The sequence below is a fragment of the Manis pentadactyla genome, chromosome 13, assembly GCF_030020395.1.
Source record: "Manis pentadactyla isolate mManPen7 chromosome 13, mManPen7.hap1, whole genome shotgun sequence".
In the NCBI taxonomy this organism is placed as follows: domain Eukaryota; kingdom Metazoa; phylum Chordata; class Mammalia; order Pholidota; family Manidae; genus Manis; species Manis pentadactyla.
Window position 1 is genome coordinate 46,033,887 of NC_080031.1, and position 288,358 is coordinate 46,322,244.

The following is a 288,358-nucleotide window of genomic DNA, read 5'->3' on the forward strand; positions in this document are numbered from 1 at the left end:
TAAGTGTTCTGCCATGATCTGGGGGCAAACTGTGGGACCATGGATATATCCTCGTGCCAGGCAAGTGAAAGTAAATTGTCTACCTTACCAACTGAAGGCAAGTTGTTCCCAGGGTTCTTTAATTATAGGACTGGTGAATAAGGCATTTGCTAAATCTATAACAGCATACCAAATTCCAGGATGCACCTAAATCCTTTCTATTAAAGTTACAGTGTCAGGCATGGCAGCAGTGTGGGCTGGAGTTATTTTATTTAGAGATCTATAATCTATCCTCATTCTCCAAGATCCATCACCATTTTTACAGGTCATTCAGGATTCTTCCACTTAGTAGCATCTACAAGGTCAGCAATCATGTTAGAAATCTCAGTTTGCCCTCCAAGTATCCTATATTGTTTTAAACTTATCACAGAAGTAGTGGGAATGTCAACAGGGTTCATTAGCAATTTTCCTACCAAAATAGGATAAGCATATTTTGGCAATTTTGCTCCAAATTGATCATTTCATTTTCTAAAGTAAGAGTCATTCCTGTTAATATATAAATACCAATAATAAATTCTCTAGTAGGAAATATAATGACAGTACACCTTTTTATTAAGGCAATTGACCTATTTTCATCATTAGTTGGGTTTGAGTAGTTTGAATTTGCCTCCTAATCCAGTTATTATTACTTTTTCTCCTTTAAACAATTTAAGATTCCTGTAGATTAATGAGGCTTCCACCCCTGTACCTGTTAAAGCCCTCACTAGTAATTTAGATCCATTCTGCCAATATATAACAACTTTTACATGGACCTCATATTACATCAGGCCCAAGAGGTAACAGGGGTTTTTCCTATTTGCCACTCAGATAGAGAACTGTCAGAATCAAATCCTTTAGTGGGTGGCTGAGGGCCATGCCTCAGCAGGGTCAAGGCTAACAAGGTTCGATTCCAGTGGGACTGTGGGCGGAGTCATCAGCCCTTTGGGAAATAGAGAGCAATGAGCATTTTTGTTATTGCTTTATGAACACCTGGCCCTTTTTATGCATATCCCACAGCTCCTTAGCAGAGACCCCATCAGTTTGTTCTCTAGGAAATCCACTTCAAAGGAGTTGTAAAAGCATTTCATCTTGAGACACCTGAGTCATTGCTTCTGACTTTCTCCCGGGGGGGGGGGGTTTCCTGAGCAGACCTAAGCGATCTTCCTTTCACTGCAGCTGGGGATGTTATGGATTATGGATTATGTTAAGTGTTATGGATTCATTTAAAAAGCATTTTTGTTTCTATTATAGGCTTTAGTTTTGTGGTTATTCTAGGGATTATAGTTTCCTAAATATATGAATTTATGTTAAGTTGATGGTCAATCTAGTTCAAGCACAATGTGAAAGTACCTCGTTTTTATTCTTCCTCCTCCTCTTCACTTTAGGTATTAAATGTCATAATCTGCTTATTTGGTGTATCCATTGGCTTATTTCCTCTTTAGTCAATTTTACTACTTTTGTTTTTTCTTTTTATCTTCATACTTGCTTAGTAAGTAATTGGTCTACTATCTTTACTGTAGATTTATTTTCACTGATGAAAAATATTTAGGCTTAAGGACATTTCTATCTACAGGAGTCCCTTTAGCATATCCTGTAAGGCTGGTTTAGTGGTGGTGAATATTTTTTAACTTTTGTTAATCTAGGAAAAATTTAATCTCTCCTTCAATTCTGAATAGCTGGGTAGAGGATTCTTGGTTGTAGATTCTTTCTTCCCTTTCAATACATTAAATATTTTATGCCTCTCCCTTCTGGCCTTTAGATGTCTGAGAAATATGCTGATAGCCTGAGGAGTTGGAGTTTCCCTTATATGTAAATGTCTGCCTCTCTCTTGCTGCTTTTGAGATTCTCTATTTATCTTTAATTTTTCCATTTTAATAACTCTATGTCTTAGTGTTGTCTTCCTGGTGTTCATTTTGTTAGGGACTCTCTGCACTTCCAGAACCTGGGTGTCTATTTCCTTCCTCAGACTGAGGAAGTTTTCAATGATTATTTCTTCAAAGTGACTTTCTACTCCTTTGTCTCTCTCTTCTCCTTCCAGGACCTCTACTAGGTGAATATTGCTTCATTTGGAGTTGTCACACAGGCTCTCTTAGCACCTTCTCATATTTTTAAGTCCTTTTCCTCTCTGTTCTTCAATTTGGTTGTTTTCCTGTTCTCTAGTTTCCATCTCATTGATTGTCTCCTCTACTTGCAGCAACCTGTTATTCATTTCCTCCATTCTATGTTTCATTTCAGTTACTGTATTCTTCAGCTCTGAGTTGTTCCCTTTCAAATGTTCTATTTCTTTGTTGAAGTTCTCACTGACATAATGAATATATTTCTCAGGTCACTAAACATCTTTATGACTATTACTTTGAAATCTTTATCAAGAAGATTGATGATCTGTTTTGTTTAGCCTTCTTTCTCCTATCTAATTTTGTTCTTTTGCTTGGAACACATTCCCTTGCCTCCTCCTTTTTTCTGGGTTTCTGAGTTTCTTCCTTTGTATTAGATGCCTCTGGTCTGGGAAGTAATGGCTTCATGAAGAAGGCATCCTGAGGTGCCCAGAAGCTCAGGACTTTTCTCACTGATGCCTGCTTCTCCTGTGCTGGAGCCCCAGGTGCTGTCAGTGGCTTGTGGGCGGGGCCGCCTTTCTGCCTGTCTGCCAGCAAGGGGCTGATCTCTGTCAATAGGGACTGACATCTCACCTCAGCTGTCCTTTGTGTGCCAGGAGGTGCTTCTGCTTGGTTTGTTCTGACTCCCATGAGCACCTGACCAGGCGGGCTGAGGGAAACCTGGAGAAGCAATGTCCACCTGCACTTTCTCCTCCAGATTGAGCTCCCTCCAACCCCCTCCACTCTGGCACACTTTCCACTCGTGGTAAATCTTTCAAACTACTACCTCTGTGTTGGGTCTCAGCACAACCCAAGAGTGTGCCTGTCTTCCACAAGTGACAGGAGTCTCAGCCTCTCAGAGGCTTCAACTCTCCCTGGTGTCCAGCCCCATTAATGACCAAAGCCAAATGGAATGGAATGTGGACTCGTGTTCCCAGAGCAGATCTCCAGGACCAGGTGTGCATGATTCCTGGGTGCTTATCCCTTCCCAGCTCCATTCCTCTCCCTCCCAGCTGTGGGCTGAGATGGGAGAAGGGATTGGGTGCTGATTGATTGCAGCTCTGCCACTCTACACTTCTCAGTGTGGTCTTCTTTACCAGGTATAGATGGTATCCTCTGCAGTCTCCAGGTCATTTTCAGTGTTAGTTGAATTTGCTCTTATCGATTCCTTAGTGTGTTTGTGGGTGGAGTTTTCCAACTTGCCTTCCTACTCTGCCATCTCTTCTACTTCTCTCTCATATTCATGGCTTTTAAACAAATGTGTTTAATATCTAAACTTCTTGTATAAGGTAGTCTTTTGCATGTGCCACAGTGGTTGTGAATGAGGAAAAAGTATATAGTAGCTTAGAAAAAAATTTAGGGAAGACTCACTTTTCGATCCAAGACAAGGGAATCGTTACAAAAGATTTTAGATTACGTGTACAGATAAAGCTTAATAGTGTCATGAAAAGTAACCTAATTTTTTATCATCATTGAAGAATTGTGAAAGGGTCTGATGCCCAGAAAATATACAAGAAGTAACAAATTTACAGTGAGTTTAAAGAACAATGACCTGTGTCCACACAGTAATGTTTATCCCTTAAACGATGGTATAATAAAATAATTGCAAACAGCAAAGAAAGGACATGATGGTTTCTATCAACAAATAGGAAAATTTTTCACTCCTATTAATCAGGAGGGTAAAATCACACTTCTCTTAGTTTTCTCTTTATAGATGTTTTTTTTTTTTCACTTTCTGTGTACATGTTGTCTTGCCAATGGGTTTCAGCCCTGGGCAAGTTCACTATGGATTCAGTGAGACTGAGGAATGACAATGGGACACTTCTGGGTAAAAGGGCTTATTCCTTCCTTATTCTCCTGGCAGTAGGTTGAGCACTAGAATCCCATCTGCACCCAGCAGTCTGCAGGTCTTTAATCCACCTCTGTCTCTGCCTCCACCCAGAGCACTGGGCAGAGCTCTATATAGTGATTCAGTCAGTAATAGCTCATCGCCTAGAGTATGGGAGCATTAACCTAACAGTAGGCCGGGTACATCATCAAGTAGTTTAGGGTCAGGTGAGGATCCTGGACATATGAACTTCTATTTTCCCCACAATGATTTATATAGTTTTAATTCCAGATATGTCATGAACTGTAACTTGTTAGATTATACGTCATGAACTATAATTATTAATATCCAAATGCATAAATTCCTATAATTTAAGACAATATTATTTATATATTTATTTCACATTTCGTTGGATAAATTCACATAATAGAGCCTATAGTACATATGCATACTTGATTTCTTAGGATTCTTTTGAGGCATTATTAGTATTGTTAATATTTCTTGAATCCTAAACATATATCTAAAATAATCCTATCAATATCTATGGTTATATCCAATCATTAAAACCAACGGTTGAATATTTTGTATTACAAATGATAAATGGAAGGGGTAGTATAAAACAAAATAAATTTTATAAGTTAATTACACAGATACTAAATGAGTGGTTTTATAGTGAGCAGCCTAATATATAATACTCAGTAAGACAGTTGTTTTCTAGAAATTTGTACCTCATTCAGTGACTTGGGATGAACCTGAAATTGAACTCTTTTACTTTCCAGGAAAAAAAATAATATTGTTTTCCTGACAGCTTCTTTTACCTGTTTGTTTCTAAGACTGTAGATGATGGGATTCAAGAAAGGAGGAACTATGGTGTAAAATACAGAAAGAATCATGTCCTGGGTGGTTTCAGAAGTTGCTGAAGGCTTCAGGTACACAGAGGTGATAGAGCTGAGGAAGACAAAAACCACCAGGATGTGAGGGACACACGTGGAAAAGGCCTTGCCTCGCTCTCTGGGTGGAAACTTCAACACGGTGGAAAATATGTGAATGTACGATATAGTAATAAAAATAAAGCAACTACCACCAATCGCAACAATAGAAACCATAAGTAAGAGGAAATTGCTGAAGGTGTCAGAGCAGGAGAGGCTCAGCAGAGAGGGGACATCACAGAAGAACTGATGGACCATGTTGGACTGACAGAAGGACAGCCGGAATGTGTTACCTGTGTGCACAGCTGCATAGGCAAGACCACTGAGTAGTGAAAATAGTGTCGCTTGCACACAGAACTGGTGGTTCATGATGATGGAGTAGTGCAGGGGCTGGCAGATGGCCACATAGCGGTCATGGGCCATGATGGTGAGGAGCAGAAGCTCCACAAATGCAAAATAAATGACCAAGAAGATCTGAGTCACACACCCTGCCATTGAAATGGCCCAGTTATTAGTGACATAGTTGATACAGGCATTGGGGATGGTGACAGAAATATAGCACATGTCTAAGATGGACAGATTCCTGAGGAAAAAGTACATGGGCATGTGAAGGTTCTTGTCAAGAGTGGCGGCACTGACAACAAGAAAGTTCCCTGTGAGGGTGGCCAGGTACATCAGCAGGAATAGCATGAAGGGCAAGAACCTTAGCTCCCACCTGTCAGCAAAGCCCATGAGGAGAAACTCAGTCACTTTGGTGTAATTGGCCATTTCCTAGAAATGATGTTTGACCTGGAAAGCAAAAGGGATAAAAATGAAAGATATGACCCATAAAAATATAAAATACCTTAAATATTTTCTTTAAACATGTTTCCTTCCACTTTACAAAGTTGACCTTTGTATATATGGAATGTCTTTCATTATAAAATCTTGATCTCCTCAGTTTATTACCACTATTGAGTAGTTAATATCGCAAAATGCTAAGGGTAGGGTTTTCCGATCCCTTGTCTGATTATGCTATTCATTGTTCAAACTATATCAATAACATACAGCCCATAAGCTTTATTATTTTAATAAAGATTTAATTAAAATACAAATTTAAATACATATCATATAATACATAATTATATACTTATATATAATATTTATATATTTAAATATAAATAAATGATATTAAATATATAGTAAATGATAAGGATATGGTCAGGATGTATAAAATTAAATATTACTCAGCCATTAAAGAGAATGAAATCTTACCATTTGTAACCACACAGATGTTGCTAGATAACATTATGCTAAGTAAAATAAGTCAGAGAAATACAAATACTATATAATTTCACCTATATGTGGAATCTATAAAGTCTAGCAAAGTTATAAACAAATGAAACAGAACCAGATTCATACATACAGAGAACAAACTGCTGTTTCCTGGAAGGGTTGGGGATGGGTGATGGGCAAAATAATTGAAGATGATTAAGAGGTACAAACTTCCAGTTTTAAAATAATTAAATTACATGGATATTTATAGCATAAGGATTATAGCTAATAATATTTTAATAATTTTGTACTGTGACAAGTGTTAACTAGATCATGGTGATCATTTCATAATACTTAAAAATATATCACTATTTTGCACATCTGAAATTAATATATTGTATACAATTCAATAAAAATACAAATACATGAAAAATGCATCCACAACTTTTTGTAATTTATTACTAAGTACATTCATAATAATGATTGAAAACAGGGCAAGATAAATGGTTGTTTACTAACATCATTTTCCATGCTTATATTTTTATAGGACACTAGCTCTAAAAGGGATGACTACCACCTTAAATTCATGAATTTTGTATAGGGATAAAATAAAGCTCTTGCCTACCTGTGATAAGTACAAGCTAAAATCTTACTCTTTCAACCATTTGTTACTGATTACTCAAAATCATTCAAAAACTGTTCAAACAACAGAGGTTTTACTGGAACAGAAATACTGCCTTTTAGGTGCTTTATTCTAATGAGGGTAAAATATAATACATATAAACACAAACATGTACTTTAAAAATTCATAAATTAATGGGCCATAAAAAATCAGACAATATGTACTACTTCCTCCTTTTAAAAATTACTCTGTGAAATGTTAAATATTGAAAACATGGTGTCATAGAACTACAGAGACATTTTATTATACTAAACCACATTCCATTTGTATCTCCAAAAAATTAATAAATTGTCCCTTAGTTCATATTAACTGAAATTTAGTGATGCAGTATTTTGTTTATATGACAAATATACTATTTGAAAATCCCTTTCTTCATTTGACTCTATTTTTCATTCATGTATCTCATAAAAAACTGTAGAATGCATAGCTTTAATCAGAAGTAAGACATGATTCAAATGTGATAAAAAAATAAGTAACCAGATTATTCTTAGTTCAGATCTCAGACCTCTTCAACAGACTTTTTAAAAAGAAGAAACTTGACTTCTTTACAAAGCCCTTTAATTTTTAGCAAAATATATGGTTAACTTGTTTTTGAATAACATAACCATAAAAATATAGACTGAATTAAATCCATGTGGGATATAAGATATGTGAACTCTTAAAAGTAAATTTGCAGGTGAAAAAAAGGTAGAGTTGTAAATAAAACAAAGATTAAGTAAAAATGAAAGTCAGTCTTGTTTATTTTTTGTAAATAATGAAACGTACAGCACTTCTCTTCAAACATAAAAATATTATTTAAGTTGGGAGATTAAAAATGATTTTTGTTAACCAATCCCCATGTTAAAAAAACATTTGTATTATTTACAATCATTTTGAGGAATGTTGAAGTAAACAATTTAACTCAGAAATTTCAAATGTTTTTAACATTATGCATATTTGCCTATATTTCAAATTGTATACCAGGCACAACTATATAGCTATGTACATGTATATATGCAAACATATTTATATTCATAGTGTTCCATCGTATATACATGTAAAAGATTTTTTTAAACATCTGTGAATGTTGATGGTCAAGAGGAAAAGTTACTAAGGGAGCTATTTTCTTTCTCAGTGAATTTCCTCAGTTCCAATATTTTAAAAAAATGAGTTATTCATGACACAGATACACTGCATGCCTAAAATAAATAAAAATAAAAAAACAAAGCATTCTATTTTCTAAATGACAACAGGGGAGGGACTGCATCTCCTACTGTGATTAAATATACCTAAATTTTCTATAAAGCATGTACTGAACACTAAGGTAAATATTATTTTGTAGACCTCAACAGATATCTGATGGGTAATAATAATAAATGACTTAAAATAGTTTAATATTGAGAATTAGTACTAATACTTAATATTCCTAAATTATTTGATGGACTTACCTTAAAACACGCAGTAATTCTTTGCTAAGTGTTATTCAATGGATATCACTTTACTTAAAATGAATTTGATACCATTTTATGCCTAACCTGTGAAAAATGACCAAAATAATAGACATACCAATGAGACAGGGACCGTAGATGTAGTCAGAGTAAGGTGAGAGCCTCCGGAGGGGGCAGGGCTGGATATTTGCAGTCACAGCAATTGTTACGGGTCTCAGATCGGGCACACCGGAGCAGGAGTAAGGAAACAGGTCCTCACAGAAAAGTAGATTATAAAAAGGGAGCCTTTACTTCAGCAGGCCGGCATCTGCCAAGGAGCAAGCTCTCCAAGTGCAGCCAGAGCCCCTGTTACAACATCCTTTTAAGCATTTTTACCGCATCCTGCTTAGTTTTTTTGCAACTCTTCCGCCTTCGCCTAAATTCAGCAAGCTATATTCTTTGTTTAATGCTCAGGGGGCTTAAGCATCCTGCTTTGCCCACCTGCTGCAGGAAACGTGTGCTACTACTGGTCTCTAACAAAGCAATGTATAGAAGCAAAAATAGCGTGGAGTTAGTTGAACATCCTGTTTCTCATGGGATTTATACCTTTTCCTTTAGTTTCTCAGAAGTTCGTACCTGAGTAGGGTCTGGGGCTAACTTTACAGAGAGCTTTGTGTCCTATTTTTATGTCTGAAACTGCTTCAGCCCCTCACACAATGTAACTACATGCAAGGAAACCCCCCTACTAAAACTCTATGTTAAACATTAAGCTCTAGAATCATTCTTCAATGAGATCAGTTAATGCTCCCCAGATAAAGAAGAGTAGCACGTTTTATTATGCTAATCATTTGTAACCATGTGTAAGATTCACTTTAGCATGCTAAAAGGCACAGGCCTATGTGCTGTCTTTCCTCCTTCAGATCTGATGAGGTAATTTTGCAAACTGAGCAACTAACTTAGCATGCAGACCCAGCTGTAGACAGCATGGTAAAAGGCAGGAAGAATTCCATCTTAAAAATAAGATTGCATTTTAACACCCAGGAATTTCAAGAGGCAAGATTCTTTAGCAAATAGACAATACCTCAGCTCACCTTGGGGACTGGGCAGGCAGCCTTTTGATGTGCTCCCAGACCAAGGCACCAGTGTCCCAGAGAGAAATCAAGGCAGGAAATTCCTTATGTTAATTTTTAATATTCAGGGACCACTTAACAAGTCCACACCCCTAAACTCTTTTTCACATTCTCGAAAAATCCTCAACTGCCTATAAAATCCCCTAGACAATGCACCACTACGGACTCTCTTGTCCCCTCCTGGCGTGAGCCAGGAGCTCTCTGGTTCCCTTTATCTCTAAATAAAAGCCTGTACTTTGCTCTCCTACCTTGACTGTTTGTGAAGCTCATTCTTTGGCTTCGTGAACAAGAACCCCAGCATCACCAAGATCCGACATCTAATGTTTAATATTTAATTAAGATATTGAGTTCTTATACCCAAGAATTTAGGTATTTAACATTCATGTCTTCCCTTCCTCCATGACCTACTATAAACTAATGTTTCATTCTAACATAAACTGAAATAAGTGGCACAAGTCACTATGAATTCCCTTATTTTGATTCCATAATGAAAGTCCACTTTGGGATTTTTAAATTGAAGTTTCTGGTAATAGTAAAATAAAGTTGAACCAATTCAAGGAAGCAAATTTAAGGAGAACATAAAATCTGTATTTTTTTATAGCTGTTTGTTTAGCTTTTTCAGTTACTTCATATATTTAAATATCACATATCTTTTAATTGAAATGAGTCTTCTATCATTATGTTGATTTTTAAATGTATTTTATCTATAACAGGAATTCCAAAAAGGGAAGTAGACACAGAGAAAAATTCCGAGATTCAGTTACTGCAAATAAAAACTTGCATTGTTGTTGTAAAGTGAAAGTATAATAGAGGATTATTTCTGAAATATTACTGGAAAGTTTTTATAAAGTATTAATGTTTTCAAATAGTTTAGTATGTAAACATATCCCAACTGTTTTATATGATTTTTACCTGAACATTGATGTCCTTCTGAGTCTTCTCTAGAACTTACATTCTCACAGTCCTTTACATTTTCCAATTATATGGTAAATAAATGTCTTAGAAAATGATTTTCAATCAATAGTGACAGCATAAGTAAACAAATACCAGCTGTGTTTTTTTTAATGTTAAACACGAGTCCATCACACTCCAATATCACTGTTGTGGCAGTAAGAGTCATAGGAACAACCCTAAAACATTGGGTAAGAATTCTCGAAGCTTATTATTTTCTTGAAATAGTTATCTATTCAATTACTGGGTTGGCTTATTGCTTTAATTAAGTTATTGTTTCACAGGAACAAAGTATAAAACATGAGGCATAGCATTGATACTCTCCCTATATTTTCGATTTGAACACATGTTCCATTAAATTTAAAAAATTTTGAAACATAGCAAAAGGTTGCAAGGAAATCAGTATGTGAAGTGAAGGAAGAAAAGCGAGAAAATCTTAACAATAGCAAATAAGTGTACTTACTCCTGGGTATGGTATGTTCCTAATCAGGAGCAAAGATTTCTGTTAGCTTCTCAAGATCAATATTTTAGAAGTACTTTATGCAGATTTTCCTATTCAAACAGGATTTGAGAACGTCTTCAGCTGAAAAATGTGTGGAATAGGCCAATCATGGTCTCCTTTATGTAGTATTATAGAGAATTCTGTCATGAACTGCAAAGCCCCTGGGAACACAGCCCTTACAGCTCAGGGTTGGCCAGCTGCCCGGGGTCCTTTGAAGCAGGCAATGATCTCTGGAGCCCAGGTGAGTGCAGTGCGAGTAGGAATGGAGGCAGTGAGTGAATAGGTAGACATGGCGTCACACACAAACGTGCCCGCAAGATTTCTAAGTTAATAAAAGAATAACGTCAGGGAACATGTGTGTCTCCTCGTGTTCACTGGGGACATCTGCATGGATCTCCCAGATCATACTGTATATTCCATGGAGCCCTGATTTCCTGTGTTCGCCCTGATCTGCCCAGTGAGACGGTCTTGATCATTGTCTCTGTCAAATACAGTTGTTCATACCTGACGTGTCCCCCCCACCCCACCCCGAGGGATTGAATGGCCCGCGTCCGGTCCCCTGAGCTGCACAGGCAGGTGAGGCGCCAGGGGGCGGGAAGCTGAATAAAGCAAGAACCAAAGATGAAAGTGTCCGTCCAGCCTTTAGTCACTTACAGCGCAAAACAGAGGCTGACCCGGAGGAGCCTGACTTCCCCTGTGCCAAGTCCGTTCACGGGACGGACCACCAGTCAGAGGCCGGCGGGGTCGGCGTAGGTGCGGGGTCACCTCTACCGAGGGATCCGCAGAAGGAAGGCTCGTGCGACCGGGGTCAGAGGGACGAGGAGGAGGAGGGGCGGGTTTGGAGCGCAGGCGGACGTCGAGGGCAGGGGGGCGCTGTGAAGATATCTCCTCCCTGCCCCTATAAGGGAAGCTTCGGCTCAAGGTCAAAGTTAAGCAGACCCTGCAGTGGGAGCAGGTGGGCCTCACCCTGGTCAATCACAGCAGCAGGTCCCGCCTGAGATGCCCGAGTCATTGGCTGGAAAGTGTTTTCTACATGTTCAGTGTGATGATGGAGCATCAAGTCCGGTGTGGGGAGGGTGTTTCCCCTGGGAGGTCTGCCCGGTGACACCCTGACATCGCCTCTGACTGTCCTGAAGGACCTTTCACCCCCAATGTCCCACTGTCATCGCCCAGTTTCCCTGAACCCAGTGAACTTGCCCAGAGCTGAAGTCCTCGGTGCTGCAGTGACCTCTTGGAACTACACACATTCTCAGAATTATCAGCTTTTACGTTGTGTTTATCTGTGACGTTTTCTTACTGTAGTTTCAGTTTGCATTTTCCAGATGACTAGTGATGCTGAGAAAACTTTCTTACATTTATTGTCCTTCTGGATACTTACATTACTGAACTGCTTTTTGGAGTATGTTGACCATTTTGGCTATTTGTGCTTGTTTTGTATAAATGCTTTTGAAGTGGATATGTATTTAGTAAATGTAGGACCACTAAAATGTATTATTTCTTAGTGTGCTTTTTTGGTAATTTTAAACCTAAGTTGTGAATTTTTTTTCCATTCTTGTTTTGGGAAGGTGTTCTCTATGTGTTCTCAATATAAATCCTTTACCAGATACATGATTTGCTAAAGTGCTTCCATTCTGTCGGTCAACTTTTTACTCTGTTAATAGTGTCTGTTGAGGCACAATTTAATTTTTTCTTTATTTTTTATTTTGTTGTCTGAGTCTTTGGTGCTATGGGTAACAAATCCTTGCCAAAACCAATGTCTTGAAAAGTTTGTCCCCTATTTTCTTCTAAGAATTTTATAATTTTAGGTTTGCATTTAGTTCTGTAATCAATTTCTGGGTAGGGTTTTGATGAGCTAAGAGTATAACTTTATTCTTTTGCATGTGGCTATAGTTTCTAATGTCATTTAATGAAAATGTAACTGTGAACCTTCCGTTCGGCTGCCTACCAATTCAGTCAACACACCAAGGGACAGACTGTCAAGCAGAAAAAGAGCTGTTCTCAGAAGCCAGCAGGACCGAAGATGGGAGGACTATTGTCCGAAAGGCCCATCTTAACTCAGCATTGATTTCAAGCTCTTTTTTTTGCTAGAGAGAGGGAATGGGAGTGGGAGCAGGAGGTGACAGACAACTGGACATTCAGGCATCAGTGAGGGTCTGAAGAGGGTCATGAAGGGCCCCATCTTTGGTTGGGTGACTCCCATCAGCACAAGTCTGATCATGCTATTCCTGAAAAATCTTAATGAAAACATCTTCACAAAATTATTGTGTTATCTCTCAAGCTGTGAGAAAAATTATTAACAAGCTGATGTGTAGACCTGCAGTTATTTTTGCAAATCTAAAAGGGAATGTTGATCAAGGGCCTTGTGGTGACTTTCCCAGTTCCTCTCCTTGGTTTGTCTTTGGACTATTTCTATCTCTACACTCCAGGGACAGAACAGACAATGTCACCCTATCCATCCAGTTATCTTTCTCTTGCTCTTGGTGGACTGCAAAGAGCTAGAGACAACTTTTAACTCCATATCCGGTTACAAAAAGGCTATCCTTTCTCAGTTGAATTCTCTTGGCTCCCATGTCAAAACTAACTTTACCATATATTTGAGGGTTTATTTGAGTTCTTTATTCTATTCCATTGCCTATGTGCCTGTGTTATGTCAGTAATAACATAAATAATTTTGGAATTTTAATTAGGATTGCATTGAACCTATAGACCAAATTGGGAAAAACTGACAAATATATTTCTTTCTATCCATGAATATGTAATATTTCCCTATTTATTTATATAGTATTTTAGTATTTTATTTCTTTTATCTGAATTTTGTATTTTGTTCTTGTACACCTATCTCCTTTTTTAGTACTATTGTAAATAGTAGTATAATTTTAATTTCAAATACTATCTTGTTATTGCTGATACTTAGGAAAATAATTGTCTTTTGTATATTAGCTTTGTGTCCTGAAATCTTGCTGTGATATTTATTCATCTACATTCTAACCATCAAGTGTAATTTTTTTGTTGTTGTGTTTGTTTTGTCTTGTTTTGTTTTGTAGCTATTCTAATTTCTAACGGTGTAAAGTGGTATTTCATTATTTTGGTTGGCTTTTCCCTTATGAGTAATAACATTCAGCATCTTTTCAAATGCTAGTTAGTCCTTTGTACATACTTTCTGTGGAGATATGCTAATTCAAGACCTCTGCCCATTTTTAAATCAGGTTGTCTTTTCATTTCATTTTGTAGTTGTTTTGGGAAGGGTGTTCTGTGTAAGTTATGGATATAAATCCCTTACAAGATATATGATTTGCAAATGTTCTCCCATGCTATGGGTAACTCTTTTACTCTCTTGATAGTGTTTTGATATACAATTTTTTCAATTTCTCTACTTTTTATTTTGTTGCCTGAGTCTTTGGGGTCATACCTAACAAGTCATTCCCAAAACCAATGCCATAAAATGTTTGTCCCCTATTTCTTATAGGAACTATATAGTTTAAGGTCTTATGTTTAGTTCTATAATTAATTTGGGGTTAATATTTTGATTATGGTAATAGATAAGAGTACAACCCTATTCTTTTGCATGTCCTTACAGTTTTCCCAATATCAGTTGATGAAAAGACTTTCCTTTCCCAATGGAATTGTCTTGGCACCTTTAACAAAACTAATTTCACCATATATGTATGGTTTATTTCTGTGTTTTTTATTCTATTCCAGTCTCAGTGCCTGTCTTCATGTCAATATGACATAAGTCATCTTTAGGATTTTTAATTGGGATTGTATTGAATTATGCATACAATTGGGAAAAACTGACATCTTAAATATCTTTCCATGAATATATAATATTTCATTTATTTATATAGCATTTGATTTCTTTTATATGAATTTTGTATTTTGATCATATATACTGATCTCATTTTATTTGGTGCTCTTGTAAATAGTATTATGTTTGTGACCTGAAATATTAACTTGATATTCCTGGTACTTAGGAAAACAATTATCTTTTGTGTATTACCTTTGCATCTGAAATCTTAATATATTGTTTTCATGGACTACAGTTTATATATAATCTATTGATTTCAGATGTACAACATAGTGACTTAATAATTATGTACATTACTAAATGCTAGCCACAGTAGTATAGTTACCCTCTGTCATCATACCAAGATATTACAATATTATGGGTCATATCCTCTATGCTGGACTTCCATTCCTTTAATCTTGCCGAGGTTATTTATAAATTCAAGAGTTTTTTATTGTTCCATTCCAATTTTCTAAACAACAAGAATGTCATCTGTGAACAAAAGCAGTGTTATTTCTTCTTTATCTACCTTTATACATTTTTGTTTTATTTCATTAGCTAGGACTTCCAATGTGATCTTGAAAAATGTCATGAGAGGGGACATCTTTACATCATTCTTCATCTTACTGGGAAAGCATCTAGCTTCTCTCAACAACTATGATGTTAGCAATAACTTTTTGTAGTTGTTTTTAACATGTTGAGGAAGATAACATATTCCTAATTTGCCTTGTATTTTTGTCATTAATAGTTGCTGGATTTGTCAAATGTTTTATGCATCTATATTATCATGTGATTTTTTTCAACATTGACCTGTTGATGTAATGGATTCTTAACTCATTTTTGAATGATGCATCACTTGCCTACCTAGAATTAATCCAATTAGGCAATTGTGTATAGTTATTTTTTATACAATGTTTGATTTTATTTGTAAATATTTAGTTGAGGATTTTCTCTTATGCCTTTTAAAATTTTAATTTCTAAAACATTTTGAGAATTTTACATCGCTGATCACTAGAGGTATTTGTCATTTCCTGTCTTGAAATTTCTTGTTGGTATTAGTATAATTCTGGCCTCATAGAATGAGTACAAAGTATAATTTTGCTTCTATGTTCTGGGGAAGATTGTAGAAAACTGACATAATTTATTACTTATTGATTGGATTCACCAGTGAACCCATTATACCTGGTGCATCTGTTTTAGGAGATTATTAATTATTGATACAATTTCTTCAGTAGATATAGGCCTGCTCAGAATGTTTTTACTTTTTGTGTGAGTTTTGGTGACGTGTGTGTTTCAAGGAATTTATCCATTTCAACTAAGTTATCTAATTTGTGGTGAAACAATTTATAATAATCCTTTATTATACTTCTAATATCACTGTAATCTGGAGCAACATCATCTCTTTATCTGATTAGTAATCTCAATTAACTTTCAATTCATTAATTGTATTCATTATACTGGTAGTGATTTTAGGCTTTTTGTTCTCTTGCTTACCTTGGCTAGGGAATTATAAATTATATTGATCATCTCACAGCACCACCTGTTTACTGATTTTATCTATCAATTTTCTGTTTTCTTTTAATTCGGCTCTAATTTTTTTTGTATCATTAATCTACAATTACATGAAGAACACCACGTTCACTAGGCTCCCCCACACACAAAGTCCCCCCAACAAACCCCATTACAGTTACTGTCCATCAGCATAGTAAGATGCTGTAGAATCACTACTTGTCTTCTCTGTGTTGCACAGCCCTCCCCATGCCCCCCCACCCCATACATTATACATGCTAATCATAATACCCCCTTTCTTTTTCCCCGCCCTTATCCCTCCCTTCCCACCCACCCTCCCCAGTCCCTTTCCCTTTGGTAACTGTTAGTCCATTATTGGGTTCTGTGAGTCTGCTGCTGTTTTGTTCCTTCAGTTTTTCTTGTTCTTATATTCCACAGATGAGTAAAATCATTTGGTGCTTGTCTCTCTCCGACTGGCTTATTTCACTGAGCATAATACCCTCTAGCTCTATCCATGTTGCTGCAAATGGTAGGATTTGTTTTCTTCTTAAGGCTGAATAATATTCCATTCTGTATATTTACCATATCTTCTTTATCCATTCATCTACTGATGGACACAGATTGTTTCCATTTCTTGGCTATTGTAAATAGTGCTGTGATAAACATATGGGTGCATCTGTCTTTTTCAAACTGGAGTGCTGTATTCTTAGGGTGAATTCCTAGAAGTGGAATTCCTGGGTCAAATGGTATTTCTATTTTGAGCATTTTGAGTAACCTCCATATTGCTTTCCAGAATGGTTCAAGTAATTTACATTCCCACCAGCAGTGTAGGAGGGTTCCCCTTTCTCCACAACCACACCAATATTTGTTGTTGTTTGTCTTTTGGATGGTGGCAATTCTTACTGGTGTGAGATAATATCTCATTGTGGTTTTAATTTGAATTTCTCTGATGACTAGCGATGTGGAGCATCTTTTCATGTGTATTTTGGCCATCTGAATTTCATCTTTGGAGAACTGTCTGTTCAGCTCCTCTGCCCATTTTTTAATTGGATTATTTGCTTTTTGTTTGTTGAGGTGCATGAGCACTTTATATATTTTGGATGTCAACCCTTTATCGGATCTGTCATTTATGAATATATTCTCCCATACTGTAGGATGCCTTTTTGTTCTATTGATGGTGTCCTTTGCTGTACAGAAGCTTTTCAGCTTGATATAGTCCCACTTGTTCATTTTTGCCTTTGTTTCCCTTGCCCGGGGAGATATGTTCATGAAGAAGTCACTCATGTTTATTGTCCAAGAGATTTTTGCCTGTTTTTTTCTAAGAGTTTTATGGTTTCATGACTTACATTCAGGTCTTTGATCCATTTCGGATTTACTTTTGTGTATGGGGTTAGACAGTGATCCACTTTCATTCTCTTATATGTAGCTGTCCAGTTTTGCCAGCACCATCTGTTGAAGAGACTGTCATTTTCCCATTGTATGTCCATGGCTCCTTTATCATATATTAATTGACCATATATGTTTGGGTTAATGTCTGGAGTCTCTATTCTGTTCCACTGGTCTCTGCCTCAGTTCTTGTGCCAGTACCAAATTGTCTTGATTACTGTGGCTTTGTAGTAGAGCTTGAAGTTAGAGAGCGAGATCCCCCTGCTTTATTCTTCCTTCTCAGGATTGCTTTGGCTATTCGGGATCTTATTCCATAAGAATTTTTGAACTATTTGTTCCAGTTCGTTGAAGAATGCTGTTGGTAATTTGATAGTGATTGCATCAAATCTGTATATTGCTTTGGGCAGGATGGCCATTTTGATGATATTAATTCTTCCTAGCCAAAATCATGGGATGAGTTTCCATTTGTTAGTGTCCTCTTTAATTTCTCTTAAGAGCGTCTTATAGTTTTCAGGGTATAGGTCTTTCACTTCCTTGGTTAGGTTTATTCTTAGGTATTTTATTCTTTTTGATGCAATTGTGAACGGAATTGTTTTCCTGATTTCTCTTTCTATTAGTTCATTGTTAGTGTATAGGAAAGCCACAGATTTCTGTGTGTTAATTTTGTATCATGCAACTTTGCTAAATTCCAATATTAGTTCTAGCAGTTTTGGAGTGGAGTCTTTAGGGTTTTTTATGTACAATACCACTTCATCTGCAAATAGTGTCAGTTTAACTTCTTCTTTACCAATCTAGTTGCCTTATATTTCTTTGTTTTGTCTAATTGCCGTGGCTAGGACCTCCAGTACTATGTTGAATAACAGTGGGGAGAGTGGGCATCCCTGCCTTGTTCCCGATCTCAGAGGAAAAGCTTTCAGCTTCTCCCTGTTCAGTATGGTGTTGGCTGTGGGTTTATCATATATGGCCTTTATTATGTTGAGGTACTTGCCCTCTATTCCCATTTTGCTGAGAGTTTTTATCGTGAATGGATGTTGAATTTTGTCAAATGCTTTTTCAGCATCTATGGAGATGATCATGTGGTTTTTGTTCTTTTTGTTTATGTGGTAGATGATGTTGATGGATTTTTGAATGTTGTACCATCCTTGCAACCCTGGGATGAATCCCACTTGGCCATGGTGTATGATCTTTTGATGTATTTTTGAACTCGGTTTGCTCATATTTTGTTGAGTATTTTTGCATCTACATTCATCAGGGATATTGGTCTGCAATTTTCTTTTTTGGTGTGGTCTTTGCCTGGTTTTGGTATTAGGGTGATATGGCCTTTATTATGTTGAGGTACTTGCCCTCTGTACCTACTGTGTTGAGAGTTTTTATCATGAATGGATGTTGAATTTTGTCGAATGCTTCTTCAGCATCTATGGAGATGATCATGTGATTTTTGTCCACCTTTTCATGGTGATAGAGATAGCTGTAGGCCGGTAGCACATGTGTCAGCTGGGAGAACAAAGTCCTTTCCTGCTTGCTGGTTGCCTTGCCCTTCTCTGCTGCCTGTGTCAGTTGCCCGCACTCGTGGAGCAGCTTCCGGCTTAATCCCCTAAACTGATGTGGGTGGGGTCTCCGTCAGCATAGTGCAGAGCTGTGCAGGGAGTGGCAGGTGCACTGGGTGTGCTTTTCCGTGAAAGTGGAGCCTCTTTCGGGCAGCGGTGTGCCCACAGCTGCCTTTGGGTCTGGCCCAGGTGGCTGTGCGCTGGGCTGAGCAGCTGCTGGGGGCGCGGCTGCTCCTGAGCTGCTCCTCCGCCATTGCCGCCTGCTTCCATGGGCCTCTCCTGGGCCCCTCCAGCGCCACCGCCGCCAGCACGTTCAGGCCGCTCCTGGGCCGCTCGGTCACCACTGCTGCGGGCTCACATGGGCCGCTCCCAGGCCCCTGTGCATCGCCTCCCCTGGTGCACGCTGCTGCTCACCCACTACTGGGCCAGTGTGTTGGTGTCTGCACTGGTTGGGGAATGACTGGCAGGCTGCTTATCACCATGAGGGGCTTCAGAGCTGCACTGCCGCCCAGGGGTTTAGGTTGCCTAGAGTTCCCCGGATTCCCAGGTGCTGGGGTGCATGTGTCAGGATGACTTCGTCCAGCTGTGAGGTCCGTGTCCCTCTAAGACTTGCAAAAAGCACTCGCTTTTCTTTTGTCTCAGGGGTGCCGGTTGCCAGGACCTGCTCGCAGGTTTTGCTTTTCCGTTTCTCTAATATCCAGCACCCCGTGCACTGTGTGGCTGCGCTCTGGGTGTGGATTTCTAGAGCTGGTTGTTTAGCAGTCCTGGGCTTTCACTCCCTTCCCGCTCTGACTCCTTTCTTCCCGCCGGGGTCTGGGATAGGGGGGCGTTCAGGTCCCTCTGGGCCGTGGCTTATATCTTACCCCCTTCATGTGATGCTGAGTTCTCGCAGATGTAGATGTAGACTGGCTGTTGTACTGTATCTACTGGTGTCTCTTTTAGGAATAGTTGTATTTGTTGTATTTTCAAAAATATATATGTTTTTGGGAGGAGATTTCTGCTGGACTACTCACGCCGCCATCTTGGCTCCTCGCCCAGAGATGCCGCTTGTTTGTTTTTATAAGTGTATTTTTAGTATTGAAGTATATACAGTATTACATTGTTTTCAAGTATAGAATGCAGTGATTCAACAGTTATACATTACTAAATCCCCACCTGAAATAGTGAACTTACTATCTATCAACATAGAAAGATGTTAGAGTATCACTGACCATATTCTCCATGCTGCACATGTTATTTCCATGACCAACTTTTATTATGACTTAAATATTTGTGCCACATTATCACCCTCACTCACCCACATACACACAAAACCTCCCCCGTAGTAACCACCAGTCACTTCTCAGTGTCTATGAGTCTACTGCTGTCTTGTTCATTTTGTTTTGTTTTTAGATTCCACATATAAATGAAACCATGAGATTTGTCTTTCTCCTCCTGACTTATTTCATATACCATAGTACCCTCTAGGTCCATGCATGTTGTCACAAATGGCAGCATTTTTTTCTTCTTTGTGGATGAATAATATCCCATTGTGTATATGTACCACTTCTTTATGGATTCATCTCTTGATGGACACTTTGGTTGCTTCAATACTTTGGCTATTGTAGACAATGTGGCAATAAACATAGGGATACATATATAATTTCCATCCTTACCAACATGTTATTTCTTGTCTTTGGGATGGTGCCATTCTGACTTGCGTTGAGATGATATCTCATTGTTGAAAGGAAAGGAGCGACACACAGCAGCAATTTACTGGAGAATTCCGCTTTATTGGGGAAAGGTGCTGGGTTATATAGGAAGGGGCATGGGGTGATTGTGGTGTTACTTCTACAGGGCTGGTGGCTATTGGCTAGGTGCTGGGAGTGGGAGTGGGGAGAGAGGTGATTGGTCTTTAGGTGGCGCCGTCAGGAACTGAGGACCCGAAAGAGAAGCCGGAAGTTTGCCATCTTACTGGTGGGGGCCCTTCATTCCCCCCTTTCTCCTCTATGGGGTTGTGGACGTTGCTTTCTGACTGCTTCCTGCTGAACGGGGGTGGAGAAGGGAGTGAGGGCTTGAGGACTGGGGGGAAAGGGTTGATATGACTCCCCACAGTAAGGACGAGTAGATGTGGACTTCTTCAGGTTGGAAATCAATGAAGGTTCTTTGTAACTATAGGTCGAGGACTTGTTGATTCCAATGGTGCCAAGAGGATACGGGTACCAGAAGCCAGGGGTCTGCGGCCATTGTTTCCAGGAACAGTTTCCAGCGGAGAGTGGGGTCCATCTCAGCATGTGGTGAGGAGGTTACGTGAGGGTGAGGGATCTTCTGTGGCCAGAAGCTGATAGTTTCTGAGTAAAAGCTGGTTGAAAGTTTGATTAGAGATTTTTCTGACTTGGGATTTGATGAACTTCATTATACAGGGTAAGAAGAGACAGGCGAGAAGAATGATTATTATGGGGCCTGCAATGAGCCAGAGCCAGGTAAGGAGGGGGTTTGTTAGTATTGAAGAGAATGGGTTGGAATTGGAAGCAGAGTGGAGGCTGGAGGCAAGGTCGGTGAGTTTGGTAATGTCAGTTTCTACAATGCCGGATTCATTGATGTAATAGCAGCACTCCTCTCGAAGGAAGATGCAGGTGCCACCCTTTTCAGCTGTAAGCAGATCTAAGGCCCGCCGGTTTTGAAGGGTGACTTTAGCTAGCGAAGTGACCTGTCTTTGGAGAGAGGCTAGGGAATCAGCAGTGGATGTCAGGGCTCCCTCAAGTTTGGCGTTGAGATCTTTAATTGCTCATAAGAGAGTGACCAAAGGCTCCTCTCGAAAACTCTGCCCCAATGGCTGAGGTGGTCAAAGAGATACCGACCATGATGGGAAGGAAAGCAGCCCTTTTTGTGCGCGAGGGCAAAGGAGGTTGGAGCTCAAGGAATTCTGCCATGCTGTAAAGTGTAAGCTGTGGGATTAGGGTGACGAGAATGCAGGGTATATCGGAGTTGGGAGGCAGTGAGTTGAAAAGACTGCCATTACACTAAAAGAAGTGTCCCAGTTGAGTGAAAGTCTTAGAGCCGGAGGTAGGGGTGTAGATAGAGAGGCAGTGAAGTGCGCTGGAGGGGGGTGGAGCTGGGCTTACACAGTGGTGGATGGTGAGATTATCTGCATATTCTGGTTCTCATAGGGGTATGTCTGCCAGGGGGCGGAGGGGTTGTCTTTCTGCATGGAAGGAGTAGTTGGAAATATTAAGGGGCACGGCGGCCAGCAATGGGCGCTGTAGTGATGCGCACAAGAAACAATTGGCGGTGTTGAGGGTGTGGTTGAGAAAGATGGTGGTGTCTTGAATAAGCTGTAACTAAGAGTAGGAGGAATAAGAAGATGAAGAAGTGCCATCAAGAGTTTGGATAATGACTTTTTCGGAATGTCCGATATCTGATGCAACTTGAGAGATCTGGGAGTGAGAGGGAACATACTCTCGAGAGGTATGAAGGGTACCGTGGGGGGTCGAGGACTCCTCATAGTAAACTGAGGCTGTGACCCCGGCGGCCCATCGAGAGTCCCAGGGATCTGGGATTGATAAGGAGAATGAGCCGTTGGAGTATTTCATGAAACGGTTGGAGGAGTAATACTGTGGGTACTGGGAGTTACTCATGTAGTGAATGGCGCAAGACCAGTAGGGACATCCCCCATAGGTGTCTTGCCATCACCTGCAATAGGCTTGTCTTTGGTCATAGAGGAAGCAGAGGTAGGGAGAATAAAGGTAGCTGCTAGTGAGCACTTCGGTGGAGGGAGGAAAGTGGAGGTATAAAGGCTCAGAGCAGCCTTTCAGAGGGCAGTCTGATGTGGCAATGAGGGCAGTAACTTTTGTTTGATGCTGTGTGTAAGTCTGTCTTACTTTGAATCGCCATACAAAGGAGGCTGGGGTGGCAGGGAAGACAATAGGAATGAGGAGAAAAAGCAAGAGAGCAGTAAAGGAGGAAAAAGTCATGATTCGGGTATGGATGGCAAAGGGGGTGAACGGGATTTTGGAGGAAAGAGGACAGTAAGGTCAGGAGTCTGGAGGGAGGGAGAGTCTGTAAACTTTTGTAGGTTAAGAGATCGTTTAGGTGATGTGGGGACGGAATGGTAAGGGGTGCCCCGAATGTCAGTTTATGAGCTTCCTTCTGCAAGAGCTGTCCAGCGGCTAATGCCCATAGGCAGGGGGCCCATCCCCGAACTGCAGGGTCTAATTGCTTGGGAAGATAAGCTACTGGGGCAAAGGATGGGCTATAATATTGACCTAGGACTCTTAGAGCTTGACTGGACATCTCATGAATGTATAATGAGAAGGGCTTCGACAAATCAGGAAGATGGAGAGCTGGGGCTTCCACAAGGGCTTGACAGAGCTTAATGAAGGAGTGTTGGGGTGAGGAGGATAATGGTTCTTCAGGGGGGCCTTTGCTGAGGTCATATAGGGGTCTTGCCAACAGGGAGAAGTTAGGGATCCACGCTCTAAAATACCCAGCCAGGCCTAGAAAGGAAAGGATTTCTGTCTTGGTTTTGGGAATGGGCAGGTCAGAGAGGAGCCATTTTCTGTCTAAGGTAATGGACTTTTTTTGTTGAGATAGAAGAAATCGGAGGTAAGTGACAGAAGGGGAAGAGAGAAATTGAGCTTTGACAGGGGATACCCGGTAACCTCTGGAAGCTAGAAGGTTAAGTAGGGAGGCAGTGTCAAGTTGAGACTGTTCCCACGAGGGACTGCAGAGTAGAAGATCGTCCACGTATTGTAATAAGGTGGACTCGGAAGCTTTGTGGCAAAACTGTCCAAGTGAGTTGTTCAGAATGTCTTGTGTATGGGTCCGTCCAGGTGAAGGCGAAAAAATCTTGGGAGGAGGGGTCTCGGGAGGCTAAGGCAGGGCAGCGATAAAAGGGTGTATGGATTTGGGACTAAGGGATGGATAGGGACGATGGCCATATTGATGAGGCGAAGGTTTTGGACAAAGTGGAAAGATCTGTTGGTTTTTTTTTAACAGCTAATATGGGGGTATTAAACAGAGAGTGAGTGGGTCTGAGGTAATTTTTGTTTAAAAGATCTTGAATGATGGGTTGGAGGCCTATGAGGGCTGAAGTGGTTAGGGGGTATTGGGCCTGACAGATATACTGAGAGGGGTCACATAATTTGATAGAGGCAGGAGGACATAGAGCCATGGAGGGGCTTGTAATGTCCCAAACTCTGGGATTTACAGGGTGTATGAGGGTGGAACTGGAGCTTTCATTGGGTAGAGGGGGGTCGTCAGCTATGAGGGCCATTAGAAAGGGAGTACTGGGGGCTGTGGGAGTGGATATAGTTATGGGAACATGGAGGAGAGAAAGGATGTCCCGTCTTAGTAAGGGGATGGGACACTGGGGCATAACTAGGAAGGAGTGGGAGAAAGGTATGGGATTGTCTTGGATTGTGCATAAAAGGGGGGGTTTTAATGGGAAAATCTGTTTACTTTTTACCCCAACTATAGGAGTAATGGCAGGTGTGGTAGGGCCCTGGTATTCCTGCAAGACTGAGAAGGTGGCTCCTGTATCTAGGAGGAAGGAGATGGGGCGACCGTCTACTATTAAAGTAACCCTGGGCTCTTGTTTGGTGATGGAAATGGTCGGTCGAGAAGCCCCCGGGCAACATCAATCTTCTTCTGCCAGCTCCACTATGGTGGGCTTAGGATGGGGGTTGTTCGTCCAGCCTCCCCTTCGGGGGCTGGGCAATCAGACCTCCAGTGTCCCTTTTTGTGGCATCTGGGGCATGGGGTGGTAGCCCTTGACTAATGTCCTTCTTGTCTGCACTTGAAACAAGCTCTTGTGGGGGGCTTGTTTGTAGAGGAGTGCCCAGGTTGTGGTTTTATCAGCTGGGCCAACATTTGGAAATTGGCCTGATCAGCCTTTTGTTTTGGCGTTCTTTCTCCTCCTCCCGGTTATGGAAGACTTTAAAGGCCACTGTTAGGATTTCAGTCTGTGGGGTAGCGGGGCCCTGTTCTAACTTTTTGAGTTTAGCTTTAATGTCAGGGTAGCTTTGAGCTAGGAAGTATGTCATAAGGACATGTCTCCCGTCAGGCATTTCTGGGTCCAGGCTGGTATACTGTAATAGGGCTTGAGTGAGTCTGTCTAAGAACTCGGAGGGAGCTTTTGCAAATTGACTATTTACGAACTGCTTTTTTCAGACCTGCTATTAAGCAGCAGGCAAAGATATCTTGAGAGCGGAGACTCACGGTGGTGTTATAATCTCATGGATCTTGTTCGGGGACAGCGGTGGGGCCAGGGGGATAGGTGGGGTCAGTCCTGTGGGTTTTGGTGCCGTGCGTTTGGGTGAAGTCTCAAACTCGTCTATGCTCTTCAGGAAGGAGGGTATTGGCCAGGAGCATGAAAATGTCATGATGTGTGAGGCTGTATGACTGGAGGGTCCATTGAAACTCTCTGATATATGTCGTGGGATCGGTGGAAAAGGAACTTAGGCGTTTTTCAAGTTGGGCTAAATCTCTTAAGGAGAAAGGGACGTGAACGCGCACGATGCCTTCGGATCCTGCTACTTCCGCGGGGGGGGGGGGCGATAATTTTGGGAGGCCCTTGGGACCGAGTCTGAGGAGGACTGAAGGTTCTGGCTCAGTCTGTGGGGGAGAAACAGGTGATGGGGGCAAAGACAGAGGAGGCTCTTGGAACTTAATTAGAGGGGGGCTGAAAGGCTCAGGCTTGATCTGCAGGGGGGTGAGGTGGGGGAGGAGATGGTGGTGGAGGAACGGGGAGGGGCTGTTGTAGGAGAGGAGGGGGAAGGGAGTGAAAGGGAGGCTTTTGCGGGGAAGACGGCTTGCAAGCTAGGAGAACTTGGGGGGTGCGGGGGGAGGAGGCGGAAAGCTTCGGTATAGGTAATCTCCTTCCAGTTTTTCAGGCGCTGGCAGTAGTTAAAGAGATCGTGAGTGGAGAGGGGCAGAAGATGGCGGCGTGAGTAGAGCAGCGGAAATCTCCTCCCAAAACAACATATATCTATGAAAATATAACAAAGACAACCCTTCCTAGAATAAAGACCAGAGGACACAGGACAATATCCAGACCACATCCGCACCTGAGAGAACCCAGCGCCTCGCGAAGGGGGTAAGATACGGGCCCCGGCCTGGCGGAAGCCAAGCGCCCCTCCCCCCAGCTCCCGGCGGGAGAAGAGCAGGCAGAGCGGGAGGGAGACGGAGCCCAGGACTCCCGAACACCCAGCCCCAGCCATCCGGGCCAGAGTGCAGGGCACTCGATACTAGGAAAACAGGGCAGCAAGAACAGTGAGCAGGCACTGGAGGCTGGGCGACAGAGGGCATAAGAAAAGCGCACGATCATTTTTTTTTGCTTTTTTGCTGTTTTGTTTTGGCGAGCTCTTTTTGGAAGTCTTAAAGGGATAGGGACCCCAATACTAGGGAAACAGGGCAGAAAGACCGGTGAGCAGAGGCCTGAGGCTGGCACCGCAGAATAAAGAAAAACGAACGACCACCTTTTTTTTTTTTTTTTTTAATTAAAAACTTTTTTTTTTTTTTTTTAATTAAAAAAATTTTTTTTTCTTTTTTTTTTGGTGGGCGTTGTTTTGTTTTGGCGGGTGCTTTTTGGAAGTCTTAAAGGGGCAGGGCGGGTCACTTAATCCAGAGGTAAGGAATCCGGGACCTCTGGGCACCCTAACCCCTGGGCTGCAGGGAGCAGGGAGGCCCCTTACGGACATAAATAGCCTCCCAGCAGCTCCTGCTCCAACGCGACTCCACCATTTTGGAGTAGCTGCCCGAGCCAGGACACGCCCACAGCAACAGCGGAGATTAAATCCATAGCAGCCAGGCAGGAAGCAGAAACCCTGTCTGCGCGCAGCTGCGCAGCACAAGCCACTAGAGGTCGCTGTTCTCCCAGGAGAGGAGGGCCACAAACCAACAAGAAAGGAAGTCCTTCCAGCTGTCACTCGTCCCAGCTCTGCAGACTATTCCTATCACCATGAAAAGGCAAAGCTACAGGCAGACAAAGATCACAGAGACAACACCAGAGAAGGAGACAGACCTAACCAGTCTCCCTGAAAAAGAATTCAAAATAAGAATCATAAACATGCTGACAGAGATGCAGAGAAATACGCAAGAGAAATGGGATGAAGTCCGGAAGGAGATCACAGATGCCAGAAAGGAGATCGCAGAAATGAAACAAACTCTGGAAGAGTTTATAAGCAGAATGGATAGAATGCAAGAGGCCATTGATGGAATTGAAATCAGAGAACAGGAACGCATAGAAGCTGACAGAGAGAGAGACAAAAGGATCTCCAGGAATGAAACAATATTAAGAGAACTGTGTGACCAATCCAAAAGGAACAATATCCGTATTATAGGGGTCCCAGAAGAAGAAGAGAGAGGAAAAGAGATGGAAAGTATCTTAGAAGAAATAATTGCTGAAAACTTCCCCACACTGGGGGAGGAAGTAATCGAACAGACCACGGAAATACACAGAACCCCCAACAGAAAGGATCCAAAAGGGCAACACCAAGACACATAATAATTAAAATGGCAAAGATCAAGAACAAGGAAAGAGTGTTAAAGGCAGCTAGAGAGAAAAAGGTCACCTATAAAGGGAAACCCATCATGCTAACGTCAGATTTCTCAACAGAAACCCTACAGGCCAGAAGAGAATGGCATGATATATTTAATACAATGAAACAGAAGGGCCTTGAACCAAGGATACTGTATCCAGCACGACTATCATTCAAATATGACGGTGGGATTAAACAATTCCCAGACAAACAAAAGCTGAGGGAATTTGCTTTCCACAAACCACCTCTACAGAACATCTTACAGGGACTGCTCTAGATGGGAGCACTCCTACAAAGAGCACAGCACAAAACACCCAACATATGAAGAATCGAGGAGGAGGAACAAGAAGGGAGAGAAGAAAAGAATCTCCAGATAGTGTATATAACAGCTCAATAAGCGAGCTAAGTTAGGCAGTAAGATACTAAAGAGGCTAACCTTGAACCTTTGGTAACCACGAATTTAAAGCCTGCAATGGCAATAAGTACATATCTTTCAATAGTCACCCAAATGTTAATGGGTTGAATGCACCAATCAAAAGACACAGAGTAACAGAATGGATAAAAAAGCAAGACCCTTCTATATGCTGCTTACAAGAAACTCACCTCAAACCCAAAGACATGTACAGACTAAAAGTCAAGGGATGGAAAAACATATTTCAAGCAAACAACAGTGAGAAGAAAGCAGGGGTTGCAGTACTAATATCAGACAAAATAGACTTCAAAACAAAGAAAGTAACAAGAGATAAAGAAGGACACTACATAATGATAAAGGGCTCAGTCAAACAAGAGGATATAACCATTCTAAATATATATGCACCCAACACAGGAGCACCAGCATATGTGAAACAAATACTAACAGAACTAAAGGGGGATATAGACTGCAATGTATTCATTCTAGGAGACTTCAACACACCACTCACCCCAAAGGATAGATCCACTGGGCAGAAAATAAGTAAGGATACGGAAGCACTGAACAACACAGTAGAGCAGATGGACCTAATAGACATCTATAGAACTCTACATCCAAAAGCAGCGGGATATACATTCTTCTCAAGTGCACATGGAACATTCTCCAGAATAGACCACATACTAGGCCACAAAAAGAGCCTCAGAAAATTCCAAAAGATTGAAATCCTACCAACCAACTTTTCAGACCACAAAGGCATAAAACTAGAAATAAACTGTACAAAGAAAGCAAAGAGGCTCACAAACACATGGAGGCTTAACAACACGCTCCTAAATAATCAATGGATCAATGACCAAATCAAAATGGAGATCCAGCAATATATGGAAACAAATGACAACAACAACACTAAGCCCCAACTTCTGTGGGACACAGCAAAAGCAGTCTTAAGAGGAAAGTATATAGCAATCCAAGCATATTTAAAAAAGGAAGAGCAATCCGAAATGAATGGTCTAATGTCACAATTATCAAAATTGGAAAAAGAAGAACAGATGAGGCCTAAGGTCAGCAGAAGGAGGGACATAATAAAGATCAGAGAAGAAATAAATAAAATTGAGAAGAATAAAACAATAGCAAAAATCAATGAAACCAAGAGCTGGTTCTTCGAGAAAATAAACAAAATAGATAAGCCTCTAGCCAGACTTATTAAGAAGAAAAGAGAGTCAACACAAATCAACAGTATCAGAAACGAGAAAGGAAAAATCACGACGGACCCCACGGAAATGCAAAGAATTATTGGAGAATACTATGAAAACCTATATGCTAACAAGCTGGGAAACCTAGGAGAAATGGACAACTTCCTAGAAAAATATAACCTTCCAAGATTGACCCAGGAAGAAACAGAAAATCTAAACAGACCAATTACCAGCAACGAAATTGAAGAGGTAATCAAAAAACTACCAAAGAACAAAACCCCCGGGCCAGATGGATTTACCTCGGAATTTTATCAGACATACAGGGAAGACATAATACCCATTCTCCTTAAAGTTTTCCAAAAAATAGAGGAGGAGGGGATACTCCCAAACTCATTCTATGAAGCTAACATCACCCTAATACCAAAACCAGGCAAAGACCCCACCAAAAAAGAAAACTAAAGACCAATATCCCTGATGAACGTAGATGCAAAAATACTCAACAAAATATTAGCAAACCGAATTCAAAAATACATCAAAAGGATCATACACCATGACCAAGTGGGATTCATCCCAGGGATGCAAGGATGGTACAACATTCGAAAGTCCATCAACATCAACCACCACATCAACGAAAAGAAAGACAAAAACCACATGATCATCTCCATAGATGCTGAAAAAGCATTTGACAAAGTTCAACATCCATTCATGTTAAAAACTCTCAGCAAAATGGGAATAGAGGGCAAGTACCTCAACATAATAAAGGCCATCTTTGATAAACCCACAGCCAACATTATATTGAACAGCGAGAAGCTGAAAGTATTTCCTCTGAGATCGGGAACTAGACAGGGATGCCCACTCTCTCCACTGTTATTTAACATAGTACTGGAGGTCCTAGCCACGGCAATCAGACAAAATAAAGAAATACAAGGAATCCAGATTGGTAAAGAAGAAGTTAAACTGTCACTATTTGCAGATGACATGATACTGTACATAAAAAACCCTAAAGACTCCACCCCAAAACTACTAGAACTGATATCGGAATACAGCAAAGTTGCAGGATACAAAATCAACACACAGAAATCTGTGGCTTTCCTATATACTAACAATGAACCAACAGAAAGAGAAATCAGGAAAACAACTCCATTCACAATTGCATCCAAAAAAATAAAATACCTAGGAATAAACCTAACCAAAGAAGTGAAAGACTTATACTCTGAAAACTACAAGTCACTCTTAAGAGAAATTAAAGGGGACACTAACAGATGGAAACTCATCCCATGCTCGTGGCTAGGAAGAATTAATATCGTCAAAATGGCCATCCTGCCCAAAGCAATATACAGATTTGATGCAATCCCTATGAAACTACCAGCAACATTCTTCAATGAACTGGAACAAATAATTCAAAAATTCATATGGAAACACAAAAGACCCCGAATAGCCAAAGCAATCCTGAGAAAGAAGAATAAAGTAGGGGGGATCTCACTCCCCAACTTCAAGCTCTACTATAAAGCCATAGTAATCAAGACAATTTGGTACTGGCACAAGAGCAGAGCCACAGACCAATGGAACAGACTAGAGAATCCAGACATTAACCCAGACATATATGGTCAATTAATATTTGAGAAAGGAGCCATGGACATACAATGGCGAAATGACAGTCTCTTCAACAGGTGGTGCTGGCAAAACTGGACAGCTACATGTAGGAGAATGAAACTGGACCATTGTCTAACCCCATATACAAAAGTAAACTCGAAATGGATCAAAGACCTGAATGTAAGCCATGAAACCATTAAACTCTTGGAAGAAAACATAGGCGAAAACCTCTTAGACATAAACATGAGTGACCTCTTCTTGAACATATCTCCCTGGGCAAGGAAAACAACAGCAAAAATGAGTAAGTGGGACTATATTAAGCTGAAAAGCTTCTGTACAGCAAAAGACACCATCAATAGAACAAGAAGGATCCCTACAGTATGGGAGAATATATTTGAAAATGACACATCCGATAAAGGCTTGACGTCCAGAATATATAAGGAGCTCACACGCCTCAACAAACAAAAAACAAAGAACCCAATTAAAAAATGGGCAGAGGAACTGAACAGACAGTTCTCCAAAAAAGAAATACAGATGGCCAACAGACACATGAAAAGATGCTCCACATCGCTAATTATCAGAGAAATGCAAATTAAAACTACAATGAGGTATCACCTCACACCAGTTAGGATGGCTGCCATCCAAAAGACAACCAACAACAAATGTTGGCGAGGCTGTGGAGAAAGGGGAACCCTCCTACACTGCTGGTGGGAATGTAAACTAGTTCAACCATTGTGGAAAGCAGTATGGAGGTATATCAAAATGCTCAAAACAGACTTACCATTTGACCCAGGAATTGCACTCCTAGGAATTTACCCTAAGAACGCAGCAATCAAGTTTGAGAAAGACAGATGCACCCCTATGTTTATTGCAGCACTATTTACAATAGCCAAGAATTGGAAGCAACCTAAATGTCCATCAATAGATGAATGGATAAAGAAGATGTGGTACATATACACAATGGAATACTACTCAGCCATAAGAAAAGGGCAAATCCAATCATTTTCAGCAACATGGATGGAGCTGGAGGGTATTATGCTCAGTGAAACAAGCCAAGCGGAGAAAGAGAAATACCAAATGATTTCACTTATCTGTGGAATATAAGAACAAAGGAAAAACTGAAGGAACAAAACAGCAGCAGAATCACAGAACTCAAGAATGGACTAACAGGTACCAAAGGGAAAGGGACTGGGGAGGATGGGTGGGTAGGGAGGGATAAGGGGGGGAGAAGTAGGGGGGTATTAAGATTAACAGGCATGGGGGGGTAGGAGAAAATGGAGGGCTGTACAACACAGAGAAGGCAAGTAGTGATTCTACAACATTTTGCTATGCTGATGGACAGTGACTGTAAAGGGGTTTATAGGGGAGACCTGGTATAGGGGAGAGCCTAGTAAACATAATATTCGTCATGTAAGTGTAGATTAGTGATAACAAAAACAAAGCAAAAAAAAAAAAAAGGGCAGTTCCTGTGTGGTAACCTCCAACGAGTTCTACACAAGGGTATAAAGGGCATATAAAAGTGTAGGCAAAGGGTCTGTTTGTGTTTATACAGAGGATCAAAGCCTAATTGGGCTACCCCGAAAATGAACTAAGATACGATATGAAAAAGAACTTCCAACATCAGCACTCTCGGGAAGACTCATGCCAGAAGATGATCATCAAAAAACCCCAACAAAGATCCACGCACTGCTACAGCTGTAGATGCACTCATCCCACCAGTTCCTGGACTTGCCATGGGAATGAGGAAGGAGATATCTAAGCTGGCCTGTGCATACAGTAAAACAACAAATTTGACTGGATCTATACTGTTGGAACTCAACCAACAATTTGGAGAAGTGCAAATTGTAGCGCTCCAAACTCTTACAACTACAGACTATTTACTGTTAAAAGAACATATGGCATGTGAACAGTCCCCAGGAATGGGTTGTTTTAATTTGTCTGATTTCTCTCAGACTGTTCAAGTTCAGTTGGACAATATCCACCATATCATAGATAAGTTTTCACAAATGCCTAAGGTGCCTAACTGGTTTTCTTGGTTTCACTGGAGATGGCTGGTAATTACAGATATGCTTTGGTTATGTAACTATACTCCTATTATGTTAATGTGTGTGCGCAATTTAAGTAGTAGCTTAAAACCTATATATGCTGAAGTTACTCTACAAGAAGATATGTCAAAGAAATAATCAATCTTCCCATGTTTTCTTCCGTCTGCTACTTCTATAGCTTTTCTTCTTCCTTCCTAATTACAACCCTTAAATAGAATTCGTGCCTCATATCAAATTTACCAAGTATCATAACTCCTACAAGTGGTAAAGATACCTCAAGACAAATGCTGGGCATAGAAGCCACAGGGCATAAATATGCAAAGAAGTAAAAAGCTAACCTTTTCATACAATAAGGCTTCTCTCTCACTTACCAACTTCACATTTCCCTGTATGGCCCCGGAAGATGACTGGTTAGCCAGAGACGGGTAAGATTCCTCAAGGGAGGAACAACCTAAGACAGGCACAGTCGCAGGGGGGCCATCAGGTGAGAAATTGGGGATCAACAGAGGTGAGGATTAGAACCTCACCCCCCCTGTTCTGAGAGAAATCTTCTGCATACGTGGATGTTTTATTGCCCTTGTCTAGCTTGGATTAACACATAGTCTACAGGCACACACCTGATCATCTACATTTGCTCTCTTACAACACTAAACTATGTTTTCTACCTTTATCTTGTATCTACCTACCACTTCAGCATTTTATTAAAAATCATAATAATAAAGAGAGAAATGTGGTATCCACATATAAATCAAGTATAAAAACCAAATAAGTATTCATATTTGAACTGACTGTTTAGAGTTCATAATGCATGAGCAAAACCGAAAGTTTCTGTGATGACTCCCCTTGTACTGTTCACTATGTAACTTATTCATTATGTAAGAATTTGTTCTACATGTAAGAACTTGTTTGTTATGCCTCAGAAGATTGGAGACTGACGAAAATTAGGCTTGGGGTGGATTAATGATTGTGCATTGAGCATTGACTTCCCTATACAGAATTTTATTGTCGTTAACAACCATTTGATCAATAAATATGAGAGATGCCCTCACAAAAAAAAAAAAAAAAAGGATAGACTTCCAATTGGTAAAATAAATAAGTAACCGGGATGTAATGTATAGCATAAGGAATATAGTCAAGATATTGTAACAGCTTGGTAGGGTGACAGCTGGAACCTAGAATTATGTATATAAATGTTCTACCACTGTGTTGTACACTTGAAACTAATGTAATGTAATACTGTGCGTCAACTACCCTTCAATAAAAAATAATTATTTAAAAAAATAAATAAATAAAAATAAAAATAAAAATAAAAAAAAGAGATCGTGAGTGATGTTAGGATTAAGAGTTCCCCCTGCGGGCCATTGGTTGTGATTGTCTAGGGGCTATGTCGGCCAATCTTGGGAGCAGTATTTGCAGAGAAGTTTTGGTTCTATATCAGGCTATCAGGCGTCAGGGAGAGGGTCGCTAGATGCTTGAGCAGGCATTCAAGAGGTGAACTTTCAGGGAGGGATGAGGAGGCTCCCATGGCTAAAGGACAGAGAAGGAGACAAACAGAGGAAGACGAACTGAGATCCTCAGACTGGGAACAGACCGCAAGGAGACAAAGGGCATCCCCGATGATCCTTGGGGGTCTGCGGAAACTCATATACAAGTCGGTTTCTTAGGAAGTGTGGGTCATCACCCTGACTTCTCTAAGAAGGCCGAGTGCCGGAGTCCGAGGTACCTAGTACTAGGAGTTTTCGGAGGACGGAACGGATTTCGGCAGGTAGAACAGAAGGAAGAAGTGGAAAAGAGAGCGTTCTCATCCACAAAGGAGTTACCTCATTTATGGCTGTTGGAGGGGGGGGCCTGAGGGTCTGCAGCAGCTGTGAAGGCCGGAGGTGGCAATTTATGGCTGTTGGAGGGGGGGCCTGAGGGTCTGCAGCAGCTGTGAAGGCCGGAGGCGGGGAGAGTTTCTTCTTCATCCCCGAGCGTCAGGGCCTTGCCGGACGATCACGGTCAATGGCGCTGCGATAGCTCGGGGAAGAGTGACCCACTCTGGGGGAAAACTTACCTAAAGGCCAAAGAGGAGTGGTGAGTGTGAGGAGCCAGTGTCGGAAAAAGAGGACGAGGGCAAGCTGCTCCTGGTGTCGGGGGAAGACGGGGCCCAGTTGGGGTGTCCCGTCTCCCGGGTTTCGGCACCAATGAAAGGAAAGGAGCGACACACAGCGGCAATTCACCGGAGAATTCCGCTTTATTGGGGAAAGGTGCTGGGTTATATAGGAAGGGGCATGGGGTGATTGTGGTGTTACTTCTACGGGGCTTGTGGCTATTGGCCAGGTGCTGGGAGTGGGAGTGGGGAGAGAGGTGATTGGTCTTTAGGTGGCACCGTCAGGAACTGAGGACCTGGAAGAGAAGCCGGAAGTTTGCCATCTTACTGGTGGGGGCCCTTCAATTGTGGTTTTAATTTTCATTTCACTGATGATTAGCAATGTGGAGCATCTTTTCATGTGACTACTTGCCACCTGCAGTTCTTCTTTAGAAAAATGTCTATTCAAATCCTCTGCCCTCTTTTAATTGGGTTATTTGGGGTTGAGGCATATGAGTTCTTTATATATTTTGGATATTAACCTTATCAAATAAAACTTTAAAAATATATTTTCTGCTACTGTTGGTCTTTTTATTTCATTGATAGTGCCCTTTGCTGTATAGAAGTTTTTTGTTTGATGTAGCCCCACTTGTTCATTTTTTATGTTGTTTTCCTTGCTCAAGGAGATGTGTCCAGGAAAAATTGCTCATCCTTATGTTCAAGAGATATTTGCCTATGTTTTCATCTAAGACTTTTATGGTTTCATGTCTTACATTTATGTCTTCAATCCATTCTGAGTTTACTTTTCTTTATAGAGTTCAACAGTAATCCAGTATCATTCTCTTGCATGTAGCTGTCCAGTTTTCCCAACAGAAGTTATTGAAGAGACTGTTCCCCATTGTATATTCATGGCTCCTTTGTCCTGTTAATTAACCATATATATGTGGGGTTACTTCTGGGCTCTCTATTCCATTCCATTGATCTATGGGTCTGTTCTTGTGTTAGTTCTATACTACTTTAATTACTGTAGCATTATGGTATAACTTGAAGTCAGCAAGTGTAATACCCCCAGATTTGTATTTATTTCTAAATATTGCTTTGGCTAGTGATGGTCTTTTGCTGTTCAATATGAATTTTAGAATTCTTTTCTCTAGTTCATTGAAAAATGCCATTAGTACTTTGATAGGATTGCATTGAATCTGTAAATTTCTTTGGCCAGGATGGCCATTTTGACTACATTACTTCTTGATATCCATAAGCAAGGGATATGTTTCCATTTATTTGTGTCTTCTTCAATTTCCTTCAGCAGTGTCTTATAGTTGTCAGAGAACAGGTCTTTAATGTTCTTGGTTAGTTTTATTTTTAGGTATTTTATTCTTTTTGATGCAATTGTAAATGGAATTTTTTCCCTGATTTCCTTTTCTGCTAGTTTGTTATTTGTATATAGGAACACAACAGATTTCTGTGTATCAACTTTGTACCCTGCAAATTACTGAATTTAGTTATTGGTTCTATCAGTTTTTAGGCAGAATTTTTAGAGTTTTATATATATAGCATTATGTCATTTGCAAATAGTGAGTTTTACTTCTTCCTTACCAACTTGGGTGCCTTTTGTCTCTTGATCTTGTCTCAATGTTGTGGCTAGGACCTCCAGTACTATGTTGAATAAGAGTAGTGACAGTAGATATCGTTGTTTTGTTCCTGATCTTGGAGGAAAAGCTTTTATCTTTTCACCATTGTGTATGATGTTAGCTGTGTGTTTGTTTTATATGGCCTTTATTATTTTGAGGTATGTTTCCTCTATATCCCATTTGTTGTGAGTTTTTATTGAAACATAAGACATGAAAACATAAAACTCTTAGAAGACACCATAGGCAACAATCTCTTTAACATAAGTATGAGCAAATTTTTTTTTGGATATGTCTCCCCAGGCAAGGGAATCAAAAGCAAAATTGAACAGTGAATAAGTGGAACTGCAACAAACAAAAAAGTTTCTGTACAGCAAAGACCACCATCAGCAGAGCAAAAAGGCAATCTACAATGTGGAAGAATACATTCCTAAATGATTTATCTGATAAGGGGTTAACATCCAAAATATATAAACAACATATATGCCTCAACACCAAAGAAACAAATCACCAAATTGAAAAATGGGCAGAGGACCTGATTAGATATTTTCTACAGAAGACATGCAGCTGGCCAACAGGCACATAAGAAAGATGCTCCACATCACTAACCATGAGGGAAATGCAAATCAAAACCACAATGAGGTATCACTTCACACTGAGAACGGCCACCATCCAAAATAGAAGGAACAAGTGTTGGTGAGTATGTTGAGAAAAGGGAGCCCGCCTACATTGTTGGTGGGAATGTAAACTGGTACAGCCACTATGGAAGGCAATATGAAGATTCCTCAGAAAACCAAAAATAGAAATACCAGATGAGCCAATAATTCCACTTCTAGTAAATTGCCTGACAGTTTTTTGATGGACAATTTTTTTTCTTTTAACCATTTGAATGCGCCTTCAAGGTTCCTAGCATGTAGGGTTTCTGATGAGAAATCCACTGATAGTCTACTGGGGAGGTTATTTTGTAGCAGCTTTGCCCATATTTTTTTAGGATTCCATCTTTATCTTTGATTATTGGTAGTTTCATTAGAATTTATCTTGGAGAAGGTATTTTACCATAAGATAATTGCATGATGTATAAGCTTTGTGAACATGGACATCCAACTCTTTCCAGATTTAGGAAGTTATCAGCTATTATTTCTTTAAGTAAATATTCTGCTCCCTTCTCCCTTCAGTTTCTGAAACCCCAAATATACAAATTATTCTAATATGTGTATCCTGATGGAATCCTATAGATCACATAAGCTTTCTTCACTGATTTAAATCATATTACTTTGTCTTCCTCTGTGTGGGTTATTTCAAGGTTCTTATTTTCTAGCTCACTACTCTGTTTCTCATTTGATCTCTTCTAATGTAGATGCTACTACAGTTTTCATTTCATTCATTGATTTCTTCAGCCCCAGTACTTCTTTTCTATAATTTCTATTTCTTTGTTAAATTTCTCATTTTGTTCTTGTATTGATTTCCTGAAATTTTTTAATTGTCTTGTGGTTCTTTCAGGATCCTGAAAACAGTCATTTTGAAATCTTTATCAGCTAAATCTCAAAACTCACTACACTGGTTACTGGAAACCTCCTTTTTCCAGAACACAGTGCTGTGGCTGAACTTTGTGGCTCCTCCCTCACCCACAGACCCTGATCTCTTTGCTTGTACTGACAGCACTCTGATTCCTGGAGCTCACTCTTGCCACCACACTCAGGAGCCTGTCACAGAGTGGGGGAGTTTGGGGTGAGTGCTTGCTGCCCCGGGAGTGCCTGAGGGCCCAGCAGGGGGTTATCAGGTAAAGCTCTTCCACAGCCTTACATGCAGACATCGTACTGAAGTCCTGAGCAGTCAACAACTGCTTCACTTCAGTGTCCTTTAAATTGTTACCTGCCTATTTACTGATCTTTCATTCCCCTCAGCAGATTTCTCAGAAGTAAATGTACAGGCCAAGATAGAAGGGAATGACATATTCAAATTGCCAAAAGATAAAAGATTATCAGTCAAAAATACTCTCTCTGGGAAACTATCTTTTGGATGTAAGGATAAATACCTTCTTAGACAAGCAAAAGCTGAGGAATTCATCACCACTATGCCTGCCTTGTAAGAAATGCTAATCAGGTTTCCTCAAACTGAAATGAATAATGCTAAGTGGTGGCATGATAATGTATAAATATACATTTATATTTATATAGGTGAAAAATGTAGAATTAGATTTAGGAAATTCAGTTCTGTGATAAGATAATGTATTAACTACTCTACAGTAGAATCAGATTTAGAAAATTCAGTTCTGTGATAATGTATTAACTACCCTATGTTAAAGGAAAAGAGTATTAAAATAACTATATCTACTAAAGAATACACAGCAAAAAGGTAAATTGTGACATTAAAAATATAAAAGGGAGAAGTGAAAGGGTAGAACTTTATAAGTGAATGAAGATAAGTTGCTATCAACATAAAATGGACTGTTTTATCAATATGTTTCATGTAAGCCTCATGGTAATCATAAAGCAAAAGCCTATAGTAGATTCAAGAAAAATGAGGGGGAAAAAAAGTTAACAGGGCATACCACCATGGAATGCCACCAATCAGAAAGGCAGCAGAAACAGAGAGACAGAAACAATGGAAATACAAAATAACTGTAAGCAAGCATTAAGATTTCAGTAATAAGTTCTTACATGCAAATAATCACACTAAATATAAATAGATTGAATTCACAATCATAAGGCATAGAAAGGATAAATGGATAAGAGAATAAGACCAAACTACATGTTACCTACAAATGACTGATTTCATCTTCAAAGACACACATAGGCTCAAAGTAAGGGAATAAGCTATTTCATGGAAGTGGAAGCCAAAAGACAGTGGGGATAACCACACTTTTATCAGAAAAATAGACATTAAAAAAGAAACAAAGGAATTAATATAATATGGTTAATCCATCAAGAATATATAACAATAATAATTATATATGAACCCAACATAGGACTACCTAAATACATTAAACAAATATTAACATATCTTTAGGGAAAATAGACAACAATATCATGGTAGACTTCAAAACCCCATGTTCAGCAATGGATAGATCATCCAGATAGAATATCAAAAAGGAAAGACTGGAACTGAACCACATTTTATACCAGATGGACTTACTAGGCATATATAGTACTTTTTATCCAACAGTGGCAGAATACACATTCTTTTATGTACATGGACTGTTCCTCAAAATAGATAACAGGAAGTCTTAGAACAAAACAAGTCTTAGAAATTTTAAGAAGATTGAAATTACACTACCTTCTCTAATGATAATGGTATGAAACAAGATATCAACAAGATGAAAGCTGGAAATTTTACAAATATGTTGAAACTACACAATGGACTTCTGGAAAAACTGGGTCAAAGAAGATATTTAAATGGATATTTAAAAATCTCAAAACAAATGAAAATGGACACATAACATACCAAAAGCTATGAGATACTGCAAAGCAGTTCTGAGAGGAAATTTTATAGCAACAAACATATACATTTAAAAATTAGATATATTATATATTAAAAAATAACTTACACCTCAAGGAACTAGAATAAGAAAAATTAATCCCAAAATGTTCAGAAGGAAGGATATAATGAACATTGAAGAAGAAATATATGAAATAGAGACCAGAAAAACAACAGAAATAATAAATGAAACTAAAAGCTGGTCATTCAAAAAGATAAATAAAATGAAGTGCTTTAGCTAGACTAACCAAGAAAAGAAAGAGAAGACAGATAAGTAAAATAAGAAATGAAAGAAGAGTCATTACAACAAACACTAGAGAAAGAGATGGGATCATAAGAGATTACTATGAAAAATTATATACTGACAAATTTGACAATTCTAGAAAATTCCTAGAAACACACACCCTACCAAAACTGAATCAGAAATAGAAAAGCTGAACAGATCAATGAATCAAAAACCTTCCAACATAGAGGACTTACCAAACTCTTTCAAAGAACTGAAGAGAAGGAAACATCTCCAAACCCAATCTAAAAGTCCAGCTTACCCTGATACCAATGCCAGATAAGGAAACTACAAAAAAAGGAAACTATAGACGAATACCCCTGATGAATAAAGATGAAAAATTTCTCAACAAATGAATTAAAAAACACATTAAAAAGATCAAACACCATGATCAAGTCAGATATATCCTTGGGATGCAAAGATGTTTTGTCATATGCCAATTAATAAATTTAATACATCACATTAGTAGAACAAAAGTTAAAGATCACATACTTTCTCAATACATAAAAATAATTTGACAAAATCCAACATCCTTTCATGGATACTCAATGTGACTGGGTATAGAAGGAACACACCTCAACATATCAAGACAATATATTACAAACTGACAGTTAACACTGAACGTTGAAAATTTGAATGTATTTTAGTTGAGATAAGGAAGAAGATAAGGATGTGTACTCTCACCAGTCTTATTCGTATTGTACTGGAGGTCTTTGCTAGAGTAATTAGGCAAGACAAGAAATAAAGGCATCTAAATGGCAAAGAAAGAAGTAAAATTGTTGTTATTATATTTTGCGTGATTTTAAATATACAATATCCTAATGGCTCAGCAAAACACTGTTGGAACTAATAAATGAATTTAATTAAGTTTCAGGATATAAAATCAACATACAGATCAGTTACACTTCACTCACAATGAAACATCTGAGAAAAAAAATATTATCATTCCAAATAGCACCAACAATAATAAAAGACATAGGAATAAATTTAGCTAAGGAGACAAAATATCTACAAAATGAAATCTACAAGACTGATTAAAGAAATCAAAGAAAACACAAATAGAAAATCATTCCATGTTCATGGATTAGATGAATTAATATTGTTAAAATGTCTATACCATGTAAAGTTATCTATAGATTCAATGTAATTCTCGTCAAATTTCCAATGGCATTCATCTCACAAATAGATAAAACAACCCTAAAATCAGTATGGGACCACAAAAGAACCCCAAATAGCCAAAGCAATTCCAAGGGAGAATGGGAAAGTTGTACGCACCTGACTGCCTGCTTCACTGTATTATAAAGCTTTAGTAACTAAAACATCATGTCCTGGCATAAAAACAAACACATAAATCAATGGAACAGAATATACAGCCCAGAACTGAACCCCTGCATAGAGATCTAATGCACAATATTGTGATTATAGACAATAATATATTATCATCAAACTCGCTAAGAGACTACATCTTAATTACTCCAGCCACTAAAAAGAATTGTTAATTATGTGATGTGACAGTTGCTATCACAATAGCAATCATATTACCATATATAAATGTCTCAAATCACTATGTATACCTTAAACTTATATGATCTTATATGTCAAATATATGTCAACAAAAATAAAAAATTAGAGAATTGATCTCATATAACCAAAGGGTGTAATTCCAGTTACCATGGTTTTGGGGCCTGCAAAAATAGGAAGGGATTTTCAACAGCACAAACTTTTAGTTATAAAATGGTGTGGGGAAGTTGTGGGTCCTATGGCCGGGATCCTCACTGAACTTAAACCACCTGATGATGTAACTGGCCTGTTGCTAGGCTACTGATTCCACACCTTTAGGCAATAAGCTATTATTGCACTATATAGAGAACTTGGCCCAGTGCTCTGGGCGGAGGCAGAGACTCTAGTACCCAACTTACCTCTGGGAGAACAAGCCTTGTAATAAACCCTTTCACCCCAAAGAATGTTTCGCTGTCAATTTCTTTGGTCACATTGAATCCATAGTGAACTTGCCTGGGGCTGAAACCCATGGGCAAGACAATTGGCATAGTCGGCCAGATTCATTGTTGACCAAGGAAAAAGACAGGTTGCCCTTATGGGAGGGGTGCTTCAGCGGGCTGCCCCTATGAATGGGGATACAGTGGATTATCCCACAGTGGGTATGTGTTCTGAGGAGGTTGCCTCCTAGAGGACTGGGCCCCACCCCAGGACTGGAGGCAAGTGGAGGTGACACCCAACGCTGTAGAGGTGGCCCTTGGTATAGTAAGTAGGTCTTTTGAGAAACAGAGTGCCATGAGGCAGAGGGACCGTGGGTTGGCTGCTTCTTACAGTATTAAAAAGGTCTACAGAAGAGATCCAAGAAATGGCAGCATGAGAATGCGAGCTGCAAACCTCTGTGGATTCCCTGAAAAGGAAATGGCACTGATGCAAGAGGAGGAAGCATGAGAATGCCAGCAGCAAGGTGCTGTTTAAGAGGTAAAAGATTCCTTACAGAATAAGATGGCAGTGCTGCCAGGTGCTCTGAAGGAGGAAAATGCCAACAAGGAGAAAGATGAACCCCTGAGGGAAGCACAGGTGGAGGTGGCAAGAGAACGTCAGCTGCGAAGCATTGAGGTGAAGGTAAGAGAGCTGCTGAAGGCTGAGGTACCATTGTTGCAAAGCACGGTAGAAAAGGTAAAGGTTGTAGCAGAGGAGGCACTTGGGGGAGGGGAGAGAAGGGTGCCATCAGCTCGGGAAATGGAGGAGCTGGGGAGGGATGAAGGGGTGGTGCTGGAGGCTCTAATCCTTCCTGTATTGAATACACACCAAGTGGTTTTAAAGAAAATAAAGACCCAGCACCTAAAAGTTCCCCAAGGAGAGGAGCAGCCCCCTCCCCCAGGTCATGGAGCACTCTATGCTCTGCCCTATACTCAGGCTGAGTTGGTGGATTTGGGCTGCCAGTTTAGGCAGAAGCCCTCAGAGTCAATATCAACTTGTCTCCTGCATCTGTGGGACTTAGGGGTGGATGGAATTGTTCTGTCAGGATCATAGATGGGAAAGCTGGCCTCCCTGACAGTGCAGCCCACCTTAACGCAGCAATTAGAAAATGCACATCAGACCCCAGTGAGTCACTTCTTCCTCGATTGGCTTATGGCTGCACTTCGTGCTGTGTGACCCAAACAGGTGATCTGTCATCCTCTCCTGGATGTATGCTAAGCTCCAACAGGTGTTACAAGGGCTAGGCATAAGAAATGCCATCTGTTGTCCAGAGAATTATGGCCCGGATGAAGAGATTTTCACTACTGGGATGAGAAATATTGTGATTCAAATGGCTCCCACATCCCTCTTTGGGTCTCTAGTGGCCATTCTTCCCCCTCACTTAGGGCATCCCATAAGCGAGGTGACCCATGCAGTAGCAGACTTAGGAGAGGCTGAAGCAATGAGAACACAGAAAGAAATAAGGTCTGCTACTCACAAGAAGAATGTAAAGGGCCCCATGAAGGTTACGAGGACCCAAATGTGGGTTGATTTAATATGGGCAGGAGCAGATGGAAGGAAATTAGATGGGAAGTCAAATAGGATCTTACTACAGCTATGGCAACAACTGAAACCAGAGCAGCAGTTCCAGCCATTAGGACCAAAGAGGCAGAGGCCAGAGACAGAGCCACAAGTCCAGCCTGTGTGTTTATAAGACGTCCTGCTGGAGAATGAATCAATCTCACTTGAGCCCAAGCAGGAAGATGATTAGGGAACATGGTACATGGTTTGACTGAGGGGAAAGGTCAAGGTATATGCCCTGAGGGACTGGGGTCAGACCGGAGGCCACATGTTGAAATAGCTATCCATTGGTCCCCAGTGAACATACAATGTGTCCTGGCTCTGGTAGACCCAGGGGCTGAATGTTCTCTGATTCATGGTAACCCTGAGTGGTTCCCTTGGACCCCCACTATCACAGATGGATACAGGGGTAAGGCTATGTAAAAAGCCAAAATCCCTTTGGGAATAGGGCGTCTACCCCCAAAAGAGTATACTGTGTATATACCTCCTATCACTGAGTGTATTTTTGGGATTGATATCCTTCAGGATCTATGGTTGCAGACCACCACAGGTGAGTTCAGACTGAGAGTAGTGTGGTGAAGCAGTTCTGAGGGGACATGCTAGGCACCCACCCATAGCTTTGCCTGTGCATCGACGGTGACTAGTACCAAACAGTACAATCTGCCTGGAGGGCATAAAGAGATTGGAGAAACTCTCCAGGAGCTGGAAAATGTGGGTATTATAAAGCCCACCCATAGTCTTTTCAATTCCCCAGTGTGGCCAGTAAAAAAGCTGATGGCTCCTGGCATATGACTGTGGATTACAGAGAACTGAATAAAGTCATACCCCCTATGCCTGCTGCTGTCCCTTCTATTGCAGGCCTGATGGATACCCTCAGCCATGAACTAGAAACATACCATTATGTGGTAGATCTTCTTAATGCCCTCTTTTCCATTGATATCGAGCAGGAAAGTCAGGAACAGTTTGCCTTCACATGGGAAGGATGGCAGTGAACTTTCACCATCCTTCCACAGTAATACCTCCACAGCCCCACCATCTGTCATGGACTTGTAGCCCAGGACTTGGCTACATGGGAGAAACTGCCAATGGTGTGGCTGTACCATTCTATTGATGATGTCCTCCTCACATCCAATTCTCTTACAGATTTAGAAGGTATAGCACCTAGACTGCTGCAACATTTACAGGAGAAGGAATGGGCTGTGAACAGCACCAAAGTTCGGGGACCTGCTTTCTCTGTCAAATTCTTGGGGGTCATCTGGTTGGGTAAGACCAAAGTTATACCAGAAGCAGCTACAGATAAAGTGCAGGCCTTTCCTACCCCTACAACTTTAGCTTTGCTACAGGAGTTTTTGGGTCTTCTAGGCTACTGGAGAGTGTTTATCCCACACTTGGCACAAATTCTGAAGCCCTTACCCCAGTTGGTATGAAAGGGCGTCATGTGGGACTGGGATGAGACATGTGCATCTGCCTTTACTACAGCAAAACGGGCAGTCAAAGCCATGCAGGCCTTCAGTGTGATAGACCCATCAAGGCCCTGTGAGCTGGATGTTCATGTGACCGAAGACTGTTATGGCTGGGGTCTCTGGCAGTGGCTTTAATGAACTCGCCAACCTGTTGGATTCTGGTCACAACTCTGGAAAGGGGCAGAGGTATGATACACTTTGAAAGACAAACAACTGGCTGCCATGTATCACACCTTGCTGGCTATAGAACCCATCACTGGAATGACCCCAATAAAGGTAATAACCACCTATCCCATCTTGGTTTGGGTATGAGACTGGACCCCAAAAGGCAGGGAGTGGTGTGGAACAAATGCCCACTCTGGCCAAGTGGGGTGCTTGCCTGCAGCAGCGTAGTGCCCTCCCTAGTAGCCCCTTGAGTGGAGAACTCCAACGCTTATTGGGCAGGTGATGTATACTAGTGAAAAGCAGGAAGAACCTGTTTTTGAACCATTAGTAGCAGAGAGTCCCTATCAGGAGGGAAGAGCCCCTATACCCGAAGATGCATGGTACACAGATGGCTCCAGCCATGGGCAGCCCCCAAAATGGAGGGCCATAGCTTTCCATCCTGAGACTGAGACACTATGGATGGAAGATGGTAAGGGGATGAGCAGCCAATGGACAGAGCTGTGGGCTGTGTGGCTTGTCATCAGCCAGGAGCCCTCCCCTATAGTTGTCTGCACTGCCAGCTGGGCTGTCTATCCGAGCTTGACCCTGTGGCTACCAACCTGGTACCATGCCAACTGGCTGGTTGATAACCAACACCTCTGGGGGCAAGAATTGTGGGCAAGACTTATGGGCCTGTGGTCAGACTAAAATAATTGCAGTAGACTATTGACAAGTCATTTTCCACTGGCATCCCCAGGAAATGATGAGGCAGATAAATTGGCCCAGATATGTTGGTTAGAAGGATAGCCTGCCTCTGATCTAGCCCAGTGGTTACATCAGCGTTTGTTTCATGCAGGGCAAAAGACAATGTGGGCTGTAGCCCATCAGTGGGACTGGCCTTTGACCTTTGAAGAAGTTAATAGAGCCCTGCAGGAGTGTGTCGTGTACTCCAAGGACTTACACCAAGTTCCACAGCAACATGGGACAATAGCTAGGGGGCCTATACCCCTCATCAGGTGGAAGATAGACTATATTGGGCCTCTACCTGTGTCAGAAGGATATTGGTATGCCATGACTTGTGTGGACACAGCTACTGGACTTCTGGTTGCTTTTCCTTCCCGTTGTGCAGACCAGCAGATGACCAAAAGAGGCCTGGAGCATCTCTTTGCTGCCTATGACCTACCATAGGTAATTGAGAGTGATCCGGGCACCCATTTAACTGTACATACTGCAAGAATGGGTGCAATATCTGGGAATCAAATGGAAGTTTCATGTGCCATACAATCCTACTGCAGCAGGCATGATAGAGAGGCACAATGGCTTGTTAAAATCCAGACTAAAGTCAGATACCAATAGTCTGCAGGGATGATCAGTCTGCTTATGCACCATACTATGTCGTTTGAATGAGAGACCCCTAAAGGGAGCCCTGGGCCCCATAGACATGTTCACACATATGGCTGCCTGCTGTATACAAGTGCAAGTACAAACCACCAAGGAAGAATCACTGAAGCCAAAGTTCGGCCACCAGAACAATATCTTGCTGCCAGCACCAACTGCACTGAACCCCAGAGACTCCATTGAGTGGATGTGGCCTTAGTCCTTTCAAGACATGGACCAATGATGGCTGGCTCTCTGGCACCTTGGGAACAAGGCCTGGAAACTGGCCTTCTGTGTATTCCTGGAATAATAGCAGAGTGACCCCCCCAAAGGTCACAGTAGTATATCCTGAATGGCCAGAATGTAGGAGCATCTTACCGGGGAGTTATGTTTTATCATTATGGACAGTGCATGCACCTCCAGTAGCACTATATATTGTTGCAGTCGGGGACCATGAAAATGAGAAACCAAGTCAGAATAACATTTAATGCAGAGGGCTTAGACTTCCTCTGGAGAATAAGCACCAAGTCAGCACTCCCCTGCGCTTTTACTAAGTTACAGCAAGCAAAAAGACAGGATTATAGGATAAGTCTTATCATCAAGCTAAACAATTTGCAAACTAATCCTCTTAAAGTTTCTCTTATGTCTAGTCAAGTCATCTGGCCACGTGAGTCTCACGGTGTGCTCCTTATCTGGGTTTGCCTCAGAAAAGATCCCAAGAACTGTTTGTAAACCTCTTCACACTGCTCATTACTCACACCAGATTCCAAGATGCAGCACCCATTGTTCTTTTCTCTTAGATTGGTTTTGGCTGTAGATTAAATTTAAGCAGGAACCAAATTACAGCAAGGTTAACTGCTGGGGTATTTATATTTCCCCCTTTTTGTTTAGCTTGCATCATTTGTAACATTAGTGAGAAGATTGCTGATTGCTGCTAAACACATTGACATTTTGGGGTAGCTCTTCTCCAAATGATACAAAACACAAATAACAAACAAAGTACAATTATTATAAGTGTAGCAGTGGAACCACTAAATATTTTGAAGTGTTGGATTGGGTTCAAGTTACTTATTCCATCTGCAATACTTTCCAGTAAATTAGAACCACTTAATACCTGTAATTGTTCCTAGAAAGTATCAGTAATGTGCTATTGAAGGTCTAATATTTCTCGGATCATATTGCCATGATTTAACAAATGTCTTTTAAATTTTTTCCATGGAAAATAAGTATTATTATAAGGTATAGGAGTAACACAAAACCTGGTTGTATTCCAATCACAATTCATAGAAATTTGACATTGCAAACTAACTATATGATCTCCTAACATAATAAATGCTTGTTGCAAATCAGTCAATTGTGCATTAATTTTACTATCTATTTGTCTTTGGGTGATCCACAATTTCAATGACTAAGAATGCCAATTATTAACAAAGTCCACAGTCTAAATACTTTGCTGAAGTGAAACTCCAGCGGTCGTGTCAGGTGCGGTTATAGCTATGATTCTGAGGACAGCTGCAGTAATTAATCCAATCATCCATTTAATTCTTGTCAGTAGTATATTGGAGAAGCATTATGCTTAGAGAATCTTGCCACTTTTGGTGTATTTGAACTGAAAGCCAGAGACCTGTTCTAGCCTTAAGAAGATAAAGACTATCTTTTGTGGAAAAAGGAACAGAGTTGTTAATACAAGTATAGAATGAACAATATAGACAGGAGATGAAATGTCCTGATGAACACCACACTGTGTGACCAATCATAATTAAAAAGGGCAATCTGACACAGGCTGTAATATAATGACTTTCATTTTTAGTAAAACTCAGTTGACTATTTTTTGTAATACTATTATTCCAAATATGGCCTTTCCAAGCTGTGAGACCCTATAGAGCCAAGAGAATTTTCCATAAGTGATATTGCAGGGGCCCAAAATGTAAATGTGGGGCAGGAGGAGACATTCCACCTCCATGCCAATGAATGGTCCTATACATTAGAAAATGTATAAATGGTATAATGTGTACCATTAATATACTTACACCATCTCAGGTCCTGCCCCTGTGCTCTGGTCTGGGTGGAACCTTGAGGGCTCCAATCAGTGATGCTGCCATAGGAAGTATTAAGTAAAACCTGACCTGTTTCTCCTCGACAATTCGTCCAGTGCACCCATTCACTGATTCTTGCAGCTAATGGCTGGGTGCAGATGGGCAAATCAAGGGGGTGATCTGTTACGTCACTTGTATTAATTTTTTTGTGGAACCCAAATGCTTGAAGAAGGAATAAATTTTTCTTTGATTCTTTATAGGTATCATTTTTAACAATGGATAACCATGCAGCTGGTTGCGTTTTCATGTCCAATACAAATGGGTATCCCCTCTACTCCCACTATATAATTTTCAATTTTCATGCCCTCTTCTCCTGGCCTTAGGAGGCCACGAGTATCATAAGAACCAGGAGTCCATTTGGAATCATTAACATATATTGGGACCATTTCAGAGAGCCAATGAATAGCTTGACTGATAGGGGAGGGTTAGGAATGTCAGCCCAACATGAATAATTAGTGCTGTTGCCTGAACTTACCCCCAGGGTGACCACGGCAGTCACAGCCAGGAACAAGCTTGAAGTGTGTGCCTGTCTGGTCTGTTGTACAATTTTTTCAGCTTCCTGTGTCATCTTTTTTAGTTGTCCTCATGTTGGGGGATTTACTTTTCGAGTTCTTGGTAATGAAGCTCGAACTCTGGATCCTCCAATAGTCATGGCTCACATCTCATCAATGGGAGGCTCAGCGTCTTATCAATGGGAGGCTCAACATCAACTCGAGGCCTTTTGTTCATTTTCTGGGTTTTGTCTTTTTAGCTGGGATCCACACAGTTTCTCCTGTTTCTGTAATGATGTAAGCATACCCTCGACCCCACCTTTGAACCATCCCTGATTCCCATTCTCCGATATTATTTTTGTAAAAAACAGGCTGATTTATTTCAGGGGACTTTTCTCACACCCAATGTCTGTCAGCTGCTGATGAACCGGTATCATTTAAATTTAAAAAATTCAGGGTAAATAATGTCCTATGTGTTCTCATACAGGGACTTTCTATGCCACCATATCCCCCTTTTTGTTTAAGCAAGATAGCTTTCAATAACTGCCTGTCCTTGGGGGTTTATATGGAATCCCAGTAACAGGCTTAATATCCCATTGGGAAAGAAACTTTAGTAATTTTTCAGAAAGGTAACTAGGGGCATTATCTGTTTTAATTTTAGTTGACAATCACATAACATTAAAAGCTTCAAATAAATGTTGAGTCACATAATCAGCCTTTTCTCCTGAAAGTGCAGAGGCCCATCTAAAACCAGAATATGTATCAATTGAGCAATGAACATACAATAATTTCCCAAACTCTGGGAGATGGGTGACATCCATCTGCCCCAGCTCATTAGGGTGCAGTCCTCTTGGGCTGACCCCTGGGGTGTGGGGTTCACTTTAGATCTGAGTACCCTGAGGGCATTGGTAGTGATATCTCCAGCCTGTTCTCTAGGGAGGTGAGATTAAACTTGTAAGCCTTTCCTGTTAACATGAATTTGTTCACACCACGCCTTGGCAGTTAGTAGGGACCCAACAAGTAATTTATCAATATGTTCATTAGCTTTAGTCATTGGTCCAGGGAGGGAGGTATGTGATCGGATATGAGTAATGTAAAGACTATGATGTCTGTCATACAATGATTGTTGCAACGTACAAAATAATTGATACAATTCAGTGTCATCATCAAATAGAGTAACTGAGTAAATATGTTTTGCTGTATATTCAACAGATTGTGAGTCAGTAACAATATTAAGGGGACTTGTAACATCTTGTAATAATAAAATAACAGCATATAATTCAGCTTTTTGTACTGAGCAATAAGAAGTTTGGACAATTTTTGAAGTTTTTCCATTATATCTTGCTTTGCCTTCTTTATTAGCATCTGTATAGTAAGTATCAGCTTTTGGGACAGGTTGAGTATTAATAATGTCAGTACAAATCCACTGAGTTTTTTAAAGAAATTGAATACTTTTGTCTTCTGGAAAATAATTACTGATGGTTCCTATATAATTGGCAAAGGCTATTTTCCAGTTATTCAATTTCTAGTTGTCAGTTATTTGAGTGTTGGTAAGGGGAACAATGATCTGGGAAGGGTCTGATGCAATCAAAGCATGCAATTATAAGCACCCATGAATAATTAACTGACAAATTTTATCTATATATGTAAGTAATTTCTTTGATGCTTTATGTGGTAAAAATTCCATTCTAAAATTTTTCCTTTTTGCCATAAAATACCAGGAGGGGAATCCTCAGAAGGGAATATTAATAATTCAACATCATATTGTGTGTCAGTACGATCTAAATAACTATTTCTCGTATGTTCTTCTATCCATTCTAATTCTTTTTCGGCTTGAGGTGACAATTGTCTAGGACTATTTAATTCAGAATTTCCAGTTAAAGTATTAAATAAATGCTTAAGTGAATAGGTTGGAATTCCTAATGAAGGGCGAAGCCAATTGATATCACCTTAGAGCTTCTGAAAATCATTTAGAGTCCTGAGACTTTCTCTCCTAATTTGAATTTTTTGTGGAAGGATTTTTGTTCTTTCAATTATACTTCCTAAATAATTATGTGGAGTACTATCCTGTACCTTTTCAGAAGCAATAATAAGACTGTAAGTGGTTAATTCTGCAACAGCTTGCTCATAGAGGTTTTGTAAAGTGGGCAAACTTTTATGAACAATTAAAATATCATCATGTAATGAATAATTAAGGAATCAGGAAATTTTTTCCTTAATTTTCCTAAAGGTTGATGAACAAAGTACTGGCATAATGTAGGGCTATTTAACATTCCTTGAGGCAAAACTTTCCATTGATATCTAGCAGTAGGTTTATAATTATTGGGAGATGAAATAGTGAAAGCAAATTTCTCACAATCATAAGGTTGTAATGGAATGGTGAAAAAACAATCTTTTAAATCAATTACTTTAATATTCCAATCTAGGGGAATCATACCAGGTTGTGGCAGTCCAGGTTGTAAAGGACCCATAGGTTGATTCTCTTAAATCTGTCAATATTCTCCATTTTCCTGATTTTTTTCATAATAACAAAGACAGGAGAATTCCATGAACTAACAGATTCTTCTATATGTCCAGCAGACAGCTGTTCTTGTATTAATTGCTCTAATGCTTGAAGCTTCTCTTTTGTTAAAGGCCACTGATCTACCCATATTGGTTTATTAGTTAACCATTTTAAGGGAAGGGCAAAGCTACGAACAGTGGCCTCTGTCATAAATTTGGATAACCAATGCCAGACTGATCTAATTTGGGCTGAGTTATTACATTAGTTAAGATACCTTATTGGTTTTTTCCTTAGACCCTTTCTAAAATCATAACCCATTTGAGTCATAATATTTCTAGACTGGGGGGAGATGGATGGTATATTTATAGTTGCCCCCCGTTGGGACAATAAATTCCAACCTCACAGATTAATTTGTATAGGTGCAACAAAAGGTTGTATCATAGCTTTTTTGTCCTTCAGGCCCAGTACATTGATAAGTTGACATACTTTGAAAAATCTCTGTAAGTGTTCCTATTCCTGTAAATGTAGCAGACACAGAAGTCAAAGGCAAGGCAAAAGGCCAATCCTCTTGAGATAGTATAGAAACACCAGCTCCTGTATCTACCAATCCTTTAAAGGGCACATTATTTATATAAACATTCATCTCAGGTCAATTATCATTAAGAGCGTACAATTCCCTTTCGGTTCTGACCGGTCTGAAGTCCATCGAAACCTGTCACTTTTGGGCCCCACGTTGGGCGCCAAATGTTGCAGTCGGGGACCACGAGCATGAGAAACCGAGCCGGAATGACGTTTAATGCAGAGGGCTTAGGCTTCCTTGGAGACTGAGCTCCAAGTCAGCACTCCCTGCACTTTACTAAGTTACAGCAAGCAAAAAGACAGGATTATAGGAAAAATTTTATCATCAAGCTAAACAATTGCAAACTAATCCTCTTAAAGTTTCTCATGTCTCATCAAGTCACCCGGCCACGTGAGTCTCACGGTGTGCTCCTTATCTGGGTTTGCCTCAGAAAGGATCACAAGAACTGTTTGCAGTCCTTGTCACACTGTTCATGATTCACACCGGATTCCAAGACGCAGCACCTATTGTTCTTTTCCCTTAGATTGGTTTTGGCTATAGATTAAATTTAAGCAGGAACTAAATTATAGCGAGGTTAACTGCTGGGGTATCTACAATATACAGACCCTTCAGTAATCCCCACAAGGAAAGGAGTAAAAGTATGGCACACTAGACCTGGAAGGGACCCCCTTCCTGCTGCAGTCCTATCACAGGACCACTCTCCTACATGCATCTTACCTGATGGACAAGATTTGCCTATATTGCTGTCATTAAAACATGTGTCTTATTGCCCCTAAAGTCTTTGTGGATTGGGAACTTCCTCTGGCCTGAGGATCATTATAATTTTTGTTATTAGGAACCTCTTCTGGCGTGAGGATTATTATAATTTTTGTTACCTGTATCAAAATCTTGTTGTATCTTAATTTTTGTTATTATCTATAAGCTGTTGTTATCCTCTGTTGCTGTTGTGGAATCTGGTTACAGCACTCCAGCTTTCTTGCACAAGGACCATTGCAGAAGATTGAAAGAGTTTAGATTGTAAGGCAAGAATCCTGGAGGGCTGGAGTGTGGGGAAGTTGGGGTTACTATGGGCAGGATCCTCACTGAACTTAAACCACCTGATGATGTAACTGGCCTGTTGCTAGGCTACTGCTTCCACCCCTTAGTCAATAAGCTATTATTGCGCTATATAGAGAACTCGGCCCAGTGCTCTGTGCAGAGGCAGAGTCACTAATGTTCGACCTAAGCCCAGACAACAAGCGGGGTAATAAACCCTTTCACCCCAAAGAACAGTTTGCTGTCAATTTCTTTGGTCACATTGTATCCATAGGGAACTTGCCTGAGGCTGAAACCCATTGGCAAGACAAATGGGTAGTTTCTGGGAATCATTTTGACTGTATTTAGTAATACTGTACTGTATTCCAGTTTTCTAAGAGAGTAATTCTTGCATTCTCACCCACCAAGAAAAATAAATAGATAAGAAAACCATGTGAGATCATGGATGTGTCAAGTAGCTTTCTTGTGGTAATCATTTCTCACTACATACATATATCACCCATTACATTATATACCTTAAATATGTGCAATATTTATTTGCCAATTAATTTCAAAAAAGCAAATTGAGGAAATGTTACTAGAGATAAGATAAAACCCAGAATAAGGAAAGGCAATTGAGAAATAATGGGAGAACTAACTTCTTTTTTTAATTTTAAAGATAGAGTCTATATTGGGGAGAAGTAGGTGAAGTACTTTAAGAGATTGGGCAATGTGAAAATAATCCAAGGTAGAATAACTAAATAGGCAATATTGTTCTGACACTTAGGATTTAATAAATTATGATTAAATGACTCATAGTTGGAAATCCATCAACAAACATCAATAAATACTTAGAACAATGCTCACACATCACAGGAATGGTATTCCCTTACACTATTTCTTCATATAACATATTAGTTATAGCACCTTTAGCCCAGCTAGTCTTCTGTGTTACTTAGATAATTGTCCACTTTTCTTTACTGTAGATGTTGCTGCCATAAGCTTTATCATACATTGATGGCATGCTGCTCTTTCAAGGTTAGGAAGTTTTTGGTAGAAACCTGTCTTTAGTCCTTCCATTTCAAGATGGGTTTATGAAAGTGAAGTGTCCCTTCCCACAGTTTCTGGCTCCCAAAAAACATGCAAGTAATGTCAGCTTCTTTCTTGGACGAGATATCAACTCAGTCATCCAAGTGATTCAGGGAAATACAGAGGATCAATTTATGGTCAGAATCCACAAGTTAATACAAAACCCCCATGAAGGCCTTATGCAGTGCAAAGACCAGCAACTAGAACTGCAAATGGGTGGGTTAATTCTACAGGCATTAGAATGGAGGCAAGTAGAAGTTTCATTAGAAATCAGAAGGCTGATAGGTGCCACCATGGACAATCATGATCCATCGCCCACTTTTCAGATTCACTTTAGCTCACAGACCTCCCGTCTATTGTTTGAAGGAAAGGCCACTTCACTGCAATGACTAAACAGGTACATATAACTTAATTTTCCCCAATATTCTCCTGGGTAGAAATAGCCAATTAGTGGAAAAATGATACTTTGGGAAACTGAATTGACACACAGAAAGATAAAATGTGATCAGAGATCAGATAATAGGTGGAGTCCTGCCTGAAGCCCATCTCACAGTAGGGCTGCTGTTTCCAAAAACGCATAGCACAGTTTTCACACCAAGGCAAAGTCTCGGTACCTATGCTTCACCAATGTCAGGTCTATCACTGTCATTGACACGGACAGATAGTGATGCAGCTGTCCTGTCCTTTGGGAGGAACTGCAGCAACAATGCCACAATTAGAGAACAGAAGAATTAAGGAAGTTCATTTTCTATTGCCTCCTCATTTAATTCATCTTCATGGATGCTGCCAAGTTGGGTTGTGGTATACGAGGGTGGACGAGCACCGATTTTCCAAGAGGCAACCCACTTTAGCTGCTATACCACTTGCACTATCTTTACTGGGACATGTGTTTTAGACTTTGGTAAAAACTATCAGTATGCTGAAGGGTTTTTTTAATCCCTCATTACTAAACATGATCAAAACAAAAAAACCACTGCCTTTCCCCAGTGTGTGTAAGCTCCTCTACTTTGGTTCACAGTACAGTTGCAGAGACATTGACATCTTTCCACCCCACAAAACTCACAATGCTGCACTCCATTGATGACATTGTGTTCATTGGACATGATTGACAAGCTAGAGCTAGTCCACTGGATACCTTGGTAAGATATATAGGTTCCAAGACATGTATATACATGTAAGATATACAGGTAAACACTTGAAAGACTAAGTCTTATCATATTGGTAAGCTTTTAAGGTTCCAAAAGTCTGAAGTATGGCAAAAGCCTTTAGGGCAAAAGATACCTCACATGCTTAGGGCACCCTACCCTTAGGAAAATCAGATCGTTCCTTGTGGGCTTCTTTGGATTTTAGAGGCAGATTAATGCACACTATGAAATAAACCTCAAAATCTCATTGATCGGGTAACTTGGAAGGCTGTTAGCTTCCAAAAGTGCCCAGAACAAGAGCAGGCTCTGTAACAGGTCTAAGATGTCTTGAAGGCTAGTGACTGTTCTCTGCTTCCAGCATTACAGCAAGAATCCCACTAAGCTGGGAGCTATGGCTGCTGCCTGATCATTCTGCATTTCCCATGTTAATGAACCAGCCAGCAGAATACGGACAGGCAGCCTTGGACTGGCTGAAGTTCTGACCAGTGTGAGGGACTTTTACTAGATATCTACTACTGGATGTTTAAAGTGAACATGATTAGATCATGAGGCCACTGGATCAGCAGCACCATGAGGTGCATAACTTGTCCCCTCAACCTCCAATGTCAAATCTTTTGTGCAGACTGTGTTTGGGGAGTTCTTATAAGGGGTGGCAAGTCGGGCTTCATGTGGGATAAGAACAAAGCTAAGAAATGCAGAGCAGACTTCCTCAGACCCTCTGGCACTGTGGCTCAGATTCCAGCAATGGTTCACTGGGCTCTTCCTTGCAGGCCTAATTCATTTCACTCTAAAGATATTTGTCTAGAAAGTGCGCAGCTCATCTTCAGTTTCAGTCTCAGGGCTTCTTCGGTTCCACCTCAGACCACAGAATCTTACTGAGCACACTTACGTGCACAGTTTGAAGGTGGGGGAAAGGGTACTAAATTCCTTGCAGTTAATATCAGTCACAGAGGAATTGTATGCTATGTGAATATATTTCCTTGTTACTTAATGAAGGAATTGTCAGAGGCTTTCTGTTTGTTCCTTAGAAAACCCCTGTGGATCGAACCTAGATGTCCAGAGCAGTGGCCTGGAAAATACATTCTTATGCTGGCTGTTATCCTCTCCCTATTTACTCACCTCCGTTCTTTGCACCTGTGACTTGATCTCATCTTGCACATAAACTAACACAGCTGTACCTGAATTATGGTCTGCTTCATGGGAGAACTCTTGCAGAACTACATGGCAATTTAATGAACACCTCCTGATTAGAAATTGTCACACACATTTTTAAATGCTTCAGAATATGGATCTCAAATTGTACCCAATCTACTTGCAAAGGGAATGCTGACTATTAATTTACAGTCAGAGGCCTACCAAATTGTGTAACAATCAAAAGTTTCTCAAAGCCATAAATACAGAATAAAAATAAAAATTCATCTAACATTTCATGCAATCATGTAAATTTTTCCATCAAGAAGAAACACCAATATTTCCCACTATACTTCAATTGATTTGTGACAGTTATTGCTTCTAAAATATCAAGGGAACCTAACCAAGGAAATGAGAGATGTATACTCTGAAAAGTACAAGACACTCATGAGAGAAATTAAAGACACCAATAAATGGAAACACATCCCGTGCTCATGGATAGGAAGAATTAACATTATCAAAATGGCCATCCTGCCTAAAGCAATCTACACATTCAATGCAATCACTATCAAAATACAAACAGCATTCTTCAATGAACTAGAGGAAATCGTTCTAAAATTCATGTGGAACCACAAAAGACTCCAAAAGGCCAAAGCAAACCTGAGAAGGAAGAATAAAGCTAGGGGCATTACGTACCCACACTTTAAGCTCTACGACAAAGCCACAGTAATCAAGACAATTTGGTACTGGCACAAGAACAGACCCATAGACCAGTGGAACACACTAGAGAGCCCAGATATAAACCCAAACATACATGGTCAGTTAACATATGATAAAGAGGCCATGGACATACAAAGGGGAAATGACAGCCTCTTCAACAACTGGTGTTGGCAAAACTGGACAGCTACATGCAAGAGAATGAAACTGGATTATTGTCTAACCCCAAACACTAAAGCAAACTCAAAATGGATCAAAGACCTGAATGTGAGTCATGAAACCATAAAAATCTTAGAAGAAAACATAGGCAAAATTCTCTTGAATATGAACATGAGCAACTTTTCCCTGAACGCATCTTCTCCGGCAAGGAAAAGAAATAAAAAATGAAAAATTGGACTACATCATGCTAAAAAGCTTCTATACAGTCAAGGACACCCTCAGCAGAACAAAAAGGCATCCTGAAGTATGGAAGAATAGATTTGTAAAAGACATATCCAACAAGGGGTTAATATCCAAAATATATAAAGAACTTACATGCCTCAACACCCAAAAAGCAAATAACCCTATTAAAAAATGAGCAGAGGATAGGAACAGACACTTCTCCAAAGAAATTCAGATGGTCAACAGGCATATCAAAAGATACTCCACATCGCTAATAATCAGGGAAATGCAAATTAAAACCACAATGAGATATCACCTCACACCAGTTAGGATGGCCAACATAGAAAAGACTAGGTACAACAAATGCTGGCGAGGACGTGGAGAAAGGGGAACCCTCCTACACTGCTGGCAGGAATGTAAAATAGTTCAACAATGTGGAAAGCAGTATGGAGGTTCCTCAAAAAAACTCAAAATAGAAATACCATTTGACCCAGGAATTCCACTCCTAGGAATTTCCCCTAAGAATGCAGTTTCCCAGTTTCAAAAAGACATATGCACTCCTATGTTTATCACAACACTATTTACAATAGCCAAGAAATGGAAGCAACCTAAGTGTTCATCAATAGATGAATGGATAAAGAGGATATGGTACATATACACAATGGAATATTACTCATCTGTAAGAAGAAAACAAATCCTACCATTTGCAACAACATGGATGGAGCTAGAGGGTATTATACTCAGTGAAATAAGCCAGATGGAGAAAGACAAGTACCAAGTGATTTCACTCATCTGTGGAGCATAAGAACAAAGCAAAAACTGAAGGAACAAAACAGCAGCAGACTCACAGAACCCAAGAATGGACTAACAGTTACCAAAGGGAAAGGGACTGGGGAGGGTGTGTGGGAAGGGAGGGATAAGGGGGGGAAGAAGAAAGGGGGTATTATGATTAGCATGCATAACGTAGCAGGGGATGCCATGGGAAGGCAGTATAGCACAGAGAAGTCAAGTAGTGACTCTATAGCATCTTACTATGCTGATGGACAGTGACTGTAATGTGGTATGTGCTGGGGACTTGATAATGGGGGAACCTAGTAACCACAATGTTGCTCATGTGATTGTATATTAATCATACCAAAAAAAGAAATGGAGACTATAAATAAATAAGTAAATAAAATGATCAAGGGAGAATTTAGCAGAAAATACTTCATGATAAACACATTGGTAAATTAGACTTTGGATCTGAACAAAATTATAAGTCACTTGTACTAAATAATATTATTTATTTCTGAAAGAAACATCATCCATGATGAACCAAAGGGAAGACGCAGAAAATTAAGTTTAAATGCATGGTTTTTCCATTTAACATCTTGTTTACCTTGAACATGAAATTAAAACTTTTGGTTTCTTAAGGAATATGATTTTTTTCTCTTGTAAACAAAGCAGGATATCTAGAATAAAATATATTATTTTAGTTGCTGTATAAATTGACCTGAAATTTCCACTTACATGGAAAGAACACAATTATGGAAGAAAATGCTTAAAGTTTACTGCAAGTCTCACCCAGATACATTCCATGTGTTCCCTTAGTTCTCAAATGAATGGACTGTCTTATAGTCTAGTTGAAGAAAATTTTCCTGGTGCCAGAGTGTAGGTAATTATGACCATTGTCATTTGCAGACAGGAGTAAGGTGTGGAAGAATCATGGACTTGCCCTTTGGGGATGATTTTAAGTCTGCTTGATAGTAAATAAGGAAACTTATTTTTGTCATAGCAGATTGGCTATAAACCCAATAGTTCATAGCTTGACAGGAACAAAATTAGCAAAGTAATATCTACATTTCTGAAGCATGGGGGCAAATTACATATCGCTCAGTTAGATAATTACAAATATTCTGATGATTTTCATGTTATACACACAGTTAAAAATTGATAACTTAAGGCATATATTCTTATCCACAAAGAAGTCATGGCTTTGCTGGCTGAATTTAGAAACTCTCAATGTTGCCATTCTTATTTCATACTCAGGCTTTTCCCAGGATTTTCCGCAAAGCCTCTCCTACCTCCCTGTTCCTTAGGCTGTATATGAGGGGGTTCATCATGGGGGTGAGGATGGTGTAGAACACAGACAGCCCCTCATCTTGCTCTGCAGTGTGCAAGGAGCTGGGAATCATGTAGATGAACATGGTTGGACCAAAGTAGAGAAACACCACCATCAGATGGGAAGAGCACGTGGCAAGAGCTTTATTTCTTGCCTTGGAAGAATTTAAGTGGACAACACTGAGGAAAATAAAAATGTAAGAAGTCAGAATGAGGCCAAAAGGGGTGAGGAGAAAGATGATACCAATCACAAACACAACTTTATTATAAGTAGAAGTGTCTTCACATGACAGCTTGAGGACTGCCTGTAGCTCACAGAAGAAATGGTGTACTTTTCTTGAGCCACATCTGGGAAAATGCATAGTATATGTGGTTTGCACTAGGGAATTAAATGCACCCCCTAACCAGGACATGACGGCCATCTGCAGGCAAACTTCAGAATTCATGATGACCACATATCTCAAGGGGTTACAAATAGCAATGTATCGGTCATAGGCCATAAGGGTGAGCAAAATACATTCACTGCCTCCAAGGGCAGAATGTAAATACATCTGAATTCCACAGCCAGTGTAGGAAATATCTGATGTCCCTGAGAAAAAGTTGGTTAGCATCTTAGGGACTGTCGTGGAGATGAGAAAGATGTCCATGAGGGACAGCTGGCTGAGCAGAAAGTACATGGGGCTGTGAAGCTGGGGCTCCAGGGAGAGGAGGAGGATCAAGATGGTGTTTCCTGTGATGGCAACAACATAGACAAGGAGAATGGTACAGATCAGGAACTCGACATGCCTCGTTCCCGGGAAGAGTCCAAGGAGGACAAAATCAACAATGGATGTCTCGTTTTCTCTCCCCATATTTTCCACATAACTAAAGGAATAAAAAGGAAAAGCACATCAATGCATTTAATAAAGGGGAGCCCACCTTTGGAGACAAACTGCAATAGCCAATCTGCTATGACAAATCACAGTAACTTTTCATATATTGACTTCGTGATAAAATTTACATTTACCATTATGCCCCAAATCTAGCCCACCTTTGGAGACAAACTGCAACTAGCATTTGAATTTCTTAATGACCATGTACATTAATTAATAATCTTATTAACAGGTCACTTTAAAGAAACATCATTTGGGAAAGTATTTCAAATGAGATTTCTAGAATTTGGCAGGTAAATATTTCAGGTTTCTTGAGATAAATTTCTGTTTCAATGTGATCAACCAAATAGCAGAACGCAGTTTTGCATAGAGCATATTCACTCAATCTTCTCATCATGACAATTTAATATCCTTCCCTTTGTGCATGAAAACATCTAAAAAGCATAATGATGGCTCAATTTCTCTTCCACAGTTTCTGAGCCACTAACCAGGAGAATCTAGTATCATGAGAACAGCTGTAATAGCCTGTTGGAAGAGGCTAATCCTTCATACCTTGTGATGGGGTCTAGAAGGCAGGCACAGAGTACACATTAGTTCGTAGAGTGCTATGGGGAGGTCCTGTGAGTGCAGCAAACTGTCTACTCCCACATCTTATGAGACTTCTCCCTTTTTATACACAGCAATGAGGATTAAGACAATTGGAGGATATCCAAGAAAGCAGCTATTCCAGCCTGAGCAATACATACTTACTGTTAATATCTTTTAAAAACCCAATCCTCCTATTTTTTTCATCCTGGAAACATCATTGTATCATCAAGACCTGTTGTGATCAGAGCTTCACACCAGCTGTAATATATCAGACTTCAATCTGATAGCTCTCACACCTGCTTTATTTCTCTGCCTTTTCACTTAGGAAATATTGTGTGAAGTGCTTAAGGCAATCTGCTAGTTGATGTGGGAGTGGAAAGCTTAGTAAGATAGAGAATTCTAATTTGCTGCAAAAGTACCATACCAGAAATTTTTTAAATCATTAATCATTATGACACAAAGCAGTAATAGAGTAGGAATAGACCTGTCTCTTTCTATATATCCATGTCTTACCTTTAAACTTACACCTGTATCTACACAATGTCTTTTGTGCCTTTGTACTAACAGGAGCAGAGACAGAAGGTATGTAGGTCTTCAGTCTCCTCTGTGTGACTGGTAATGGACAGGTTTTCAAATTTCAGAATCCTTTTCTTTTTACATAATGCCAGGCCATTCAGTTTTAGAGATCTACTGGTGGCATAAAAGAGATACAAGTGTTCAAGACCAGAAGAGTGGAATTTTAAGGACATTATATTTTTGTCCAGTATGGTAATAGAGATCCTAGAGTGGGGTTAAGTTGTGAAAAAACATGAAATATGATAGTGCTAAGTGATAGAGTTAAAGGCCTCATGCCTTTCTCTATTTTATTACACCAGAAAAACCTCCTCACATATAGCTTTTCTATACTTCTTCATAGAATTCATTGATCTTATGAAAAAAAACCTTAAATGGAATATTTGTCCAAAAATGGAATCATTGGCATGTTTTCAGCATTATTGTCATTACCTCTTCCAAGGTGGTCTTGCTCTGATGCCCTGTACTCTGTCCTCTAAAAGGAATCGTGATTCATGGCCAAGGGAAGTGGCCCTTTGGTGCCCTCATATTGTCTGCTCACTGCACCGTGATTCCAGGACCCGAGTGGTTGAAAGGGAGTAAGCTCGACTACTTAAGAGGAGACACAAGAGAAGGAGCCCAGTCGTGTGAAGTCAGAGTCTGGGATGCCTCCAGGGGAGTTTCCTCAGGGAATTCTATACCTCACTTCCAATTATCTTCACTTTATTTCATCAGATTGAGCTTTCTCAGGAGTAAGTACTAGAGAATAATTATCTACTCCTTTTAGAGGCTGTTTTGAGATCAGTACTCCGTTTCTCCCCCACAGCATCAGCATATTCTAGGAATTATGCTTCCATGTGTCTTAAACATTATGCCCAGTGTTCTCAACCAGACATCAGGATCAGGCCTCTGGAAAAGCCTCTTTGGTGAGACTGGTGTCTGAGAGACTCATCTCAGAAGAAAGTTGATATACAAGGAGTCTATCCTTTCCATAGCAAGGGAGGAGAAATAATTCATGTGTATAAAAGGGAATTATCTGAAATAAGGGTGTTTATAGTATAGTATAGTATAGTATAGTATAGTATAGTATAGTATAGTATAGTATAGTATAGCTCTTACATCAATGGATAGCATCCAAAGAAAAAATAAAGAAAAGTAACATTGAAAGACACATTAGACAAGATGGATTTAACACATAATATACAGAACACTCTACCCCAAAGCAGCAGAACACACAGTCTTCTTAAATGTACATGGAACAATCTCTATAATAGATCATATATCAGGGAACAAAAAAAGCCTCAATAAATTTAAGAAGACTGAAATTCTATCAACATCTTTTTATATGACAATGGTATGAAACTAGATACTAATTACATAATGAAAACTATAAAAAGCACAAACAAATGGAGACTAAACAACATGCATTAAAATAATCGATGGATTAATGAACAAACTAAACAGGAATCAAACAGTATGTGGAACCAAATGAAAATAGAAACACAATAGTTCAAAAGGTGTGCGATGCAGCAAAAGCATGTCTCAGAGGAAAGAACCTCTTTATGGCTCATAGCAATGCAGTCCTACATCAACAGACATGAAAATACAAAATAAACAAACAATCTAACCTCACAACTAAAGGAACTAGAAAAAGAACAAAGCCCAAAATTAGTAGGAGAAACATAATACAGATCAGAGCAGAAATAAATAAAATAGAGAATAAGAAAATGGAAAAATCAAGAAAACAGATGTTTCTTTGAGAAGATAAACAAAATAGACAAATCCCTAGCCAGATTTATCAAGAGACAGGATATAAACAAAATCATAAACAAAAAGGGAGAAGTTACAAACACCACCATAGAAATTCAAAGAAATATAAGAGAATTCTACAAAAAAAAGCTATATGCCGATAAATTGAACAACATAAAAGAAATGGACAGATTTCCAAAAACATACAATCTTCCAAGACTGAGGAAGAAATAGGAAATCTGAACAAACTGATTGCTGGTAATGAAACTGAATTGGAAAATTTTTAAAACTCCCCCAAAATAGAAGTTCAGGACCAAGTGTCTTCCAGGTGAATTCTAGAAACCCTTAAAAGAAGAGTTAATACCTATCATTCTTAAAATATTCCAAAAAAAAAAAAAAGAAGAGAGAATATTTACAAACTCATTCTATGAAGCCAGCATTATTCTAACACCAAAAGCAAAGGAACTCCCAAAAATAGAAAATCACAGACCAATATACCTAAAAAACATAGATGCAAAAATCCATAATAAAATATGAGAAAACTGAATTCAAAAATACACCAAAAGGATCACACATCACAACCAAATAGGATTTATTCCAGGGATGCAAGGATGGTACAATATTCATAAATCAATGTGATATACTGAGGCTCCAGAGAGGAAGGTGCTCCCAGCCTGGGGTGAGTCACCTATGAAACCAGTGAAACTGAAATAAGTCAAAGAAAAGGTCAGCTGGAAGAAAGGCTTTTGTTCCTTTTCACAGGCGCTGGCCAGGCCAGGCCTGTCCCAATCCCCCCGCTGTGGCTCCATCCGCCCCTCTGGACATGGTGCACTCTGCTTCCCCCCACCCACCCCTTCCAGCAGGAACTCCACAGGCGGGTCCTTGATGACTGGCAGATGCCAGATCACTACCTACCAGGAACTGAGGGGAGGAGAGAATGGCTGTTTTCTCTCCACCCCTTGTCCCAGGAGGCTCTGAAGTGATAAATACCTATTGATATGTAAATGAACTAAGGCTAGGCAGGAGATTCTGGAAATTCTGCCATTTACCCCACATACACCACATTTAAAAAAGGAAGAATAAAAACCGTATGATTATATCAATAGAGGCTAAAAAGTCTTTTCAGAAAATTCAACACCCATTCATAATAAAACCTCTCAACAAAATGGGTACAGTGGAAATATAACTCAAAAAAACAAGGCCATATATGACAAACCCATGGCTAACATCACACTTAATGGGGGAAAAAAAATCACACTCACTGAAAACTTTTCCACTAAGATAAGGACAGCACAAGTATGCCCACGCTCACTACGTTTATTCAAGAGAGTCCTGGAGGTCCTAGCCACAGAAATCACACAAAAAGAGATAAAATGCATCCAAATTAGTAGTAAGTAAAACTATCACTATTTGCAGGTGACATAATACTACATGAAGAAACCCCTAAAGACTCCACCAAAAAAACTATTAGAACCAATAACTGGATACTCCAAAGTTGCAGGATACAATAAAAATATACAATCTGTTGCATTCCTATATACTAAGAATAAACTAGCAGAAAGAGAATTGAACAATTATGTTTACATTTGCATCAAAAAGAATAAAACACCTAGAAAAAAGGTGAAAGACCTGTACCTGAAAACTGTAAGACACTGATGAAACTGAAGAAATCAATAAAAATCTATCCATTGCCCATGGATAGAAAGAATTCATATTATCAAAATGGCCATCCTGCCCAAAGCAATTTACAGATTCAGTGCAATCCCTACCAAAATACCAATAGCATTTTTCAATGAACCAGAGCAAATAATTCTAAAATTTATATACAACCACAAACTATTCAAACAGCCCTAGAGAAACTGGAAAAAGCTAGGGGTATCACACTCCCTAACTTCAAGTTCTACTACAAAGCTTCAATGACTAAAACAGCATGGTACTGGCACAAAAACAGACACATAGATCGATGGAACAGAATAGGGAGCTCAGAAATAAACCTATACATACATGTCAATTAATATATGACAAAGGAGCTATGAGCATACAATGGGGAAAAAACAGTCTATCAAATAAATGCTGTTGAGAAAAATGGACAGCTACATACAAAAGAACTGAATTAGATCACTGCCTTACAACATACACAAAAGTAGACTCTAAATTAATTAAGACCTAAATGTAAGATATGAAACCAGTATAGTCTAAGATGAAAACACAGGCAATATCCCAAGCTCATGCTACGAGGCCAGCATCACTCTAATACCAAAACCAGGCAAAGACACCACAAAAAGAGAAAATTACAGAGCAATATCACTGATGAACAAAGATGCAAATGTCCCCCCACAAATATTAGCAAATCAAATTGAAAAATACATCAAAAAGATCATCCATCATGATCAAGTAGGATTTATTTCAGGGATGCAAGGATGGTACAACATTCGAAAATCCATCAACATCATCCACCATATCAACAAAAAGAAGGACAAAAACCACATGATCATCTCCATAGATGCTGAAAAGGCATTTGACAAAATTCAACATCCATTCATGATAAAAATTCTCAACAAAATGGGTATAGAGGCTAAGTACCTCAACATAATAAAGGACATATATGACAAACCCACAGCCAACATCATACTTAACAGTGAGAAGCTGAAAGCTTCTCCTTTAAGATTGGGAACAAAACAAGGATGACCACTCTCCCCACTTTAACTCAACATAGATCTGGAAGTCCTAGCCGCAGCAATCAGACAAGATAAACAAATAAAATGCATCCAGGTAGACAAAGAAGAAGTTAAACTGTCCCTGTTTGCAGAGACATGATACTGCATATAAAAAAACCCTAAAGAATCCAATCCAAAACTACTAGAACTAATACCTGAATTCAGCAAAGTTGCAGGATACAAACTTAAAACATAGAAATCTGGTGCATTCCTATACACTAATGATGAACTAGCAGAGGGAGAAATCACGAAAAACCTAACCAAGGAAGTGAAAAACTTATACCCTGAAAACTATAAGACACTCATGAGAGAAAGTAAAAAGAAACCAGTAAATGGAAACACATCCCGTGCTCATGGATAGGAAGAATTAATATTATCAAAATGGTCAACCTGCCTAAAGCAATCTACACATTCAATGCAATCCCTATCAAAATACAAACAGCATTCTTCAACAAACTAGAGTAAATCATTCTAAAATTCATATGGAACCACAAAAGATCCCTAATAGCCAAAGCAATCCTGAGAAGGAAGAATAAAGCTAGGGGCATTATGCACCCCAACTTTAAGCTCTATGACAAAGCCACAGTAATCAAGACAATTTGGTACTGGCACAAGAACAGACCCATAGACCAGTGGAACACACTAGAGAGCCCAGATATAAACCCAAACATACATGGTCAATTAACATATGATAAATGAGCCATGGACATACAATGGGGAAATGACAGCCTCTTCAACAACTGGTGTTGGCAAAACTGGACAGCTACATGCAAGAGAATGAAACTGGATTATTGTCTAACCCCAAACACTAAAGCAAACTCAAAATGGATCAAAGACCTGAATGTGAGTCATGAAACCATAAAAATCTTAGAAGAAAACATAGGCAAAATTCTCTTGAATATGAACATGAGCAACTTTTCCCTGAACGCATCTTCTCCGGCAAGGAAAAGAAATAAAAAATGAACAAATAGGACTACATCATGCTAAAAAGCTTCCATACAGTCAAGGACACCCTCAGCAGAACAAAAAAGCATCCTGAAGTATGGGAGAATAGATTTGTAAAAGACATATCTGACAAGGGGTTAATATCCAAAATATATAAAGAACTTACATGCCTCAACACCCAAAAAGCAAATAACCCTATTAAAAAATGAGCAGAGGATAGGAACAGACACTTCTCCAAAGAAATTCAGATGGTCAACAGGCATATCAAAAGATACTCCACATCGCTAATAATCAGGGAAATGCAAATTAAAACCACAATGAGATATCACCTCACACCAGTTAGGATGGCCAACATAGAAAAGACTAGGTACAACAAATGCTGGCGAGGATGTGGAGAAAGGGGAACCCTCCTACACTGCTGGCAGGAATGTAAAATAGTTCAACAATGTGGAAAGCAGTATGGAGGTTCCTCAAAAAAACTCAAAATAGAAATACCATTTGACCCAGGAATTCCACTCCTAGGAATTTCCCCTAAGAATGCAGTTTCCCAGTTTCAAAAAGACATATGCACTCCTATGTTTATCACAACACTATTTACAATAGCCAAGAAATGGAAGCAACCTAAGTGTTCATCAATAGATGAATGGATAAAGAGGATATGGTACATATACACAATGGAATATTACTCATCTGTAAGAAGAAAACAAATCCTACCATTTGCAACAACATGGATGGAGCTAGAGGGTATTATACTCAGTGAAATAAGCCAGATGGAGAAAGACAAGTACCAAGTGATTTCACTCATCTGTGGAGCATAAGAACAAAGCAAAAACTGAAGGAACAAAACAGCAGCAGACTCACAGAACCCAAGAATGGACTAACAGTTACCAAAGGGAAAGGGACTGGGGAGGGTGTGTGGGAAGGGAGGGATAAGGGGGGGAAGAAGAAAGGGGGTATTATGATTAGCATGCATAACGTAGCAGGGGGTGCCATGGGAAGGCAGTATAGCACAGAGAAGTCAAGTAGTGACTCTATAGCATATTAGTACACTGATGAACAGTGACTCTAATGAGGTATGTGGTGGGGTCTTGATAATGGGGGGAATCTAGTAATCACAGTGTTGCACATGTGATTGTATATTAATGATACTGAAATAAAAAATAAACAAAATAAAAAATAAAGAAATAAAAAAATTAAAAGATGCTGTAAATGGGCAAAAAAAATAGAAAACATAGGCAAGAATCTAATGAATGTCAACATGAGAAATTTCTTTCTGGATACATCTCCATAGGGAAGGAGAATAAAATCAAAAATAAACAAGTGGGACTACATCAAATATAAAAGCTTCTTTTAGAGCAAAGGAAAACCATCAATAAAACAAAAAGTCAACTTTTCCCATATGGGAAAACATATTTTCAAATGATATATCTGATAAGGACTAATATTCAAAATATATAAAGAACCCATAAAACTCAACACCAAAGTAACAAATAATACAATTACAAAATGGCCAACAGACATTTGAACAGAGATTTTTCCCCAAAGAAGACATACAGATGCCAATAGACACATGAAAAGATGTTCAACATCATTACTTATCAGGGAAATGCAAATCTAAACCACAGTGGGGTATCATCTCACACCAGTCAGAATTGCTTTTCTCCAAAAGACAAGAAATAACAGGTTTTGGCAAGGGTATGGAGAAAAGGGAACCCTCCTTTACTGTTGGTGGGAATTTACATTGGACCAGCCACTGGAGAAAACAATATGGAAGTTAATTTAAAAATTAAAAATAAAAATACCATATGACCCAGGAATTCCACTACTGAGAATTTAGGAAAAGAAAACAAAAACACTAGTTTGAAAACATATGCACACATATGTTCATTGCAGCATTATTCACAATAGGAAAGATATGGAAACAACCTAAACATACGTCAGTAGATGAATGGATAAAAAAGATGTGGTACAAAAACACAATGGAATATTACTCAGCCATAAAAAGAAGGAAATCTTGCCATTTGCGGCAACATGAATGGACTTAGAGGGTATCATCCTAGGTGATAAAAGCCAGGCAGAGAAAGAGAAATGCCATATGATTTCATTTATATGTGGAATCTAAAAAACTGCATAAAATAAGGAAATAGACCCATAAATATGAACAGTGGGCTTCTGGTTACCATATGGAAGGGAGAGTGTCAGTAGGTGAAATGGGTGAAGGGAATAAAGAGGTATAAACCACGAATTTTAAAATGAATTATTTGCAGAAATTGAATACAAGATACAGAATGTAACCAATAATATTGTAAGATTTTGGTATTTTAAGAGAGGGAAGTGCACTTACTATGTCAACTATGTAGTAATGTATATAATCAGTCACTATGCTGCACATCTGATACAAATATAATATTGTATATCCACTTTATTCCAATAAAATAAAAAAGCTGGGACCACATCAGATTTCTATTGAATAGTTCCACTCAATGTCTGTTTACAGTGAGAAGACGACTACCTTCAAGCCACGGAGAGAGAACTCAGGAGAAACCAAGCCTGCTGACACACTGGTCGCAGAGGTCAGGCATCCAACACAGAACAAATAAGTCGTGGCTGTTTGATCCACGTGGTCTGCAGTGTTCTGTTATGGCAGCTCCAGGAAATGAGTACAGAACCGACCAGAGACTCAGAGAATTCAGAGAACACCTCGCAGTCAAAGGAGGGGAAATTACCTATACAGGGGCCAAGATTAGGTTTCTCTTCAGAAACTATGCAGCAAGAAGAGAGCAGAGTGACGTATTTAAAGTGTTGACATTAAAATAAACCCACTAACCTAGAATCCTGTACCCTGAGCAACTTTCTTTCCATTAATAAAGTAGAAATAAAGACTTTCACAGATAAACCAGAAATGAGGCTGCTAGTAGACCTCCTTGCAAGAAATGTTCTCCAGAGAGAAGGAAAATTGTATATGACAGAAACTGGGGTCTACATAAAGAAATGAAAAGCATTAGAGAAGGAATACATGAAGAGAAAATGTTTTATTTTCTCATTGTTAATTGATCTATCACATAACAGTTTGTTCAAAATAGTAATATTTGATTATTATAACTTTTGGGTAAATGAAATGAATGACAGCTATGATTCATGGGATAGGATGGAGGAATTAGGAGTACATTGTTTTTGTGAGGTTCTTACACAATCTGTGTAGCAGTATACTGTTTTTAGGAAGTGGACTTAGATTAGTGGTAAATGTGTATTGCAAAGTCTATGGCAGCCATTAAAAACTTTAAAAATGATATAATTTATATTCTAAGAAGAGAGAAAATGGAACCATATTATAAGCTCAACTAAAGTCATAAAAGGAAGAAAAAAAGTGGAAGACAAAAGGAACACAGAAGAACAAAAAAATATGATACATATTTGATACAGCTGGATTCAACTATATCAATAATCACTTCAAGCATCAATAGTCTGCATAGATCAACTGAAGACAGAGGATGACAGATTGGATCAAAAAATCAAGATCAAACTCTGTTGGCTGCAATAAACCAGCTTTAAATATACATACACATATATATTAAAAGTAACAAGATAGAGAATGATTTATCATGCTTAAATAGCTATACTAATTTCAAACAACAGACTTGAGAGCAAAGAAAATTATCAAGGATAAAGAAGGGCATTATGTAATAATAAAGTGGAAAATTCTCTAAGGAGATTTAGCAATCCTTAGTGTGTATACACCTAACACCAGAGTTCTAAAATATGTAAGATAAAAACTTATAAAACTGCAAGGAGAAATAGATGAATCCATTATTATAACTGGAGATTTCAATATTCCCTCTATCAGAAATGCATATATCCAACAGTCATACAATCAGTAAGGTTACAGTTGAATTTTTTAAATCCTGCTGATCAGCTGGATGTAATGGACACCTGTAGGCTGCTTAATCCAACATCTACACAAACATTTCAAGCATTTGCATAGAACATTCACCAAGTCAGACCACATTCTAAATGCAGCATAAAAATTTGAAAGAATGTAAACAATATATCACTTCTGACCACAATGGAATTAAATGAGAAAACAAAAGAGACAGCTGTAAATTCCCCCCAAATATTTGGAGATTAAACAGTACACTTCTAAATAACAAATGGGTCAGTGATGAAGGGTCAAGAGAAATTTTTAAATTATATTTGGAACTATATGAAAATGAAAATGAAATTATTACTATCAGAAATAAAAAAGGAGGTATCACTATAGTTCCCACAGACATTAAAAGAATAATAAGAGATACTATGAACAGCACACTGATAGCCTAGATGATGAGACCATTAACCCACCATTAACCACACATTCGATGATCTAGTTGGGCATATTCTATGTCGACACTTTTGGTAATCTAGAAGAAATGGACCAATTCCTTGAAAAACACAAGCTGCCAAAACTCACACAAAAATAAATAGATAATGTGAATAGAGCTGTATCTTTTAAAGAAATTGAATCAATTATCAATAACCTTCTAAAATAGAAACTAGATGCATTTACAAGTGGATGTTACCAAAACTTTAGGAAGAAATTTGCCAATTATCTACAATCTCTCCCAGAAAACAGAAACTGAGGGAATACTTTCTAAGTCATTCTATGAGTCCAAAATTACCCTAGTATCAAAACCAAAAAGGTCATTACAAGAAAACTACAAATAGCTCTCATGGTGCAAAAATCATCAATCAAAAAATATTAGCAAATCAAATCTGATAAAGTATGCACCTTGACCAGGTAGGATTTATTCCAGACAATCAAGGGTATTTCAACATTCAAAAACCAATTAATGTAATCCATCATATCAATAGGCAAAAGAAGAAACCATATGATATCAATAGACACAATAAAACATTTGGCAAAATACAACATACATTCATAGTACAAACTCTCATCAGTCTAGGAATGCAAGGGAACCTTCTCAGAATGATAAAAAGACATAAGTAAAAATCATACAGGTAACATCATATTTGGTTGTGAGAAACTAGAGTATTTCCTACAATGATAAGGATCAAGGCAAGTCTGCCTTCTCTCATCACTCCTTTATAATATTGCTCTGGATGTTCAAGGTAATGCAATGAGACAAGAATAGGAAATAAAAGATCTACAGTAAAAATATCTGTGTGCATAGGAAGCATGATTTTCCATGTAGAAAATCTGAAATAATCACCAAAAATCCTCTCTGGAACTAATAAGTAATTACAGCATGTCTGCAGCATGCAAGCTTATCACACAGAAGTCAAATGCAAGTGGTGAACAAATGCAATTTGAAATTAAATACACAATAGCATTTAGTTTAGCACCTCATAAAAAATTAAGTACTTAAGCTATAAATCTAATAAAATATTAACAAGATCTATATGAGGGAAACTACAAACCTCTGAAGAAAGAAAGAAAACAACTAAATAAAAGGAGAGATAATCAATGTTTATTACAGGATGATTCATTAATGTCAAGATGTCAATTTTTACCAGTTTGGTCCATAGATTGAAGGAATCCCAATTAAAATCCCTAGTTCTCTTGTGGACATTGACAAACTGACTAAATTTTATCTGGCTAAGCAAAACACTCAGCATAGTTAACACAATATTGAAGAAGAACAAAGTCAGAGACCTGCCACTACCAAATTTCTTGTCTTGCTACAAAAATATAGTAATCAAGACAGGGTGTTGTTAGTGAATTATTAGACAAACAGATCAATGAAGCAGAAAAGAGAGCCCTGAAAGAGACCCACACTAATATTGTCAACTTTGACAAATTATCAAAGACAATTCAATGGAGAAAGTGTAGTCCTTACAACAAATGGTGCTGGAACAACTGGGTATCCACATGCAGAATGTGGACCTTACACTGATCATAAAAAGTAATTTAAAATTTAAAGACTTTACATGCTTCTTAAAATTTAACTCAAAAAAAATCATAGACATGAATGTAAAATGCAAAACTTTAAAACCCCTAGAAAATAGCAGGAGGAAATACAGATGACCTTGTGTCTGAAGATGACTTTTTAGATACAACACTAAAGGAAATAATGACTATATTAGACTTTATTAAAATTGTAACTTCTGCTCTACAAAAGACTGTCAACACCCTGAGAAGAGAAGCCACAGACAGGAAGAAAATATTTGCCAAAGAATCTCTGATAATAAACTGGTATCCAACATATGCAAAAATTCAAATCTCAGAACAAAGAAAACTTCCCTCAAACAACCCAATTAGACATATGCAAAAGCAATAAACAGACACTCCATAAAGAATATATACAGATGGCAAATGAGCATAGGAAAAGATGCTCACTATCATATGGCATTAGAAAACTAATTGAAACAATGAGATAGTTACCACCACACACCTCTTACATTGATGAAATCCAAAACACTGACAACACCACATTCTGGTGAGGCTGTAACCCCAGAGAATAACAGCGGCTGTCGTTCATTGCTGGTGGAAATACAAAACGGTGACACTGCTTTGGAAGGCGGTATGATGATTTCTTACAAAAAAAATTAAATGTAGTCTTATATGATCCAGTCACTGTGCTTCTTGGGACTTACCCGACAGAGTTAGAAACACTGTTGTCCATACGAGATCCTTCCTGCAGGTGAGTGTTTATAGCAGTTCTTTTCATAGTTGCCAAAACTTGGAAGCAACCAAGATAGTGTTCAGTAGGTGATGGATAAATAAACTGTGGTACATTTAGATGATGGATATTATGCAGCAATAACCAGAATGAGTTCTAAGCCACAAAAAGCCAAGTAAGAACCATTCTCTTGGTTTGCACCCATCTGGAGGTTACACGGGTAAACATACCAGGACGATCGGAATTGTTGGTAATACGGGAATCATTATGGCGCCTTCCTCAGGAGGGTGGGGAGGAATGATGAAACAAGCCGGCACGCCGAGCACACTCGCCCCTTTTGAGGCAGAACGAACACGAGGAGATGCCTAGCGAGACTCTGGAGCTGTGGCTCCGGTGCGACAGCGGCGGGTACGCCTGGTTGCAGCACTGTCCTGCTGCCTCCGGGAAGTCGCCGTCGGAAGACTGGAAGAACAGAAAGGTCCGAAGTGCTGCCCTTTGAAGACCTCCTAAACAGTAATAAATGGGTTAATTTATGTAACAGAAAAACTTGTAAGACCCTTAAGTTTAAATGACTGCATGAAAGAAGCCAATATGAAAAGTCTATGAACTGTATGATTCCAAATACATGATATCAAGGAGGAGGCAAAACTGTGGGGACAGGAGAGGGACCTCTGGTTGCCAGGGGTTAGGGAGAAGGAAGGGCTGCCTCAGTGGAAAAGAACTTATTCTCAGTTCAATGAAACTATTCTGCATGATACTGTGAGTGTGGATACATTTGTCAAAATCAGTGCAATGTACACCACCAACAGCGAGCTCTAAGGGAAACTGTGGGTGAATATAATGTGTCCAGGTAGGGTCATCAACGTACTAAAGGCACCACTCTGGTGTGGAATGTTGAGTCTGGGAATCTGTGAGCGTGTGGGGCAAACAGTATATGGAAACTGTACTGACTGCTTAATTTTGCTGTGAAACAAGACTGTTCTAAAAAATAAAATCTATTAAAAAGAAAACTATGTCTCTACTCTTCTATTATTCAAAATGTCAGTGATAAAACCCTAAAGAACCTGGCATATTAAGAAATGGAAACTTTTCAACTTTGTGGGGAAAAGAAGGTTCACAGACATCAATGCTGAGAAGACACAAATATTGAAAATGTGTGAAATATTTTAAGGTAGGCACTATAAGATATCCCAAGAATTAAGGATGTAAACACATAGTAGGAACAAGAGGAAGTCTCAACAAAGAAGTAAGAATTCTGTAAACTTTTAAAACTAAAAAGTACAGTAACTAAATGAAAAACTCACTGCATGTGTTCAAACACAGTACAAATTAAATATAGTGAAATTGAAGATAGACCAATCCCTAGCCAATCTAAATAAAGGAATTTTTCACAGAAACAGAAAAACAATATTAAATTTTGTATGGAAGCCACAGAAGGTGTGAAACAGCTAAACCAATCATGAGCAAGAAGAATAAAGCTAGAGCTGTCACACTTCCCTACTTCAAACTATATTACCAAGCATTGTAATCAAGAGCCTGGTACCCAAAAACAAAGACCAGCTGAACAGAACCAAGAGCCCAGAAATAAACCCCTGCATACACAGTCAACTACTATTTGACAAGGGAGTGCAAGTCCTCAACAGGCAAAGGGTGTCTCTGATAAATAGTGACAGGAAAACTGGATGACCACATACAGAAGAATGAAACCAGGCCCCTGGGTCACACCACTCACAAAGATTAGCTCAAAATAGACTGAAGACTTAAGCATAAGGCCCCAAACTATAAAACTCTAAAGAAAACAGAGGGGAAAAATCTCACTGACATTGGTCTGGGCAACATAGTTTTCAGATATGACAGCAAAACAGAAGCAACAAAAGCACCATTTTTAAAAGGGGCTACATCAAACCAACATACCGCTGCCCAGCAAAAGAAGCCACAAAATGAAAAGGCGACAAAGGCATTGGAGACGTTATTTGAAAACTATTTATCTGGTAATGTGTTGATTTCCAAAAAATATAAGGAACTCATACAATTCCCTAGCAAGAACAAACAATCTGATTTAAACATGGGCCTGAAAGGACATTTTCCCAAAGAAGATATATGAATGGCTAACAGGTATTTGAAAAAACGCTCAACGTCACTGATTAAACGGGAAATACAACATAAAACCACAATAATACATCACCCCACACCAGTTGGAATGGCTATCATAAAAGGATAAGTGAAGACAAGTGCTGGGGAGGGTGGAGAAAGGGGACCCTGGTGCTCTCTGCTGGGAATGCAGATTGACACCATCAACTGTGAAATGCAGGTTCTTCAAAAAACTAAACATAGAACTACCATATTGTCTCACCTGAGGGGGTACCAGAAAATATTTCCCCCACCCCGAGATCCCTTGGCAAGTTCACTCTGGATTCAATGAGACCAAATAACAATAATGCAATTAGGGCTAAAAGGGTTTATACAAAGCTTTCGTCTCATGGTGGCAGGTCGGGTGCTGGAATCATGTCTGCCCCTGGAGCATTTGCAATCCATCTCTACTTCCAGGCAGGGCACTGGGCAGAGCACTTTATACAGTGACACCGACAATAATGGCTCATTGCCGACAGGCGTAGGAGCAGGCGCTCAGCAGCAGGCCAGTCACATCATCAGGTAGCTTAGGGTCAGGTGAGAATCCAGGCTATGGGAACTTTCATCTTCCCTGTACTTATGGTCCAGCAGTCACTCATGGATATTGTCTCACCAGTGGGTTTCAGCCCCAGGCAAGTTCACTCTTGATTCAGTGAGACTGAAAAACTACAATGGAACATTTTTGGGGTGAAAGGGTTTATACCTGGCAGGTAAATCACTAGAATCCCATCCACTCAGAGCAAGTCTGCACGCAGCAAACTGGCCTCTGTCTCTGGGCATCTTGCACCCACAACCGTCTCAGTCTCTATCCTCAGCACTGCCCCCACTCCAGCCTCTGCTCTCCTGCAGCCGTGCAGCCCAGAGCACTGGGAGAAACTCTTTATATAGAGTCAGTAACAACATATTGCCCACACATGTTCAGGGAGCCACCTGACCAGGGCCAGGTGAGAATCCTGGCCACAGGAACCTTCACTTTCTCCACAGACATATATCCAAAGAACTAAGAGTAGGATTCCAGTGGCAAAAACATGTCGGAGCAGGAGGGCCAGGTGGAGACCCCCTCCCACACACACACCAAAGGAGCAGCAGCAAATACAACTAACCCTGAACATGACCCGAAGGCTGCAGGACAGACCACCTGCACCTGTGGAAGGGGAAAGCCCACACTGAGAAAGGTAAAGGGGCAGAACCGTGATCTATGGGACATGAACCCTTGCCCCACCCCAGCCCACAAGCAGATGGAGGGGAATGGAGCAGGTAGGGAATGAGTGCTCAGGAGCCCAGCTCGCCTGGCCCTGGGGATCTGCTCCTGGAACACAAGTCCACATTGCACTGGGCTTCGGCGGTTAGTAGGGGCTGAATGCCTGAGGATCAGGAGCACTCGGGAGCTTAGACCCCTGTGGTGGAGGAAAGAACTGCTATGACAGTCCTGCTGAGGCCCAATGACGAGGCAGCAGGTTGAAAGATTTACCAACAGCAGGAAGTGTTCGAGGGGGTGGTGGTCAGAGAAGAAAGGTCAGGTGCACATGCTTCCCCAGCCTCCCATCAACCCGTCTTGCCAGACGCCTGAAGAGCCAGCTCTAAATTCCGCCGCTCCCTCCCTGGTGGCTCAGCCCGCAGCGGTGCTCACCTGTACACCCACCACAGCCCGCAGCTGCCCAGCAGACAGGGCAGCCCTGCCCGGGGTGAACCCGAGTAAGCGTGCCTCACAAGTGGTGCCCAGGGTGGAGCTGTCAGCCTCTGCTGACCACCACTGCGGGGAAATGGGCAGAGAGGAGGCCCCGCCCACTGCCCACCAGCAGCACCTGGGTTCCGCCTCAAGGGGAAGCGGCTCTGCTGAGCTCAGGACACCTGCCTCGCAAAAAAGGCCATTACTCTCTAGAGCAGGATGCGTAGATGATCTGCTTAATACAAAGGAAGCAACACAGAAGCCCAGGCTAAACAAGAAGAGAGGAATATGTCTCAAACAGAAGAACAAGGTAAGACGCCAGAGGAAGGATTAGACAAATTGGAGGTTAGCACTCTTCTTGATAAAGATTTCAAAGTAACAGTCATGGAGATGCTCACTGACCCGGAGAAAAGAATTGATGGTATCAGTAAGATTAACTTCAGCAGAGATGGAAAATACGAAAAAGAGCCACTCAGAGCTGAAAAGTACAACTGAAATGCAAACTACAAGAGGGAATGAAGAGCACCCTGCTGGAAGTGAAGGATGGGATCTGTGACCGGGTCAGACCAGGAGAGGGACCAGGCTGAGGGACAAGGGAACAGACACTTCCCAAAATTGAAAAGATGCCAAGAGAGCTGTGTGAAGATTTAAATTAAACAACATGTGCATAACTGGGGTCCCAGAAGAAAAGAGACAAATGAGTAGAAAGCCTCTTTGAAGAAATAATAGCTGAAAACATCTCTAATCTGGGGAAATAGACACGCAGTTCCTAGAAGTACAAAGCCCCTAACAAGATGAACCCCAGGAAAACAGCAGCAAGACACGTGGTAATGAAAGTGGCAAAGATTAAAGGTAACGACAGTCACCTTATGCAGGAAACTCCATCAGGCTCTCGGCAGATTTCTAGCAGGAACTTTACAGGCCAGAAGGGAGTGGCATGAAATAGTCAGTGTATTGAAAAGGAAAAACCTACAACCAAGAATTCTGCCTGGCAACGTTATTGGACACTTGGCTAAGGGACTCTGTCGGCGTGGTGACTGTCCACACTCAGCCATGGGGAAGTTATCAGGAGGGTCTGCCCAGGTCACTATGTGAGTGTTATTATTAGTGGATGGAGTACAAAGTAGACAAAAGCACTTTGAACCTGAATGGAATAATAAGCACAAGAAATATGTGAATGGAGAAGATACACAGAGACTTTGACAAGAATAACTGTATACCCTCCACAGAAATGAACAGCCCAGCCTATAATACTCGGCAGTGTCCGATCATGGGCTGCGGGGTCAGAACCTGAGTCAGAATCCGTCATGTATGTAGCTTCCATGTGATGCAGGAAAATTGGCTCATTTCCATTTCCTCATTTGTAAAATGAAAATGGTGCATAACTAATGCAACTGTTTTAAGAAGAAGCAACTTTCTAGGAGGTTGTCAGTGAACATGTAGTGACAGTATTAATGGGTAAATTCAGCTTTCCCACGAAAACCAGGTATAACACAGCAATACCATATATTATGTTATTAGTGTATTTAACACTATGTTCAGGAAATTTCCCAATGTTAAGACATACAATATGCCATGTAACTCTTGATAAAAGGAGATATGTAGAGAGGTACTTTTAGCTGATAGAATTCTTCTTAAAATAATAAAATTAACAATTTTATTAATAAGATTATTTGGCATTTGGTTGCATGAATAAATGAACAAATCTGAATGTTGATTTCCTGATATTTAAGATGTGGAAATGTTAAGGCGAAATGTTATTCACTATAAAAGTATGACACATCAAGGAACATATTTGAAAAGTTATTTTAAAACCATATAACACCACAAGATTTTACTGAATGACTTTAAAGTCATGAATTATAGAAGAGAATTTAATAGCCCATGGTTTGGAAAATCCTTTATTTTAAAGATATAATTATCTGCCAAATGAATATATATATACCTAGAAACATTTAATCAATAGAATATTTTTGCAGGTGAAACTGGATGAGGTCGGGTCCTGATGATCTGGCTCTCCATAAAGTTTGCCTTCAAGCAAAGAAACTGGAATTACAAGGCATTATTTAGCAAAGTCACCAAAGAGCATATAAAGGCACTGAGAAGAGAAAACTAACAATGAAAACATTATCTAATCCTTTAGTTTTTACAGAAGTATAACTTAAAACCGTGATAATCCATAGTAGATTCCATTCTCTTCCTGGGCAAAAATGAAAATCAAACTTGATAAATTAAACTGGTTTGGGAGGAAAATACACTCTCATAGTTAAAGTGGTGAAACATATTTACAGAATATTCAGTTCTAATGAAGTATAAAATATTCTCTTATATAGTAATTACTGTAATATCAGAAATTTATATAACCATCTGTAGATAGGGAATTGTTAGACAAATCAAGGTGTCTGTAGATTTTTACACATATTTTTAAGTAAGGGCATGCACAGGGAACAATGTCCGTGAGAGAATGATGCACGGGAAATTCAACTCGTGGAATCATGTGGAATGGCGCTTCTGTGTGTGGTTTATGCCTGCTCGTACATGTGTCTACGTAAGCACTCATATCAGAGCGTTGTAATAGTTTTCCTCTTGTAACACATATTCATTCAAGTCACAAAATTGATGAAATAGAAGCCAAGAAATCTCCCAACAGAAACACACACACACACAGCCCCCAGGACTACCAGTGCTACCACTAACTTTTTCCCTCAAATATTTATTGCTCCTCAACCATCACTAAATATCACTGATCCTCCAGCATGCATACGAGACTAGAGGGATTTTATATCATTGGAATCTCATCATGTGTACAATATTCTGGTTGAAAAATTCTTTACATCCCAGCATGGAGACTGGTGGGGGTGCTTCACATCCAGGAAATAGAAGGTAAGTTGATCACCTGTTCATTAAAGAAGTAATTATTCTATTATGGATGTATGCCAGGATTTATACTAAGAAAGGTGATATATGGGTATGTGTCTAATTCACAGAGATGCGCTTTGTAGAAATTATTACAATACAAAGGAAGGTAGAGCAGCTGATTCGGGAACAATTCCCAGACAATGTGACATCAAGATGCCTTTTGCTATCATACTCCCCCCCATCAAGGAGAACTCCTGTGAATGTCAGTTTATTGCACAAATGACCTCAAATGGGCCAAGATTTCTTTTAGGGATTCTGTGACCTTAATGATGCCTATTCGGATAATTCTGTTGGTCTCTAACGTCTGCACTGATTCGGTATATAATATGGGCCAGCTTTCTATAGCTGTGCCCCAGAGAACTCAGTTGGGAGACAAGCAAATGGGTGGACCTGTGTGCTGCCCTGGAATTCCCTTACGGAGACAAAGGAATGGGCCAAGAGCCCACTGATGAATGGTTACGGAAAATATCAAGATATTTTGGCAAAAGCCAAACATAATGAAGACTTACTCAGCCAAGACCGAGTTTCCAATAACTGAGCTCACAAAGAACACAGCCCCTTCCATGTGGGGTATAAAACTGCCAATTGGTGGCACATGGAAGTTTGGGAATATGAGAGCTATATCTACATTTGGAAATAGTCTGAAAAGCCCCTTGTAGTTAGAAACACAAAAGAATGAATTGAGATTCATCTACTTTTTGTAGGAAAGCCTAACTCCTCCCTGTCTTTCCTCCTGAACAAAGATCTCCAGAGCAGGGGGCGGAAGATGGCGGCGTGAGTAGAGCAGCGGAAATCTCCTCCCAAAACAACATATATCTATGAAAATATAACAAAGACAACCCTTCCTAGAATAAAGACCAGAGGACACAGGACAATATCCAGACCACATCCGCACCTGAGAGAACCCAGCGCCTCGCGAAGGGGGTAAGATACAAGCCCCGGCCCCGCGGGAGCCGAGTGCCCCTCCCCCCAGCTCCCGGCGGGAGAAGAGCAGGCAGAGCGGGAGGGAGACGGAGCCCAGGGCTGCCGAACACCCAGCCCCAGCCATCCGGGCCAGAGTGCAGGGCCCTCGATACTGGGAAAACAGGGCAGCAAGAACAGTGAGCAGGCACTGGAGGCTGGGCGACAGAGGACATAAGAAAAGCGCGCGACCATTTTTTTTTTTTTGCTTTTTTGCTGCTTTATTTTGGCGAGCGCTTTTTGGAAGTCTTAAAGGGACAGGGACCCCAATATTAGGGAAACAGGGCAGAAAGACCGGTGAGCAGAGGCCTGAGGCTGGCACCGGAGAATAAAGAAAAACGAACGACCACCTTTTTTTTTTTTTAATTAAAAAAAATTTTTTTTTCTTGTTTTTTTTGTGGTCGTTGTTTTGTTTTGGCGGGTGCTTTTTGGAAGTCTTAAAGAGGCAGGGCGGGCCACTTAATCCAGAGGTAGGGAATCCGGGATCTCTGGGCACCCTAACCCCTGGGCTGCAGGGAGCAGGGAGGCCCCTTACGGACATAAATAGCCTCCCAGCAGCTCCTGCTCCAACGCGACTCCACCATTTTGGAGTAGCTGCCCGAGCCAGGCCACGCCCACAGCAACAGCGGAGATTAACTCCATAGCAGCCGGGCAGGAAGCAGAAACCCTGTCTGCGCGCAGCTGCGCAGCACAAGCCACTAGAGGCCGCTGTTCTCCCAGGAGAGGAGGGCCACAAACCAACAAGAAAGGAAGTCCTTCCAGCCGTCACTCGTCCCAGTTCTGCAGACTATTCCTATCACCATGAAAAGGCAAAGCTACAGGCAGACAAAGATCACAGAGACAACACCAGAGAAGGAGACAGACCTAACCAGTCTTCCTGACAAAGAATTCAAAATAAGAATCATAAACATGCTGACAGAGATGCAGAGAAATACGCAAGAAAAATGGGATGAAGTCCGGAAAGAGATCACAGATGCCAGAAAGGAGATCGCAGAAATGAAACAAACTCTGGAAGGGTTTATAAGCAGAATGGATAGAATGCAAGAGGCCATTGATGGAATTGAAATCAGAGAACAGGAACGCATAGAAGCTGACATAGAGAGAGACAAAAGGATCTCCAGGAATGAAACAATATTAAGAGAACTGTGTGACCAATCTAAAAGGAGCAATATCCGTATTATAGGGGTTCCAGAAGAAGAAGAGAGAGGCAAAGAGATGGAAAGTATCTTAGAAGAAATAATTGCTGAAAACTTCCCCACACTGGGGGAGGAAGTAATCAAACAGACCACGGAAATACACAGAACCCCCAACAGAAAGGATCCAAGAAGGGCAACACCAAGACACATAATAATTAAAATGGCAAAGATCAAGGACAAGGAAAGAGTGTTAAAGGCAGCTAGAGAGAAAAAGGTCACCTATAAAGGGAAACCCATCAGGCTAACGTCAGATTTCTCAACAGAAACCCTACAGGCCAGAAGAGAATGGCATGATATATTTAATACAATGAAACAGAAGGGCCTTGAACCAAGGATACTGTATCCAGCACGACTATCATTCAAATATGACGGTGGGATTAAACAATTCCCAGACAAACAAAAGCTGAGGGAATTTGCTTTCCACAAACCACCTCTACAGAACATCTTACAGGGACTGCTCTAGATGGGAGCACTCCTAGAAAGAGCACAGCACAAAACACCCAACATATGAAGAATCGAGGAGGAGGAACAAGAAGGGAGAGAAGAAAAGAATCTCCAGACAGTGTATATAACAGCTCAATAAGCGAGCTAAGTTAGGCAGTAAGATACTAAAGAGGCTAACCTTGAACCTTTGGTAACCACGAATTTAAAGCCTGCAATGGCAATAAGTACATATCTTTCAATAGTCACCCTAAATGTTAATGGGTTGAATGCACCAATCAAAAGACACAGAGTAACAGAATGGATAAAAAAGCAAGACCCATCTATATGCTGCTTACAAGAAACTCACCTCAAACCCAAAGACATGTACAGACTAAAAGTCAAGGGATGGAAAAACATATTTCAAGCAAACAACAGTGAGAAGAAAGCAGGGGTTGCAGTACTAATATCAGACAAAATAGACTTCAAAACAAAGAAAGTAACAAGAGATAAAGAAGGACACTACATAATGATAAAGGGCTCAGTCAAACAAGAGGATATAACCATTCTAAATATATATGCACCCAACACAGGAGCACCAGCATATGTGAAACAAATACTAACAGAACTAAAGGGGGATATAGACTGCAATGCATTCATTCTAGGAGACTTCAATACACCACTCACCCCAAAGGTTAGATCCACTGGGCAGAAAATAAGTAAGGACACGGAAGCACTGAACAACACAGTAGAGCAGATGGACCTAATAGACATCTATAGAACTCTACATCCAAAAGCAGCGGGATATACATTCTTCTCAAGTGCACATGGAACATTCTCCAGAATAGACCACATACTAGGCCACAAAAAGAGCCTCAGAAAATTCCAAAAGATTGAAATCCTACCAACCAACTTTTCAGACCACAAAGGCATAAAACTAGAAATAAACTGTACAAAGAAAGCAAAGAGGCTCACGAACACATGGAGGCTTAACAACACGCTCCTAAATAATCAATGGATCAATGACCAAATCAAAATGGAGATCCAGCAATATATGGAAACAAATGACAACAACAACACTAAGCCCCAACTTCTGTGGGACGCAGCAAAAGCAGTCTTAAGAGGAAAGTATATAGCAATCCAAGCATATTTAAAAAAGGAAGAGCAATCCCAAATGAATGGTCTAATGTCACAATTATCGAAATTGGAAAAAGAAGAACAGATGAGGCCTAAGGTCAGCAGAAGGAGGGACATAATAAAGATCAGAGAAGAAATAAATAAAATTGAGAAGAATAAAACAATAGCAAAAATCAATGAAACCAAGAGCTGGTTCTTCGAAAAAATAAACAAAATAGATAAGCCTCTAGCCAGACTTATTAAGAAGAAAAGAGAGTCAACACAAATCAACAGTATCAGAAACGAGAAAGGAAAAATCACGACGGACCCCACGGAAATGCAAAGAATTATTGGAGAATACTATGAAAACCTATATGCTAACAAGCTGGGAAACCTAGGAGAAATGGACAACTTCCTAGAAAAATATAACCTTCCAAGATTGACCCAGGAAGAAACAGAAAATCTAAACAGACCAATTACCAGCAACGAAATTGAAGAGGTAATCAAAAAACTACCAAAGAACAAAACCCCCGGGCCAGATGGATTTACCTCGGAATTTTATCAGACATACAGGGAAGACATAATACCCATTCTCCTTACAGTTTTCCAAAAAATAGAGGAGGAGGGGATACTCCCAAACTCATTCTATGAAGCTAACATCACCCTAATACCAAAACCAGGCAAAGACCCCACCAAAAAAGAAAACTAAAGACCAATATCCCTGATGAACGTAGATGCAAAAATACTCAACAAAATATTAGCAAACCGAATTCAAAAATACATCAAAAGGACCATACACCATGACCAAGTGGGAGTCATCCCAGGGATGCAAGGATGGTACAACATTCGAAAGTCCATCAACATCATCCACCACATCAACGAAAAGAAAGACAAAAACCACATGATCATCTCCATAGATGCTGAAAAAGCATTTGACAAAGTTCAACATCCATTCATGTTAAAAACTCTCAGCAAAATGGGAAAAGAGGGCAAGTACCTCAACATAATAAAGGCCATCTATGATAAACCCACAGCCAACATTATATTGAACAGCGAGAAGCTGAAAGCATTTCCTCTGAGATCGGGAACTAGACAGGGATGCCCACTCTCTCCACTGTTATTTAACATAGTACTGGAGGTCCTAGCCACGGCAATCAGACAAAATAAAGAAATACAAGGAATCCAGATTGGTAAAGAAGAAGTTAAACTGTCACTATTTGCAGATGACATGATACTGTACATAAAAAACCCTAAAGACTCCACCCCAAAACTACTAGAACTGATATCGGAATACAGCAAAGTTGCAGGATACAAAATCAACACACAGAAATCTGTGGCTTTCCTATATACTAACAATGAACCAACAGAGAGAGAAATCAGGAAAACAACTCCATTCACAATTGCATCAAAAAAAATAAAATACCTAGGAATAAACCTAACCAAAGAAGTGAAAGACTTATACTCTGAAAACTACAAGTCACTCTTAAGAGAAATTAAAGGGGACACTAACAGATGGAAACTCATCCCATGCTCGTGGCTAGGAAGAATTAATATCGTTAAAATGGCCATCCTGCCCAAAGCAATATACAGATTTGATGCAATCCCTATGAAACTACCAGCAACATTCTTCAATGAACTGGAACAAATAATTCAAAAATTCATATGGAAACACCAAAGACCCCGAATAGCCAAAGCAATCCTGAGAAAGAAGAATAAAGTAGGGGGGATCTCACTCCCCAACTTCAAGCTCTACTATAAAGCCATAGTAATCAAGACAATTTGGTACTGGCACAAGAGCAGAGCCACAGACCAATGGAACAGACTAGAGAATCCAGACATTAACCCAGACATATATGGTCAATTAATATTTGATAAAGGAGCCATGGACATACAATGGCGAAATGACAGTCTCTTCAACAGGTGTTGCTGGCAAAACTGGACAGCTACATGTAGGAGAATGAAACTGGACCATTGTCTAACCCCATATACAAAAGTAAACTCAAAATGGATCAAAGACCTGAATGTAAGCCATGAAACCATTAAACTCTTGGAAGAAAACATAGGCGAAAACCTCTTAGACATAAACATGAGTGACCTCTTCTTGAACATATCTCCCCGGGCAAGGAAAACAACAGCAAAAATGAGTAAGTGGGACTATATTAAGCTGAAAAGCTTCTGTACAGCAAAAGACACCATCAATAGAACAAGAAGGATCCCTACAGTATGGGAGAATATATTTGAAAATGACACATCCGATAAAGGCTTGACGTCCAGAATATATAAGGAGCTCACACGCCTCAACAAACAAAAAACAAAGAACCCAATTAAAAAATGGGCAGAGGAACTGAACAGACAGTTCTCCAAAAAAGAAATACAGATGGCCAACAGACACATGAAAAGATGCTCCACATCGCTAATTATCAGAGAAATGCAAATTAAAACTACAATGAGGTATCACCTCACACCAGTAAGGATGGCTGCCATCCAAAAGACAAACAACAACAAATGTTGGCGAGGCTGTGGAGAAAGGGGAACCCTCCTACACTGCTGGTGGGAATGTAAGTTAGTTCAACCATTGTGGAAAGCAGTATGGAGGTACATCAAAATGCTCAAAACAGACTTACCATTTGACCCAGGAATTGCACTCCTAGGAATTTACCCTCAGAACGCAGCAATCAAGTTTGAGAAAGACAGATGCACCCCTATGTTTATTGCAGCACTATTTACAATAGCCAAGAATTGGAAGCAACCTAAATGTCCATCAATAGATGAATGGATAAAGAAGATGTGGTACATATACACAATGGAATACTACTCAGCTATAAGAAAAGGGCAAATCCAATCATTTGCAGCAACATGGATGGAGCTGGAGGGTATTATGCTCAGTGAAACAAGCCAAGCGGAGAAAGAGAAATACCAAATGATTTCACTTATCTGTGGAATATAAGAACAAAGGAAAAACTGAAGGAACAAAACAGCAGCAGAATCACAGAACTCAAGAATGGACTAACAGGTACCAAAGGGAAAGGGACTGGGGAGGATGGGTGGGTAGGGAGGGATAAGGGGGGGAGAAGTAGGGGGGTATTAAGATTAACATGCTTGGGGGGGTAGGAGAAAAGGGAGGGCTGTACAACACAGAGAAGGCAAGTAGTGATTCTACAACATTTTGCAATGCTGATGGACAGTGACTCTAAAGGGGTTTATAGGGGAGACCTGGTATAGGGGAGAGCCTAGTAAACATAATATTCGTCATGTAAGTGTAGATTAGTGATAGCAAAAAAAAAAAAAAAAGGGCAGTTCCTGTGTGGTAACCTCCAACGAGTTCTACACAAGGGTATAAAGGGCATGTAAAAGTGTAGGCAAAGGGTCTGTTTGTGTTTATACAGAGGATCAAAGCCTAATTGGGCTACCCCGAAAATGAACTAAGATACGATATGAAAAAGAACTTCCAACATCTGCACCCTCTGGAAGACTCATGCCAGAAGATGATCATCAAAAAACCCCAACAAAGATCCACGCACTGCTACAGCTGTAGATGCACTCATCCCACCAGTTCCTGGACCTGCCATGGGAATGAGGAAGGAGATATCTAAGCTGGCCTGTGCATACAGTAAAACAACAAAATTGGACTGGATCTATACTGTTGGAACTCAACCAAGAATTTGGAGAAGTGCAAATTGTAGCGCTCCAAAGTCTTACAACTACAAACTATTTATTGTTAAAAGAACATATGGCATGTGAACAGTCCCCAGGAATGGGTTGTTTTAATTTGTCTGATTTCTCTCAGACTGTTCAAGTTCAGTTGGACAATATCCACCATATCATAGATAAGTTTTCACAAATGCATAAGGTGCCTAACTGGTTTTCTTGGTTTCACTGCAGATGGCTGGTAATTACAGATATGCTTTGGTTATGTAACTATACTCCTATTATGTTAATGTGTGTGTGCAATTTAAGTAGTAGCTTAAAACCTATACATGCTGAAGTTACTCTACAAGAAGATATGTCAAAGAAGTAATCAATCTTCCCATGTTTTCTTCCGCCTGCTACTTCTATAGCTTTTCTTCTTCCTTCCTAATTACAACCCTTAAATAGAATTCGTGCCTCATATCAAATTTACCGAGTATCATAATTCTTCCAAGTGGTAAAGATACCTCAAGACAAATGCTGGGCATAGAAGCCACAGGGCATAAATATGCAAAGAAGTAAAAAGTTAACTTTTTCAAACAATAAGGCTTCACTCTCACTTACCAACTTCACATTTCCCTGTATGGCCCCGGAAGATGACTGGTTAGCCAGAGACGGGTAAGATTCCTCAAGGGAGGAACAACCTAAGACAGGCACAGTCGCAGGGGGGCCATCAGGTGAGAAATTGGGGATCAACAGAGGTGAGGCTTAGAACCTCACCCCCCCGTTCTGAGAGAAATCTTCTGCATACGTGGATGTTTTATTGCCCTGGTCTAGCTTGGATTAACACATAGTCTACAGGCACACACCTGATCATCTACATTTGCCCTCTTACAACACTAAACTATGTTTTCTACCTTTATCTTGTATCTACCTACCACTTCAGCATTTTATTAAAAATAATAATAATAAAAAGAGAAATGTGGTATCCACATATAAATCAAGTATAAAAACCAAATGAGTATTCATATTTGAACTGACTGTTTATAGTTCATAATGCATGAGCAAAACCGAAAGTTTCTGTGATGACTGCCCTTGTACTGTTCACTATGTAACTTATTCATTATGTAAGAATTTGTTCTACATGTAAAAACTTGTTTGTTATGCCTCAGAAGATTGGAGACTGACAAAAATTAGGCTTGGGGTGGAATAATGATTGTGCATTGAGCATTGACTCCCCTATACAGAACTTTATTGTCGTTAACAACCATTTGATCAATAAACATGAGAGATGCCCTCACAAAAAAAAAAAAAAAAAAAAAAAAAAGGACAGACTTCCAATGGTAAAATAAAAACCGGGATGTAATGTATAGCATAAGGAATATAGTCAAGATATTGTAACAGCCTGGTAGGGTGATAGCTGGAACCTAGAATTATGTATATAAATGTTCTACCACTGTGTTGTACACTTGAAACTCATGTAATGTAATAGTGTGTGTCAACTACCCTTCAATAAAAAATAATTATTAAAAAAAAAAAAAAAAAAAAAAAAAGATCTCCAGAACTGCACAGGCACATTCCTAGGTTCCTCTGCAGACAACAGAACAGAAAGAAAAGCGGTTGGTTTTTTTCCCAGTCATGGACATGATCACTGTCCTTACAACATTGTGGAGGTACTTGTATCCTACAGGAACATGAGGTATATCTCAGATTGTGTGATACTGACAACCCTCTGGTAACTTTCCAGGGTCCCCCTATGCATGTATAACTCAGACATGGTAACCTTCCCAGTCTTCAATTATAAACAGGAAAAAATTATACGAGCTCGAGAAAAATAACACTAGTTGAAATGGGAATGGCAGCTGACCCATACTGAGTCAGTCGCAGAATCTCCGGAAGGTCCACGGCTGGAGGCCAAAATATGCTGAAGTAAAACCTCAGTCACATCCAAGGCCTCCCCGAGGGGTGTGGCTGCTGCCGTGGGATGCAGGCGCCGCGGCAGGGGCACAGAGCACTGGCGGGGAGCGGGAGCTGCGGCCCTGCCTCTGCGGACTCTGGAAGATACTCCCTCCTGCCACATGCAGGCCTTCACCAGCTTTCTCTTCACATCACCAGCTTTTTTCTTTCTAGGTGAATTTTTGTGGAAGGCACACTGGAAATACATATATCGTAAGTTAGAGTCCATGAAATTACATAAAGGGGCCGTGCTCTTGTAACCACCTCGTCAAGACACAGATCGTTACCAGCACTCCTGAGTCCCCTTTGCATGTTTTTCCAGTTGCAACACCCTTGAAAGATTGCCTCTCTCCTCATTTCTATCACCAAAGATGAATTTTGCCTGTTTTTGAACTTTGTATGAATAAAATCATAAGGCACATACTCCTTTGTGTATAAGTCTTTTCACTGAGTATTACTACATTAGTGAAATTTATCTGTGTTGTTTCATATATTTATTATTTGTTGGTTCTTATTCCTGCATAGTGACTGGCTATGGGATCATGACACCATTTATCTATTTGTGCTGTTTTTGGACACTTGCACTCATGTTCACTTTTGGGGTATTAATAAACGGGGCTTCTATGAATACGGACATGAATATGCATTTGACACAACTATGTATATATTATACACATGATGTCAGATGTTTATATTGGCAGACATGAAATTGTCAGGCCATAGGGTTATCACAAAATGCAAAAAAGTTTTCCAAAGTGGTTGTCAATGAGAGTCACATGTCATTAGTTTTGACAGTAAATTCTCACAGGGGCACATGTGGTTGGAGAACATGTTTACCTGCCTGCAGTTTAACTGCAAGGGAAACAGGAAAGTGGGCTCTGTCTTCTCTCTTGCAGAGGCACAGGTACATGTGCTGGAAAACTACACAGTTTTAAAAAAATATGTGGCTGGAAAGAGAAAAATTAATGTAAACTGCAAAAACAAAAAAAACTTCTGTGCAGTGGATGTCTGTAGCTTTCTTTCAATGCCGCTTGCCCAGATGATAAAGATGTGGAGGCAATCGATGGATTGTCTTCATCTCAAGGTTAATTTAGTATTGTACAGCAATTTCAGTATTCACACCAATGCTTCAGGACATTTTGCTATGACAATGCACTTTATTGGAAAATTTGAGAACCAGCGAAAAATAATCTGTTGAACATGCTCCAGTGTTTAGGCTGGTATTCTCCAGGTCCATATTATTATGCATTTTCTGTCAGGTATTGCTACTCCTAACTGAAAACAATTTTTAAGTCTTATCTTTCATTGAAGAAGAAGGAGCTGGACTTGAATATTTCTGCTTTCCAAGGAAGACTGAAAAATGATAGTGAGAAACTGTCAATGGGGTGTGAGACAGACTGCTCAACGTTATTCATCCCCCTCCCCGGCGGATAATTATAACATCCTGTTAGACGATAATGTCAGGTCTTACCATGGGGCTGACTTGGGGAAATAAAGTGGGGTGGAAAGTCAATGACGGGCAAAGAGACAGTGTTTGAATGTCATCGGAGTCTCTTTTCTCTGGCACATCAACCAGGGGCGTTCAGGTAAGGGTTTCTCAGAATGAGGAGGAAATTCCAGGGGAACAAGCCCCTCAGATGACTCAAAACAGATGTGTTGTATAAAAGTAAAATAATCTTAGTACCATTAAGCCACTGAGATGTGTAGGCTGGTTGTCATACAGCACAGAACAGCCTATCGGAATAATGTATCACCCATTTGTCAATACAGATTTCTCATCGAATATCTAGGTGATACATCGCATTAGAACAGTTACTCTCATTTAGTGAGTTGAAAGGTACGCACTTTAACGGCTTTCACAGGAAAACGTGAAGGTGACTCCTGGGCTGAAGCTGGGGGGGATGGCTGCATCATCTTACTAAACTGGCTGTGGCCTCGGAGCTGAAATTTCTAGAGGAGGTGACAGTAGTATGGGTTAACCAGGCATCTATCTGGGGCAGAGGAGAGAAATATTCTGACAGAGTCTCAGGAGCAATGTAAGTAATCACATTAATAGCATTAGTTCATTTGCATGCTTGTGCTTTAGGACATACAGCTTTACTGGGAAGATGATTTGACATTTCCTCTGATCAGCAGAAACTTGGGACATTTGAAATATTGAAGTAACTCAGCTTCAACCACTTTCCATCAGTTGCCTTCATTTCTCCTCTTCTAAAGGCTACATCAGTGCCACTTTCCTGTGACATAGTCCACCCACAACTTGCTGTCTTCTCTAATTCCAGGAATTTCAGATTGCCACATTTTTCTAATTCATCATAACAATGAGCTTCTACCAGACTTTACAATAGTTGGGTAGAGAGCCCTAGACTGTGCCTAAGCTCCAGGAATTCTGTCACAGCAAGAGATTCTAATTCATCCTAGAAACCAGCCACAGACTTCCTTTCCCATTGCAGGATAAAAGAAAATTATTAAAGTATTTGTGTCCCAGGGACACAGGTTTTTCACGTTCTAATCCCAGAGGACTGGCCTTTGAGATAATCACACTTATGAGTACATACGATGCTCTCACCACCTGATTTTTAGTTCTAAACTTCCAGAATCAAATAGTGTACCTATCCAATGACTGCTGACTGCTCAGCTGTGAGGCTGTTTGCACAATCTCTCCGTAATTTTGAGCTGCATTGATAGCGTCATCAGAGGCCAGGCAAAACTGAGCCCCTCCTCCCTTACACCATGGGTCAGAGGTCGCATCATGTAGAGGCACTCCCATCAGTTTAGCTGGTGATTTATCCATCTGAGTACAGTATCTAGGTTAAATCAAACTAGACTGACCTCATGATGAAGACTTTATACAGTCAGAGGTCTTCTAATGGCACATATGCAAACATACACAGAACAAATAAGCTTGCCAAGAACCTCCAATTTCATGGCCTCTGGGAATTCATACCTTATATATATATATATATATATATATATATATACATACATATTATTAAATATAGTTGATAAACTATTATATTGGTTTCAAACATATGATTTGACAGTTATACATGTTATCTTTAAAATTATTTTTGTTGAAGTATACATTGATATACAATATTATACTGGTTTCAAATATACAATACAGTAATTCAACAATTATATATATTATTAAATCCACACCCCAAGTATAGTTACTATCTGTCAACATAGAAAGATGTAACAGAACTATTGACTATATTCTCTATGCTATACATTCATCCCTGTGATTAATTTTTATTAGAATTGAGATTTGGTGCCCATTATCCACCTCAACCTTCTGACCCACTCACCCTATTCCCTCCCTCATTATAACCACAAGCCACTTCTCAGTGTCTATCTATCTACTGCTGTTTTGTTCATTGTTATGTTTTGTTTTTATATTCCACATATAAGTAAAATCATATGGTGCTTGTCTTTTCTCTGCCTGGCATATTTCACTTAGCATAATGCCCTCTAAATCCATCCATGTTGCTGGAAATGGATAAATCATATTCCAAGGTATACATGTACCACCTCTTTTTATCCATACATATATTGATGGATACTTTTGTTGCTTCCATATCTTGACAATTGTAAATTTTGCAGCAATAAACATAAAGATGCATGTATCTTCTTGAATCAGAGATTTTGTTTTCCTGGGGTAAATTCCTAGTAATTGAATTACTGGATCAAATGGTAGTTCTTTTTTCAGTTTTTTGAGAAGCCTCCATACTGCTTTCCTAGTGACTAAACCAATTTATATTCCCACCAACAGTGTAGAAGTGTTCCCTTTCCTTCACATAATCACCAAAAATAGTTATTTCTCATCTTTTGGATAGAGGCCATTCTGATTGGGGTGAGTGAGGTCTACCTCATTGCGGTTTTGATTTGCATTTCTCTGATGATGAGGGATGTGGAGGATGTTCTCATGTGCCTGTTGGCCATCTGTATGTCTCCTTTGGAAAGATACATATTCAGCTCCTCTGGCCATTTTTTAATTGGCTTATTTATTTTTTTGGTGTTGAGTTATACGAGTTCTTTATATATTTTGGATATTAGCCCATTATCAGATATACCATTTATGAATATATTCTCCCATATTGTAGGTTGTCTTTTTATTCTGCTGATCTACAGAATCGTTTTAGTTTGATGTAGTCCCACCTGTTCATTTTTACTTTTGTTTATGTTGCCTGGGGAGATGTATCCAGAAAAAAAATTGCTCATGCTTATGTTCAAGAGATTTTTGCCTAGGTTTTCTTCTAAGAGTTTTAAAGTTGTATGTCTTATATTTAGGTCTTCAATCCATTATAAGTCTACTTTTTTGTATGGTGTTAGGGAGTAACCCAATTTTATACTCTTGCCCAACCCGAATAATTGGAGAAACTGTCTCTCCCTATTGTATATTCTTGTTTTCTTTGTCATATACTAATCGTCCATATATAAGTGGCTTTATTTCTGGGATCTATTTTGTTGCATTGATCTTTGGATCTGTTCTCGTGCCAGCACCATACAGTTCTGATTACTGTAGCTTTGTTATATAGCTTTAAGTCAGGGAGCATGACACACCAGCTTTGTTTTTTCATTCTCAAGATGGCTTTGCCTATTCGGGCTTTGTGTCAAAACCACAGGGGAAAGTTAATGGCCATACTGAATTAGTTAAGATTACCTATTTCCATCTCAAGTGACAAAACTACAAGTTTATCTTGTAGGGAGGAAGACAGGGTTATGGACACTTGGAAGAAAACAGACTTTATTTATCATTCTTGCTGTCTGTAGTCTATGACCAATTTTTAAAAAAACTTCTGGGGAAAAAAAGGCATCCAAATTCAAAAAATAAATAATAGCACCTAAAAATGGGCAGAGGGTTGAAAACTTCCCCAGTCTGGGGAAGGAGATAGTCTCTCAAGCCATGGAGGTGCACAGATCTCCCAACACTAGGGACCCAAGGAAGACAACATCAAGATATACAATAATTAAAATGGCAAAGATCAAGGATAAAGAGAGATTTTAAAAGCACCTAGAGGGAGAAAAAAGATCACATACAAAGGAAAACATACCAGGCTATCATCAAATTTCTCAACAGAAACCTTACAGGCCAGAAGGGAGTGACATGATATACTTAATGCAATGAAGCAGAAGGGCCTTGAACCCAGAGTACTCTACCTGGCAAGGTTATCATTTAAATTTGAAGGAGGGATTAAACAATTTTCAGATAAGCAAAGCTGACAAATTTACCTCCCACAAACCATCTGTACAGTGCATTTTGGAGGGACTTCTATAGATGGAAGTGTTCCTAAGGCTAAATATATATCACCAGGGGAAATAAAACCACAGCAAAGAAGAAGAATTAATTACTAAGCAGATGCAAAATCAAATCAACTATCCCCAAAGTCAATCAAGGGATAGACAAAGAATACAGAATATGATACCTAACATAAAGAATGGAGGAGGAAGAAAAAGGAGGGAAATAAAAAAGAACCTTTAGGTTGTGTTTGTAAAAGCACATGAAGTTGAGTGAAATTAGACTGTTAGATAGTAAGGGAATTACCCTTGAAACTTTGGTAACCATGAATCTAAAGCCTGCAATGGCAATAAGTACATACCTATCAATAATCACCCTAAACGTAAATGGGCTGAATGCACCAATCAAAAGACAGAGAGTCAATGAATGGATAAAAGAAACAAGACCCATCTATATGCTGCCTACAAGCATCTTACTTCAAACCTAAAGACATACACAGACTGAAAGTAAAGGGATGGAAAAAGATATTTTATGCAACTAATAGGAAGAAAAAAGCAGGAGTTGCAGTGCTTGTATCAGACAAATTAGACTTTAAAATAAAGAAAGTAACAAGAGACAAAGAAGGACATTACATAATGATAAAGGGGTCAGTCCAACAAGAGGATATAACCATTATAAATATCTATGCACCCAAAACAGGATCCCCTACATATGTGAAACAAATACTAACAGACTTAAAGGGAGGAAAAGAATGCAATGCATTCATTTTAGGACACTTCAACACACCACTTACTCCAAAGGACAGATCAACCAGACAGAAAATAAGTAAAGAGACAGAGGCACTGAACAACATATTAGAAAAGATGGACCTAATGGACAGCTACAGAGCACTTCATCTAAAAGCAGCAGAATACACATTCTTCTCACGTGCACATGGAGCATTTTCAAGAATAGATCATATACTAGGCCACAAAAAGAACCTCAGTAAATTCAAAAAGACTGAAATTGTAATAACCAGCTTCTCAGATCACAAAGGTATGAAACTAGAAATAAATTACACAAAGAAAATGAAAAAGCCCACAAACACATGGAGGCTTAATAACATGCTCCTAAATAATCAATGGATCAATGACCAAATAAAAACAGAAATTAAGCAACATATGGAGACAAATGACAACAATAATTCAACACTGCAAAATCTGTGCAATGCAGAGAAGGCCGTGCTAAGAGGGAAGTATATTTCAAGACCGGCCTACCTCAGGAAAGAAGAACAATCCCAAATGAAAAATCTAAACTCACACTTAATGAAACTAGAAAAGGAAGAACAAATGAGGCCCAAAGTCAGTAGAAGGAGGGACATAATAAAGATCAGAGCAGAAATAAATAAAATTGAGAAGAATAAAATAATAGAAAGAATCAACGAAAGCAAGAGCTGGTTCTTTGAGAAAATAAACAAAATAGATAACCCCCTAGCCAGGCTTATCAAGAAAAAAAGAGAGTCTACATGCATAAACAGAATCAGAAATGAGAAAGGTAAAATCACTATAGACACCACAGAAATACAAAGAATCATGACAGAGTATTATGAAAAATTATATGCTAACAAACTGGATAACCTAGAAGAAATGGACAACTTTCTAGAAAAATACAACCTTCCAAGGGTTGTAAGACCTTGGAAGAAACAGAAAATATGAACAGATCATTTACCAGCAAGGAAATTGAACTGGTAATCAGAAAACTACTTAAGAACAAAACTCCTGGACCAGATGATTTCACTGCTGAATTTTATCAAACATTTAGTGAAGACCTAATACCCATCCTCCTTAAAGTTTTCCAAAAGTAGAAGAGGAGGGAATACTCCCAAACTCATTCTATGAGGCCAACATCACTCTAATACCAAAAGCAGGCAAAGACCCCACAAAACAAGAAAATTACAGACCAATATCCATGATGAACATAGATGCAAAAATACTCAACAAAATATTAGCAAACCGAATTAAAAAATACATCATAAAGATCATCCTACATGATCAAGTGGGATTCATCCCAGGGATGCAAGGGTGGTACAACATTCGAAAATCCATCAACATCATCCACCACATCAACCAAAATATCACATTTGTTTGCTGTTTTGGGGAATGGAAAATGATTTATAGCCACATGGTAAACAGTACGCAGTTTCTCCAAAAAATTAAAAATAAAATTCCATGTGATCCAGCAATTCCAATTCTGGGTATTTATCTTAAGAAAATGGAAACACTAGTTGGAAAAGATATATGTACACCCTCCCAGGGTCTTTGCAACATTACTTACAATAGCCAAGATACAGAAAAAAATATAAACATTCATTGATGGATAAATGGATAAAGAAAAAATGGTATATATGTACAACATATTATTATGAAGCCCTAAAAAAGAAAGGAATATTTTCATTTACAACAATGTAGATGGACTTCAAGGGCATTGTACTAAGTGAATTAAGTGAAGCAGAGAAAGACAAATGCCATATGATCTCACTTATATGTGGAGTCTTAAAGAAAGAGCTGGCAGATCCCAAGAACAAATTGGTCTTTTCCAAATTGGAAGTGTTAGAGGATAGGCAGAATGGATGAAGGAGCTTAAAAAGCACAAACTTCCAGCTACAAAATAAATAAGTCATGGGGATATAATGTATAGCATGGCCAGAATAGTTAATAATATTGTACTGAATATTTTCAAATTGCTGAGTGTGAAATTTAAAGCTTCTCACAAGAAAAAATCTATAACTATGTATACTGTGATCACTTATTATAGTGATCATTTTGCAAAACATATAAATATTGAATTACTATATAACTGAAATTAATATCATTTATGTCAATTATACCTTGTTTTAGGTCATAAACACTGAGAACAGACTGGTGGTCATCATCAGTGGGGAGAGTGGGAGGATGGCTGAAGTAGGTGAAAGTGAAAAAATAGAGAATGTTTCCTACTTTGATCACGGTGGTGGTTACAAGAGTGTATACACATTTCAAAAATCATTAAACTGTACGCTAAGATGTGTGCATTTTATTACATGTACCTCAATGAAAAAAATAAGTTGGGTTTCTTATCTTCTTTATTTAAAAAAGCAGTGCATGCAATTTGGTAGGCCTTGACATATTCACCCAGTGAAAGCCTCAACACAATCAAGAGAATGAACATCCACACCACTCCGGAGACTCTCCTCCTGTCCCAGCCTTGTTGTTCCCTCCTGATGCTTCCTGTCTGCCCTCTTTAGCAAACCTGAGTTCACTTTCTGTAATTTAACATGTTTCCATTTCTGAAACTTTCAATAAATGGTATCATAAAGTATGTATTACTTTTTGTGTGATACCTGTCAGCATAATTATTTTGAGCGTTGTCCTTGTTGAGTTCATTCCTTCTTGTTGAATGGTGTTCTAATGCATAAACACATAAAAATTTGTTTACCCATTTCCATGTTGAGGAACATAAAGTTCGTTTCCATTTGGGGGCTACTACAATTAAAACTGTAATCTTAGTTTTTTGAGAAATTTATGCTTTTTCCTAATAAAGTCAGTAGTCAGTACAATGAAAATGTATTTTTAATGAGCACATGGTTTCATTTCTCTTGAGTAAATACCTAAGATTAGAATGACTGAATCATAGATGTCTTCTAAAGAAAAGTTTTTAATGTTGAAGCGCATTTATCATTATTCTTTTATGTGTCATGTTGATAACTCAAGACCACAAAGATTTTCTACTAGAAGTTTTACAGCTTTAATTTTTATGTCTATTATCTATTTTGAGTTATTTTTGTATATGATACAAGATGTGGATGAAAGTTTACTTTTTGTTGTTGTTGTTGTTGTTATCATTAATCTACAATTACATGAAGAACATTATGTTTACTAGGCTCCCCCCTTCACCAAAAAGTTTACTTTTTACACAAGAATACCTTATTGCTACAACACTTTTAAAATGTCTTACTGGTTTTCCACTCTTACTCAAGGAGGTTCACAGGACCCAAAATGGCAACTTACAAATTCATAGTTTGTTGAAAATAAAAGGATACAATGTCATAATCACATTAAATAAGGTAGCATCCCAGCCAAAGGCTGCCTCAAAGCAATGGGTTCAAAGAGGCCAGGCATAAACTTCAATTGTCCTTCCTATAAGAGCCACACAGGATGCACTTTCTAACTTGGACCACATGTTGGTGACACATGCATGGAATATCTCAGAAATAGGGAGCTCAAAATGGAATCTCTGCCAGGGTTTCTTATCTCCTGCTTGCCATTGAGGCATATTCTTGCTATATAGCCCACCCCAACAAGTGATCCCTCTGGGAGTCTCATGCATTATACAAAAACTATTCTCACTGTAACCAATAAGCAGTGCTGACAAGCTAGAGAAAACCACACTGAACAGTCCTCAGACCCGTGCTTACTGATCATTATCAATCAGTATGTCTATGCCTTGACCAGGGGTCAGTGTCACGAAGGTACATTTATTATTTCAGTAGAATAGCTCAGAACACTTCCAGATGTGATGAACTTCACATGCACAGCACAATCCCAATTCTGTCAGTGCTGCTTCTGTTCTCATTTCTCCTGTCTGCTTCTATCAGTCAGGTCTACTCCTGCCTTGTTCAAACCTTGTCATTTCTATCAGGGTCAGGTCTAGGGTAAGAAATTCATATAGGGCCCAAAATTTAAGAGCTGCCCCCAAAATCTGAGGGATGCTGCAAAGGTAGTTCTAAGGGGGACTTACCTAGCAATCCAGGCTTATCTCAAGAAACAAGAACAATCCCAAATAAACAGTCTAAACTCACAATTAAAAAGTGAAACCAAAGTTAGTAAAATGAGGGGCACAATAAAGATCAGAACAGAAATAAATAAAATAGAGAATAAAATAGAAAAAAAATCAATGAAACCAGGAGCTGGTTCTTTGAGAAAATAAACAAAATAGATAAACCACTAGCCAGACTTATTAAGAAAAAAAGAGTACACATACATAAACAAAATCAGAAACAAAGAAGGAATAGTCACAGCAGATACCACAGAAATACAAAGAATTAATTATTAGAGAATACTATGGAAAAGTATATGCCAATAAATTGGACAACCTAGAAAAAATGGACAACTTCCTAGAAAAATACAACCTTCCATGACTGACCCAGGAAGAAACAGAAAATCTGAACAGACCAATTACCAGCAATGAAATTGAGCTGGTAATCAAAAAACTCCCAAAAAGACAAAATCCATGTCCAGATGGCTTCACAGATGAATGTTACTAAACATTTGAAGATAAGATAATACCCATTCTTCTTGAAGTATTCCAGAAAGTACATGAGGAGGAATATGAAGCCAGCATAACTCTAATACCAAAACCAGACAAGACACCACAAAAAAAGAAATTAAAGACCAATATCCCTGATGACATAGATGCAAAATCCTCAACAAAATATTAGCAAACTAAATTCAAAAATACATCACAAAGATCATCCATCATGACCAAGTGGGATCTACTCCAGGGATGCAAGGATGGTACAATATTCATAAATCAAACAATGTGATACACCACATTAACAAAAGGAAGGATAAAAACCACATAATCATCTCAATAGCTGCTAAAAAGCATTTGACAAAATTCAACATTCATTCATGATAAAAACTCTCAACAAAATGGGTATAGAGGGTACATATCTCAACATAATAAAGGCCATATATGACAAACCCACAGCCAACATCATACTCAATAGCGAAATGCTGAAAGCTTTTCCACTAAGATTAGTAACGAGACAAGGATACCCACTCTCACCACATATATTCAGCACAGTACTGGAGGTCCTAGCCATGGCAAGACAAAAAAACTGATAAAAGGCATTCAAATTGGCAGAGGAGAAGTAAAACTGTCATTATTTGCAGATGACACAATACTATATACAGAAAACTCTAAAGACATGACCAAAAACAATTAGAACAAATAACTGGATTCAGCAAAATTGCAGGATACAAAATCAACATGCAAAAATCTGTTCCTTTCCTATATTCTAACAGCAAACTGGCAAATTGCCCAAATCAATTTATAGATTCATTGCAATCTCCATCAAAACACCAAAGGCATTTTCAGTGAACTAGAGGAAATAATCCTGAAATTCATATGGAGGCACAGAAGACCCCAAATAGCCAAAGCAATTCTGAGAAAGAAGAACAAACCTGGGGGTATTATGCTCCCTGAATTCAAGATTTGCTACAAAACCACAGTAATCAAAACAGTATGAAATTATGATTAGCACACATAATGTAGGGGGTGAACATGGGGAAGGCAGTATAACACAGAGAAGACAAGTAGTGATTCTACAGCATCTTACTACACTGATGGACAGTGACTGTAATGGGGTATGTGGTGGGGACTTGATAATGGGGAGAGTCTAATAACCATAATGTTGTTCATGTAATTGTACATTAATGATAGCAAAAAACCAGTATGATACTGGCAGAATAGACACATAAATCAATGGAACAAAATATCTCAGGAATAAACCCATCCATAAATGTTCAGTTAATGTACGATAAAGGAGCCATGAATATACAATGGAGAAAAGACAGTCTCTTCAATAGTGGTGTTGGGAAAACCAGACAGCTACATGCAAGAGAATGAAACTGGATTACTCCCAGCACCACACAGAACAGTAAACTCAAAATGGATTAAAGACCTAAATATAAGACATGAAACAATAAAAGTCTCAGAAGAAAATAGGCAAAAATCTCATGAACATAAGCATGAGTAATTTCTTCTGGACAAGTCTCTCTGGTCTAGGTAAATGAAAGAAAACATGAACAGGTTGTGACTACAGTAAACTAAAAAGCTTCTGTACAGCAAAGGACACCAGCAACAAAACAAAAAGGGCACCCTACAGTATGAGAAAATATATTCATAAATGACATATCTGACAAGGGGTTAACAACCCAAATACATAAAGAATTCATAGGATTGGACACCAGAGAAAACAATTAATGCTATTTAAAAATGTGCAGAGAACCTGAATACACATTTTCCCAAATACATATATATGGCCAACAGGCACATGAAAAGATCCCACATTGTTAATCATCAGGGAAATGCAAATCAAAAGCACAATGACATACTACCTCATACCAGTTGGAATGGCCACTATCCAAAAGACAAGAAATCAAAAGTGTTGGTGAGGATGCAGAGAAAAGGGAACCGTCCTACACTGTTGGTGTAATTATAAATTGATGCAGCCACTATGCAAGAAATAGGGAGGTTCCTCAAAATACTAAAAATAGAAATACCATACAACTCAGTAATCCCATATCTAGGAACTTATCCAAAGAAAACTAAATATATTTTGAAAAGATATATGCACCCATATGTTTATTGCCATGTTGTTTACAATAGCCAATTTATGGACACAAATAAAGCATCATTAATAGATGAATGGGTAAAGAAGAGGTACTACACATATATAATGGAATGTTATTTAGCCATGAAAAAGAAAGAAATCCTGCCATTTGCAACAACATGGATGAACTTAGAGATTATTATGCTCAGTGAAGTAAGCCAGGTGGAGAGAGACAAATACCATACGATTTCACTCATATGTAGAATCGAAAAACAAAACAAAATTAAATGAGCAAAGAAGCAATAGACTCACAGACACTGAGAATTGACTGGCAGTTATCATGGGGGAGGTGTTCGTGTGGATGGGTGAAATTGGTGAATGGGGTAAATATCCTCAAAATCTCAACCATAATATAAATTAGTCACAGGGGTAAAAGTGCAGCGTAGAGATTAAGTCACTATTTCTCTAATACCTTACTGCGTTGACAGACAGTGACTACACTAGTTGGGGAGAGCATTTAATAATGTATGTAACTGTCAAATCACTATGTTGTATACTTGAAATTGATATAATATTGTGTATTAACTATACTTCAATAAACATATAGCTTTTTCTAAAAAGCAGTATAATGTCATGTCTTGGTTTATATCCAGCCACTGTGTGTCTTTTGATTGGAGAGTTATTTGTATGTGTTTTAATTCATTATTGATTGGTAAGGACTTACTGTTAATATTTCCTTAAAGATCCCTGACCGTTTTGTAGTTCCCTTTTTCCTCTCTGGCTGTTTCCTTTGTGATTTGTTGATTTTTTTTGGAGGGGGGGTGCTCTTCTTTGGTTTCCCTCCCTTTCTCTTTTGAAGATCTTCTATAAGTTTTTCTTTCTGGTTACCATGAGGTCTACTAAAACATGTTACAAGTTTATTTTATGCTGATAACAATTTTCACACAAAACCTCTACACTTCAAATTTCCATCCCCCAAAGATTACTATATTTTTTAGAGATCCTCTCAACTTGACCCTCCCCTTCTGATCCCTGCATCCCTTCCTTCCCTTTGTCCCATCTGGACTTTGGTGTTCTATACTATTCATTGTAGTTTATCTATAGCCTGCCCTCACCTTTCCACACAGATAAATATTTCTCACATTAGCACGCTTTCAAATTATTTTAACTTTAGTGTGCCATTTTTTCCTGCAGGGACTGCTGGTACAGGACTGAAGCCTAACTGTTCTCTGTTTGATTGAGGAACTCTCTATTCATTCACAAACTGGTTTCTTAGGGAGGGTGGAGGCACCTAGTAACACGTGGCATCATATTCTCTTGTGTAATGTCTTTAACTGTCCTCTACTTCACTTAGAATACTTTATCCATCCTTCCACACCCAGCAAAAATCTAGTGGGATCTTCCCACGGAAAATGTTGCTAGATTACCTCTCACCTTGCTTATACCTTAAATGATCATGCTGAGAATCTTTGGACTCCCATAGTAACTCTGCAGACCCCTGGTGCCCTCACTGAAGTATCATGTTGCATTGTAATTATTAATAAAATAATCTTCATCCCTAGTCTAGATTCATCTAACATTCTTAGATATTAGCCTTCTGAGACTTTCATTGATTTATGTCAATGAAAGATTTGATACAATGCAGACAAGTAACAAATTTTCCTTAAGTTAATGAGTGAATGAATTCATGATCTGTTTACAAGGTATTAAATTGTCCATAAGTATCTGGATAAGAGGTTTTCTCTTTTCGTTGATGCATGAATTGAGAATTCTTCACCATGAAAAAATTTCTTATTTTTATACCACAGTACTGCTAATGGCAGAGAACAGAAAACATGTTTCCTGTAATAAGGGATGTGGCCCATATAAAGCTAAAGATCCCACTGAATCAGGTTTATTTAATACCCGACCTGTTTAATGCAAAAATGTTAGCAGTTCTCTCAAAATGAATGGCCTAAAAGAAAGAAAATCTACTCCTAAGTCCCTATCTAGTAATTTCTGTTTGTTCAATTGGTTACTAAATTTTCAACAACTTTCTTTTTTTTTTTTTTTTTCTAAATAATTATTTTTTATTGAAGGGTAGTTGACGCACAGTATTACATTACATTAGTTTCAAGTGTACAACACAGTGGTAGAACATTTATATACATAATTCTAGGTTCCAGCTATCACCCTACCAAGCTGTTACAATATCTTGACTATATTCCTTACGCTATACATTACATCCCGGTTACTTATTTATTTTACCATTGGAAGTCTGTCCTTTTTTTTTTTTTTTGTGAGGGCATCTCTCATATTTATTGATCAAATGGTTATTAACGACAATAAAATTCTGTATAGGGGAGTCAATGCTCAATGCACAATCATTAATCCACCCCAAGACTAATTTTCATCAGTCTCCAATCTTCTGAGGCATAACAAACAAGTTCTTACATGGAGAACAAATTCTTACATAATGAATAAGTTACATAGTGAACAGTACAAGGGCAGTCATCACAGAAACTTTTGGTTTTGCTCATGCATTATGAACTATAAACAGTCAGTTCAAATATGAATACTCATTTGATTTTTATACTTGATTTATATGTGGATACCACATTTCTCTCTTTATTATTATTATTTTTAATAAAATGCTGAAGTGGTAGGTAGATACAAGATAAAGGTAGAAAACATAGTTTAGTGTTGTAAGAGAGCAAATGTAGATGATCAGGTGTGTGCCTGTAGACTATGTGTTAATCCAAGCTAGACCAGGGCAATAAAACATCCACGTATGCAGAAGATTTCTCTCAGAACAGGGGAGGTGAGGTTCTAAGCCTCACCTCTGTTGATCCCCAATTTCTCACCTGATGGCCCCCCTGCGACTGTGCCTGTCTTAGGTTGATCCTCCCTTGAGGAACCTTACCCGTCTCTGGCTAACCAGTCATCTTCCGGGGCCATACAGGGAAATGTAAAGTTGGTAAGTGAGAGAGAAGCCTTATTGTTTGAAATGGTTAGCCTTTTATTTCTTTGCATATTTATGCCCTGTAGCTTCTATGCCCAGCATTTGTCTTGAGGTATCTTTACCACTTGGAAGAATTATGATACTCGGTAAATTTGATATGAGGCACAAATTCTATTTAAGGGTTGTAATTAGGAAGGAAGAAGAAAAGCTATAGAAGTAGCAGGCGGAAGAAAACATGGGAAGATTGATTATTTCTTTGACATATCTTCTTGTACAGTAACTTCAGCATGTATAGGTTTTAACCTACTACTTAAATTGTGCACACACATTAACATAATAGGAGTATAGTTACATAACCAAAGCATATCTGTAATTACCAGCCATCTCCAGTGAAACCAAGAAAACCAGTTAGGCACCTTAGGCATTTGTGAAAACTTATCTATGATATGGTGGATATTGTCCAACTGAACTTGAACAGTCTGAGAGAAATCAGACAAATTAAAACAACCCATTCCTGGGGACTGTTCACATGCCATATGTTCTTTTAACAATAAATAGTCTGTAGTTGTAAGACTTTGGAGCGCTACAATTTGCACTTCTCCAAATTCTTGGTTGAGTTCCAACAGTATAGATCCAGTCAAATTTGTTGTTTTACTGTATGCACAGGCCAGCTTAGATATCTCCTTCCTCATTCCCATGGCAAGTCCAGGAACTGGTGGGATGAGTGCATCTACAGCTGTAGCAGTGCGTGGATCTTTGTTGGGGTTTTTTGATGATCATCTTCTGGCATGAGTCTTCCCGAGACTGCTGATGTTGGAAGTTCTTTTTCATATCGTATCTTAGTTCATTTTCAGAGTAGCCCAATTAGGCTTTGATCCTCTGTATAAACACAAACAGACCCTTTGCCTACACTTTTATATGCCCTTTATACCCTTGTGTAGAACTCGTTGGAGGTTACCACACAGGAACTGCCCTTTTTTTTTTTTTTGCTTTGTTTTTGGTATCACTAATCAACACTTACATGACTAATATTATGTTTACTAGGCTCTCCCCTATACCAGGTCTCCCCTATAAACCCCTTTACAGTCACTGTCCATCAGCATAGCAAAATGTTGTAGAATCACTACTTGCCTTCTCTGTGTTGTACAGCCCTCCATTTTCTCCTACCCCCCCATGCCTGTTAATCTTAATACCCCCCTACTTCTCCCCCCCTTATCCCTCCCTACACACCCATCCTCCCCAGTCCCTTTCCCTTTGGTACCTGTTAGTCCATTCTTGAGTTCTGTGATTCTGCTGCTGTTTTGTTCCTTCAGTTTTTCCTTTGTTCTTATTTCCACAGATAAGTGAAATCATTTGGTATTTCTCTTTCTCTGCTTGGCTTGTTTCAGTGAGCATAATACCCTCCAGCTACATCCATGTTGCTGCAAATGATTGGATTTGCCCTTTTCTTATGGCTGAGTAGTATTCCATTGTGTATATGTACCACATCTTCTTTATCCAGTCATCTATCGATGGACATTTAGGTGGCTTCCAATTCTTGGCTATTGTAAATAGTGCTGCAATAAACATAGGGGTGCATCTGTCTTTCTCAAACTTGATTGCTGCGTTCCTAGGGTAAATTCCTAGGAGTGGAATTCCTGGGTCAAATGGTAAGTCGGTTTTCAGCATTTTGATGTACCTCCATACTGCTTTCCACAATGGTTGAACTAACTTACATTCCCACCAGCAGTGTAGGAGGGTTCCCCTTTCTCCACAGCCTCGCCAACATTTGTTGTTGTTTGTCTTTTGGATGACAGCCATCCTTACTGGTGTGAGGTGATACCTCATTGTAGTTTTAATTTGCATTTCTCTGATAATTAGCGATGTGGAGCATCTTTTCATGTGTCTGTTGGCCATCTGTATTTCTTTTTTGGAGAACTGTCTGTTCAGTTCCTCTGCCCATTTTTTAATTGGGTTCTTTGTTTTTTGTTTGTTGAGGCGTGTGAGCTCCTTATATATTCTGGACGTCAAGCCTTTATCGGATGTGTCATTTTCAAATATATTCTCCCATACTGTAGGGATCCTTCTTGTTCTATTGATGGTGCCTTTTGCTGTACAGAAGCTTTTCAGCTTAATATAGTCCCACTTACTCATTTTTGCTGTTGTTTTCCTTGCCCGGGGACATATGTTCAAGAAGAGGTCACTCATGTTTATGTCTAAGAGGTTTTTGCCTATGTTTTCTTCCAAGAGTTTAAAGGTTTCATGACTTACATTCAGGTCTTTGATCCATTTCGAGTTTACTTTTGTATATGGGGTTAGACAATGGTCCAGTTTCATTCTCCTACATGTAGCTGTCCAGTTTTGCCAGCACCACCTGTTGAAGAGACTGTCATTTCGCCATTGTATGTCCATGGCTCCTTTCTCAAATATTAATTGACCATATATGTCTGGGTTAATGTCTGGATTCTCTAGTCTGTTCCATTGGTCTGTGGCTCTGCTCTTGTGCCAGTACCAAATTGTCTTGATTACTATGGCTTTATAGTAGAGCTTGAAGTTGGGGAGTGAGATCCCCCCTACTTTATTCTTCTTTCTCAGGATTGCTTTGGCTATTCGTGGTCTTTGGTGTATCCATATGAATTTTTGAATTATTTGTTCCAGTTCATTGAAGAATGTTGCTGGTAGTTTCATAGGGATTGCATCAAATCTGTATATTGCTTTGGGCAGGATGGCCATTTTAACGATATTAATTCTTCCTAGCCACGAGCATGGGATGAGTTTCCATCTGTTAGTGTCCCCTTTAATTTCTCTTAAGAGTGACTTGTAGTTTTCAGAGTATAAGTCTTTCACTTCTTTGGTTAGGTTTATTCCTAGGTATTTTATTTTTTTGGATGCAATTGTGAATGGAGTTGTTTTCCTGATTTCTCTTTCTGTTGGTTCATTGTTAGTATATAGGAAAGCCACAGATTTCTGTGTGTTGATTTTGTATCCTGCAACTTTGCTGTATTCCGATATCAGTTCTAGTAGTTTTGGGGTGGAGTCTTTAGGGTTTTTTATGTACAGTATCATGTCATCTGCAAATAGTGACAGTTTAACTTCTTCTTTACCAATCTGGATTCCTTGTATTTCTTTATTTTGTCTGATTGCCGTGGCTAGGACCTCCAGTACTATGTTAAATAACAGTGGAGAGAGTGGGCATCCCTGTCTAGTTCCCGATCTCAGAGGAAATACTTTCAGCTTCACGCTGTTCAATATAATGTTGGCTGTGGGTTTATCAAAGATGGCCTTTATTATGTTGAGGTACTTGCCCTCTATTCCCATTTTGCTGAGAGTTTTTAACATGAATGGATGTTGAACTTTGTCAAATGCTTTTTCAGCATCTATGGAGATGATCATGTGGTTTTTGTCTTTCTTTTCGTTGATGTGGTGGTTGATGTTGATGGACTTTCGAATGTTGTACCATCCTTGCATCCCTGGGATGAATCCCACTTGGTCATGGTGTATGATCCTTTTGATGTATTTTTGAATTCGGTTTGCTAATATTTTGTTGAGTATTTTTGCATCTACGTTCATCAGGGATATTGGTCTTTAGTTTTCTTTTTTGGTGGGGTCTTTGCCTGGTTTTGGTATTAGGGTGATGTTAGCTTCATAGAATGAGTTTGGGAGTATCCCCTCCTCCTCTATTTTTTGGAAAACTTTAAGGAGAATGGGTATTATGTCTTCCCTGTATGTCTGATAAAATTCCGAGGTAAATCCATCTGGCCCGGGGGTTTTGTTCTTTGGTAGTTTTTTGATTACCGCTTCAATTTCGTTGCTGGTAATTGGTCTGTTTAGATTTTCTGTTTCTTCATGGGTCAATCTTGGAAGGTTGTATTTTTCTAGGAAGTTGTCCATTTCTCCTAGGTTTCCCAGCTTGTTAGCATATAGGTTTTCATAGTATTCTCCAATAATTCTTTGCATTTCCGTGGGGTCCGTCGTGATTTTTCCTTTCTCATTTCTGATACTGTTGATTTGTGTTGACTCTCTTTTCTTCTTAATAAGTCTGGCTAGAGGCTTATCTATTTTGTTTATTTTCTCGAAGAACCAGCTCTTGGTTTCATTGATTTTTGCTATTGTTTTATTCTTCTCAATTTTATTTATTTCTTCTCTGATCTTTATTATGTCCCTCCTTCTGCTGACCTTAGGCCTCATCTGTTCTTCTTTTTCCAATTTCGATAATTGTGACATTAGACCATTCATTTGGGATTGCTCTTCCTTTTTTAAATATGCTTGGATTGCTATATACTTTCCTCTTAAGACTGCTTTTACTGTGTCCCACAGAAGTTGGGGCATAGTGTTGTTGTTGTCATTTGTTTCCATATATTGCTGGATCTCCATTTTGATTTGGTCATTGATCCATTGATTATTTAGGAGAGTGTTGTTAAGCCTCCATGTGTTTGTGAGCCTGTTTGCTTTCTTTGTACATTTTATTTCTAGTTTTATGCCTTTGTGGTCTGAAAAGTTGGTTGGTAGGATTTCAATCTTTTGGAATTTTCTGAGGCTCTTTTTGTGGCCTAGTATGTGGTCTATTCTGGAGAATGTTCCATGTGCACTTGAGAAGAATGTATATCCCGCGGCTTTTGGATGTAGAGTTCTATAGATGTCTATTAGGTCCATCTGCTCTACTGTGTTGTTCAGTGCTTCCGTGTCCTTACTTATTTTCTGCCCAGTGGATCTATCCTTTGGGGTGAGTGGTGTGTTGAGGTCTCCTAGAATGAATGCATTGCAGTCTATATCCCCCTTTAGTTCTGTTAGTATTTGTTTCACATATGCTGGTGCTCCTGTGTTGGGTGCATATATATTTAGAATGGTTATATCCTCTTGTTTGACTGAGCCCTTTATCATTATGTAGTGTCCTTCTTTATCTCTTGTTACTTTCTTTGTTTTGAAGTCTATTTTGTCTGATATTAGTACTGCAACCCCTGCTTTCTTCTCACTGTTGTTTGCTTGAAATATGTTTTTCCATCCCTTGACTTTTAGTCTGTACATGTCTTTGGGTTTGAGGTGAGTTTCTTGTAAGCAGCATATAGATGGGTCTTGCTTTTTTATCCATTCTGTTACTCTGTGTCTTTTGATTGGTGCATTCAACCCATTAACATTTAGGGTGACTATTGAAAGATATGTACTTATTGCCATTGCAGGCTTTAAATTCGTGGTTACCAAAGATTCAAAGTTAGCCTCTTTAGTATCTTACTGCCTAACTTAGCTCGCTTATTGAGCTGTTATATACACTGTCTGGAGATTCTTTTCTTCTCTCCCTTCTTGTTCCTCCTCCTCGATTCTTCATATGTTGGGTGTTTTGTGCTGTGCTCTTTGTAGGAGTGCTCCCATCTAGAGCAGTCCCTGTAAGATGTTCTGTAGAGGTGGTTTTTGGAAAGCAAATTCCCTCAGCTTTTGTTTGTCTGGGAATTGTTTAATCCCACCGTCATATTTGAATGATAGTCGTGCTGGATACAGTATCCTTGGTTCAAGGCCCTTCTGTTTCATTGTATTAAATATATCATGCCATTCTCTTCTGGCCTGTAGGGTTTCTGTTGAGAAATCTGACGTTAGCCTGATGGGTTTCCCTTTATAGGTGACCTTTTTCTCTCTAGCTGCCTTTAACACTCTTTCCTTGTCCTTGATCTTTGCCATTTTAATTATTATGTGTCTTGGTGTTGCCCTTCTTGGATCCTTTCTGTTGGGGGTTCTGTGTATTTCCATGGTCTGTTCGATTACTTCCTCCCCCAGTGTGGGGAAGTTGTCAGCTATTATTTCTTCTAAGATACTTTCCATCTCTTTTCCTCTCTCTTCTTCTTCTGGGACCCCTATAATACGGATATTGTTCCTTTTGGATTGGTCACACAGTTCTCTTAATATTGTTTCATTCCTGGAGATCCTTTTGTCTCTCTCTATGTCACCTTCTATGCGTTCCTGTTCTCTGATTTCAATTCCATCAATGGCCTCTTGCATTCTATCCATTCTGCTTATAAACCCTTCCAGAGTTTGTTTCATTTCTGCGATCTCCTTTCTGGCATCTGTGATCTCCTTCCGGACTTCATCCCATTTCTCTTGCGTATTTCTCTGCATCTCTGTCAGCATGTTTATGATTCTTATTTTGAATTCTTTTTCAGGGAGACTGGTTTGGTCTGTCTCCTTCTCTGGTGTTGTCTTTGTGATCTTTGTCTGCCTGTAGCTTTGCCTTTTCATGGTGATAGGAATAGTCTGCAGAACTGGGACGAGTGACGGCTGGAAGGACTTCCTTTCTTGTTGGTTTGTGGCCCTCCTCTCCTGGGAGAACAGCGACCTCTAGTGGCTTGTGCTGTGCAGCTGCGCGCAGACAGGGTTTCTGCTTCCTGCCCGGCTGCTATGGAGTTAATCTCCGCTGTTGCTGTGGGCGTGGCCTGGCTCGGGCAGCTACTCCAAAATGGTGGAGTCGCGTTGGAGCAGGAGCTGCTGGGAGGCTATTTATCTCCGTAAGGGGCCTCCCTGCTCCCTGCAGCCCAGGGGTTAGGGTGCCCAGAGCTCCCGGATTCCCTACCTCTGGATTAAGTGACCCGCCCTGCCCCTTTAAGACTTCCAAAAAGCACCCGCCAGAACAAAACAACGCCCACCAAAAAAAAAAGAGAAAAAAAATTTTTAAGTTAAAAAAAAAAAAAAAGTTTTTAATTAAAAAAAAAAAAAAAAAAAGGTGGTCGTTCGTTTTTCTTTATTCTCCGGTGCCAGCCTCAGGCCTCTGCTCACCGGTCTTTCTGCCCTGTTTCCCTAGTATTGGGGTCCCTATCCCTTTAAGACTTCCAAAAAGCGCTCGCCAAAACAAAACAGCAAAAAAGCAAAAAAAAAATGGTCGCGCGCTTTTCTTATGTCCTCTGTCGCCCAGCCTCCAGTGCCTGCTCACTGTTCTTGCTGCCCTGTTTTCCTAGTATCGAGCACCCTGCGCTCTGGCCCGGATGGCTGGGGCTGGGTGTTCATCAGTCCTGGGCTCCGTCTCCCTCCCGCTCTGCCTATTCTCCCGCCGGGAGCTGGGGGGAGGGGCGCTCGGCTCCCGCGGGGCCAGGGCTTGTATCTTACCCCCTTCGCGAGGCGCTGGGTTCTCTCAGGTGCGGATGTGGTCTGGATATTGTCCTGTGTCCTCTGGTCTTTATTCTAGGAAGGGTTGTCTTTGTTATATTTTCATAGATATATGTTGTTTTGGGAGGAGATTTCCGCTGCTCTACTCACGCCGCCATCTTCCGCCCCTCTCAACAACTTTCTTATGAGACAGAAAACCAGTATTTGTATACAAATGACTATGATAGTGGAGTCTACTTTGGGGTCTAGGGCAAGACCCTTGCTCAGGAGTAAGGGCAGGACTTGATACATATTTAGTACTAATTGGTCCTTCTTAAGCCTAAATACCATCTGTCTCTTTAAATGGCCTCTCATAATATTACCTCATGGTTGATGAAAGGAATATTTATATGTTGCAGCTATGAGAATACATTTTCCTAAATTTCTCTTTTCCTATTATTTCATTCCTGAAGGTTCAATTGATCTTTTGCCCCAACTCTTTCTTCCAACAATCCCATGTATTAATCTCTCAAAGTATCATGTTGAGTATTTGCTTATTTTGAATACTAATGTAATTATTTGAATTAAAAAGAAGGGCAATCTATTAGAGCAAATTATGCTGTGTATTAGGGTGGTATGTGTCAGTATTTTAAAAATGTACATCTCAGTGTTGTGCTGAGCCATTTACCATCAGACCCTGGAAACATTAGCTCACATGTAACAGGTTGACTGTTGGGTTAGGCATATATTATGTGTATTGATACTCTACAGGTAAAGTTAATTGGCTTTTATTATGATCAAATGCATGGCTGAATTTCCAAAGCCATAATTGTCCTTCTCTCTAATTGATAGAATTAACTTACAAGTGAGCCCACCATAGGTAGATTCATAATGTAAGTGAGAATAAGGTGAGTTTTTAATTGTATAAAAATTAAAGACCCAAAAATCCTGATAATGTGATTTGAGATAGTCTGAGGAAAGAAAACATTGAGTGCCTACTTTTCCTTAAAGACTGATTTATAAGTATCAAATTGTAACTTTTTATCTAAAGCCTAGGGGAAAATATCTTCCAGTAAACTGTGTGAGCCCCTATTTTCTCAATTATAAAATATGAATCTAAATTTAAACCTCACTCACCAAACACCCTGAACCTTTTATTTATAATAATGAACCATAGGCCTGGCGACCATTCGTCCAGGGGAGATAGAATGGGCTCCTGACTAACCATCACTTTCTGTTATGGCCCGTATCTCAGATCTAAATCCCACACCTTTCAGACCACACAGATGCTCAGCTCCAGGGACATGGAGGGCTTGGCATGCCTTATAACAGGGTATGACTTTAAATACACTAAGGCATTGGGTTTCTGTAAATTGCCTATAATTTTAGGTTTATTTTTTGCTTTTAAAGATGTGACAATTTATTATGATTATTAGCAGTAATTCCCCCAGGGTTCAAATCCTCCTGAACTAATCGCAGGCAGAACCCTCCAGAGAGAGAAAGCCCCATGGGTCCCCCCAGGCAAATAGTCACAAGGGGGTTGGGTGGGTACTAGTAGACCTGAACCTGGGAGGCTGCCTTCCATCTCTCCTTCCCACTAAAGAGCCCTCTACTCCTAGGATTGTTTTCTCACCAACAGGCCAAAGAACTCTCCAGCTGGTAACAGGGAAGCCTGAACACCTGTCTGCTTGGACCTCAGCATTGATGATCTTTCCTCTTTGCTTTGCAGGTTGCACAGCACAGAGCATGAGCGCCCCCACTGCCCTCTCAACAGTGAGGAGCTGGAATGCGTGGGAGGTTAGGGCAAAGGGCTGAAAGTACCTACAGTTCTGGTCGTTGTCAGGGATGAAAAAGTCATTGAGGCTAATGCAGTAATGTTACCTGTGTAGGGATGTAGGGGAAAACGGATATGAATATAGAATTAAGAATTACCACAACCTGAGATGCCTTCCCCAACATGCCAGAAAAGAGAGTTTGGAGGAAGATTAAGGCTGTTTACTCCAAATTTAAAAGAAAAGGAAGTGGAGTTTGTCTAAGAAATTTAAGAATCTATAAATGATCCACTAATATATTTCATTTATTAAAATTCAGTAGAAGAATGACTTTCATCCACTGTCCCGAGGATGTCTCCTCTTTTGCAACCCCCCTTTCCTTCTCTGTAGAACCGGGATAGCCCTCTCCCCCACACCCGTCATGGGACTGTTGTTGAGAATGGCATAACCTCATAAAGGGAAACTCTTCATAAATAGAAAGCTACACAATAGTCTTTTCAATGTCATTTCAAAGGAGAACCTTCCTTGGGTCTCAAGGGGCCAAGCACACCGGTCCTGGTATATGACATTTGTTTAGAGCTGACACTGGAGAAGGTGAACAACAGAATGAAGTCAGGTCGTTGAGTCCCCAAAAATAAATCTGCAGTATGGGCATCTGGGTGCTTAGTTAAAGTACTTCTACTGGGACCCCACTACCAGAAATTCTCATTTAGGAGATCTTGGGTACACCCAGGAATGTAAATGTCAAATAAGACCCCGGGCCCCCAGTACTTCTGATGCAGTTAGGAAAACCTGAATTGGAGCAAATATTTCATTGCTGAGTGGCTAACTAAAAGAGTACATTTTGTTCCCTGGGATAAACACCATACTTTAAAGTCAGGGACATGTACCTGAGAAAAACACTGCCAAACATGTATTTTCTTTATTTTCTAGAGCAGGAGACATCATGTAGTTTTTTTTCCTGTTTACCCGAATGTTCAATATAGGGAAAATGAACATGACCCAGAAAAGATCATGGTTGAAAACACATCTGAAGGGCAGTGGTGAGTGAGGAGAGGTGACAAAACAAGTTCTTCAAAGCAAAGTCTTCAATATGAAGGTATTCATAATATGCCAGGAAGGTTTTGTGTAAGCCGGTAACAAACCTGATTCAGCGAAGGAGGTATGAAAGGCGGGAGCTGTCTCGTGCTCCCCTCGCCGCAGACGGTACCGGCGCCTCCCCGGAAAGCAGAGGTGGACGGTGATGACGTCCTTGCGCATCACGGCCAAGCCGCGAGCTGGTCAGAGACCCATCTATTCACAGAAATCTCTCCAGAGCAGTACTGTTTAAATCGCTCAACAAAATGAACCGACTGAATTCTGTATGAAGAAAAGTGAGACGGGCCTCTTGGGTCAGGGAACCGTATCTAACGGGAGAGACAGGGGCGTCTACGCAGAAGAGCCGGGCCCCCCCTCCGGCCGTCCCTGCACCCTCCTCTCCTACCTTCAGGCACCAGGAAGTAAGAGGAAATGAGAATGCTTTTCGTCTGGGACGGGGCAAGGCAGGAAGAAACGGCGCGAGGGGCGGCGGCAGCGAGAGCGGACGTCAAGGACGAGCGTGCCTCTGAGGCCCGACAGAGCGGAGGGCCGCGGGGGCAGGGCAAGGCCGCGGGGACGGGAGCAGAGCCGCGGGGGGGCAGGGACGCGGGGGCGGGGCCTGGGGGCGGGGACGCGGAGGGCAGGGCCGCGGGGACGCGAGCAGAAGGGGCATCAAGGCCAGTGTGCGGGGCGGAGCACGCCGGAGGGGGAAGGAAGCGAGAAAACAAGTGCGGGACCAAACACGGGAGGATAAACTAAGCGCTAAAGGACGAAAGACGGGGAGGGCGGAGAAGGTGACTGGAGAGATACCGTGGTTTCTAACCCAAATGCGTCTCCGACAGTCAGCTTTTTCCACAGCAAAAGTAGTACAACATTTATGTCATTGTGTGTATCAGGTAAAAAGCCATTTATATCTTTGAAGGGCGGAGGAGAGTTGTTCAGAGGGCCACGCCACAAGCGAAGCGTTGCAGGGGGAACGGTGCCAGAATACAGGAGGGCACCAGGCACCCAGCAGAGACGCGGCTGGTGGGCAGGACGGCGTGATGCGCTTCGTGTACTTTACAACGTTGTCAAAAACAAGCAACTGCGCATCAGCCAGTCACTCACCTGCAAGAGAATATGCTCTCTGTGCTTTAAAATTAAATAACATATTAAGGGGTTGGACTCTTCTTCGTTTTCGATGTTATGTGAGGTAGAGAGTAAGGGTCTGAATTCACACTAATAGTAACAGAGGTTTCCCAAGTCAGAAAAGGGCACTGGTGACATGGGAGTTTGTACCACTGTGACCAGGTACGGGTTTGCCCAGAGAGCACGCTCTGCAGACGGCCCGCTCAGCACCGGGCTTACAGAGGCTCTTTGTGCATCCTTTAGCTCTGCAGACCAATATTTAATGAAAGGTGGGCCTGAGCAATTACCAAAATGCTTAGCACGTCTATCCTGAAACAAGGAAATGATAGGTGCAATTACAGAACTTCCTTCTCGGCCAACCTTGTACTGAGCAGAATTTGAGTGCCTTTTTAAACAAAAATGCGCACAAGAAAAATTTCAGAAATTTTCCTTCAGTGAAACTTTGTACATAAATTACTTGAAATACATCAACTGAGACAATACAAAGATCATGAATCAATAATACAGAGAATGTAGTTATATAATCTACATTCTGAGAAATAAACGTGTTCAGTTCTGTGTCCCCCTCATTTACAGCCTCTTTTCAGGAGATTATCACGTACATTGATTTAGAGACATTTACTATACATCATGGATACAGATGTGAGTAAATGGAATGACTGTGTTGGAAGGGGTTCAGGGAGTCATTCAGAGATGTGTTCTCACGCCAGGCCTTTTACACTACCATTTTGGGTAACTCAAAATAAGTTTCTGTATCTCTATGAGCCTCACTCTCTTCATGCATAAAAGAGCAATGAAAGACTGGGTGATTCCAAGACCATTTCAATAACTGAGAGGCTCACACTTATAAAATAAATCAACCAATAAGCAACAACAAAAATAAACTGAGTTTCTAAAAACAAATACTATTTTTGGCACAGAGCCAGGCCAGTGGCTTGACATAGGGTGACAATGATGTGAGAATGTCACAATAAGGTCATATTTTGAATATACATGAAGAGGACATGAATGGGCTGGGTGGGGAGGGGGAAATGAGGAAAAATAAGAGTTAAAGATAACCCCTCAGGATCTGGTATTGTGCAATGGATGAATATGAAGGGTGACTGACTAAAATGGGAAGACTAGGTGTAAAGGTTAGGTGAGGAAATCTAAGTCTTTTTAAAAATGTTACCCATGTCTTACAGGGAGATCTTGTGCATGGAGCTTTATATATGTTTGTAGTTAGTGAAATTCATAAAGTAAAAAATAGACGGTGTTTAAACCCAGAGAACCTGAATTTAAAGAAACAGTATTTCCTCATTATGAAGTATTTAATGAAAGGTGGAACTGAGCGATTACCAAAATGCTTGGCATGTCTATCCTGAAACAAGGAAGGGTTATGTGCAATTGTAGAATTTTATAGCCTTATTAAGTTAACAGAAAACAACATGATGTAAAGTGTAATCAGTTGTTAAAGTAGAAATCAGTGATGAAGGCAGTGTACTATAATTAAACAATTCTTTCTCTCACATGGTAGTCACATAATGCAAAGCAACTGATTTTTATCTTTGTGCCTTTTGATGCAGATAATTAAGCCTGTTTCCAAACACAGACCTTCTGATCGGGAGTATTAGCACCATACCAGTTGCTAGGTTAAAATAAGCCCTATTCAAACCCGGCAATAAAATTTTGGGGAAAAGATGGTTGTAAAGGAACTTATCTTAAGGAGCTTCCCCAGGCTGTTCTGATGACCCACTACCTTTGTGCGCCTGGGGACCTGGGCCACTTGGCTAGAGTGAGATGTATAGATTCCTGTAACCAGTGATTCTTTCATGGGAATTGGTGTGAGGGGGGAAAGAAATCAAGTTAACACCTGTGAAAACTGCAGACGCCTTCTGTGACATGTTTGCATTGGCCAATGAATCCTGGTTAAGGATGAGAAGGGAAGGGGTTTGAAGGATTACATCCATTGCCCATCGCCCTCCTCAGTATCTCATTGTTTTCCTTCTGTTACTTAATTATTTACAGCAAGACATAGACACGAGTAAAAGAAACGACATTTCAGGAGCAGATTTCATCCTCCTAGGGCTTCTTCTGGATACGAAAATATCAGCTTTTGTACTGGTGCTGTGCTTGTGATTCCCACCACAGCCTCTTCCTGAACTCCGTCCTCACTCTCCAGATCTGGGCTGATCCTGGCCTCCACACGCCACGCGCTCCCTGCCCGGCCAGCTGCCTCCCGTGGACCTGACGCTCCTCTCCAGCACTGGGCCCAAGATGACGACTGATTTCCTCTCAGGAGGAGCGACATCTCACGGACGGCGTGTGGGCCCCAGACCTTCTTCTTCCTGACTCTAGGAACTGCCGAGTGCGTCCTCATCAGCCTCATATCCTGTGACCGGTATGTGGCCATCCGTAACCCCCTGAGGTCAGCCCTGATCATGAGCCAGAGGGTCTGTCCGCAGACGGCCACCGTCTCCTGGGTGGGCGGCGCCCTTACATCACTTGCACACCGCCCACACCCTGCACTTCCCCATCGGTGGTTCCACAGAGATTTCCCATTTCCTCTGTGAGGTCGTGGCCATCCTGAAACTGGCCTGTGAGGACACCTCTGCCTAAGTGAAGGCCGTGGTGATGACAAGCGTTGTGCTGCTCCTCGTTCCCTCGTCCCTCGTCATGTCTTCTTATGTTCCCATCTTTCTTGCTGTCCTCTGCATGGACTCCCCAGAGGGAAGGGACAAAGCCGTGGCCACCTGCTCCTCCCATCTGACGCAGTGACCCTCTATTATGTCCTCACCATGGTGGTCTACATGAGGCCCAGTTCCTATGATAATCTCAAGCTGGACCAGGTCCTGTTTGTACTTGGCCCTATTCTAAGACCTATGCTAAACCCTCTGATTTACAGTCTTAGGAACAAAGAAGTAGTAGGGGCCCTAAGAAAGGTGCTAGGCTGATGATACTGTCAGATTAAAGAAGATATGCCCAGTTGTAATCACTAACTTTAATTCAGCCTAAATAAACTGAGCTCATGTGTCAAGAGGTCTTAGTTTTGGAGTTATCATTCATTCAAAAGTACTTAATAATGGTCTCCTACGTGTCATGTGCCATCCGAGGTATTTCTGATGTCCTGTTTATAATTGCTTTAGAATCATAGTTGGATTGTTCAGGCTCCATTACTCTTAATTTCTCTATTTTTAATTGGCACCACCTATACTTCCATCCTTTGAAGCCTCCTTACAATATTAAGTCCCAGCCCTGAACCTGAGCTTCAGAGAGTTAGGTATCCCATAAGCAGAATATTGTGGTGGGGAACTAATGATAAAACTCCACACAAAAAATTGGAAACTTGGATGAAAGCTAGCACTTTATACCTCTGGGAAGCATATAGGTCTCATTCAATTCCTGAAAGAAGCACAGCCTTTACATGATCCCAGAAATATTATACGCCCATGTTCCCTGTCTTCCAAAATATGTATGCAACCATCCCCACACAAAGCTGGGCATATACGAACCATCCTGAGCCCTGGAGTTTATTCAAGATTTGAGCTGTAAGAATTCAAAGAGAAAAGAGTAGAATAAAGATAGTAAAGATTATAGATTATGATCATAATTTTAAGGCAACTGAACAAAACCTAGTGATATGTTTTCACGATTTGGCTCAATTAAATAGTTAATTTGTATAGAAACAAATAATTTGAATAAGTAACATGACAATATTCAGATGCGTCTTATTACTATAATTGCTTAAACAGCCAGGATGTCAATTTAAAAAAAGAAATTCAATTTCAATAATGTGCAACATCCTGGTGAGTTAAAAGGTGTGCTTATATCTCAAGTCTAAAGTAGGAAACAAGAACTAATAAGTGAGAAGTATCTTGAGGATACATAAGTGAAACTCTTTGATCTACCAAGTGGATAAGCAGAAAAATCAATATTTGAACTCCTAAGAGTTACAAAAGTTAATAATTGAACAAAATGAAAGGGTGATGTGCCCAGCAAGGTCAGTGACTGGCAGTATTTGGTGGTATAAAATGAGTATTGTCTTTAATGCTGATTGGACTATGTGAAGGCAGTTGGTAGAGAAAGACATCTCAGTCTGAGCTGTGACTTACAAGTCAGTTCATCTAAGTCGAAGAAGCTTAGTCAGCACCCCAGCAAAGGCATCACACCGTATCAAGGAGAATGGAGTCCAGAGGGTGCAGAGGCAGCCCCTCTGCCACCACACAGGAGATGCCACCAAATCACTTCTCATCAAAATAAAATACAAAGTCCAGGCCAACATTTTTGGTGGCAAAGAATTTCTTAAGCCCTACCCCACATCTACTGAATCAAATTCTGCATTTACCAAGATCCCAACGGGATCCATATGACTCTCAAAGGTTTTGAAAAGCACTGATTCAATTCTACTCTTCTCCATCCCCAACTTCCACAGTCTTAGGTCAGAATCTCATTCCCTCTCTGCACCAGTTTAATAGTGTCATTACTGGTCTCCATGCCTCAGTCACTTGCTATTCCATGCTGTTATCGAAGTGATTTTTTTTTACCATGACAATATGCTCCCTCCAGTTCAGTGATTAAAATAACCAATGATGAAAAAAACAAAAACAACCAATGATAACGCCTCTCTTATATTCAAACTCGTTATCATGGCAAATTATCTAACTACAATTCAGATTTAACAGTGACTTTAACTCCTTCCATTCCTCTCATATACCCTTCATATAACCATAAAACCCTTTCATCAAATATAATCAGCTCATGGGATTTCATCGACATAATTCAAGAAGTATTAAAACAAACAGAAATAAACTCAATATTGCTTAAAATTCTGGAAAACCAGAACACTATATTTTGCATATGCAAGCTTATATCAGGCTGGAAAAAATTTCACTTGTGAGACCAGAGAGAGACTGTAATAAGCAGTAAGAGATAAGAAATATAGGCAACTAATGAAATGTTCATAATCCAGAAAAACCTCTTTCAGGCTACAGCTCAGCAGGTTTGACCAATATGTTGTACACTATTGCATCAACTAGAGACAACTTATGTTAATGAGAAGAGGGCACACTCTAGATGGCACATCCATTGAACTACCTCAAGGACTCTTAAGGAGTGATTGTGGAATAGGAAGTGCCAGCCATCAGACCTCCAGAGAAACATGAATTTAGCAACAATACATGGACCAAAACATTTTTATTAGAAGTCCACAATACAGTTAAGAATTTGCAGTATCCCAGATGAGCACAAAATTAAGAATAGCTCATTGAAACAGGTAAGAAGAGCAATTCACCTTCGTTGTATCAGGCCCTCCCTAAAGTCAGCACACCTCAGCACAGAGGTATCACCTCAGGCCATTTGCCACCTTTGGAGAAGTGGAGAGTGGAGCAACTGTCTAGTATCCCAATCCTGTGAGTGCCCTGTCCAAAGGGTAAGTTTCTGTCTTCTGTCCATGGAGCACTGAGAAACAAGCATATTTCAGAGGCTAAGACAGCTAAAAACAGCGGAAAGAAGTCAGGCAATTTTCTGCAGTCCAGCACAGCCCTGTGAGATTCAGAGAAGGTCCTGAAACTTCTCCCAAAGGAATAAGAGTGCACTTCCCAAACCCCAGCCGTTCAATGTGCTGCTCCAGGAACCAGTTTCTCTAGTTTTGTGGGGGCAGCTACAAAAAAGAAAAAGAGCAGACAATTTTCAGTTTAAAAAGGTCCCAGAATCACTACTAGGACTGATTGATGAATGCCTTTTGGTTTCAAAGTCAGTCTATAAAGACTGGAAAAGATGTTTCTTCAAAGGTGCAGACATACCACAAGCTACAAAGTTACAAGAAACATGAAGAATAAGGAAAACATGACTAAATCAAATAAACAAAATATCTCTCCAGTAAATATCCCTTAAGAAATGGAAATCAGTGAAATGCTTGCTAAAAAATTTCAAAATAATTTTCTTAAAGAAGCTTCAGTGATTTATAAGAGATATAGATAATTAAATAAAATCAGTAAAACAATGGATGACCCTAACAAGATTATCAACAAAGAGACAGAAAATATTTTTAAAAGAACTAAACAAATTTGGAAACTTATGAATATAGTAATTGAACTGAAAATTTCAATAGAGAGCTTCAACAACATAACCAGAAGAATGATTCAGTGAACTCCAAGCAGATTGTTTGAAATTATCCTGTAAGAAGTTCAAAAAGAAAAGAATGAACAAGTGCAAAGAAAGCACAGGGGACTTTGAGATATCATCAAGAAAATAAATATATGCATTATGGGAGAAGAAAAGAAAGTGGGCATAAAGATTCTATTTAAAATAATGACTGAAAGCTCCCCAAATCTGAGGAGGTAATGGATCTCCATATTCAAGAAGCTCAAAAGGTCCTAAATATTATGCATGCAAAGAAGACAAGACCACAACACATTATAATCAAACTGTAAAAAGTCAAAGACAAAGAGTATTTTGAGAGAAGCCAGAGAAAAAATATTAATCACATGCAAGGGAAACTCTACATGACTGTGAGTGCATTTCTTATCAGAAGCTGTGTGTGGAGAAAGGGAAGGGGGGTTGCATGCAAAGGGCTGGAATAAAAAACCTGCCAAACAAGAATACTATGCATGACAAAGCTATCCTTGAAAAGTGGAGAAATAAAGACTTTCCCAGAAAAAAGAAAAGCTAAAGTAGTTCATTATAAGTAGACTTGGCTAGAAGAAAAGCTAAAGGGAATTCTTAAATTTGAAAAAAAAAAAGAGGCTAAATAGTCACACAGAAACATTAAAATTTTAAACTCACCACTTAAAGTAATACAAATACAGACTAATACAATAATAATGGTGTGTAACTAATTTTTAAATCTAGAATAAAGTGGTAAAAGTATACTTTAAAACATGTTATTAGATACACAATATAAAATATATGTAAATTGTTACATCAATAACATAAAGTGTGGGAAGGAGAAAAATTGTAGAATTTTTATTTGAAATTAAATTTAAGTTGCTATTGGAAAGATATTTAATGCTTATGGATAGCAAAAATCAACACTGTTAAAATGGCCATACTAAACAAAGGAATCTACAGATTCAATGTAATCCCTATCAAAATACCAATGGCATTTTCATAGAAATAGAGCAAATAATCCTAAAATTTGTTTGAAACCACAAAAAAAGCCCTGAGTAGCCAAGACAATCTTGAGAAAGAAGAACAAAGGGGGAGGCATCATGCTCCCTTATTTCAAAACATACTACAAAGCTACAGTGGTCAAAACAGTATGGTAACAGCACAAAAAACAGACACATCAGTTAATGAAACAGAATAGAAAGCCCACAAATGATTGACACTTATGTGGTCAGTTAACATATGACAAAGGTAGCAAGAATATACAAGGGGCAAAAGACAGTCTCTCTAATAAATGATGCTGGGAAAACTGGGCAGTGATGTACAAAGAGTGACACCGGATGGTGGTCTCACACCATATACATACAAAAAAACCTCAAAATGAATTAAAGTTCTAAATGTAGGGCCTGAAACCTTGAAACTCATATTAAAAACGTAGACGATTCATTCTTCAATATCAGCATTAACAATTTTTTTGGTTATGTCTCCCCAGGCAAGAGAAACAAAAGTAAAAATATACAAGTGGGACTACAGCAAACCAAACATCTGCAGAGCAAAGGAAACAGTCAATAAAATGAAAAGGCAAGCTACTTAATGGGAGACTTTATTTGCAAGTGATACATCCAATAGGGGACTAATACCCAAGATACATAGAACTCATACAACTCAATGCAAAAAAATCTGATTAAAAAATGTACAGAACTTATCAAAATACCTACAGCATTCTTCGATGAATTAGAGTAATTTGTTCTAAAATTCATATGGAACCACAAAAGACCCCAAATAGCCAAAGCAATCCTGAGAAGGAAGAATAAAGCAGGCGGAATTATGCTCCCTGACTTCAAGCTCTACTACAAAGCCACAGTAATCAAGACAATTTGGTACTGGCACAAGAACAGACCCATAGACCAGTGGAACAGAATAGAGAGTCCAGATATAAGCTCAAGCAGATATGGTCAATTAATATACAATAAAGGAGCCATGGATATACAATGGGGAAATGACAGCCTCTTCAACAGCTGGTGTTGGCAAAACTGGACAGCTACATGTGAGAGAATGAAACTGGATCACTGTCTAACCCCATACACAAAAGTAAACTCAAAATGGATCAAACACCTGAATGTAAGTCATGAAACCATAAAACCCTTAGAAAAAAATATAGGCAAAAATCTCTTGGACATAAACATGAGCAACTTCTTTATGAACATATCTCCCTGGGCAAGGGAACAAAAGCAAAAATGAAAAGTGGGACTATATCAAACTAAAAATCTTCAGTACAGCAAAGGATACCATCAGTAGAACAAAAAGACATCCTACAGTATGGGAGAATATATTCATAAATGACATATCTGATAAGGGGTTGACATCCAAATTACATAAAGAGTTTACACACCTCAACAAACAAAAAGCAAATAAGCCAATTAAAAAATGGATAGAGGATCTGAGCAGACACTTCTCCAAAGAAGAAATTCAGATGACCAACAGGCACAGGAAAAGATGCTCCACATCACTAATCAACAGAGAAATGCAAATTAAAACTACATGAGATATCACCTCACACAAGTTAGGATGGCCACCATCCAAAAGACAACAACAAATGTTGGTGAGGTTGTGAAGAAAGGGGAACCCTCCTACACTGCTGGTGGGAATGTAAACTAGTTCAACCATTGTGAAAAGCAGTATGGAGGTTCCTCATAAAACTAAAAATAGAAATACCATTTGACCCAGGAATTCCACTCCTAGGAATTTCCCCTAAGAATGCAGCAGCCCAGTTTGAAAAAGACAGATGCACCCCTATGTTTATTGCAGCACTATTTACAATAGCCAAGACATGGAAGCAACCTAAGTGTCCATCGGTAGATGAATGGATAAAGAAGAGGTGGTACATATACACAATGGAATATTACTCAGCCATAAGAAAAAAACAGATCCTACCATTTGCAACAACATGGATGGAGCTAGAGGGTATTATGCTCAGTGAAATAAACCAGGCAGAAAAGACAAGTATCAAATGATTTCACTGATATGTGGAGTATAAGAACAAAGAAAAAACTGAAGGAACAAAACAGCAGCAGACTCACAGAACCAAAGAATGAATTAACAGTTACCAAAGGGAAAGGGACTGGGGAGGGTGGGTGGGAAGGGAGGGATAAGGGGGAAAATGGGGCATTATGATTAGAATACTAATGTGGGGGGGTGACACAGGAAAAGCAGTATATACAGAGAAGACAAGTAGTAGTGATTCTGTAGCATCTTACTACACCAATGGACAGTGAGTGTAATGGGGTATGTAGGGGGACTTGATAATGGGGGGAGTCTAGTAACCATAATGTCCAAGTAATTGTACATTAATGATATCAAAATTTTTAAAAAATGTAGAAAACTAAATAGTCATTTTCCCATAGAAGACATACAGTCCCCAACAGGCACATGAGAAGGTGCTCCACATCACTAATCAGGGAAATGCAAATCAAAACCACAGTGAGATACCACCTTCCACCAGTCAGATGGCCACTCTCCAAAAGACAAGTAATAACGAGTGTTGATGAGGATGTGGACTAAAGGGAACCTCCTACACTGTTTGTGGGAATGTAAATTGGTCTACTATGGAAAGTAGTAGAAAGCTTTTTTAAAAAAAAATGAAAAATGGAAATACTGTAAGACCCAGTAGGAATTTACCTGAAGAAAAAAAATCTGATTCAAAAAGATATATGCACCCCTATGTTTATTGCCACATTACTTACAATAGCCAATATATGTATATATGTATATATATATATATATATACACAATGAAATTCAGCCATAAAAAAGAAAGAAACCTTGCCATTTATAATAACATGGATGGACCTGGAGGGTTTTATGCTCAGTGAAATAAGCCCAGCAGACAAATACTATTTGATTCCACCTATATGTGGAATCTAAAAACAAAACAAATGAACACATAAAAAATATAAATAGACTTATAGATAACAGACCGGTGGTTGCATAATGGAGGGGCTGGGGATGGGTGAAATAGGTGAAGTAGTTGAAAGGTACAAAATTCCAATTATAAAATAAATCAGTTATGGGGGTGAAAATACAGCATAAGGAATATAGACAACAATATTGAAATAGCTTTGTCTATTGACAGATAGTAACTACACTTAATGTGATATTTATTAATGCATATAATTGTTGAATCACTATATTATACACCTGAAACCAATACAATATTGTACATATATCTTTCAATATAAAATGTTAAAAAACTAGAACAATTAAGTTCCTATCAGCTTAAAATAGACTGCTATAGCTATAAGAAATTTATTTAAGCTTCATGTTAACAACGAAGAAAATACCTATAGAAGATACATAAAAGAAAAAAAGAATGATAGCATATTATTCCAAAATGAACAAACTACAAAGGAGACTCAAAGGGAATAAAGAGAAACAAAGAAATTTCAAAACAGACAGAAAACATTTAACAAAATGGCAATGTTAAGTACTTTACTAATAATTACTTGAAAATAAATGGAATATACTTTTCAGTAAAGACATGGGCATGTGAGCTAAAGAAGGTGGAGGATCCTGATCTCACCTCATCCCACAGACGCAACAGGGCAACAGCTACCAGCGGTGCGGCTGGCTCTGAGCCCTACCCAGACACTGGCAAAGCAGACTTTCCACACCCAGAGTGTGAAGAGAGGCCACACTGAGATGGGCTGGAGGGGCAGGGATGCAGGGGACCCAGACCTCACACACACACACGTAGTGACCTCCAAGTGGGATGCCACAGGCACAGAGCAGGGAGGGGACCAGCCCCACACCAGGCACCCTCAGATCTGGAGGCCTGAACTGGGAAGAAGCCCCTTAAAGATGCTTTGAAAATCGGTGGGGCTTAACTCTGGGAGAGCCAGAGGGCTCTGATAGGAAAGGGCCAACGTGCTGTATCAGTTGGTATGAGACCCAGCACAAAATGAGCAGTTTGAAAAGTGCCTGGATTATACATGGAGATGTATTAACTAATTTTAGGGAATGTTCCAGAGGGGCAAGGATCTGCATGATATTTCAGCAGGAGTGGAAGTACAATCGGGCACCACGTATTTTGCCTTTCTTCAGCCTAATGCTTCTGGGAGCCAGTTGTGAAATCCACCGTCTAGTTTGCTAATACTGCTGGCCCCACCCTGCCCAGCAGTGACCCGGAGCAGTCAGGGCTGGTCACTGCGACGTCTGGGCTGACGGCTACCCCGCCCACCTGTGCACCTGCGGAAGTCATGTACCGCCTAATAGGCAGGTGCCTGGAGTCCACAGAGGAGACACTCCAGGAGCGCCTCGTCCTGGTGACCAGGGGATATGTGCTACCAGGCCACACAGCACACCGTCTGCATAAGGCCACGACTTTGAAGACAAGGAGATGTAGCTCACCTATTTAATGCACAGAAACAAACAGAGAGTCAGGCAGAATGAGGAGACAGAAGAATACGGTCTAGATGAAAGGGCAAGATAAAACCTTAGGAAAAGAGCTAAGTGAAAGAGAGAAGATCTGCCTAATAAAGAGTTCAAACACACGGTCGTAAAGATACACAGCAATCTAAAGAGAAGAGTGTATGAACGCAATGAGAACTTAAAGAGATTGAAAATATCAGAAAGGACCAGTCTGACACCCACAGGCAGCAAATACGTCTAATACAACTAACTCTGAAAATGACCTGATGGACAGTAAAACAAATCTTACACACCTGGCAGAAAAAGAGAAGGCCACATTGGGAAGGAAAATAGGACAGAACTGTGGTTGAGTAGGATCCAAACCTTGCCCCAACCCAACCCACTGGGAGGAAGTGTACAGGAAATAAACTCCCCATATCCAGCACACCTGAGCCTGGGGACATGCATTAGGGAGGAGCACCCTCAGTTTCTGGCTTTGAAAATCGTGAGGCTTCATGCTGGGAGGCTCAAGGGCTGTAGAAAGCCATGTCTCTACTCTTGGGACATCAATGTGCTGTGTTGACGGGGGCAACAGCTCGAGAGACAATGCCTTGATTAACTTTGGTTTCTGTGCTGGAGGGCAGGTGCCTACAGGAGCTTTCTCCAGGGAAGGAGGGGCTGTAGGACACCATTTTTCATGCCTGCTATCATCTTAGCTGTCTGGATGTTTGTGGGAGACAACTTGTGCACCCTCCACCTACTGAGGCAGCAGCAAACACCCTTCCCTGCTGTTCCACCCTAGACTTACCCGCCCAACACGGCCAGTCCTATAGGAGCACCACAAAGGCCGCTACCGCAGAAGAGGAGGAGCCAGCCCCACACACCAGTGTAACAGCAGGGACTGTGCTGAGCCTGTTAGCCAGCTGCACCTGTAGTTAGCCTTGCAAGTTATTGCAAACACAGTAGTCCTATTTGACATTCCTGATAGCCAAGTGGGGGGGCCTGGCCTCACCTGGCAGCCCACTTACAGTAGCTGCAGATCAGCCACAACAGGAGGGTGCACACGGTCCACACACGGGACACTCAAGGGGCACCTGGTTCTGGCAAGAAGAGAACATTGCGATCCTGTGCACCATATGATGCCTACTTTAAAGATCAGGATACACAGCACATGTACCTATGCACAGAAACAAACACAGAGAGCCAGACAGAACACAGAGACAGAGGAATATGTTGCCAATGAAAGAACAAGGCAAACTGACAGAGAAATTGCTAAAGGTGATGGAGATAAGGAATCTACCTAATAAAGACTTCAACGTAATGGTAATGAATATCTTCACCAGACTTGAGAGAATAGATGAACTCAGGAAGAACATTAACAAAGGGATAGAAAATATAAAAAAGAACTAGTCAGAGCTGAAAAATACAGTGACTGAAAAAATACACTAGAGGGAATCAACAGCAGATTAAAGGAAGCAGAAGAATAAATACATAATCTGGGAGACAGGGTAGTGGAAAGAAAGCAGGCTGAAAAGGGAAAGAAAAACTAAGTGAGAAGATGCTAAAAGATCTCTGCAACAATTTCAAATTAAACAATGATTGCAAAATAGGGGTCTCAGAAGGAGGAGAGAGAGAAAAGGGGTAGGAAACCTATTTGAAAAAATAATAGCTTTAAGTTTCCTGACTCTAGAGAAGAAAAAGGCATCTGGGGTGTGGATAAAGTGAAGGTTCCTGCAGCCAGGATCCTCACCTGGTCCTGGTCGGCTACCTCACTGCACACATGTGGGCAACGCATCGTTACTGACTCTATATAGAGAGCCCTGCTCAGGGCTCTGGGTGACCCGGTGGCATGGCTGCAAGGCTGCAGGAGAGCAGAGCAGAGGCTGGGGAGGTGGTGGCACCGAGGACAGAGACTGAGATGGCTGCAGGGCAGAGAGGCCCAGAGGCAGAGACGGGCTTGCTGCCTGCAGACTCGCTCTGAGTGGATGGGATTCTAGTGACTGACCTGCCACCACGGATATAAAGTTGGATATAACCCTTTCACCCCAAGAACGTTTTACTGCCATTTCTTTGGTCACATTGAACCTATCGTGAACTTGCCCAGCGCTGAAACCCATTGGCAAGACAGCCAATTAAACACGTTGTTATCCTAATACTGTTTTACACAGTAAATCCATTCTTTGATCATCCACCAATTTTCCATCTAGACAAAATAATCCTTCCTTCCATATGCTGCTACAGCCATATCTACAGGCTTTCATTGCGGTATTCATCTCATTTATCAGAATCACTTTGTTTCCCCCATTTTACATGGCTTGAGTGCCTTTATTATTGTTTCCACTTTGAACTCCCAGAACACAGTGCAGCATTTGTTGATATAACTTAATTAATAGTGTTCAGTCAGTGCCTGCTAAGAATAAGACAATCTACCAGGAATAGGGGTCAAAAGGAACACTGAGACAAACCTTGGGCATCCATAGTTTAAAATCCCACTGTTAACTGTAAGGGAGTGGTAAAAGATGAATAATAGTGCAGCATACGTGCGACAAGCCGAAAGAGGGTTGTCATCATCAACTAAGGAAAACTATGTTGATATTCACTATGGAAATAAAGGAAGACTTCACAAGAGAAGCAAGACTTAAATCTGACCTTGAGGAAAAGGGAGAATTTACCTAAGAAGATAAGATAAAAGGGATAATTCTAGACAGGGTTTCAAAATAGGTCTAGCATGTGGGTGCTTCAAAAAGAAGGGAAAGATAAATAAATGTTAGAAAGGAAAAATCAATAACTTGTTTTATGGTTGTAGGGAAAATGAGAGCTCCTGTGGCCCGGATCCTCATGAGACCCCAAACTACTTGGTGGTGTGACTGGCCGGCTGCTCCTGTTGCCACGCCCGTCAGCAATGAGCCATTATTGTCTGTTACTGTATAAAGACCTCCACCCAGTGGCTGCCTGGAGGTAGAGACGGAGACAGGCTCGCTGCCTGCAGACCGCCCCAGAGGCAGACATGATTGCAGCACTCGGCCTGCGGCGGTGAGGATAAAGCTGGGTATAAAGCCTTCTACCTGCAACTTCTGTTGTTTTTTGGTCTCAAGGAATCCAGACTGAACTTGCCCAGGGACAATCCCCCTCAGGTGGGACAATGGTTATATGAGACTGCTGATTAAAAGTCAAGGAAATTTCTAAGTTGGGCCTCTGGGGAAATGGTAGTGCTGCTGACCAAAAAGAGACACAAAACAAATGAACAAAAAAGAAAAGAAATTCAGTGTAGCTACAAGACAGTTTCGAAGAACTCTAAATAGATTCTGGGGAGAGCATTCCACTAGGACCCTATGTCTTAGCCTCTAAAGAGAAGCTGTCAGTACTGACCAGCTGGGCCCTAAAGGGAACTGCAGGGCACTGGGGAATCAGGAAGGTCCGGGCATAGGCATGAACCACAGATGGAGGTGAGGCAGCCTGTCAGGGCCCCCTCGGTCACCTGTCTTTCCCCACAGAAATAGCATACTCTTGCTTTAACAGTACAGTCAATATCAATAGGCAGAAGGAATTTTGAATATTTTATACTTGCTAAGAAATTATAATGACTGAACACACATTACAAGTAAACAGCTCAACAGGGAAGTAATCCAAGTTTTCCAGATTGTGCAGATCCATTCAAAATACTAACTCTATTTTGAATTGACTATTTGTTAATAGTGTTTGTGAGGCTCAACCTTGGTAAATAGATAATTTACCCAGAAGTAGGAAAGTGTCATTTAACTATATGACCTGGCAAAAAGGTGTGTACTGTCTGGATATCATTTCTCAAGTGGACAAAACAATTCTGAGCCTCCTTTCATATAAATAAATACTGGAAAGTGCTTTGAAGCAAATAAGGGGCCCTTCGCAAAATAATGTGTTTAGGTAGAAAACGGATTTTTGCATTAAAATCATCTAGTTTGATCCAGATGCTAAATCCAGATCCCAAAGAGCTGGATTCCAGCCCTAAGCTGATAGTATATTTAACTCAGCTTCATTGAAGGCAGCATGCCAGGTCCAGAGAGAAGGTGGGACTTGTAAACACAGTTCAGTCCTTCATAAGCCTCACTGTTTAAAAGGCGAGGCAGATGTTAACATGCACAACCAGAAATCGTGATTTAGATTTTAATCCAGGGTATGGTGATTAGAGCTTGGAATGAGAGTTTATAATAATAGAACTAGGCAAGTCTGGGGATGCCCAAAAGCCTGGGTAGAAATCCTGAGCTAGCACTTCAATCACAGAGCTCTACTTTCCCTCTTGGCAAAGTTGTAGAATTTTCTGAGATCTGGCCATTCTGAAATCTGTTTCTCACCATCTAAGGACTCTAGATCAGGTATAGGTAACCCACAGACTGTAGCAAGACTCACTTTAAGGCAGGAGAGAGTGAGATGCACACTGACCAATTTTGTTTTTAAAAGAAATTTTTTTTTAAGTCTTAAACCATCTCCTCACCTAAAATCTGGCTAACTCAGTAAGTCTATCAAACACTCAGGGACATGAGGCAGGCCCCAATCAGTATGTGACCTCTTGCTTTGAAAGTGATCAAAGCAGGATGCTCAAATAAAAACTGGATATGTAAAGGTACATATCTATGTCTGGAAGTTCCAATCCAGAGATCTGCCCATCCTTCACAAAGTTTGAGACTCTTAGTGGCTGAATATAGGGAGAAGAGACTTACAAATATTTGTTACCACCATCTCTGCATTCAAGTCTGATCATGTTTTCAGTGAGAAACTCTAACTCAAGTGTTGGGATAGAAACAATGACTTAAAATCAAGTTGCACAAGAATTAGAAAAGTAATCAATGACCTAGGATTTCAGCTCACAATCTCTAAAAAGGGAGTACTGGGTGGAGGAGGGAAACAGACTGATTTAGAGCTTCCTATAAGGAACAAAGGAAACTTGGATCTTGCCATTCATGTTGACACACATACACATACACGCACGTTTCACAAGAGGGAAGTAGCCTAACAATTTAGAAATGATATTTTAAATAATTTCATTAACAAATGAATGTCTGAAGTTGTCAAGATTAGGATATTGGAGTATTTTATTCTACTATTAGTTTGTCAGCATGATTCTTAAATCATTGTTTTATATTAAATTATATCAAATTTTTGTAACTAATGCAAAAGGTATGTTTTTTCTTTAATCTGTTCTACTGTGGTGAACTAAGTTTATAAATATTCTGATGTTAACCTTGCCTTACATTAAATTCAAATTAGTATGGAGTTTATTCAGAGTCAATTTCTTCTTTTATCTAGGGTATTGGAAACTATTTTCATGAGTATGATTTGCTTCCAATCGCCCTGCCTTCTACAGTCTTTCTCAGTCTATTTCATTTGGAACAAGGTCATATGAGTTCCACAGCGACAGAGAGGTGTTTTCCTGTTATAAAGTCAGCAAGAGTGTGTGTAAACATCAAGGGTTTTATAGGTGTCAGAGTAGAGGTTTAAATAGTCCATAAAGGACAGAATCAGCCTGAGGGGAAGGAGCTCTAGGTTTCCCCATGTGCCCCTCAGGCGCACTACAGCTGTAACTAGTGGTTATGGAACCATGAGGGCTGCCGAGCCAGACCCTACAAGGTCATACAGAAAATACTATATTCCTTACTGATACTAATCTCATTGTATTATAGACCATGTAAATACAATGAACACTTTCTCGGGATAAATAGCAAGGCCAATTAGATTAAAAGTTTATATAACAATAAAAGTATACAATACAAAGATAAATTTTCTCTTAAAATACAATGCTCAGAGCAGAAGGCTTGGGGCATTTTAATGTTACAAAAATCCTTCTATAAATTAAATTAGCAATGCTTTTCCATGGCCAAATAAAATCTATAATATCTGAAATGGAAATAAATTTGAGATTTTTTCTCAAAAATATTTATTACTCAAGAAATCACTGAAAAGATAAAAATGGAAATAGAAACAATTTCCTAAGATACTAAAAGAGGAGACATGTGCAATTGAATACTGTGAACTATGAACCCAATATCATATTTGTAAGATAAATTTTAGCCAAAATAAGCAGAGGAAGAGAGGCAACAAAGGCCCAGGTAGTTTATTTGAATGCCCCTGGGCATAGTTCCCTAGTCTATGGAAATGGAGGCTGGGGAAGTCGCATTCAGCAGGGCAGGCAGCAAGTTTTTAAAGAAGGTAGGGGGAGGCAGAGCTTAGATTTACAGCAGTGCAGGACTGGCTAGCCCAAGGCACATTTTTCAGGTTGGGAGGGGGCAGCAGCCGGGGACTTTGGCAAGTCATCAGTGTTTGACGTGCTCACTTCTCCCCCCAGTGCCTTCAACCTTACATTTCAGCCTTTTGGTCATAATGGGCAACAACTTGATCTGGCTACTTCTGGCTGACAAGGGGCTTCATGGGGGGAGTTTCGTAGCATGTAGTTATATTGATCTGACTGCAAATACTTTGCCTTGCCTTCTCTAGAGGCTCCTACTCTACTCTGTCTAAGCTCATGCTCTTTGTTTCATTTTCTCTTTTATACATAGAGACTTTAGCTGCTGCCAGGGAAAAGGGGCGATGACTGCTCTGGCTGCTTCATGCTGAGAAGGGGTGCAGTAAAGGGTGCAGCTAGATTTCTATCACTGGTCAGTTGAGAGGGCTTTGGAAGGTTGGTGCTTTTATTCTGGAAGGACAAACTTGATGAGATTAAGAATGCATGGCTGAATATGAGAACTGGAAATATGAAGAGTCTAATTGAGAATTATAGCCAGGTATTATTGGGAATTTAAAATTCTGGATTGAGTTTACATCTCAATGACTAGTATTAGGATTTAGTATAGACAAGACTGCATAATTGAAACAATACTTTTCTCTAAAATCACTCTTATTTTTATTAGAAGTAGCTAGATTAAGAAAATAATTAACAGTTGGCTTGACTATTTGCACAAGTGCAGCAAGAAGAGCAATTGATTACATAGGCTCTTTTAAATGTGCTTTGCTGGAACTTTTTGTAAGGAATTTCAAATTGAACTTTTAAAGCCAGACTTGCTATCAGGCTTTGCCTGCAGTACCTATAGATTTGGGTGAATTCTTCTCTTCTTGAGGTTTCTAAGACATCTGGAGGTTCCTGCACTTGCCAGGAAGTGACTTTCTTTACTCACCTGGTAAGGCTGCTGGGAACCCTGTAAGCAAGGTACCAGGCTAGTTTTTCCAAGGGGCTTTGTTGGCTTTGTAAAGTCAATCTTAGTTACTTAAAGCTGTTCATATCTGAGTTTATGCATGTGTTTCTCAGGTATGACATTCCAGTCAAAGCTTTGGTAGTATAACTTGTGTTTTTAATTGGTTTTCTTATAAGGAAAGCAGATTCTTACTGAACTTATGCAAATAAACATACTGCCATGAAATATAAAAATAGTTACTGAGGGTTTTTTAATTCTGGAGGGATTAGGTAGAGAGAAAGATAAAGTTTCAATTCTGCTTATAAAGGCAGTCATTAACTAAACTGTTGTCAGCTTAAGATAACAAATTTAAAACACTTTATCAGCAACATTTGAAACAAAAAGCTACAAAATCATTTTCTTTAGTTTACTTAATTTTATGTAACTAATATTTGTTCTGCTGAAATCTAGTTTTTTACTAGCTTAGGAGTAATAAAACAGTGGATATAAATGACAAAAGATTTAAATGACAATGGTTAAAGATCTGATGAGAGCTTACTGTAGGACAGTGACATAAGGAAATTCAGATATATCTGTAACACAAAACATTCAGTAACAAAGTTCAGCACCATTTTCCTTGACAGTGCCTTCCAGGTAATTAAGCAGGTAATTATATATCTTATAAACAAGCCACATCAGCCAGATACTTTTTTAATGAGAAAAACTTTTTCTGACATGTTCCAGGGGCCCTCTGGAAAACACCAGAGTTAGAGGTAAAAGTACCTTTTCGAACTTGATCTTGGGAAGCTGCTAAAAGTTCCAAGGCGCTTGCTTAAACAGGATCATAAGTTGCTATGAAGCAATACTTATTTATTTAACCTGAATGACAACAAAATACTTCAAAGGCAAATAAAGGTTATACAGTTGTCAGCAAACTTTAGCTTTCAGTTTTTTTAATATTAAGATCTCACCCTCCCAAACACTCCGACAACTCACTGAGACTTCAAGCATGAGAAACTGCCTTGATAAAATAATTAGAGAACTTTTTGCAATCTTTCAACATTAAGAGCAGACCAACAGTTAAGAAAATTTTGTCTTTTTAACTGAAAACAAAATTCTAATTTTGCTGTGTACTTGATACTGGGATTTATTTGCTACACTTATTTAGTTTACTTACCTTTAACTATGCCAGGTAACTTACAAAACCTTTACTGGATATTAGACAAAGCCAAGCCTTCAAGCATTTTATTCTTAAAAGATTTAGCACATAACATCAACCCAAATGACCCCAGGCAAATTCAGGCAGCTGATAACTACAAGGACATGCTCACCCCAGCCAAACTCAAACTAGCACCAATGCTTAACACCTTTTCTTATCAGATCCTCTGGAAGTTCCAGAACGCTCAACCTCCACAAGCGCCTGTTTTCAAATCAATCTTTATTAACACCATCCGGAGGTAGGAAAACACTCTTCATCCACACACCCAGACACACAAACATACAAACCGAGACACAATGACTAGTCAGCAACACGTCTTACACAAAAACATACACAGACAGATAAACTGATATAAAGACTTGAGTTACTGATATCCAACTGCATTTCTCTTCTTCAGCTTCTTGTCTGTGGCTTCTGGAACTAGAGGATGGGAGGAGCGTGTTCTGGTGGGGGAAGAGGGCGGTGAAAGGGGAAGGAGAGGGGGAGGGGGTGATGCAGCCACCGGAAGAGGAGAGTAGGACAACGGCATGGCTGAGAATGTAGGACTTTAAGATGGAGGCGACACGTGGGAAGACAAAGGACTTAAAGATGGCGGTGGAGAGAGGGAGAGGGGATTGTGAGCTGAGGGAGGTGGGCGACTGAGGTTTTCTGGTGGATCTGAAAAGGAAGAAGGACTGGGCAGAGTAAGAGGCTGAAAATCTTTAACTGGAGATTGGGCCAGGAGAACCTGAATCATTGAATACTTAACATAAAGGTCTGGGCAAGATCGCAAAGTCCAAAAAGCCTGCACATATGGGATTTCACCCTACTCTCCACTCCAGTGGTAATAATTAATCAAGTCGGTGAGGAGGCTGAAATTGAAAGTTCCATCAGGGGGCCAGTGAGATTGGTTGTCCAAGGGATACTGAGGCCCGGCCTCAGAGCAAAGAAAGACAAGCTTCCATTTGCGAACATCCTGGGACAAATATAGAGTAGCCAGATTAGAAATGAGACACTGCAGCGGGGTCTGAGCCTCTGCTTTTGAGGGCTGGTTTCCCATGTCTGGGCCACTTCCCAACTAATACCGCTGAGAGGAGCGCCCAGCATCCCAAGCGCACCAAGTCAGGGGAGATGTCCTGGGGCCTGGGTGAGGGACGTCTCCCACACCACAGGGCCAGGGGCGGGTATCCCAGATACCTGCAATGGATGGGCTGGATGCCCAAGGAGCTGGATGCCCCAGACCTGGACGTATATACAATTTTGGACGGACTAGGTGAAATGGAGTTAGGAAGGGAGACAGACTGGGGGAAACTGAGGGACTCACCGGAAAATAGTCCATGCAGCAGAGAGCAGGCTGAGGTCCTGGGTCGGGGAAGGATGGGGCGGGGCCACTGGTGGCCGGTTGGGGCCCCACGCTCATGCTCCTTCCCGGGTTTTGGCACCAAATGTAAGATAAATTTTAGCTGAAATAAGCAGGCAAAGAGAGGAAACAAAGGGCCAGGCAGTTTATTTGAATGCCCCCAGGTGAGATTCCCTACTCTATGGAAATGGAGGCTAGGGAAGTCGCATTCAGCAGGGCAGACAGCGAGTTTTTAAAGAAGGTAGGGGGAGGCAGAGCTTAGATTTACAGCAGTGCGAGGATTGGCTAGCCCAAGGCACATTTTTCAGGTTGTGGGGGGTAACAGCCAAGAACTTTGGCACATCATCAGTGTCCGATGTGGGAGGGGGCAGCAGCCGGAGACTTTGGCACGTCAACAGTGTTTGACGTGCTCACTCCTTCCCCCAGCGCCTTCAACCTTACAATATTTTATAATTGTAAAAAAACACTGTCAAAAGCTTACGTAGATTAAAGATGGTGGCGTGAGAGGAGAGACAGAGGCTTCCTCCTAAAACTGGATACAATTAGAAAATTTAATTGGTGCAACTAATCCTTAGAGAGCAACAGGAAAGAGGACACGTCAGACTGCACACACCTGGAGAAAAGAGCAGACCTCAGTGAGTGGGGTAACGTACCAGAGCTGTGGCTCCATGGGACCCGAGCCCCTCCCCCACCCAAGCTCACCGGCGGGAGGAAGACAAACGGAGCAGGGAGGGAGTGGAAGGCTTGGGACTGCTGAATACCTAGCTCCGGAGATCTGCGCAGGGAGCATGGACCTACATTTCATGGTACTTTCATCATACTCTTCTGATTACGGAGTTGGAAAGCTGGGACAGGTGGAGTTCCTGGGGAGACTGGGATTCCGGTCGCTTGTGGAAAACAGGGATCCATATACGGTTGCTCTGAGACAAAAGCTTATATCTGTGTGCTCGGCCCACTGGTTCAGGCAGTGGAGACAGGCACAGCAGCCAGGAAGTGGGGAACAGCTCTTTCCTCCCCCCAGGTACCAGTACTGCTCCCCTGCAACCCCCGAAATTGCTTCAGGGGCTCAGCAGCGCCAGAATAGAGCTTCTGGACACTAGAGGGCGCCATATACAAACATGAAATGCCAAAGGAACCTTGTCCAGAGTAAAATTATTAATACAACTCCCAAGAAAGATTTAAATGATATGGACCGTGTGACTCTTCCTGACAGGGAGTTCAAAATAAAAATCATCAACATGCTAATGGAGGTATGGAAAGATATCCAAGAACTCAGGAATGAATTCAGGTCAGAGATCCAATTGTTGAAGAACACGATGGAGGGTATTAAAAGCAGGTTGGATACGGTGGAGGAGCAGATAAATGAAATAGAAACTAGAGAAGAGGAATACAAAGAAGCTGAGGCACAGAGAAAAAAAGGATCTCTAAGAATGAAAAAATATTGAGAGGACTGTGTGACCAATCCAAATGGAAAAGATTCGCATTATAGGGATACCAGAAGAAGAGAGAGAGAAAGGGATAGAAAGGGTCTTTGAGGAGGTAGTTGCTGAAAACTTCCCCAATCTGGGAAAGGAGATAGTCTCTCAGGCCATGGAGATCCACAGATCTCCTAACATAAGGGACCCAAGGAAGACAACACCAAGACACATAGTAATTAAAATGGAAAGGATCAAGGATAAGGACAGACTGTTAAAAGCAGCCAGAAAGAGAAATAAGACCACATACAAAGGAAAGCCCATCAGGCTAACATCAGACTTCTCAGCAGAAACCTTACAGGCCAGAAGGGAGTGGCATGATGTATTTAATGCCATGAAGTGGAAGGGCTTGGAACCACGATTACTTTATCTGACAAGATTATCATTTAAATTTGAAGGAGGGATTAAACAGATAAGCAAAAGCTGAGAGAATTTACCTCCCACAAACCATCTCTACACTCTATTTTGGAGGGACTGCTATAGATGGAAGGACACTAACAAATGGAAACTCATCCCATACTCTTCGCTAGGGAGAATTAATATCGTCAAAATGGCCATCCTGCCCAAAACAATATACAGATTTGATGGAATCCGTATCAAATTACCAACAACACTCTTCAACGAACTGGAACAAATAGTTCAAAAATTCATATGAAAACACCAAAGACCCTGAACAGCCAAAGCAATCCTGAGAAGGAAGAATAAAGTGGGGGGATCTCTCTCCCCAACTTCAAGCTCTACTACAAAGCCACAGTAATCAAGACAGTTTGGTACTGGCACAAGAACAGAGCCAGAGACCAGTGGAACAGAATAGAGACTCTAGACATTAACCCAAACATATATGGTCAATTAATATATGATAAAGGAGCCATGGACATACAATTTGAAATGAATCAAAGACCTGAATTAAGTCATGAAACCATAAAACTCTTAGAAAAAAACATAGGCAAAAATCTCTTGGACATAAACATGAGTGACTTCTTCATGCACATATCTTCCCGGGCAAGGGAAACAAAAGCAAAAATGAACAAGTGGGACTACATCAAGCTGAAAAGCTACTGTACAGCAAAGGACAGCATCAATAGAACAAAAAGGTACCCTACAGTATGGGAGAATATATTCATAAATGACAGATCCAATAATGGGTTGACCTCAAAAATATATAAAGAGCTCATGCACTTCAATAAACAAAAAGCAAATAATCCAATTAAAAATGGGCAGAGGAGCTGAACAGACAGTTCTCCAAAGAAGAAATTCAGATGGCCAACAGACACATGAAAAGATGCTCCACATTGCTAGTCATCAGAGAAATGCAAATTAAAACCACAATATCACCTCACACCAGTAAGGATCGCCACCATGCAAAAGACAAACAACAACAAATGTTGGCGAGGTTGTGGAGAAAGAGGAACCCTCCTACACTGCTGGTGGGAATGTAAACTAGTTCAACCATTGTGGAAAGCAGTATGGAGGTTCCTCAAAAAGCTCAAAATAGAAAAACTATTTGACTCAGGAATTCCACTTCTAGGAATTTACCCTAAGAATGCAGCACTCCAGTTTGAAAAAGACAGATGCACCCCTCTATTTATTGCAGCACTATTTACAATAGCCAAGATATGGAAGCAACCTAAGTATCCATCAGGAGATGAATGGATAAAGAAGGGGTGGTACATATACACAATGGAATACTATTCAGCCATGAGAAGAAAACAAATCCTACCATTTGCAACAACATGGATGGAGCTAGAGGGTATTATGCTCAGTGAAATAAGCTAGGCAGAGAAAGACAAGTACCAAATGATTTCACTCATATGTGGAGTATAAGAACAAAGGAAAACTGAAGGAACAAAACAGCAGCAGAATCACAGAACCCAAGAATGGACTAACAGTTACCAAAGGGAAAGGGACTGGGGAGGGTGGGTGGGAAAGGAGGGATAAGGGTGGGGAAAAAGAAAGGGGGCCTTACAATTAGCATGTATAATATTGGGGGGGGCATAGGGAGGGCTGTGCAACAGAGAGAAGACAAGTAGTTACTCTACAGCATCATACTATGCTGATGGACAGTGATTGTAATGGGGTTTTTGGGGGTACTTGGTGAAGGCAGGACCCAGTAAACATAATGTTCTTCATGTAATTGTAGATTAATGATAAAAAAATAAATTTTTAAAAACAAATAAGTAAATAAAGCTTATGTTAATATATGAAATTACCTCTCAAACCATAAAGTTAATGGAATACTATATAATATGTACACTATGATTTCTGAAGTAAATTAGATAAGGAACCTAGAAAAATTAAGACTTGATTCAAGTGGTTATGGGTGAATATTTTTATGTTTGCCACTGTATAATATTGCTCTTAAGCAAACTTCGGTAAGAAACTGCTTCACTTGTATGACACTTTGAATAGGCCTATTCCCCACCCGTTGTCATCACAGCGAGCCATGGAGAGAGAGGATGGGGCAGAACCCCGGGACTTCACCCCGGACTTCTTCCCCAAGCTTAGACGCGCCACAGCCGCAGCCGCCCTCGTTCTCCTGATCTGCGCGGCCGCCTCGCTGGCAGCGCTCTTTGGATCCTCCTCCTTTGGTTGGATTCCCACTTCCACACCCCCACGAACTTCCTTCAGTCAACTCTCCCAAATGGACTTGACTTTGACCCCCAGCATCGTCCCCAGGATGGCAGCCAACTTTTCTGCGCGGTGAAACATCTCACTCCTGGCTTGTGGGACTCAAATGTTTTTCTCCCTGGCTGTGGCCATCGCAGAATGCATCCTTATAACGCTCATGTGCTTTGACCACTATGTGGCCATCTGCAGTCCCCTCCGGTACCCAGTTATCATCAGTCCTAGGGCTTGCTTGCAGATGGCTGTGATGTCTTGGGCTGGAGGAGCACTTATGTCCCTGGGCCACACTGCTTTCACCTTGCATCTGCAGATCTGCAGCCCCAGAGAGATCCCCACTTCTTCTGTGAAGTCATGGCTGTCCTTAGGCTCGTCTGTGAGGACATCTCAGCCTACGAGGAGGCGGCGGTGACAACAAGCATCTTTGTTTTGCTGCTGCCTTTCTCTCTCATCTTGTCCTCTCATGTTCTCATCCTCCTTGCTGTGCTCCAAATGAGCGCCCCAGCAGGTAGGAACAAGGCTCTGGCCACCTGTTCCCCTCACCTCTGTGTGGTATGTCTCTATTTTGGTCCAGGTATGTGCATCTACATGAGATCTGGCTCTGCCAAGGCTCCTCAGTTGAATCAGGGTCTCTTTCTGTTTGGAACCGTTCTCACCCCTCTTCTGAATCCTCTTGCCTACAGTCTCAGGAACAAGGAAGTTCTAAGGGCCCTGAAAAAGTTGATGGGGAGGTGACAGTCCTCCAGGTAGAGGGCGCAAATCCCACTATCAGCTGCAGGCAATACAGAGATGCACCTGTAAAGGGGTGCTCTGTCAGTTAAGACAACCCCTGTAAGACTGCAAAAGTCAGCTAATCTTACTGAATTTATGTGCAGGAAAAACAAAGTTTAAACTCTTCACTCCATCTTATCCAACTGTCCTAGAGGATACACTGATGATATGCTAAGGGACAAGGGGCTCTGACCGCCAGTCCTCTACAGGAGTGCTACTTGTGGCCATGTGTGTTTTAAATCATTGCCAAGTTTCACATTGTCTTCATGAAATAGATTAATTTCCACATTCCTGGAATGCAAAATATCACCTAGCACCCAGGTGGTGACCCAGGAGCTTTCACTGGTTAAATTAATAGGCACGATGACACATTGTTGAGAAAGTAAATTTACCAGTGTTGTTTGATCTGCGTAACAGGACAGTTATTTCCCCTTAAATGTGTGCAGGGCACACTCTTCCACATGTGTCAGTGTTTCCAAAAAGTAGTTTGTGATCACTTGCATTAGAGTCACTTCCTGTCTCCCTTAATACCAATCCCTTGCCCATCGCAGACCAGCAGAATCAGAATCTGTCATGTGGGCCTCAGAAATGGGACTGGCATGCCTTTCAGTAATTCTCGTGTCCCAAAGAATGGGACCCACTGATCTATTCATGGACCTACTTTTCTATAACAGCCTTGTCAAATAATTTACTAGTCTCAAAGTTTCTTTTTATGAAGTAGCTATAGGATGGGTTTGGTGGCTGGTAAAAATTCTTTTTTTTTCAAAAATGATTAGAGTAAATGTTTTTATGTTTGGGATAGTCCACGACTTAGAAATTTTAAGCACACAGAAATGAGTAAATATAGTAATAATTAAAGAAAAGAGATTCAATATTTATTATGTAAATTATGAATAATTGAAAATATTTGTAACAGAGAATAAAACTTTAAGCAGGATGCATTATAGCTGTTCCCCAAATGTTGATATATGCTGAAAAAAGTGAATATATATTATATAGATAGAGCACTAGGGAATTATTATATATTTTTTAAAGACAGTGAAATAACTGAAAGAGAAACCAGTTTTACAGTTTTTCAGTAAATTGGATACACTCAGATAACTCATATCTTCACATCTACCCACTTAAATGTCTCCAAAGCAATCAAGCCGACATTTTATTATGAGTTACGAAATAGGAGTTCAGGAAAACTTAAAGATCTCTATGTCAAATTTCAACTCTAGCAATAATATTAGACAAACTTCCTCCAGAATTTCTACAGGAATGTCTTAAGTTTAGGGAATCTGGTTCAGAGAGCGCTGGGAATTTTTCTTGGAGGTGTGTCACCGTACCAGTTCACTGGAGAATGAAAATTATCTGTTAGCCATTTCAACTAAAGAGAGAGGGTCATTTGATGGATCCTCTCATGGGCTATCACAACCTGCTTGGTGTACCAGCACACTGGACTTTCTAAGGAGGGTCTACAAGTGAGACTATTATTAGAAAATGACACCAGGAAGAAAGGGAGAAAAAACTACTGAGGAAAGACAGTTCTAGCTAATCAGTTTCTGTTGAATATAAGCTCATAAAGCATGTTATTTGAGTGTGGTGGCTTTAAAAACGAACTCTGTTTTTATATGGAAATCATGGAAATGAACATTTTAACCCTGTGAAGTTAATAGCAAATCGGTTTCCAAGGGGGGGTCTCAGGGGAGGCAATCATTTTGGACTTGGGATTAAGGGTTTGTGACCCACTATTGATGGAGGAGCATCTTTTCATAAGATGACTTACTACTTTAAGGGAAAAGATTATGTGAAACTAATTAAGTGCTCATTCATTGGAATCGTGATTCCATTATAATGAAATAAATGTTCTTTTATTTCTTTCTGCTCTCTTGTTTACTGTTTTAATTTTCTTTGTTTAACAAATGTGTGTAGCAGTGAGAATTTTTGTTATCTTGATCTGAGCAATGGTTACATGAATATATACATACACATTTCAAAGTGCATCAAGCTGTACACTAAGTTTTGTGCCTTTTATGGTATGTACCTCAGCGTAAAAAATAAATATAAAAAATACTAAAAAGAAAAATTGAAATATTTAAGGCGAGTGGTGGTATGTTTTGACTTGTGCAGATGCATATCAGGTAAGAGACATGATCCAGTTCTGAACAATGGCGAAGGTGGGATGGCATGATTTGTTGAAGGATTGGCTTGGAGGAGGAGTCAAGGTCAGCTCTAAGAGTTGGCATGTGCAGTTGGAAGACTAGTAGTCTCACCCGCCAAGTTCTAGGAGGGAAGCATGCTCCTTCTTTTTCACAGCCCGCTGGCAGATATCCCACAGTGACCAGGGAGCACCTGGGCACTACGGGCCACTGCCACCGAAGTCTGTGCTGGCATTCTCATCTGCCCCTGCCCTCTCCTAACCTGGACTCAAGACTTAAAACCTGGTGAACTTCGACTTTTAGAGGTCGATAATCGACTTGTACTACCCATAGAAATAACTACCCGCATACTCATTTCATCTGAAGACGTTCTGCACTCTTGGGCCGTCCCATCTCTAGGTCTAAAACAGACGCTATTCCCGGACATTTTAATCAAACAACCCTAATATCAACCCGGCCAAGCCTGTTCTACGGACAATGCTCTCCAGACCTCATCACCCAAACACCCTTGTATTCTGATTTCCAGTTGGATTTGCCAATGAGAAGCACCAGCCGATCAGAGGTAAGAAGGAAAGGTGTCCAGAATTTTTATGCCCCTGCTCTCACCTTAACAGGTTTGGGGACTGACTGCATTCCTCCACCAGGGGCCATAACCCCTGTGGGCAGCTCTCCTGCTTCTGTTCGCACCACTCCTTCCTCTCAGGATCAAGGGCAGTAGGCAGTGTTCCCTCTGTTGCCAGCAGCTGGCTGCTTTCCTCTCTCGTGTTTCTGTGCCCTGCCCCTACCTCTGCACATCACATTTCATCAGCTTCCCGACTCACCACCGAGGAGGTGCTCTCTCTCTTGCCGGAACCCTGAATAGCAGGGAGCAGTTTCTCACATGCAGGAAGACATTGCCTTCTTCCAATTTTAACTTCCCCAATACAAAATATAGTTTCCACATTGTGTGATGGGAAGTGTGTGGCACGGGGAGTATTAACAGGAATAGAAGGCACTCATTCCAGCAGTATCAGCGTCCCCAGATTCACTGTGTCCTCTGCTTCTGAGCCCTCGGCATCCTTGAACATCAGCGACGATCCCCAAAATGTCAGGTCAGCGCAGCTGGCTATGACGGAAAAGATGTGGCTTGACTCGTATCAACACACCTTATCAAAAAACTGGAGGGCTGAAAAAATGATACAGCTCTTACCTGCGAACCGAGGGAAAGAGGAAGCTCTAAGAGGAGGGGTGTTGAGCCCTCCCGAGGTCACATCGCTGAATGGATAAGGCAGGGAGCACACATCACGCCAGATCCTCCGTGTGCAGCACTACACTGGTCAGACCGTCTGCCTGGCAGCTGCCATACATGTAAACCCCCAAGTTAGGACATGGTGAAAATGAGAGCTGCCTCAGGGCTCTTCTGAAATAAGAGGGGCCCAGTCATATTCAGGGAGCCACACATCCTGTTAAAACCAGTGGTGTTTAGAGCTAACAGGTGAAACATGTATGAAGATACCCATGCTTACTGCAAGTTGGATCTACTACACAGAAATATGGAGATGGGCAGTGGCAAATTGTCACAGTCTTTATCAACTACTGTGCAAAACTGCTAAGCGCTGTAGATGAAATGATGAATAAATGAGATGAGGACCTATAGCAGCCTATTTAAGGTTCTGGCACACAGCAAGCCTGCCATACACAGTGGAGCCTCACCTAATTTGAGGGAAAAAGGATGAACCCACAGAGTAGCAGAAGAGACTCATCATAAAGAAGTAAGTTTTACTTCTTCCTTACCAATCTGAATGACATTTATCTCTTTGTATTTAGACATCGGGTCTTTCCCTGCCCTTAGCATTTGTTCTTGCAGTTTCCTTTTAGTAACTTTTTCTCCCACATGAGTGGATCACACTTCCTTATTTCTCTGCTACATAATTTTGGTTGAAAAATGGACATTAAAAATAATATAGTATGGCAATTTGATACAATACAATGTTGATAAAAGTGGTGAGAGTGGAAATGCTTGTCTTGCTCCTGATCTTAGAGCAAAAGCTTTCAGCTTTTTGCCACTGAGTATGATGTTGGCTGTGGATTTGTCACATATGGCCTTTATTATGTTGAGGTACATTCCCTCTATGCCCATTTTCTTGAGAGTTTTTATCATGAATGGATATTGAATTCTGTCCAATGTTTTTCAGTATTTACTGAGATGATCATATGGTTTTTATCCTTCCTTTTGTTAATGTGGTGTATCACATAGATTTATGAATATTGTACCATCCTTGCATAAGACACTGATGAAAGAAATTGAAGACACAAATAAATGGAAACCTATCCCATGCTCATGGATAGGCAGAATTCACATTGCCAGCATGGCCATCCTACCCAAAGCAATTTACAGATTCATTGCAATCCCTATCAAAATACCAATGGCACTTTTCAATGAACTAGAGAAAATAATCCTAAAATTTATATGAAACCAGAAAAGACCCATTTATATGTGAAACCTAAAAACAAAACAAAATGAACAAAACAGCAGTAGCCTCATAGACACTGAGAAGTGACATGTGGTTACCATGGGGGAGAGGCTGGAATGGTGGATGGGGGCAGATAAAGAAGCACAAAATCTCAACCATAATATAGTCACAGGGATGAAAGCACAGCATAGAGAATATAGTCAGTAGTCCTGTAACATCCTGTGTTGACAGTAACTATACTAGTTGGGGTGAAGATTTAATAATGTATATAACTGCTGAATCACTATGTTGTATACTTGAAACCAACAGAATACTGTATATCAACTACACTTCAAAAAAAATTAAAAAGATAGTTGCTGAACATCATAGCTGTCAAAGGTAATCGGTAGTTGGGGGAAAATTGGCTAAACTAAGAGCATAAAAAGAAAACATGGGGGATGAGATCCATAACCGAGTTTGGAAAGGTCCAGCCTAATCCTAGGAATCTTGAAAGCCATGTAGGCTCATAGGCGCTGACATTCCCAGTTGTGTGCTTGCTCAGGAATGACCTGAGAACACCGAGCACTCATCCTGGTGGGCGCGGAGGGTCAGCACGGCCGCCAGTGAGGCGGGACTGTGCGCTGCCTGCTTGAACACTGAAGGCAGCACCAACATGCAAACCGAGGCCCACAGCAGACTGGAAGACTTACTGGTTAAAGGAACTTAAAAACCCTATAAAGCAGTAGCTGACCAACAAGCTAACTGAGCAGAGACTTCAGTGACCACAGATGACAAACAAAGTTACTAAAAGAAAACTGCAAGAACAAATGCTAAGGGCAGGGAAAGACCCGATGTCTAAATATGCCATACTATATTATTTTCAATGTCCACTTTTCAACCAAAATTATGTAGCAGAGAAATAAGGAAGTGTGATCCACTCATGTGGGAGAAAAAGGTCTACAGAACTACCTGAGATACCCTTGTGTTGTAGAACTTAAATAAGCTATATGCTTTCTTTAATTAGATCTCTCATGCACTACTGGAGGTAATGTGAAATAATGCCACTGCTATGGAAAACAGGATGAGGGTTCCTCAAAAAATTAAATATATATATGTAAAATCTTACATACGATCAAACAATCCCACTTCTCAGTATATATCCAAAAGAATGGAAGGCAGAATTTGGAAGAGATATTTGCACGCCCGTGTTTACTGCAGCATTATTCACAACAGCCAAGAGATGGAAGCCACCCAAGTGTCCATTAACAGATGAATAGAGACAGAAAATGTGTTCTATACATACAATGAAATATTATTCAGCCTTAAAAAATAAGAAAATGCCATCACATGCTACAGCATGAAGCTTGAGGACATTATGCTAAGTGAAATAAGCCGACCAGAAAAAGACAAATTTCACTTATAAGAGGTATCTAAATCATCGGACACATAGAAACAGACAGTAGAATAGTGATTACAATGGGTTGGGAAAAGGCAGCAAACAGGGAGTTCCATTGGTACAGTTTGTTTGGCAAGATGGGAAATTTCCAGAGATCTTCTCTGGAATGATATGAATATACTTAACACTACTGAACTATACACTTAAAATGGTAAATTTTATGGTTTACCACAATTTTTAAAAGACACAATTGTCTAGAAACCAGTGAAGTCTGGTAGGCAAAGTCGTTTTCATGGTTTTGAAGAGCTTCAGTGTTCTCCAGGCTTCAGTCTAGGATACTAAGAGTTCTGATTGTGTATAGTTTCTTAGAAGCTGGAAAGATACTTGAAATGTCATCCAGAACACCCACAACTTTGATATACTTTCCAGTTAAGAGGTTCCTAAGGCTCTGTAGTACTAGAGTAGGCAAGGCAGGCAATCTGTTCAAGTGTCCCCACTTAGAGGGCTAGGGACTGTCCATCACTCCAGTTTGTACCTTCATTTCCCTTTGTGAATATACCAACAAAGAGTGTCAACTGGCCTTGAGAGCCAGCTCTGACGATTCTTACCCTGAATGCTGAATGTTAGTTCTGGCTTCCGTGAGTGGTCTGGGAAAGACCACACGTTCTCCTACATCTGTTACAACCTGAGACTATCCATTTGCCCAGTATTTCCCTTAGATCTAGAGAGGGGAGGCACAATTGGCCATTCAAAGCCTCTGGAAGGTTTACAAACTGTTTTCACAACCATTTCAATTAATTTGTTTGGACTGTCAGTAAGATTAAAACCTGGCCAGTATCTGCTAATATTTCTGGATTATCATTATCAGATGAAAATTGAAACAGAGCATTTACTCAACAAACTTCTTAGGAAAAATTAAGTGTCCAGGCTAGATTTCTAAAGACAGGAATGCAGCAAAGGCGTGAACATTTTTTACTGTTCAATTTGAAAGTATCTCAGACCTACAAAAAGTTCCAATACAGAAAGGGCTTTTCCCATCTTCCCCAGATACTGGCATCTTGCATAACCAAGGCATCAGTCTGGAAATTAATTTACAAAACAGAGTTTGTCTACAGACATCATTCCATGTAATATAAATTTTCATGAGTTGTCCCACTGATTTCCTTTTCTCAGTCTATTTTTGTGGAACCCAGTCCAGGACCACACTTTGTCATACCTCCCTAGTCTCACCTAATGTTGGACAGTTCCTTACTCCCATTTTTACAACCTTGACACTTGCAAAGGCTATCAGCCAACTGTTTTGTGGAAGATAACTTCATTTCGCTTTGTCTGTTTTTTCATGATTTGGAATTGTTTGTACATTCTGGGCAGGAGTACGAGAGTGCACCATACCTGCGGGGTGTGGAGAAGGAGAGTGTCTATACGTACTGCAGGTTTTAGCTGATTGCTTGGCTGACGTGGTGTCTGGTTTCAGCACTGAGGAGTTACTGTTTATTCCTTTTCCAGCTGATGGGTATCTGGCAAGAAGCTTTGCCCTGCTAACTTAAGCACCAAGTTCTTGCCTACAAAAAGATTACTGTGGTATCAGTCAAAGAGTATTTTATTTCCTTTCTTCCTTCTACATTTATTAATGGGGATTCTGCTGAAAGGAGGATCTGTCCCTTCTCCCACTTTTGTTTACTTACATCACTATGGACTAAACATTTGCTTCATTCTATAGACAGGAACAATTCTTATGATTTTGAATGGACCTTACCAAATTGCTTTCAGAAAGGCGGTACAGATTTATACTCCTGAGATACTGCACAAGTCTGCCACCTTTCTATACCCATGCCAACATAAGTATGTAGAAATCAACACATTTAATGAAAAAAGGGTATCTAGTAATTGCTTTTCTTTGAATTTATTGCCACCAGAGTGGAGCCTCTCAATATCTTCAGTTATTTTTTCATCCTCCAACATCTTTTTATCTAACATCATATGTTTAACCCTTCACATACGTGTTTAGGAGATCTTTGTGCACAGAGAATATTACTATTAATGTAAGTATTTGGAATATATTTTCTCATTTTCTTTGCATGTTATCTTTGATAATGAATGCCAATTTTAGTTTCATATAGTCCAATATACTGACATGCTCCTTTTAAATTTGGGCTGTTGTAGAAAGTTCTTTCCCAAATACAGAGACTATATTCAATATGCTTTCTCTGATTTTTGATAGGTCCAAATTTTGTGTGAATTTCTTTTATACTTCTGGAATATATTACACTGGGTTTTCCAAAATAAATAGTTTTCTATATTTAAATACTTTGACCCTACATTCAGGAATTCATAATGGTAGAATTTCAGTTAGTGGATAAATACATTTAACTCTTCATAAATAATGCAAATCCATCCACTTGGGGGTAAAAAAAAAACAGATTCCTACCTCACACTATTTATAAAAATGGATTCCACATGTATATAACTGTATTAGGAAATCTTTTTATCAAGAAAATACAAATCCAGCCCTCTGGATAAAAATGCCCCCCCTTGACAATCTGCCAACATTGGATTAACATGAAATAAACATGCTTAAGATACCCTTTATCGAATATGATTAAAGATGGTGGCATGAGAGGTGAGACAGAGGCTTCCTCCTAAAACCACATATAATACAAAAATATAATTAATACAACTAATCCTGAAAGAGCAACAACAAAGAGAGCTGCACCAGAGCGTTACACCTGGAGAAAAGAATAAACCTCATGGAACAGGGTAACGTACTGAAGCTGTGGCCCAATGGGGACCAATCACTTTCCCCACTGCAGTTCACTGGCAGGAGGAAGAGAAACAGACCAGGGAGGGAGTGGAGGCCTGGGACTGCTGAACACCTAGCTCTGGAGGTCTGCTCTGGGAGCACAAACCTACATGACACGGGGTTTTCATGATTCGGGGGGTGGAAAGCTAAGACAGGAAAATTACCTGGAGAGACTGAGATCCCAGCCACTTGTGGAAAGCAGGGATCTATATCCAGCTGCTCTGGGACAAAAGAAAGGCAGGCAGTCTGAGAGACTTCCCAACAGCGAGAGGGCTACTAAGGGGGCAAGAAGTGCACAGAGCTTACTGCTCAGGAGAAAGGGCAGGTGGACAAAATTGTTTGGATGCACTCTGCCCAGCAGATTGGGAACTTTCACCATCTTCAGGTGCTCCAGCCCCCTGGCTGACTGCAGCTCCAAGGCCCCCCTCTATGATACACAGCCTGCTGCACCATCCTCCCAGACAGCCCGCACCTAGCTCACAAACTGGGAAACCCTGCCCTGGTGTTACGCCAGCCAGAAGGAGGCCCTGCCTATGGCAGCTACAAACGGAAAGCATAAAGGCTTGCACCTGTGTGCTCAGCCCACTGGTTCGTGCAGTGGAGACAGGCATAGCAGCCGGAAAGCAGGAAACAGTTCTTTCCTACCCCAGGCACCAACACCACTCCCCTGTGACCCCCAACACTGCTCCGGACAGTAGAGCTTCTGGGCACTAGAGGGCAACACATACAAATATGAAACATCAAGGAACCTGGTTCAAAGGAAAATTATAAATACACCAGAGAAATAGTCAAATGAAATCCACCTCATGAACTTCCTGAAAGAGATTTAAAAATAAAAATCATAAACATGCTCATGAAAGTACAGAAAAATATTCAAAAACTCAGTAATGAATTTCAGTTGGAGATCCAATCATTACAGAACACAGTATCAGAAATGAAACATACAATGGAAGGTTTTAAAAGCAGATTAGATATGCTGGAGGATATGATAAATGAAATAGAAACTAGAGAAGAGGAATACAAAGAAGCTGAGGCACAGAGAGAAAAAAGGATCTCTAAGAATGAAAGAATATTGAGAGAACTGATCCAAATGGAACAATATTCATATTATAGGGGTACCAGAAGAGAGAGAAAAAGGGAAAGTGTCTTTGAGGAGGTAATTGCTGAAAACTTCCCCAATCTGGGGAAGGAGATAGTCTCTCAGACCATGGAGATCCACAGATGTCCCAACACAGGGACCCAAGGAAGACAACACCAAGACATATAGTAATTAAAATGGCAAAGATCAAGGATAAGAACAGACTATTAAAAGCAGCCAGAGAGAGAAATAAGACCACGTACAAAGGAAAGCCCATCAGGCTATCATCAGACTTCTCAGCAGAAACCTTACAGGCCAGAAGGGAGTGGCATGATGTATTTAATGCAATGAAGCACAAGGGACTCAAACTAAGAATACTTTATCTGGCAAGATTATCATTTAAATTTGAAGGAGGGATTAAACAATTTCCAGATAAGCAAAAGCTAAGAGAATTTATCTCCCAAAAACCATCTCTATAGTGTATTTTGCAGGGACTGCAAAAGTGTTCCCAAGGTTTAATAGCTGTCACCAGAGGCAATAAAACCACAGTGAATAAAATAGAACAGTTAATTACTAAGCAAATACAAAATTAAATCAACTACGCCAAAGTCAATGAAGGGATAGACAAAGAGTACAGAATATGATACCTAATATATAAAGAATGGAGAAGGAAGAAAAAGGAGGAGAAAAAAAGAACCTTTGGATTGTGTTTATAATAGCATACTAGGTGAGTTGAGTTGGACTCTTGCATAGTAAGGAAGTTAACATTGAATCTTTGGTAACCACGAATCTAAAGCCTTCAATGGCAATAAGTACATACCTATTGATAATCACCCTAAATATAAATGGTCTGAATGTACCAATCAAAAGACATAGAATCACTGAATGGATTAAAAAACAAGACCCATCTGTATGCTGCCTACAAGAGACTCCCTTTAAACCCAAACACATACAAAGACTAAAAGTGAAGGGATGGAAAAAGATATTTCATGCAACAAATAGAGAGAAAAAAGCGGGTGTTGCAGTATTTGTATCAGACAAAATAGACTTCAAAACAAAGAAAGTCACAAGAGACAAAGAAGGACATCACATAATGATAAAGGGGTCAATCCAACAAGAAGATAAAACCATTCTAAATATCTATGCACCCAACACAGAAGCACCTACGTATGGGAAATAAATACTAACAGAATTAAAAGGGGAAATAGAATGTAATGCATTCATTCCAGGAGACTTTAACACTCCACTCACTTTGAAGGACAGATCAACCAGACAGAAGATAAGTAAGGAGACAGAACATCTGAACAACACATTAGAACAGATGGACCTAACAGACATCTACAGAACTCTACACCCAAAAGCATCAGAATATACATTGTTCTCAAGTGCATATGGGGCATTTTCAAGAATAGATCATATACTAGGCTACAAAAAGTGCCTCAGTAAATGCAAAAAGATTGAAATTGTACCAACCAGTTTCTCAGACCCCAAAGGTATGAAACTAGAAACACAAACACATGGAGGCTTCAGAACATGCTCCTAAATAACCAATGGATCAATGACCAAATAAAAACAGAGATCAAGCAATATATGGAGACAAATGACAACAATTCCAAACCACAAAATCTGTGTGATGCAGTGAAGGCCATGCTAAGTAGAAAGTATATTGCCTACCTCAGGAAAGAACAACAATCCCATGTGAACAGGCAAAACTCACAATTAATGAAACTAGAAAAAGAAGAACAAATGAGGCCCAAAGTCAGTAGAAGGAGGGACATAATAAAGATTAGAGCAGAAAAAATAAATTCAAGAAGAATAAAATCAATGAAAGCAGGAGCTGGTTCTTTGAGAAAATAAACAAAATAGATAAAACCCTAGCCAGACTTATCAAGAAAAAAAGAGTCTACACACATAAATAGAATCAGAAATGAGAAAGGAAAAATCACAACAGATACCTCAGAAATACAAAGAATTATTAGAGAATACTATGAAAGATTATATGCTAACAAACTGGATAACCTAGAAGAAATGGTCAACTTTCTAGAAAAATACAACCTTCCAAGGCTGACCAAGGAAGAAACAGAAAATATGAACAGACCAATTACCAGCAATGAAATTGAACTGGTAATCAAAAAACTACCTAAGAACAAAATTCCTGGACCAGAAGGCATCACTGCTGAATTTTATCAAACATTTAGTGAAGACCTAATACCCATCCTCCTTTAAAGTTTTCCAAAACGTAGAAGAGGGAATATTCCCAAACTCATTCTACGAGGCCAGCATCACTCTAATAGCAAAACCAGGCAAAGACACCACAAAAATAGAAAATTACAGACTGATATCTGTGATGAACATAGATGCAAAAATACTCAACAAAATATTACCAAACTAAATTCAAAAATATATCAAAAAAATGACCCACCAAGATCAAGTAGGATTTACTTCTGGGATGCAAGGATGGTACAACATTCGAAAATCCATCAACATCATCCACCACATCAACAAATAGGACAAAAAACACATGAAAGCTTTTCCTTTAAGATTGGGAACAGAACAAGGATGCACACTTTCTCCACTTTTATTCAACATAGTTCTCAAGGTCCTCGCCACAGCAATTAGATAACACAAAGAAATAAAGGGCATCCAGATTGGTAAGAAAGAAGTTTAACTGTCCCTGTCTGCAGATGACATGATATTGTACATAAAAAATCCTAAAGAATCTACTCCAAAACTACTAGATCTAGTATCTGAATTCAGCAAAGTTGCAGGATACAATATTAATACACAGAAATCTGTTTTATTCCTATACACTAATGATGAGCTAGCATAGGGAGGAATCACAAAAACAATTCCATTCACAATTGCTTCAAAAGGAATAAAATACCTATGAATTAACCTAACCAGGGAAGTGAAAGACCTATACTTTGAAAACTACAAGACACTCATGAGAGAAATTAAAAGAAGATATGAATACGTGGAAACACATCCTGGGCTCACAGATAAGAATTAATATTGTTAAAACAGCCATCCTGCCTAAAACAATCTACAGATTCCATGCAATTCCTATCAAAGTACCAATAGCATTCTTCAGTGAACTAGAGCAAATCATTCTAAAATTCATATGGAACCACAAAAGACCCCGAATAGCCAGAGCAATCCTGAGAAGGAAGAATAAAGTGGGGAGAATTATGCTCCCCAACTTCAAGCTCTATGACAAAGCCACAGTAATCAAGACAATTTTGTACTGGCACAAGAACAGACCCATAAACCAATGGAACAGACTAGAGAGCCGAAATATAAACCCAACCATATATGGTCAATTAATATACGATAAAGGAGCCATGGATATACAATGGGGAAATGATAGCCTCCTCAACAACTGGTGTTGGCAAAACTGGACAGCTACATGCAAGAGAATGAAACTGGATTATTGTTTAATCCCATAAACAAAAGTAAACTCAAAATGTAGGGCCTTGTTTTGTTCTCTAAATGGAACAACAACTTATCCTCCTTTTCAAGCTAGAGAATAAAGATTTGGTTTTAGAAAAAAAAAAAAGTAAACTCAAAATGGATTGAAGACCTGAATTTAAGTCATGAAACCATAAAACTCTTAGAAGACAACATAGACAAAAATCTTCTGAATATAAATATGAGAAACTTCTTCCTGAACACATCTCCTTGAGCAAGGGAAACAAAGCAAAAATGAATACATGGCACTACATCAAACTAAAAGGCCTCTGTATGGCAAAGGACATCTTCAGCAAAACAAAAAGGTATCCTACAGTATGGGAGAATATATTTTTAAATGACATATCCAACAAGTGGTTAACATCCAATATATAAAGAACTCATACACCTCAACACCCAAAAAGCAGAGAACCTGATTTAAAAAATGGGCAGAGGATATGAAGAGACAGTTCTCCAAAGAAGAAATTCAGATGGCCAACAGACACATGAAAAGATGCTCCACATCGCTAATCATCAAGGAAATGCAAATTAAAACCACAATGAGATATCACCTCACACTAGTAAGGATGACAAGCATCGAAAAGACTAGGAACAACAAATGCTGGCGAGGATGTGAAGAAAGGCGAACCCTCCTACACTGCTGGTGGGAATGTAAGCTAGTTCAACCATTGTGGAAAGCAATATGTAACTTCCTCAAAAAACTAAAAATAGGAATACCATTTGACTGGGAACCCCACTCCTTGGAATTTACCCAAAGAATACAAGTTCTCAGATTCAAAAAGACATATGCACCCCTATGTTTATTGCTGCACTTTTTACAATAGCCAAGATATGGAAGCAACCTAAGTGTCCAACAGTAGACGAATGGATAAAGAAGGTGTGGTACATATACACAATGCAATAGTATTCAGACATAAGAAAGAAATCCTACCATTTGCAACAACATGGATGGAGCTGGAGGACATTATGCTCAGTGAAATTAGTCAGGTGGAGAAAGACAAGTGCCAAATGATTTCCCTCATTTGTGGAGTATAAAAATGAAGCAAAATTGAAGGAACAAAACTCCAAGCAGCAGACTCAGACTCCAAGAAGGTACTAGCAGTTACCAAAGGGGAGGGGTGTGGGAGGGTGGGTGGGGAGAGAGGGAGAAGGAGATTGAGGGGTATTATGTTTAGTACACATGGTGTGAGGGGTTATGGGAAAAACAGTGTAGCACAGAGAAGGCAAACAGTGAATCTGTGGCATCTTACTACACTGATGGGCAGTGACTGCAATGGGGTATGGGTGGGGACTTGATAATATGAGTAAATGTATTAAGCACATTGTTTTTTCATGTGAAACCTTCATAAGAGTGTATATCAATAATACCTTAATAAAACATTTTTAAAAAAAGATATCCTTTATCATACTGTTAACTACATACTATTGCCTGTATCTTAGATTACAATTAAGAACATACAATTTTTTACTGTTCACAAAAATTTCTCTAAAGTGCCTGGTGACATTTGATTGTCCTTACTGGAACTCAGCTATAAACCACAGCAAGATTTTTATTTGAAGAAAAAGGGGTCCATGAGTTTAAATAAATAACAGTATAAAATGTAATTTACAAACACTTATGATCACTAATAAAAACATTAATTTATATTACACGTAGGCATAGGTAATTATAGACAAAAAAGTTAATTACAATGCAGGTAGGGAGAAAACACACAACCAAATCACTAAGGATTGAGGTCTTTTTTCCAACACACACAAAACCACATGTGCTCCAAGTGCCGAGCCCGTTGTAAACACGTCCCTGTCACCAGGCATCTGCGCTCACCCACCACTGCTCAGCGGGTGTGGTACTCCCGGAAGCACTTGGCATGCACGCCCTTCTGGCACTTCTCGCAGCGGGTGTTGGTCTGCGAGTGGCAGAGGGCACAGCGGGTCCGCTTGTCCTGGTGGACGATCCAGTGCCCAATCATGTCGAAGCGGCTCTCAGTCTCTAGCCGCCGGCCATGCCTCCCCAGTGACGAGGTGTCCGCATTGCTCTCCAGGTACACACAGGCCACGTACCTGCGGAAGGCCAGCAGGTCCACCCGGGCGTCAGCACAGCAGATCCCGTGCAGCTGCCACGCGTTACTGAGGGCGGCATCGATGACATAGCCGATGAAGCTCGAGTACCATTTCATGCCGCGGATCTTCACCTTGTACTTGGCAATATTCTGGTCCATGCGGCTGACGCCGCCCGCCTTCTCCTGGAACAGCCTCACCAGCGATGGCCGCTGGACGCGGGCACGCGTTTTGGCTGTCCCCGCCTGGTGGCTGCCTGGCACCAGCGGCTCAATGCCCACGGCATTGGAGCAGATGTCGACCACGCTGCTGTCATGCCAGCGGCACACGATGATCTCCTCGCTCTCGTCCACTCTGTAATCAAAGGAACCCCTCTTCATTTTCTTGAGTTCTTTGGGATCTTTGAGGGGACAGCGCTCAGTCCTGTACTCGCGAACAGTTCCTGTGGCCTTTACCCCCTTTTTCTTCAAAATGGACATCAGTTTGACACTTGTAAAAACCTTGTCAAAAAATATGTGGTACGGCAGATGGCCACGCTCCTGAAGCGCATCCACAAACCGCACCACCATGCTGCCTGCAAGGTCCAGGCCCCTGTCTGGCCTGGTGAACCGCGTGCCCTGTGCGGGCTCGAACCACACCAAGTAGCCCCGGCTGGTGGTCCCACACCAGACCTCGTAGCCCAGGCGCACAGCCTTCCCTGCGGCCAGCCGCTTGGACCCCCGGTGCCCAAAGTACTCGCACGTGGACGCCCCGAAGCTGTAGAACTCCTCCAGAGGCGCGTGCTTCTGGAAGCTGCGATTCATCTGGACGATGAGAGGCCGGACCTTGGCAAACCTATCGCTTTCATCCAGCTCACTGTTATCTGCAAAGTGCAGATATGAAAAGATGAGTTCAAACCTGTCCCTTCTAATTGCATCTGCCACAAGATGATGATGTGAATCAGGAGACGTTTCCCAAAACATCCTTCTCCTTGGATAGGATATATACCCACTTAAAATCAAAATGCCCAAAACACACTTTAGTTCCTGGGCCGTGAGACCCAAGTTGACACTCTTCTGCCAAGCGTAACGATTGGTTTCATTAACAATGAAGTTAATCGTTCCCTCATCAAAGAACAACTCAAAAAGGCCCACAGGACTCAGTTCCTGGCTTTTGAGATCCTCCATGTGAGGATCCGAGGCTGTCCAGCTGCTGAAGTCTGGCCGGATATCTCTTTTGGCCCAATGGCGCTGAGGTGCCACGGGGGCCCGCTGCTGCCTGGCAGCTGTCCATGGCCACAGGTGCCCCTCCTCGCCAGAGCCAGAGTCCTCCGGCACTACGGCAGCATGCAGCACACTGCCAGGCAGGCGGGCGCCTCGCCGGTCGTCATCGTCTCCCGAGTCCTCATCGGTGAAATCCCCTGCGGCACTGTCAGGTGGTGCAATGAAGATCTCTTCCCTGTGGGGAGACCCCCCTTCCTCCAGTGCATTGAGAACCTCGAGCAGCCTGGTGGATTTCGGCTTTAAGCCGGCACCTTTCCCGGAGGTAGGGCCACTGCAATGACAGGAGACAGGGTGGGAAGGGGCTGTGCAGGAGAAACAGCGAGTCAGCAGAAAACCCCGGGAGGGCATGGAAAGAAGGGCCCTACCCCTGCAAAGCATCCTGGGCACCTGGCCCAGCGCAGGAACGGAATTTACCAGATTACTCACCAACTGCCAAAGAATTTTAACATGAGAGGCAACTGAAGAAGGTGTTCAACAGTCCCTTTCCTTCCTAAATAAAGGATCCCCTCTCGTGACAAGTCCAGGTGCACAACTGTCACCCAGAAACAGGAAGCACAAACAGGAAGCCTGGGCCACTGAAGAGATGCCTGCTGACGGTCCCGGACTCAGTGGCCCCAGTGGCTCTGCTTTCCCACTTCTTCTTCCCTTTCTTACTCTTTGGCACATGTTTCCTCACTTCCCCAGGGCAGTGAGGAGTCAGACATGTCACTCTAGCTGTGACAACGGACTGACAGGGAAGGTGGGCACGACACCGCTGAGCCCCTCTGGGCTGATCTTCATGTGAGAACAGCCCTGGCCCAGGGGGAGGACACAGGCTTTACCATGGAGGCTACTTCTCCTAGACCTGCCCTCAGCCTTTGGGGTTCAGACTGCACTGAGAGTCACTCTACCCTACTTCCAATGACTGCCAACCCCCACGCTGGAGGCTACGGTGCAGCAGGCATGACCCCCAAAGAGGTAAGGTTCTCCTCCAGCTCTGCATGGGCCAGAAAAGAGCCAGCCTTCAGGGAGGAAACCTGACACCTCTATGGACCTCATCCTGAGACAGGTTCTCAGCTAACAGCAGCCACCTCCCACCTCCCCCACCTCACCTGGCAGGTAGCAGCAGATCCAGGCCAGCCCGGCCAGGGTCTCTGCTGGTCTCACTACCTACCCATTGTTTGCCCCCGGCCTTCAAGCACCATGCGTGTGCCCCTGGCTGGTCAAACATTTAGAGCAGGAGAGCTTGCAGGGACAGCTGCAGCCCCAGGGCCAATCATCTTGTTTTTTAAAAGATAAGCAAACAAATCTCGTCTACAAATCAAGTGTACAAATCATGTACAAGTGCAGCTAGAGCTGTGCCCATGCCAGACACACTCCCTCATCTGCCCCGTCTCCTCTCCAGTCTTCCCCTTGCCTCCTTGCTCTTCCTTCTCTTTGCTTCCTGGACACCCAATGCTTAGTGAGGTCACCAGGACTAAGGGCTAAAAATATCATGGCCTTGGACTCTCAGAGGCAGAAGAGCCATTTCTGGCATAAGCCTTTCATCAAACGGTACTTGTACCTTGAAGTTGAAGCCATGATGAAATTGGGACATGGGGCTGTCATTACGTGCAGAGTCTAACAATCTGTAAGAAAAACAGAAACTCATTTAAAAAAACTGAACCTTAATTAGCAAGGCTAACAGGACTTTCTCTACCATTAAAGGAAAAGCATTTCTAGCTTCAGAGGGAAGTGGACTGAGCACACGGGAACCGGCATCTAGCGGACTGGCTGGTCAGAGGGAAAAACAACACCCCCTCTCACACAGACCCTCCAGGGCAGGGTTCCCATCAGCAGGTTACTGGCATTTTGGGCTCAATGAGTCTTGGTGTGAGGACTGCCCTGTGTATTATGGGGTCTTTAACAGTATTTTTAGGCCTCCAGATACCAAGAGAATAACCATTCCTCCAGTTGTGAAAGTGAAAATTATCTCCAATATTGCCAAGTGTCCTCCGGGAGACAAAATCGGCCCTGGAAGACGGCTGCAGATCAGCACCACCAACAGAACTCAGTGATGACAGAAAGGTTTTGTATCAGTGTTGCCCAACAGTGCAGGCATGAGTCACAGGTGGTCATTAAACATTTGCTACACATACAAACATAGCTAGTGGCACTAAGAAACTGAATTTTAACTATGTAATTTTAATTAATTTTAATTTAAATAGTGACATGTGGCTGGCTGGTGGCTACTATATTAGACAGTAAAGTCTTGAATGTATTAAGAACAAATTATGAAAAAGTAAACCTTTTAAAGTGTATTAGTGACCACAAAATAAAGCTTTTCTTACAGAAAATATAAAAACCTTAAGATGGCTAAATTTTATCAAATATACAACAAATCTGTGGTAGGCAGCCCCTCATATGACCTCCAAAGACCCTTACCTCCTGATATGCACACCATTGTGTAACCTTCTCCCCTTGAGTGGGCTGGACCTCGTGATTTACTTTTAACTAAGAGAATATGGCAAAAAGAGATCAAGCTACAAATAAAGAATGGGACTTCTCTCTTGTACATGCTCTTTCTCTCCCAAGGGGAGCCAGAACAACATCTCAGCTCCCCAAGGGAAAGGCCCACGGGACAAAAAACTGAGGGAGTCCCTGGCCAACAGCCAGAGGGGGCTGAGCCCTCTGCAATAACCCACAATGAAGTGAATCCTGAGGGACACCCCTGCCTGGCCAAGCCTCCAGATGACCTCTCAGCCCCTGCTGACCGTCTGCAACTTCACATAAACACTGAGGCACTGGAAAACAGCTAAATCACACCTGGAGTCCTGACAGGCAGAAACTGATAGATAAAAAATGTTTGTTGTTTTAGGATTCTCAGAAATAGCTAATATAACAATTCTTTATTCATTTTGTCATCATTGATCTACAATTACATGAAGAAAATTATGTTTACTAGACTCCGCCCTTCACCAAGTTCCCCCCACAAACCCCATTACAGTCACTGTCCATCAGCGTAGTAAGATGCTGTAGAATCACTACTTGTCTTCTCTGTGTTGCACAGCCCTCCCTATGCTGCTCCCCTCACATTATACATGTTAATCGTTAGGCCCCTTTCTTTTTCCCCACCCTTATCTCTCCCTTCCCACCCATCCTCCCCAGATCCTTTCCCTTTGGTAACTGTTGGTCCATTCTTGGGTTCCGTGATTCTGCTGCTGTTTTGTTCCTTCAGTTTTTCTTTGTTCTTATACTCCACATATGAGTGAAATCATTTCGTACTTGTCTTTCTCCACCTGGCTTATTTCACTGAGCATAATACCCTCTAGCTCCATCCATGTTGTTGCAAATGGTAGGATTTGTTTTTTTCTTATGGCTGAATAGTACTCCATTGTGTACATGTTCCACATCTTCTTTATCCATTCATCTACTGATGGACACTTAGGTTGCTTCCATTTCTTGACTATTGTAAATAGTGCTGCAATAAACATAGGGGTGCATCTGTCTTTTTCAAACTGGGCTGCTGCATTCATAGGGTAAATTCCTGGAAGTGGAATTCCTGGGTCAAACAGTATTTCTATTTTGAGCTTTTTGAGGAACCTCCATTCTGCTTTCCACAATGGTTAAACTAATTTACATTCCCACCAGCAGTGTAGGAGGGTTCCCCTTTCTCCACAACCTAGCCAACATTTGTTGTTGTTTGTCTTTTGGATGGTGGCGATCCTTACAGGTGTGAGGTGATATCTCGTTGTTTTAATTTGCATTTCTCTGATGACTAGCGATGTGGAGCATTTTTTCATGTCTGTTGGCCATCTGAATTTCTTCTTTGGAGAACTGTCTGTTCAGCTACTCTGCCCATTTTTTAATTGGATTATTTGCTTTTTGCTTGTTGAGGTGCATGACCTCTTTATATATTTTTGATGTCAACCCTTTATCAGATCTGTCATTTATGAATATATTCTCCCATATTGTAGGGTACCTTTCTGTTCTATTGATGGTGTCCTTTGCTGTACAGCTTTTCAGCTTGATATAGTCCCACTTGTTCACTTTTGCTTTTGTTTCCCTTGCCCAGGGAGATATGTTCATGAAGAAGTTGCTCATGTTTATGTCCAAGAGATTTTTGCCTATGTTTTTTCCTAAGAGTTTTATGGTTTCATGACTTACATTCAGGTTTTTGATCCATTTCAAATTTACTATTGTGTATGCGGTTAGGCAGTGATCCAGTTTCATTCTCTTACATGTAGCTGTCCAGTTTTGCGAGCACTATCTGTTGAAGAAACTGTCATTTCCCCATTGTATGTCCATGGCTCCTTTATCATATATTAATTGACCATATATGTTTGGGTTAATGTTTGGAGTCCCTATTCTGTTTCACTGGTCTGTGGCTCTCTTCTTGTGCCAGGACCAAATTGTCTTGATTACTGTGGCTTTGTAGTAGAGCTTGAAGTTGGGGAGCAAGATCCCCCCCACTTTATTCGTCCTTCTCAGGATTGCTTTGGCTATTCGGGGTCTTTGGTGTTTCCATATGAATTTTTGAACTATTTGTTCCAGTTAATTGAAGAATGCTGTTGGTAATTTGATAGGGATTGCATCAAATCTGTATATTGCTTTGGGCAGGATGGCCATTTTGATGATATTAATTCTTCCTAGCCAAGAGCATAGGATGAGATTCCATTTGTTAATGTCCTCTTTAATTTCTCTTAAGAGTGTCTTAGAGTTTTCAGGGTATAGGTATTTCACTTCCTTGGTTACGTTTACTCGTAAGTATTTTATTCTTTTTTATGCAATTGTGAATGGAATTTCTCTTTCTATTAGTTCATTGTTAGTGTATAGGAAAGCCACAGACTTCTGTGTGTTATTTTGTTTCCTGCAACTTTGCTGTATTCCAATATCAGTTCTAGTAGTTTTGGAGTGGAGTCCTTAGGGTTTTTTATGTACAATATCATGTCATCTGCAAATAGTGCCTTCTTCTTTACCAATTTGGATTCCTTGTATTTCTTTGTTTTGTCTAATTGCCATGGCGAGGACTTCCAGTACTGTGTTGAATAACAGCGGGGAGAGTGGGCATCCCTGTCTTGTTCCCGATCTCAGAGGAAAAGCTTTCAGCTTCTCACTGTTCAGTATGATGTTGGCTGTGGGTTTATCATATATGGCCTTTATTATGTTGAGGTACTTGCCCTGTATACCCATTTCATTGAGATTTTTTATCATGAATGGATGTTGAATTTTGTCAAATGCTTTTTCAGCATCTATGGAGATGATCATGTGGTTTTTGTTTTTCTTTTTGTTGATGTGGTGAATGATGTTGATGGATTTTCGAATGTTGTACCATCCTTGCATCCCTGAGATGAATCCCACTTGGACATGGTGTTTGATCCTTTTGATGTATTTTTGAATTCGGTTTGCTAATATTTTGTTGAGTATTTTTGCATCTACGTTCATCAGGGATATTGCTCTGTAATTTTCTTTTTTGGTGGGGTCTTTGCCTGGTTTTGGTATTAGGGTGATGTTGGCTTCATAGAATGAGTTTGGGAGTATTCCCTACTCTTCTATTTTTTGGAAAACATTAACGAGAATGGGTATTATATCTTCTCTGTATGTCTGATAAAATTCCGAGGTAAATCCATCTGGCCCCGGGGTTTTGTTCTTGGGTAGTTTTTTGATTACCGCTTTAATTTCCTTGCTGGTAATTGGTTTGTTTAGATTTTGTGTTTCTTCCTTGGTCATTCTTGGAAGGTTGTATTTTTCTAGGAAGTTGTCCATTTCTCCTAGGGTTTCCAGCTTGTTAGCATACAGGTTTTCATAGAATTCTCTTATTATTCTTTGTGTTCCTGTGGGGTCCGTCGTGATGTTTCCTTTCTCGTTTCTGATTCTGTTGATGTGTGTTGATTCTCTTTTTCTCTTAATAAGTCTGGCTAGAGGCTTATCTATTTTGTTTATTTTCTCAAACAACCAGCTCTTGGTTTCATTGATTTTTTCTATTGTTTAATTCTTCTCAATATTATTTATTTCTTCTCTTATCTTTATTATGTCCCTCCTTCTGCTGATTTTAGGCCTCATTAGTCCTTTTATCCAATTTCAATAATTGTGACATTAGACTATTCATTTGGTTTTGTTCTTCCTTCTTTAAATATGCCTGGATTGCTATATACTTTTCTCTTAAGACTGCTTTCGCTGCGTCTCACAGAAGTTGGGGCTTTGTGTTGTTGTTGTCATTTGTTTCCATATATTGCTTGATCTCTATTTTAATTTGGTTGTTGATCCATTGATTATTTAGGAGCACGTTGTTAAGCCTCCATGTGTTTGTGGACCTTTTTTTTTCTTTGTACAATTTAGTTCTAGTTTTATACCTTTCTGATCTGAAAAGTTGGCTGGCAGAATTTCAATCTTTTTGAATTTACGGTGCCTCTTTTCGTGGCCTAGTATGTGGTCTATTCTGGAGATTGTTCCATGTGCACTTGAGAAGAATGTGTATCCTGTTGCTTTTGGATATAGAGTTCTATAGATGTCTATTAGGTCCATCTGTTCTAGTGTGTTCTTCAGTGCCTCTGTGTCCTTAATTATTTTCTGTCTGGTGGATCTATCCTTTGGAGTGAATGGTATGTTGAAGTCTCCTAAAATGAATGCATTGCATTCTATTTCCTCCTTTAGTTCTGTTAGTATTTGTTTCACATATGCTGGTGCTCCTGTGTTGAGTGCAAATATATCTATAATGGTTATATCCTCTTGATGGACTGACTCCTTTATCATTATGTAATATCCTTCTTTATCTCATTACTTTTTTTGTTTTGAAGTCTATTTTGTCTGATACTAGTACTGCAACACCTGCTTTTCTCTCCCTGTTATTTGCATGAAATATCTTTTTCCATCCCTTGACTTTTAGTCTGTGCATGTCTTGGGTTTGAGGTGAGTCTCCTATAAGCAGGATATAGATGGGTCTTGTTTTTTTAACCATTAAGTGACTCTATGTCTTTTGATTGGTGCATTCAGTCCATTTACATTTAGGGTGATTATCGATAGGTATGTACTTATTGCCATTGCAGGCTTTAGATTCGTGGTTACCAAAGGTTCAAGGTTAATTTCTTTACTATCTAAGGGTCTAACTTAACTCAGTTAATATGCAATTACAAACACAGTCTCCTCCTTTTTCTTCCTCCTCCATTCTTTATATATTAGGTATCATATTCTGTATTCTTTGTCTATCCCTTAATTGACTTTGGGTATAGTTAATTTAATTATGCATTTGTTTAGTAATTAGCTGTTCTACTTTCTTTACTGTGGCTTCATTTCCTCTGGTGACAGCTATTCAACCTTAGGAAAACTTCCATCTATAGCAGTCCCTCCAAAATAGAGTGTAGAGATGGTTTGTGGGAGGTAAATTCTCTCAGCTTTTGCTTATCTGTAAATTGTTTAATCCCTCCTTCAAATTTAAATGATAATCTTGCCAGGTAAAGTAATCTTGGTTCAAGGCCCTTCCGCTTCATGGCATTAAATACATCATGCCACTCCCTTATGGCCTGTAAGGTTTCTGCTGAGAAGTCTGATGTTAGCCTGATGGGCTTTCCTTTGTATGTGGTCTTGTTTCTGTCTCTGGCTGCTTTTAACAGTCTGTCCTTATACTTGATCTTTTCCATTTTAATTACTATGTGTCTTGTTGTTGTCTTCCTTGGGTCCCTTGTGTTGGGAGATCTGTGGATCTCCATGGCCTGAGAGACTATGTCCTTCCCCAGATTGGGGAAGTTTTCAGCAACTACCTCGTCAAAGACACTTTCTATCCCTTTCTCTCTCTTCTTCTTCTTCTGGTATCCCTATAATGCGAATATTGTTCCGTTTGGATTGGTCACACAGTTCTCTCAATATTCTTTCATTTTTAGAGATCCTTTTTTCTCTCTGTGCCTCAGAAACAAGATGCTATTTCATTTAACGTCTCCTCCACTGTATCCAACCTGCTTTTAATACCCTCCATTGTGCTCTTCAATGACTGGATCTCCAACCTGAATTCATTACTGAGTTCTTGGATATCTTTCCATACCTCCATTAGCATGTTGATGATTTTTATTTTGTACTCCCTGTCAGGAAGAGTCATGCAGTCCATATCATTTAAATCTTTCTCGGAATTTGTATTAATAATTTTACTCTGGACCAGGTTCCTTTGGCATTTCATATTTGTATATGGTGTCCTCTAGTGCCCAGAAGCTCTACTCTCTGGAGCTGCTCAGCCCCTGAAGCAATGTTGGGTGTCGGGGTCGCAGGGGAGTGGTACTGGTGCCTGGGGGGAGGAAAGAGCTGTTCCCCGCCTCCCAGCTGCTGTGCCTGTCTCCACTGCCTGAACCAGTGGGCCGAGCACACAGATATAAGCTTTTGTCTCAGAGCAGCCGGATATGGATCCCTGCTTTCCACAAGTGACCGGAATCCCAGTCTCCCCAGGAACTCCGCCTGTCCCAGCTTTCCAACCCTGTAATCAGAAGAGTATGATGAAAGCACCATGAAATGTAGGTTTGTGCTCCCAGAGCAGATCTCCGGAGCTGGGTATTCAGCAGTCCCAGGCCTTCCACTCCCTCCCTGCTTTGTTTCTCTTCCTCCCGCCAGTGCCCTGGGGTGGGGGAGGGGCTCGGGTCCTGTGGAGCCACAGCTCTGGTACGTTACCCCATTCGGTGAGGTCTGCTCTTTTCTCCAGGTGTGTGCATTCTGAAGCACACATATTTTTAAATGTTTTTAAATATTTTTAAATTTTTAAATGAAGCAAACTATATTTTTAAATTTTATCCAGTTTTATGAGGAAGCCTCTGTCTCTTTGCTGTTGCTTTCTCAGGATTCCTCCTAAAACCGTACACAATTAGAAAATATAGTTGGTGCAACTAACCCTGAAAGAACAACAGGAAAGAGGACTGCGCCAGATAGCATTCACCTGGAGAAAAGAGCATAGCTCACCGAACGGGGTAACATACCAAAGCTGTGGCTCCGTAGGACCCGAGCCCTTCCCCCATCCCAGCTCACCGGCTGGAGGAAGAGACACAGAGCAGGGAGGGAGTGGAAGGCCTGGGACTGCTGAATACCTAGCTCCGGAGATCTGCTCTGGGAGCACAAACCTACATTTTATGGTGCTTTCATCATACTCTTCTGATTACGGGGTTGAAAAGCTAAGACAGGCAGAATTCCTGGAGAGACTGAGATTCCAGCTGCTTGTGGAAAGCAGGTATCCATATCCAGCTGCTCTGGGACAAAAGCTTATAACTGTGTGCTCGGCCCACTGGCTCAGGCAGTGGAGACAGGCATAGCAGCCAGGAAGCAGGAAACAGCGCTTTCTTCCCCCCAGGCACCAATACCGCTCCCCTGCGACCCCGGAACATTGCTTCAGGGGTGAAGCAGCTCCAGAGTAGAGCTTCTGGACACTAGAGGGCGCCATATACAAATATGAAACACCAAAGGAAACTGGTCCAGAGTAAAATTAATATAACTCCAGAGAAAGATTTAAATGACATGGACTTTATGACTTTTCCTGAAAGGGAGTTCAAAATAAAATTCATCAACATGCTAATGGAGGTATGGAAAGATATCCAAGAACTCAGGAATGAATTCAGGTCAGAGATCCAGTCATTGAAGAGCACGATGGAGGGTATGAAAAGCAGATTGGATAAGGTGGAGAAGACGATAAATGAAATAGAAACTAGAGAAGAGGAATACAAAGCTGAAGCACAGAGAGAAAAAAGGATCTCTAAGAATGAAAGAATATTGAGAGAACTGTGTGACCAATCCAAACGGAATAATATTCGCATTATAGAGATACCAGAGGAAGAAGAGAGAAAGAAAGGGATAGAAAGTGTCTTTGACGAGGTAGTTGCTGAAAACTTCCCCAATCTGGGGAAGGACATAGTCTCTCAGGCCATGGAGATCCACAGATCTCCCAACACAAGGGACCCAAGGAAGACAACAACAAGACACATAGTAATTAAAATGGAAAAGATCAAGTATAAGGACAGACTGTTAAAAGCAGCCAGAGACAGAAACAAGACCACATACAAAGGAAAGCCCATCAGGCTAACATCAGACTTCTCAGCAGAAACCTTACAGGCCATAAGGGAGTGGCATGATGTATTTAATGCCATGAAGCGGAAGGGCCTTGAACCAAGATTACTTTACCTGGCAAGATTATCATTTAAATTTGAAGGAGGGATTAAACAATTTACAGATAAGCAAAAGCTGAGAGAATTTACCTCCCACAAACCATCTCTACACTCTATTTTGGAGGGACTGCTATAGATGGAAGTTTTCCTAAGGTTGAATAGCTGTCACCAGAGGAAATGAAGCCACAGTAAAGAAAGTAGAACAGCTAATTACTAAACAAATGCATAATTAAATTAACTATACCCAAAGTCAATTAAGGGATAGACAAAGAATACAGAATATGATACCTAATATATAAAGAATGGAGGAGGAAGAAAAAGGAGGAGACTGTGTTTGTAATTGCATATTAACTGAGTTAAGTTAGACCCTTAGATAGTAAAGAAATTAACCTTGAACCTTTGGTAACCACGAATCTAAAGCCTGCAATGGCAATAAGTACATACCTATCAATAGTCACCCTAAATGTAAATGGACTGAATGCACCAATCAAAAGACATAGACTCACTTTATGGATAAAAAAACAAGACCCATCTATATGCTGCCTACAAAAGACTCACTTTACACACAAAGACATACACAGACTAAAAGTGAAGGGATGGAAAAAGATATTTCATGCAACTAACAGAGAGAAAAAAGCAGGGGTTGCAGTACTTGTATCAGACAAAATAGACTTCAAAACAAAGAAGGCAACAAGAGACAAAGAAGGACATTACATAATGATAAAGGGGTCAATCCAACAAGAAGATAAAACCATTATAAATACCTATGCTCCCAACACAGGAGCACCCACATAGGTGAAACAAATACTAACAGAATTAAAAGGGGAAATAGAATGCAATGCATTCATTCTAGGAGACTTCAACATTCCACTCACTCTGAAGGACAGATCAACCAGACAAGATAAGTAAGGAGACAGAGGCAGTGAACAACACATTAAAACAGATGGACCTAACAGACATCTACAGAACTCTACACCCAAAAGAAACAGAATACACATTCTTCTCAGGTGCACATGGAACATTTTCAAGAATAGATCATATACTAGGCCACAAAAAGAGCCTCAGTAAAATCAAAAAGATTGAAATTGTGCCATCTAGTTTCTCAGATCACAAAGGTATGAAACTAGAAGTAAATTACACAAATAAAATGAAAAATCCCACAAACACATGGAGGCTTCAGAACATGCTCCTAAATAACCAATGGATCAATGACCAAATAAAAACAGAGATCAAGCAATATATGGAGACAAATGACAACAATAATTCAACACCACAAAATCTGTGGGACACAGCTAAGGCCTCAATAAGAGGAAAGAACATTGAAATACAGGCCTACCTCAGGAAAGAACAATCCCATATAAGCAGTCAAAACTCACGATTGAAGAAACTAGAAAAAGGACAATAAATGAGGCCCAAAGTCAGTTGATGGAGGGACATAATAATGATTAGAGCAGAAATAAGTAAAATTGAGAAGAATAAACAATAGAATCAATGAAAGAGCTGGTTCTTCGAGAAAATAAAAATAGATAACCCCCTAACCAGACTTATCAAGAAAAAAAGAGAGTCTACACACATAAACAGAATCAGAAATGAGAAAGGAAAAATCACTACAGACACTATAGAAATACAAAGAATTATTAGAGAATACTATGAAAAATTATATGCTAACAAACTGGATAACCTAGAAGAAATGGACAACTTTCTAGAAAAATACAACCTTCCAAGGCTGACCAAGGAGAAAACACAATATATGAATAGACCAATTACCAGCAACGAAATTGAACTTGTAATAAAAAATCTACCTAAGAACAAAACCCCTGGTCCAGATGGCTTCACCGCTGAATTTTATTAAATATTTAGTGAAGACCTAATACCCATTCTCCTTAAAGTTTTTCAAAAAATAGAAGAGGAGGGAATACTTCCAAACTCATTCTATAAGGCTAGCATCACTCTAATAGCAAAACCAGGCAAAGACACCACAAAAAAAGAAAATTACAGACCAATACCCCTGAATAACATAGATGCAAAAATACTCAACAAAATATTAGCAAACCAAATTCAAAAATGCATCACAAAGATCATCCATCATGACCAAGTAGGATTTATTCCAGGATGCAAGGATGGTACAACATTAGAAAATCCATAAACATCATCCACCACATAAACAAAAAGGACAAAAACCACATGATCATCTCCACAGATGCTGAAAAAGCATTCGACAAAATTCAACATCCATTCATGATACAAACTCTCAATAAAATGGGTATAAAGGGCAAGTACCTCAACATAATAAAGGCCATATATGACAAACCCACAGCCAAAATTATACTTAACAGCGAGAAGCTGAAAGCTTTTCCTTTAAGATCGGGAACAAGACAGAGATGCCCACTCTCCCCACTTTTATTCAACGTAGTATTGGAGGTCCTAGCTACAGCAACCAGACAACACAAAGAAATGAAAGGCATCCAGATTGGCAAGTAAAAAGTTAAACTGTCCCTGTTTGCAGATGACATGATATTGTACATAAAAAACCCTAAAGACTCCACTCCAAAACTACTAGATCTAATATCTGAATTCAGCAAATTTGCAGGATACAAAATTAATATACAGAAATCTGTGGCATTCCTATACACTAACAATGAACTAGCAGAGAGAGAAATCAGGAAAACTATTCCATTCACAATTGCATCAAAAACAATAAAATACCTAGGAATAAACCTAACCAAGGAAGCGAAAGACCTACACTCTGAAAACTACAAGACACTCTTGAGAGAAATTAAAGAAGATACCAATAAATGGAAAAACATCCCATGCTCACAGATAGGAAGAATTAATATTGTCAAAATGGCCATCCTGCCTAAAGCAATCTATAGATTCAATGCAATTCCTATCAAAATACCAACAGCATTCTTCAACAAACTGAAGAAATCATCCTAAAATTCTTATGGAACTACAAAAGACCTCGAATAGCCAAAGCAATCCTGAGAAGGAATAATAAAGCAGGGAGAATTACACTCCCCAACTTAAAGCTCTACTACAAAGCCACAGTAATCAAGACAATTTTGTACTGGCACAAGAACAGACCCATAGACCAATGGAACAGACTAGGGAGCCCTGATATAAACCCAACCATATATGGTCAATTAATATGTGATAAAGGAGCCATGGACATACAATGGGGAAATGACAGCCACTTCAACAGCTGGTGTTGGCAAAACTGGACAGCTACATGCAAGAGAATGAAACTGGGTTATCGTTTATCCCCAAAGACAAAAGTAAACTCGAAATGGATTAAAGACTTGAATGTAAGTCATGAAACCATAAAACTCTTGGAAGATAGGCAAACATCTCCTGAATATAAGCATGAGCAAAGTCTTCCTGAACACATCTCCTCGGGCAAGGGAAACAAAAGCAAAAAAAAACTCATGGGACTACATCAAACTAAAAAGTTTCTGTACAGCAAAGGACACCATCAACAGAAAAAAAGGCATCCTACAGTATGGGAGAATATATTTGTAAATGATATATCCGACAAGCGGTTAACATCCAAAATATATAAAGAACTTGCACACCTCAACACCCAAAAAGCAAATAACCCGATTAACAAATGGGCAGAGGATATGAAGAGACAGTTCTCCAAAGAAGAAATTTAGATGGCCAACAGACACATGAGAAGATGCTCCACATCACTAATCATCAGGGAAATGCAAATTAAAACCACAATGAGATATCACCTCACACCGGTAAAGATAGCCAGCATCGAAAAGACTAAGAACAACAAATGCTGGCAAGGATGCAGAGAAAGGGGAACCCTCCTACACTGCTGGTGGGAATGTAAGCTAGTTCAACCATTGTGAAAAGCCATATGGAGGTTCCTCAAAAAATTAAAAATAGAAATACCATTTGACCCGGGAATCCCACTCCTTGGAATATACCCAAAGAATACAAGTTCTCAGATTCAAAAAGACATATGCACCCCTATGTTTATTGCAGCACTTTTTACAATAGCCAAGATATGGAAGCAACCTAGGTGACCATCTGTAGATGAATGGATAAAGAAGATGTGGTACATATATACAATGGAATACTATTCAGCCATAAGAAAGAAACAAATCCTACCATTTGCAACAACATGGATGGAGCTGGAGGACATTATGCTCAGTGAAATTAGCCAGGTGGAGAAAGACAAATGCCAAATAATTTCCCTCATTTGTGGAGTATAACAATGAAGCAAAACTGAAGGAACAAAATGGCAGCAGACTCACAAACTCCAAGAATGAACTAGTGGTTACCAAAGGGGAGGGGTGTGGGAGGGCTGGTGGGGAGGGAGGGAGAAGAGGAGGGAGGGATATTATGTTTAGTACACATGGTGTGGGGGATCATGGAGAGAACAGTGTATCACAGAGAAGGGACATAGTGGATCTCTGGCAAGCTGCTACACTGATGGACAGTGACTGCATTGGGGTATGGGTGGGGACTTGATAATATGGGTAAATGTAGTAACCACATTGTTTTTTCATGTGAAACCTTCATAAGAGTGTATATCAATCATACCTTAATTAAAAATTAAAAAAATATATATTCCTATAGAACAATGGAAAAAAGATGAAACAACTCTGATAGGCAAGTTAGTTCATTAACCAGCTTTTACCCTGAGGAGCTCGCTGAACCCTGGTGATACTAAACTTCTGAGGATCACATGGAAGCCAGACTAGAAACAGACCTACAGGAAGGGCTCATACAGCGAGACTGCATGAAGAGCCTGCCGAGTGCTGCACTCAGGATACAGGATGAGTGGTAAGTCCTCCCACTGTCAAAAATGGACATAAAGTAAACATGCTGACTTAACCTTGCTGATGTGTTGGAGAAGAAATCCCTTAAGAATTTGTAATCATGGTTTATGAGGTCAATTTATACTTCTTAGTGATCCCAGTGACCTCAAGGGACAATTTTAACAGAAAGTGACCTTCACTGGTCGTGCCCCCCAGGGGAACAGTGGAGACAGACAAAACCTCTCAGGAGGAATATGCCCCAAGTAAGACTCCAAAGAACTCCACTGATACTAGTTCCAAAGCACACGAAGTGGCAGCCTGGAGCAAAAAGGAAAAGAAAGCAAGCTAAGGTACCAAATAAACAAGATAACAAAGCACCATGAACGGGAGCCATCAGAAACAAGAGACAGTGGAATCCGACTCGCATACTCTAGGTAGGATGAACAGCAGAAAAAAATAATATAAAATGTGTATGTTTAACAAATTACATGAAACAGTATGAACAAGAAACAAGAAATATGAATAGAAATAAATAGGTCACCTAGAGTTTAAACAAAACAGAGAAAAAAAAGCAAGGAGCAAATTTTCAAAAATGAAAATTAGATACTCCAAAGAGAACCAAAAAGAAATAAAAAATACTAAATAAGCAAAAATAGCAAAACACCACATAACTGATGTCAAATAAAAAAATAAAAAAGGAAAAAACTGAAAAGAACCAAATAGAAACTTTAAAATATATAACAAATTGAAAAGTCAAAAATAATAGTGACATCAGTAAAACAGAGCACTAGGGAACTCCAAGCTCTCATTTCCACAGAAACATTGAAAAAACAACAAGAACCTGTCTGAACCAGCCTCGTGGGGGCTCTGAAAACAGCCAAAGATTTATAGCAACTGAGCAAAGAATTAATAAAAAGCCGTCCTGACCTCAACAAGGCAGGGAAACTAAGTCAAGCCCACGCACTACTGAACACACCTGGAGCCCGCCCGACCAGGACCCCCAACCGGACTGCATGCAGGCTGCGCGGCCCTGAACAGACGGCTCAGCTCTGTGCACACAGCAAGCCCGGCGGCCCCACCGGCTGAGCGTTCCGAGGTTCAACCCTACCTGCCTCGGGTCCCTACACCGCAAGCCGTGCTGGTCACGAGGCCCCATCTGCAGCCTCGCTCTGGCAGGAAGCTGACTCGGAGCCCTGCTCGCCCGGCGAAGGCCCCAGTCCCGGCCACCCACAGGACCTGACCAGAGCCCAGACGACGACAGGGCCTGTCCTGCAGCCTCGCCTGAACAGGGGTCACTCCAGAGACCACCCAACTGTTCCCCGTCAGCAGCACCCCGTCCCCTGAACTCAGAGCCCCAGTGGCGGCCTCATCCGAAACAGATGGTGGCAGCAAGCCCCGCGGGAGCTGAGTATGCCCGCAGAGCGACTGTCTCCGCAAAGCGCCCCTTTGAAGCCTGGGGAGGAAACCACTCACTCAGGCATGCAGACACCAACATAAACCAACAAGGACAGTGAGGAATCAGGGAAATGTGGCACCATCAAAGGAAACTAATAAAGCCACAATAACTCACCCTAAGAAATGGAGATCTATGAATTATCCAACCAAAACTTCAGAATAGACCTCTTAAAGAAGTTTAATGAAACAAGAACACACAGATGGACAGCTAAGGAAAATTAGGAAAACAACGCATGAACAAAACGAGAAGTTCAACAAAGAAACCATTAAAAAAATAGAAAACCTACAGCTGAAGAATACAGTAGTAGTATTGTACCGTAATACAATGAGAATGAAAGAACACAATAACTGAACAAAGAATTCAGCAGGGAGTTTCAACAACAGACTCCACTGGCAGATGAATGTATAAAGTGTGGTATATATACAGTGGGATATTATTAAACCATAAAACAGAAGGAAATCCTGCCACCTGTGACAACATGAATGGACCCTGAGGATGTTATGCTAAGTGAAATAACTCTGACAGAGAAAGACAAATACTGTATGATATCACTTTTGTAAACAACTTAAAACAAATTAAAAACCAAACTCATAGAAAAAAGACCAGACTGGGGAGGAGGGTAAAAGGAGGGAGAATTGGATGAAGGTGATTAAAAGGTACAAAGTTCCAGTCATAAGAAAAGTAAGTACTGGGAAAGTATATATATGATTGCTACAGTTAACACTACTATATGGTGTATTTGAAAGCTTCTGAGACAGTAAATCCTAAACATTCTCATTACAAAGAAAAAATATTTTATTTGTAACTATATGAGGATATACATGTTAACTAAATTTACTACAGATTATCAATTCAAAATACATAAACACATGTATGTCAAGTCATGTGGAACATTTGAGACTTACATGGAAAAAATAATAGTAAATAACAAGCCATCTTTAAAACAAGAGGAAAGTTCTGCAGACTTCTTACTCAATCTTGGACCTACCCAGCCCCAGAGATGCAGTGATGTTAGTCTTGAGCAAGAAAAAGCTCAGTTCACAGTCTTCCCTTCAAACCAGAGTGAACAGAGCAGACCTTATATGCAACTGCTGTGTATTTCTGTTCTAACCTGCCTTGGAATAGCTAAAGGACTGATAAAGTCACTCCTCCCTGTTTCGCATAATTACGATTGCCCACGGGAAAGGTGGCAAACACCACTAGTAACAGATATGAGGTAGAAGAAATCCACAGATGCGTGAAGCAAGGGATTATGGGTCGAGACATATAACACCATCTAAGGCCCAAAGGAGAAGCCAGTGAGGCTATCAGGGAACACAGCACATTAGTAGCAGCCATGTACATAGGGTTAGATGGCCATGTGCTCAGAAAAGCCCTGAGAAAACCCTTAGCTTTCACCTTGGATTCTCCCAAGATTAACACTGTCCTAGCTAAGTGATGAAGGAGTTCCCCAGCAAAGACAGAACATGCAAACACTGGGAGACAATATTTTTTGTTTAAGCTCCTGGCATTCAAGCAAATCACTGCCAAACCATTAGCTGAACACAAGCTATATGAACAGAGACTTCAGTGATCACACATGATGAAATCGTTTTTTCAAAATCATTAGGAAAAGTCTCAAAACAAATGGAGTACTACAGCCTTAATTTTTTTAAAAATTTTTTGAAGTGAAATCTGGGGAAGGGAAGAATCTAATTTCCAAAATTACATTATAATAGAAAAATGTTCGATTTTCAACATACAATCACAAGGCATAAAAGGAATCAAGAAAGTATGGCTCAAAAAACCAAAATAAGTTGACAGAACCAATTCTGAGGAAGCCTACATATCAGACTAAGTAGGCAATGACTTTAAAAGAACTGCCTTAAATATGCTCAGATAGTTCATGGAAAACATGGATAAAGAATTAAAGGAAAACAGTATATAAACATGATTGAATGTAAAATTCACTATAGGAGTTCAACAGCAGAGTTGAACAGGTAACTATTAAATGAGGTATTGAACATGTAACTATTAAAATTATCAACTCTTACAAAACAGAAAGAAAAATATATGAAGAAAAGTGAACAAACCCTAAAAGCCTCCTGGGACACCATCAAGTACACCAACATAAACATTCTGGGGTTCTCAGGAGGAAAAAAGAGAGAAAAGAGCACAGAGATTATTTGAAAAAAATAGCCAAAAATTTTGCAAATTTGGGAAAAATATGTATCTACAAATCCAAGAAACTCAACAAATTTGAAGCAGGAGAAACTCAAGGATACCCACTCCAAGACACACTAAACAAATTGTGAAAAGCCAATGCCAAAGAATCTTGAAAACAGGACAAGAGAAGTGACTCATGTGTACAAGGGGTCTGCAATAAGATCATCTGGCAGTTCCTCAACAGAAACCTTGTGGGATAGAAGTCAGTGAGATGCTACATTTAAAGTGCTGAAAGAAAAAAATGCCAACCAAGATTTCTATATCTTGTAATAATGTCCTTTAAAAAATAAGGGAGAAATGCAGACAGACAAAAGTTGAGGAAATTTATTACCAGTGGACCAGTGATACCAGAAATGCTAAATAGTCTTTCAAGTGTAAGTGAAAGGATGCTAGAAAGTAACTTAAAGCCACACTGAAGACAACATAAAATTCAACAGTAAATGTATCAACTAATATAAAAAACAACAGCATTGTCACTTTGGTTTGTAACTCCATTCTTTGCTTTCTAAAGCATTTAAAAGATAAAAGCATAAAAACCATAAATTAAAGATGAACTTGTGACATCAGTAATATAAGGGGAGGCAAAACTTAGTAAGAGAAATACTTACATACACTTCTGAAGTAAAGTCGGTGTTAAATGAATTAGATCGTTACAAAACTAAGGTATTCTATACAATCTCAAGGTAACCAGAAAAAATATCTAAAGAATATACATGAAAGAAAATGAGAAGGAAATCAAAACATGTCACTACAAAAGTCAGCTAAACACAAAGTAGGCTGTAATGGGGGAAAAGAGACCCAAACAGCTGGAAGACATAGAGAAAACAGAAAGTGAAATGACAAAATGTAAGCATCTTCATATCAGTAAATATTTTAAATGTGAATAGATTAAACTATCAAAATTCAGATATGGGGGAGGTGGTATCAGCAGAGGATGAAGAAACACAAATTAGCAACAATATAGGACCCAGAATAACCCTGTGAGAAACTCGAGAAGCCACTTGAGATTGTGTAGTACCCAGGCGAATGGAAAACCAAGAAGGGATTCTATTGCAAAGGGTAGGAAAGTTCATGGCATTTTATGCACACGTCTCTTCCTATCTGGCACAGTGAGACACTGGGGTAAACCTCCCATACAGGGAGGGGCTCTTCCCTTGGGATGGAAACAAGAGTGGACCATGTGCCTAACATTTAGGCTTGTCTGAGGGCTGCCTGAGGAAGAGATTTCCATCTCACTAGACTTAGAGCACTGATGAGAATGATGACAGAGACTGGAACCTACTTCAGTACAATATACACAAATGTAAAAAAATTACAAGTTCCTGATAAGAAATAGGGGCAAGCAATTTATGGACACTGAGGCAACTAAAAATGCACACACAAGTCCAGAGAAGGCACCACCAGAAAATGCTGGAGAGGTCTCAAACTTCTAGATCAGCTGACCGCTGAAGGTATTCCCCCAAACAGAGCCAGTCTATAAAGACTGGGAAAGAAGACTGTTTTTTCAAATGGCCCAATCTCAACAACAGATTTCACAAAGCACATAAGGAAATCAGAAATATGGCCCAATGCCAAAACAAAAACAAAAAACTCCAGGAATAGATACTAATGACAGACAGATTGCTGAATTTCTTGATGAATAATTCCAAACATTTTCTTAGAAGATATTTAATGAGCAAAAAGAGAACACAAACAACTTTAAAAATCAGGAAATGCAATGAACAAAATGATTACTTAACGGAAACAGAAAAACTATGAAGAAGAACCAAACAAATTCTGTAGCTGAAAAATAGGTATCAGAGCCAGACAAAGACACTAGAAGAAAACTAAAGATTAATACCACTGATGACATAGATGCAAAAATCCTCAAGAAAATACTAACAATGCAAATTCGACAGCACAGTAAAAGGATTCTACACCACCAGAGTGGGATTTACTTCTGGAATGCAAATATAGTTTAACATGTAAAAAATCAACTAACATAACAGGACACATGAACCAAAATACAAAAATGTTTGTTCATATCAATTGGTACAGAAAAAACATTTAATAAGATCCAGCCCTCTTTCATGATAAAAACTTGATACACTAGGAACAGAAGAAAACCACCTCAAATAATAAAGTCTATATGTGAAAAAAAATTACTAACATCACATGAAATAGTGAAAGACTGAAAACTTTTTCTCTAAGAACAGATCAAACCAGGATGCCCTCCCTCTCTAGCCATTCTACTCAACATAGCACTAGAATTCCTAGTCAGAGCAATTAGGCAAGAATAATAAATAAAAGGCATCCAAATTAGAAAGGAAGAATTAGAATGATCTCTGTTTTCAGTGACATGATCTTATAATGTAGAAATCCCTAAAGATCCAAAAGAAAAGTTAGAACTAATAAACTCAATAAAGTTTCAGAATGTAAAATCAACATACAAAAATCAATTGCATTTCTATACCCTAACAATGAACAAACTGAAGGGGAAATTAGAAACAACTCCGTTTGCCACAGTATTGAAAAGACTAAAATATTTAGGAACAATCCTAAGGAGGTGAAAGAGTGGTACAATGGAAAAAAAATTAAAGCAATTAAAAAATATATATATATAAAGACATTTTGTGTTCATGGATTGGAAATCTTAATAGTGAGGGCTAATATGTCAATACTACCCAAAGTGATCTATAGAGTCAATGAAATCTCTATTAAAATGCCAATAGTGGTTTACTTGGCCCTGTGGAATAAGGAAGACCCATATGGAGATATCCGGCTAAGGAACAAGAAACCTGAGGAACACAGTTATGAGTTCCTGTACCTCAGCCAGAAACTTGTGCAGGAGCAAAAGGAAATAAACCAAGCATGCCAGGGCCCTACCAATAATGCTTTAGAGGGGCAGAAGATGGCGGCGTTGAGTAGAGCAGCAGAAATCTCCTCCCAAAACCACATATATCTATGAAAATATAACAAAGACAACCCATCCTAGAATAAAGACCAGAGGACACAGGACAATATCCAGACCACATCCGCACCTGAGAGAACCCAGCGCCGTGCGAAGGGGGTAAGATACAAGCCCCGGCCCGGCGGGAGCCGAGCGCCCATCCCCTCAACTCCCGGCAGGAGAAGAATTAGCAGAGCGGGAGGGAGACGGAGCCCAGGACTGCCGAACACCCAGCCCCAGCCATCCGGGCCCAGACACAGTACATGCCCAGGGGGCCCTGGATACTAGGAAAACAGGGCAGCAAGAACAGTGAGCGGGCAACGGAGGCCGGGCGCTGGAGGACATAAGAAAAGTGCGGGCCAATTTTTTTTTTTTCCTGCTTTGTTTTGGTGAGCGCTTTTTGGAAGTCTTAAAGAGATAGGGAACCCAATACTAGGGAAACAGGGCAGCAAGACCAGTGAGCAGAGGCCTGAGGCTGGCGCCGGAGAATAAAGAAAAAGGAGCGGCCACCTTTTTTTTTTTTTTTAATTAAAAAAAAATTTTTTTTAATGTAAAAAATTTTTTTTTTTTTTTTTGGTGGTTGTTGTTTTGTTTTGGCAGGTGCTTTTTGGGAGTCTTAAAGGGGCAGGGCGGGACACTTAATCCAGAGGTAGGGAATCCGGGGATCTCTGGGCACCCTAACCCCTGGACTGCAGGGAGCAGGGAGGCCCCTTACGGAGATAAATAGCCTCCCAGCCGCTCCTGCTCCAACGCGACTCCACCATTTTGGAGTAGCTGCCCGAGCCAGGCCAGGCCCACAGCAACAGCGGAGATTAACTCCATAGCAGCCGGGCAGGAAGCAGAAACCCTGTCCGCGCGCAGCTGCGCAGCACAAGCCACTAGAGGCCGCTGTTCTCCCAGGAGAGGAGGGCCACAAACCAACAAGAAAGGAAGTCCTTCCAGCCGTCACTCGTCCCAGTTCTGCAGACTATTCCTATCACCATGAAAAGTCAAAGCTACAGGCAGACAAAGATCACAGAGACAACACCAGAGAAGGAGACAGACCTAACCAGTCTTCCTCAAAAAGAATTCAAAATAAGAATCATAAACATGCTGACAGAGATGCAGAGAAATACGCAAGAGAAATGGGATGAAGTCCGGAGGGAGATCACAGATGCCAGAAAGGAGCTCACAGAAATGAAACAAACTCAGGAAGGGTTTATAAGCAGAATGGATAGGATGCAAGAGGCCATTGATGGAATTGAAACCAGAGAACAGGAACGCATAGAAGCTGACAGAGAGAGAGACAAAAGGATCTCCAGGAATGAAACAATATTAAGAGAACTGTGTGACCAATCCAAAAGGAACAATATCCGTATTATAGGGGTTCCAGAAGAAGAAGAGAGAGGAAAAGAGATGGAAAGTATCTTACAAGAAATAATTGCTGAAAACTTCCCAAAACTGGGGGAGGAAATAATCGAACAGACCATGGAAATACACAGAACCCCCAACAGAAAGGATCCAAGGAGGACAACACCAAGACACATAATAATTAAAATGGCAAAGATCAAGGACAAGGAAAGAGTTTTAAAGGCAGCTAGAGAGAAAAAGGTCACCTATAAAGGGAAACCCATCAGGCTAACATCAGACTTCTCGACAGAAACCCTACAGGCCAGAAGAGAATGGCATGATATATTTAATACAATGAAACAGAAGGGCCTTGAACCAAGGATACTGTATCCAGGACGACTATCATTCAAATATGACGGTGGGATTAAACAATTCCCAGACAAACAAAAGCTGAGGGAATTTGCTTTCCACAAACCACCTCTACAGAACATCTTACAGGGACTGCTCTAGATGGGAGCACTCCTAGAAAGAGCACAGCACAAAACACTCAACATATGAAGAATCGAGGAGGAGGAATAAGAAGGGAGAGAAGAAAAGAATCTCCAGACAGTGTATATAACAGCTCAATAAGCGAGCTAAGTTAGGCAGTAAGATACTAAAGAGGCTAACCTTGAACCTTTGGTAACCACGAATTTAAAGCCTGCAATGGCAATAAGTACATATCTTTCAATAGTCACCCTAAATGTTAATGGGCTGAATGCACCAATCAAAAGACACAGAGTAATAGAATGGATAAAAAAGCAAGACCCATCTATATGCTGCTTACAAGAAACTCACCTCAAACCCAAAGACATGTACAGACTAAAACTCAAGGGATGGAAAAACATATTTCAAGCAAACAACAGCAAGAAGAAAGCAGGGGTTGCAGTACTAATATCAGAAAAAATAGACTTCAAAACAAAGAAAGTAACAAGAGATAAAGAAATATAATGATAAAGGGCTCAATCCAACAAGAGGATATAACCATTCTAAATATATATGCACCCAACACAGGAGCACCAGCATATGTGAAACAAATACTAACAGAACTAAAGGGGGATATAGACTGCAATGCGTTCATTCTAGGAGACTTCAACACACCACTCACCCCAAAGGATAGATCCACCAGGCAGAAAATAAGTAAGGACACAGCAGCACTGAACAACACAGTAGACCAGATGGACCTAATAGACATCTATAGAACTCTACATCCAAAAGCAACAGGATATACATTCTTCTCAAGTGCACATGGAACATTCTCCAGAATAGACCACATACTAGGCCACAAAAAGAGCCTCAGAAAATTCCAAAAGATTGAAATCCTACCAACCAACTTTTCAGACCACAAAGGCATAAAACTAGAAATAAACTGTACAAAGAAAGCAAACAGGCTCACAAACACATGGAGGCTTAACAACACTCTCCTAAATAATCAATGGATCAATGACCAAATCAAAATGGAGATCCAGCAATATATGGAAACAAATGACAACAACACTAAGCCCAAACTTCTGTGGGACACAGCAAAAGCAGTCTTAAGAGGAAAGTATATAGCAATCCAAGCATATTTAAAAAAGGAAGAGCAATCCCAAATGAATGGTCTAATGTCACAATTATCAAAATTGGAAAAAGAAGAACAGATGAGGCCTAAGGTCAGCAGAAGGAGGGACATAATAAAGATCAGAGAAGAAATAAATAAAATTGAGAAGAATAAAACAATAGCAAAAATCAATGAAACCAAGAACTGGTTCTTCGAGAAAATAAACAAAATAGATAAGCCTCTAGCCAGACTTATTAAGAAAAAAAGAGAGTCAACACAAATCAACAGCATCAGAAATGAGAAAGGAAAAATCACGACGGACCTCACAGAAATACAAAGAATTATTAGAGAATACTATGAAAACCTATATGCTAACAAGCTGGAAAACCTAGGAGAAATGGACAACTTCCTAGAAAAATACAACCTTCCAAGATTGACCCATGAAGAAACAGAAACTCTAAACAGACCAATTACCAGCAACGAAATTGAAGTGGTAATCAAAAAACTACCAAAGAACAAAACCCCCGGGCCAGATGGATTTACCACGGAATTTTATCAGACATACAGGGAAGACATAATACCCATTCTCCTTAGAGTTTTCCAAAAAATAGAGGAGGAGGGGATACTCCCAAACTGATTCTATGAAGCTAACATCACCCTAATACCAAAACCAGGCAAGGACCCCACCAAAAAAGAAAACTACAGACCAATATCCCTGATGAACGTAGATGCAAAAATACTCAACAAAATATTAGCAAACCGAATTAAAAAATACATCAAAAGGATCATACACCATGACCAAGTGGGATTCATCCCAGGGATGCAAGGATGGTACAACATTCGAAAGTCCATCAACGTCATCCACCACATCAACAAAAAGAAAGACAAAAACCACATGATCATCTCCATAGATGCTGACAAAGCATTTGACAAAGTTCAACATCCATTCATGTTAAAAACTATCAGCAAAATGGGAATAGAGGGCAAGTACCTCAACATAATAAAGGCCATCTATGATAAGCCCACAGCCAACATTATATTGAACAGCGAGAAGCTGAAAGCATTTCCTCTGAGATCGGGAACTAGACAGGGATGCCCACTCTCTCCACTGTTATTTAACATAGTACTGGAGGTCCTAGCCACGGCAATCAGACAAAATAAAGAAATACAAGGAATCCAGATTGGTAAAGAAGAGGTTAAACTGTCACTATTTGCAGATGACATGATACTGTACATAAAAGACCCTAAAGACTCCACCCCAAAACTACTAGAACTGATATCGGAATACAGCAAAGTTGCAGGATACAAAATCAACACACAGAAATCTGTGGCTTTCCTATATACTAACAATGAACCAACAGAAAGAGAAATCAGGAAAACAACTCCATTCACAATTGTATCAAAAAAAATAAAATACCTAGGAATAAACCTAACCAAAGAAGTGAAAGACTTATACTCTGAAAACTACAAGTCACTCTTAAGAGAAATTAAAGGGGACACTAACAGATGGAAACTCATCCCATGCTCGTGGCTAGGAAGAATTAATATCGTTAAAATGGCCATCCTGCCCAAAGCAATATACAGATTTGATGCAATCCCTATGAAACTACCAGCAACATTCTTCAATGAACTGGAACAAATAATTCAAAAATTCATATGGAAACACCAAAGACCCCAAATAGCCAAAGCAATCCTGAGAAAGAAGAATAAAGTAGGGGGGATCACACTCCCCAACTTCAAGCTCTACTATAAAGCCATAGTAATCAAGACAATTTGGTACTGGCACCAGAACAGAGCCACAGACCAATGGAACAGACTAGAGAATCCAGACATTAACCCAGACATATATGGTCAATTAATATTTGATAAAGGGGCCATGGACATACAATGGCGAAATGACAGTCTCTTCAACAGATGGTGCTGGCAAAACTGGACAGCTACATGTAGGAGAATGAAACTGGACCATTGTCTAACCCCATATACAAAAGTAAACTCAAAATGGATCAAAGACCTGAATGTAAGCCATGAAACCATTAAACTCTTGGAAGAAAACATAGGCAAAATCCTTTTAGACATAAACATGAGTGACCTCTTCTTGAACATATCTCCCCGGGCAAGGAAAACAACAGCAAAAATGAGTAAGTGGGACTATATCAAGGTGAAAAGCTTCTGTACAGCAAAAGACACCATCAATAGAACAAAAAGGAACCCTACAGTATGGGAGAATATATTTGAAAATGACAGATCCGATAAAGGCTTGACGTCCAGAATATATAAAGAGCTCACACGCCTCAACAAACAAAAACAAATAACCCAATTAAAAAATGGGCAGAGGAACTGAACAGTTCTCCAAAAAAGAAATACAGATGGCCAACAGACACATGAAAAGATGCTCCACATCGCTAATTATCAGAGAAATGCAAATTAAAACTACAATGAGGTATCACCTCACACCAGTAAGGATGGCTGCCATCCAAAAGACAACCAACAACAAACGTTGGCGAGGCTGTGGAGAAAGGGGAACCCTCCTACACTGCTGGTGGGAATGTAAATTAGTTCAACCATTGTGGAAAGCAGTATGGAGGTACATCAAAATGCTCAAAACAGACTTACCATTTGACCCAGGAATTGCACTCCTAGGAATTTACCCTAAGAATGCAGCAATCAAGTATGAGAAAGACCAGTGCACCCCTATGTTTATTGCAGCACTATTTACAATAGCCATGAATTGGAAGCAACCTAAATGTCCATCGATAGATGAATGGATAAAGAAGATGTGGTACATATACACAATGGAATACTACTCAGCCATAAGAAAAGGGCAAATCCTACCATTTGTAGCAACATGGATGGAGCTGGAGGGTATTATGCTCAGTGAAACAAGCCAAGCGGAGAAAGAGAAATACCAAATGATTTCACTCATCTGTGGAATATAAGAACAAAGGAAAAACTGAAGGAACAAAACAGCAGCAGAATCACAGAACTCAAGAATGGACTAACAGGTACCAAAGGGAAAGGCACTGGAGAGGATGGGTGGGTAGGGAGGGATAAGGGGGTGGGAAGAAGAAGGGGAGTATTAAGATTAGCATGCATGGGGGGGTGGGAGAAAGGGGAGGGCTGTAAAACACAGAGAAGGCAAGTAGTGATTCTACAACATTTTGCTATGCTGATGGACAGTGACTGTAAAGGGGTTTATAGGGGGGACCTGGTATAGGGGAGAGCCTAGTAAACATAATATTCGTCATGTAAGTGCAGATTAGTGATACCAAAAAAAAAAAAAGGGCAGTTCCTGTGTGGTGACCTCCAATGAGTTCTACACAAGGGTATAAAGGGCATATAAAAGTGTAGGCAAAGGGTCTGTTTGTGTTTATACAGAGGATCAAAGCCTAATTGGGCTACCCCAAAAATGAACTAAGATACGATATGAAAAAGAACTTCCAACATCAGCACTCTTTGGAAGACTCATGCCAGAAGATGATCATCAAAAAACCCCAACAAAGATCCACGCACTGCTACAGCTGTAGATGCACTCATCCCACCAGCTCCTGGACTTGCCATGGGAATGAAGGAGATATTTAAGCTGGCCTGTGCATACAGTAAAACAACAAATTTGACTGGGTCTATACTGTTGGAACTCAACCAAGAATTAGGAGAAGTGCAAATTGTAGCACTCCAAAATCTCACAACTACAGACTATTTACTGTTAAAAGAACATAAGGGATGTGAACATTCCCCAGGAATGGGTTGTTTTAATTTGTCTGATTTCTCCCAGACTGTTCAAGTTCAGTTGTACAATATCCACCATATCATAGATGTTTTCACAAATGCCTAAGGTACCTAACTGGTTTTCTTGGTTTCACTGGAGATGGCTGGTAATTACAGATATGCTTTGGTTATGTAACTATACTCCTATTATGTTAATGTGTGTGCGCAATTTAAGTAGTAGCTTAAAACCTATACATGCTGAAGTTACTCTACAAGAAGATATGTCAAAGAAATAATCAATCTTCCCATGTTTTCTTTCGCCTGCTACTTCTATAGCTTTTCTTCTTCCTTCCTAATTACAACCCTTAAATAGAATTTGTGCCTCATATCAAATTTACCGAGTATCATAATTCTTCCAAGTGGTAAAGATACCTCAAGACAAATGCTGGGCATAGAAGCTACAGGGCATAAATATGCAAAGAAATAAAAGGCTAACCATTTCAAACAATAAGGCTTCTCTCTCACTTACCAACTTTACATTTCCCTGTATGGCCCCGGAAGATGACTGGTTAGCCAGAGACGGGTAAGATTCCTCAAGGGAGGATCAACCTAAGACAGGCACAGTCGCAGGGGGGCCATCAGGTGAGAAATTGGGGATCAACAGAGGTGAAGCTTAGAACCTCACCCCCCCTGTTCTGAGAGAAATCTTCTGCATACGTGGATGTTTTATTGCCCTTGTCTAGCTTGGATTAACACATAGTCTACAGGCACACACCTGATCATCTACATTTGCTCCCTTACAACACTAAACTATGTTTTCTACCTTTATCTTGTATCCATCTACCACTTCAGCATTTTATTAAAAATAATAATAATAAAGAGAGAAATGTTGTATCCACATATAAATCAAGTATAAAAATCAAATGAGTATTCATATTTGAACTGTTTATAGTTCATAATGCATGATGACTGCCCTTGTACTGTTCACTATGTTACTTATTCACTATGTAAGAATTTGTTCTCCATGTAAGAACTTGTTTGTTATGCCTCAGAAGATTGGAGACTGACGAAAGTTAGGCTTGGGGTGGATTAATGATTGTGCATTGAGCATTGACTCCCCTATACAAAATTTTATTTATTGTTGTTAACAACCATTTGATCAATAAATATGAGAGATGCCCTCACAAAAAAAAAAAAAGTACACACTTCCAATGGTAAAATAAATAAGTAACCGGGATGTAATGTATAGCATAAGGAATATAGTCAAGATATTGTAACAGCTTGGTAGGGTGATAGCTGGTACCTAGAACTGTCATGTATATAAATGTTGAATCACTATGTTGTACACCTGAAACTAATGTAATGTAATACTGTGTGTCAACTACCCTTCAATAAAAAATAATTATTAAAAAAAAAAAATGCCAATAGTGGCTTTTTCAGAAATAAAAAAAAATCTATCCTAAAATTACACTGACTACCAAGAGACCCCCAAATAGCCAAAACAATTTTGAAAAAGAACAAAGTTGGAGGACTCACAGATATCAAAACAGAGTGGTACTGGCATAAAGACAGGCATACAGACCAATGAATCAGAATAGACAGCCAGAAATAAACCCTCATGTACAGAGTTAGGTAATCTTCAAAAAGAATATCAAGACCACTCAATAAGGAAAGGACCATCTCCTTTAACAAATGGGGTTGTAAAGACTGGATATCCACATGCAAAAGAATAAGCTGGGCCCTTATATATACAAAGGGTATATATAGTGTGTATATATATATATACACTATATACAAAAAATAAGTCAACGTGTACCAAAGACCTAAACGAGTTAAAATTTCAAAACTCTTAGAAGAAAACACAGGGGAAAAGATTTATGACGTAGATCTAGAAATAATTTCTTGAATATGACATCAAAATTTCAGGCAGCAAAAGCAAATATATACCAATGAGACTAGATCAAACTTAAAAGTACATCAAAGGATACAATCAAGAAAGCAGACAATTCATGGAATGGAAGGAAATATGTGCAAATCATGTATCTGATGAAAAGTTCATACCTAAAATATATAAAGAGAACTCCTACAACTTAACAACAATTAGAAAATAGACAAAGAACCTATAGCTATTTCTCTAAAGAAGATAGATGAATGGCCAATAAATATGAAACAATGCTCAATATCATTATCATTAATCATTAGAAAAATGCAAATCAATACCACAATGAGATATCACCTCACCCCCTCTAGGCTGACCATCGAAAAAACAGAAAATAAGAAATGCTGGCAAGGATGTGGAAAAATTAGAATAGTTGTACAGTGCTGACGCAAATGTAAAGCGGTGCAGCCACTCTGTAATAAAGTATGGAGGTTTCTCAAAAAATTGAGAAGTGCACTACCATATGATCCAGCAATCCCACATCTGGGCATAAAAGAATTAAAAGCAGGATCTCAAAGAGACACCCATGTTCATAAAAGCATTATTCACAATAGCCAAGGTGGGAGTTAATGTTCATCTGCAGATGAATGGATAAAAAAAGGGTGGTATATATCTTCACTTGAATATTACTTCGCCTTAAAAAGGAAATAAATCTTGTCATATGTTACAACATGGATGAAAGAAGGGTAATTGCCTAAGTGAAATAAACCAGTCACCAAAAGATGAATTCCACTCATATGAAATATCTAAAGTATTTAAATTCATAGAAATAGAGAGTGAATGGTGGTTACCATGTTTGGGTGTGATAAGGAAAATATTCAAAACAGCCATCAAAGTCAGCAAACCACTTTTTTCCTCTGGTTGGCAAAGCCCTCCCAGCATCCCCCTCCCCTCCTCCAGGCTCCTCTTTTGCCCTGAACATGCTGAAATGCCACATATCAAAATAATATAAATTGCTCCCTTGCTTGTGCTCAGGGCTCAGACCTTGGGAGATTACTCCCCTCTGAGCCTGCCGGTGTAAGAATAAAACCTCAGCACTCCAAGACCTCCGAGTGCCACTTGGTTCTTCTGTCAGTGATCCAGTCCAGGTTTTCCATAACAGGTGGAGGGGAAAATGGGGAGCTGATGTTGAGTGGGTACAGAGTTTCAGTGTTGCAAGATGAAAAAGCTCTGGAGACGGTTGCATGACAATGCGAGTGTACTTAACACTACTAAAATGTACACTTAAAAGTGGTTAAGGTAATCCATTTTATTTTGTGTGCTTTTTACAATTAAAAATAACATAAAACAAAAACAAAAGCATAATCAGACAAATAGGGGAAAAAGTTTTGACATACCGGAAAAATATAATTTTAAACTTTATGCATCTAATAACATGACTTCAAAATAGAGTGAAAATTAAGACAACTACAGAAATTGACAAGTTGATCAGCAGTGAGAGATTTTGGCACACCTCTTCCAATGATTAATGATCAGGCAACATCGCTGAGACCTGCAAGCTGAACTGACATGTTTGGTCCTGACAAACAGACAGCAGCAGTGATGTCATGCCCATGACAGTGGAATGGGAGCCCCCGTGTGCTCCACCCCACAAAAACCATGACCTGGCGGCCAGCCGCAGACTACGGCACCCTCACAGGAGCTTCAGGAACCACGAACCAGAGAACCCCACGATGGAGACTGTTCTGAAAAGACAGGCCTGAGCCCCTGCTGGCAAGCTCAGCAAATACAGCCTGGCAGACAAAGGGGCTCCCACTCGGATCCAGGCCCACATGCAGAGGGACTCAGAGAGCCACTGTCCATGCCTCCGGTAACAGGCCCGCCAGCCAGCGGCCAGTCCAGATCCTGAGGCAGCCCTGTGATCAGGGTTTAGCCCTGTTCTCAGTCCTGCTCCCCCACTGTCTCTGGTTGCTGGCCTGCTAACCTCAGCACAGGGTGTGGACCCCAAAGTGTTCTGAGACTTGGCTTCAGCCCCTCTCCACCAGTCTCCCAGTGAGCCAGCGGGAGACATTCACGTTTGAGCCCCGTGGCAAACCTGCTGATCTGAGTCCCCGGTCTGTGACTTGGCACCAGCCCTGCTTGAGGTGGAGGCCCCCACTCACTGGGGCAACAAGCAGGTACCCCCACCTGCCCAAAAAAAGCACTAATCACAAAGAAAATGATCAATAAATTCTACTACATTTAAATTAAGGACTTTTCTTTTATCAGAAGAACAGTTATATGCAACAAATATAAGGGATTTATAACTAGGAGATAGAATCTAGGATATACAAAGAAATCCCAGGAGTAATTAAGAGAAGCACAAATAACACAACAGGAAAACAGGCAAAGGGATACCAGGAGCCAGTTCTCAGAAGAAATAGAGACTTCAGGCAGACAGGGAAATCTGCCCAATCACCGTGACTATTTAGGAAATGAAATTAAAACCATGAAATATAATTTCACGTGTACCATGTTGGCAAAGATTTTAAAGGCAGGCAGTACCAGGTTACAAGGAGTATCGCAAGGACCCTATGGCACTGGAGGGAATGTGCATAGTGCATTAGTGTCTACTAACGCTGGACGTGTACAACCCCACCCACCTGCAGCCCACCCTCAGTGTTCACCCTGGAGCAGGGCTTCTCAGCCTCGGCACTGGCATTTGGGGCCGGACAATTCTTCAGTGTCCAGGAGAGCAGAGCGGGGAGAGGTAGGAGCTGCCCTGGGCATGGCAGGACGCTGAGCAGTACACCTGGCCTCCACCCACGGAGACGGCTGTGGCCGGTCTCTCAGCTGTGACAACCTGTGTCCCCATCCCCTGAGCTCCCCTCCCCACCCAAACCCCATCCTGTTTGAGAACCACTGGCTGGGAGGAATTTCCGCACCTGTACCCTGGAGACCAGGGCAAGAAGGCCCACGGCAGCAGTTTCTTTCCAAGAATGAAAACCAGAGGCAGCCTCACTCCACGAACAGAACGGATGCAATGGTACAAGAGGGAAAGCGAATGAAGAACTTTAGTCACGCACATCGCCGATCCAATCTCACAAACACCCAAGCAAACAAAATAAAACACCAGAAAATGTGCTATGATTTCATTTTCTAAGGACCAAGTTAAACAAGACTAGAACATATATATTATCTGGAGATACACACGTACACACAGGAAAACCCTAAAGAAAAGCGAGGAAGTGACTAAGAGGAACTTGAGCAGAGCAGTTACCTCTGCAAAGAGGCGATGGGCAGACACACACGGGCTTGTAAGGTTTTGATAAGGTTCTCTTTCTTAAAATGAGTGGGATATTCAAAATTGTCCCATTCTTTCTTAACCTGTTCTTCTAATTTATCTGGATGCATATTTTGCACACTCACACGTGCACACAGCGCAGCACAGGGGTACCTGCACTCCTGTGAGCAACTCTATGGCACTGACCCACTCAGGGGTGTGCAGTCTGCAGGGACAAGGCAGCGGCCGGCTGAAAACATTCATCTGTGGGGCTCCAGAGCACACATCTTGCACAGCTAGAGGAAGAAAATCAGAATGCAGTTATAGCCCCTCTAAAGTCTCCATGAAGCTCCATACACAACCTTTATGACGCTGCTTACCTGAACTTTGTCAAAGCCCAGCCAGCCCACATCCTAGCTGTCCACATGGCACCTCCCCACCCACATCCTCCTCAGGTCTGCTGGACATCGCACTTAACTTCCCCCAGCTTCGGAGGAAAGCTCACTGCCCAACCAGACCTCCCATTCCCAAGTTTGCAGCCTGGTAGGGATGGGGACTATGGATTCACCAGCGATGGGCTGTGTGATGACAGGCATGTCACTTACCTTCTCTGTGCCCTCATCTCCTCACCTGTAAAATGGGATCTTCATGGCACTGACCCTCGCAGGGCTGCTGTGAAGACAGTAAGAGCCAATGTGTGTGCTGCACGCACAATAGGCCAGGCTCTCTAAATGTGTAGGTATCGCTTCAGGCCTATAACCTCTAACCCACATTTCCTAGAAGTCAAAACTTCTGTGAACACTGAACATTTCTTCAGAACTTGGCAACAGATGGTTTGGCAGAAAAATCTGAAATGACGTGAGGCTCACTGTGATCTGTTTCTCTCACCTACCGTAGCAGCCATACATTTACCACGGAAATGTCTGACGAAGGGGTACCTCAGTAGGAAGCGGAGTTTCAGTATATTTGATAAGAATCAGACTGACTTTTCCCCACGTGCGGCCGGTTTGGGTTAGGACTGTGACCCGTGTTGCCTTTTTAGCGGCTCAGCTCATCTCCTTTTCCTCTTTTGTGCCCTAGGCCGGGTCTTGTCACTCACCACACTCAGCGACAGCCCCCAGCTGGTGAGGACAGACACCAGCCCCTCGCACAGCCTACCAGGAACCTCCCCAGGTCACACTCCCTCAGGCCCCAGACCAAGGTCAAGGTACTCAGAGCCAGGTGCCCAGCCTTGGCTCGGGCCGCCCCGTGCAGCGTCCTTTGCTCCCACTCTCACCTCCGTCACTCCATTCGGACTCCACCACATGCCCAGGTGGCAGGGTGGGCACAGAACTTAATTACCTTTGTGGCCCCAGAAGACAACACCACTCCTGGTACGTGGCAGGCACCCAGTAAATACTTGCTTAGCTCAACTCACGCTGAGAGCAGATGGCCATGCTCCAGGGCGCCCCCTCCTGCTCATCCTGCAGCTGCCGGAAATTTCACCTTCTGGCTCTTGTCAGCTGTTCAGAACAGAACCAAAATGTGGGACTGACCAAAACATTCCTAGAGCATCTCTGACACAGGAAATGTCCGTCAATGGCGGGTCAGTTCATATGGTGGACTCAGCCAGGACGGGAGGTAGCTAAGCAGGAAGGGCAGGAGCAGCCATTTCTCCCCGTAAGGGCCCTCCGTTTGCACTGTCCAGGCCCTCTATTCCCTCCCATGTGGCTTCTCCGTCCTTCCTGCCCTGCCTGACATAATCAACAGAGGAGTGAGACAAGAGTAAGCTGTGCCCCTACGGGCTAAGCAAATTCCCAATGAGAACAATGCCCCAGAGGCTGCTAGGCATATTAAGTACCCCAACATTTCAAAACACCAGGAGTGTCTGAGAGCTGACAAGCATGTAGGTATAAAATTGCCACCAAAGCAGGGCTACCAAGGAGAGGAGGTGGGACAGATCAGGACCTACAAAACAAGACATGGACCTCATCAGGGAGGAAGTTACAGAACACTTCTCTAAGCAAAGTATGAAGAGACAGATCCGCAGGAATAGTAAGAATTCCCCAATAGGCAAGGAACAGAATCCCAGGCAGAGGGAACAGCAAATGAGGGGAGAGCAAAGCAGTCAGCTTGAGAGAGGATGCAAGAAGAGGCTGGACCAGCTGTGCGGGACCTTGAAGCAGCCGTTAAGGAGACCTGCCCTAGAACAAAGAGTGCTCCACAAAGATAACAGGCAAAGCATGACGCACGGGTTTCTCATTTTAACAAGCTTATTCTGACTGTGGTGTGGACAACTGAAGGAAGCAGACAGAAAGGCAGATGGTGGTGCCTATGGAGAAAAGTGGGCAGGCCGAGGGGGATTCAAAAATTAGAGACAAGTCTGGATTGAGTGGGGGACAGAGGAAGGAAGGGCCGATGAGGGAGGGCTCCTGGGCTCAGGCTGAGTGGCTGGGGTAGGGTGCTGCCATTCGCAGAGGCTGGGCGCACTATAAGGGGACCAGATGTGGGTGACCTGAAGCTGCATTTTGCACACATTAAGATGGAGATGCTTTTGAGATAACCAAGAAAAGCATTAGGCCGACCATAGGCGCTCCAAGTCTGCAACAGCGGAATGGCCTGGGGGGTTTTTGACCATTTGCGGAGTGCTCAGACACAAGATTCCTTGAAGCCACAAGAGATCAACCAGAGACTAAGCCCAGACTGCGAAGGAAGATAGCCAAGGAGGAATTTTAGAGTCCACAGGGCAGAAGGTGATCAGCCTGAGAGGTAGGAAGAGACCAGCAAAGGCTGAACGCCCGGGGCCAGAAAGATCAGGGTGCAAAGGGAGACCCCCTGTGCAGGGCTGTCCGGAGGCACAGCCGGACATTCCCGACTGACCCTGGCACCCAGAAGAAAAGACTCCTTGAGACCTGGTGCTCCTAGGGCCACTATGAAGGATCTTAGGAGGAAGGGGGCCTCCACTGTTTAAAAAATGTAAATTTCCCCAGTGAAACCAGACAAGGACATGCAACTCGGCCTGACCTGGGCCCTACACCACAAAGGGCGAGAGGAGCAGCCGATCCTAAGACCGCAGATGTTCGCGTCCCGGCTTTGCTAGCAGTTCTGTTAAGTAAGAAGCTCATGTACGGGAACCAAGGTGAATAGCGGTGCTAACTCTTTGCATTAAGTTTCACTTTTTCAAATTCTGTAATTATTTCAAATTGACATTAAAAAAATTTTTTTGTAAATGTTTCAAAGCTGAGCCAGGTGCACAGCAGCTCAGGAAAGGCCTTGGTGAGGTTAGGTTAGGTCCCCTCCCTTCTTCCTCCAGCTCAATAACCACTGAAAACCACGAAAGGGGGAAACAAAGGCCCTCAGCGATCCCACAAGCAGGGACAGCAGCCCGGCAGGCCTGTGCCCGCCGCGTGTCCACCACAGGGAGCGGGAGCCATACACCCCACCCTGGCCCCGCCCCCGCCCCCGCCGCGTTTCCGCCCATCCCGCCCTCACGCAGGTCCGCAGCCGCCCGCCCGACACCCGCTCCGCCCCTGTGGTCCGCCAGCCCCGCCCATAAACCCCGCGCCTCCAAGCCCCGCCCACAGGCTCCGCCTCGACCGGGCCACGCCCCCGCCCGGCCGAGCCCGCCCCCGGCACCACCACTCCGTTCGCAGCGGGAGCGCCCCCGTGCGGCCGTCAGGGCGCGGTGCCTGGAAACCCATTGTCTCCCTCACTGCGCCGTCGCCGTCCGCCCACCGTCTGAGCGCGGCAATAGGGCCAACACCTCGGGCGCCGTTGAGAAAACGCAACGCCAGTTCCGCCGCTCCCGCACCCGACCGAGGCAGGTCCGCGACACGAGCAGGAAACGCCTACATGCGACGGCGTCTCGCGGGGCCGCGCCGGACGCGAGGTAACACCAAGCAGGGAGGGCCGCGTCCGCTCCGGCGTCTGGCGTCGCGGCCGCGCAACGTCCGGCACAAGAGCGCTGGTCGCGCCTCCGCCCGCCTTCCGCGCCCCGTCCCAGACACGCCCAGGCCCCGCCCCCGGCCCAGGCGGCCATCGAGACGCCGGCCGCCGCGACGCCTAGAGGGGCTCGGGAACGGAAGGCGCAACCACCTCCTGCCCGCGCGCTCCCGCTCGCCCCGGCTGCGCGGGTGTCTGCTCGTTGGGCCCGGAGCCTCTCTCCGTAGGGCGGGTGATCTGCGGCCCGGGCCGGCAGCACGGCGGGTAGGCCCACCGCGGGTTGGGGGAGCAGAACGGCGCGATGAGGCCAGCCCCGCCGGCCGCCTGAGCCCTTGGGGCCCGCGGGGCAGACGGGCTTGCGGACCGTTCGTTCCCTGGGCGGGCTCAGCTCCGCCCCGGTCGCCTCCGGCGGGGTCCGGCCTGCGCATCACAGGAAGGGCGGCCGGTGAGGTCCGGGACGCAGGTTAGGTTTGAATTCCAGGTAAACAAGGCTGTTCGCCTAGATTCACATCTAGCAGGAGGCGTGTGGTTCAGTGGCGACCCACGCGCGTGCATTTTACGCGCCGTGTCCGGCGGCCTAGACAGTAGTCGGGCGGCCTGGCCCCCAGCCCACAGCAAAGCACAGCCCCTCCAGATAGAGCGCCGAACACGTGTGCATCGTCCCTGGGAGACAGGGCCCCCTCCCTACCCAGCCCGCCCCCGCCTAGCTCCACACGCCCCGAGAGTCACCGCTCTGGACGGCGCATCAGCTTACCCCGGGAAATGGTGGCTTGGCCGCGGGGGATTCGCTAAACGCAAATTCCTTGGGACCGAACTCGCACATCCACGAGGGCCTGGTAGCGAAGGTTTTGTACTTGATTCTCCTCCTGGCACTTATTCAGAAGGGGTTTTTGGTAACCTAAAGCGCGATCCAAAACACCTGGGTCAAAAACGTTGATCATACCTGTTCTCTGGAGAGAAGCGCCCACTCAGGTTTGCCCCTGTTCATCCCACTTACATGCATTGAAGCCCTGGACTCCAGGTACAGCAGAGAACAAAAAGTTATTGTTCTCCAGGGACTCACTCACTTTCTAGCGGAGGAGACACCCAAGAACCAATAGTACATAACGGTCAAAATGTGAAGAAAAATAAAGCAAGTTCCCGGGACAGAGGATGAGCCCAGGAGGGTGGGGTGCCAGTTTGGGTGAGGTAGGAGCAGTGTTTTCCAGCCCCTCTGTTCGGAGAATCTGTCACTCATTAATTCAACAAGTGTCTAGTGAGTGTCTGCACCGTGACAGGCTTTGCTCCAAGCGGGGCTGCTAGAACAGCGGGGAAGACGGAAACAAAACAACTCTTTTCTTCATTCCAACAAGAGAAACAGACAATAAACAAGTAACATACATGGTATGTCAAAGGGGAAAGTGCTGTGGAGAAAAAGCAAGGAATGGAGATTGTATATCCACTGTTAAATAGCTTGGCTGGGTAAGGCCTCACTGAGACTCCACTTGAGAGAAAAGCCAGAAGAGATGAAAAACGGACCATGCAGAATTCAAGGGGGAAAATACTTGAGGCAAAGAGAACAGTAGGTTCCGAACCTCTGAGGTGAGTACAAACAGCAAGTTTGAGGAGCCACATGGCTGGAACTGAGTGAACAAGGAGAGTCAAGGAAATGAAGTTGAAGTGGTAAAAAGTATGCCAGCCTCCGTGTTCAGTCAAGGTTCCAGCAGAGGAGGAATGCTGTCCAGTGCAGCTTTTACAAGGTGAAGCAGAAGCAAGGAGCCAGCCAGGAGGCTACTGTCCTGGTTCAGACCAGAAACATGGGCCAGGGTGCTCGGAGTGGAGGGGAAAGAAGTAGGACGATTCTGGGAGCATTCTGAAAGTAGACAGGAGGACTTGTTCATAGAGTGGGTGTGGAACACGAGAGAGGGACGGCAGGAGTCTCAAGGTTTTGAGCCCTCACAAGTGGAACACATTGCCATCAACTGGTGGGAAGTCAGGCGTTTGTTGTTAGATTTGTTAGAAAATACTGCAATCCTCAGTCTTTGGGGACCTTGCTTAGTAAGTTAGTGGAGGTGACTGGCTTGTCTTTTTTAGGTGTAGAATACCTAACTAGCTCATACTCAACCTTTGCCCTAACTAACAGGGAGGATCCCAGACTCAGCCATTTTCTCCTGATTAAGTGCTCTGGAAAATCTGAGGTCTTGTGTGGATAACAGGATTGTTGTACTCAGAATTTGAGGTCTCTCACCGCCACGTGAATGGGGAAAAACCAGCACCGCCAGCTCATTCAGAGTTTAGCCTGGGAGGGGTTACACAGCCCTCCCCTGCTCTCTCGCTTCCCAGCTTCCCTCAGATAATAGAACAGGTGGATGCAGAGACCTCACTGTTCACCCTGGGCTGGAGACGGTGGCTCTTCATACAGGGGTGACCCCAGATGGAGGATGGAGGAATCTGAGAAAAAGAGGCTAATATTCTTCCAGAACAAATCATACCAACCACTGGAATTTGTGGGCTTTTAAGGATTAGTGGAGGCACTGTGAAGTAGTGAGTTATGTTTTGAAGGTAGAGCTGATGGAATTCGCTGATATCCAGGATGACCTCCCTACCCCAGCTTTTGTCTTGAGCAACTGACTGTGGCAGCGCCATTAGTTAAGATCAGGAAGATACTGGGAAGAGCAGGTTGGGGCGGAGGTGGGCAGAGATGAGGGATTCAGTTTGAACTTTTCCATGTGAGATGCCTATTAGGCATGCCAACAGAACCACATGGATTTCATGAAGGAGTTCGTTGCTGGAGAGAGAAATTCATTAGAGAGTGTAAGGGACATTTAAAGCTGCACACCTGGGTTAAAGCACAAGTCCTGAGGGAGCATGAGCTGGGCTGCAGGGTGGGAGGGGGCCCTTTCCAGGCAGCCTGTCCTCCCCACCAGGAAGGCAAGCCTGGATCCCTAAGCCAGCCTCACAGACCTGGCCTGGGAGCCCAGTCAACTCAGACGAATCTCAAGGAAGAAGCATAGTGCTCTGTATCCAACTCAAGTCTGTTATATGTGGAGATAAAACAGAAACTTTGGATTGAACTCTTCCTGAACTGATCAGGGCATGGTGGTCATCACTAAGTCATTCTCAAATCATTCATTTGATATAACAGGTTCCCTGGTCTTGGGTCTCCCCAGGGGAAGCCACGTTGCCCCAGGCTGCAGTTCCCCTAATCTCTGAGTTAGCCCATTTCCCTATAATTAAACTCCCTGTCCCCCAAAGAAATATCAGTATTTCCAGAATCTCTCACCTGGCCTTAGTGCATCTCTGTATCAATAGGTGTTTCCAAGGGGTGGAGAGAAGTAGTCTATCTCCATATATAATAGGTTTTTATAAGAGGGAGCAGGTCATATCTGGACCAGTGGGGTCCCTTTTGGCACCAGGTCATGAGAGACATGGGCAAGCAGGAGTGGATGAGTGCTCGTTGGCAATAAACAGGTTTCTCCCACTTTATTTCTCTTTGATTTCAGTTCCAAAGGTAATTTGCCCTGGGCTAGGAAAATATTTTCCCCACGGAGTTACATCTGGTAGTAGTTGGCAGGACCTCTGAACCCAAAATCTGTCTTCGTGGGTGTGTGACTCTTGGGCGGGCTGCCGCTAGTGATGGGGAGATACCCAGAACCCCCACCCTGTGGATGGTGGGGAGGCCCCAATAGCTACAGTGATAGAGGGTGCAGTTTCACCCGGGAGTCCCCCATCTGTGGGGCTTCCAATTGGAGAGCCCCTACTGGTGAACTGGTCTAGGGTAAAGTACCTCCTAAGGGGGTGGTTTCTTCCCCAGAATTGGGAAGGGTGGAGACACCAGACTGCTTAGAGGCCCTGAGTGGCCGTGTAACAGCCAAGATTGTGGAGTGTCTGTTTCTTGAGATAATGGAAAGAGTTACTGAGGAGAGAGAGAGACACATCAACATTGCTTATAGGAACTGGGCGATGAACTATGGGATTCCCTTAAGAAAGAGAGACAGTTATTGAGAAGACAGGTCACACTCCTGGAAGATACATTAGCAGCAGCAAAGGAGGACGCAGCAGGAGAGTCAGCATTGCCGGAGATCATGGGAGAAGGGTAGGAAAGAGCCATGCCTTCAGCCCGGAAGAGGTCTATGCGTGGGGCCTTTGGCAGCAGCTTGAATGGACAGGCCAACCTATTAGATTCTGGTCACAACTGGAAAGGAGCAGAGGTCGAGTACACCTTGACAGAGAAGCAACTGGCTGCTGTGTATCACGCCTTGCTGGCTATGGAGCCCATCACTGGAACAGCTCCGACCAAGGTCATAACCACCTATCCCATCATAGGGTGGGTGTGAGACTAGACCCAAAGGCCATGGAGTGGCATGGCACAGATGCCTACACTGGCCAAATGAGATGCATACTTACAGGAGCACAGCACCCTGTCTACTGGCCCCTTAAGTGGAGAACTCCAATGCTTATTGGGACCAGTGACCTATACCAGTGGAAAGCAGGAAGAACTTGCTTTTGAGCCATTGGTAGCTGAGAGTCTTTATCAGGATGGAAAAGCCCCTATACCCAAAGATGCTTGGTATACCAATGGCTCCAGTTATGGGCAGCCCCTGAAGTGGAAGGCTGTGGCTTTCCATCCTAAGACTGAGACAATATGGACGGAGAATGGAGAGGGGAAGAGTAGTCAATGGGCTGATGTTGCAGACAGTATGGCTCGTGATCACCCAGGAGCCCTCTACAGTTGTCTGCACTAACGGCTGGGCTGCCCATCGGGGCTTGACCCTGTGGCTGCTAACATTATACCATGCCAACTGGATGTCTGGTCACTGGCCCCTTTGGGCACAAGAGTTGTGGCAAGACCTATGGGCCTCTGGTCAGACTAAGACTGTTACCATATATCATGTGACTGGCCATTTACCTTTGGCATCCCCAGGGAATGATGAAGCAGACACATTGGCCCAGGTGTGTTGGCTAGATGGAAAGCCTGCCTCTGATGTGGCCCAATGGTTACATCACCATCTGTTGCATGCAGGGCAAAAGACAACATGGGCTGCAGCCCATCAGTGGAGCTTGCCATTGACCTTTGAAGAAGTTAGCTGAGCCCAGAAGGAGTGCCTTGTGTGCTCTAAGAGGGACTTACACCAAGTCCTACAGCAACATAGGACAACAGTAAGGAGGCCAATAGCCCTCTCAGGTGGCAGGTAGACTATACTGGGCCTTTGCCCACATCAGAAGGATATCGGTATGCCATGACTTGTGTGGACACAGCCACTGGACTATTTGTTGCTTTTCCTGCATGTCATGCAGATCAGCAAACCACCAAACCTAAAGCATCTCTTTGCAACCAATGGCTGGCCACAGATGATTGAGAGTGATCAGGCACCCACTTTACCAGATATGCTTTACAAAGATAGCTATATCGATTAGGAATAAAGTGTAAGTTTCATGTATCATATAACCCTACTGGGGCAGGCACAATGTAGAGGTATGATGGTTTATTGAACTCTCACCTGAAGTTGGACACCAGTAGTCTACAAGGCTGGTCAGTTCACTTATGGACTGCGCTATGGTGTTTGAATGAGAAGCCCTGAAAAGGAGCCTTGAGCCCTGTGGACATGCTAATACACATGGCTGCCTCTCTTATACAACTGTATGTGCAAACCAAAGAGGAGTTATTGAAGCCAGGATATGGCCAGCAATGCAACATCCTGCTGCCAGCCCCAACTGCTTTAAACCCTGGAGATAATATTGAGTGGACGTGGCCCTGGACATTTTGACACATGGACCAGTGATGGCTGGCCCTCTGGCACCTTGGGGAAAAGGCCTCTCTGGAGGCTGGCCCCCTGTGTATTCCTTGAGTAACAGCAGAGCGGCCCCCAAAGATCATGGTAGTGTGCCCAAAACATCCAGGAGGTAAGAGCATCTTACGGGGAAGTTTTGTTTTATCTTTATGACCAGTGCATGTACCTCCCCATAGCCCTGTATATTGACCCATCTGTAACTCCCAGAGGAAGGGAGGTTAAAGTCTGGTACACTAGACCAGGATGAGATCCCGTTCCTGCCACTGTCCTGTCACACGACCACTCTCTGGCATGTATCCTACCTGACAGACAAGATTTGCCTATGCTGGTGTCATTAAAACATGTATTTTATTGCCCATAAAGTTATTTTTTTCTACAGTCCCTGTGACCTGGACCCACCCCCTGGCTGCAGCTGCCATGTAATGATTGCTATGAACTCTCTACCTATTCATCTACTGGCCACCTGTGGAATGGGCAAGCTATGGAATTAATCTGTCTAGGAATTTGAACCTAGCTGAGTCCTCTGGCTTGAGGATTATCATGATTTTATTGCTGTTGCTATTGTATGTTATTAGTATGATTACAGTGCTCCAGTTTTTTTTCACACAGGAGTCATTACAGAATATGGGGAATGTGTAGATTGTGAGGTGAGATTTCTGGAGGGGTGGGCTGTGGGTAAAATTGCAATATTTCCAGAATCTCTCGCCTGTCCTTATTGCATCTCCATATCAATAGGTGTTTCCAAGAGGTGGAGATAAGTATTCATCTCCATATCAATAGGTAATTACCAGGGGGAGCAAGGGCATATCTGGACCAGAAAGGTTGGGTGGGGTTGCTTTTTGCAGCCAGGTAATGAGACACAGGAGAGCAGAAGTGGATGACTGCTTGTAAGCAATAAACAGTTTTCTCTCACTTTATTTCTCCCTTTGAGAGATTTCAGTTTCAAAGGTAATCTGCCCCGGGCGGGGAGAAAGATTTCCCCCCCTGGAATTACAAGCCTTTCCCCACCCTCATCCCTAGGCCCCTGTCTCTCCCTCAGCTGCTTTCCTGGGGGCTGCATCCTTCAGTCACATCCTCAGAGGCAGTCTTGAGGCAACTTCACTGACCTGGACAGCATCCCCTCCCTGTGCCATCCATCCCCTCAGCACCCCAGTGTATGTCCCCAGTGGCACTATGGCTTCCACATGCATGGGGAACCCTTACCATCAAAGAGGAGGCCTAATGCAGCATGGGCGGGACTGGTCTCTGCAAAGTCGAGTGTGATTAAATTTCAATGTTTCCAGAATCTCTTGCCTGGCCTTAGTGTATCTCCAAATTAATAGCTGTTTCCAAGGGGTGGAGAGAAGTAGTCCATCTTAATATCAATACGGGATTACAAGGGTAGGGGGAGCAAGGGCATATCTGAACCTGAGAGATTGGGTGGGGCCCTTCTTTTGCAGCCAGGTCTCAAGAGACACAGGTGAGCAGAAGTGGACAACTGCTTATAAGCAATAAACAGGTTTCTCCCACTTTATTTCTACCTTTGACTGATTTTGGCTTCAGAGGTAATTTGCCCCAGGGTTGGGAACATATTTTTCCCCAGGAGCCACACAGAGCAAAGCCAGACGGCAGCCACAGGTACACCTCTCTGGCTTCTTTCTATGTTCCCAAACATTGGCCTGTTTTGGGGGTTCCCAAGACCACCCTCAGGTTCAGTAGGACTCAAAGAACTGAGAAAAGCTGTTATATTCAGTTATGTTTACCACAGTGAAAAAATGCAGATTAACATCAGCAAGGGCATCTCACCTGAGGGTCTCAGCCCCCACCAAGTTCTGGATTCCAGAGGACGGAATAACAATAAGGAATGTTTTGGGGGTAAAAGGCCCTATACCAGCTTTAGTGTTATGGTGGCAGGTGGAGCCCTAGAATCACATCTGCCTCAGGGCAAGTCTGCATGCAGTAAACCAGTCTCTGCCTCAAGCCTCACAGCTCCAGAGCGCTGGGGGAGCCCTTTATTTAGAGTCAGTAATAGCCCATTGCCAACACGAGTGCAAGCCTGTGCCTGTGAGCATTGCACATGCTCAGTGGGCAAGCAAACCAAGGTCAGGCAAGGGTCCTGGCCACGGAACTTCCATTTTCCCTGCAAAGAGGCAAACATATAATGTCCAGGAAACCCCAGGTGCCGGCTCCCACCAGTCCTCTTTCTGTGGAGCCATATGGAAGGCACTTAGCTCTCCCCGCAGCGCATGCATGTGCAACAGCACAGACTGTTTGCTGTCAGCCAGGGAAGCTCCACACGTTGGTGTCCAAGGTTATTCTGGGAGTCAGTAACAGATACGATCGAGTGCCTGGCTGGCTGACTTTAGCCCCATCCTCTCTGGGCATCAAGCTAATACCACATGGGCAGGACCCCAGCGTAAGACAAGTTGGCAGCAGAGAGTATCTGGGTTGACCCGAGCCCAAGGTAGATAGACACTCTTAGCAGGCAGGATATTCCAAGGGCTTATAGGTTTTCTCCAGGAGCCAAGCAAGGCCATCTTTGGAACGTGCAGGGTTTGGATAGCCCAGACCTACTGAGTCAGCTCTGTACTCAGAACCCTCACAAATGGCTTAGGAGTTTTCATCTTGCTGGTCATTGACCAGGAAAGTACAAATGAGCTATAAAGAGTGGGTTACAAGGACTGGACTTTTTTCAAAACTTTTTAAAAAAGTATCTTAGTCCACCATCCTCTTGTGAGACCCCCTCAGAGTACATATCTCTTAAAAGAGATGATAAATCACTGAATCAAGCATCTTCAAAATTTACACAGGACACTCAAAAAATGTGACTCATGATACAGATTTTCTGAGAAATGTGCATGGCACAGCCAGTCCACTCAGTCCTCCCCCTCTGGGTCCCTCTTCTGTCTGGCCCCTGAGCTGACATGTAGAGGACAGAGTGGGCATCCTTCAGGCCAGTGGGCTGCCAGCAGGGTTTCCCCTGCCTTGAGGCCTATTAATGCAGTTGGCAAAGTCCTGCATTTTAAGAAATGAACTGGAAGGCAAGACAAAATTTCAGAGCACACTAGAGATGGATTCTGCACAACTTTTGTTTCAGATAGATGAGTTATGCGAGTGTGTGGCTTGTGTGTGATGAGTGGCGTTTACGAGTGGATGGGGTCCTTCGTGACTTGGCTTACTGCTTGCTGCAGGCCGTGTGCTGTGTGGGGAAGGGCCCTGGATTTGAATCCTGGTCCTTTCTCTCAGGACCTTTGTGCCCTTGGGCAGATGTCTTGATCTCAACGTGTCTCAATTTATCTAAGAATTATAGACATAATTATAGTACCTACCTCAGAAAGTTGTCATAAGAATTGAATGAAAAAATATTAACTGTAAAACATTTAGCTCTGTGCCTGGCTCAGTAAGTGTCATTTAGTTATTTTCATCAGTCTTGTTATTGTTGCTACAGGCCACGATCAGATGTGTTTGAGAATCACCAGCTGAGAACACAGGGTTGAGGGAGCCAGAGCCTGTGCCTTCCACGAAGCCGGCCACATCCTGGGCCCCCTGCAGAGGGGTTATGCACAGCCCAGGCCTGGTGGAGGGACGTCCCCTTAGGTGCAGACCCCATGCTGGCTGCGAGTGAACAGACTTACTTCCCACAGCAACGGCCAGCTGCTTGCCCAGGCTAGACCATCCCACTTGCTGTGGTGTTTTGCCACCACCATCTCCTAACTCAAAATCTGTCTTTGCTAATCACAATAAACATCATCACTAGGTTGACCTCAGGGGCCCTGGATTCTGATGCTCTGGAGAGACACAGCATCCCTTTTGCAGCATTCTCACCCAAAATGCGTGACCTCCATCGGTTAGCGAGAAAACCCCTAACAAACCCCAACTGAAGGCCATTTCACAGGATAATTGAACAGTGACTCTAGAAAAGACAAAACCATCAAAGAATCAAAGAGGGAGACAGACTAAGAGGACACAGCCATCTAATGTAGCGTGAAGTCCTGGTTGAACATTAATGAAGAGGTTCCTGAAGTGTAAGGCCTGTCATTTGGTTAAACTCCTGGTTTTGATAACTGTACTATGCTTATGTAAAAAGTTAGCATTAGGAGAAGCTGGGTGAAGCGTATTCACTTTTTTACTATGTTTGTAAGTTTTCTATAAATCTAAAATTCTTTTAAATGAATTAACTTGTGTATATATACACATATGCATATGTCTGCATATAAACATATAAATATGATCTATCTTGAGTGAACTGGCTGCCAGCCAGCCACAGGGTTTTACCTTCCTGAGGTGTCCTGGTTAGCATGGTCTGAAAAAGTGTGAATCTTCCCCTGTAAGTTCCCTGATGTCTACTCTCATTATCACAGAAAAGTGAGCATCATTTTTTCAAAAAGTTTCCTACTGAACCCTCCAGGGAGGGCCCAAGGCACTAGCTAATGAGCTATTAGGCGACTGCCTCCTCTCTGCCAGCACACTGTCCCCAGACAGCCACACACCCTTTCATAACGGGCTGCCTCCCCAAGTGACGGAAGTGGCAAGAGTCCAGGGCAGGCTTGCAGGGAGCTGGGCATTTAACTCCATAAATATGCTGCTCCAACAGGGAAACCAGACCTCCAGACCCAATTTTCCACCCCAGTACCTGGGAAGATATTTTTCTGTTCTTTACTTGTGTTTACTCAACACTGGAGTCTATATAATTTGAATTTGAGAGACCAAACTCCCAGGTGGAGCAGAAAGGCTCCCTGAAGGAGCCCTGCCTGTAATGAGTCCGCTGTGACCAAATCATCCACTGTCCTCACTTCTCAGCGCTGAGAGTAATCAGTCCAGGAGCCAGGGCTCATTGAGGCAATCACAGCAGGGTGGGGGTAGATGCTCTTTCTGTTCCTGCAACTACACTCAAGTATCAGGTAACACATTCAAGCACACTATTGTGGCTCTCTCCACTATCTTTGTGATGATACACCGTCGGCACACCTAGCAGAAACGTGGCACAGGGCGGCTGCCCAGACCTCTGTCTTTGCAGTGCTTTGCCAGTTTGGATGGCGGGCAACTTGGTGCAAACTGGAGGTAACTTCGGCAAAGCCTTTGGCCACCCGTGTTTGCACAAAATTACCTAAGACAGATGATTTAAAGGGACGCACTGTCCTCTGATGTACACACACGGGCAGGATAGCTTGCTGGGAAGAGACTGATTCCCAAGGTGGGCTAAGAACAGAAGCTTAGAACAGGGCACTGACAAAATGAGCTTGTGGGAAGTGGTCGGTCACCAAGCAAGAGCTTTGTACGAGGAAGTATTTTAATGGCAAATCTGATATTATAGGCCAGTCTCAAAGGGGGCAAGCGTTTAATTAGCAGACGAGCTTGTGTAGCAGAGTATTAGAATGGAACTTTCTGCTTCAGTCTGAACTAAGTCACCGATCCAGACGACACCATACACCACGCTGGGTGTAGTACAGATCTCCAGACGCAGAATTTAGGAAGGGAGCTGGTTCCTGAATGCTGGATGGCGGTGGGGCAGTCATCTTCACAGAAAGAAAGGTAGGGGTGGAGCCGCAGGACTGACTGTCTTCCCAAACGCTGTTGCTCCGCCCACACACTACCCGGGGGGGCGGAACGGGCTGGGCGCCTTCACTGGCCTCCAGGCTAAAAATGGGAAAGGGGCTTGTTTTTGAACTGAGACTGGGTCTGGGCGGGGCAGTGTGTTGCCGCCTCCCCAGCTCCTAGAGGCACCTGCACTCCTTGGCGTGGGGCCTCTCCCTCCATCGGCCCAGGATCGACGCTGAACTGAGTCTTTCCTGTGTCCTAACACTCTGGGCTGCGCGTCTGCCTCCTTCAGCACCGGAGGGAAACCTGAGCCCGCCCAGGGAGCCCCGGATAATGTCCCTGTTGTAGGGTCTGCTGGTCAGCAGCCTTATTCTGCGTGCGGCCGTAACTCTCACTGTGTCATGTAACGTGGTCACAGGTTCCGGGGTATAGGCTGTGGGTATCTTTGGGGCCACTTATTGTGCCCATCTCAGGTACCTTAGAGTCAGCATAAGTGGCCTGACCTCTCCAGATTTTCACCCACGGATAGCTGCTATCCCTCTGAACACATTTCTAAGGGACTGTAGGAGACATGGAAAGTTGTGTCTAACTTCTTCACAAATGGTGCTTGATCAGCATACTGCTCCCCAAAGCAAAAGAAAAAGACAGTCTTCGTCTTGGGGAGCTTGCACTAGATGTTGGTGAAGCTTGAGTAAGACTCAAGGTCATTAGTGAATAATGTGTAAGTCTAAAATTGTGTGACGGAGACTGTGGGCTACAAATCTGAGTTCAGGAAAGGGGGTGGATAAATCACACCTCATAATTACATAAAGTGACCTTGTAAATTTTAATGGGATTTTTTTCAGATCAAAAATATAATGAACACTCATTATAAAATATATATGTATATCTCAGGCAAGGCAGAAAGCAGAGGAGACAGGGCACAAGCCAGGGTCACCTGCCTTGCTTGACTCCCCAGAAGCCCAGTGGACATTTGTAATAGTATCTGCCCAGATACAAAACACATATTTTTTAAATTAAAAAAAAGTGTTTATATTACTGAATTTTATAGCTGTTTTTAAAAATTCTTGGTTTTTCACTTAATATATCATTGACTTCTCTCCATGCTAATAAATGTAGCTCTGTATCATCATTTGTAATGACTGAGAAGTATCCCTTTATTCCAATTTACAATGATTTACTAAAAAAATCCCCCAATGGATGAATAACATTGAGATTTTTTTCCAAGTTTCTCTTATGAATACAAAGCTTTCATGAACCTCCTTTATACATGTTTGCAACACTTGAATGATTATTTCCCCAGGATAAATGCCTGAAAGTGTAAATCCTGGGTAGGAGGGAGTGTTATTTTTTAACGGTTTTACATAAGTTATATATATATTTCCATTTGCCTTCCAGAAAAGTTATGGCAATTTATTTCTTGAAAAACTTTGCAAATCTCCTATCTTAAAATGGTTGTCACTTTAATTTGCATTTTTTGCCAATCTTAATTCTTCTTTTATGAATTAGTAGTTCATTTTAAAAATTAATTTGTAAGAACAAGTAAGAATAGTCCTTTGTTTTGGATTCTTCCTGTCTAGGTTTTATCTTTTATTTATGCTGGATTTTGTACACAGATTTCTAGTTTTCATGTAGTCAAATATATAATATTTTTATTTTTTGTTTCTTTAATGTTTGGTTATTAATATGTTTGTGAAAACCGTCTGGACCTTCTACATAAAGATTATGAAACAATTCACCTGTATTTGTAACAAGTACTTTTACAGTCCCCCCTGCTTTTTTTTGTATTTACATTTTTAGTCTAGAGGATTCTGGGAAGTTGGCATTAGTGGTGGAGTTTGATTCTGCTCAAGTCTCTTCATAGAAATAACCAGGGAAACTAGAGAGCGAAATCTCATGACAGTATTCATGACAAGACTGAATGGCGATATAGCCCTGTGAGCCCCACATGCCGAGTCACAGCACCGGCACCTATCGGACTCTGTGTAGGGATAGCGGAGGGAAGCAAGAGGGCATCTAACCACCTATAAACGGGAACCGCAAAGCTGCTGACAGGCTCCCACCAGACAGTCTGGCAGGCCAGCTGGAGAGCGGATAACACTGGGAGGGGCTTTGCTGATTCAGTAGTGACTGTGATCCGAAAGAGCAGACAGAGCGGGACTGTCCCAAAGCAGGGCACCGACCACTTTCTTAATACTTTCCAGAAACAACAGGCGAGAGAGCTACAAGCAGTTAGGAAAGCTGTCCTGAATCATGGCTCCTGGAGATGTACAAGAGAACTAATTTCACAGGGAGATGAGAAACAGGAAAAATCAAGATTGATTCCATACAAATTATTATAAGAAACAGGATAAAAATGGAAAAAATCCCTACGAACAATGTAAACATGGCAGAAAGACACTCGAACAAAATAGATGACCTTTCAGTTCACAAAAAGCTAAAAGATATTTTTAAATAATATGTGAAAGAACAACAGAAATCAAAAACTAGAAAAACCTAAAAGTCAGGTTTTTATTCAGGAAAGAATTAGAATAAAGAAATATTCTTATCATACATGAAGACTAAAATAGAAGGAAAATAAGAATAAATAACCATACCATAGAATGCCTTAATAGAAACAGAAGGAAGAAAAAAAATTAAATCAAGAAATGAAGAGATGAAGAGGATTCAAGCGAAAGTAAAATAATATTCAACATAGTTAAGGAAAATCTGCAACATGGGAAAAACAATCGATGATGAAGAAAAATAAAGCAAAGTAACAGAAAAAATCCTGAAAGTAATTCAAGAAATTTTTCAAGAAAGAGAAAAAAGTTTTGAACCTACATTTCAAAGAGTATACCACACACCTACATACATCAACCTAGAATGAGTGACACCAGATACACACTTATGAAACCGTTGGACTTGAAATAAAAAGAAAAAAATCAGTTGGGCATGTAGGCAAAAAGAGTAAGTGCCTTGCAAGGGCAAGAAATCAGACTACTGTCACACTACGGACAGCGACCCTCATGCCAAAAGTCATATTGAGCCGCTCAGTGAAAGAAAATGCAGATTGATGAGGATGCGACCAGCAAAGCTGACATGCACTGAGACACAGCACTGCCCCCACAGGCCCTCTCATGCGTGCCTTCTGACAGGCTGCAGGCAACAAAATGCCATGGGCATGAGAATGGGGTGAGCATTAAATTCAGAGTTTTTGTAGAGCTGATACTAAGTGAAGGTTCAAAGGCATAATACAGCTTACAATGGGTGTATGGTCCAACCGTGCCAATCTAGAACAAACTTATTTTATTTTATTTTTGGTAGATAATTATTTTTTATTGAAGGGTAGTTGACACACAGTATTACATTAGTTTCAGGTGTACAACACAGTGATTCAACATTTATATACATGATAATTCTAGGTACCAGCTATCACCATACCAAGTTGTTACAATATTTTGACTATATTCCTTATGCTATACATTACATCCCGGTTACTTATTTATTTTACAATTGGAAGTGTGTACTTTTTTTTTTTTGTGAGGGCATCTCTCATATTTACTGATCAAATGGTTGTTAACAACAATAAAATTCTGTATAGGGGAGTCAATGCTCAATGCACAATCATCAATCCACCCCAAGCCTAATTTTCATCAGTTTCCAATCTTCTGAAGCATAACGAACAAGTTCTTACATGGAGAACAAATTCTTACATAGTGAATAAGTTACATGGTGAACAGTACAAGAGCAGTCATCACAGAAACTTTCGGTTTTGCTCATGCATTATGAACTATAAACAGTTCAAATATGAATACTCATTTGATTTTTATACTTGATTTACATGTGGATACCACATTTCTCTCTTTATTATTATTATTTTTAATAAAATGCTGAAGTGGTAGGTAGATACAAGATAAAGGTAGAAAACATAGTTTAGTGTTGTAAGAGAGCAAATGTAGATGATCAGGTGTGTGCCTGTAGACTATGTCAAACTTATTTTAATTAGAAAGAAAATGGAGAATGAAAAAAAACTGTAGCCTATTTCCAGTAATTACATAGTTGATGGTAATGAGTATTATTTGCACTGAAACTGTAGTGTATGTGGTGTGGGAGAAAGTGAATGGATTATAATAAAATATTCTTTTATTCCTTACTTCCTTGATAACTAAGATTTCAGTGTTTAATAAAGATAAAGACATAATAGAAAAAGAGATTGAGTTCAACGTCTGTGGACCTGTTTGATTTGAAGTGTAACTCATGAGGTGTTTAATGTTTCGGCTTTGTCCACTGAAAGCCTGCAATGAATAACCAAGCCCACATTGAGTGTCCCCGGCCTCCAGAACAGATTATGGGTTTGAAATACCATTTCCCAGGTCTGACACAAGAAATACACAAAATGTGCTTGAACATCTGGTCATACCAGATTGCCAGGAATCTAGAAGTCAACCAGGCTTATGACTAAAGGACTCAGGGGTCAGCTTGAAAGGGCTCCCGCTGGCCAAAGACGGCACAATGTGAGCTTCAATAACAATAATCATTGCAATGGAGTGAAACCCATCATGGATGCATAAAACTCATGATGTCGTAATGATATAAAAATAATTGGTAGATTTGGAGACTAATATAGGACAGATTTTTCATCTTTTTTTTTCCTGAAATATAGCTTATATACAATCTTATATTGGTTTCAAGTATACAACAATAGTGTTTCAACAGTTACATACACTGCTAAATCCTCACCCCAACTAGTGTAGTTACTATCTGTCAACATAGAAAGATGTTACAGAACTATTGACTATATTCTCTATGCTGTACTTTCATCCCCCTTGACTAATTTATACTATGATTGAGATTTTGTGCCTCTTCATCCCCTTGACCTATTTCACTCACTCACCGACCCCAACCCCTCCCTGTGGTAACGACCAGTTACTTCTCAGTGTCTGTGAGTCTACTGTGATTTTGTTCATTTTGTTTTGTTTTGTTTTGTTTCTAGATTCCACATCTAAGTGAAATCACACATTTATCTTTCTTTGCCTGGCTTATTTCACTCAGCATGATACCCTAGGTCCATCCATGTTGTTGCAAAAGGCAGCGTGTCTTCTTTTTTATGGCTAAATGCTGTTCCACTGTGTATATGCACAACATATTTCTTATCCACTCATCTATTGATGGACACTTTGGCTGCATCCATATCTTGGCTATGGTAAATAATGCAGTGATAAACATAGGGATGCACATTATCTTTTTTAATTAGAGATTTTGTTCTCTCGGACTTATCGTCTTGAAAATTAGTAAATTAAAGAGAAAGACCAGGCATTTACCCAGCCTTTCTTGTGTGATTTATACTAATGGGTAAACAAAAAGTAAAGAAGGGGAAGTGTCTCTTTAGAAAAGTATCCCAACTAATTAAAAATAGAAATGATGGTTTTGGAATATCACATTTTTAACCCCCAATAAACCAATGGAGTTGGGTTTAGGCCTTGAGTATCAACAGCTGCTAATATCAGAAAAGGCAAATCAGTCATGAAATGCCTCTTGATGAAGGAACATACCACTATTCTCCATATTCCTGCAAAGGGACCAAATCTGGACCTGATCAAACCTCTGAACGAGTCTGAGGGAAACCCTGAGGACAGAGAAGAAGGTTAAATAGCACCACGAATACACAAATAGCAGCATCCAAATGAGGAGAAAGTACAGGCCAAACACCTGGGACTTTCAACAGATTAATTATAGGGGAAAGAAGACATGGAGGGGGACCTACAAGACTTAAGATATTTTGAATTGTAAAAAGCAGGAGGGATAAAACAAAACCATAATGTCCAGGGATGCTCTTCAGGTGATAAAGCTGTATTTAAAAAATGCAGATGATAAGATACAGATGAAGGGCATTGAAGAAGACACAGTAAATGGAAAGATATCCCATGCTCATTGTTAGGAAGAATTGATGTTAAAATGGACATCCTGCCAAAGCAATTTAGAGATTCAATGCAATCCCTATCAAAATACAAGGGCATTTTTCAATGACTACAGCAAATAATCCTAAAAGCTGTATGGATTACACCCAAATTGACAAAGCAATCTTGAGAAAGAAGAATAAAGCTGGGGGTATCATGCTCCCTGATTTCAAACTATACTATAAACTACAGTAATCAAAACTTTATGGTACTGGCACAAAAACAGACACACTGATTAAAGGAACAGAACAGAGAGCCCTGAAATAAACTCATGCTTATATGGTTAATTATATATGAAAAAGGAAGCAAGAAAATACAATGGGGAAAAGATAGTTTTTCCAATAAATGGCATTGGAAAAACTGGACAGATACATACAAGAGAATGAAACTGGATCACTGTCTTACACCATACACAAAAATAAACTCAAATTGGATTAAAGACCTAAATATAAGACCTGAAGCCATTAAACTCCTAAAGGAAAACATGCACTAAACTCCTGAACATTTACATTAGCAATTTTTTTTTGGATATGTCTCCTCAGGCTAAGGAAACAAAAGCAAAAATAACCAAGCAGGACTAAATCAAATTAAAAAGTTTCTGCATAGCAAAGGACACCATCAACAAATTGAAAAAGACAACATACTGACTGGGGGATGGTATTTGCAAATGATTTATCTGACAAGGGGTTAACATCCAGAATAAATAAAGAACTCATATGACTCAACACCAAAAAAACAAATAATCCAATTAAAAACTAGGCACAGGACCTGAACATTTTTCCAAAGAAGACACATGAAAAGATGCTCCACATCACTAATCATCAGTGAAATGCAAATTAAAGCCACAGTGAGATATCACCTCACATCAGTCAGAATGGCCACTAACCAAAAGACAAGAAATAACAAGTGTTAGTGAGGACCTTACTACACTGTAGTAGAGGGGACCTTCCTAAACTGTGGGTGGGAATGTAAATTGGTGCAGCCTCTATGGAAAACAGTATGGCAGTTCCTCAAAAATCTAAAAATAGAAATACCATAAAATCCAGCAATTCCACTTTTGGGTATTTACCTGAAAGAAACAAAACACTAACTCAAAAAGATATGCACCCCCATGTTTATTGCAGTATTATTTACAATAGCCAAGATATGGAAGCAACCTATGTGTGTATATATACACACACACAATCGAATAAAATCTTGCCAATCATGACAATGTAGATGGACCTCCAGGGTATTGTGCTAAGTGAAATAAGTCAGACAGAGAAAGATAAATATGACTTCACTTATATGTAGATCTAAAAAACAAAGCATGTATGTCAATTATTCTCAATTTAAAAAAACAATAACAGACTCATAAATACAGAGACCAAACTGGTGGTAGCCACAGAGAAGGGGAAGGAGGGCATGGTTGAAACGGGTGAAGGGGATTAAGAGGTGCAAACTTCCAATTATAAAATAAGTCACAGGGATGAAGGGCAGGATATAGGGAATAGAGTCAGTAATAGTGTAGTAACTTTGGATGGTAACAGACAGTAACTACCCTGTCCACACTGAGCACTTCATAATAGATATAATTGTCGAATCACTATGTTGTACACCTGACTAATATACTACACCAACTATACTTCAACTTTTTAAAGATTGTTTTCTGAAAAAAATGCAGATGTGATGTTATGCGATCAGGTGGAGGTTTCTTTGGTCGTGGAGGCAGATGTGGAGGAGCTGGCTGTGTGTAGGGGCTGCTGCGCGGCTGCTGGGGTTCTGTTTCCACCTGGTGGTGGTTCCCGGAGTCACACCTCACGCAATGCAGAGAGTCAGTCATATACTGGTTTCTGTATCTGTGCCTATTTTACAATAAAAGTAATTTCAAACATGTATTCTGTCTGGAATTTACTTTGGAGTTTAGTGTGTGGTCACAACCTAACTTATTTTTGTTCCCAAACAGCTAGTGAACCTGCAGAATTTAATGAGAGGCAAAGACCCAGGTGAAGACTCATGTAACGTACTCACAAGATAATTGTTTGTTCTTAAGATAATTGTTGGTGAAGTTGTACATGGAGGACAGGCCTTCACGATGTAGGTTTCAAAACCCACCTACAAAGGGCAGATATATGCCCAAAGAAGTGAGTACTTGTGCCTGCCAAAAGGCAAGTGCTGGAATGTTCTCAGCAGCTTGATGCTCAAAAGCCAAAGGCTGGAAACCAGCCAAAGGTCTGTGGCCAGTGGCATCAGTCAGTCAGTTGTGGCCTATGATGCCTAGTGAAAATAAACCACACTCACACATCCCACAGACACAGCGCTGAGTGATGCTGTTTCTGTGAAGTTCAAGACCAGGCCCTACGAAAACAGAACCACTATGTCACCTCAATAGTCAAAATGACTAATATCAGCGAGACAAGAAACAAGTGTCGGCGAGGACGTGGAGAAAAGGGAACCCTCCTATGCAGTTGGGGGGAGGTTGCAGATTGGTGCAGCCACTGTGGAAAGGAATATGGAGGTTCCTCAAAAATCTAAAAATACAAACACCATATGACCCAGCAATTCCACTTCTAGGAATTTACCCAAACAAAACAAAATCCAAAAAGATAAATGCATCCCTATGTTTATCGCTGCATTATTTACAACAGTCAAGATATGGAAGCAACCAAAGTGTCCACCAGTAGATGAATGGGTAAAGAAGAGGTGGTACATATATACAGTGGAGTATCACCCAGCCACAGAAGGAAATCTTGCCATTTGTAACAACATGGATGGACTTAGAGGGTATTATGAGGATGAAATAAATCAGACATGATTTCACTTACATGTGGAATCTAAAAAACAAACCAACCAGAAACAGACTCATGGACACAGAAAGCAGCTTGGTGATATCATAGGGGAAAGGGGAGAGGGATGGGTGAAACAGGTGATGGAGAATTAAGTTAGTGAGAATGTTTGATATCTTGATCTGAGTAATGGTTACATAGTGTACATATATATGTTAAGATTCACTGAGTTGTACACTAATATTTGTGCATTTTCTGTGCCCCTGAATAAAAGCACAGTCCATACTGGCATACTTAATGTGCACCTCCACTAAACAAAAACACAGCAAGGGATAAAATAAGCAGAAGCCAGCAGGAAGCAGGACCATGCAGTGAAATGTGACATGGAAGAGACCCCAATGCCAGCTGAGCAGCCCTTAGCTAGTGCAGAGCAAGCCTGAGTCCAGGCCCAGCGAGGAGGCTCTGGGCGGCGCAGGGGTGGCCCCACTCTTTCTCCAGGGACTGATGCGTTGGGGAGACAGGACCAAGCCACAGTGTGCACAGCTGGACGGGACCCTGGCCGCCACCTGGCCCAGGATCTCCGAGCCCAGCACTGCTGGGGACCCAGGAGCCAAGCCTCCAGAAGATGTATGAGTGAGGAGGTGGCAGGGCACAGGGAGGACTTTCACCAGCCCTGGGTGCCCCTGAGGTGGGGCACCAGGTACACGGTGACAAATAGCCACCCCCAGGCCCCACTGAGCGGCAAGGGGCAGCTGGGGTCGCCAGGGTTCAGGTTCCTGCAGCCGGAGCCTCGGGAGTAGGCGGGTCAGCGCCCAGGGCCCCCCGTCTCTGGGGCGTCTGCCCCCTCACCCCCTTGTTCCCTCAGGATCAGAGGAATCCCAGAGATGCCTTGCCTAGCAAGCATTCACCAGTTCCCCTGAAGCTTCAGTGCAGGCGGTACTGAGCTCGCCCTTCCCGCTGTGGGAGGCTGAGTCGGAAGCCCATTAAAGGGATTTCCAGCAGGGGAAAGCAAATGTACAGCATATCGGGGTGCCCGACACCTGCCTGACCAGTGCGATCAGGGTGCACCCTGGGCTCTGTGGCTGCCTCTGGTCATGGGCCACAGCAGCCTCCTCCAACACTCCCACTGCTCCTGGGTCAGAATGACACAGAGCGACAACCCCTGCGACTGTTCCATCCGGGGGACGCTGGTCCTGTGCGCCAGAGCCAGCGTGACGGAGTACACTTGCTCCCCGCACAGCTGGGAGCTGGCCCGCCCTCTCCTGTCACCACCAGCACCACCCTGCCTGGCAGCCAAGCCTGCTGCGGCTTCTGCCTGTGAAGCCCCCAGCACACAGAAGGGGCAACGCGCTCACCCTCCAGAACTGGAGGAGACAGAGGTGCTAGGGACTGAACGCTGTCCACCCCCCACATTCATAGCTGCAGCCCTAACCCCCAGGGAGATGGTGTATGGGGGCAGTTAGGCCTAGATGAAGCCATGCATGTGGAGTCCCCACGATGGGATTGGTGTCCTTAGAAGAAGAGGAAGAGGACACAGGCCTGACACGAAAAGCTGGCCATTTGCACGGCAAGTGGGTTCCCAGCAGACACCCCGTCTGCCAGCAGCGTGAGCTTGGACTCCCAGCCTCCAGAAGTAAATGGCTGCTGCTCAAACCCCCAGCCTGTGCTGTTTTGTTTTAGTAGCCCAAGCAGACTCAAACGACAGGGTGGTACAGGAGGAACCGAGCTGGTAGCAGGTGGGGAAACAGCCTCACACCCAGAAGGGGCAAACCTGGGAGTCTGGTTATCTGGGTTTGATTCAAACGGACAGTTTTGAAGATACCCCCGAACTCAGCAGGTCCAGAACAGACCCCAGGCCACCGCCAAGCCTAGCCTCCACCCTGCACTGCAGGCCTCAGCAGTGCAGGCCTCCAGAACGGGTCTCCACCTCCTGGTTTGGGATCCAGTCCCACACTCCCCATCCACTTATCTAAGGTCAGACACCAGGCCAGGCGATGTGAGCACAAACACCAGAGTCTGGTGGGGGAAGGGGTCCTCTGACAATTGCCAGTCTTGTAGAGTGACAGGCGTGAAGCAAGGGAGGCACGGGATGCACTGGGAGGGGACTGAGCCAGTTGCAAAGAGTCAGAGGCCCATGCAATAGGATGCAAGCTCCAAAAGCGATTAAAACAGGCACGATACATATTTTTAGTGAATGTATGTGTGTTTAGGATATATTAAGCTTAAAGAATATTAGAATAGCATCTTTAGATTTCAAACATTTTTATCATGGCTCAGTATAAGAAATGTATCTCACATCTTCACCCAGGAGGTGTATCTACCTATTGATCTAACTGTATACCCTACTATACCCAAACATATAACTCAAATGGAAGTTACAGAAAATAAATTAAAATCATATAAAATGAATAGTCTTAAGGGTGACACACTCAACTGAACTCCACATTATCTCATTTAAAGGTAAGTGAAAATATATGTGGAATCTAAAAAGAAAATAAACAAACAAGAACAGATCAGTGGTTGCCAGAGACGGGGGTCAGGGGCAGCTGAAATGGGCAATGGTGGTCAAACAGTACAAACTTCCAGTTATAAGTCAGTCATGGGAATGGTCCTACAGCACAGGGCCAATAGTTAATAATACTGTATTGTGGCTTTGAAAGTTGCTAAGAGATTAGATCTTAAAAGTTCTCATCGTAAGAAAAAAAATTATAACCATGTGAGGTAATGGCTGTGAACTAGATTTATGGGGCACATTGAGCAGAATTCGGCGGGCACACCCCACACACATTCACATGTGCAGATGGTCCACCATCCTCATGCAGAGGATGGCCTGTTTTGGGGGACAGACTCTGTATGACTGGTGGGCCAGTCAGCCCCTGCAGGGGTCTGGGGGGTTCAGGGTGTGAGCTGTGTGCCATCCCCTCCTCCTGGGTCCCTATTCTCTCCCATCTTCCTGCCCTGTATCCCCCCCACAGGCCCCCACACTGTGTTGGAAGCTCTGCATTACGTTGTCAGGGGGGAGTGGGGAGTGGTGGGGGATGTGGCTGGTGCCTGCCCGCCTGGAGGCTGGCAGAGGAGCAAGACCCACAGAGCTAATGGGCTGGGCTGGATGGACTCTGAATCCTGTGCCAAGGGAAGGGCACTGGGACTCAGTCCAGTGAGCATCTGCTATTGCACGGAACATAAAGGAGCATGAACTGGCTGGGCACTAAGCAGCTCTCCCACCCAGAGGTGTGCGTGGGGTGGAGGCCAGGGAAAAGCCCCCTAGAGCTTCGCACGGTGTGCCTATGGGGTCTCACCATTGCCAGCTCTGTGTCTTGCTCCTCGTCCTGCCCTGAGCCCTACTGCGCATGAGCAATCCCGGGGAACGCGGGGACTACTCATCAACCCAAGCTCTGCAGAGTCCCCTCCCCCAGATGTCCTCCCTCCAGGACAGGCCCCCCAAGTCAGACACACACTTCCCCAGGCCCAGCCCCCTAGAGCAAGCTCCCCCCCTCCAGCACAGGCTTCCCACCACAAACAGATCCCCAAGACTGACTCCCTTAGTACAATCCCCAGGTCTTTCCAGGCCCTCCCCAGGCCAATGTGCCCCCCTATCCAGGCAGCCTGAGGGCCCTGTCCCGGGGGGATTGGGAGAAGGGTCCCACAATGTCTGGCACAGTCAGGCCCCACAGGAGCTCACTCCCCAAGGCTCCAGTAGTGAGGGGGCGGGATTGCAGCTGGTAGCTGGGTCTTGGGCTCTCGGCCAGGGTAGAGGGGCTGGGAGAGCTGGGTGGTCTGACCCTGTAACAGGAAGTCCTGGGGAGGAGGAGGGAGGACTGTGCGAGCTGGGCCTGCAAAGTGGGGATGGGGCTGCCTTGCTGAGGCCAGGAAAGGGCTGTCTTCCTAGGTGGCTGTCCTGGAGGCCTCGGGGCACATGGGTGGCAGAATGGAGACCTGGATAGAATGGTGCCTGGAGCACAGTGGTATGTGGGGCTGGGCACCATCAGGATCCCTGCCAGCCACAAGCAGGCTGGGAGAAGAGGAAGGCAGGGTGCAGGCAGCTGTCTCATTTGGATCACTCAGGAATTTAATTTATGGAGCTGAGGAACCACAGTGAGATTAATGCCACTGAAAGAATTTATTACATCTCCAGAGACAGGGGACACAACACACCACACAGGGCCCTGGGGTGCACCAGGATGGTCAGCAGACAAGCACGGGGTGGCACAGACCTTTATTGGGGTTTCCCGGAAAAGGCAAGGCAGAGCAAACATCTTAAAAGTGGCTAATTTGAAAAATTAAGGAGCCTTGGGCAATGGGAGCGGTTTCTAGTTGCCTGGCACATGGCCCTGGGTGACTTAGGGCAGAGAGGTACTGACCTGGTGTGAGCGGGGCAGGCCTGGGGCCAGCCAGTCTGCACATGAAGGGGCCGTTCTAGGCACACCAGCTTTCAGGAGACAGGTCGGCACGATGGGGAGCGGTTCGGCCCTGAGATTAATGGATGCCAAAGAGATGTACAGAATCTAAGAACACAGGACAGCTGTCAGGCCAGGGGAACAGCCGTGGCGGCAGTGCTTTCCTGGAAGCTGACAGGGGACTGGATCTGGGACCCGCCCTGCCTGTCCATTAGGCCACGGGGAGGATTCCAGAGGATAACTGGGACGGAGAGCGCCTTGAAAAGCCACAAGTGGCCTTCTAGGTTTGCTAACAACGGGAATAATGAGTGTCCTTCGAGGAGGGTGTGGGTCTGGTAGGCGCCGGGGATCCGGAGCTGGCGCCCAGCGTCCTCATGGAGGGCCCCACGGAGAGTGCAGAGGAGGATGCTGAGGTTCGGGAGGGATGTACGTGGTCTCCGGGGCCCGCTGGGTGCCCTCCGCAAGCCTCCTCGGGGACCTGGAGGCATAGCGCCCGGGCCACTTGAGGCCTTGGCCGGCCGGGGAGCCAACCTGGGGACCAAAGGGCGGCCCAGTTCCCTCACGGCGTGAGCACGGCGGCAGGGTGGCGGGGCAGCCCGTGCTCGGAGAGGCCAGCAGTGGGCCTGCGACAGGCGGCGGGGAGCAGGGCGGCTGGCGGCAGCCGTGTCCCCGGGGCGCCGGCGGACCCCGCGCAGGAGTCCCCGGAGCTGACGCGGAGTTCGAGCTGCAGCTCAGTGAGCTCTGCCCGTCCGACCGCCACACCCGGGCGCCGGCGAGCGGGTCGGCGGCGCCGATAGCCGCGCAGCCGCCTCCACCCGCTGGGCCGCCGCGCCCGTCCGCGCCCCGGGCCCCGGGCAGGTCCCGTCCCAGCGGGCGGCGGCGGCCGAGTCAGCCCCGCCCCCAGGGCCCCGAGCCGAGCCTCCGGCCGGCACCCACGCCGCGGGGCCCTCCGGCAGGTGGTGCGCCGACGCGCCCTTTGAACTGAGGTCCCTCCCTTCCCCGCCCCCGCACCTTCCTGCCGTCTTTTCCCGGCGGCAGGTGCGGCCACAGCGCGCATCACACCGTCCTTTTCCTCGTCGAATCCGCTCAGGTCAGTTTCCGCCGCAGAACGAGAGCCCCTGAGGCCGGTGGGTGGGGGCGCGGGGGCGGTACGGGCTTGGAGGCAGCCCCGGCGCAGGTGAGCCCCTAGCCTCTTGGGGTCCGGCTGCCCGCTGAAGGGCTTACCGTCCCGGCGACTAGACAGGCAGAAAAAGGGCTAGTGGGGAACCCGGAGCAAAAGCTAACGTTCCCTGCGGTTTCAGAACAAGACACCCTGGGAGCACAGGCCCCAGAAGGGGCGCCTGGAGGAGCTCCAGCCGGGACTCCTTCCTGCTGCCGAGGGCTGAACTATTAGCCAATCACTGTCATAGTTTTACACCAATCAGAATTGCACTAAGTTTTCACCTTATCTGCATAATTCACGTGCCCATCACAATGGTGCCGAGTTTCACTTCATCTGAGTAGAGAACCAGGGTGAGAACTGGTTTGTGCTTATAAAAGATGTGGCCTCTGTCGTGGATATAAGCGATGAACTTTCCTTTTAACCTGCCCCTGCTGGGTTTTCTGAGTTTCTAACCTCCCTCTGAGACAGGGACCATGGGTGTGGTCAGAGTAGGGCTAGGGCCCTGGAAAAAGACCCCTACCAAAAGTCCGTATTAAACAATTAGGCAAAGTCAGAGTCACATTAATTCTCTAAAGTAACATATCAAACTAGGAATATAAGCATTCTTCAGTGAGATTAGTTAAAACTAAAAAGCTAGGAGTAACTTGGCCTAGAATGTTTTAATATTCCCAGACAAGAAAATGAGGTCAGCATAGCCCATGTCTTCATTGTGTCAATTAAATCATGCATTGTAAAATTTACTTTAGCCCGCTAAAAGGCCAGCATATTTTCTTTAACTTTACCCGGATGCTCTTTTTTCCTCCTCCAGCCCGTAATCAAGTAATTTACAACCTGGGCAATTAATATGGCAAATAAGCCCAGTCACAAACAACATAGTAAAAACAGGAAAAACTCCATCTTAAAGCTAAGATAGCATTTTAAAACCCAAGAAGTTAAAAAAAATAGGTTTCTTAACATAACAAACAATAACTCAGCCCACCTTGGGAGCAGGAAAGGCAGTCTTGATTGATATGCTTCCAGACCAAGAAGCTGTATCCTGGGAAAGAATCTGCTCCCAAACCAAGAAGCTGCTATTCTGGGAAAAAATCAAAGCAATAAATTTCTTGTATTAAGTTAACTCTGCAAAATAATCCGAAAGACTGATAAGAAACTTAGTGTCTCTTCAAAGATACACATTTTGGGAATACTTAACAGGTCTGCATCCCTAGCCCTTTGTCTCTCAACCGCCTATAAATCCCCTAAACAATGCACCACCCTGGACTCTCTTTTTCCCTCCCACTGTGAGTCCTCTCACTTGATCTCTAAATAAAAGCCTCTCACTTGCTCTCCTACTTTGAGTGTTTGCAAAGTTCATTCTTCAAATCTGTGAACAAGAACCCCAACATCACCTCTGCTCAGTTTTATGGGCTGGCATTCTCAAGCTGACCCTTCACCGGGGAATGGGGACACCCCAGAAGTTGCCTCTTCCCAGAGGTGGAACCCTTGTGAGGTGACAGTTGCTGAGAGATAAATCCTTTGGAAGTGACACCCACCAGGAAAGGAACGCCTTATGTTGGACTGCACAGTATGTCTCCCGGAACATTTTGCTTTCCTGAATGGTGGTGCCTACAGGCTCTGCTTTATGCTACATGTTTGATAGTAGCATTTTGCCCAGGTGATAAAAGCAAGACCAGTCGGACCAGTGTTACGGCTCCCTGGCTGGCCTGCTCTCTGAGTGCCCAGCCCTCAGACAATGGGCCATCCAGGCCCTGGACACCTCTCAAACCTGGGCAAACAGGTGGTGTGGTCCCCTAACTGAAGGTCAAGGCGAAGGCCTGCCAGCCAGCTTGGTCGCACTCACTCTGGCCTTTCCTGGGGAAGAGAGCAGGGATGAAGCATGGGCACAATCCTCAGCTCGTGGGCACTCCCGAGGCCAAACTCAGAGTGCCTGATGGTGGGCATGCCCAGACTAGGGCATGGTGCTGAGGAGGGAGACAGACTCCTTCGTGTCCAGGTTCCTCCCAGCAAAGCCAGGCTGGGCCCACTGCACTTGCAGGTTCACGTGAAGAGGCCTCAGTTTCCCCATGTGTCACACACTGCTTTTTAGGAATGTACATGAGGATTATAAAAGTGAAAGGCTCAGAATAGTGTGTGTGTACAGGCAAGTGGGCTTGAGTGGCAACTGTTTTCCATTATTAGAACCAAAGAGGGCCATCTGAGGGCTGTCAGAGCCCAGGTGCCAGGTAGACCCCTTGGGAGCCCCAAGGAGATAAACTGAGGGTGCACCTGGAATTCCCCCCAGCCTATTCTGTTCCTTCTGTCCCCAGGCAAGAAGCCAGGCCTCCCATGTCTGCTCCTGGACAACCTGAATGTCAAGACCTCTCCCTGCACACAGTGAGTCATTGCAGGAATACCTCATCAGGGTGGGGAACCTGGGCCTGCACTGTGCAGATGATCGTGGACACCAATGGACGAGGCCTTCACGGAGACCCTGCCGCACCTCCTCCTTCCAGCAGCCATGGTGGGAAGTGGGTAGGGAGATGGGAGAAGGGGCATAGATCAGCCAGTCACTAACAGGACAGTGGTGAAGAGAAGGATGAGTTACATCAGTCAGAAAGTACCCCAAAAATAGGGAAGGGGGGAAAGCAGGGCCCCCCAGACTCCAACAAGCCTCAGAATCATGGGGGGCTTACAGAGAGGGCTGGGCTGCACCCCAACCCCCGATTCAGTAGATCTCGACTGGGTCTGAGAATGTGCATTTCCAACATGCTCCCAGGGGCTCTGCTGCTCCCTCTGGGAGCCAGGCCCCGAGCACCGCTGGCTAAGAGGCTGTCCCGTGAGAAGGCTGTGGTCTGCTTTGCTCTGGGCCCACCTGCTCTCCTCCTGCACATGGGGGTCCTTACAGGGTGCGCTTGCTTTCAGCCCGGGGAGATGTGCTGGGGTGACTCGGGGCCCCCTACCACCAAGACCCTGTTGCTGTCTGAGCAGTGTGGGGCTGCTACAGAGAGAAACTAAACTGGGATTCACTCTCCCTCAGGGTCAACTGACAGAACAGGCTACTGAGCTTGTGGGAGGGCAATGCACCTTTGCAGCCCTCACTAAAACACAACTCAGAGCCAGCCCGGCACAGGAGTCAGGGCTATGCACTCTGGGCTTCCGAGCAGGGATGTGCGGAGACACACGGGCTGGGTGGTGTTTGCCTCTCTCAACACGGCCACCCAGACCCCAGCTGCCTTCCAGGCTCCCCTGTCTCTGCAGCCCAGCTCCACAGGCCCCGCCCACCCCCAGCCTCACCTCACTGCACACATGAAGTTCACATGGACTAACCACTCTCGTAGCAGCTCTGAAATCTGGTGACTCAGACCCAAGTCCTGCCCTTGGTGCTCAGGGACAAGCTTAGGGACTGTCTTACTCTGTGGGGTATAACAGAACAGCATGATACCATGATAAAGCTGGATGGCTCCCAGAAAAGGACATTTGTTTCTTACAATTCTGGAGACTGGGTAGTCCAAGGTCAAGGTGCCAACAGATCTAGCACACTTGGGGCTGCTTACTGGCTCACAGACTGCCAGTTTCTGGCTGTGCCCTCACATGGTGGCAGGGACAAAGAATCTGGGGTCTTTTACAAGGGCACTAATGCCATTCAGGACGCCTCAGTGCTCATGACCTCATCACCTCCCAAAGGCCCCCAACTCCAAATATCATCAGATTAAGGATCGAGTTTCAGCATGGGGATTTTGGGAGGACACAAATGTTCATATGTCAGCAGGGACTATGACATATGTCCAAATAAGGGTGACAGGTGGCAGACAATGGTGTCTGTCAGGATGAAACAGGGAAAACACTGGGATGCCCTTCAAGGTGGGCCTCTTCCTGGATTACATCTGCTGGGGGTTAATGTCAGCCTTATGTAAGGAGCAGGTAAGTTTTTTAATAACTAGTTTCATAAGAAGTTGCAAACAGAGTACAGACAGGTCCCATGGTACCTTTCATCCAATTTCTGCCAGTGGTTACATTTTATACACATAATTATATGTATTATACAATATATTGTAATTATCATATTATTACAATGTAATGCCAAAATCAGAAATTTGCCAGTCACAGTATATGTGTGTAATTCTAGGTCACTTTATCACGTGTGTAAATTCTTAAAACCACCACCACAGTCAAGATACAGAACTATTCCATCAACACAAAGATCTCACTCTGCTACCCCTCCACAGTCACCCCCATCTGACTCCCATCCCCCAACATCCCCAGGCCCTCGCAGCCACTAACCTGTTCTCCATCACTATAATTTTGTCATTTCTAGAATGTTATGTAACTGGCATCATACAATATGTGACCGTTTGAGGTTGACTTTTCACCCCACGTAATTCCCTGAGGTCTACCCAAATTGTTGCCTGTACCAATGCTTCATTTGCTTTTATGGCAGAGTAGTATTGTCTGGTATGGTGGTGCCATGGTTTGTAGGGCATTTCAGCTTCCTGTTTTGGCTGCTTGTTACAAATAAAGGTACTATGAACACTTGCATATAGGTTTCTGTGTGAACATTTCTCATTTCTCTGGGGTAAATGCCTAAGCATGTAATTATTGGGTAATATGGAAGTGAATATTTAGTTTTGTAAAAAAATTGCCAGATTCTTTCCAGAGAGGCTGCACCAATTTACATTCCTACCTGTGATGAACAAGTAAGCAATGCAGTTTCTCTTCATCCTCACCAGCATTTGGGGCTACCACTCCTTTTATTTAAGCCATTCTGAAAAGGGTGCAATGATGTCACTGTGATTTTAATTTGCACTTCAACGGTGTTGAACATCGATGTCTTCGGCTCATTTTCTAAGCGTGTTGTTGGCTTTACTTACTGTTGAGTTTTTTGAGAGTTCTCTGTATATCCTAGATGAGTCCTTTGTCAGATGCGTGGTTTGAAAATATTTCTTTTCTGTCTATAGCTTGTCTTTTCATCCTCTTAACAGCGTCCTCTGCAGAATAAGTTTTTAATTTTGATGAGGTGGTATTTAATGATGTTTTCTTAAAAGCATAATTATGATATAAAATCATGAAAATGGGTCGTGCTTTTGTTGTCATTTCTAAGAACTCCTTACTAAGCCCAGGTCCTAAAGCTTTTCTCCTCTGTTTTCTTCTAAACGTTTGTGATTTTATGTGTTCCACTGAAATTTATGATTCATTTTGAGTTGACTTTTGTGTGAGATGTGAGTTTTTCAAATAAAGTATATTATATATAGCTCCCCTAATAACGTGTAAACGCCCATGGTAGAAAAGTCAGTCTATGCCTGAAAGTACAACAAAGAAAATGGAAAGTTTTCATCATCTCACCACTTACCGAAAATCACAGTGACATTTAGATGTTTGTCTTTCCAGTTTCTTTCTTTTCCCCTCTGTTCTGACATGTCTTTAGATTCCTTTGAAGATGAGGGAAGATTTCAAAATGAAACTAAAGGTTATGCAGAATCTGATTCTCTTTGCTCTTCCTCCTTTAATCGGCCTTTATACCGGTGAGAAAACGGAGGCTTAGGGAGGGTAGTCAGTTTGCCCGCTAGAACGGCGCGGCCCGAGCAGCCTGAGCTTCCAGGACGAAGCAGAGGCGGCCTTTGGGGAAGCCAGGTCGTCTCCAGCAGGAGTGAGTAAATCCTGGCTCAGCCCTGGGAAAGCTGCCCAAGGAGAAGCGGATGCTTCGAGAAAATACAGATTAGGCGCAGAGGCTCAGAATATTATACAAATGTGAAGATGGAATTAAATATTATGTCAATGTTTTTACTATTGTAACTCTGGGGAAAGGAAATCCCGGGGCAAAATACTTCTAAAACCAAAATCAGTCAAAAGGAGAAATACAGTTTGAAACCCGTGTATTGCTTACAAACCGCGGTCCGGGCCGTTGCTCTCTCCTGCTCCAGCATAAATAAGCCGGCGTCCCCCGGCCTCTGCGGTTCGGATAAGCCCGGGTAACACATTTTGATGAGAAGACGAACCCCTTCTCTGCCCCCCGAGGAACGCCCGTTCATGCGGAAATGCATTAAAGCCAGGCGAGATAGCCCGGAAGTATTACAATTTTACCACATACTCTTTTTCACAGGCATTACAGTAGGAAAACGGGCAGGGCACGTCCCCGGAGCGAGAGCCAGTGCACAGTGTGTGCGGCGGGGCTCAGGGCGTGGGGCCGGGCGGCCGCCCCGGGGGAGGAAATGGGCGGAGAACACCTGGACCCTGCGGAAGACGGGGCCTCGCCGCCTGCAGCCCTGCTGCTGCCTCTCGGGCTGGTCAGGCGCGACTCCGAGCGCTCTTTCCTGCCTCAGACAAGGTCGACGCCTGACCCCAGGGCACGAGCTCACTAACGGCAACGGCGTTCGCCTCTTGACAGCTTACTTTCTGCCAAAAGAAAACGTTACTATTTTGGCTCCTTAAAAATAGGAAAGCAAACAACAAAAACCGCACTTCCCTGACCGGGAATCGAACCCGGGCCGCGGCGGTGAGAGCGCCGAATCCTAACCACTAGACCACCAGGGAGATGCTGTGATGCTTGTTTCTGAATATGCTGAGCTCAGTGTAAGATGTGTACATGCAAATTCAACCCTGAATGTGATTGAATGAATTTACGGTGTTTAAAAACCATGCTCTCTGCCCAGGGGGCGCTCAGCCGCCACAGGTCCGGAAACATGGGCGGAATCCAGCTGTGGCTGCCTTCCCGGAAAACAGGAAAATGACCGTGGCCGCTGGGCCAACTGCGGTCCCGGAGGGAGAGCAAAAGTAATTGTGTCAGAAGTGGGATTCGAACCCACGCCTCCTTGGAGACCAGAACACCCGCAGGTAAGGGAGAGCCTTGAGTCTGGCGCCTTAGACCACTCGGCCATCCTGACACCTAGGGAAAGCTGGGCCCGTGTGCCAAGTGCTTCCTGTGCTGCCTGAGGCGCCACCCAGCTCACCAGCCTGAGAGCCGCCTGCCACCCAGGGCTCTGCAGCAAGCGCCCGGAGGCCTGAGTGCACCTGGCAGCCCCTCCAAACACCCTGGGACCTCTGAACGCTGCTCACGTGCTCCACCCAGCAGGCCAGAAACCCCGCAGCAAAGGCCGAGGGCCACGCGGGTCTGCCGCGCTCCCGCCCGCCGCCTCCAGACCCGGATTCCCGTCTCCGGGCTATCGCTGGGGACACGCCGGCCGATCGATTGCTGTTGCCGTTTCTGTATTACTGGAGCTTCTTGCCTTACCGTCCATGCCAGACCCAGCTCCCAAGGGGAGCGTGACACTTGTTAGAGCACCTACATAAGGCTAGCCAAGGGGGTCTATCGATGGGTGTAGGGACCGCTGCAATGGGGTTTTTTCTGGGGGAGAGAGATTAGGCTCAACTGAATGCAAGGAAAAAGGGAAATTCATAGCAAAGGAGCGGGGGGTCAGTGATTGGAAAATTACTAAGAAAATACCAAGGGTCGAGGAGGAATGTTTGTCCAAACCGGCCTGATAGGATTCCTGCTGAAGGCAAGCCAGGGGGGTGAGACCTCACCTGGGGGATGGTGGATAAGGAACCCTATTACATATCTACAGCGATCAGGTATCAAGGATGGGGCATTCTGGCTAAACTTATTTAGCAGGATTCTTTCTTAACGTGGATAATACAGAGAGAAACACCAAAGTCCAAAAGTTAGGCCTAGTTAAGAAAGAATTCAGGGGAGTAGTTAACAAGAGAGTGCAACCACCCCAAGTGCCCTTTAGCGCCTCTGCCCTAGACCACTCCGTTCACTCCTTCGTTCATTCACTGAGTCGTTATTGGGGTCCACCGAAGATAGAGCAGTGTACAAGCACAGAAGTACCCATCCTGAACAAGCAGACTGCTAGTGTGGTAGACCTTCAGCCCAGAGAAGTACACAGGCTGGCAGGACAAAACAAAAGCAGGGCAATGACATAGTGGAGCTGTTTCTAGCTCTGTTCAAAAAGCAAAACACATGACTCACACAAATACATAATGCACACATGTCCAGATTTCATTAAATTCATTAATGAGATTTGTACAATGTTACAACGAAATTTTGAAGAGACTTTTTTGAAATAACCCATCAGTCACAGAAGTGTTGAAAAGAGATTGCTAACAGATGTAAGTTGGGCTGGGCTCTAAACTGCGATTCTGAGGTAATGTTTTCTACTTTGGAGTTGAAAAAGCAAGGCAAGGTATTTGCAGTCAGAGCAATATAACTACATGCAAGGAAACCCCGCCCCCCTACTAAAACTCTATCTTGAACATTAGGCTCTAGAGTCATTTCTCAGTGAGATCAGGTAATGTTCCCCAGATAAGTAATAGTAGTACATGTTTTATTATGCTGCTAATCATTTATAATCATGTGTAAGATTCACTTAAGCATACTAAAAGGCCCAGGCCTAAGGGCTGTCTTTCCTCCTTCAGATCTGACAAGGTGATTTTGCAAACTGAGCAACTAACTTAGCATGTGGACCCAGCTGTAGACGGCATGGTAAAGGGCAGGAAAAATTCCATCTTAAAGATAAGATCGCATTTTAACACCCAGGAAGTTTAAGAGGCAGGATTTTTTAGCAAACAGACAATACCTCAGCCCACCTTGGGGACTGGGCAGGCAGCCTTTTGATGTGCTCCCAGACCAAGACGCCGGTGTCCCAGAGATAAATCAAGGCAGGAAATTCCTTGTGTTGTTAATTTCTAATATTCAGGAACCACTTAACAAGTCCACACCCCTAAGTTTTTTTTTCACTTTCCCAAATATCCTCAACTGCCTATAAAACCCCTAGACAACACACCAGTATGGACTTTCTTGTCCCCTCCTGGCGTGAACCGGGAGCTCTGTCCTTTCACTTTCTCTCTAAATAAAAGCCTGTACCTTGCTCTCCTACCTTGAGTGTTTGTGAATCTCATTCTTCAGCTTCATGAATAAGAACCCCAGCATCAATAGCACTCAGCCACAGGTGCACATGGAATCAGACAATCCCTAAAGGGTCTGCTAGACAATGTGAAACATTCCACTGTAAGAACACCAAGTGTCCAAGAGAAGCAGAGCCAGAGAATAATTAAAGCGATAAAAACAGATTTTATTCAGGAACTACTTTGCAATAGGGTAAGAGACTATATAGAAATGGGTTCAATTCCAAATACAGCAAGGGTAAGTGGAGAGTTTGCGGGGGGAAGGTGGGCTATAGCCAAGGGTGGGGGGTGGGAATCGATGGAAAATGACTAAGAAGAGACATCAAGAGTAGGGAGATTCTTGCTAAACTGTCCTAATAGGATTTCAACTGAAGGCAGGCGAGGATCATCAGATATCACTTTGGGGACAGTGAGGGATGATCAAATATGGCAGGTGATCAGATATCAAGGGTGGGGCACTCTTGCTACGGACCTAGCAGGATTCTTATTAAAACTCAACTCTGCAAAGATGGAAGTGCAAGGTCGAGGCCTAGCTGAATAGGGGACTCAGAAGACCCTGGCTAAAGTTCAGTCAAGAAATTAGTCATTGTAACTAGTAATCTGTTAGATACATGATCAAAAAAAAAAAAAAACACTTTTGTGCATCAGGGACATTACAAAAAAAGTGCAAAGACAACCTGTAGAATGGGAGAAGATATTTGCAAGTCATATAGCTAGTAAAGGTGTAGCATCCAGAATATATAAAGAACTCTTACAACTCTGTTCTGTTTTTTTAATGGGCAGAAGTATAGACATTTCTTCAAAGAAGATACACAAATAGCCAACAGGGCATGAAAAGATGTTAGTCTTTAGGGAAATGCAAATCAAAACCACAATGAAGCACTACTTCACTGGCTATAAAAAAAAAAATAGGATAAATTAGAAACTCTATACATTGCTGGGGGGAATATAAAATGATCCAGCCACCTTGGAAAATAGATTGTCAGTTCCTCATTCCTAGGTATATACCCCAAAGAATTGAACACAGGTACTTAAGCACCTGTACACTCAATGTTTATAAGAGCACTGTTCACAATAGCTAAAGTAACCCAAGTGTCCAACAATGGACAAATTGTATTATATCCATACAATGGAATGAAGTGTTGATACATGCTACAATATGGACACATACTTAATGTGTGCTAAGCAAGGTAAGTCACACACAACAAATATGTCCACTTTCACTACTGTTATTCAGTATTGTGCTAAAAAGTTCTAGCCAAAGCCATCAAGCAAGAGATTTAGAGTCAAATCCAAGGTCATGAAAATTTGCCCATAATTTTTCCCAATAGTTTTATGATTTTCAGCTCTTTTATTTAGGTCATTTATTCATTTTGAGTTGTGTTTTTTTTGTGTGTGGAATGAAGTAAGGATCCAATCTCATTATTTGCATGTGAATATCGAGTTGTTCTATTACCATTTGTTGAAGAGACTATTGTTCTTTTTCTCCAAGTTTTGGATATTTGAGGGCCCTTGCAATTGCAATTCCAGATGCATTTGAAGATTAGCTTTTCAATTCTGGAAAAATAAAATAAAAAACCCATGGAATTTTGTTAAAGATTGCACTGACTCTATTTAAAATCATTTTGGTGGTGTTGATTCTTAATATTAAGTGTTCCAGTCTATGAACATGGGATATTTTTCCATTTATTTAGGTCTTTCATTTCACCAATGTTTTGTAGTCTTCAATGTACACGTCTTTTAACCATCTTGGTTAAACTTATGCGTAAGTATTTTATTTTTTTATTAGCTCTAGGTTTTTGTGTTTTTTTTGGTGGATTCTTTGAAACTTTTTCTATATAGGACGATCATGTCATCTATGACTAGAGATAGTTCTACTTGCTTTCTAATTTGGATGCCTTCTGTTTCTTTTTCTTGCCTGGTGGCTTTGGCTAGAACTTGTTAGCACAATCTTGAATAACAGTGGTGAAACTGGACATATTTGTCTTCCTCTGTGAGCAGGGGGAAAGCTTTCAATTTTTCCCTATCAACTGTGATGTTAGCTATTTTTCATACATGCCCTTTTTCATGTTATTACATGCCCTCATTTTTCATTTGCATTTTTAAATGCGTAAGACAAAAGACAAAGGCATACAAAGGAAACTAATTATGTTGAAATTATCAAAATAGTAAAATTAATTTGACATAGTAGTGTGTGCTCATTAACATATTACAAGATATAGTAGCATTTTGAATTAGCGCTAAGTATCCATAATGCATTACATGCAACAACCGTGTAATATGACTGTTTACAACTGACAGGGCATGGTGGTAATAAAAAGTACACTGACTTATTTGGTTTTATTTTTGTATTTAAATTCCTTACAGGCTCTGCCTCTGGCTCTAGCTCTGCTGGGCTGCCCTCTTGCTCAGTTTCACTTCCTGTAAGTATTTGCACATGTACGAGATAACAGTGCCCTTGCACTTGTGTTAAAGGGTCTTCTTACCTTATTGTTACACAGAGTTGGGCTGAAGGGAAAAGAGGGGCAAGAAGTGGGGTCAGGCAGAGGAAGAGGTGGTGCCAGACAAGGGCAGGTTGGGGGTTGTGGGATGAAGGATGGATAGTAATGAAGAGGAGTTTGGATGGAGTCATCTGACTTGGGTTTAGAGGGGCTTTTTTTCCTGCTCCCAGACCCTTTTTCCCCATGTCTTCTTAGTGCCTCAGAGCCCTTCCCTCAAACTTCCCAGCTGTTTCTCTGCAGTTCTACCCTCCTCCAAGACAAACTTAACTTTGATAGTTCAGCAAGGCCCAAACCCTCAGCTCGTCACAGGCTCGGAGATCCTGGGGCACATGCACCATCCCACCTGCCATCTCCTAGTCTCCAGGATAACGTTAGCAGGGGCTGGAGACTGAAGTCTAGATGCTTGGGTTATAAGAGGTTTACACTAGCCTCTACAAAGCCTTCCAGTGTTCTGCCATGCCTGCTCCTCTCTCCATGTTGGATTGCAGTGGTGTGTGTGGCAGGGGAGAGAGCTCTCCTCCAAGTCTGCTATCACTTTAAATATAGTCACTTCATTTCTCTCCAGTGATTTTCTTCTGTGCCCCTTGAACACCATCCACATTATGTTACCAAGCAACTTTTAGATTCATCTCCTTCTCCATGTCCACCCAGATCTCAGTTCTGCTTTCTGGTTGGAAATGACTGCCTTCAGGATACCAAGACTTCAGTTAATAAACTTGAAATACAGGGTTTTGTAGTCATCAATAGATGCAGCAGCCAGACTTGGTTTTTCCTGGTGGAGAGGGCTGAGGGGCAGGCATCTGTGTTGGGCATCGTGCTGGGTATCTTCACAGTACAAGGAGGGTTGTCATAACCAGAGGCAGACCTTACAACAAAAGTTCTTCCCAAAACATATCTTCACTTACTACACACTTTTCTCACCTTATTTTGCGGCTGGGGCTATTAGTAGACTGCCTCATTTCCTCCTTTCCCAGGCCTGAATAGGCCTATGGGAGGGACACTGATGGGGACCATTAGCTACAGCAAGCTTTCAGCTCCTGGAATTCTTAGAGATGCTTTGTGATTAAGTCCTGTCCATTTAGCATCTTTGATAGGATTTTGGCCTAGGAGAAAAGGGATGGTCTGGTTAGCCTGCGCATGAGTGCAGGAGAAAGCCTGAAGGGCATCGAGGTTGGCGAGGCATGAAGCCCAACGCTGATCCAGCAGACTGCAGGTGCTGCTCAGGGCTCCACATGGGACATTCAACCACAAGCTGCTTTAGGTGCTCCTGTTAGAGTAAACTCACAATGATGGAATTCTACCCATGTTTCTCAGTTCTCACTGGTGGAGGGGGCTTCAGTTCTCACCAGTTGGATGGGCAATCTGGGGAGGGCAAGATTCAGAGGTCCTGGTAATGGAAAACAAGCAGAAATGGTTCATTTGGGGAGCTACCCAAATACGGCCTGGCTAGTGGAGTTACCAGACCAGGAAGGGAATGCGACAAGAACATAATCAGGAGAAAGTAGTTCAGAATGCTGGTAGCTCATAAATTTTGCATTAGAAGCCTGGTGCTGGAGGAATGGCAGTAGATGATTGGCTGGATCCATTTTTTGGCCCAAAACTTTCTAGGTGTAGAGGAACAAAGGTAAACGAATGAAGCAACAAAGGGAAGACAAAAGGAAAGAAAAAGGGGGCATGATATATGCTACGAGGGCCAGAAAGGAGGATAAGGGTAGGTGAAAATAAAACAGAAAAAAGGCAGTAAATGTAGAGGATAAAGGATAGCACAGAGCAGAGGAAAATAAACACAGGAAGAGGAGCAGAAAGAGAAAGGCAATGGGGAATTCTAGATGAGTCCCGGCTCACCAGGATGTAGCAGGAGCACATGCTGGGGGCCTGTGCGGGGAGAGGGCCTTCCCCCGCTCTGCGGCTCCCATCCCAGGATCCCGTTCGCCTAGAGACCCTGGTGTGCAGGTCACTACTGTTTCCTTAGCACTTCGTACTGCGCCTCCGGCGTCACCTCTCGTCTCTTCACGGAGACGCACACAGGTGCCGCCGCAGCCCGACGCAGGACTGGAGAAACACCGAGCTGAGGAACGAGTGAGGGCGGGGCTGCGGGGAGCAGACAGGGCACTTCCTCCAGCCGCACGACCTCTTTCCGCTCTCCACACCCACCCCGTCCAGTGAGGCCCACCCGGCACAGCGGCGCCCAGGAAGCCACAGCAGGTTTCCCTTCATGCTCGTCTTCGCGGGGCAAGGGACAGGCGTGGTCCCGGCGCCTAGACCCAACCTCCCCGGTCTGCTGGCCGCCTCCTGCCGTGCGCCCATGACTTCCCTGCCTTTCCCGTGTCTCCTCCCGCCTCGGCCTTCGCTCTGGAGAGAACCTTCGTTCCCTCGCAGGGCCCAGATGCACGATCTCCGCTGCAGCCAGGAAGACAACCCATGTGCAGAGCCGCGACTGTCCGCAAGCACTCTGCGGCCAGGCGGGTCCGCGACGCCACGCAGGAAGCGCGCCTCGGACAGCGCAGCGCCGGCCGCCGGGCAGTCGCGCGCCGGGAGAGGCACGCGGGCCGCGAGGCGCAGCTACCGGAGTGCGGTGCGGGTCCCCGCGCGCGCAAGCTGACTGAACAGGTACTGCTCCACCTCGTGAAGCACGACCTCCGCGTCGCTGGGCTGCCGTCGTCTCAGTACCCGGAACACCAGACCGCGGCGTAACCGCCCTTCCCGTCAGCCCTCCGAATCTAGCGTCACTCGCGTCCTTTATAGATCGCTCCCCGCCCACCCGTGTCGTCACTGTCTCTGAAGGGCCACGCTCGGGTGTGATTGGCCAAGGACGCAGGTGCCGCCCACTGGTTGTCAGGGCGACAAGCTCTCTGGCGATGATGATTGGCTAGAGAGAACAGATGGACGACGGTGATCGGATGAGAGCGGAGACAAAAGGGCAGGGTCTGGACAAATGCCTGGGGCCCAAGAGGGCGGCAGGTTCCTTCGGTGTGAGGTTCAGGACACTGACCGCCCGCGGAGCGCTCCTTCTCCGCTGCAAGGGAACCTTCTCTGGATTTCAGAGAACGGGGCCGATTCCAACGCTGTAGCAGTTTGGCTCTTCCCTCTGGATCCAGGGTTGTGAAACGTGGTTTTCCTATTTGGAGAAAAGATACCGAGAGTTCAGAGGGTTCAGCAATATTATTAGACTGAGTTTTTCCCAAGGAAGGTAAAGAGAACGGGGATAGGGTGCCATCTAGAGTGCAGGAATAATAAATGTCATGAGGATAAATATGACGTCCTCCATAGCGACCCCTGAAGCTAGTCACAGTTCATCCGGGGGACACCTGAGAACTCCACATCCGGGGGCGGGAAAGGCAGTTTCACCAGGTCGTGAACTCTGTGCTACTCAACAGGGGTAAAGCCATGAAAAAGCTGAGATTCAATCTTAGCCTTTGCTGACCGGGTGATAAAACGGAACCAAGTCTCAGACTGGGCCTAGGAAGCACTGAAGGAAGAGAACAAACACAGAGACTCCTCGTCTCCCTGACGAAGGAATTAGCGCTCCCCTCAGGGTGAAGGAGGGGCTGGGACTGTTTGAGGGGTCTGCTCATCCTCTTGAAGAGAAGCTGAAAGGAAAGAAGGGTCTCCCTGGAGAGGGTTATTGGAGGGTTAAGGAGTTTTATTAACTTGAACAGTGTCCAACCAGGAGTATTCTTGGGTCTCAAAGCGAATAAAGGGCTTTTTATTATCTAAGCATAGCTAGGACTATGGAACCTGCTTGTGATTTCATCCACAGGTTAGAGGAGCTGGGATTTTGCAAGTGACCATTAAGGGACCATGAGGCAGAGTTTTCTGTCTGTCCCCCATGGAATCCTGCTCTTTTCATGTAAGGGTTAGACCTTCATTAATGCGTAAAGTGTTTGGAACAAGGTAGGTGGTCTTCCTAACTTGTACTAGGCAGACAAGTCATGGGCACCACAAATCAAGAAGGCACTTGGAGCAGGCCATACGGGGCTTCCTCTAAGGGGAGCTCATGATTGCATACCATGTCATTTGGGCTGCTTAGGACACAGAGGACAAGCCCAGAATAGCCAACGCCATCATATACCAACAACGAACATGCAGGCAAGTCGCTAAAATGATTTCAGAGAATGATGAGTGCTGTGAAAGAGACAGAATAGGGCACAGTGTGGCAGAGAAGCACAAAGATGATCTTTCTGAACAAGTGATCTTGGAGCTGAGATTTACATAGGAAGAAACAACCACATTAAGAGCCGGGGGTGGGGGACTGGAGAGCATTCCCGAGAGAAGGAATTCCCTCCAACATAAAGGCACACTTGAGAAAGAGCGAGAAGGTGGGAGTAACTAGGACAGAGTTGGACAAAGTGAGGACAGGAAGGGGAGGAGGCCAGAGAAGCAAGCCCAGGCCAGATCACACAGGGCCTTGAGGCCATGGTAAGGGTTTTAGGTTGCACTAGAGACCACTAGGTCTCTAAGGCTTTAAGCAGGAGATTTGCTCTTTGTGGTTACTCTCCCTGTGAGGTTAAGACTGGAAGTAGTAAGATCAATGAGGAGTTAGCCACAGACAGGAAGAAAGAGGATGGCCATCTGATAGGCTGAAAAAGTGCGTCTGATGGTGTTCATGTAATAATCCCCAGAACCTTATCTGGCAACAACTTCACTGATGTGATTGTTTTAGGGCATCAAAACAGGGAGATTATTTGTATTATCCACGTGGGCCCCAAATGCCATCACAAGCATCCTTTCTTATAAGCAGTAGAAGGAAATTTGACACAGGCAAAAGAGGAAAAGGCAGTGTGGCCAGGGAGACATTTGGAGTGATGGAGCCACAAGTCAGGGAACCCTGACCACCATTAGAAGCTACAAGAAGCAAGGAAAGGACTCCCCCCAGATCCCTCATGGAGAGCACGGCCCTGCCGACACCTTGATTACTAAGACTTCTGTCCTCCAGACTGAGAGAATAAATTCTGGTTGTTTTCAACCACTAAGGTAGTGGCGATTTGTTACGGAAACGACAGACACTGACATAGGTGGTTTGGAGAAGGGTTTTAGAAGTGGAGAAGGCCAGAAGTGATTGGATTTAAGACATACTTTTGGATATAGTGTTTTTACGGGTTGAGTTTGTTCCCCCCGGTTCTTGTCCCCCACCCTCCAACAACGAATTGAAGGACAGAGACACAGTAGCCAAGCAGAGTGAAATTTTATTTGAATCCATTCCAAAGGAGGAGCTGGCCAGAGTAATGGTACACAAAGGCCCTGAACTGTTAAGGGAGGGTCTATTCATCACCACCTGGCTGGGGGGTACTTCTCTTGATTGACAGGGTGAGGTCATTTGCTGGACAGCTCTAGTTAACACACCAATTCCTCTTGGGCGCATGGTCTTTTCCCAAAATGCACACAGAAAAGCAAAAAAGCAATTTTATTTTAATGAGATTATGAGGTATGGCTTGGGCTGTTCTTAGTTTTGTTCGATTGAGCCTGTGTTTGGACCTGTTGGGACAGCATTGGCCTGGTCCCCATAGGCAAGTTATTTCCCTGCAAAGCCTTTGTTGTCTTCAGTGGGACCCCCTGCCTGGGACCCCCTTCCCTTAAACCTTATCTTCCCTAGTTGCTCTGTCTCTCCTTCCACCCAACAGTGCCAACAGGACTAGCAGATGTGTGTGGTGTTGGTATCACAGAAGGGCAGAGACATGGTAGTGAAGCAGAATAGAACTTTTATTTGTATGCACTCTAAGGGAGGAGAGGGCCAGAGTCAAGGTAGATAAAAGCAGGTTTACTTGAATAAAGCAGAGAGGAAGGTAAAACAGAGGGAGGGAAGGGAAGCTCATTGAACTCCTGCTTGGCATAGGGCTGATCCCTTGCCAACTCCTAAAGCCAGTGTCACTGGCATCCAGGGTCCACTTGAATCTGCACCATGTGGGAACTGAGTTCCTATCACCCCAGGATTTGGGGGAGCCACAGAGTACTGGATGGAGTGAGATTATGTTCTGAGAACTTCCCAAGGCAAAGAAAAGAGATTTTCAGCAGGCTACTAAGGAGTACGGTCACACAGCTGCAGTCGTGTCTGAGTCACCCAGGCAATGGGAACTTGCAAGCTCAAATCAGAGCTCTCAGGAGCTCTTCCCTACTTATCTGGAGTAGAACAGAAAGTGACACACTTGAAGAAAGGTGAGTGTGGGCAAGTTCAGAGAGAGATGCACGCACAAGCTGGATTCTGTTTTTAAGGAGTTTCAGGAATGGGATAAAGGTAAAGGTTTGGGGGTGTAGGCTTGTCAGGCAGTCTCACAATGCCTACCTCCAGCAAGAGACATTATGTCATTGTCTACAGCTAGTCTTCTAGGTAATTCTGTAGGACGATCTTTTTGTTCCTCTCCAAGCACTGGGAACAAGTCAGTTAAGACTGCTTGTCATGCCTAAGGATAAATCATTGGCTGATTACCAAAGAATATGTTAAGGATCTAACCCCACAACTCTCTGCTCTTATAAGGTAATCTTAGTCTCAAGCATAGGCTAATCTGCACTCATGCACAGGCTAACCAGATCATCCCTTTTCTTCCTGTTCCCACTGTGCTATTGCCATCTCAGCATTTCCTAGGTAAATTGATCATAACACTTGTCCCATGTCTCTGCCCTCTCTCACCTGCATTAGCTAGGGTGTCTCAAGGTCAGCCCAGATTCAGAGCATGTGGATTGAATTCACATTGCAAAACGGCATGAACTCTCGTGAGTCCTTTCTGGCCCTCTGAATTCTTCGTGGGCCCCACCCTTTTTCCATCCTGCGCATCTTTCTCTCTGCCTAACAACAGGGCCAGGGCGAGTGGCCTTGACAAGCGCCACTACCATGGACTGATGGGGAGGACAGCTCCACTGGAGTCAAGGAAGAGAGAATGGGAAGCGGGGATGGTGCCTGGCGAATCTAGGCAACTCTTCGGAGGACTCTTCATGCGAAGAGGGATTGTGCTACAGCTGGCGCGCCTTGGGGTCTAGAGATGGCACTGGTTTCTGCAGAACGTGTAAGCTCTCCGGGGGAATGGAGGTGAAAAGCCAAGTGGGAACTATTCCAGGAGCGACACCCGGGGCAGGCTGCAGGGGCTTCACCCGACCATCCCCATGTCCCCAGCCCCTGGTCCTCGAGCGCCGGGGCCTCTAGCCGCGGCCCCCACCCATCACGCCCGTGGGTCCGGCGACGCGCGTTGGCCCTGCGTACGGGAACCGCGGCTCCCGGCGGGCGTTGCGCCGGGAGGCCAGTGCGCAGGCGCGCGCCGCCGGTCTCTGCCTTCCCCCGCCGGCCCCAGTCCCGGCGGCCGCCACCGACGGAGGGGCCCGACTCCTCGGAAAGGAGAAACGGCGGCGGCGCGCGAAGTGGGCCCGACCTCCTGCGGCTCTCCCGGCGTGCGCGCAAGGCGGGGGCGCGCAGGCGCAGTCGGGTGAGGGCGGGAGGGGGCGCGCAGGTAAGGCCGCGGCCGGGCTGGTACGGCGGGCGCCCCGCGCGACCTGGGGGCGGCCCTGGAGCTGGCCGGTCCCCGCGCTGTGGGGCTCAGCGGGGCGGCCGGGCGGGGCATCCTCCGGTCCCCGGCACACGCCCTGCCGCCCACCGAGCGCGGAGGCCCGTTCGCGCTCGGGATGAAACTCAGCCGCCCGCGTCCCGCCCCCGGGAAGTTCCTGCTGCAGGTCCAGCACCACTTCCTCCGAGCCCCCTCGACCCGCGCGCAGGCGGCCCCGCGCCTGTCCCCTGCGCCCCAGGCCACGACGCCCGCCCCGCGCCGCGGCTTATGCGCCCTCCGATGGGGCCCGGAGGCAGCGAGGGCTCCGGAAAGGGCTGCGTCCTGCCCCACTTCCTGGGGGAAGGGCAGACCCGCGCCGCGGGTGCAGTCCCGGCCCCAGGGCAAGTCGGCCCACTCGCGTGACTCCGCCGCCTTGCAGGTCCCGGGGCCCATGGCTGCCGCCCAGGCGGACACGTCGCGCAAGCGGCGGGAGAAGCGGCGGCAGCTGGACGCGAGGCGCAGCAAGTGCCGCATCCGCCTGGGCGGCCACATGGAGCAGTGGTGCCTCCTCAAGGAGCGGCTCGGCTTCTCCCTGCACTCGCAGCTCGCCAAGTTCTTGTTGGACCGGTTAGGGCCGGGACGAGGGCTCGGGGAGGGCACCCAGGAGACAGCGGCGGTGCTACCCGCCACCCCAGACCCGCTTAGGCGCTTCCTGCTGCTCCAGCCCACTGCAGATTGCTCCTGTCAGCGGGACAGCCTGGGACTATGACCTCCTCCAGTCCTGCCTGCCCTTCCTCTCGGTCCCCAGCACATACGGGCCCCTCTGGCTGGCTCTGGAATGTGTGAGGGCCCAGACCTGACCTGCCTCTTGTCCCCCCGGCAGGTACACTTCTTCAGGCTGTGTGCTCTGTGCAGGTAGGCAGGTAGTGCCTGGGGGTGGAGGCTCAGGACCCAAGAGGGAAGAGGGGCAATAGGGAGCAGTGTGACCCCAAAACACCCTCCCTACGTGGGTGGAGCACAGGAAACTCTGAGCGAGTTCGGGAAGAGGTGGGGTACTTGGGGAGTCCAGGGTCTTTTGATAGGGGCAGCCTATGTGGAAGGGAGCAGTATCTCAGGACCTGTGGGTTCTGGGCTCTGGAGAATGGTAAACTGGACTGGGGACCAGGACTGCTCTGGGGATGAGGGACAGGGCTGTCTGGCAGCAGGGGGTTCCTCGGCTTACCCTAACTTTCCCCTTCACCCCTCCAGGTCCCGAACCTTCACCCCCCAAAGGTCTGCAGTATCTGGTGCTTCTGTCTCATACACACAGCCGAGAATGCAGCCTGGTGCCTGGGCTCCGGGGGCCTGGAGGCCGAGATGGGGGGCTTGTGTGGGAGTGCTCAGCAGGCCACACCTTCTCCTGGGGCCCCTCTTCAGGTCCTGCACCTCTGGAGGAGCCCAAGCCAGCCCCGCTTCCAGCTACTGCCCAGAGAAGCTGGTGCCCAGAAGCCAGGAACAGGCAGGAGCCTGCAGGTAGGCCAGGGAAAGAAGAGTTGTGGATAAATGGGGGCAGGGGTGGTGGGGAGAGAGTGCCCATCTCTGTAGCTCAGAACCGCAATTTTCTAAAAGTGGTCTTTTCTCAGTGGAAAAGCTCTGTGCTGGCAGAAAAATATGTCTCAAATATATTTTTAAGCTAAAAATGCAAAATACAGAACAGGATGTATGGTATGTTACCATTGGGGAGAAAATTATTTGTATGTACTTAGCAATGTAGAAAATATCTCTGGAAGGACATGGGAAATGAAGTTGCCTGTAGGAAGAACCTGGTGACTGGGGGGCAGTATTAGAAAGGAGACTCCTCACGGTGAACCTTTCCACACTTACTTTTAGAACCATGGGAAAGGTTCATCTCTAAAATCAAACCCTCTCCCACTCCAGTAGCCCCTGTCCCCTCCCCCTCCCCCTTCTTCCTAAGAGTTCTCCCACTGCTGCAGACCTTAGAGCTCATCTGTCCTCATCCCTCCAGCCCGGAGTTTCTTCCCCTTTGACCCTGCCTGTGCCAACAGGTGTGGAATCTGAGCATGATGAGCAGACTCAGCAGGCCCGGTTGCCCAGGTGAGGGCAGGGGTTGGAGCGCGGGCAGATAGACCTGGGTGGACAGGGTAGGGTGAGGGGACAGGAACTCAGGCTGGCCTTCCTTGAACCTGCAGGGGGGTGGGACCCCCACCGGAGACCTTCCTGGCCCCAGGAGAAGGAGAGGAGGAAGATGAAGACGAAGAGGAGATGCTCAGTGATGCCAGCCCCTGGACTTACAGCTCCTCCCCAGATGAGCAAGTTGGGGCTGACGGAGGCTGCTGAGCAGAGCCCGAGGAGGGTGGGGTGGCTGGTCAGGGGACCTAGAGCCTCACAGAAGCAAGGGGAAGGCAGGGTGGACTCTGAGGAAGGCAGGAGGAGCTGGAAGCTTTGAACTGGGTGGAAAGGGGTGAAGTTTGGCCCTGGGGAGAACGAAGGCTGAGGGCAGCTGTGAGTGGATATCCTGGGGTCGGGGTAGGGTTGTTCCAAGCTGGGAGTTTGGGAGCTTTGTGATTTAGGGGCTGGGGCTGGCTGAGGGCCCAGGGAGAACATGCCCTCCTTTCTTTCAGCAGTGAGCTGGATGTCCCCAGACCACCCCTGTCCTCTGTCCCTTATTCTCTTAAGGAGGGGGAGAGCCCCCTGGTCCCCACAACTGCCCCTACTGCTCTTGCTGCACTGCCCTCAGCAGCAGCCACACTGGGTTCTGGAGCTTCTCTGCCTGCAGAAGTTGGGGTAAAGCTGGAGCTCAGCGGGACCTCTCAAACGGCCCTGCAGATTGAGCCCCTGCCCAGGTAACCTGATGGCTGAGACAGAGGGCAGGGCGTCCTGGGACACGGCCCTCCCTCGAGGCCCTCTGCTCCTTCTTTGCTGCCCGTAGCCCTGGGAGTCAGGCCCAGTCTGCTCTGGCCTCGGCCTGGGATGAGGACACCGCACAGATCGGCCCCAAGAGAATTAGGTGGGAGGGGCAGGGGCTGTGGGGAGTGGGGAGAAAAGCAGGCAGAGGGCAGCCAATGGGAGTCCTCACTCTTCTCCCTGTTCTCCTCCCCCAGGAAGGCTGCCAAAAGAGAGCTGCTGCCGTGTGACTTCCCTGGCTGCGGAAGGATCTTCTCCAACAGGCAGTATTTGAATGTGAGGGTGTGACAGGCCCCAGTTGGGTTCGATGTGGCTCATGGCTGGAGGGGAAGCTGAGGCAAGGAGCCTGGGGTGTGTGTGGATTCGCACTGGGAAGAGAGGGTTGGGCTGGACATACGGAGCACACTGACACTTAGTACGCAAGGGCAAATGACTGGTCAGTAAGGACAAAAGTGAGTCTCAGGCTACACGACACGGCTCCTGCCAGTGTGCTTGCTGCACGGGCCCCTGAGGACTACACAGAAATGCCACGGCATTCCTTGGGTCTTGGGGGGTGAGCAAGCAACTCTTCTAAGACCTTGAGATGAGTCAAGTCTTTTGATCTCAGCAACAGCCCTGTGGAGTAGTGCTGACACCATCTGCTGTGCACATGCGGGACCCGGGGCGCAGAGAGGTGGAGCATTGCCCAGGGCTCCTTGGCTAGTGTGTGGCATGCCAGGGTTCCTGGGGCCACACTAGACTGCCTCTCCCTGCTGACTCGCGTGGTGGTCCTAGCACTGGGAGGACGCGGATGGTCCCGTCCCAGGCCCCAGCCTCACCGCAGGAGGGGTGCGGCCCAGAGAAGGAAGGCCCCTGCCCCACACTCACCAGCGTGCTCCAGGTCACGACCTGAGGCTGAGGGAGGCTCATAACACTGGGCTGGCGAGTGCGGGTGAACAGGATCTGGGGGAGGAAGGGGGGGAGTCCCACGTGGTGGTGAAGGTCTGGGTTGAGAACACCCAGCAGCGTCGGCTGCACACACTCGAGCCTGTTCATAGAGGCGACCTCAGCAGCCTCCAGCAGCTGTCCAACAGTGGGAAAGTACGGTTGTGGAGACGCGGAAAGCCCGTGCAGTTTTATGAGCGAGGATGTGACATGAGGTCAGATAAAAGAGAAAATATTTCCCAGAAATATCTAGGGGTTAAGGTTGAAGGATACACCGCCCTTGAAAGTGTGTCAGGTTGAGAGAGTGTGGACTGCTTCCAGTGAGAGTTTAAGAAATGCAGACAGTGGGTAGCCACGGTGAGCTGCATGTGAGGAGGAGGCAACTGGGTGATATCGTCGTACATCAGTACTGATGGGACAGGGTGACGTACCCACCCAAGCCATGTTCCCATCCCTGGCAGACAGCAAACCCATGGCTAGGGAACTGGGAATGTCCCCAGAACTGTACTTGGTTCAGGGAGCTGGGCCTTGCACAGCAGGGCTGTGGCAGGAAGGGGAGGTGGTGGAAGCCAAGGGCAGAGGGGTGGGCTGGGGGCTGATGTGTGGGTGAGGGTGGGCCAGGGTACAGGGAGGACTGGAGGGCGTGGGGCTCCTGAGGCCCAGCAGGTCGGCTCTGGTGGACCCCCTGAGACCACCTGCCCTTCCCCAGCACCACAAGAAGTACCAGCATATTCACCAGAAGTCCTTCTCCTGCCCGGAGCCAGCCTGCGGGAAGTCCTTCAACTTTAAGAAACACCTGAAGGAGCACATGAAGCTCCACAGTGGTGAGAGCTGGGAATGGGCCCTCACCTCCCTGTGGCTCCCGTTGCCCACTGTGGGTCTCACCATCTCCCCTTTGGGGCCCGTCCCCTCCCCCTGCAGGACTGCGCCCATTCACACACTTGTCCTGCATCCTCTGTGTGTTGAGTCCTGCTTGCGGGAAGCTGTTCTCCTTCCTAGACCACCGTGGTAGGGACGGAGGAGAGCAGGAGCCGGGGGATGCTATTGTGGAAGGGGGGGGTGCTCTGAGCAAAGACCTAAGGGGATGGAGGAATGGAGACTAGTCGGCACTGAACGGCCCTGAGCTGGCATCTGTGTGACATGTTCCAGGAATGGAGAGGAGGCCTGGTGTTAGAAGGGAAGGGAGAAAGGTCAGACAGGTGGTGGGGCCAGCCCTCCCTTCTACATCAGGACAACTGGCTCCTGGCCTGGTGAGACAGGCATTTCAGGGTCCTGGACGGTGCCAGGACATGCCTGACTTTACAGCACCATGGCTTCCCTGGGGACAGGACTGCAGGGATGTGCTGTGCACCGCCACGGGGCCTGCATGTGCTTGTGCCGAGCAGTGAGTGGAACTGGCTGGAGGCTGCTATGAGTGTGAGCATGGAGCCAGAGGGCTGCTGTGGGAAGGATGGATTGGCCTTGTCCAGAATGAGGAGGGCACCTTGGATCCCAGCCTGAGCAGCTGGGCAGAAGTGACTTCCTGAAGATGAGGAGGAACAGGCTTTAGGAAGGGAACATTTTATTTGTGACATGCTAACTAGGCATCCCAGATGTGAACCTGGAGTTCGGGAAATGGAAAAAAACAATTGTCATAAGCATGTGGGTGGCATTGGGAGCTGTGGGTGGAGTGAGCTGGAGTGGAGAGTAGTCCTGAGCAGGGCGGGTGTGAGGGCCGCTCCAGGGGCCTGCGAGGCAGGTGAGGATGTGGCATCTGAGGAGCCAAGTGGAGAAGGTGCTCCAGGGAGGAGGGCGGGGTGAGCTGAACCGGCGCTGCGGGGCTGAATGAGGTGTGGATGTGGGTAGGCCGTCCTGCACCAGCTGTCACGAGGCCATGTGACAAGGGGGGGGGTGACCGCCAGGAGGGAGATGAAAGGAGGGCATGGCTCAAGGCAGAGAACACACAGGAACTGGAGACAGGCAGTTCTGGACAGCTCTTCGGAGTTTGGCTGTGAGGATGAACAGAGAAACGGGTCTTCGCTGGAGGGCTGTGAGCCCAGGGCCCAGAGATAGGAATGACCCACTGAGAGGTTTGGTGGGGCAGGGCTCTCAGGCACAGTTGGAGGGTGGCCACAGAGGAGCAGAGAGGGTTCCCATATGTGGGCACAGAAGCATGTTGCTGGAGCGTTAGGTGGAGTGGAGGATGTGGGCTTCTCTCTTGACTTCTCTCTTCTTGGGGACTCGAAAAACTTGGTCAGAACCAAGTGAGGCTGGTGGGGAGAGGAGGTGGTGTGGAAAACGGCCTTCTGGTCTCGAGAATGGGCAGTGAACTGACGAGGCAAATGCAGGGGCATGAGCTCGGGGGGCTTGAGCCTGGTGCTTGTGCACAGGAAGAAGTTGGGTGGTTCTTTCTGACCCCACTCAGCACACAAGCACAGGCCTGGAGCAGGCCAGGGTTGTGTTTGAGTTCGGTTTTAAACAAGCAGGAACAGGTAGGGAGAGAGGGACAGGCGAATCAGTGGTGTGAGTGAACAGAGGTTACAAAGATGCCCTGGAAACAGAGCTGCAGAAGGCAGTACAGCAGGAAGGTGGCAGGTCACTGGGCCAGCAGCTCGAGATTGTTGTAGCAGAACAAGGTAGGAGTCCCTGGCTGGAACTGGGATGCTTGAAATTAGTTTCACAGTAGTGCACTGATGGGGCATGACCCAGGAGTGCTGGCTTTGAAGGGAGGGCGCCAGGTCCTTTTGAAGATCAGGGAACAGGAGTGCTGGACAGGCTGAAAACAAATGGATACCAGGAGCAGTGACCAAGGACAGAGCCTGGAGCTCGTGTGTTGCGACCGGGGAGGGACGGGCTGGAGGCTGCAGGCGGACGTGGGGTCTGACTGCGGGGTGTGCAGAGGTCTGAAGGACTCCATGATGAGCAAGAACAGCCCCTCCTCAGAGGCCCTGAGGTGTGGAGGCGTGAGAGAAAAGGCACAGCAGGCTTGTGAGAGCAAAGGACAGGTGCCGGGAGCAGGTGGGGTGGCAGCTGACAGCACAGGCCCCTGCTGGGCACTGGGAGTGGGGGACATGCTTGCAAAGTGGGGGCAGTACTCCTATGTGGGGCGGTCTGAGGAGGGCCGCAGCCTGGGGTGGGTGACAGGGCATCTCCTCTGTGCCTGCAGACACCCGAGATTACATCTGTGAGTTCTGTGCCCGGTCCTTCCGAACTAGCAGCAACCTGGTCATCCACCGGCGCATCCATACTGGAGAGAAGCCCCTGCAGTGAGTGTGGGGGCATGGGAATGGGGAGGGGGTGTGGAGGGGGTGCTGGAGCCAAGGTGGGTGCTGGCCGAACACCAGGGCAGCTGTGGGTAAGAGGAACCTCTGCGGAAGCCGACATGGCTGAAGCCCCTTGGTTTCCTCTGCTGTCCCTGGCTCAGGTGTGAAATCTGTGGGTTCACCTGCCGCCAGAAGGCCTCTCTGAACTGGCACCGGCGCAAGCACGCGGAGACAGCAGCTACCCTGCGCTTCCCCTGTGAGTTCTGTGGCAAGCGCTTTGAGAAGCCGGACAGCGTGGCAGCTCACTGCAGCAAGAGCCACCCATCCCTGCTCCCGGCCCAGGAGTCACCCGGTGCCCTGGAACCCTGTGCTGGCATCTCTGACCCGGTGCCCCAGCCCTCTCTGGTTGTGAGGCTCCAGCACTGCTCCTTCAGTAGTGAGCATTCCCAGGGCTTGGGGGAGCCAGACTCTAAGAACTGAAAAGGAACAAGCAGGAAAAGGGCCAGAGGCCTGGTCCTCAGGAACCAGGGTGACTCAGGGAGCACAGGGTGGGCAAGACTGGGCTCTAAGGGAGCAACTTTAGGCGCCAAAAGGACAGAATAAACCCATCATTTTACATGGATGTGTGGGCAGAGTGTTTCGGCATCCAAGGTGCAGGAAACCCAACGCCTCTGGAAGCATGCTCTGCTGGATTGCGCCTGGCGCGCCGTGGGATCCAGTTTGCTTCCCCAGTGACCCTCTGTGACCTTCCCTGTGGAATGTCACACCTACTCCTATACTTGGGCAGGTAGGCCTGTGCCATTACGGAGAGCACTGGGTCATTCCAAAGGAGAAGGCTGGAGCAGAGGTAGAGGCATGCAGTCGTGGGCCACGTGTGTACTGTTAGCCGAGAGAACCAGATGTGTAGGCCTCTGAAGTCTCACCTTTCAGCACAAAATGGAGGAGGCTGTACATGCAAGAGGGCTGGGCTACTGTGCGAAGACGAGAGACCTTGGAGCGTCCAAAGGGCTGACTGGACCATTCCTGGTCTGGAAAGGCAGCATCCTCAGGTTTAACAAAGGGGGCCTTGGTTTCTGGGGCTCAAACAAACAACTCTTTATTTCACAAGCCATAAGCCAAAAATCACTGGCCAGTTCCAGGGGATTTGCGCACCCTGTCCTGTTGCCTCTGGAGCGGCGTTTCCCCAAGGCTGCAAGCTCCGTTTGGAAGTACCATGCTGATGCTCGTTTGGCAGTGCCCAGCTTTGTGGACCCACATGGTCTTGGCCCAGGTCTGGGGGCTGATGTCCCCCACCTGGCTGGAACACGAGTCTGAGAAGGCACCTTGATCTGGACACCACAAGGCCTGGCCTGTGGTGTGAGTGCATGGCCATGCTGATGGCTCCTGCCCTTTCACATGGAGGCATCTCTGCAGGCAGCAGGCCAGCAGTTCCTGGCCTGGAGACCTGGTCGCCGCAGTGAGCCCCCCATCATCTTTCTGGCTGCCCATTTCCCATCTTTCAGAAGCCCAGGGAGACAGCAGCAGAGACTGAGTCAGTGGGGCTGGGAAGCAAGACCATAGGGCAAATGGGATGTGACTGTAGCCATGTCTGCTTGCTACCAGAAAGGCAGGATAGCAGAGCACCCAGTGAGAGGTAGAGGTGACCCAGGCTGGAAGAAGGCGATCTCAGCTGAGAAGACAACACAAGTGGGAGAAAAGGAAAGACACACCTGAGCATGAAGCGGCAGCCATGCGGCACCAGGACCTGGGCACTCTTCCATGCTTGGGGTGAGGAAGGTTTTCCTGAGGCCCTGCAGTACACCCCAAGGGCCAAAGACAGGAAGGGTCGGTAAGGGAAGTAGGTATAGGGACGCGGCAGGTGGCCGGGAAGGGGCGCAGAAAGGGGACGGATCACTTCGTCTTTAAGCAGGCTGCCGTCTGCGGTCGCTGCGGCGGGATATCGGTGGTTGCATAGCCCTTAGCAGAGAAGCCTCTCAGCAAGTCTCCTTAAATGGGACACAAAGTCCCAGCTTTTCCTGCCCCGCCTGCCCAGCAAAGAGGGCAGCACTTGCGGCGGCCTGGGTGGTGGCAGCTCGGGCACGCGTGTGCGCCCGCTGGTGCTGCGACAGTGAGCGGCTATGGCTGAAGCATTTACCACACTCGGCGCACTGCACTGGCCGCTCGCCCAGGTGCGTCTTGCGGTGCAGCGCCAGCTTGGAGCCCACGCTGAAGGCCTTGCCGCACTCGGGGCACTTGTGGGGCTTGTGGCCAGTGTGATTGCGCCGGTGCACATTGAGGTTGGATACGCATGTGAAGCGCTTGCCGCACAACTCGCAGCGGTAGGGCTTCTCGCCCGTGTGTGTGCGCCGGTGCTTGGTGAGGTCCGAGCGGTCGCTGAAGCGGCGGCCACACTCCGGACACGGGAAGGGCTTCTCACCCGTGTGGATGCGCTGGTGCACCACCAGGTCGGACCGCTGCCCAAAACGCTTGCCGCAGGTGGCACACGCGTGCGGCCGCTCACCCTGGTGGCTGCGGCGGTGGCGCAGCAGTGTGGAGCTCTCGCTGAAGCGGCGTCCGCAGTCGCCACAGGTGTAGGGCTTCTCACCCGTGTGCGTGCGCTGATGGCGCACCAGCGTGGCACTCTCCAAGAAGCCTTTACCGCACTCGGGGCACTTGAAGGGCTTCTCGCCCGAGTGCGTCTGCAGGTGTCGCCTGAGTGTGGAGCTCTTGCTGAAGCTCTTGCCACACACCCCGCACTGGTGCACAGCAGGGGTGCGGGGCTGCGGGGCTATGCGGCTGCCGAAGCTCTGGGCCACGTGGACGCGCGCATGGTTCCGCAGTCCCGCGCTGCTGCTGAAGGCCCGCGGGCACCACGCACATCGCAGGAGCAGGTCGGCAGGCGGGGCGGGTGTACTGCAGCCATGAGCCCGCGCCTGGTGGAAGCGCAGCGCGCTCTGGCGGAAGGCGCGGGTGCACAGCGGACAGCGGCGGGGCTGCTCCGGTGGGTGCCGGCGGAGCCGGTGCAGCTGCAGAGCTGGGAAGTGTGGGAAGCGGCGGCCGCAGGTGCGGCAAGGGCAGGAGCAGCTGCGCCGCCTGTGTGCGCTCTGGTGCAGGTCCAGGAGGCCGCTGTGGCGAAAGCTCTGGCCGCACTCGCTGCAAATGTAGAGCGTCTGGCCTGCATGGGCACGCCGATGCGCGCGGAGGTCGGCGGCCAGCGCGCAGCGCTCGCCGCAGTCGAGGCAGCGGAAGCAGTCGCCGTGGGTGCGCTCATGCCGCAGCAGCACCGAGCTGTAGCGGAAGCTCTTGCCACACTCACTGCAGGCGTAAGGCCTGCCTGCAACCGCCGCCTCTACCATGGCCAACACGGGGAGGACCAGGCTGATGCCCGATGGCGGCGCACCTCCTCGGGCTGCGAGCTGTTTTCAGATTTAGGGCCTGGGAAGGGACTGGCAGCAGAAGCGCAGAGATGTGGAGAGCTGGCGCGGATGCCAGGGCAGTAGTTCTCATTGGCAGAGGCTGCGGCCGTTTCGTAGGTGCATGTCAGCCAGGTCTGCCCTGCACCATGAGCCCTGCGAGGAGAAGGTCAGGGTCAGCCCCACGGAGGCAATTGGGGATGGTGGGACAAGCAGGCTCCCCATTTCTTGCAACTTCCTCAGCTAGGCCATCTCACAGACTCGGTTCTCTGCAAGGAAAATCCCTGGGCGGCCTACGTGTATGGGACCGGGCCACCAGCAAGGGGAGGAGCTCCTTGGGGAGTTTGCCTCCAGCACGTGCTCGGCAGCGAGGCGTGCCCAGCCCTTTTCCTCACCTTTGGCTGGGGGTCTTGGCCCTGAGACGCACCAAGAAACCAAGGAGGGATGCTCAGTGAGGAGGCCCTCCTGAGAGCTGGGTTTCCAGAGTCACTGACATGAACCCAGCCAGCCTGCACTTGAGGGACGAGGAGGGCAATGAAACACAGCATAAAGCAGTCCAGAGCAGCAGCCTGGGAAAGGGAAGGTATATGAGAAAACCCAAAGGACTGTTCCTTGGCTTGAACGGTGCCAGGTAAACAACCGCTCTATACCAGGACACAGCCTAGAGAAGGTGACCCAGGACCTGGGAAAGCGGTGAGAGGGAACACGGGGATTCATAAAGAGTATTGTCAAAAGTTGGAAAGTGCTTTTCACATTTTCGGGGAAGACTGGGGAGAAAGAAAGGGCACCCTAATTCTCAGGGCATCCAGGTTGTTTGCAAACATTCTGTCGACCCCACTGCCTTAGCTCCAGGGATCTGAGAACCTGGAGTAGCAACAAAGCCCCTTTATGGGATAAAACCTGCTGTGCTATCTTCTTTACCTCAATGGTATCCCAGAATCCTGATGAGTGATGAGTTGGTCTGGGCAGCTGTCTGGGAACAGGGTCTGCCTTTGCGCACACAGCACAAACAGGGCTGCCCTCCCTGCCTCCCTGCCTTCCTCACAGCCCATGGATCTGTCCCCATCTGTCCAGTGGGACACTGAAGATGAGGTGCGGTCACAATCAGCTATAGGCTGTCGACACAGATGAGGGGCAGGATGCAGACAAAATGGTCAGCAGTCATTTTCTCATCAGCAGACAGAAACTCAACCTAAATACCCGGAGCTTGGGCTGAAACACCCCAGACTGGTCCACTGAAAACAGCCTGGGAAGCCACAAACCTGCAGGGGTGGGCTCGGCGGGTCTGCTCCCTTCTGCCCTGGGCGAGAGTGGCCAATGTGGGAGGTCCTCCCATACCTCTGGAGCAAGATGTGCTGTGCTCTGCAGGGAGGAAGCAGAAGGGACAACATGAATTTTGGCTGAGCAGGGGTCAGAAGCAGGAGAAAGAAGAGGGAAGTATTTCCTTGAGGACGGTGTTTTTAATGGACATCTTCAAATATAAAAAACTAAGAAGAGGATCACAACTCACTCACCTTCAGCCTCTGTCTGCATTTTGCTATTGTGTTTCATCTAGGACATTCCCCCTACCCTACACACTTTATTCCTCTGTCTGGAGTATTTTAAATCCCAGACATCTTATTCAAAGAGGATTTAAACAAAATCCACAAGCAGAGTCAGGAGTCCTGCAGACTCAAGAGCCAACCCTAGGGGAGGAAGTCTCTTGGTTCTTCCAAAGGGAATTTTTAGCCTAGACACTTGGGCTGCTGATTCTACTGGTCATCAATTCAAGGGACTGTTTGCCCTCATGGAAATAAAACCTTCCTTCGGGACTCAATGGTTGATCTGAAATGCCAAAGAGAGCAGTGCTCATACCCCAGTGAGTATTCCACCTTACTTGGGGGACTCTGGGAACCGTGGCATCTCTGAGGCAAAGTATCTGGAAACCCACCCTCTGCCAGGCTACTGCCCCTCAGGGCACAGGTCCAAGGATGGTCAAACAAGTGCACAAACATGCACATATCAATGGCATATGTGCAAAGAGAACATTTCCCCCCGTTACAGGTGTGGAGGGAGGGAGACCCCGGTCTAGGGTGCGGGTTTGTGCCTGACTGCAGGGAACACCCTTCAAGTCTTTCTTCTGGGCCTCACCCCATGTTGGAGCTTGCTCTGGAAGCAAAGGAGTCTATCCCTGGGAGAAAATCTGGAAGAAAAAATAAAATGTCACTGTGCCAAAAACAGAATGACTTCTAGAAGTCATTCTAACCTCCACTTTCCTGATGGAAGTTTTGAAGTTTGTTGTACCTTGGAAAATAAGTACAAGGAAGGCTTGGAAAGAGGGAAGGAGGGTAATTACATATGAACTGGTGAAAAGTCCTAACTGTTCAATACTTTAAAATACTTCAGTACTTTCAAGCATTTAATGCTCATGAGTATTAACAAATACTATACATATAACTAATACAAACAGGTACTAAGAAGTAACATAACTGAGCAAATTAACATTTGCAATAGATTAAAAATGAGCTTTTAAAAAGGGTTTGTATATCACTTTGTTTCCTAATAAATATTGCAGGTATTTCATACCATATCTAACCGATCACATATTACAAGAGTATTAGAATTACTCAGGATTTAGTACATTTACTAACAGTCTACTGCAAGAGCAGTTTAGTTGTTTTTCTTCTGAGTTGTGTCTTTCAATCAGTATAAAGTTTTTCTTCCTGGTTGTCTGCAAGGTCAGCACATCTGGGGCAGGATGAAGGGGCAATTCCTGCATCTGGAAGCCAGGGTTGGGTAAACAGGTCTGGGTCAAAGGGGTGGGGCTGAGGGCTGTCCCAGCTGTGCTGTTCACTACAGCAACCATAAGCTGTGTGTGGCAATTGAGCACTTGAAATGTGGTTGGTCCAAATTGAGATGTGCAGTAAGGGTCAAATACACTCCTAATTTCAAAGAGTCAGTATGAAAGAAGAAAGCAAAATAGCTCATTAATAATGACAAGTGTTAATTACATGTTGAGATGATAATTGGATATATTGGGTTAAATGAAATATATTGTTAAAATTAATTTCACCTATTTTTAAGAAAAGTGAAGATTACAATGTGGCTCACATTTTATTTCTATTGGACAGTACCTGTTTGAATGGCCTTTCCAAACCCTGGAACAATATGCAAACGGAGGCTGGCCCACCCCACAGTTTGTGGGAGATTTGCCTAGAAGAGGTCACTGATTGGCCTGACTCTCAGGACTTCAGTAACCATGGAAGAGGGCCATTTCTCCAGTCTCCTGAAAGCCCAGCCCTGGTCACACCTCCCGGGGGCATCTGCCTGCTCTTCCAGGAGAGTGGCTGTCTGCTGCCCTCTATAAGGTCTGGCTGGGCTTTGGGGCTGTGATTCATGGGGTGTGTCTCACTGCTACTCTCCCAGTTGTCACTAGCATCAACACGTGACAACTCTTATGTGTTTGGCTGTATGTTCCCCTTTCATCCTCAAGGCGTCCTTTGAGGGGGGTAGTAGGGCTCATTCCACATGACCTGAGGTTCCCATGGAGCTTGTCCAGAGCTACACAGGACGAGTGCTGTAGGGGGTCAGCAGGCCAGGTGGACATTTCTAGCTGTCCTTCTCAGCCCCCAAATCTTCCTGGCCCTAGCTGGAAGCTACTCAGAGAAGCCCTGGGCAGCCCCAGGGACAACCACATGGGGAGGGGGCTCCATCTATGTGTGTGTTGACCCTTTACCTCACTGGTAGGGGAAGGGAACTGTCTGCATTAGAAGTGAGCTGGGAAGCAGTAGATACATTTGGGAGAGGAGATTCTTCTGCTGGTCTCTGCATGCTTACCCTGTACCCCAGCCCAAGGACTGTGTCTCCAGGACCCTGAGATACCCCTAGATGATGCTGGAACTTATATCCAGACAGAAGCAAACTGTCTACTCGTTCTGTGGGGGTAGAGGAGTCAGGTGCATGGAAACATCTACCCGGCTTGCTGAAGCCTTTCCAACTGCAGGTCCTTCCACCTGGGAAGCTTCTCCTCCTCACACCTTCATGCAGGGCCTTCCTCAGAGGAACTCCAGGGAGTATCCTCACTTCTCCCATCCCCATCCCCTTATTCAGCTTTAACCTTAATAATCAATGAGAGTGAGAGGACACAAGAATTCCCAACCACTCTGGAAAGCTTTCAGCCCCGTTTCTAGGTGAGGATGGGGTGTGGAATTCCAGGCCCCAGAAGGGCCAACTCCTCGAACCCTCCATGACAGGAACAAGGTCCAGTACTTCAGAAGTTACCCCTTACAGCTTCATACCTGATGTGACATGTTTAACGAGCTGATGGAAATAGGAAAACTCACATCTCGTGTGCCCAAGCCTGACTGTGATCCAAATATATTCTTTTCAAAGTTCTGCTTTCACAAAGATTTTCCTGTGAAATCTGGGAAGTTTGGAGAAAGTATGAATGTTGGCAGGGAAAGAACATACGTAGTAAGATAACTTATTCTCTATGTACCTTTGATACAGGGGCAAAACTGCAACCCAGAGCCTCCCACAACTGGGATATTGGAAGGGACTATATGGTGATTTGCACCCTCCCATGGACCGAGCATGAAGCTGGCCACTCAGTGCTTTTTGAAAATGATGTATTTAGCCTGGAATACAATTCTCTCACATGTCAGGCTCCTGGTAGACAGGGCCTCTCTAGTCCTCTTAACTTCCATGGCCTTACCCACTGCATGTATGCTCCCTTTGGGTAACTGAGTCGGGACTCCAACCTGTGTAGGGAAACCAGAAGAGCAAGTGTCCAAATCTGATTCTTCCATTACTAGCTGTATGGCCTTGGCGGGGGAACTTCAGGTGTCTGACGCACCGGCCTGTGAAAACTCAGTAAAGGAGATACAAAGTTTCATATGAAAAGAGGGTAGGTTTAAATATAGGTGTAAGTCAGAACTACTAAAAACTACCAAATGCCCGTTGCCGAGTTTTTAGTATTTACTCTCCTCAGGACCGTTCTTCCAAAGAGAGGCCCTGAATAAGGGGTCGGACACCTATCTCCATACCAAGTACCCTAAAGGGTCTGCAAGACCTGCGAAGTCCTCCCCCCATCCCCCGAAGAACCCTTTCCACATGGTGAGGGCAGCGTCGGCCTTTCGGGAGCAGAGGGCAGCTCCCGTTAACCTTGGTGCCTGGTGCGTAACGGGACGTGAGCGCCGCACCTGAGCAGGTCGCTCCGCAGACGCCCCGCCGCGCAGCCAGTCCCGGCCGCCAGTCCGCGTTCGTCACCAGTTGCTGGGCATATTCTGCCCGGGAAAACTTCCCCGCTCTGGGCCCATCCGGCTCCTTGCCCGGGGCGCCTGCCCACCCGGTGGCGAGACAGGGAACCGAACACGCAGTGGGGCGCGGGGGGCGTCGCGCGCGGCAGAGCCAGGCGGCTGCTGCTGCCTACGCCCTGGGGCCGCCAGTCCGAAGGTCATCGGGACGCGACGGACGAGGACGAGCGGAGGGCAAGGCCTAGGAGGAGCAGGCCGCGCGGCGTGGGGGCGGCGGCCAATCGCCCGCCCCGCCGCGCCTTCGCGTCACCTGTTGCCGGGGCGGCGCGCCGACCCGCGGCAGAAGGAGACGCCCGGAGCAAGCGGAGAGAGGCGACAGTTGGGGATACTGACCCGCGCCCACCCGGCCTCTCGGCCCTCGGCCCCTCACCGGCCGCTGACGGGCTCCTCGGACGCGGGGCGGCTCCCTCTCGGCTGGCTTCCGCCCCGCCTCCCGGGCTGCGGGGCTGCGGGGCTGCGGCTGAGAGGAAGGGCTGCCGGAGCACGCCCCACAGCGGGGCAGCGTGGAAGCGACTCGGACGGGGGTCACGCTCCGGCCGCGCTCCGCGATTTTGCCAGTGGCCGGCCTCGCGCGTGCGTGTCACCGGTTGCCGGGAAGAGAAGGAGGCGCACGGATGCTGACCCGCCGCAGCAGCCACGCGGCCGGGATCCCGGTGCGGGGGCGGGACTAACGGTGGGCCTGGGACGCTCAGGCCCCACCTCCTCAGCGCCAATTCCCGCCCCCTCTCCAGGGGTAACCAGTCCTGCCTCTCCCTTGGTTGTCACTCCGCCCCGGGCCTCGACCCCCCAATCAGAGCATAGGGCTCTGAGTCCTGCGCTCCGCCTCCTGCCCCTGCGGGCGGCTCCCGGGCCAGAGGCTCGTCTGCCCGCGAGCGTCTCGGTTTGCTCTCTGCTGTCCCCGCGGAGCCGCCGTCGCGTGGCGGGGCACTCAGGCCGGCTGGCCAGATGCCTCTGTGCAGCTCGCTGCAGAGCTGCCTGTCTTAATGTCTTGAAGAGGTGCGGCAGCTGTGCTCCGGAGCTGCGGTTGGGAGCGGGTACAGTCCCCACCGCAGGGTTGCCTGTCATCAGCACAGGCTCCGCAGGATGGTGCTCAGGACCCCTCTTTACTTGCCCTAACCTTCCGAGGTCGCTTAGTACTTCTCACTCCGCTGCATATCCAGAGCTTCCGCCCCTCTGCTCTGCGCAGGGATCCCTAAATCAGTGTACACTGAGGCTTCTCGTGCCCTTCCACCCAGCACAGCCTGGAACGCTCTTCTGCTCTGCTTTTAACGCCACCCATTCGTAAAGGTTTAGTCAAACGCCATCTCCATAAACTATGCCCGAATGCCCTTCTCTATCCTTAGTCCTGGGTGTGCATCAGTGCTGCATGCAAACCTCTACACGTTGAGAGTGTGATGAAGGCTGTCGTCCCCATAATTAAGGGACAGACCTTGTCCTCATAAGCAATGCCCTGAAGTGCCCGCACATCACAGATGCTCAGGGAGTGTTTGCTGGCCCGCGATGATAGCACGGTGCAAAGAATAGCAGTAGGAGACACAGGACGCAGGGCTGGGGTGATGAGGGCCTGAACTAGGAAGGATGGAGGTGGGAGACAGAAAAGGGAAATATGCCAGACGTAGATAAGGTAGTATTACGTAGAGAATGACTACTTATAAATTCAGAGCCTCTCAGGCCAGAGAAATGGACTAATCAGGACATTTCTAGACTGGTTCTTCAGGGTTGACATCCTTTGTTTAAGGTATACTGACACACTTGGCCTATTCTAGAGGAGAACTAGGATGGTGATAAATGCATTACATCATTGCTACTGGGGATATTTAACCGAAAAAAGAGAAACCTGTACCTGATAACTGGACACAAAATGTGACAAATTCTTGTTAAAGAGGGCTGGACTGGGCATCTTTTGTATAGCTATAAGGGAAAGAACTAAAAAATGGAGGAAAAATACAGGAGGGTGGATTTTTGTTTCTTATGTGAGTCATTACAGAGGCGGTGATAACTGGAACAGGAACGCTGAATATAGTGAGAGAAAGCTGGAAGGTCACGGATTAAGTTATGTGCATATTTGTCAGCTTGAAAATATCAGACCTAAAGGGTTGTTTTCCCTACAAATCTAAATCAATAAAAGCCACACTCACGAGTTTGGGCTTCTCTCAGTGGGCAAAAGCCATGGTACATCAGGATTTGCAAAGACTAGGAAGTCAGAGGTGAAAAAGTGAAACTATCAGAGTGGGTGACACTTCCCAGAGGTGCTATAGGAGGAAGGGATGGGAGCTGAGGCTCGAACCCTCGAGTACCAGTCTCCAAAAGGAGGTAGTTACAGAAAGGACAACCAGTGAAGGCGCTGAGGAGGAGGAGGGTCAGGTTATGGGTCCCATGTGAGGAAGTGATGATCATTCCCCAGTGCTGTAGTTACTCAAATAACATCACAGTAGCATCAGTCCACTGGGTGTGACCAGAGGGCACTGTCAGCGGTTCAAGAACACAGACACAGAAAAGAGTACAAATAAAGAATATTTATTGGTCATGGGCATGCAGAACAAGCACAGAGTACATGCTTCACATTGCAGCTGAGAGGCAACTGAAAGGTAAACAAGCAGAACCAAAGAATGGAGCACTCTTTCAGATCTCTTGTTTGAAATGTGAGCCCAGTGGGTATTCAAATGTCTAAAATCAGATTTGGAAGGCTGGTTATGTCACCAGTGATTTAAAGGTAGAGAACACTGCCTCAATTTCATTTACTTCCTATATTACTAAATATGTTTTCATTCTTCAAGTATTCCAATTTCAGTCACATATACAATAAAAACACTGGCCTGTAGAACCAACGGGAGCATCCAGGTCTTCCCCACCCAAACAGCTCCACGGATGTCAACTCACACAATTTTCCAAGTACAGAAAAGTGAAATCTAACTATCTAGAATAGTGATACCAGGAAAGATGGATCAATGTAATGAAATCCTGAATTGCAGATTTTTTTTAAGCAATGAGGATTATTATTCAAGTTGCAAACATATCGTAAAGTCAGGTGAAAATGGATTTCAGGAAATGAAGGAGGAACCCAACGGAAAACTTACCAATTACACCAATAACATATACTAATTTTAATGATGTAACACATGATTAAATGTCTTTTAAGCTAATTTAAACAGCATCTTAATAGAAAATGATTGGTGGCTGTGCCAGTTACACTGTGCAGTGAACATCAAGGTCTCAGGCAACCATTCCCATCTGAGATACTGCTACTTGTTTTTACATTTATGCAGGTAAACTAACTGTGAAAAACTTAATAAACTAGATACAGATCAACTGAATAAACTTGCAATGGGACAAAAATACAGTATTTGTTGAGAGGACATTTAAAGATCAACTTTCTTTAAAATAGAGGCTTTTTCCTAGTATTTAATGATGTCTTAGCCCTTAATGAAATTGCTTAGTCTTCAAAAATAACATTTTTTAAAGTTATGCTATTTTTTAAAAATTGTGTTCAAAAGTCCTATCCAAGAATCAGTAGTTCACAAAATAAGATGTAGAAAATGGGCTTAAAATTATGAAGCAGAACTTTCAGGGGAAAATCAGTTTCAAAGTGAAAATAGAAAGTAAGGATTAAACCAGCTTTTATGACTGAAACCATTTTAAAGGCTAAGGAGAGCAATAGCATAAATAATACTACTATCACATGAAAACTTGCAGCATCTTTAATAACTATTTTGATCTTGGTTATTTTCACAGATGGGGCAATTTAAAATTTAAGTAGATGCATTTAAACTTAACATACGATGTGTTGCCAAAAATATTTTAATTTAAAACCTACACATGCTTAAGTTACTCTACAAGAAGATATGTCAAAGAAATAATCAATCTTCCCATGTTTTCTTCCGTCTGCTACTCCTATAGCTTTTCTTCTTCCTTCCTAATTACAACCCTAAAATAGAATTCGTGCCTCAAATAGAATTTACCGAGTATCATAATTCTTCCAAGTGATAAAGATACCTCAAGACAAATACTGGACATAAAAGCCACAGGGCATAAATCTGCAAAGAAGTAAAAAGCTAACCTTTTCAACAATATTGCCTCTCTCTCACTTACCAACTTTACATTTCCCTGTATGGCCCTGGAAGATGACTGGTTAGCCAGAGACGGGTAAGATTCCTCAAGGGAGGAACAACCTAAGACAGGCACAGTCGCAGGGGGACCATCAGGTGAGAAATTGGGGATCAACAGAGGTGAGGCTTAGAACCTCACCCCCCCTGTTTTGAGAGAAATCTTCTGCATCCATGGATGTTTTATTGCCCTTGTCTAGCTTGGATTAACACTTAGTCTACAGACACACACCTGATCATCTACATTTGCTCTCTTACAGCACTAAACTATGTTTTCTACCTTTATCTTGCATCTACCTACCACTTCAGCATTTTATTAAACATAATAATAATAATAATAAGGGAGAACTGTGGGATTCACATATAAATCAAGTATAAAAATCAAATGAATATTCATATTTGACCTGATAGTTTATAGTTCATAATGCGTGATCAAAACCAAAAGTTTCTGTGATGACTGCCCTTGTACTGTTCACCATGTAAGAACTTATTCACTATGTAAGAATTTGTTCACCATGTAAGAACTTGTTCATTATGCTTCAGAAGATTGGAGACTGACGAGAATTAGGCTTGGGGTGGATTAATGATTGTGCATTGAGCATTGAGTCCCCTATACAGAATTTTATTGTTGTTAACAACCATCTGATTAATAAATACAAGAGATGCCCTCTCAAAAAAAAAAAAAGTACAAACATCCAGGGCAAGGTAAAACAGGATTCAGTTTGTTAAAAAGTCAAACTGCACACAAATCAATTTATACCTTAACCAACTTGTTTTGCCTGTATGTGCCTCTTTAGGCATGCATAAGTGTGATGTGATTTCAAAATTGTCTAAATAAGTAAAAAATAGCTCTTGTGATAAGTATCACTATTTTAATTGATAAAATGAGCACTGTAATATAGCTTAAATGGCATGTTTTTTCTGGATTGTGTATAAAATAACGGTACATCTTAAATCATTTGCATAAATGTAAAACATGGCATTACAAAGTTCTAATGCAAAAAAAAAAAAGATTTTAAATACCCTTACTTTTCCTTATAAAACTTAATTGAGGTACTATGTTACTGTGCCTAAGGGCCTGGATTGTCTGTGTTCAGAGACTGGCACTGCCATGTGCCAGCAGTGTGACCTTGAGAGAGTTATTCAACCTCGAGTCCCTCAGTTTCTTTAATTGTAAAATGCAAATATGACCAATCTCCTTTGTTTGTCATGAGCATCAAATGAATAGATACAAACCACTCAGAGCAGAGCCTGGCACAGGTGAACACTGCATAACTGTTTGCTGTTTTTATTATTAAATGAGCTGACCAGCTCAGGGGAAAATAATTCACTTCTGGAAAACCCAGCAGATTTAACAAGGGTAGAAATAATTCAGGGATTTTAGTAATATAGGCTGTCCCTCTTATTAATATTTTTAGTAGATTTTACATGATCTATTTCTGAGAGAAACTTTTCAACCAGATTTTTTTAAAAACAGCTACACTGACATACAAAATCTCACACATTGAATGTAGTTTGAATAGTTCTGACATCTGTATACACAAATCAACCCTTCACTACAGGCAAGACAGAGAGCACAACCTCTGCCTGCAAGTTTCTGTGCCACTGTCGTTCCTCCCACCTCCCCCCTATGCAGGCACTGATCTGCTATCACTACACATTAGTAACTAATATGCTTAATTAGCAATTGATGGTGGTATTTACTAAGTATTCAACTGATAATAGGAAAAAAATCAACATGGAAAGGTAGTGTCTACTGGTAGAAAAAAAACAAACTAAAAGAAGCAGTTTTTAAAGATGAAGGTAATTAAGAGTATTTGTGTGAGGGAATTAAAAATAAAAGTTACCAATACAAATTTATGAGAAAATTTCACTTCACTGAGAACTTGTACACTACTGAACAATTGATGATGTTATGAACGTCATTCTCTGGCTTATGTTTTTATGTCTCATACATTAGCTTAGCCAGCAGGGTTCGGCTGGTTGGCAATTTGTGCTGGGGGACTGGAAGTGGGTACACTTACGGAGAGCATGTAGACCTGTGCTGTCTAATACAGTAGATACATGGCTAAACTTAAATAAATAATTTAGTTCACAGTGCAAATTAAAATTTTAGTTCACAGTGTGCAACAGCCACATTTTATGTTCTCCAGAGGCCCAAACATGGCTAGTGACTACCATATTGGACAATGTAGATATAGAAGTTTCTATAGCCGCTGAAAGTTCTACCAGAGAGAGCTGATTTTTAAAAGACTCTTGAGGTGCATTATCTATAGTGGAGATGAGAAGTCTAAGCTGAAGCAGTGACAAGGAAATGTAGAGGAGGGATCTCTCTGAGATATTTAATGTGACGCAGAGTGATGATAGGCAAATTCCTTGAGAATGTCTTTAGGTTTCTCCCTAGGGTAAAAGGGTGGGTGGTAGAACCATTTACCAAGAGAGGAAGATGTGTTTGAGAAAAAGAGATGAAGTCAGGTATATACCTAGTGAATGAAAGGGAATCCTTGGCACCAGTGGTCTGAGAAGCTGCTGGGTCTCAGAATGTGATCTGTGGGGAGTCTGGGTGGAGACAGAGTGGCAAGGAAGGAGCGGCAGCCATAGGTGAGGGCTAGAGCCGTGCACTTGGGCGACGGCTCCCAGAGCCATCGGGCTGCATGGGATGGTCATAGGCCAGCACCAGGGCCTGGGAAGCACTGGCCTTTATGGCTGGGTTTTCAAACCGTCAGTGGGTCATGAAATCATTAGACTACGTCTCTAGCAGCATTAGAAAAAAGAGTATAGAAAACATTAACATGCTTTGCATATAATTTGAGTAAAGAGCCTGAAACTTTTGTTACAAACTGGGTTGCAAGGTAAAACATATTTCTGGGTGTGGTACAATTAATTTGAATGCCACCGATTTATAAAATCAGCACCACGGACTATAAACTCCATGCGAGAACTGGAGCAGTGTCCCTTCTCTCAAAACCCCAAATCTTGCCACACGACAGGCGCTCAGTACTAAGACACGGCACATGAAGGAATGAATCAACAGGCTGGAGGAGTACAGGCACACCCTGGAGATACTGCAGGCTTCGTTCCAGACCATAGGACAGTGATTATCACAGTAAAGCAAATACTGCAATAAATGAGTCAAATGACCTTTCTGGTTTCCCAGTGCACACACAAGTTATGTTTATGCTATACTGTAGTCTACTATATGTGCAAAAACATGTCTAAAGAAACTATGGATCTACCTTTGAGAAGAAATAACTTCATTGCTGAAGAACGCTAACCATCATCTGAGCTTTCAGGGAACGGAAACCTGTGCTGGTGGTGGGTCCTGCCTCCATGAGGACTGATCAGGGTGGGTGGCTGCTGAAGGTTGGGGCGGCTGCAGCGATTTCTTAAAATAAGACAACAGTGAGATATGCTGCACTGATCAGTTCCTGCTTTGTAATGATTCTCTGTAGCATTCGATACTGGACGATAGCATTTTAACCACAGTTGAACTTCTCTCAAAATTGGAGTTAGTCCTCTCAAAATTGCTGTTTCATCAAATAAGTTATTGGAATAGTCTAAATCCCTTGTCATTTCAACGATCTTCACGGCATCTTCTCCAGGAATAGTTTCTGTCTCAAGACACCACTTTTTGTTTTTTAATCCCTAAGAATTAGCTAATCTGTTCAAGTTTTTTCATGATATTGCAGCAATTCAGTCCCGTTGTGAGGCTCCACTTGTAAGTCTAGTTCTCTTGCTATTTTCACCACATCTGCAGTCAGAACACACACACATTTGTCCATTAAGTTTGTTGTCTTACATGGGAGTCATCTGTGGCACTCCAGAACACTTCTAATAATAACACCAAAATCACTGATCACAGATCATAACAAATACGGTAATAATGAAAACGTCTGAAATACTGAAAGAACTACCAAATGTGACCAGAGATACTACAGACTTGAGTAATGCAGGGTTACTACAAACCTCCAATTTGTAAAACCGCAGTATCTACGAAGTGCAATACAGCGAAGCACAATGGAATGAGGTATGCCTGTAAGAGGGAACCCAGGACCAGAGTGACTCAGAAGTTGAAGAGACCCAGTGTCAGATGTCAGTGGTCAGGGGATACACAGAGTATGGATGGCTTTACCTTTGCAACTTCTGGGGATTGGCAGGAGCAGAAGCGAGACTGTGAAATTAATTGGGAGGTGAGAAAGTGGAGATGAGACAAAGGACAGTGGCGATTGAGAGACATTTGTTTTGTATTGAAGATGTTAAAGTTCAACATGAGCTGGAAGAGATTACATGGGAAAGGAATGCTCTAGAACTGTGCTGTCCAATAATGGACTCCCTAGCCATGTGTGGCTAAGTTATAATTAGTTAAATTAAAAACGCAGGTCTTTAATACCATCCCCATTTCAAGTGCTCCATGGCTCCATGCGGCTGATGTTCGTACTTTTGAGTTGATGTAGAATTTTATATTACATTATATTACAATATATACCTGACGTGGTAACACTTGCTCTGAGTGAGTGAGTTAACCCTGGGAGAGGCCAGTGGCCACATCAGAGAGGCTCCTGCACCTCAGGAGATGATCTAGTGGCAGTATGGGCATTACATTTACTCATGGTTTCCCACCAAATGCAACAAAAATAGGTGAAGATACAAGCAGCTCATGCTGGCAGAATGCGCAGGACAAGGAGCTGTGGGACAAACTAAGTATGATATCCTGGAATAGGGCTGACTAGGAAAGGCTGGGAGAGTGTAGGCTGGGGTGAACAGAAAATGGGTTAAGCCGAATCATCATGAAACTCATTTTACAAAACTAAAGTGACTGGTAGAAAACAAAGAGTTTCTAGTTTCTATGCGTAATTTTCACGGTTTTGTGTGGCACATTAATAACAAAAAGGTATGCGACGGAACACCAGGCATTGTATCCATCAGGTCTATCCAGACACTGTTACTCGGAGTCTCCCTGACGCACTGGAGTGAGAAAAGCCACTTCTGGAATTTTTAAAATAAAATTTACAACTTTCGGAGGAAAAAAATTCTTTCTTTTACATCGTTTAAGACTGCGTTCGGAAAAGTGTAGAATTTTTCTCCAGTGATCGTTCAGGGGGCGAGGGGCTGGAGGGAGGGATCCGGAGGGAAGGACTGCCGGCGTTTGCTCCCACCGCCGGCGGGCGCCTCTCGACGACTGAGTAAGCGGGGCCTCTGCGAACACCGGTGCGTCCCGCAGGTCCCGCAGGCCCTGTCGGCAGAACCGGGCGGGTCGGGAAGGGTCCCGCACCGGGCGCACGCAGCCCGTGTCGGCCGGAGACTCCACGTGCGCGCGTCCCCCGGGACAGCCCGTCTGTGGGCGGGCTGGCGCCGGCCGGGCCTCCGACGGTTGACTGTCAGTCCAGGCGACCTCGCTGAGGTTACCGCGGACGACACCGCGGAGAGCACGGTCACCCATGGCAACCGACCGCTCATCCCCAGCGGAGCCAGCCTGGGGTAGGACCGCCTGGGCGGAAGCACGAAAGCGCATTCCGACACTGCCTCCGACTTCCGACGTCCGAGGCGGCGGCCGCGCCGTAACGCAAGATGGCCGCGCGCTCTCCGGGGCGGTCTTCCGGCCTCCGCGCTGTCTAGCCCTCCCCGTGCCCCAGGAGTGCGGCCCACCGTCCGCGCCAGTGCTTACGGAGCAACATGTTGATGTTTCAGTCCGACTCGGCCGTGGTGGTAGATGGGCTGGAGGCTCCGTAAAGCGAGCCTGGGCCGGGGGCACCGTTTGTACGGCCGCCGCTGGCGGGCGGGGCTTATTCCCGGATGTCGTACTTCCGCTTCCTGTGGCTGCGGCGCGACTGGTTGGCCCGGCGGCCGCGGGACGGGGAAGGTTCTTTGCAGCGCGGAGCGCGGCGTCCGGGAAGGTAAGCTGAGGCGCGGCCCGGAAGGCTTACCGCGCCGGCTTGCAGGGGTCGGGGGCAGTTCCTGGCGATGGAGGAACGTGGGCGGGGCGGGAGACTCGGAGGTTCCCCGGCGCTTGGGCTGCCAGGTGAGCTGGGAGGCCGGGCGGGGCGGGCGCGACGCCCGGCAGGCGCTGCGGGGGGACGGGCAGCGGCAGGGCCGGGGCGCTGGAGAGGACGTGGAGGTGTTGGGGGACGGGGCTGGGTCTTCGGGAGGCTGAGGGGCGGCGAGCCCGGGGCCCATGTTCTGGTGCTGCCCGCGCGCTTGGCTGTAGTTTACCCGCAGGTCCCCCGAGACTCGCAGCCCGCAGCCGCTGTTCGGGCCCAGCCTCTACGGTCGCCGCCGCAGCCTGGAGGCGCCTGCCTCCGCCCTCCCGAATGGTGCTCCTCCTCGCAGGCCTCGGCCCAGGATCCAGCCCCCCGGCCTCGCCCGTCCCGAAGCTGCCGCTCCCAGCCTGTCCTGGCGGGCTCTCCGCGGCCGGGAGGGAAGAACGGCGCCGACGCGGCTGCAGCTCCCGGAATCCCACTGACAGCTTGACGCCCAGCCTCTAATCCGGTGTGAGGTTCTTACTGTGCCCCTTTCCCGCCCTTCCTAAAGCCAGGAGCCCGGGAAGCCCCAGGCTAGGGCCCTGGTCCCGGCATGCCCGTCCTCTGCTGTGCATAGGGCAGTGCCCGCTCCCAGCCGGCATGGCTGAGTTGCGGCCGGTTCCAGGGGGCCGGGAAACCCCGCAGGGGGAGCTTCGTCCAGAGGTACAGGATGAAGCCCCTCGGAGCCCAGTCGCAGAGGAGCCGGGAGGAGGTGGAAGCAGCCGCGGGGAGGCCAAGTTGTCCCCAAGAGAAGAGGAAGAACTGGATCCTAGAATACAGGTGAGAAGACCGAGGCAGGAGAGGCGGGTGCGGGGGGTGGGTCCCAGATGCCGCTGTCCCAAGGGGCTGTCCGATAAATGAATGGTGAGACGTTCCCCTGCTTCACCGGGAGGACCGGAAACAAGTCGGTCAGCAAGTCACGGCATTGCAGTGTGACAGCAGCCGAGCTGTGGGCGCGGGGGCAAGGGAAGGGCCCGCCGGGTGCCTGGGCTGTGCAGCGGCCTGCGGAAGAAGCGAATCGGCACATTGGCAGCAGATGCGGGAGGTGCCGGAGGTCAGTGCAGAGACTCGGCACAAGGGCTGTTGGCTCCGGGGTACTGCGCAGGGAGGAGTGAGAGAACGTGGCAATTTGGAAGCTTTCTTACCTGTTGGTGCCTCTCCAAGCACGGTGGCCACAGTAAAGGGTGAGACCTTTCATGTCTGATGGAGGTGCGTCAGCAGGTCTAGATCAGTGGGTTTAGATTTCTGTGGAAGCCCGATGAGTTCCGGGCATTGTAGCAGTTGTGCTCAGGCCTTAATAGTGCAGATTCTCTGCTCTGAGGGTGCTGGGCCCTCACAGGAACAGAAGAGTTGATGTACCGCCTTGAAGCATTTGTGAACCTGACCCTGGATTAGAGGCTGAGAATCGGGCCGTTGGTGGGCGGGGCAGGTCCCTGAAGGAGACAGTGTGTGAAGAGGACAGGCACACTGTGGAGGAGATGCATGTCGGCTGAGGCTGGTGGCAGTGTTTCTGGGCAGTGACTGGGGAAGGCTCCCTGGGGAAGCTGCTGGGCAGGTGAGGGCCAGGATGATGTTGTTATGTTCGGACTGAGTCGGCCATTAGGACCAGTAGCGTCTCCACGGTTCTGCTGTGGCTGTGACTCACGCCTCTTGGGTGAGCCAGAGCATCCCAGGAATGTGAGTCCTGTCAACAGACCTTCTCAGACTATTTCAGTGAGTCAGGGAGAAATCAGAGCTGCTCCCAGCATCCTTCCTGCCCCTTGCTGGGGGTTCCAGGATGTGTGCGGAAGATGCCCGTGCTTACTGTGAGTACGTGGTGAGCCATGTGCTCTCTGGCACCAGTCAGTCCGTTGTCTTGGCCTCTTCTCACAGGCAGTGCATGGAAAACAGCCCCATTGCTGCTACTGGTTCCGCAGGTCTGTTGTCCTCTGAGGAAACAAGCTGTAGTTAAAAGAGCCTTGGGCTGACATTCAAGCAACCCCTGTCCCTTGAAATGTGGCTTTAATGCAAATTACACAACCTCCCTGGGCCTCAGTTTCCTCCTTTCTAGAGGGAGGGCTGGTTTTGGCTGATCTGCATGACTCCTCCCTGCCCTTTTGCCTGGTCCTACACTCTGCACAAAGTCTTACTTGTTTGTCAAAGTCTGTAGGTAGCACTTTGGGAAAGGTACCCCTCTTTCCTTGGGGAAGAGGCCACATGACATGCTTCTTACTCCCCCTGCTCCAGAGGAGAATTCCCTGCAGTTTCTTTGCTTATCTCCCCTGCTCCTGTGCATTTTCCCAGGGCCCACAAGCACAGGCGGAGTCAGGGCATCAGTGTCACGCTGCCTGTCAGTAAAGTAGCCACCAGCTGCATGTGGCTACTCAAATAGAATCAATTAAAGTTAAATAAGAATTAAACGTGCAGTTCCTCAGGTGTAGAAACGGAGATTTCCATCCTGTAGACCATTCTGGGGATGAGCTGTGAGGGTTGGAGAAACTGAGCAGGCAGCAGATCACCCCGGCTTCCGGTAAGCTGGCAGTGGTACTGGAGCGCGAGGGGCCGGCACATCCTAGTTTCCTGCTAAACTGGAGGGCACATTGTGGCTCACGGAGGCAGGAGAGGTCATGTAGAGGCTCTCATCAGTGGCTCCCTCGTGGCCTGGCCAATGCTCTGTCCCTGGCAGGGGTTCAGCCTCTTGCACATGGGAGGGGTGCCTTGCTGCAGGAGGCTTGGAGGTCCAGCCCTGCTAGGTCTGGCTCTTCCACATGAGGAGACTGGGGCGGGGGTCTTCTCAGGTGTGTTGTGTTGGCACTGCACAGGACCATGTCATCCTGACACTGTTTCAGCACTTTACATGTACTCTCAGTGCTTCAGTGGGTCTCTACCCACAGATCCATCAGAACCCCCCCTGGGGGCTGTAAAAACACTCTTTCCTGAGCCGTGCTCAGACCTGTAATTTCTCCTAGTGTGGGTGGGGTGGGAAGTGGTTCTAACATGCAGCCCTGGCAAGTCCCCTGGGCAGGGATATCCTGAGGGCAGGGACCCTGATCACCTAATTTTGGGAACTCACAGAAATAGCTGCTCTTAGGGTGAGGCTCTTTCTGATATCCTGGCAATCAGGCAGCTCATGCCCCCCTTGTCTGGTGGGATCCCTCTGGCCATTGAAGGGAAGCTAGCTTCCAGGCCCCCTTAAAACGTGCTGTCTCCCAGGAAAGGCTGCTATGTCTCTGTGTCTTGACCTCAGCATAGTTTTTGGAGGCTTCCAGGCCAGTCCTCCGCTTTCTGAGAGAGAGCGAGAGGACCCCAGGGAAGGGAGAGGCTGTTGGGGGTTCTAGGAGTCCTGCTCCGCCCCTCAGCCTGCTTTGTGATGGGTGCATTCTTTCCTCAGGTAACTGGAACATTCACTCACCTGTGCCTCCCCAGACTTTCAGTGACTGCAGCCTCTGCTCCCTCCCCTTGTAGTGTAGGTTTAGCTCTCACAGGACAGTCGCATTTACCTTATTTCTGAGTCCTTGGCCTCTATCACCCTGGCCTGACCTCCTGACCATGGGCTTGGGTGCTATCATGTCCCACACAAGGTGGGTGAGAAGATTGGCCTGAGCGCCCATGCCTCCGACTTGGGGCCTGGCTCCTGGAAGCACGTCCTGGGCGCCCTGGGAACATCATGGCTCATCAGGCATACTGACTCAGCCTTCATCCTCCCCTAGCCCCATCTCAGCCAGGTGCCAGGGCTCCCTGGTATAGCAGGCCAAATTAAATGTGACGCCAAGTGCCCAAGTCAGGCCCAGGTGCTCACTGGCCTCCTGCTCTGCCTTGCCTGGGGTCTGCCCCAGGCTGGCTGGCCCCCTTACCCCCTTGCCCCCTCTGCCATCCAGCCTCTCTGCTTTCCAGGTGCCTTGTCCTTTTATAAAGAGCTTTCTGACTCTGAGGGGCAGACCTCTTCAACAGAAGCCATTTTTTGTTGAAGTGTGCTTTATATACAATATCATATTTGTTCCAGATAAACAGTTTCAGTGACTGTCAGTTCCATACATTATTCAATGCTCACCATAACTGTAGTGACCATCTGTCACCTGCAAAGATAGTACTGTGAGCTCTTGTCCCTGTGCTGTCCTTCCATCCCTGACCGCATTATTTTATGATGTGAAGCTTGTGCCTCTTTGTCCCCTTCACCTCTTTCACTCACCCACTGCCGTCCCGTGGTCACCCAGCCGTTCTCTGTGTTTATGAGTCTGTTTCTGTTTTGTTCATTTTTTTTTTCAGATTTTACATACAAGTAAAACCGTATGGTAGTCATCTTTCTGATTATATACATAATACCCTCCAGTCCATCCATGTTGTTGCAAATGGCAGGATTTCTTTCTTTTTTTATAGCTGAATAATATTTCATTGTGTATATGTACCACCTCTTCTTTATTCATCCACTGATGGACACTTAGGTTGCCTCCACATCTTGGCTGTTGTGAATAATGCTGCAATGAACATAGGGGTGCATATATCTTTTCTAATGGATTATTTCATTTTCTTTGGGTGAATTCCTAGAAGTGGTGTTACTGGGTCCTATGGTATTTCTGTTTTTAGTGTTTTGAGGATGCTTCATACTGCTTTTACATTCCCACCAGCAGTGTAGTAGGAGGGGTCCCCTTTCTCCACACCCTCGTCAACACTTGTTATTGTCATTTGGATAATGGCCATTCTGACTCGTGTGGGGTGATAGCTCATTGTGGTTTTGATTTGCATTTTCCTGAAGATTAGTGATATGGAGCATCTTTTCATGTGCCTGTTGGTATCTCTATGTCTTCTTTGGAAAAAATGTCTATTCAGGTCCTCTGCCCATTTTTTAATAGGGTTATTTGTTTTTTTGGTGTTGAGGCAGATGAGTTCTTTATATATTTTGGATGTTAGACTCTTACTGTATAAATCATTTATGACTATATTCTCCCATCCTGTAGGTGCCTTTTTGTTCTGCTGATGGTGTCCTTTGCTGGGAAGAAGGTTTTTAGTTTTATGTCATCCCACTTGTTCCTTTCTGTTTTTGTTTTCCTTGCCTGAAGAGATGTATTCAGAAAAGTTACTCATGTCAATGTTCAAGAGTTTCTGCCCATGTTTTCTAGGAGTCTAACGACTTCAGGTCTTACATGTAGGTCTTCAATTCATTTCATGTTTACTTTTGTATATGGGCTTAGACAGTGATCCAGTTTCATTCTCCTGCATGAAGCTGTCCAGTTTTCCCAACACCACCTATTGAAGAGACTGTCTTTTCCCCATTCAGTGTTGCCTCGCTGTTCTGGATTAATTGACCCCAGGGTGGGTTTATTTCTGGTCTCTTCTCTGTCCTGTTGGTCTGTGTAGCTGGAGGTGCTGTGTGGATACAAGTTCCCATGTAGGAAGACATACCTGCTCTGTCCCTTTGTCAGTAGTCAGAGCCCGTCCGTGTCCTTCTCCAGTGGCGATGACTTACGTAAAGCCATTCGCTCCTCTGATAATCTCGTCGGGATGCGAGCACTTTGGGCAGTGCAACAGAGTAGGATTAGGCTTGGACCTGGGTTTGCCCACAGGAACACCGCAGGGTGGCCCTTCACCTCATTCTCTTCCCTCAGAATCAGTGCTTATCCCCCTCTCGAGGCCCATCCTTGTCTTACCAGGCCTACGGTTTCCTAGGTGACGTACGCTGTCCTCTTGGAGGCGACCATCCAGAGATATTCTTAGTCACAATAGCAGGAAAGCCAGATCAAAGGTGGGTCCTGGGTTCAGTCCCAACCTGCCCCTGATTCCCTACCTCATTGTTTCTCGTCTGTGAAATGGAAGTGAGTTGAGAGCGAAAATATTCCAGCAGAAGCTGCTGCAAATACTGTTTCAGTATTCAACCACTTTGGAGCATGTCGACCATAGGAAGCTGACCAGGGGGAGATTGCCCCTCAACCCGGTAGGAATTACCTTCTTGGAGGGCCATTGGGGTGTCTCTGCCATCAGCTGAAGGGTCATCCTGGTCCCAAAGGCTCCATGAGACTTGGAGTTGTGTGTTAAGGTGGGTCAGTCGCCCCAGGGCTGCCTGTGGGGTGCACCGAGCCAGGTTGGCAGCCTGTAGCCCAGAGTCCTGTCACCAGTGGACACAGGGCTGTGACTGAGCAGGTTGCCCATGTGCACCAGCTTCTAGGCCCACGCTGCCCATTACCTGCTACCCAAGTTGGGAAGTGCCCTAAGGGTCAAGTGTGTGTGGATTTCAAAGGCGTAATTAAAAAAAAAGAATATAAAAGTGTTGTTAATGATTTATGTTGATAACATTGAAATTACAGTGTTTGGGATATGTTCGGTTAAACGAAGCATATTCTTACAATTTCAACCTGTTTGGTTTTGTTGTGTTAAATGTGACTGCTACAAAGTTAAAAAGTCTGTATGGGGTTCATATGTGTTTCTGTAGGATAGCTCTGTTCTGGAAAGTTCAGAGCCAGATGTTTAGTCTTCTTTGAGGCAGTGACTACATTGTGGGTGTGCATGTTTTATATGTTTATGTTAAATGTTTCTTCCTTTCACTGTAATTGGGGCATGTATGTGATGGTCTCCCAGATTCTTACATGCTGACTCAAATCTGTTAGGGGTCAAGGAGGGGAACAGACACCGAAGAACTAAAGGGGGTCGTGCATGGGATTGGAAGGGCTGGGTCACCCACTGCCAAGTGCAGGTCATGTCTGGGCCTCGAGCAGCAGGCACACACGAGGCTGGCCTGCTGGCCTGTTGGCTTCCTGGAGGAGCCTCCCATTGCCGAGCACCAGGAGTTTCCCCTGGCACTGCTTCTTAGGAGTGTCCTTGGCTCACTGGGTTTTGAGGACATGACTGAGAAAGGGGGATACTTGAGGCAGCACCTCTCTCCTTTCTCTGCCATGTCACTGTAAGGCCCAGGTGCTTCCATTGCTTTGTTCCCCAGCCCTGGGGCCAGTGAGTATGCCTGGCCACTTTTCCCTGAGACTGCCCCTCTCATGGGACGTGCTGTGTGGGGACCTGGGGTTGCTGTCACCCCAGTGCCCGAGTAGGCCTAGAGCCCTCTGGAACCATGTACTCTTCCCTAATCTCTCTATCTAATTAATTGTCCACCAAGCCCTCATGATTCTGCATCCTGTATGCATTTCCCTGGGATCTGGCTTCTCCTCCCACCTGAAATACTGCAGACTACCTCTGCTTTTGCCTCCCTGGTCTCCCCAGACTTGCCCCAAATTGCTCAGATTTGCCTCCTAACCCACAGCCCAGGTAACTGTAGGCTCCAGGGAGCCCCCTGCAACACCCCACGATTGGGAAAAGTTCTGGAATTCCCTCCCCTGTGCCTCAGCCTTGCTGCCTCCTCACCTGACAACCTGCCTGCTGGGCACTGCTCTCCTTTTGATTCCTGGCCCTCCCTGGTGTGGGTTCTGGATGGCCATGGAGGCCCAGCTGGGAGTGAGTGCCCCTGGCACCTGCTACTCCAGCATACCCACCCCTCACGTGGGTCCTCATACCACTGAGGGCCGCCTCTCTGTTCCGCTTTATCGGGTCTCGTGGTGCTGAGCTGTGATGAGTGAGTGGCCCTGGGGGGGTCATCCTCTTGGGGTCAGAGACTGTCAGCTCCAAGGAGGTGACTCAGGGCTGGAGGGCGATGAGGACGTGCAGTCTGACAGCACAGGCTTGGTGCTGCCGTGCTGTGTACACACGGTGTTCTGTTCTCGGACGTTGATGTCCTCCTCTTTGGAGTGGGGGCTGTGCTGCCTGCGCCAAGGTGCAGTCGTGAGGATGGCCAGAGACTGAGCACTAGACTCTGACAAGGAGGCCTCCCCCCGCCCTCCTCCTCTGGCTCCTCCCTGCCTTGGTCAGGCGGGTTTCCCTCGTGTGCCGTGTGCCGTGTGCCATGAGCCTGGCTCTGACTGCCCCTTCCCGCGGCAGGAGGAGCTGGAGCACCTGAACCAGGCCAGCGAGGAGATCAACCAGGTGGAGCTGCAGCTGGATGTGAGTGCTGCTGTTCCTTGCGCCCTCAGCGGGCTGGTCCCAGGGTCAGGGGCTGTCTGTGTTTCCCTCCCTTTTCCGGGGCTGGGACCCACACACATGCCTCCCCGCTGCCCACGACCCTATCCCTTCACCAGGAGGCCAGGACCACCTATCGGAGGATCCTACAGGAGTCGGCGAGGAAGCTCAACATGCAGGGCTCCCAGCTGGGGAGCTGCATCGAGAAAGCCCGGCCCTACTATGAGGCCCGGCGGCTGGCTAAGGAGGTAGGCCGGCTGCCTGCTCTCTGGGCGGGCTGCATGCAGAGCCTGCCCTGGGCTCTTGGGCCTCTGCATGAGTGGGAGACAACACTTTTCTCTTTTCCCATCCCCCCTTCCCTTTAGTTCACATCTCTTTCCTTTGCTTCTCCTACCTTCCTTTACCCTTCCTCTTTTTTTCTATACAAATGTGCAGTCACTGTTGACAGACTAATCGTAACTAAAATGAGAAGAAAGCAAAGTCACCCCAAATCCCGCCAAGCAAATCCTGCCAAGCACGTTTAGTGATTTTTGTACCTGGGATTTGTTTCAGTCAAGTTCAGTGAGATGACAGACTCAGAGACAACTGCCCTGAAAGACAAGTTGATTGCCTGCAACTCCCAAGAAGGGGTACATGCCATGTGGGTGCCATGGAGAAACACCTGGGTCAGCCAGCAGGCAGAGGGTGCCAGGGGAGGCCTGGCCCAGAGCCTTCATAGTGGCAGGCCGGAAGTGGGAAGGCCATGAAGGCAGTGCCCAGCAGGCTTAGGCCTAGGGGTGTGGTTTGGATGATTGGGGTGGGCTCAAGTTTGTTCACCTGGCCCTGGTTGGTGAGGGTGGGGGGGTACTGGCTTGGTGTGGGACACCCAGGGAGAGGAGGCGGTGGCCTTGGATTGGTCGGTGAGCATCTGAAAGTGTCCTCGCAGGGGGCTGGCCAGGCTGAGGAGGGCCAGCAAGACCCCACATGTCAGAGTGTCACAAAACGCAGACAATAAAAAACATGATTAATACAGCAGATAACCTGTTCAGTTTTTTATAAATATCCTGCCAAAATAGGATTACACAGTATGTACTGTTTTTATTCCTTTATTTTACTTTAATTGTGACATGGTTGCATGTCAGTAAATACACATCCATGCCATCCTTTTTAAGAGCTGCTTAATATTTTCTTCTATTAGATTACTATTATTGATTTAACCAGTTCCCTGTAACTGAAAACTTAGATTTACTTCCAGATTTTCTGTTGATGTGTGAATAAATATAGAATGACATACTGAATTTTTGTGAGCACATGTCTGTTTTCTTCAGCTCACCCTCTAGACTGCACAGGGAGGTCTTGGGTGTACTTTCTGTAAGATTCATCCATGTTGCTAACCACCTCTGGCTTAAAAGGTGTGGATTTCTGTTTTCCCTAAAACAAGGCCAGAGCCTTCTTTTCTTTTTTTGCTATTTTTTAATTGATTTATTTGATAAACAATATTATATAGGTTCCAAGTATACAACATAGTGATTCAGCAGTTATATACATTACTAAATCCTCACCCCAACTAGTGTGGTTACTATCTGTCAACGTAGAAAGATATTACCAGAACCATTACATGATGGCCATTTTGACTATATTAATTCTTCCTATCCATGAGCACAGGATGTATTTCCATTTATTGTTGTCTTTAATTTCTCTTATGAGTGTCTTGTAGTTTTCAGGGTATATGTCTTTCACCTCCTTGGTTAGGTTTATTCCTAGGTATTTTATTCTTTTTGATGCAATTATGAATGGAATTGTTTTCCTGATTTCTCTTTCTGCTAGTTCATCATTAGTATATAGGAATGCAATAGATTTCTGTGTATTAATTTTATATCCTGCAACTTTGCTGAATTCAGTTATTCTAGTAGCTTTGGGGTGGATTCTTTAGGGTTTTTTATGTACAATATCATGTCATCAGTAAACAGGGACAGTTTAACTTCTTCCTTACCAATCTTGATGTCTTTTATTTGTGTTGTCTGATTCCATGGCTAGGACCTCCAGAACTATGTTGAGTAAAAGTGGGGAGAGTGGGCATTCTTGTCTTATTCCTGATCTTAGAGGAAAAGCTTTCAGCTTTTCGCTGTTATTAAGTATGATGTTGGCTGTGGGTTTGTCGTATACAGCCTTACTATTATGCTTAGGTACATACCCTCTATACCCATTTTGTTGAGAGTTTTTCCATGAATGGATATTGAATTTTGTCAAATGCTTTTTCAGCATCTGTTGAGATGATCATGTGATTTTTGCTACATCCCATGTATTTTGAACCCCGTGTTTCTGTTTTCACTTGTCTTGATGTCATTTGATTTGTTCATTTATCATTTAACTATTTTAGAAGCATGTTGTTTAGCCTTCATGTTTTTATTTTTTGTTTTCTTCATGTAATTTCTTTCTAGTTTCATACCATTGTGACCTGAAAAGATGCTTGATGCAATTTAATCGTTTTGAATTTGTTGAGGCTCTGTTTTAGAGATGTGATCTGTTTTAGAGACTGTTCCATGTGTATTTGAGGAAGATGTGTATCCTGCTTCTTTGGGGTGGAGTATTCTGTATATGTCTGTTAGGTCCCTCTGTTCTAGTATATTGTTCAGTGCCTCTGTTTCCTTATTTATTTTCTGTCTGGATCTATTCATTGATATAAGTGGGGTGTTAAAATCCCCTAATATGATTGTATTGATGTCTGTTTATCCCTCCAGGTCTGATATATTTAAGTGTTCCTATATTGGGTGCATAGATATTTATAATGGTCATATCCTCTCATTGGACTGACCCCTTTATCATTACTATATGTCGTCCTTTGACCCTTGTTACTTTCTTTGTTTTGAAGTCTGTTTTGTCTAAGTACTTTTACTCCTGCATTTTTCTATTGTTTGCCTGAAATGTCTGTTTCCATCCCTTCACTTTCAGTCTGTATATGTCTTTGGGTCTGAAATCAGTCTCTTGTAGGCAGCATATAGATGGGGTCTTATTTCTTTATTCATTCTGCCAACCTGTGTCTTTTGATTGGTACATTCGGTCTATTCACATGTAAGGTGGTTATTGATAGGTATTTACTTATTGCCATTTTATTAATTGTTTTCTGGTTGTTTTTAATAGTTCCTCTCTGATCCTTTCTTCCTCTTATACTCTTCTCTTGCTATTTGATGGTTTTCTTGAGTGTTGTGCTTGGATTCCTTTTTTTCAAATTTGGGTGTATCTATTATAGGCATTAGGTTTGTGGTTACCATGAGGTTCATAATTTCCTAAATATTATTATTCCTCCTCCACACTTTTTGTATGTCATAATCTATATCTTTTGTGTGTCCCTTTACTAATTTTGTGTATAATTGATTTTACTGTTTTTGTGTTTTTATCTTTCTACTTGCTTAGTAACTGGTCTACCACCTTTACTGTAGGTTTATTTTCACTGATGAAAAATATTTAGACTTAAGAACATTTCCATTTATAGAAGTCCCTTTAACATATCCTGTAAGGCCATTTTAGTGGTGGTGAATTCTTTTAACGTTTCTTTATCTGGAAAACTTTTAATCTCTCCTTCAGTTCTGAACATAGACTTTCTGGGTAAAGGAGTCTGTGTTGTAGGTTCTTCCCTTTTAATACATTAAATAATTCATGCCACTCTCTCCTGGCCTGTAAACTTTCTGCTGATAAATCTGCTGATGGCCTGATGGAGTTTCCCTTACAGGCAACTGTCTGCCTCTCGCTGCTTTGAAGATTCTCTGTCTTTCATCTTTATTATTTTAATTATTATATGTCTTGGTGTTGTCCTTCTGGGGTTCCTCTTGTTAGGGGCTCCCTGCACTTCCATGACCTGGGTGCCTGTTTCCTTTCCCAGTTTGGGGAACTTTTCAGGTATTATTTCTTCAAAGAGACTTCCAATCCCTCTGTCTCTTCTCCTTCTAGGACCCCTATTATGTGAATACTGTTTCCTTTGGGGTCATCGCACAGCTCTCTCAGCATCTTCTCATTTTTAGTAATTATTTTCTCACTCTGTTCCCCAGCTTGGTTGCTCTGTGTTCTCTATCTCCATCACCCTGATTCTTTCCTTGCTTCCAGCAGTCTTCTCTGCATTCTCTCTATTGTATTTTTTATTTCGTTTACTGTATTCTTTAGCTCTGCATGGCTTTTTTCTTTATTTTTCTCTCTCCACTCAATTCTAGCTGAGATCATCAGTTTTTTCCCCAGGTCAGCGAGCATCTTTATCACTGTTACTTTCAATTATTTATCAAGAAGAACGGTGATCTCCTTTTCATTTAGCCCTTTTCCTGGTGTCTTGCTCTTTTTTTGGGAACATACTCCTCTGCCTCACTGTGTCTGGCTTTCTGTGTGTCTTCCTTTGAAGTAGGCAGATGAGCTGTTCTTCCTGGTCTCCGTGATATGTCCTGCGCTGTGCAGGAGCTCAGCAGACCCAGAGTCTGCATCTCTTGTGGCCAGCCGCGTTCTGCTGTTGGTGGGCTCTGGGTGTGGCTGCCTTTATGCCTGTCTGCTGGCAGTGGCTGATCCTCACTGGTCGGCTTTATGTGCCCTTCATGTGGCATGAGGCCCTCTGCTGGGAGTCACGTGGGCAGGCCTGTTCTCTGCCTGCCGGTCAGCAGTGGCGGCCTGCTGCTGGGAAGAGTGTGCCCGGCGGGGACAGGCCAACAGGGATTTCCTCGTGGGCTGCGCCACCAGTGAGGCAGCTGGAGAGCTTCAGAGCTGGCTCCCACAGGTGTGCAACCACTCGGGCTGTGGGGGAGGTGGGGAGGTGTGGTCGACCCTCCGCCTGCCAGGTGACCATAGCTGGGTCAAGTGGGCCAAGTGGGGTGAGTGTGCAGGCAGCAGCACATTAGGGCTGAGCCCCCAGCGAGGGAGATGGGGCATTTGGAGCTGGCCTCATGACTGTCTGACCTGGGGCTGAGGGCAGGCTGGGAAAGTGGCTGCAGTCCATTCTTCTCCTGAGAGAACTCCTTGCGACCCCTCTGGCAGACCTCCAGCTGTTGGTAAACCTTTCAAACTGCAGTCTCAGTGTTGGATCTCGGAGGGATGACAGAGCTTGCCTGTCTTCCCCAAGGGACAGGAATACCGGCTGCCCCAGAGTGCCCCTGCTCCCCCTGGCGTCAGCCCCATTTGTCACCATAGCCCAATGCAGAGTGGCCTGTGCTCCCGCAGATCTCCAGGGCCAGGGGTACGAGGTTCCTGAGCATCCACCGCCTCCCTGCCCAGTTCTCCCCCTCTGCCTGTGGGATGATGGGTTGTGGCTGTGCCCTGAGCCCTCAGTGCGGCCGCTCCTCCTTCCCAGGTGGAGGTGGGCTGCTCTGTAGTCTCAGGTTGTTTCCAGGGTCATTGTATTTGCCACAGTTTCTTCCTCAGTGTGCCTGTGGGAGGAGGTTTCCATCTGCCTGTACTCTGCCATCTTCCCCACTGGCTACCTCCAGCCTTTGAAAATGCCAGATTTCATATACTGTCCACTGGAAATGTTATTTTTTTCAGTCTTTATTAATACATTTAATTATTTCTTAGGCCGTCTACATACAGAATATCTCTTATGGAATGCTGCCTCTGTGACATTTATCCTTAGTCAGTTTGGGAGTGCAGCTGGTGTACATGGGCCTCTCTCTCCACCTTGTCCTTGCCCAGGACAGGTCTCCATGGGTGGCCAGTGGTCCTCGGGTCCCCGTCCTGATGGACTTCTCCCCACAGGCCCAGCAGGAGACACAGAAGGCAGCGCTGCGGTACGAGCGCGCTGTGAGCATGCACAATGCTGCCCGGGAGATGGTGTTCGTGGCTGAGCAGGGTGTCATGGCTGACAAGAACCGGCTGGACCCCACGTGGCAGGAGATGCTCAACCACGCCACCTGCAAGGTGAGGTGGGCAGTGCCAGCAGTCCCCTCCGCAGGCGCCGTCACTTTGCTCTCCCTCCTCGCCAGCTTCCTTCAGCTTTGCCGTTTCAGGCACAACCTGTTCTTGCTCTCTGCCCTGTTTGGCCTCCAGGGCTTCCCACATGTATTTTCTTGTGACTTAGAATCTCTCTCTGGGCTCTTCCTGACCTTTGCCTCCAGATGTGGGACTAACCTGAACAGTCCACCCCTGCTGGGTGCTCTGGATTCAGCTCACATTTCATTACGTTTGGCTGTTTTCAGGATCATTTTCCTTTCTCTGGCCAGTGCACCTTAAATTTTGAAGTGTAACTTGTGTATCATTTCCAAGCTACTCCGAGGGGATCGGGGAGCAGAGTACCCCAGGTGGCACAGTCGACCTCCATCCCCGTGGAGGAAGCAAGTGTCCTAGTGCATGTGGGCTCCTAGGACAGCACAGCACAGGCCGGGCAGTGTAAACAGCAGGTGTTCTTTCTGCACGTGGGAGGCGCAGAAGCCACATTGAGGCCCAGGCAGACTTGGTGTCCTGGGCCCACTTCTGGGTTCCCAGGAGGCTGGTTGTCTTTGGCCATGGCCTCAAGTGGTAGAGGGGGTGTGAGGGGGGAGCTCCCAGGATCTCTTTTATAAGGGTTCTGATCCCAAGCTTGAGAGGTTCCCCCTCATAACCTAATCACCTCTCCAGTACCATCAACTTAGGGGTTAAGATTTCAACACAGGATTTGTGGGGGGCATAAACACTTAGTGTCCAGCAGTGCCTGCTGCCCAGTCGTGCCTCAGTTCATGTGCTCTGTGGGCCAGGCCCACGGCCTCCCTCTGAGTGAGCCCACAGAGGAGAGCACAGCCTGGGGCAATGGCTGCTGAAGTGGTGGGGCTGCGTGCGCGCCTGCCCAGGGTGTGCTGAGGCCAGACCCCAGCGCTGGTGGGTGACATGGCTATAGTGCCTGGGAACCTCAAGACCTGGCACACTGCTGGGCTCCCCACGCTGGGGTCCCTCGCACCCTGAGGTCAGCGGCTGGGGTAGATACGCTGTGACTCATGGCACTCAGGCGTGGTCCAGAGCCCTGGCACCTCCTGCAGGCACAGAGCTGAGTGGCAGGGGACGTGGACAAGGACCACTGCCCTCTGTGTCTTGGAAGCTCAGGGTCCTCTCCAGGCTCTGCCCACAGTGGGGCTCCCCCAGGGTAACGTTTGGATTGGCAGCCTGGGGCAGATGACAGGCAGTGGTGTGGGTCCCAGCTCAGGGCTGTGTGTCCTCTGCCGCCCTCGGGCCAGGTTAATGAGGCGGAGGAGGAGCGGCTTCGTGGCGAGCGGGAGCACCAGCGGGTGACACGGCTGTGCCAGCAGGCTGAGGCGCGGGTCCAGGCTCTGCAGAAGACACTCCGGCGGGCCATTGGGAAGAGCCGCCCCTACTTTGAGCTCAAGGCCCAGTTCAGCCAGATCCTGGAGGTAGCCGAGCAGGCAGGGGAGGGAGGGTGGGCAGGAATGAAGGCCTGGGAGGAGGCCCTGCAGGGCTGGGCCCAGGTCAGCAGGGCAGGATTGCTGGGAAAAGGGGACCCTGGGAAGGGGGTCCCGGGGGTGGGCGCCGCAGGTGTGCGGTGGGTGGTGAGCAGGACCAGGGCTCAGAGAAGAGGCCCCATCCAGAGTGCTAAGTGGTCTCATGAGATGCCCAGCTCCGGGCCCAAGGAGAGCTGCCCAGAGGGTCATCTGCTCTGTCCCCTCTGCAGGAGCACAAGGCCAAGGTGACAGAGCTGGAGCAGCAGGTGGCCCAGGCCAAGACCCGCTACTCGGTAGCCCTGCGCAACCTGGAGCAGATCAGCGAGCAGATTCATGCCCGGCGCCGGGGTCTTCCCCCTGGGCCTCCTGGCCAACGGCGCTCCTCCCCCGTGGGGGCCGAGGCTGGGCCTGATGGCAGCGAGGACGGGGACAGTGGGATCCTGGAGGGAGCTGAGGGGGGTGGCCTGGAGGAGGGCGGCGGCCTGGGGCCCGGGCCCGGCCCTGACACAGACACGCTGAGCCTACTGAGCCTGCGCACCGTGGCCTCGGACCTGCAGAAGTGTGACTCCGTGGAGCACCTGCGGGGCCTCTCAGACCATGCCAGCCTGGATGGCCAGGAGCTGGGGCCCCGGAGCGGCTGGCGCAGGGGCAGTGACGGCAAGGGCCGTGCGGGCCGCCACCAGCGCAGCATCAGCCTGTAGCTCCGTTCGGCGTGGCTGGTCGTCTCTGTCACTGGCTCGGTGGGCAGGGCAGGCCCCGCGCCCTCTCCTGGGGTCTGGCTTCCCCAGGCAAGGTCAGGCTGGCCGGCTGAGTCCTGCGTGCGAGGCTTCCCACCCCGCACCCCCACCCTTCCGTGCAGGTGGCAGCTCTTTGCCTTACCCCTTCAGAGGGCTTGTGTCTGGCGCTCACATCTCCCCTTGCCCTGCTGGCTGCCCACAGTCTGTCTGATGCCCTCTGCTGTTTCTCCTTCCAGGGTCTGGCTTTTTCCTTCAGGGAACTTAGTCTAGGAGGCACAGCAAAGCCTGTCAGGGTGGGTGCTAGGCCCTCAGCTTGCAGGAACTCCAGGTGCCCTTCTCCCGGGGCTCCCTTGGGCTGCTTCAGAGCCCTCCTGGCCACCCTGCATCCCGGGCCTCTGTCCCAGCCTGTGGGTGGCCTGTCAGGCGTGCTGTGGAAGACAGCACTGCTCCCCTCAGCACTCCCTTGGGACCTCAGCCACTTTGCTACGTGTGCCCCAAAGCAGGACGTGAAGGATGGTGGTGTCAGGAAAGGTGAAACCGCCCCAGTGTCAGCATCAGTGACACTCCCCAGTCCGTGCGTGCTCCCAAGTGCATGGTGGTTCCCAGATGGGCTGGGCCCTTAATGCTGCCAAGGTGCTAGTGGGTCTCCAGCAGGGCCCATGTCGGGGGTTGCACTGAGGGCCTGATGGCTGAGGCCTTTGCTGTCTCTACTGCAGTCAGGTTCACTCTTCTGGGATGAGGAGCTGAGGATGCCAGCTGACTCTCAGTGGCCTCCTCCGGTGGAGTTAGGGAATCTGGTGCTCAACTGCTGTCCCTTGCTCTTCCCTAAACCAAACAATACCTACTCCCGGACCCCATGGGGGTGCTCCAGTCTGGCTGCTGAGTCTGCTGATGTGCAGACAGGTTGGCTGGTTTGAAGGGACCCACTTGCCACTGGGAGCAAGCAGCTCCAGGTGTCTGGTGGTGTCCAACCTGTGTGGGTGGAAAGTGGGGAAGCCACACTGGATCTGGGTGCCTTGGGAGAGCCAGACCTCTGTCCTGCCCCATCCCTGGGGGAGTGAGAGTTGGGCCCTGGGCAGGAGAGCTTGTGCCCAGGCTTGCATGCTGCTGCCATCGGCTGGGAGGGGTGGGCCTTTACGTGCAGGCGCCTCTCATGGGTCACGATGAGAACTGCCAGGTTTGAGGTGGCCATGGGTGTAGGGAAGCAAGGAGGAATTGGGTGAGCGTGCGTGCATGTGCTGGTGTGTGTGTGGGTAAAGGGTCTGCCATCGGTTTTATTTAAATAAAATAGTTTATGTATGTAGCAGTAATGCTTGCTGTCCCTGTCAGGAGGAAGGGGGAAAAGGGGTGATGGGGAAGGAACAACTGGAGCAAACTGGTGGGGGGGCCTTTCAGTGTAGTCAGGGCAGGGGACAGTCCCCCACTGCTGCTTGCGGACATGGAGGGGTCTGCAGGGTGGAGTGGGCATTGTCAGTGCTGACCCTGGACAAGAGCATGAAGGAAGGGTAGGACATAGATTTGCGGGATTTAGCAAATAAATATGCAGGAAACCCAGTTAGGCTTGCATTTCAGATAATGAATTTTGCACCCTGCAACATTTAGGACATACACTAGGTTATTTGTCATCTGAAATTAAAATCTTACATAAAAGGTGACTCTAAGGGCTTGACCTGTTACGGGGTGGAAGGGGTATGAATGTGTGAACCCACAGCCTATGAAACATCTGGGGAGGGCATGGAAACTTCAGAAGCTATGGAGTGGAGAAGGAGCCCCACCAGGGGTGTGCCTGCATGCAAAGCCTGGTGAGTTGGGGGGTCAGCCAAGGGCTGGAGAAGGTTCCGCCAGGAGGGCAGGAGAACCGCTGAAGGTCTGATGGGAAGTGAGTGTGCTGAGGACCCTTAAAGGCAGGGCGGAGGTCAAGACCTGAAAGGGTGTGAGGTCAGACGACAGATGGGCGGTCAGGAGCCACTGCGTGCGTGCTGTGCGCTTTGGCAGGCGTCCAGGTGCAAGGCCTCCTTTCCTGGCTTGGCTTCCCTGAGAGGTAAGTGTGACAGGCAAATGGGTGCCCGATACTTCTTTCATCACGGAAAGGGCAACTGTGAGTGCACCACCCGCGTCCTTGGGCAGGTGGGCCCTCTGAGAGGACGCCCCAGTGCCCTGCCCCTTGGTAGTGCGGGACTTGAAAGGCTCCTGGCATGAAGGAGCCCTAGCGAAGAAGGGCTGGCTATGCCCCGGCTCCCTTGCAAAATCACCTGCTGGATAGGAGTGGGGCCATCTCATGGGGCCAGTGGTGTGGAAGACAGCTGCGGAAAACGTGCCCCAGGTGTGTCTTGGCAGTGGCTGGCGCTCCCGCATTGGCCCCATGTGCCGGGCACAGGCGGTTCCCCATCAGCGCTCACGGGCAGGTGGTGGTACCACGTGCAATTTCAGGTGGAATGTGGGCGCGGTGGGGGTGCCGTCGGCGTTCAGGAAGCCTTACAGGGGCGAGCTGAGAACGGTAGGGCGAAGGGATTTCACAGTGAGCAGGTGAGGGCCTGAGGTGGTGGCGTGGTGAGGTGAGGTGCGAGGGGGTGAGGTCAGAGTGGTTTGGTTGGGTGGGAGGAGAGGCGAGGCGGCGAGGGGCGGGCCTTGATCCCTCCCGGTTGCTGTGCCCGTCCCGTCACCCGGCTCTCCGAGCGCAGAGTTCCGAGCTGCGTCCGCCGCAGGTGAGGGGCTGGGCCTCAGTCTCCGTGCGCGGAGCCGGGGCGCGGGAAACGGGCGCTTGCGCCTACCTTCGGCCGTGCTGAAGCTGCATGGGCTCCCTGGGCCCCGCTACCCGGGGCTGCAGCCCTGGGGGCCCGCCTCCGCGTGCCCAGCGGGCGCTGTCGGCCGTCGGCCGCAGTGCCCGTGGCAGCTCGGCAGCCCCTCCCGCGAGAGGCCCCGGCTGTCGTGTCCCTGCCCGTCGGCAGGGGGCGGCCTCCGCCCGCCCCGTCCCGGGAGCCCGCCCGCCGCGCTCCTCCCACTCGCGACCGCTCCTCCCCGCAGACAGGGCGCTGCGGCTGCCCCGCTGGAAGGGCCCTGCCGGTCACGCGGGAGGACACGGGCCCCGGCGTGGCCTCCCTTAGTGGGGACGCTCCACAGCACCGACGAAAGCACCCCGGTATTCAGTTCACCTGCCACGTCAGAATGGCTCTTTTTTTTTCTGAATTGAGTTAGTTAAAAAATATATATATTTCAAAGACACATAGAATGTGGCAGACAAAAAAGGCAGAATCTGAAAGGCAGATTGATCTGGAAGCAAAAGGAGGGGCGTGGGAGAAATCGCTCTTCATCCAGAGAACCCGTAAGAATTGGAGGAAGTGAGAGGTGGAGAAGACAGGAGGGGAAGAGGCGGGAAGATGCGAGCGCCCGCTGGAGGGAGGGGCCGCAGAGATAAGGGGAGGAAACACCTCCCGGGGACCAGCTAACGGCAGGAAGGGTGCTCGTGGCGCCAGGACAACCGAGCACAGGTCATATTTAGAGCCCTTTCTTATCTTGTTCTTTCTCAAGGTTCCTAGGTGTGGGGCTATTCCCGGAGCTGCCAGAATTCTGCAGCCATCTGACAGCCAGAAATTTATGGCTGTGATGTCAGGGAAACCACTGATAAACCTTATTTCAGACGTGCCCCACCCTCCGTTGGCTCCAATGCTGTTTGATATCCAATCACAGGAAGCCAGATCCTGTGAGTCGAGAAACAGAATCCAACTGAGTGGACTGTGGAGACTTGGCTGGCCTTACCCCATGCTCCATGAGCCGGGTGGCATCCGTTCTAGCAGGCAGGAAGGAGCTCTGAGGAGCGGAGACGGGACAAGGAAGCCATAGACGTGGGCAGCGCTCTGGCCGTGGCAGGGGCGCCCTCTCCGGGAGATGTGTGCGTCCATCAGACCCCTCCGGGAAGACGACCTCTCCAGGCTGACGAGGCCATTCCAGGACTTTCGGATTCCATTCCTGAGGGAGGCACAAACTGTAATTAAGGAAGGCGTTGTTAACAAAGAAAATCACAGGCCCCAAATGATGTTACCTGTGCTGAGCCAGGTCACCAAACCGGGGCTTACTATCTGACCTAATGGCAGTGTCAGCCTCCCCCAGAGACACGGTCCGCTCAGGAATTTCTGGGTCTGCCGCAGAGAAGTGACTGTTGCATGGGCCTCTCCCTCCCCCAAAGAGAACCAGGGCGTCTGCAGAAGGCCCCCATGCTCCGCCTAACGAAAGGTGGCCTTGCCTGGGACAATCTCTCTTTCTCCTTTGCTAATAACTCCTTGCTCCACCTTCTTCCTATAAAATCTTCCATTTTGTACAATGTGGAGCATCTCTCTACTGGCTAGATGGGATGATGCCTGATTCAGGATCACTTAAGCCACTTAGATCTTCAGATTTACTTGGTCGAATTTTGTTTTTCAACAGTATTAAGTCTTGGTGTGGTGAAGTGGGGCTTAGCATAAGTGACTTCACTGTGGGCTTCTTGTCTTCTTTTTAGCAGAGTGAACTTGAGACATAGGCAGGGTCCATGGAGGTCATGGGAAGTACTTGCCGTCCTAGAAAGTCCTTGCATTTCTTCTTGGAAGCCGCCATCCTATTACTAGGTAGAAGAGGACTGGGGGTTTGTGCCTTAGGATGCACCCAAGGACTTCTTGGCACTATTAATTCCACAAGGATTTGTGTCCCTGGAACCCATCCAGAGCTTAACAAGCCACTCTTTAATCCAAATAATGTTGTTGTCTTGAGGACTTGTGGGTTCCAAAAACTGTAGGCTTCTTGGTGCTTTCTTGTTGTTATGAGCAAGAAAGTCCTCACGGTGAAAGCAGACAAGAAACGTTTGCTTCTCACGCACCCTCCATCTTAAACGTGCCTCAGTCCGCAGGTATCGCTCAGAGACCTGGTCCAGAGAGTGCAGGTTTAAAACCCTGGTTCCTGAAATGTGTTCACAGTTCTCCAGACCAGCAATGGGAACACCACCTGTGTGAGCTAAAGCTGACCACCAAATGAGGGACCTCTAAATTTTCTATTTTTTTAATATAAATTTTTTATTGAAGTATAGTTGATATGCAATATTATGTTGGCTTCAAGTATACAACACAGTGATTCAACAGTTACCCATGTTATTAAATCCTTACACCCAGCCAGGCAGTTACTATCTGTCAACATAGGAAGATGTCACAGAACCATTGGCTATATTCTCCATGCTGGTGAGTATACTATTGATATTATGATTGAGATTTTGTGTCTCTTTATCCCCTTCCCCTGTTTAACCCACCCACCTACCTCAGCCCATCCTCCATGGTAACCACCAGTCCCTTCTCCCTATGAGTCTGCTGCTATTTTGTTCATTTTGTTTTTTGTTTTTAGATTCCACATAATAAGTGAAATCATATGGTATTTGTCTTTCTCCGCTTAGTATATTTCACTGAGCATAATACCCTCTATGTCCATCCATGTTGTTACAAATGGTGGGATTTCTTTCCATTTTATGGCTGAATAATATTCCATTGTGTATATGTACCACATCTTCTTTATCCATTCATCTGTTGATGGACACTTAGGGTGCTTCCATATCCTGGCTATTGCAAATCACATG

The 288,358-nt window shown here is 43.8% G+C and overlaps 5 protein-coding genes and 2 non-coding genes across 30 annotated transcripts; 2 read left to right on the top strand and 5 right to left on the bottom strand.

Annotated features, from left to right (window-relative positions):
• Positions 1-59,305: 59,305 nt before the first annotated feature.
• On the bottom strand, positions 59,306-197,328 carry LOC130680438 (olfactory receptor 2M3-like). Its single transcript, XM_057491025.1, has 2 exons — positions 196,318-197,328; positions 59,306-60,863 (listed from the first exon to the last, which is right to left on the bottom strand). The coding sequence occupies exons 1-2, from the start codon at positions 196,833-196,835 to the stop codon at positions 59,924-59,926; spliced, it is 1,458 nt and encodes a 485-aa protein (XP_057347008.1). The 5' UTR covers positions 196,836-197,328; the 3' UTR covers positions 59,306-59,923.
• Positions 156,747-195,886, bottom strand: PGBD2 (piggyBac transposable element derived 2). 4 transcript variants are annotated; one of them, XM_057491022.1, is made up of 4 exons: positions 195,490-195,886; positions 192,661-193,988; positions 160,829-160,892; positions 156,747-159,556 (listed from the first exon to the last, which is right to left on the bottom strand). In XM_057491022.1, the coding sequence occupies exons 3-4, from the start codon at positions 160,870-160,872 to the stop codon at positions 157,801-157,803; spliced, it is 1,800 nt and encodes a 599-aa protein (XP_057347005.1). In that variant the 5' UTR covers positions 160,873-160,892; positions 192,661-193,988; positions 195,490-195,886; the 3' UTR covers positions 156,747-157,800. The 4 variants fall into 4 exon arrangements, with proteins under 4 accessions (XP_057347005.1, XP_057347007.1, XP_057347006.1 ...); XM_057491024.1 differs by lacking the exon at positions 195,490-195,886 and having other exon boundaries at positions 192,661-192,782; positions 193,092-195,034; XM_057491023.1 differs by lacking the exon at positions 195,490-195,886 and having other exon boundaries at positions 192,694-195,035.
• Positions 197,329-228,393: 31,065 nt separating the features above from the next.
• On the bottom strand, positions 228,394-228,465 carry TRNAE-CUC (transfer RNA glutamic acid (anticodon CUC)). Its single transcript has one exon. It is a non-coding gene; the product is annotated as a tRNA-Glu (tRNA).
• Positions 228,466-228,712: 247 nt separating this feature from the next.
• On the bottom strand, positions 228,713-228,815 carry TRNAL-CAA (transfer RNA leucine (anticodon CAA)). Its single transcript has 2 exons — positions 228,778-228,815; positions 228,713-228,756 (listed from the first exon to the last, which is right to left on the bottom strand). It is a non-coding gene; the product is annotated as a tRNA-Leu (tRNA).
• An 11,777-nt stretch (positions 228,816-240,592) lies between these two features.
• On the top strand, positions 240,593-248,500 carry ZNF692 (zinc finger protein 692). Of its 8 annotated transcripts, none has more exons than XM_036912708.2 (13): positions 240,621-240,751; positions 241,248-241,435; positions 241,692-241,723; positions 242,057-242,320; positions 242,782-242,902; positions 242,998-243,117; positions 243,430-243,651; positions 243,738-243,815; positions 243,910-243,988; positions 245,346-245,460; positions 247,177-247,251; positions 247,782-247,881; positions 248,040-248,500. In XM_036912708.2, exons 2-13 carry the CDS (start codon positions 241,260-241,262, stop codon positions 248,356-248,358), a joined length of 1,701 nt encoding a protein of 566 aa, XP_036768603.2. In that variant the 5' UTR covers positions 240,621-240,751; positions 241,248-241,259; the 3' UTR covers positions 248,359-248,500. The 8 variants fall into 8 exon arrangements, with proteins under 8 accessions (XP_036768595.2, XP_036768603.2, XP_036768602.2 ...); XM_036912707.2 differs by having other exon boundaries at positions 240,639-240,775; XM_057491108.1 differs by lacking the exon at positions 240,621-240,751 and having other exon boundaries at positions 240,782-241,435; positions 242,057-242,080; positions 242,225-242,320.
• Positions 248,501-248,948: 448 nt separating this feature from the next.
• On the bottom strand, positions 248,949-257,239 carry ZNF672 (zinc finger protein 672). Of its 12 annotated transcripts, none has more exons than XM_057491115.1 (5): positions 256,935-257,239; positions 255,964-256,009; positions 253,401-253,452; positions 252,533-252,632; positions 248,949-251,426 (listed from the first exon to the last, which is right to left on the bottom strand). In XM_057491115.1, the coding sequence occupies exon 5, from the start codon at positions 251,211-251,213 to the stop codon at positions 249,852-249,854; it is 1,362 nt and encodes a 453-aa protein (XP_057347098.1). In that variant the 5' UTR covers positions 251,214-251,426; positions 252,533-252,632; positions 253,401-253,452; positions 255,964-256,009; positions 256,935-257,239; the 3' UTR covers positions 248,949-249,851. The 12 variants fall into 12 exon arrangements, with proteins under 12 accessions (XP_057347098.1, XP_057347100.1, XP_057347097.1 ...); XM_057491117.1 differs by lacking the exon at positions 255,964-256,009 and adding an exon at positions 256,010-256,108; XM_057491114.1 differs by having other exon boundaries at positions 255,964-256,108.
• Positions 257,240-266,406: 9,167 nt separating this feature from the next.
• Positions 266,407-284,075, top strand: LOC118926145 (SH3 domain-binding protein 5-like). Of its 3 annotated transcripts, none has more exons than XM_057490421.1 (8): positions 266,407-266,561; positions 266,884-267,464; positions 267,577-267,738; positions 274,578-274,640; positions 274,775-274,903; positions 280,359-280,520; positions 281,807-281,980; positions 282,259-284,075. In XM_057490421.1, the coding sequence occupies exons 2-8, from the start codon at positions 267,285-267,287 to the stop codon at positions 282,727-282,729; spliced, it is 1,341 nt and encodes a 446-aa protein (XP_057346404.1). In that variant the 5' UTR covers positions 266,407-266,561; positions 266,884-267,284; the 3' UTR covers positions 282,730-284,075. The 3 variants fall into 3 exon arrangements, with proteins under 3 accessions (XP_057346404.1, XP_057346405.1, XP_036768591.2); XM_057490422.1 differs by having other exon boundaries at positions 266,408-266,561; positions 267,616-267,738; XM_036912696.2 differs by lacking the exon at positions 267,577-267,738 and having other exon boundaries at positions 266,412-266,561.
• Positions 284,076-288,358: the final 4,283 nt, after the last annotated feature.

What these genes read in the sequence shown, in the direction of transcription:
- PGBD2 (XM_057491022.1), bottom strand. Translation starts at nt 160,872, where the DNA reads ATGACAGCCCCATGTCCCAATTTCATCATGGCTTCAACTTCAAG. An exon ending in ATCATGGCTTCAACTTCAAG is followed by an intron (nt 159,557 to 160,828) that starts GTACAAGTACCG and finishes CTGTCATTGCAG; the next exon opens with TGGCCCTACCTCCGGGAAAG.
- LOC130680438 (XM_057491025.1), bottom strand. Translation starts at nt 196,835, where the DNA reads ATGCGCAGGCCGGACCCCGCCGGAGGCGACCGGGGCGGAGCTGAGCCC. An exon ending in CCCGCGAGACGCCGTCGCAT is followed by an intron (nt 60,864 to 196,317) that starts GTAGGCGTTTCC and finishes TTATTCCTTTAG; the next exon opens with TTATGTGGAAAATATGGGGA.
- ZNF692 (XM_057491106.1), top strand. Translation starts at nt 240,948, where the DNA reads ATGAAACTCAGCCGCCCGCGTCCCGCCCCCGGGAAGTTCCTGCTGCAG. An exon ending in GAACAGGCAGGAGCCTGCAG is followed by an intron (nt 242,321 to 242,781) that starts GTAGGCCAGGGA and finishes CCACTGCTGCAG; the next exon opens with ACCTTAGAGCTCATCTGTCC. An exon ending in GATTGTTGTAGCAGAACAAG is followed by an intron (nt 247,252 to 247,781) that starts GTAGGAGTCCCT and finishes CTGTGCCTGCAG; the next exon opens with ACACCCGAGATTACATCTGT.
- ZNF672 (XM_057491113.1), bottom strand. Translation starts at nt 251,213, where the DNA reads ATGGTAGAGGCGGCGGTTGCAGGCAGGCCTTACGCCTGCAGTGAGTGT.
- LOC118926145 (XM_057490421.1), top strand. Translation starts at nt 267,285, where the DNA reads ATGGCTGAGTTGCGGCCGGTTCCAGGGGGCCGGGAAACCCCGCAGGGG. An exon ending in TCAACCACGCCACCTGCAAG is followed by an intron (nt 280,521 to 281,806) that starts GTGAGGTGGGCA and finishes CCCTCGGGCCAG; the next exon opens with GTTAATGAGGCGGAGGAGGA. An exon ending in AGTTCAGCCAGATCCTGGAG is followed by an intron (nt 281,981 to 282,258) that starts GTAGCCGAGCAG and finishes TCCCCTCTGCAG; the next exon opens with GAGCACAAGGCCAAGGTGAC.